At 45.1% G+C, this 204,114-nt stretch overlaps 1 protein-coding gene across 3 annotated transcripts; it reads left to right on the top strand.

Moving 5' to 3' along the window:
• The first annotated feature begins 13,541 nt into the window (after positions 1-13,541).
• Positions 13,542-177,264, top strand: ANO2 (anoctamin 2). Of its 3 annotated transcripts, XR_014219944.1 has the most exons (25): positions 13,542-13,802; positions 20,024-20,398; positions 52,841-52,939; positions 55,448-55,599; positions 57,928-57,982; positions 58,874-58,925; positions 60,607-60,662; positions 62,839-62,880; positions 70,140-70,204; positions 76,395-76,529; positions 80,069-80,229; positions 84,334-84,416; positions 97,669-97,752; positions 139,716-139,790; positions 142,085-142,286; positions 144,917-145,028; positions 148,337-148,394; positions 149,836-149,936; positions 154,728-154,876; positions 166,624-166,776; positions 166,918-166,970; positions 170,038-170,219; positions 174,875-174,980; positions 175,689-176,685; positions 177,031-177,264. XR_014219944.1 is itself a non-coding variant. In XM_082223074.1 (24 exons), exons 1-24 carry the CDS (start codon positions 13,773-13,775, stop codon positions 175,968-175,970), a joined length of 2,862 nt encoding a protein of 953 aa, XP_082079200.1. In that variant the 5' UTR covers positions 13,542-13,772; the 3' UTR covers positions 175,971-176,807. The 3 variants fall into 3 exon arrangements, 1 of the variants encoding a protein (XP_082079200.1); XM_082223074.1 differs by lacking the exon at positions 177,031-177,264 and having other exon boundaries at positions 175,689-176,807; XR_014219945.1 differs by lacking the exon at positions 13,542-13,802 and having other exon boundaries at positions 19,979-20,398.
• The last annotated feature ends 26,850 nt before the right edge of the window (positions 177,265-204,114 follow it).

The raw sequence follows: 204,114 nt of genomic DNA, 5'->3' as shown, positions 1-204,114 counted from the left end.
GTGTTGGTGCTTGACCTTTAAAGCCCTAAACGGCCTCAGTCCAGTATACCTGAAGGAGTGTCTTCACCCCCATCGTTCTGCCCGGACACTGAGGTCCAGCTCTGAGGGGCTTCTGGCAGTTCCCTCACGGCGAGAAGCCAAGTTACAGGGAACCAGGCAGAGGGTCTTCTTGGTAGTGGAGCCCGCCCTGTGGAACACCCTCCCACCAGATGTCAAAGGAAAAAACAACTACCAGACTTTTAGAAGACATCTGAAGGCAGCCCTGTTTAGGGAAGCTTTTAATGTCTAAAGGACTGTTGTATTTTAATATTTTGTTGGAAGCCGCCCAGAGTGGCTGGGGAAACCCAGTCAGATGGCAGGGTATAAATAATAAATTATTATTATTATTAGCTAACTGAAGCTTCAAAACTGCCTTCAAGTTTCAGGTTAACAGTTTCAGGTTAAGAACGGACCTCCAGAACGAATTAAGTTCTTAACCAGAGGTACCACTATATTTAAAATACACCACAGTGATCTGGAAATAACTAGCACATGAATAACCTGGGCCATCTATAGTTTCTGGCAGCGGCGTAGCGTGAGTTGTCAGCACCCGGGGCAACGCAAGTAATTTGCGCCCCCTAACCCGGGGCAAGGCAAGTAATTTGCGCCCCCCAACCCCTAACCTGAGAGTTGCCGCTGGCGCTGCCGCCCAAACGACGCCGCTTGCCCGGAGGAGGAGGGGGGCAGAGAGGCGAGGGAAATGCAACGGCCCAGCAGCTGCAGCAGTACCGGCAGAGGCGGGGCTGTGAGGAGGGGCTGCCTGGCGCGTCCTCCGTGGCGAGCGCTGAGAGCCGCTGCCTGCCGGGCGCCTTCAGCTGGGCGCCGCGAGACATGCGGCTCTGCTACAGCCTGCGCCCGAGGCTCTTCGGCGACTCCGGAGGCAGCGAGCACACCCCCCCAGATGTTGCGCCCGGTGCGGCCGGCCCCCCTGGCACCCCCCACGCTACGCCACTGGTTTCTGGTGATGCTGACAAGAAAGGTAGTGCAAAGTGGTCCCAGCCACTGACACAACATTTCAGTTTAGAATAATGGGACACATTTTCACGGGTAGCATTAGAAAAGGCTGATATCAGTCTGCACAATGACTACATACCAGGCAGAGTCTCATGTTGTCAACAGTTTAGTGGTATTACGCCTATCAACCAAGACAATAAAGAGCACATGCAGCCACTCGAGAGCTTGGAGCCTGGCTAGATGCTACTAAATGAAAAGCAAAAGTTAGGAGAGGTTTTTGTACAACAGCATCTGGCCTGACTCATCCTAGTTCAGTTGTAGCCAAAGCAGTCTCTCCCAGGTGTTGTTGGACTCTGGTGCTCTCAACATGATCAGGGATGATAGGAACTGCAACTCCACAACATCAGGAGTGCAAAATGTTGACTATCTGAGACGAGAACTTGGCATCAGTACCCTGCAACCATTCTTAACTCACCCCAGATTTACCAGCCACTCAGCATAAATAAACAATACATGGCCTTTTAAACTGTGTGTGTGAGAGAGAGAGTATTGATTTTGTTTGTTACTATGGTATGCATTTCTGTGTTTTTAAATTGTAAACTGCCCTTTGATCCTCGGATGAACGGTAGTATAGACATCTAATAAATAAAATAATATAATATAATATATATGTATTTATTTGACAAGCATCCCAAACATGCAATGCCATGGCAAGCGAAGGAGGAAACATCCATGAAAATAAAGGCGCATATTTTGCAGACACAAGATTTACCCACTCTGGAAGAATGGCAGATGAAAGTGATGGACTATATGGAATTGGCGGAAATGACTGGTAGAATCCGAGACCAGGGAGAAGAGTCGGTGGAAGAAGATTGGAAGAAATTTAAAGACTATTTACAGAAGTATTGCAGAATTAATGAATGTTAGAATGATGTTTGATTGAAGTTAAGCGGTTTCTAGCTGTAATGATATAAAAGAATATGTAAAAATTGGATTTCTAAATAGGTAAAAATTTAATGTTATAATATATTAAGATCAAAGATCAGGATAATAAGGAGGGAAAGAAATTGCTGAATTAATTAATTGAATTGGAACACAAAAAAAGGGAGGTATGAGGAGGTCCGGGAAACAAGGATATGAATTTAAGATATGGAAAGGTTGATTTTTTTTATTTTATTTTTTCCTTTTTTCTGTAAGTGTACTTTTTTTTATTCTGTATTTTTCTTGTATTTTTATTTTTGTCTTTTACTTTTGTATTTCTTGTTTTTATGTAATTCCTTTTTCTGAAACTTTAATAAATATTTTATAAAAAAGGTGCATATTTTGCACAGCCCTTTCACCGCTAATCTGTTTCCTAGTAAAGAGGTCAGTGATCTTTTTGGAATACTAATCTAATGTGGATTGGTTCCCTGTGGCTCTGTCTCATTTCCTAAACCAATAAGAAGCAGCAAGTGTCTTTTTAGATTATTGCTAGTTGAGGAAGGGAGAAACTCTTGCTGATGTGAACTAATTAATACCACACTGACTACAGTTAATCCCTGGGTTTTATTCTACCCTGTCATTAAAGAACACATGGTCAACATTTCTAAGAGGCAAATCTTTTGCAACTTTCTGTCTTTTTGTGCTTTAAGGAAAATGTTTGCAATAAACAGGCAGCCTCATTTTCTATTTCTCTCATGTGAGAGATGTCGCAGTACAGAATTGTCTAGGCTACAGAAGACAAAATAAAACATCATTTGGGATACCAACGGCAAAAGGGACATTTCCCCGGGGATCCACACTTGCAACATTTCCATTCCTCTGCCCAAGAAAACTTTTACCAGCAAGAGCTCAAGCACAGAGAAGGACCTGCTTTTGCCTCGGGGTTCGAGGCTAAATAGGACCTGGTGGCCTTGCTCTGATTATACCATTGATTACAAGATAATCCCTTGAATATTTCATGTTGAAATGAGCATGCAGTATCCAGGTAGTATGGTAACATGAGCAAGCTGAGGTGCAGGCTTTTAAAAAGTCTGCCACACTTACCTCCTGCCAGGTAGCGTTGTCCACTCTTTCAGATGAACTGCGGCTTTTTGCAGCAGTAATAAGCTAGGATTCCTTGCCTAATCCTCACCGACACAAGCAGCTGCTTCCTTTGGCTTTTGAGCAGAGCGGATTCTAACTTAAGACACTGGCTTTGCCCTGGATTTTTCTTTTCCTTATCCCTTGCTGTTTGTGCTCTTGCTTTTGGCAGTGCAGTCTGTGCAGCTGGAGGCAGAGATGCTGCCGTCCCACCTAGGAGATACTCTTGAGCGTCAGCGGCTGGTGGCTGGTTCTTTTTGCTCTTTGCTTAGATGGTGATTATTGAAACAGAAGATCTGGCTAATTTGCTTTGGCTCGTGGTTGACTTTCAGAAAGCACAGGCTAGGATGGAAATAGCTGCTCATCAATGATACCCCAGCGTGAGACCAACGCAGCCGCGTCCTCTTAGTGTCCAGGCAACTTCCAGGCAACTTTAAGCCCTTGCTGAAATATGGAAGCCCACGGTAAGGTTACCCTTGGCTTCACTGTTAATTTGACACTAGGAGGCGAACTCATGGAGGGGAAGGAACGGAGGTGACTTCAGAATGGTATTTGACTGGTTTTCTTAATTATGCTTTCCCTCCTAACAGGGTCCAGGAAAAAAGTCTTCTTGTATCTAGTTTTAAGTTTCTTACTGGGAAAATATAAATTAGCACAGGCAACATAATCTATATGGAAAAGCTAGAAAAAGAAAAAGAGCAGAGGTGATGATTTGTGTATTATTATCTGCATATTTCCCCATATTTGTGGATTCTGAGATCATGTTCACAGGTTGCCGTCCTACGCAGAACTGGGGAGTTTTCAATGGGCTTAGGCATGCCCTAGCCTGAATATTCCACAGGCTACAGCAGTGGGAAATGGGAGGTCAGACTGGGATAAGAGCATCTTAGCAGCAGAGAGAGGGTCGGTCAGGCATCTCAAAGGAGGACATTCTGTAACCTGGCTGCAGTGGCGGACCACAGGGTCTCAAATTTCAGCGACCCCTTTTGGTGCGACACCAAAATCTGGTGCCTCCGACCTCTCACACTCCATTCTGAATCATAGCTGCACTGTCCCCTGAGGCACCCCCAAAGCTCCACACCCAGTGCAACTGAACCAGTAAAGTAAAGGTAAAGGGACCCCTGACCATTAGGTCCAGTCGTGACTGACTCTGGGGTTGCTGCGCTCATCTCGCTTTATTGGCCAAGGGAGTCGGCGTACAGCTTCCGGGTCCTGTGGCCAGCATTACTAAGCCGCTTCTGGTGAACCAGAGCAGGGCATGGAAACACCGTTTATCTTCCCGCTTTAGCGATACCTATTTATCTACTTGCACTTTGACGTGCTTTCAAACTGCTAGGTTGGCAGGAGCTGGGACTGAGCAACTGGAGCTCACCCCGTTGCGGGGATTCGAACCGCCAACCTTCTGATCAGCAAGTCCTAGGCTCTGTGGTTTAACCCACAGCACCACCCACGTCCCTAACTAAATCAGTAGTGCTCCCCTAAATCCGCCTCTGTTGGCCACCACAACAGGGAAGGGCCAGGGGCGTAGAAGGGGTGTGTGGTGTGTGCGGCCCACTCCGGGTGTCCCGGGGGGGGGGCAAAATGGTGTGCAGCACTCACCATGGGGCCTGCGCCACGCGTCTCTCCTGGGAGTGACGCGGTGGCTTGAGCACCCACAGGCTCTGTGCTGCCCAAACAGTCTGCCCGTTGCCTCCCCCCCAGCTGTAGGGCGGCTGAGTGGGAGGAGGCAGGCAGACTCCTCGGAGGCCCCATGGAGCATCCTGCCCCGGCTGGCCCCACCCCCGGGCGCAGGGCACATGCGCCGCCCCAGGTGCCCGATCGGCTTGCTCCGCCGCTGAGAAGGGCCTGCCAATCTCAGCCCCAGTGGTTATGAGATGCCAATTAAAGCTAGCAGTGTTGAAATCAATTTGAGCTGGAGAAACCATTAGCCTGCTTCAAGCAGTCTGGTCCCAAACAGGAAATGCAAGCGTGAGGAGCCAAGCCCTCTTCCTCCCCTGCCTGATTTCCCCCGAGGTGCTTGCTTCAGGTGCCTTTTGTCTCAGTATGGCTCTTGGACAGAGCTGGACAGAAGATCAGGCTGTGGGAATGACTGTGCACGCCTTTTGTAAAACTGGGACCTCACTCCCCCCTTTTTTTATTTGAGCAGGGCTGACATACAAATAAGAACGGTGCCTACCCCATCAGATCTACTTTGGTTCTGATGAAACACTTCATGCAGAACTTTCATATGAGTGTAATAAATAATTATTATTATAATAATAATTTTATTATTTACAGTGGTGCCTTGCAAGACAAAAATAATCCATTCCGCGAGTCTCTTCGTCTAGCGGTTTTTCTGTCTTGCGAAGCAACCCTATTAGCGGCTTAGCGGATTAGCGCTATTAGCGGTTTAGCGGCTATTAAAGGCTTAGCAGCTAAAAGGCTATTAGCGGCTTAGCGGCTTAGAAAAAGGGGGGGAGCGAAAAAAATCGCAAGACTTGCAAGACGTTTTCATCTTGCAAAGCAAGCCCATAGGGAAATTCGTCTTGCGAAGCGCATCGAAAAACGGAAAACCCTTTCGTCTAGCGGGTTTTTCGTCTTGCGAGGCATTCGTCTTGCGGGGCACCACTGTATATGCCGTCTGTGGGGCTCCCAACAAAATATTAAAAACACCACACACTAAAAACTTCGCTGAACAGGGCTGCCTGCTTATCTCTTTGACATCTGATGGAAGGGCATTCCACAGGGCAGGTGCCACTACCAAGAAGGCCCTCTGCCTGGTTCCCTGTAGCTTCATGTCTCGCAGTGAGGGAACCACCAGAAGACCCTCAAAGCTGGACCTCAGTGTCCAGGCTGAACAATGGGGGTGGAGACGCTCTTTCAGTAAATAGCTTCATCCGCTAATTATTTACTGAAGGCAAATGAGTGCAACGGTCACAAATCCAACTCTTCGGGATTGGTACAGTCCTTAAGTTGCAGCAAAACCTTGAATTTATAATAAGTCTAAAACCTTAGCACTTAAACATGCTATGTACAGATCACCACACAGGGAGGAAGTAGAGAGAACCAAGAAAGAAAGAGAAAGTGAAACCAGGCTCCTTCTGGCCTGTTTTTATAGTTACCCCATTCAGGACTGGGGAGTCCCCCACAACTGCCCTCCCCCTGTCCCCCAGAAACAGTAGTTCTGTCTTGTCAGGATTCAATCTCAATCCATTACTGCCATCCAACTTCCAACCACCTTCAGACATTCACATTGGACATTTACTGCCCTCACTGGTAATGCCTGTCAATGGAAGCAAATTCACACATGCTACTATGAATCAAGTACTAAGTAAGTAGTGAATTATTCAGTTGATTTAAATATTACAGAATTATTCCTCTTCTTGACCTTTGCTCCTCAGATATGCCTTTAACTCTCCCACACCCTGCCTACAACAGAAAAGTCACCCAGATCTCTGCTTCAAAAAACAGCAAAAAATACCTCACTGTTCCTCAAAATCAGCGCTCTGTACATTTTGGAAGAGTCAATGGGGCTTCAGAACCATCTGGCTACAGAGTGACTCATAAAAAGTCTGTAAGTAGAATCAGTGGAATGACCATTGACTTACTTGAACTTATCTGGTTAATTAAGCAGTTATGAATGAACCAGGATATGTCTGATTAAAAAGTCGATCTTAACAACTAGCTAACTGGATGCCCTTCTGCTAGAACTGCCACCACCAGAGCTTTTTTGCTAGTCTTACCGAAACTCTTCTTTCCTCAATATTCCTCAGACATTTCACCTCAAAAATGGGTGACATTTGATTGCAGCTTAAAGATGTGTGGAACCGCCTCCATGTGGAAGCTCACTAGCCTTATCGAAAGCAGCAACAGGTGTGCTCCTCAGGTGCAGCCTGAAACATCAAAGGGGGTTGTACAGAAGAGGAAATTTCAAGCAGGAGTATCTTACCTTGCCTTTGCAGGGCTGCATCTACCAAAATTTGTTCTTCTGCAAAATGTTCAAAGATTAAGAAACTCTGCTCGCTTTTGCCTTGCATCACATGGAGTCTTAGCCTTTCTATCACTGCTCCTGGCTGTTGTTGCTTTATAAAAAGACTCGGTTTTATGTCTCTCCACAGCCACTGCCACTTTTGCTGTGTGAATATATATGTCTTGTCTGAACTTGCATTGCTCTAACACTCCTGTCCTCTCTCCAAACACTGGAACCATCCCCATGTGCAGGTAATCTCTGGGTCTGCCAAGGCCAGGCACTCCACGCCAACCATTGCAACTCATGGGCGGTTTTTCCTTGCAGACCCACACCCCAAAAGCACCGAGGGGAGCAAGCTGTCACCACAGTGTTTGCTACCAGAAGAAAAATGGAAGGGGTGAGTATACTCGCAGTCACTCTAGCCTCCTCCTTCCCCAGCGGCAGGACCTAAGGGAGCCCGGGGCACCTGGCATTGCACTCAGGTGGCACCACTCCTGCCCAAATGGCTTCTGTGCACGCAGGGCCAGGGACCATGTGCTCCAACTGCTGCCCGTTTCCTTCCTTTCCATTGATGCTCTCCAGCTGGCAGAGGATCCAGCAGAGGCCTGCCACCTTACAAGAAGCAGCAACCATGATGGTCCTGGAGTTCTGCTGTGGGGGTTGCATTCCCCAGGCATACATTCCCCATGGTGGATATTAATGCAGCATGTGCTGGTCTCCTTTTATTGAACTGGTGGTGCTCCATTTGCTATCCTGATGTTGGTCTGAACACCCTCCAAGTCATAGGAGCCCTGCAGGAGGGACTGGCTGGCAACCCTAAATGTTGTTGTTGCGCTTTTAGGATCTGCTCCATCCCTGGTGCTTTTCACTCAAGGTTTTAACTTTATTGATGGGGAGTGGTAGGTGCCTGCCTCAGGAAGAGATTCGGGTTCCCAAGGTTGTGAGGGAACAGACTTCTCATGGTACCCATGGGGGATACTGCCATGGTATGGGAGATAATCACAACAATACGAACACAACCCATAGGCTAATAGTTAGTAGAGAATATAAAATAGAAGAAGAGGAGTTTGGATTTGATATCCCGCTTTATCACTACCCGAAGGTGTCTCAAAACGGTTAACATTCTCCTTTCCCTTAATGATATCATTCAAATTATAGGAATAAGCCAATCAAAATTCTTATGTACAATATAACAGAGTGGTAGCAAGGACCGTCAAACCATGTGTTCAGAAGAGATGTCTAAGGACAGTCTCGCAATAGTCTTTCCAAAGTTTCAAAAGAAGACGTCTCAAAAGTTTCAAAAGTAAAGTCTCTCAGTAGTCTTTCAAAAGTTTCAACGGAAGACGTCTCAAAAGCCTCAAAAGGACAGTGTCTCCGGAATGATACTACTGTTTCATAATAGTCTTCATCAGCTGGATATAAGATACAAGGCATACAACTTATGAACTGAGCTACCTGCATACACATTGTTATATTGTACATATTAATTTTGATTGGCTTATTTCTACGGGTTGTGTTTGTATTGTTGTGATTGGTTCTTATTGCAACACAGGGGTTTGTTTTTGGTTCATGGTGTGAGAGATAGGCAGTTGGACATGGGAGGGACAATTGACTGGTAGGGAAGAATGCAGAGTCCTATCGGGCTACAATGAGGGGGCAGCCTAAAGAGCTGGTTGACCCATGAAGGAGCCAGGCTTTTGGTTTCTGCAGGGCTCCTGCCGATTGGCTGAGGTGTGAGCCCTCCCCCCCGCCCCATATGTCGTTGTGCCTCAGAGACAAACCACATGCATGTTCCCTGCTCCCCAGAGCCAGGTTCCTCCAATACCCCCTAAGCTTGTGGGATCTTTGCTGGGACTGGGGGGAATGGCCATCTGCAGCTGTGGCTTAGTGGTTAGGGTGTCTGCAGTGTCTGTGGTGTCTGCAGTGTTTGAGCATAGGAGCTTGTTGATATGGAAAAAGCAGGGGGTCACCTTTCCCCCTGGTGGTGCTTGAACTCCTGCCTCCAGCTCCTCTAGTGGACTTTGCCACTGTAGCTATTGGACACTGAATGAATTGACACTGGGTGTGTGTGTACAGAACATTATTGGTGGCTGCTGTCTCCATATGTCTGCGCAGGGAAAGCAACTGTGGGCTTTATCCTTAATTAGTTACTGTAGGGTACAGCCAACCTATTCCAGCGTCCAACACTTTTTTCTGCTGGACTTGTCTTTTCATCCTGTTATTTTTAGCCTCGCATGCTGGGCTGAATAGGCTGTTGCCAAAACTCAATTGTGAGAGTGGTGCTAAACCTGGCTTAAATGGGAATATAGAATTGATCTCCCCAAGTCATGTTGCTTCTGAAATTGGAAGTTGCCTATATAACTAGTGGCCATTGGTTAGACTCCTCTTCCATGAATTCATTGAAATTTTTTAGTTGTCAAAATCCATTCAAGTATATTGTCAAAATCCGTAACTGCCTGGCATACAAGGCTCAGATGAACATAACACCTTCTCTTTGAAGCTTTGAAGCAGTTCTGTATATGTACAGAACATGATTTATATCTCTTGCAACGCCAAGCCCTGGGTCCTATTTACTGTTGTGAAAGACCTAAGCAAACAAGGATGATTTTGAAGGCTGGAAGAACAAGGGATGAAGCGCTGTGATGCTTCAAAGGCTGATGTCAGAGGAAAGCTTTGCAGTTCCAGAATTTGTCCCTGGAAAGCTTCTAACTCCAAGGAACCAACAGCATGTGTAAAAGGCTCTGTTATTTCCCATATTCTAATTTTTATTATTTATGGTGAGAAATTGGAAAAGATAATGGCAACAACTACCTCCTTGATTGCTTGGTGTTTAATGCATATTAATAATCCATACAAGACACCGAGGCTTCTTCAAGGCAGTCTTTCCTCCCAGAAGAAAACAAATCTTTAAAAACTGAGACTGGGGATGGCTAATTGCAGGAGACCAAGTTGTTGTTTAAGTGTACAAAGTGATAGGGTAAAGGGACCCCTGACCATTAGGTCCAGTCGTGGCCAACTCTGTGGTTGCGGCGCTCATCTCGCTTTATTGGCCGAGGGAGCCGGCGTACAGCTTCTGGGTCATGTGGCCAGCATGACTAAGCCGCTTCTGGCGAAGCAGAGCAGCATACAGAAATGCCATTTACCTTCCCACCGGAGTGGTACCTAATTATCTACTTGCACTTTGACGTGCTTTCGAACTGCTAGGTTGGCAGGAGCAGGGACCGAGCAACAGGAGCTCACCCCATCACAGGGATTCGAACCGCCGACCTTCTGATCGGCAAGTCCTAGCCTCTGTGATTTAACCCACAGCCCCACCTGCGTCCATTGTACAAAGTGATAACCAGGTGCTTATACAGCAGTGAGACCAGGCATCCCGTATCAGTGAACACAGGGGCAGGAATCTCTGCTCATTCAGTGCTCTCATCTCTGTGAAGGAAATCCGCTGAATGCTGAAGCAGTCATCTTCGGATGGATGCCAGGCATGGGCCAGCTGGGGTGGCAGCAGCAGACAGAATGCTCCCTGTTGTTGAGGGGGTTGGCTAACCCTATGGGTTCCCATTGACCCTGTCAGACATTTGGTACCCATGCACACCGAATGCCTGAACAGAACTTAGCTCTAGGCTACACCTTTAACAGTTGTCTTAAAGGAGGGGATTTTGTTACGAAATGTTTGCTGTGCAAAGATGAAAGAAAGTGAGGGACTTTGGTTAATTCCCCTTTCTACACAGTTCTGCAAGGCAGAAGAAACCTTTGGCTAGCCTATTGTTTAAGATCAGTGCAAGATGTAGGGGAATACTTTTGGCTATTTTGGCTATAAATGGCTATTTAAAATGGCTATTTAGAATGTGATAAGCTAAACAAATTATGAAGCTAAATGCAAATTGCTGTTAATGAGCTGACTGATTATGCATGGAGGGACCCTGGGATGTTGTGATAATAGGGGCATTTCCCAGTAAACATCTCTGCATCACCAGAGCACCTCTCCTCCAGCCTCCAGAAGCTCACTCCATTGGGGCCAGCATGCTCCCAGTCACTTCTTGCATGCTTTGGGCAGGTGGGGCGAGCCACATTGGGGTCCAAGACTCAAAGCCACACTTCAAGCTCCACAGAGCTGTTCTCTGACCACTCAGCCACAGCAATTAATGACTCTCCCTGGATGTTCCCAGCCAAAAGATCCAATCAGAGTCCACAGGAGCTGCCTTAACCACTCTGCAAAAATGCGTACGTCGGAAGAAATTCACACAACAATGCTGTTGAATTTTCACGAGGACTCTTTTAAGGAGAGAGAAATAGCAAACTGATTCAGAGGATCTGAGGTTGGAAAAAGGTGAAAGAGACAGACAGACACACACACACACCCCACAAACGTGGTTGTGGTGATGGCCAGGAGGTGGGCCTCTCTTCTGACCAGTGTGGAAAGGGACGCAAGGGGGGACGCTGCACCTGTGGGAGAGCAACCTGTTTGAGAACAAGGGGAGAGACTGAAAGAAAGGTTCATTCGGCAGCTGGAGCACATGGTCCCTGAACCTGCATGCATAGGAGGTGCCTGGGGGGGGGAGGAGAGGGTATGGTGCCACCCGAGTGTTCAAGTGGGGGAGACTTCAGTGACTGCGAATGTACGTACTCTTCTCCCCCGCCACTGCCCTGTTTGGGTGTGGCAGTGAAACACTGAGTCTTCTGCTCCATGTATGTGGCCATGTGAGGTAATTTAAAAATGCCCTTGTCCTTAGTTTCCCCTCCTTGTGAGCGATAAGTGTATATAGCAAAATGCCAGAGATATCTCTGGATGTGACTGGATGCTGAATAACACCATAACCAAACCTCTATTGTGGCAACATGGGCAGGGATCCCTCACGGTGAAATTAATGGAAGGGAAATGTCTTGCGCCAGGGTTGGTGCAACGAATGCACCAATGTGGGCATCAAGTTGTATAGCCTTTGGCCAGTGTCCAGTGTTCTCCCAGTCCACCAGGGTATCTTCACTGGGGAGGGCATAGAATCATAGAATCATAGAATTGTAGAATCATAGAGTTGGAAGAGACCACAAGGGCCATCGAGTCCAACCCCCTGCCAAGCAGGAAACACCATCAGAGCACTCCTGACATATGGTTGTCAAGCCTCTGCTTAAAGACCTCCAAAGGAGGAGACTCCACCACACTCCTTGGCAGCAAATTCCACTGTCAAACAGCTCTTACTGTCAGGAAGTTCTTCCTAATGTTTAGGTGGAATCTTCTTTCTTGTAGTTTGGATCCATTGCTCCCTGTCCGCTTCCCTGGAGCAGCAGAAAACAACCTTTCTCCCTCCTCTATGTGACATCCTTTTATATATTTGAACATGGCTATCGTATCACCCCTTAACCTCCTCTTCTCCAGGCTAAACATGCCCAGCTCCCTTAGCCGTTCCTCATAAGGCATCCTTTCCAGGCCTTTGACCATTTTGGTTGCCCTCCTCTGGACACGTTCCAGTTTGTCAGTGTCCTTCTTGAACTGTGTTGCCCAGAACTGGACACAGTACTCCAGGTGAGGTCTGACCAGAGCAGAATACAGTGGCACTATTACTTCCCTTGATCTAGATGCTATACTCCTATTGATGCACCCCAGAATTGCATTGGCAGTGCTGGTGGAGTCTACCTCAGACTTCACCCACAAGGCAGAACAAGGCTTCCACCAGATTGCATGGCATTTTAGCCGACAGATCTTGAACAGAGGAGGATTGTGACATTAATCTCAGTAAACATGCACTGCAGTGAGGCAGTCCAATCTTGGGCATATTTACTTGGAATTAAGCCTCACTGAATTCAGTGGGACTTCACTTTAAACAAGCATACCTAGGCTGCAGCTTAATACAAAATTACCTGAGAGCAAGCTGCGATGAACTTCAGTAGGATTTGCTTCCAAGAACTATGCAAATGCTTAGACTTTTAATCACGGATGTGGTACATGGTGTTTAACACTGACATGATGAGTTGACCAAAGATGAGTGACCAAATTTAAAACTGTGAAACCTTTTTTTCTATCGAAATTTTGGAAGATGATAATGGTGGCGGCAAGCCATGGGCTCGGATTTTATTTTACAAAAAGTCCTTCCTTAATTTATCTGCTGTATAACATGAACCTAAGCATATTTACCGGGATGTAAATTGAGTGAGTTCAATTAGACTTACTTCCTAGGAAGCTTGCTTTTGAGTGCAACCATGCAGCCCAATTGTATGTATATTTATTTGGAAATGGTTTGCACAGGCTTCAATGGAGCTTACTCCCACATGAGTGGCCCATAGGATTGCAACTGCAGGATTCAAAACTGTACATATATCCCTTGCTCCCCTGAATTTTTAGTGCCGCAGAACCCACCTGAGTCTGTAACTTTATGCAACCAGAGGCATCTTTGCAAGCTTCTGAAGTTCAGCCTCTTTGCAGCCACACCTGCTTCTTTGTCCCTGGTGTTGCTATGGTGACTTCTCAGGTGGCAGCCATGGAATGAGGCCCCTGGGTACCTCGAGATGATAAAGAGCACAACACTTTCAGCAACAACGACACTGGTGTTGTTGTCTTTCCTTCTGGTCCTGAGTGCTTTTTAAAGATATATAGATAAACTTTTACATGCAAGGAAGGAGAAAGAATAGTTGAAGACCATCTTCTCTAGACCTGGCTTATAGATTTCCTGGGATTCCCTCCGGGGCCAGCAACTACGAAATGGCTCCACGTACGGTGTGTCTCCCTTTGAAAGGGTAGGCTGAAAATCTGAGTCTAGGCATTTTCACTCTTGCAGGGATGGATCCAGAAAATCTGCATGGACTGCCTGTGAGTACGGCATGACAATTACACAATGGGGGGTGCTATAATCAACCCAGGGCTATGTCATCTCTCAAATAAATATGTAAATAATCTGCACCAAGAAAGCCATGTTTCTACATTTTCCCCATGTAATTTATTCTGCTTTTCCTATTCATGGGGAGGGAGAATTAAGTTCTGCAGGGCTTTAATGCTTCTCATTCAGCCAATGAATGTTCTAATTCCTCTGTTCCTTTAGCTCCAGAGATTTCACCAGGCATTGCCCACACACTTTACCTGAAGGTGTGAGGGCTGTAAACTTTCTTTCTTTTTACAATCAATGCCAGATTCTATGGCTGTTTTGCACTGCGAAGCACTGTAGAGTACACACACAAGGCACTGAATATGCTATCACCATCACTTCCTCAATCTGTCTATGATAAGTGTGTATACAGGAGGCATGACATGGAATGACATGGAATCCGTGCTTTGTATTTGAATGTGACAAGTAGGTATGTCTTTTGAATGCAGTGCATCATGAAAAAATAAATAAACATGCCTAAGCTGTAGGTATGGCAGATGGGGAATTTGTTGGGCAGGGGGGATATTCCAAAGAAAACAAAGGCTACTATTCACTACTGTGTGACTACAAAAGGAAAGGTATATCAGCTAGCTGATTTATATGGTGCTATAAGCAAAATAAACTACCAAAGGGAGTGGGGAGTTCAACAGCAAGCAGATCCCTGCTTCAAAGACCTTACAATCAAATTTTCAACAAGTGAGAGACATGAAGGAAGGGAAAGCAAAGCAGCAGGGATGAACCAGAGAGGTGCAATTAATTGTTTTTAGGCTTTGTTTTAAGTTGCAGGTGAGGCCAAGGTTAAGGGGTGAGTGAGGAAAGATTTGAAAAAAGAGAGGAAGAGTCATCCTAAAAATAGTCCTGTGTATAAGAGCTCAAATGCAGAGCATTATACACAAAACTGAACGTCAATGTTGAATGAATTGCCTCCTTATTTGCATTCTGTTGCTAGGCTGGGTTTTCTAAGAAGGACTTGTTTTCAAATTCATATATCCCAAGACAATAACTTCCTCACCCACTATTCCCTTGCTCTTGACTAGAAGTTTACAGAAGCTGAAGCCATATTAAAATGAGGGTTGTTGCTCTGGGAGTTTCGTAGAGCAACCTGGAATGCCTTTATTGCTTTGCTTCTTTGCTTCTTCAAGATAACTGTACACAAAATACTGCACCTCTATATCCTGCAACAGGGCCACCAGCTGAAATAGCTTCTTGGGGTCTGTCAGTTGTATATACGAGATTTCTTCAAAATATTTGAAATGTTCACCCCAGGGTGCTATCCAGCTCCTCCTTCTGCTAGGCAATATTCTTCCATTCTGCATATCTCAAGTTTGTTGACCTTCCGCACAAAAAGTTTCAAAGAGATTCTCTGAAAAGTATGATTGATAAAAGCCAATAATAATCTTCCCCCAGTCCAACATAACAGCTTTGCCTCCAATATTGAGAAACAAGACATCCTTTAACTTTATTCCCTCAGGGGACTCTTCACGGTGGTCATATACTGAGACAGTAATCCATAACTGCTTATTGTTTATTCATTAATTCATATTGAAGTCCATATCTTCCAATTCCATTTCCTGTTGCTCATGGTTTTCCATCCTTTTTTTAAAAAAAAAGTCGGTTCCCATTTTCTCTTCTTCCATTCTTTTTTCATGAATGTTGTCAGAGACTTAGTAGCTTTGCCCTCTAATTTAACTCCAAATTTTATGCAGCTCTGTCTCTGCCGGCTCAGGATAATTAGTAATTTCTCTGTTCATGGTTTCCTTCTCCTCCAACATCATAACTCCACCATTTGACTGTTTCACTCCTCCAGACACCTATGTGGAAGACCTCTCAATTTCATCATCTATTGCCTCCAGCTTTACCATTCCATTCGCACGTTCTGGCAATCCTCCATTAGTATTTCCCCCCAAGTACTCTTTCCCCCTCAGTCCATTTTTATTCACTGTTCTGTGCATTTCCATTCTAAGTTCTTCCAATTGATCATTCAGTAGTTGTCACATGATACCAGCAATCAGTGGGGTGTTTTTCCAGTATTTTCACCATACTGAGTGTCCCCCCCCCCAAGATAGCTCAGTCGGTAGAGCATGAGACTCTTAATCTCAGGGCTGTGGGTTCGAGCCCCACATTGGGTAAAAGATTCCTGCATTGCAGGGGGTTGGACTAGATGACTCTTGTGGTCCCTTCCAACTCTACAATTCTATAAAAAAAAAAAAAAAGATCCACACAGTCCTTGCTTACATTCCTAACATTCAACTCTCACAGTGAGCAGCCATGTAGTTTCACATTACAGTCAGCACATTCATCAGTAAATAGGAGGATTTAAAATAAGACAAAATAAAGTGAAAATTTCTCAGAGTTGGAGAATCTCCTGTCTGTTTATAAAGTTTCTTTGCTATTTTTTTACTGGAGCTCACTTTTTGCTAGTTTTGCTTTCAGCCCCTTAATGGTTTCTCCTCTTAAGCCAGCAGCCTGGTCATATTGCAGACAAACATTTTAGCCAGCAGAGAGCCTTGGTCTTGGTCATAATTTATAGAAGTTTTCGAAATAATTGTAGAAAGGGAAGTTAGCTTATATTTATCCTAAGGACTAACCCCCAGGATGGTTATGCAGTGTTCAGGAATGACCGCTCCCCGCTTAAAATGGGGGGTGCCCTTTGCGTGGACGCGTGCAGCCCCTAGATCTGGAGCGGCTCCAACAGCATAGGCTTGGCTTTGCCTTCCCTCAGGTGGGATACCTGGAGGTCTCCGCCTACCTCAGTCAGTTGTCCAATCCCACCCGGGGGAAGCGTTGCCAAGGAGACCAGGCCAGGTAGGGGAGGGATTACCTGCCCACACAATAGAGGGAGGATCTTACCTAGGAATCCTCACTTGGCTCCAGAGCTTCTCCCACCCTACCCACCCTCAGTTAATGTCTTATGTTGCAGGTTAGCTTTTCTTCACAGGTTTTGCAGGTTAACTTTTCTTCACGGGTATGCGGGCGCTGCTACGTTAAGGTCGCTGTTAAAGGGCCGGAAAGGAATTTCCCTGCATTGGCAGGTTTCGCCTTTCCCGTAGCAAAACGTCACAACTTTGGCGGTATCAGGCCTTGGGCGGAATCCTTCTGTCCATCTTCCTCTTGCAGCGGCGATACCAGGGTTTCCCATTAAAGGGGTTTCTGAAGGGAGGCTTTGACCGTATGCCGAAAGGTCGTCATTGCTCTCCCCTGCGGCCGCGGCGTAACGGGGGCGGCCATCTCTGCTTGAACATATGTTCTCCAGAGCCGGCCCATCCCCCCCACACACACACTGGATAACCCTGATGCTCCCTAGGTCCCCGGCTGGGGACCGGGGAGGGAGAACGCCCAATGCCTGAGCCAAGGTCTACCCACATTTGAAATTTAATAAAGTTGTGGCCAATTTAATCCCATAGCACGTTGTCTTGAGTCGTTATTCCACATGACGGGGGGACTGTGCAGGATCTGGGGACTCCGCCTGTCCACGCAATGATTACGGTTCTTGGTTGCTCACTCCATCCGTTCAGGTCCTTTGAAGATTTCTTGTTCCTGCAGCATGGGAGCAGCCCTTTTAGAGCACTGGAAGTTAATCCCCGTTATCCCTGTTCTTTAGAGGTCACTGTTTTACATGCTGCACGTCCTTTTGTGCCATTAGAAGCACAAAGCATCAGATACTGAACAGCCCTTGATGGAGATCATTGCAGTAAGCGCTACGGCAGTGAGTCGCTCCCCTTCCTCCCTATGCCATTTTGAGAAATCGAACTGGCTTGCATTCCAGTGACCTTCTCCCAGTCTTTTTCTCGTATGTAGAACTGCACTTTGATAGGTTTGCACCCGTAAAGTTACTGAGAAGCCCCCTTCATGGCAAACATGTGTATATAAATTGGAAGTAGAGGTGGTGGGGGTGTGGACGTTGAGGTTCTGCATGCAACCACCACCTATTTCTAATATGGCTTATATCTCTTCCAGTTTGTTTGTTTGTTTGTTTGTTTGTTTGTTTGTTTGTTTTGTTTTAAACTCCCTCAAGTTCCCTGTGGGAAATTCTTAGCATAGGTAAGAACTAATCTTTGTTTATGTGGGGCTGAAATGACTCTTTACTGGTTTCCAGATACATTTAAGCTGCAATCCTTATCTATATATTTTGGGGGAGAAAGCACGCAGTGGAACATGTTTCCAAATAAACATGTAAAGAAATGAGTTACAAATCTGCTGCATTTTCTTTGACCTGAAAATATTGTGGCCCTTTAAAGTCAGAGAAGTTTTTCTTTAACCCCTACATATGCTGGGGGGGGGGGGAATTCCTCCCAATGTTCCCAGGAGCACCAGAAACTGTCTGAAACATGGGGCTTGTGCACCATGAAGATGTGTCCAATTAAATGTTTTTGGGGTTTTCGCATAATTGGGAGTTTAATTTGCTGTATTCGGGTTCAAAATAGAATTTCCCCAGGTCAGATTTGCAATTGTGAAGCACCAACTATCTTGCATAGTATATTTTTAAATTTAAACCCACTGCTGCATTTTTTAATTTACAGAGCAAGAATGAATACTCAGAATCTTTTTTTAAAAAAAATAAGTGATCCAGAGTATCTATAAGAACATCAGAAGAACATTTCAGCATTAGGCCCAGGTCCACTTAGCTCTGCACTTAGATCCACTTGGATCATTTCAAGGAATACTGGGAACAAGCAGGTACAGTGGCACCTCGGGTTAAGAACTTAATTCGTTCTGGAGGCCCGTTCTTAACCTGAAACTGTTCTTAACCTGAAGCACCACTTTAGCTAATGGGGCCTTCCTCTGCTGCTGCGTGATTTCTGTTCTCATCCTGAAGCAAAGTTCTTAACCCGAGGTACTATTTCTGGGTTAGCGGAATCTGTAACTGGAAGCGTCTGTAACCTGAAGCATCTGTAATCCGAGGTACCACTGTAATTGGTGGTCCACCAGAATTTGGCCAGTGGAACATTATGAACCTTCATCTTCTTTCTGTCCACTTCTGGATTAAAATGTGGTTTAGAAGAACATGACACATATTTCATGACATACATAATTTCTGATATATAATTCCTGCATTGCAGAGGATTGGACACTAAATGATCCTCAGGGAATCTTCCAACTCTACAACTCTATAATTTATAAAAGTATGAACAACGAGGAGAGAGGAGTTCCCCCTTCTCATAAATTAGGACTTGGAGATCCCACAGTCAAGCTGATTGACAGTAGGCAAAAAGATGTACTCCTTCATATAGTCCATAATTGACTTATCCGGTTCACTAAGACAAGGTCTGGGAACGACAAGTGGCTTAGATGGCTTTTAGAAAGGATTAGACACATTCACAAAGGATAGGACTTCCAGGAGCTATTAGGTAGGCGAGGCAAACATAACTTCTGTGGGGGGAGTTGCAAATGAAAAGATGTCTATGTGTGGGGAGGAAGAGAACCCCAAGCAGACTGACAAGAGGGTCAGGGCTTTGTGGCTATCAGGACCAACAGAATTTTGAGAACAGGTGAGGATCAGCTGCAGGGATGGGGATAGGATTGTCAAGCACAACCAACACCAACAAAGTTATAGTACAGTAGAGAGGCCAAACTCCTCTCTCTGTATTATACATGGAAGCTTCAGGAAAGATATTATCTCTCCCCTCCTCCCCCTTCCTTCTTCCTCAACTTTCGCCATGTAGCAGGTTCTTGCTCCAAGCTGGCAGGAGCAAGGAACTGGAGCACCTTTCTTAGGGGGCTTAATATAGCAGGTCCCTCCTTCTGACTACCAAATGTAGTCAGGGGAGAAACGAAAAGGGGTGGCAGTCACTCCAGTGCCTTGCTGTTGAGTACGCAGGGGCATCTGACTAGATGAGATGACCTGATCCATCAAATTGGCAGATACAGCAAATTGGTTCTTATGTTCTTAGGGGGCTGGGGGTTGTGTCTTGCAGTCCATGGCCTGGCTTGAATGATCTCAAGTTATTTGTTCCATAAGACGCTTTCTACAGGGCACCTGCACTCTGTTGCATTATAGTGCTTAATCTGAGCCCCGTCCGTCTCACTCCTCTCATATAACTGCTAATCGCTGCAGTTGCTGCCCGTATCACGTGTCTCCATGGCTTATGGGCAGGAAGACATTGAGTCCCCTTTCTTGAATTTGTCACAGGAGGCTTCTTTCAGTAACTTTCTTTGAACTTTCCTCCAGGTTATCAACAACTACCTGGATGGGGCTCAAGCCGGTTCCACAGAAAGGCTCACACCTGGAGGGATGCACTTCCGAGACAGCAAGAGGAAAGTGGACTATGTTTTAGCTTATCACTATCGGAAATCTACCTCGCAGTCCAGTGGTGGTTCTCCAAGCCTCTCGCAGAGACCTCCTTCTTTGGCTATCATTTCTAATGGGGAGACAGCCAAAAGTCAATCTGAACAGCAGCCACAAGGCCAGGGAGCAGCTTCTCCAGATGCCGAGGTCATCGATCTGGGGCCATTGGAGGCTCTGGAGGAAGCGAAACGCGAGCAGAGGAAAGAGTTTGAAAGCAACCTGATGGAAGCTGGTCTGGAGATAGAAAAAGATGCAGAGGTAAGAACTGCCAACAGACAGGTAGGAAAGATCTGATGGGCGAGGCCAGAAATCAGGCTGGACTGTTAGCTTTCATTTTGCAAACAAAGTAAGTACCTAAGGCAGTCATGTCCAGAGTCCGGCCCGTGTGGCAGTCAACAACAACAATTTCAATCCTAAAAAAGCTCAACAATTTCAATCCTAAAAAAAAGGTCAAAAAAGGTCAACAACGTTGGTCGGCCCTCACACATGTTCACTTCATCAAATCTGGCCCTCTTTGAAAAAAGTTTGGGCACCCCCGGGCTCTTGCTCAAAAGTTGTCAGACAAAATGCGTGCTCCTCCCCCAGACCCAAACATCAATGAAATGGGCTGCCCTGGTTGGTAGTCCCTGCCATACGGGATTTTAGCCAGTTGTGATGGGCAAGTCCCATTTTGAATATTACACAAGAGCTAGTGATTTCTAGAGCTCCCTTTTCTGCCTCTGTCTCATTGTTGCCCAATCCAAACTTTGCATGTTGGTAACAGTAGTGCCCATGTGCATGGCAGTAGCTCTCCATGGCCCACCCACTTCCTCCTCTCTCTGTGTCCTTCCAGGCATGCACATTCAACAATTTCATGGCTGATAATAAGTGTACGTGCGACTTTAAATTATCATTATTTTTGCAAAAAAAGGGAGGATGTTATAGATTTTATCTATCAACTATTTTTGGAGAGAAATATAAAAGTGTACATTCAGTTTATGATGTCATTAAAATGTGTTGTACTTCCTTCTCAATGTTTGAATATTTTTATTTATTAGACTTATACCTCTACACCTTCTTCCAAAGGAGTCTAGAGCTATAGGAAGTTTAATTTTTCCTGGGTTTATAAACAGGACAGCTTGGCCTGTTTTGAATCTGGTTTTTGTCAGCTTCCTATACTCACTTTTCTGTGAATAAGGCTGCAATCCTAATCCTATTTATCTGGGAATAAACCCCATTGAGTTTAGCAGGATTTATTTTTCAATAAATGTGGTGTGTATGTGTAGCTTTACTTACAACCTGTGAGGCAGGTTGGGCTGAGAGTTGGTTCAGTCGCCAAAGCACATGGCATGCTTACAGTATTGTGTGTGTTTGGGGTTTTTTTGCCAGAGTTGGCAAGCTTTTCTCTTTCTGTTTGATATAGCTCTTGCTATACAATAACATGGCAGTTGAAGCAAAAGCACAGTGTCCCTTTTGCAGCGATTTTATACCTCCTGTGCCTCCACAACAGCCATGTGAGATAAGTTTAGATGAAAGTTGGTGGCTAGTCCAATGAAGTGAGCACAACAATGATGAATTAAGTGACTTTTAAATGTTTAAACCGTACGTTTTCAGAGAATGTATGTGCATACCTGTACCTGCGTATCTAGTTATCAAGGTTGGAAAACTGGTTTTGCTTTTTGCCTGCTATGAAAAATCAGGAGTGGAGGGTGGGAAGTTGCCTGTTTTCCTAGGTTTGCTTGCGTTTTTATTTCCAGCGTTTCATCACCTTTTTATTCCAAATTATAAGGTTGTAGAAGTTAGTTTTTAATATATTAAGTTGCTCGGATGTTTTGGTCCTCTTGTTTTTACAATGTGGAACAGGGGAACGCTGGTGTAGAGAGAAATGTGCTTTACTTTAGGGAGTGTAGTTGTTATCCAATCTCTTGGAGACTGTATTTCTTCTAGGGCAGGGATAGGCAAACCAAGGCCCGGGGGCCGGATCCGGTCCAATCACCTTCTAAATCCGGCCTGTGGATGGTCCGGGAATCAGCGTGTTTTTATATGAGTAGAATGTGTGCTTTTATTTAAAATGCATCTCTGGGTTATTTGTGGGGCACAGGAATTTGTTAATATTTTTTTTCAAAATATAGTTCGGTCCCCCACAAGGTCTGAAGGACAGTGGACCGGCCCCCTGCTGAAAAAGTTTGCTGACCCCTCTTCTAGGGAAATGCAGCAGTCAGATAGCGCATGGAGGGGGGGTCATTAAGTTGATTGTGGCACTAATTGGCAGGAAGAGGTGATTAGCTGCTTTCCCATCCATGGGAGGAACATGGGGTTCTTAGGAGTGGGTTGGTGCTGCTGGAATAAAAACTTAAATGAATTGTTATTCAGAGAGCTTGAGGTGGGGTCCATGGCTCTTTCCTTTCCATTTTATCCTCACAAGATTCACGGAAACCAAGTGAGCTTCATGGCTGACTGGGTATTGCAAATCCTCCATGCTCAGAAGATCTTAAATCTTCACTGTATCCAGCATGAGCATCTGAACAGAGTCGCTGTAACTCTCAGATCGCCTTTGACCCTCCCTCTGTAAGAAATGCCATGCGCAAGATCAGCAGGTGAAAGACTGACAATAACATAACCCCTTGGCAGCTCATGAAACTTGATGTTGTGTAGGACTGCCATACGTATGGAATTTCCCGGACACAGCCGGTATTCAGCTGTCGATAACAGTGCCTGGGCAGAAAACGATTAAATGTCCAGGAAAACCCGGACGTATGGGAACCCCTCTCAACAACTTTGGCCAAAAACACCTTAACAACTTTTGTATCTGGATTTTCACTTTTTGAAATATGGCAACCCTAATGTTGTCCCTGCTGCCCTGCCCTGGTTTGGGGGTGGCACTGGGGAAGAGCAGGGCTCTCGTGCCTTAAACAGCTATACGACAAGCAGATATTAAACACAGTAAGCAGTAGAGAACTACAATTATGGGGGAAACACCGCCCTATTTAATGATCTGTTCATTGGTGCATTACTTTTGACTCTCTATCCCAACCTGCAAAAGAGGAAACAACTTTCCTAGAAACATAGAATTGTAGGGCTGGTTCTCTTGCATGCATGCATGCATGCACACACACACTGAGCAACATCTCTCTGACCCACCCCCCAACAATCAGTTAAGCCCCTCTGAGCATTGGCATCAGTCCCAGGGCACCATGGGCTCTCCTGAGGTCATTAGCGCTCAGCCAGTGCCCCACCAAGCCAGCCACTGCCCATAGCTGTCAACCGTCCCTTATTTGGCGGGAAAATCTCTTATGCCAGCGCCGTGTCCCGCTGCTGTCCCTTATTGATGATGTCCCTTAAATTTCCCGGGTTTCAAAGGAAGCAGCTCCTCTCCCTCCCTCCCTGCCAGCCAGGGAGGAGGGAGGCTCCAACTGTGTTGCTTGGCTGCATTGCTCACCCAATAAGGAGTCTAAGAACGACTGGGGGGTGGAGCTTGCATGCTTTGTGCCGATCAAATTGGCTGCGTTGCCTGGGGACTCGCCTTTGCTCAGCGCTTCCCAGCGAAGAGGTGATGGTGGTTTTCTTTGCTGCATCCCCTTTGCCGGGTTGCTGCGCTGTGGGAACCACCGCATGAGGCTTTGATTGGCTGCTGGTTGACTAAAATCCCTTATGTTGGCTGCTGATCCCTTATTTTTGAGGCTGCTGGTCCCTTATTTTCAAATCTGTAAGTTGACAGCTATGCCACTGCCCATGATTCTGATGTTCACGCCCATGATGCAGTCATAAGAAGTGCCTTGCTCTATCAGACCAAGGCCCACCTACCCCACATTCGCAGTCTCTATCCCTGCTCTACATGGACCATCAGTAGTTAAATGAAGCTTCAGTTGCGCTGCTCTTTAATAACCACAAATGGATCCTTTGCTGTATTCATTCATTATAGTATATGTCAAAGCCATAATAGGGCAGTCATTTGAGATGAGCTTTGGCACCTGGACAAAAAAGATTGCCTTGCAGGCTGTTGTGAATGAAATGCGGATTGAAAGGCACAGAGCATTTAGGAGATGAAGGCTATTTATTTTTTTTAAAGCAGCCGTTTTTTGATTCTTCTTCTAAAGGCAAGTAACCTTGTACCTCTTAGGACTTGGTCCCATAAACCCAGAGTTGTATACAACCCAGAACATCTTTTAGGCAAAACATCCCCGGTAAAGAAAGCAGAAAGGTGTATGGTAGTTGCCTAGATGAAGATATAAGGCATCAGTTTATGTTTCCTTGCTTAAAGATAGAGATGTTCTTATATTGCGATTTTACGTTGTGAATTGCCCTGAAACCTGCATGTATAGGGCGGTATAATAATAATAATAATAATAATAATAATAATAATAATAATAATGCTCCTCCTTAATCCAGGTCCATCTAATCATAAATGCTCCTCACCTCTGCCAATTTTGGCTCATTTATTGAAGAAAACTACTTGGTGAAAAGTGGAGGCAACAGGTTCCTGCACATTTATTTTCCGTAAGAAGTTGGATGCCAAATTAGAGGAAATTCTTAGATATATATTTCAGATTCTGAGATAAACAAGTCAGCTGGCTTTAAGTTTCTTCAGAAATATGTCACTATTTACAAAAACAGTGTGTGGGGTTCAGCACTGGTCCTTCTCAGAGCAGATCCATTGAAGTTAATGGACATGATTAACTTGGGGTCATGGATTTCAATGGGTCTGCTCTGCACAGGATTTAGCTGAATGCAACCCATTATGAGGGACGCGGGTGGCGCTGTGGGTAAAAGCCTCAGTGCCTAGGGCTTGCCGATTGAAAGGTCGGCGGTTCGAATCCCCGCGGCGGGGTGCGCTCCCGTTGTTCGGTCCCAGCGCCTGCCAACCTAGCAGTTCGAAAGCACCCCCGGGTGCAAGTAGATAAATAGGTACCGCTTACCAGCGGGAAGGTAAACGGCGTTCCGTGTGCTGCGCTGGCTCGCCAGATGCAGCTTTGTCACGCTGGCCACGTGACCTGGAAGTGTCTCCGGACAGCGCTGGCCCCCGGCCTATAGATGTGAGATGAGCGCACAAACCCCAGAGTCTGTCAAGACTGGCCCGCTCGGGCAGGGGTACCTTTACCTTTACCTTTAACCCATTATGAATAGGGATAATTGATAATCTGGGATAATCTGCTAAAGAATGAATGGGACTATGAACGCCCTATTCCCACACCCCCTGGGGTGCCTTGGAGATGACCCTTTGTTGTTGTTGTTGTTTAGTTGTTTAGTCATGTCCGACTCTTCATGACCCCCTGGACCAGAGCATGCCAGGCACTTCTGTCTTCCACTGCTCCCGCAGTTTGGTCAAACTCATGCTTCTCCTTGTGCCTTCCATCTTTCCCAACATCAGGGTCTTTACCAGGGAGTCTTCTCTTCTCATGAGGTGGCCAAAGTATTGGAGCCTCAGCTTCAGGATCTGTCCTTCCAGTGAGCACTCAGGGCTGATTTCCTTCAGAATGGATTGGTTTGATCTTCTTGCAGTCCATGGGATTCTCAAGAGTCTCCTCCAGCACCAGAATTCAAAAGCATCAATTCTTCAGCAATCAGCCTTCTTTATGGTCCAGCTCTCATTTCCATACATCACTACTGGGAAAACCATAGCTTTTACTATATGGACCTTTGTTGGCAAGGTGATGTCTCTACTTAGGGTCCCTCTACAATTCTAGGATTCTATGGGTTGGGTATATGGCTGGCAGGAGGAAGGAGGGGCCAAGACTAGAATAGAGACTTCATGTGATAACTGAGTTAAAGCATCACCAGGAGTACAAGGGGCTGCACTACTAACCCCAACCATAAAAGCCACATCTGGAAAACTAGCAGAATCTAGCAGACGTTCCGTGCTCATTTCTATGAGATTTGCTCCGGGGAAAATCTGTTTGAAGCTTTGTTAACCCAGGAAATCAGGGGGATTTTGAGCTGTAATTTCACGTGAAGAAATTTCAGGTGGTATTCTGGCATACAGATATTTTTTCCCGTCATTTGAAATTTAGTGCAACATGGCAGTATATCGATTTTAAAAAAAAGTTACAGTTCCATAACACAACAGGTAATGCAGTACAAGGATTGTTTGAATCTGGGACAGAAGTGCTAGCGTTAGAATCAGGAAAATGAACATGGCAATCTCCACTTCTGCACATCTCTCATTGCTGGTTCTTAATGGCAGCTTTCTGATGGTGCCATTGAGGCAGGATTCTAATGTTCTGTTAGCCTGTGATAGCTGTGCAGCTCAGCTTCCACCCTGCTGTCCTTCCATTAGTGATCTTTCAGCAGAGTCATCATCCATTCAAACCATTCACTCATAGGATTACAGTACATAATTAGGAAATTAAAGACAGCAGTAGCAACAGAAAAGGTGTCAGGGCTAGGGTTGCCACTCGTCCTGCAATAAGACAGGATTGTCCCGTATTTCAATGTTTCAAAGTTTGCCCTGTATTTCCCCTATTTCCACTCTGCTTCTCTCTCTCTCTCTCTCTCTCTCTCTCTCTCTCTCTCTCTCTCCCTCCCTCCCTCCCTCCCTCCCTCCCTCCCTTCCAAGATAAGAATCCTTTCTAAATGCCCATCTCCAGACTCCAGCAGGGAAGGCTTGGCTGGAGAAACCGCCCCTCGCTTTCCCCCTTTCCTCTTTTTGCGAGCACACGCTGAACCCTGTCTGTGGAACCTACCTCCCCAAAGAATGAGAACCCCAAAGTATGGGTTCAAATTGGCCACAACTTTATTTAACTTCAGAATGTGGGGAACTTGGCATAGGCTTTGGCATGTAACTCTCTCAGCCCGTCCGGGACTGAGGATGTGCAGGGCAATGAGGTGCAGTGGGAGGGGACGGTAAAGCACAAACGTACACAGCGTGCCCTCGCACCTTACCTCTGCCAGGAGTTTGACCTATATGCCGCCGCTCTAGGGCCAGGGACTCCCGCAATCAACCCTTTAATGAAATGCCTCCCCCCAACTTAAAGATAGACTAAAGGATACCTTGCCAAGGCCTAAAAACTGCCAAAGTTGTGACGAAATGCTATGGGGAAGGCGAAACCTGCCAATGCAGGGAAAATTCTTTCCCGGTTCTGAATACAACAACCATCTTACAACCATAGCAGCACCCGCTGACCTGGAACACAAAATATTAGGCTGCAAGAAAATATTATTAATTTGGGAGGGATGGGTGGGCAAACCTGGAAGAGGAAGAAACAAAGTGAGGTTTGGCCGAGGGGGGCGGCCTCTTTACCTTGGGCTTCGCCCAAACCCCAGCCAGCCATCCATTGTCCTCCCAGGCCGGGGGTGGGACGATAGCCACCCTAACCCGGGTGGGAGGCACCAGACCAGGTAAGCCCTCTCGGTGTTGCAAACCCCTCCTACCTGTTGGGAAGGGAGGGCGGAAATTCTCTTCGCTCTCTCTCCTCATCCCGCCCCCGCGGAGGAACAAACCAGGGCAAGGCTTTCATGTTGCCGCTTCCATTTCCCCGAAATTTTGGTGTGGGTTAAGGCAGCCATGCCCAAACTGCAGCCTAGGAGCACCGGGCCTCATCCTTCATGAGAGCAACAGGTTCTGAGTCCCTAGAAACAAGTGGTTTTGTGTCAGTGTGTCCCAGAAGCCCAAATTCTGAACTTAGTTGTTGTTTTTTAAAATAATTTTTATTAAGTTTTCTAATTAACAATCCAATCATATCACATTAGTTATTCCAAATTATACCGATACATATCGAAAAGTCCAAATATTTTGCCAAATTTTAAATTTTTGTTGAGGGTTCCCATGCTTCAAGTTCAGTAAGGGTGCTTTTGGTGTTCACAAGTCCCATCTTTCGAACTTCTTGTTGTTATCGTTTTTCTTCTTAATAACCTCTGAGTTGTTTCCACAAGCGAGTTAAGGCAAGCATTATTATGTTTCTGTGTGAACTTTCTAAGGCTCTCCCTTTTTCTTTTTTTTAAAAAAGCTGGTAAGTCTTTTGTTTGCAGTAAATCATCACACACTGATCCAAATGTCCTGCTCGGGCGGCAGGCGGCATTTTTGTCGGTTCCAATGAAATAAAATCTACCAAATTCTGAACTTAGTTATCTGCATGACATTCGAGAGAGGAGGGTGGGGAGAAGTAGCTCCCCACAAGACTTGCACTCCCCTCCTGGCACCTAATATTTTTATATCTCAGAAATTTGACGTGGAACAAAGCCTGTCGTCCCCCCCCCCATCAGAATATTCCCCCCACTGTTTATTTATTGCCATGGTCTGTATGTATTGCTGTACAGAACTGGATGTGTGTGAAAGGGTGTGTCAAAGGTCATGTATTTAAGCATGGGTAGCAAAGCATAGGCAGATTTACAGATTCGTGTGTGTGTGTGTGTGAGAGAGAGAGAGAGAGAGAGAGACAAATTTCAAGGCAGCCCTCCGGTTAGGCTGCAATAGATTATAATGGATTTCCTTGAAGTAATGTCAGCACCAGGTGGGGGGAGGAAAGCCTCCTGCCTCCCACTGCCATCCTGTCCTTTATTTTGCCAGAACAAAGGTGTCAACCCTATGTCAGACGAAAGAGAAATATAAAACTACAGTGGTGCCTTGCAAGACGAAAAGAATCCGTTCCGTGATTCTCTTCATCTAGCGGTTTTTTTGTCTTGCGAAGCAAGCCCATTGACGGATTAGAGGATTAGCGCTATTAGCACTATTAGCGGCTTTTAGCAGCTTTTAGCGGCTTTTAGCGGCTTTTAGTGGCTTATCAGCTTATTGGATCAGCTTATAAGCGGCTTAGCGGCTTATAAAAAGGGGGGGAGGAAAAAACCCCGCAGGAACTCGCAAGACATTTTCGTCTTGCGAAGCAAGCCCATAGGAGATTCGTTTTGCGAAGCACCTCCAAAACGGAAAACTCTTTCGTCTAGCGAAAGAGTAGATAAAATACTGAACCACACTTTCTAAGGGAATCTGAGACCAGTAAAAGTCAGACCCTTGATAGACACAGACTGCTGTTTGGTGTGCTGGTGAAATGTACCGTACTTCATATCTGAAGTCGGTGACCTCCGTAGCCCTTGAAAAATGTTGTGTTCACCTCCTTAATTACACTTTACTAACCTTACAGAATGACTAGCCTCAACTACCTGAGATATTGTAAATAAAAGAATTAGTCTCAGAATACATATTGGGAATAAGAGACAGGACATCAGTCAGTCGCAGGCTTGAGATGATTGCAGACCTCCATGCTCAGTGCATGGGCATTGTGGAAAAGGGTCAAAATACTGCTTGACTTGCACTTGAGGAAATCCCTTCCGTGATTCATGTGCGAGCAGGAGGTTAGATATCAGGGCCTGTGGGAGCCAGTGCTGCCCACAGGATTTACAGACCCGAGAACATAGAGGAGAGAAAGAGTGAGCTGTCTCCAGAGAGCGTAGATGAAGAGACGCTACAATCCAGGGAATGCTGTTTAAATGCTTTTGTAATGTTCTTAAGTGGGTCCCTTGTGCATCTACGCACATGGTCACATTGTCAACCGAGCACCACAGCAGGATCCAAGAGAACAGCAGAACGGTGGCTTTACTAACTAAACACATGATAACAGGATTAGCCCTGAGAGCAGCTTACAAAGAACTGCCTTGGTACAGGGCCAAAACACACACACACACACACACACACACACACACACACACGTCATAAATCTTGCCAAGTCATAGGAAGAACTGTGGTTTCAGTATTCCCAAACAGTTCTTTAGAATAGACGACCATGCCACTAGACCCCAAGATAATAATAATTAGGTAAGTAGGCCTCAAGCTTTAAAAGAACCAGGTAGGCAAGATTTGCCCCAAATTCCATTCCTGCCATTCTTAGAAAAAATTGCTTTCCAAATCTCCCTGCCTAAAGAAGGGCGAATCTGTATGTTTCGGTTCTCTCAGTTTCTCATTTTTCTAATCTTAAATTCAGTTCTCCACATTTATGCAACAACTGAACACTTGGTAGCTCAGTAGGCGGAGCATGAGACTTAATTTCAAGATCATGGCTTTGAGCCCCGTCTTGGGCATTGCAGGGGTTCAGACTAGATAACACTTGTGATTCCTTCCAACTCTAGACTTCTATGATTCTCTATGAAATGCATTTTTAAAAAATCCTTTGAAAATTCACCAGCACAGGACAATTTGGGGGCTTGTTGGGAATTTGTGGATTTAAAACTTTATTATACTTTGAGTGTTTTTGCTGAGTGCTTTGGAATCAGGAAAAGAGACAGGATCATTAGTCCAGCAGAGAAAATATTTCTCCATTGATTTGTTTTGCATGCAGTTGTAGTAAAAGAGCTTAACAGACACCAGTGGATATTCATTGCTCAGCCCAGGAAAGCCCTTTGTAATTATCAATGACTTTGTTTTTAGCAGAAACTGATCTTTAAATCAAACCCAGTGGGAAAGTCAAGGCAGGAACTGGTGGATGCCTCTAGGGAACACTTAGCAGTACATAAAATACTAGAAGCAACATGCGCATAGAATCTCACGGGAAGTAGTGATTGGTGGTAGATTTGGAGTGACAAAGGTTGGTGGGGAAATGCTTAAGCGCAACTGCTTTTCAACTCAAAATAGCCCACCTCCCAATGCTTCTTTGCTTTAAGAAAAAACAGAACCCACCAACAATTTGAATATTGCAATAATCAATATGGGGAAATAAGAAGGGAATAAAGGAAAACATTGGTTGACTCTGTAGGGCAGATTTTAGAAGCATCGGTTAATTGAAACTGCCAAGACTCAACAACAGAATATGAAAAACAGAAACCCTTGCATTGCAGGGGGTTGGACTACATGATTCTTGGGGTCCCTTCCAACTCTGCAATTCTATGATTCTGTACCTGAGGTGAACAAAACTGCCATATTAGCAAGAAAAAGAGATAATGATGTTGAGCGGCAAAGCAAAGCCAGAAAGAAAAACGGAAGTTCAATTTTAGCACTGTAAAATTTGAGAGAATGTGTTTATGGCCTGCTCTAATCAGATTATTATGAATGAAACATGTCAGATCATAGGGTCACACACTCCCTATCCCCATTTGTGCAGAAGAGCTCAATAGCAGCACTTCTTTGGAGAAAATAATAAGAACCCTTCCAAAATAGACCAAAGACCTTCATAGCCTAACACCCTGATGCCCACAGTAGTTAACTAGATGCCTCTAGGAAGCTCACAATAAGGTCATGAGGACAATAGCCTTGTCCTCGATCTTCCACCATCCAACTTCACCGGCTGATCCTTGGGAGGGAGAAAAAGGTTCCTCTCACTACTTTCTCCACACCATGCAAAATTTTCTAAACATCTCTTATATAACCCCTTACCCATCTATTGTTTCAAGGAACCTATGGGGTTATCATTTGGCTAAGATTTGGGGGAAGTCAGTAGGGTTGTGGGCCCAAGTGCCTTGAGGCCGTGAGCAGCCAGGGGCTTACATGGGAAGATGGAAGAATCACGGGAGAATTGCTTTGGGATAAAATAGGTCACGATTTTATGGATTACAGATGCAAGTAGGTCTTGGCATAGGCATTGTAACCTGAATCACCCAGTCTGATTGTTCGATGGGATAGCTCAGTCAGTAGAGTATGAGACTCTTAATCTCAGGATTGAGTCCCATGTTGGGCAAAAGATTCCTGCAATGCAGGGGATTGGATAAGATAACCCTAGTGGTCTCTTCCAACTCTAAAATAACAATATTCTATGATATTATTCTGTGATTCTAAGTGTTAATTCCAGGTTAAGGATCATCTCAAATGTACAGTGGTGCCCCGCAAGACGAATGCCTTGCAAGACGGAAAACTCGCTAGACGAAAGAGTTTTCCGTTTTGGAGGTGCTTCGCAAAACGAATCTCCTATGGGCTTGCTTTGCAAGACGAAAACGTCTTGCAAGTTTGTTTCCTTTTTCTTAACACCATTAATACAGTTGCGACGACTTCGAGGAGCAACTCATAGAACGCAGTGTACACAGTAGTCTTTTTTGAGGTTTTTAAACATTTTGGTGATTTTTGAAGCTTTTCCAAAACTTCTTTTGCAGCCATTTGGTAAGTTAAGCTTTTAAAACTTTTTTGGGTGGTTTTGGATTTTGGGTTGGGGTGTTTGGAATTCAAGGACTTGGTGTTGGGAAGGGGTTTGCAAGAATCTGGAAGCTTGTGGTTTTTTTCCTGCATTTTTATGATTTTCTGTGACCATTGGGCCACTCTGCTGGTTTTTTAAAAAAAATTCTGGGTTTGAATTTTGAAATGCTCTTTACAGTATGTGTGACTTTAAAGAGCACTTAATAAACTCTTGTTGTACCAAATTTGGCTTTGTTTGGACTTTTTTTGACCATAAAGGTAAAGGTAAAGGTACCCCTGCCCGAACGGGCCAGTCTTGACAGACCATAGGAACGCATTAATTGATTTTCAATGCATTCCTATGGGAAACCGTGCTTCGCAAGACGAAAAATTCGCTAGACGAAAAAATTCGCAGAACAAATTAATTTCTTCTTGCGAGGCACCACTGTATATCGCTAGGGAGGGAGACGTCGTCGTGCCACTCCTTGGTGTGTGGAGTGCCACAGGGCGCAATCCTCTCCCTGATGCTTCTTAACATCTTCATGCACCCCCTTGCCCAGATTGTCCAGAGCTTTGGGCTGGGCTGTCACCGATATGCTGATGACACCCAACTCTATCTGTTGATGGGTGGCCATCCTGACTCGGCCCCGAACACACTGACCAGATGCTTGGAAGCTGGGGCTGGATGGTTTCGTGGGAGCCGATTGAAACTAAATCCTTCAAAGACAGAGGTCCTCTGGCTGGGTCGGGATGGCATGGGGATGAGGGACCAACTCCCTTCTCTTGCGGGGGCCCAATTGGTGTCCCCATTAAGAGTTTGGGTGTAATCCTTGATGCTTCCCTTTCCATGGAGGCGCAGGTTTCAGCAACAGCCAAGGCGACATTTTTCCACCTTCGCCACATTAAGCAGTTGGTCCCTTACCTCTCCCGCCCCAATCTGGCCACAGTGTCCATCTTCTCACTAACCCTCAAGCAGAACCTCAAGCAGAAAATGAAGGCTGGCTGGCTGGGGCTGCTGAGTGCCAGCTGAGCTCCAGGCAAGAGGTGTGGCCTGGCTTTATAGTTTTCCTTTGGGTCCGCTCCAAAGCCACAGCCACCATGTCGCCCATGATCAGTCAGAATCCAGGACAAACCACCAGAGGTCTGTGCAACCACTGGGGAAGGAATGGCATTATCCCCGGCTGTGTGGGAACACAGCGCCTGCCACCCGCCCCTGGGGCCGCTCACCGGGAGAATAGTAAGTGGTTTTTTGTGAACTTCCTTTTCTTTCAAGCAGTGACTTCATGTTTAAGTTGGTCTTGGGAGGTGAGGTAAAAAGGGAAAGGGACCCCTGACCGTTAGGTCCAGTCACGGACAACTCTGGGGTTGCGGCGCTCACACTATAGTAAAAATAAATGACCTTTTTTCCTGTTCGTTTTTAAAACATAATACTTTAGGACAACACCTGTTTTCGTGTTTGGTCCCACTTTTATAATCCTTGCCGCATCTAACAAATGAATTCTATTCCCAGAGTGACAGTTAGCGTGCAATGATGTTCTGGCACAAACAATCGTGTTTTGTCCTGACAGATACTCTTAGAAGTGGAAAGATTTTGTTGTGGAAAGGCTGTGGAGCTGGTGCTGGAAAGAATGCAGAAGAGAAGCGTTCATCTTCATAAGCAGAAAGCAAACTCCTCCTCCTCCATTACTTCTAGAATGTTCTATACAAGCTGTTTTTAAAAAGCTCTGACAAAGCTGAGGGTGAACATTTGTTCACTTTTATCCTTTCTTGCTTTTTCAAAAGGATTTTTCCCTGGGGTGGGTGATGAATACAGAAGGACATTATTAAAACACACGAAAATAAATATTTTGCCAGTTGTAAAAATACATAATAAAGCAATGATATACAGTACATTAAATGCAATTTAAATGACTTTAGTAGTTACATTCAACTGCCTTTCTTCACAGCTTTAGGATGTTAAAATTGAATATTATTTTCTATGGTTTTTAAACAATCTTCTCCGTCAGTTCTGATACCAGTTTTGGGGTCTATATTTTCTTTGCACAGCTTTACAGACAATATGCACAAATACATATTCTCCCACACTTAACAGCCTCAAATAGATCTAAACTTTATGTCTTGGCAATAACAGGCTTCTTTTTCATTCTTTTTTAGCAGAGTACTGCTGATCAAGTTCAATGCTGTGATTATAACACTCTGGTTTGGGCAGGAGTGCTTTCTCCAAAACTTTTTTGATCAGTGATCCTGTCCCTTGTTTGTGCTGTTATCACCTGCCATTTAATGGTAAAATGTATTTCCTCTGAAATGGTGATTGTAACACCAGCAGTAGTTGAAGAGTACCTTGTAAAAAAAAATGCATGCTAATTTAAGACATTTTTCTTAAATGTCTTCGTGACCCCATGGACCAGAGCACGCCAGGCACTTCTGTCTCCCACTGCCTCCCGCAGTTTGGTCAAACTCATGCTGGTAGCTTCAAGAACACTGTCCAACCATCTTGTAGTGTGTCGTCCCCTTCTCCTTGTGCCCTCCATCTTTCCCAACATCAGGGTCTTTTCCAGGGAGTCTTCTCTTTTCATGAGTTGCCCAAATATTGGAACCTCAGCTTCAGGACCTGTCCTTCCAGTGAGCACTCAGGGCTGGTTTCCTTCAGAATGGAGAGGTTTGATCTTCTTGCAGTCCATGGGACTCTCAAGAGTCTCCTCCAGCACCAGAATTCAAAAGCATCAATTCTTTGGCGATCAGCCTTCTTTATGGTCCAGCTCTCACTTCACTGCATGCTAGCGGTCATCTACATTCTCTGCTCATCTATATTCCCTTTCTTCCTTTCCATCCGAGGCCCCAGTCCCACAGGTTTTATAGGCATTATCTGGGCACAAGAGGGACCAATTGCTGGGCTTCTGGAAATAACAGTGATCTTCTGTGATATTATCCCAATAATACCTGTAGCAAGCAACGCTCCCATTTGAGTACAAAATAAGAACACCACTTAGGGCACAAAGACAGGCTAATGTTTGGCTCTGGGGAAATGAAATAGTTTGGGGGATAAAAGAGGGAAATCCCCAGTTCACAATGCCATGCAAAACGCAATGTTCTGTACAGGCACTCACCAGCTAAAATGCCCGTTTGCTGCCCTGCCTGTGCCTGTTTGTCATTTCCGCTGCATGGCATCTTTGCACAAGCTTAATCTCTTGTCATCTGCGCTTCATAAAATACATGGCAGCTCTGCCCGATCTTGCTGTTTGGGAAGACATCAATTCTTCTGTGCTGAAGCTTTCACTGTTTGCCGGTCTGCTACCTTTAACCACGGCCTATCATCAAGCCTCTGTTTGTATACCCCAGGGGTATTGTAATTTTCCTGTTTTGTGGTGTCTTGAAGTCATCCAAGGAAGTGATGGTAGTGGCAGGAAGATAGGGAATGACGAGGACCAAGAGTTAGTACTTTCTTTTACTATTTGAGCCTAGGGCTTGCCGATCAGAAGGTCGGCGGTTCGAATCCCCGCGATGGGGTGAGCTCCCGTTATTCGGTCCCTGCTCCTGCCCAGTTCGAAAGCATGTCAAAATGCAAGTAGATAAATAGGTACTACTCCGGCGGGAAGGTAAACGGTGTTTCCGTGCGCTGCTCTGGTTCGCCAGAAGTGGCTTAGTCATGCTGGCCACATGACCCGGAAGCTGTACGCCGGCTCCCTCGGCCAGTAAAGCAAGATGAGCGCTACAACACCAGAGTTGTCCGCGACTGGACCTAATGGTCAGGGGTCCCCTTTACCCTTTACCTTTACTATTTGACTATTTTTATTTTCATTTTTTTTAAAAAAATATTTTTATTGAATAAATTTTAACATAATCAAACATTCAAATTACCATTTACAATTTCAATTAACACCCCGCTCCCGCGCGACTCCCCCCAACTTCCTTCCCTGGTTTATAACTTTTTTAAAAAATGTTTTTACTGTATTTTATAATTGGTGTTAGCCACCCTGAGCCGGGTCTTGGTGTGGGAGGGGTATAAATAAAATTATTATTATTATTACTATTATTATTATTATTACTATTACTATTATTATTATTATTTCTTATATTTTTATATAGCTTATGTATATTTTTACTTCATATTTTTATTTTCTATTTGCATTTGTCCATTGTAAGTGTATTATTCAAATCCTGACTATTTGACTACAGTGGTATCTCGGGTTAAGAACTTAATTCGTTCTGGAGGTCCATTCTTAACCTGAAACTCTTCTTAACCTGAGGTGCCACTTTAGCTAATGGGGCTCCCGCTGCTGCTGCACAATTTCTGTTCTCATCCTGAAACAAAGTTCTTATCCTGAGGTACTATTTCTGGGTTAGCAGCGTCTGTAACCTGAAGCGTCTGCAACCTGAGGTACCACTGTATTTTTAAAGTTGATCCATTCATCAATTCTCAGTTGTGTCCTTAGCCCTAGCTGTTTTTTGTTCACTGTTTTGGTGCTGCTGACAAGTCTAACTTGTCTGTAATTGTTCAAAGGATCTGTAAAGTTTACTTTCTCTTTGAAGAAGGAGAATTCATCTTGGCCATAACTCTGCGGATTAATACTAGCTAGAAGTAGTAGCAGCAACAATATCATTTGTTTAGCTTTAAGCCATAACAAAGAAAAAAATACTTTGAGGGTTGAGCCACAAATTTCCTGGCAGCCAATGCAAATAGAGAAATGTGCAAGCTGACATAATTTTCCTTGTCCAGCAATAGAAAGCACACAAACTCACTTGATGAAACAATCATGCCGATGAACTCAGACATATATTTTTCATAAGGATCTTTATATTAAGGATAGTGAGTATGTCAGGAACCTCCAAGGGTACCATAATTTCTTATAACTCACCATAAAGGTAGAGGATAGAACACAATTCTGTAAAAGCAATTCTACGAGAAGCCAATGTTGTTTTTGGTTAGTCGTTTAGTCGTGTCTGACTCTTTGTGACCCCCTGGACCAGAGCACATCAGGCACTCCTGTCTTCCACTGCCTCCAGCAGTTTGGTCAAACTCATGTTTGTAGCTTCAAGAACACTGTCCAACCATCTCGTCCTCTGTCGTCCCTTTCTCCTTGTGCCCTCCATCTTTCCCAACATCAGGGTCTTTACCAGGGAGTCTTCTCTTCTCATGAGGTGGCCAAAGTCTTGGAGCCTCAGCTTCAGGATCTGTCCTTCCAGTGAGCACTCAGGGCTGATTTCCTTCAGAATGGAGAGGTTTGATCTTCTTGCAGTCCATGGGACTCTCAAGAGTCTCCTCCAGCACCATAATTCAAAAGCACCAGTTCTTCGGCGATCAGCCTTCTTGATGGTCCAGCTCTCACTTCCATACATCACGACTGGGAAAACCATAGCTTTAACTATACGGACCTTTATTGGCAAGGTTATGTCTCTGCTTTAAAAAAAAAAAAGCCAATGTAATTACCGTTAATTCCAAGGAGTCAGTTTTCCCAATAAGGTGGGACAAATCATAGCAATGATCCTTGGAGGAATAGAAATTTATAAAACCAGCTTGCTCTTCACACAGAGTACAGTTGAAGGAGGACTACTTTTACATCTTATTAAGTAAAAAAGTGGCATATATTTTAGAAGAGATAGCCAACAAACTGATTGACTTCTTATTTTGCAGAAAACAGGGAATGCATTTTTTAAAAATAGGATAAACAACAGAAGAAGTGAACACATAAGATGGAAATTAAAACAATAAAACAATTTATTTAAAGTAAACATTTCTACAAAAATGTACTGTATATGATACATCCCCATTTTTCAAAGAAACATTTCCTTTAACAAATAATTCTGGTTTTTTATGCTACTTGCTCAAAAAGAATGATTAATAATGCCTTCAGTGAGATTTACATTTTGAATAAAAACTTACTTCTCCAAACCTTTATTGGGCATTACAAGAATAGGCCATCATAACATCATAAAACATCCATGTATAAAAATTTAAAATATATACAAATAAGCCATGTGAAATATAGTTTTTCATTGGGCCATGTGAAATATAGTTTTTCATTGGGATTCTCAGCCAGCCTTGCAGTTACTTCTGGGTTAATGTCAGACAGATAGAATCTGATATTTTCATTGTGCCATGATGTGAGACTACCCATAAAAAGGGGATAGCATGTATTTTTGTAGCTGGCTGTACAATGGACAGTAGAAAAGAATATGTTCTATGGTGTCCGGCACATTCAAAGAACATCCACAATGTCTATCATATCTGGGAATGTTTAAATATCTGCCCTTGACCAAAGCTGAGGGGGAAACGTTCAGTCAGGCAAACATAAATGCCCTGTGTTGGACTGGAATTATGAATTTTGAGATATAAGTGACCCTGTTATCTGTTGCATTTAAACCATAGAACTTGAGGGAGCAAATTTTATTTACAGCTGACTCGATGTTTTGTTTTTCAATGTCCCTGAATCTGGTTTGAATATTGCAATAGATATATTGCTCACTTGAATTATACAAGAGTTCTAAGTCAATACCGATAGATCTGATTTTGCTATGTAAGAGTTGGAACCATCTGGATTTATAAGAGTCCTTAAGTAAGTCGGAGAGCAGGCTCGAAGGTTGGCAATGAAAATGGCAACGCAACCAGTATTTTATAGTGCTAGTCCACACCCAATATTCCTTCGTGTGTATATCTAGTTCTGCACACATTGTCTCATACTTGATTTAACTTGGGAGCCCCAGGATATGTCTCAAGAAACTTGAGTTTTTAAATGAAAATGTAAACTGTCAGTTCTTTGAATTTCCATCTTCTCCTCAGTGGAAAAAAGCCTGCATTTTTTTCCTCTTTGTATGAGAAATAAATGAAAAACATGATATTAAGAAGACTAAATAAAACTTGTGTAATTCACCATGACCTCAGTTTTCTTTATAAAGCTGCTCCTAGTGCCATTAAGCATCATTACCTTTTCTGCACCCTAACCACTTGCAATCCTGTCATGCAATGGGGAGGAGAGCTATATACCGGTAGGTAGGAGACAGGGTTTGGGAACACACAAATGCCTGTTAATGGCTACTGTCATCACTTCAATAAGTGATTCCCAAGAGTTCTTGCAAATATATATTTCAGTATTCAGAGCTGACAATGAAATGCATTCCACAATTATAATGGTCTGGTTCAAAAAGTTACTAGTTGTGTTTTGTTACCTTTTCGCTGCTGCCACTAAATATCACTAATACTTGCATGAAAGCCCAATCAGCGTATAAGGTAAAGGGACCCCTGACCATTAGGTCCAGTTGTGACCGACTCTGGGGTTGCGGCGCTCATCTCGCTTTATTGGCCAAGGGGTCATGTGGCCAGCATGACTAAGCCGCTTCTGGCGAACCAGAGCAGCGCACGGAAACGCCGTTTACATTCCCGCCAGAGCGGTACCTATTTATCTACTTGCATTTTGACGTGCTTTCAAACTGCTAGGTTGGCAGGAGCAGGGACTGAGCAACGGGAGCTCACCCCGTCACAGGGATTCGAACCGCCAACCTTCTGATTGGCAAGTCCTAGGCTCTGTGGTTTACACCACAGCGCCACCCGCATCCCAATCAGTGTATAAATCATTGCAAATGAGAGAACAGGACTCAGCTTGCTTTGAGGTTCGGCTGTTTCAAAACTCATAACCCTACTGTGGAGTGGAGTGGATTAGGTGGGGAGGCGGGAGAGAGCTCAATCCCAGCTGTTGGGGTGAAGGTCTCTCATCTTGCAGAGAAGGCCCACCAAGATGATCAAGGATCTGGAAACCAAACCTTATGAGGAACTGTTGAGCAAGTTGCATATGTTTAGCCTGGAAAAGAGGCTGTCCCATGGAAGATGGAGCAAGCTTGTTTTCTCCTGCTCTGGAGGTTAGGACCTCCTGTGGTGCAATGGGTTAGTGCGTCTGGCTGTTAACCAGAGAGATTGTGGTTTGAGCCCACCCAGGGATGGCTTTGGGCAGAATTCTGGCATTGCAGGGGGTTGGATGATCAGGCTCCCTCAAACTCGGCCCTCCAGATGTTTTTAGACTACAATTCCCATCATCCCTGACCACTGGTGCTGCTAGCTAACTCATGGGAGTTTTAGGCCAAAAACATCTGGCAGGCCAAGTTTGAGGAAGCCTGGACTAGATGATTCTTGGAGTCCCTTCCAGCCCTAGAATTCTATAATTCTTTGACCCAAACCAATGGCTTCAAGTTACAAGAAAGGAGATTCCGACTAAATGTTCAGGAAGAACATTAGTAAGAGCTGGTCGACAGTGTTCAGAAAGTGGTGGACTCTCCTTCTCTGGAGGTTTTTAAACAAAGGCCATCTTTCAGGGATTGCTATGATGGCAGGGGTTAGAACTAAATGATCCTTGAGATCCCTTCCAATCCCAAATTTCTATGATTCTGCAACATGCTATGGCTTAGCTCAAAGTAGCGGGAGAACTGGGGAAGGAGCAAAATGGCTTCTATCTCCTGTTCAGGAACCCTTGCATTTGCGTGCTGAGGTCCCCCAAAACCCCTACCCCAATAACTCAGACATCACACGTAATTTTTGTTTAAGGTTTTTGGCATAATTTTGGCCACAACTTTATTTTTATACAAATTGAGAGTGGTTGCTTAGGCATTGGTTATGACTACCTGTCCCCCCCCGCCTTGGGGGGACAGCACTGACTCCGTAGCCAGTCCCGGAGGAAACATGGTCAGAGTCAGATGGAGCTGCGTCACAGACTCTCACTGCTCCGCGCATGTTCCTTGAAGCTTACACGGCCCGCACCCTGCCGTCAGGGTTTGGACGAGGGGGATGGTAAGCTTCAGAATTCCTTTAACGGAATACCCGTCTGCAGCAGCATTGGAGGGGCAGGCACAGCCAATCCATACCCCTCCACCAACCAATTTTAACCAATGCCTAACCGCCAACCTTACAAGTTGTGACGATTTGCTAAGCAGTAGGCAAAACCCAAAAGGCACGCACTAATCAGCCAATTGGACAAATTCCTACTGGGCCCCCGCACCAAGGCGAACGACCCCATGACAGGCAGAGCAAGGTCAAAGCGCAAGCCCAAATCAAGGGAGGGCGGGCGGGAGATCCGATGTCCACAGCGAAAGAGAAAGAGAAAGCTGTGGACCCTGCTTATATAAGGGGTCTGACCCCACCCCTAAATTGGCAACATCAATTTTGCCCCAGTAACAACTTCTTCCAATCTGCTCCAGCCCATTGCCATCAATGGCCTGGTCACTAACTGGGGGTTTTGTTCGGCCCCATCCGCAACACGTGCTCTCTCTTTTATGAGAACACGCTTTGCGTGCTGAGGTCCCCCAAAACCCCTACCCCAATAACTCAGACATCACACGTAATTTTTGTTTAAGGTTTTTGGCATAATTTTGGCCACAACTTTATTTTTATACAAATTGAGAGTGGTTGCTTAGGCATTGGTTATGACTACCTGTCCCCCCCCGCCTTGGGGGGACAGCACTGACTCCGTAGCCAGTCCCGGAGGAAACATGGTCAGAGTCAGATGGAGCTGCGTCACAGACTCTCACTGCTCCGCGCATGTTCCTTGAAGCTTACACGGCCCGCACCCTGCCGTCAGGGTTTGGACGAGGGGGATGGTAAGCTTCAGAATTCCTTTAACGGAATACCCGTCTGCAGCAGCATTGGAGGGGCAGGCACAGCCAATCCATACCCCTCCACCAACCAATTTTAACCAATGCCTAACCGCCATTCGAGCCCTTACGCTCGCCGCCAACCACTCACAAATTAAGCCACACCCTCAGCCTGGACACCATAGCATCCAACCACACATCATTCCCAACTGGCGAGAGATGAACCCCGTCATCCCTATAAAATTCAATCGCCTTGAATGAAATCAGAGGGTGAGGGATCACAGACCCGCCCAGATTCACCACCAGCTTGCTTGCCGCAGAATTAATCCGCTTCCTTACACGTTCGGTGGCGGCTGGGCAAGGACTACCTCGCCAAATGTGGCGTTGCAATAGCTGTGACCAAATTAGCTTAGTTGACGGCACCAGTGCCGCCAGCTCTCCAAGGTCCTGTAATATGGCAGCACGCAGCCCATAGCAGGAAGAGGAAACCATATCGTTCTCCCCGAGCTGCACCATGATCGCCGAAGGAGGGCCAAACCGTAGGGCACGCCGTTGCATGAGAGGTAAGAATTCCCTCCACAGCATCCCCCTTCTGGAGATCCAGGACACCTGTACGTGCTGCAGAAAGCCCAGGCCATCGCCCAGTCCAGACTGACGAGCTCTGTCCGCAGCCCAATGCACAATACTGTGCCCTACTATCCAGATACGGATAGCAGCCCGACCTGAAGAATTTTATTATTCTTTATTTTATTTTATTTTACTTTATTTTATTTATTTTATTTTATTATTTTACACTTCCTTATTAACATGCTTACCGGCCTCTTTGGTGGTAGTTTGTCTAGGCACTGGTTCCTGACTAGCTGCACCTGACCTCAGCAGGGCAGCACTGACGACTGGGCCCCACCATATCGTCAGTACCAGCAACATTGTGGGGGAGCAATGAATCCCAAGGCAATCGCATCCCGCCAGGTGTCGTTCCCCATAGGGGAAAGATGCACCCCCCATCTACCCCAAAGAGGGGAACAGTCTTGAAGAAAATAGCAGGGTGCAATATCACAGAACCACCTAAAGCAAGGACCTATTTTATTTTATTTGTTATTTTATTTTATATGTTATTTAATTTAATTTAATTTACTTTATTTATTTTATTTTATTTTCCACCGCCATATTAACATGCTTTCTGGCCTGCTCGGTGGTAGTTTGTCTAGGCATTGGTTCCCGACTAGCTGCATCTGACCTCAGCAGAGCAGCACTGACGACTGGGCCCCACCATATCGTCAGAACAAGTAAACAGCGTGGGGGAGCAATGAACCAGGATCAGACTCAAGCTCACCCCAAATGCTCCCAGGGACTCTTGCGTGGCCCTACCCCTCGAAAGGGGGTTGACAAAGCATGGCAAATCCTTGGTTTCCTTTAATGGAATATCTTTGCGCATTGGAGGGGACAGGTGCTCCAACCCCCCTTCCAGACCACCTTGAACCAAATGCCTTAAGTTATTTTGAGTCCAGGGAGAGCTGCCATCAACTCAAACCAAGCACTCTTGCATGCAGGAATGCAAACTTATGCTGGAGGAAGACGGCAAATCATTCCCGCCTAGCTGTACCACCAGCACTGCGGGAGGACCTGCACAAGTCATACTCGACCGCACCAAAGGAAGGACGTCCTCCCAAAGCATTCCCCATCTGGACATCCAGCCTATGTTCACATGGGCAGGAAGACTGAGATGGCGCCCCAGTCCAGACTTGTCAGCGCGCTTGCCAGCCCAGTCTACAATGCTGTGGCCCAAATGTGCACAGCTGCTCCTATGAGAAAAGGAAATAACAGACAAGCATCAGCACAGACATCATTGTGACACTTCCTGATATAACCCTTGTCAGCGTCAGACTTCCAATGACCCGTATTCACAATCCTGTCTACTGACAGGCCCCCAGTGTGCAGCCGTTGCAGCAGCCCTATTCGGAAGGAATGAGGCGTGTCCAGTGGTAGGCAAGCCGCAGGCCGTAATAACTGGTGCACGGCGTAAGCACATTAATGCCTGGCTAACGGGAACCCATTTTCATGCACTAGGAGTGGGCCAGCCCCCAGGGGAATGAAAAGCCAATTTTTTCTGGTATCCATAACCGTGCAAGGGCCCTCCTCATCTGTAATGGGAAGCCTGATTGTGGCACTCCTGCCCACTAAGTCTGTTTTAGAGTTCCCAACTCTAATGACAAGCTCCAAAGCAGATAAGGAAAAGTCCTGAAGCAATAAGCCTCCAGACTCTCAGCCCTGTGCTGGCTCCAACAACCATTTCCCCAACCCTCAGTGCCCAAAATGCAATGGAATACTGAAAGGAGTCTCGCCTTGATCTTTTACCAGCAGACAAGTTTTAACTTGTTGCAGATCCTGCATAGGTAAAATTGACCGACTTCCTGCCCACTGTCCTATGAGGTTGGAGCCTATTCCAACCTTCCAAGGCCCTGCGCATTACAAACTTTATGCAAGGGTCTCTGAAAAATAAAGCTTCTGTATAACAGACATTGCAGCGGACTGAATTCTTATAGTTATAACAGCACGCCCAATCTGCGGCAGGTGGACCAAATACTGCAGGATCTGCTCAGAGGATGGGGGCCAGTTCATCTGAATGGCCGAGGACTGCCAGCTTAAGGCTAAGAAATCCATCCAGGCCTTCCCATAAGAGCTAAAAGCAGAAGGGGAAATGGAAGCTGCTGCTCTCTGTAATTACTAATTGTTGTCAAAATGCCACAGGTGGTCTGGAAAAGTCTGGCAATAGCTGAGTGTCTGGAGCCCAGGATCTGAAGCGCTCAATCTGAAAATGGGATAGAGTGTCAGAGACATCATTAGAGGATCCCGTAATCAGGAGAGCAGAAAGCACAATATTAAACCTTAAGCGGTGCAGCTCAAAAGCGTGAGCGGAGGGGCGGAGACTCTGCTGGAGCGTGAGGACTGTTTAGCCAAGACGCTCACCACTACCTGGTTATCAGACCAAAAGCAGATCCGATGGTCACTGAAACTCCGCGGGCCACATGTGAACTGCTACTACAATGGGGAAAACTCAAAAGTTAGGTCACATGATTGCCTCACCATACCGGGCTTGAGGCCATAGCTTTGCACACCAGCAGCCCCTGAAATAAAAAACCAAAGGGCAAAGATCCAGCAGCATCAGCATGAACCTGAAAAATCCCTGTGCAAGTATCCTGCCATGGCCAACTACTATTGCATACATATAGGAATTGCAACCATTGCATGAGATCCCATTGCATAAGAAAGGTAAGGGGACCTCAACATTTAGGAATTGCAACCATTGCATGAGAAAGGTAAGGGGACCTCAGGCCGCAGGCAGCCTGGCCTAGTGGGAAGGGAAGGGGCGGCCTGGGGCAACCACTCTGCATGCAAGATTAATTAAGTGACCCAGCAAGATCGGATCTGATGAAGCATCACTTGCTACAGAGGAAGTATTACAAAATAACTTCCTTCAAGGCAGACAGCTTCTCCATAGGCAAGTGGTATGTTGTAGCAACGATATCCAACTGGATCCCTAAATAAAATGGAATATGGGCAAAAGGTATTGAGCTATTGCTTGCCAGCTTCCAGCCCCGCTTGGGCAGGGGGCATCTTGTGCTGCCATCATAATACGTAAATTTACAGGGCCGACGCTGGCCAGAACCCCTAAAAAAGTCCCGACAAAACTGCCGCCGAGCCAGCTTCCTTTTCAGACACACACTGTGCAATGCAAAAAACACACTCCGTGCAGTGCACACACAAACCAAGGAATGCAACTATACTCCGTGCGATGCAGCTACACGCTCCGTTCAATGCAACTACACACTCAGTGCAATGCAAAAACACACTTCGTGCAATGCAAAAAACGCATTGCAACTCCATGCAATGCAACTACACACTCCATGCAATGCAACTACACACTTCATGCAATGCAACTACACACTCCGTTCAATGCAACTACACACTCCGTGCAATGCAAAAACGCACTCCATGCAATGCAACTACACTCCATGCAATGCAACTACACACTCCGTTCAATGCAACTACACACTTCATGCAATGCAACTACACACTCCGTTCAATGCAACTACACACTCCGTTCAATGCAAAAACGCACTCTGTGCGATGCAACTACCCTCCATGCAATGCAACTACACACTCTGTGCAATGCACTCTCTGTGCAATGCAAAAAAACAAACACAACAACAACAACACAAAAAACACACACACACTCTGTGCAATGCCACTACACCCTCCGTGCAATGCACACACACTCTGTGCAATACACACATTCTGTGCAATGCACACACACCCTCTGTGCAATGCACACACACCCTCTGTGCAATGCACACAACCTCCGTGCAATGCAAATGCAAATCTCTCACGCAATGCAATGCAAATGCAGCCCGTGCAGCGCTGAGCCCTGCAACACACAGAGCAAACTGCAGTGCGGGCACACAAAGGTGCTTTCTCCCGCTTGCATATTGCAAACGTGGCGCCTGTTACATCCCTCGCAGTGAGGGAACCACCAAAAGGCCCTCGAGACTGGACCTAAGTGTCCAGGTAGAGCAATGGGGGAGCATGCAGCTGTCCCATATAGGGACCAATCCTGCAACCTAGGCATTACCGGCACTATGCGCTGACCAGCTGAGCTATCCAGGATGATCCCTAAAGACCCAGGACAGCCTCACCCTGACCCCTGTAGAGGTCTAGGTGATGTCTGAATCATGATCCCTGCTCCTCTTTGCCCTCCTCCTGGATTGCAGCCTTCGAAGATGCTTCCTTCTGGAAGAAGACACCTGGGGCGTCCACAAGTCATCCCCTGTAGGAGAGGCAAGCTCTTGAGGCATTTGCAGAAGCCCAGTCATAGTCCGTAAAAACTAAACAATGTAAGGAACCAGTGAAACCAATGCTTCATGGACCACATGGGGACACTATTGAGGCCGGAAATGCTTCCAGGCCATCGAATTCTAGGGCAAAGCCCTAGGATCACCTGCTAGGCCAGGCATAAATGTTTCCAGTGAAATAGCAGAGTTGAGGCAGCCCACAGCTTGTCCAGGTACCCCTGCTTGCCCTTTTAGAGGGAAGCACCCCTTCAAGAAACCCCAAGTTCTTTTATCACAAATGGGCCGAACTACCCAGCAACAGAATAGCCCAAAAGGAGCAGTTTGTTTTGTTTTGTTATAACAATGGCTAAGAGGGGGATATGAACCCTGTCTCCCAGGTCCTAGTCCTACACTTTAGCCACTAAACCACAATGGCTCGCCTAAAATGGCAGTCGCCACCATCAGGGCAAAACAAACTTAAAGAAAATAAACTTGTTCAGAAACAGCATAGTTCAAGAGCATATATGGAGTGCTCATAGTCACTGGAGGCACAGAGAGCCTCTGCCGCCCTCTGTCTGCCTCAGATATACATTAGCGGCAACTGAGCCTGCAAGCAGGTACATTCTTATAGAGAGGTCAGAGACTTAACAATTAACTGCTACCTGTAGCATACTTAGGCTCGGAAGTTATGCACAGGCTGAATAGGGCTCCATGCCTCTGCTCTTGAGAATCTTAGTCTTATAGCAATATTAAAGGAACTCAAAATAGTGCTCCCGCCCAAGGCTAGATTAAAATTTGGCCAACAGCGCTGCACACACTCAAATAAAGCCAACCTTCGGGGTGCTATAAACGAAAGTGATTCCAGCTAAGCTGGGAACAGCCCTGACTAGCCCCACAATTTACAACAGGAGAAATGGGGGAAACCTTTTTGCGAAAGAAAGGCAAGCCACAGATACAGGGAGAATCTTCTCACAGGGCAGGGTAAGGGGTGGAGTGGGAAATTGAACAGGAAAAAGGGGAATTAAATTATTTAAGGGACTAAAGAGGATTAAAAGAAGGGGGAAATAAAGAAATGTAACCAGACAATGAGAAGTTTGCATCACTGTCCTCCAGACAGTCCAAGTGCTCCATGTGATCCGATGTCCACAGCGAAAGAGAAAGAGAAAGCTGTGGACCCTGCTTATATAAGGGGTCTGACCCCACCCCTAAATTGGCAACATCAATTTTGCCCCAGTAACAACTTCTTCCAATCTGCTCCAGCCCATTGCCATCAATGGCCTGGTCACTAACTGGGGGTTTTGTTCGGCCCCATCCGCAACACGTGCTCTCTCTTTTATGAGAACACGCTTTGCAGAAAGCCATGATTTGGTTCAGTGTTTCATGTGAACCTGATCACAGAAATGGAGCCAGAAAAAAATGTTGATAATTTTTTTTTTTGCTTATATTTTAATGTAACAACATAAACATTATTATTCAGTGGAATAATGATGGAGTTGTGGGGGAGGCACCAGAAATCTAAACTGAGCCCATCTGAAAATGACTTAAGCAAACTGTTATTTCAACAGCTCAAATGCCTTAGCAGCTATTAACAGGTAGGACCAGATAGTTTGAGAGATCATGAATTAATATGCACAGGGGCTTGATGAACACAGTCTGATTGTTAATATAAGAAGCATTTTCCCCAAGCTATTAGTTCATCTCTGAATGTTCAGCCCTTGTAGAAAACTGTTTTAATGGGGTTGAACCAGAATGGGTAATCCATGATGAAAGATTATATATTTCTGCATCTTTCAACAATAGAATCATTCGTTGTCAGCTATTTTTCTAACCAAGTAAACAAATGCTGGGTTTCAGCTCTTCTGGACACATTAATTAAATTTTGCATCTTTCAACAAGGGAATATAACAATACAAAGGTTATTCAATAAACTGAAATTAAACACTGTGCCATTGTTATTGCATGCAAAAAAAAATCAGACGGGAAATATTATAAATATATTTTATTGTTCCTAACATACTTAGTGTTTTAACAAGTGGGACCTACAGTAAAACGTTGCAAACTCCCCTCACCCCTTTATAGGCATGCTCCTGTTTAGCGCGCCAGCCAGTTATGTTGTCCTTCAGGGTGGCGCTGTGGTTTAACTGAGCCTCTTGGGCTTGCCGATCAGAAGGTTGCCGGTTCAAATCTGCACAACGGGGTGAGTTCCCGTTGCTCAGTCCCAGTTCCTGCCAACCAAGCAGTTCGAAAGCACGCCAGTGCAAGTAGATAAATAGGTACCGCTATGACAGGAAGGTAAACGGCATTTCCATGCACTATAGTTTCTGTCACGGTGTTCTGTTGCACCAGAAGCGGTTTAATCCTGCTGGCCACATGACCCAGAAAGCTGTCTGTGGACAAACACTGGCTTCCTCGGCCTGAAAGTGAGATGAGCGCTGCAACTCCATATTTGCCTTTGACTGAACTTAACCGTCCAGGGGTCTTTTACATTTACTTTACTTTATTTTACTTTAGTGGGATGCAGGTGGCGTTGTGATCTAAACCACTGAGCCTAGGGCTTGCTGATTGGAAGGTCAGCAGTTCGAATCCCCGTGACAGGCACTGGCGGAGGAAGAGGCGTGTGGGAGAAGCGCACCACCCCTGGGAGCATGATCCCAGTGGGGTGCTATTGTGGTTGCCCCCCACCTGCACTGGGTGCCACACCCCCAGGATGCGCACCAGCCCTGCCCCCGCCTGCTCTCCGCCCCAGAGCATGAAGCACTGCCACTGGCAACGGGGTGAGCTCCTGTTGCCAGTCCCTGCTCCTGCCAACCAAGCAGTTCGAAAGCACCTCAAAGTGCAAGTAGATAAATAGGTACCACTCTGGCAGGAAGGTAAATGGTGTTTCCGTGCGCTGCTCTGGTTCGCCAGAAGCAGCTTAGTCATGCTGGCCACATGACCCGGAAAAACTGTCGGTGGACAAACATTGGCTCCCTTGGCCAGTAAAGCGAGATGAGCGCTGCAACCCGAGTCGTCCGTGACGGGACTTAACTGTCAGGGGTCCTTTACCTTTACTTTTATATTAGGTATATCATTTAAGATGTTGTTATTCTCTGAATTTTTTAACTCTTCCCCCACAATAATACTTATACATCTCAATATTTTTTCCAAAAAAATTGCTAACACTGAACTGGAATTCCTCTCAAAATGAGGATTAATATGGGAAAAATATTCATCTTGAGAGCATTAACCCTTCCCCATAGGGTACGGTTTAGTGACTCCCATCTATCAATATCTAAAGAAACCTCATTAATTACAAATATTCCTATATTACTGGAAGCTATTAGTCATTATTTTTCAACCAGTGAGGACACCTACATAGAGATTTCTTTTCAATGCAGTGACCAGGAATCAGGCTTTGCAGTGCAATTCCCATTAATGTTAAAATGAATTATATGATTCAAATCCCATACACAAACATGGAAAATCTGTATCTTGATGTTTGTTAATTCAATGCACATTGTGAATTGCATGGTAGCTCCCTGGGACTAGTGACGAAGCAATTTGTGTAAGCAGAGGCGGTGCCAAGTGACCCAGAAGGATTCTGTAAATACCCTAGACACCACCTCTGGGTGATAGCTGGTCTCACTTTACATCAGAACTGCAATAAATCAGAAAAAAACACCAACAAAAAATCCCATTTCCTTGGCTTGATCTTTTGGAGATGTATTTTTACACAACGAACAGGAGCAGTTTTATTTACAGTTTCACTTGATTACAAAGCAGCTGTGTTACCTAACTCTGTCAAATGTAGTTAACAGCTACACAGAGCCCCTGAGTGCGCTGGGTGCCTTGAGAAAACTGCATAATAGAGCATGAGAACATAGGAAAAGACATTTCCCCTTTCCCGGGGAGATGACGTTGGGGGCTGGGAGCAAGCCCTCCCCACGCGCACAGGGCGGGATCACCCCGGCACCATTGGATGGTACTCAGCCACAGCATCCTTAGGCCTGTGGCGTTAGTATGGAGCCCCCGGTCGTCTCACGGGCTATTGACCCGTACACCACTAATCCGCTGCCACCAACCAGGTCCTCCCTGGTAAAATCACTTCAGTCTCAGTCAGCTTTTCCATTGATAAAGAAGAGTGTATTTTATTTCAGACACAAACAAAACTTTTACGGCATTCCAAACGTTGTTGCTCTTTACTTTCTTGGTCTTATTTTCCTCACTCTATCTCTTCTACCCCCCCACACTCAAGAACCCACCGCCCTAACTGTCTCTCTATTACCAACTGCCTTTCCCAACCAGCCAACCCACAATATCCAACCAACTACCCACCAACGAACTCCTCCCCAAACTCCTCCCAGAACTGGTTTTATAGTCCCACTGACTCCACCCCCTGGGTCCTGACTGTGCAACCCGTTTAACTATTTCCCCGCCAGCACTCTTTCATATATGTTAACGTCACAAGGCCGTCCAATCCAGGGGTGGATCCAGGGGTGTGGTGCAGGCTATCCGTGGCCGAGGACTTGCCCCAGGATTTTTCTCCCTGCTCGGTCAGTTCTCCCACCCTCCCTCCCTTAGGTTAGGCTCTTCTGTTTCTTGACCTTGCTATGGACCTTGATTGGTTACCTTGGTTGGAATTTTTCCACTTGGCAAATTGGCACCGGCCATTTGGATTTTTCACCTACCTTGTAGCAAATCATTACAACTTTGTAAGGTTTAGCGGTTAGGCATCAGAGTATTAGGTTGAAGGTGATTCTATGATTCTATGAAGGGAGGTAGTGGCCATCACCTACCCCTCCTAATTTAAGGGTATTCTGTTAAAGGAATCCAGTGGGCGTGGTCTCTATCCAAAGCCCCAGAGGGGGGCTGGGGCCATGGCCGACCCCTAGCAGTGACCCTGGGGGAGTTTCTGGTTGATGTGCATCAGCAGGGCTCCCCCTAAAAGGTAAAGGTACCCCTGCCCGAACGGGCCAGTCTTGCCAGACTCTAGGGTTGTGCGCTCATCTCACTCTCTAGGCCGGGAGCCAGCGCTGTCCGCAGAAACTTCCGGGTCACGTGGCCAGCGTGACAAGCTGCATCTGGCGAGCCAGCACAGCACACGGAACGCCATTTACCTTCCCGCTGGGAAGCGGTCCCTATTTATCTACTTGCACCCGGGGGTGCTTTCGAACTGCTAGGTTGGCAGGCGCTGGGACCGAACGACGGGAGCGCACCCTGCCGCGGGGATTCGAACCGCCGACCGTACGATTGGCAAGTCCTAGGCGCTGAGGTTTTACCCACAGCACCACCCGTGTCCCCCCAGGGCTCCCCCTACTGGTGGTTAACCCTTCCAAGACTCCTGCAGACAGGCAGGAGTCAGATATAGTCAGGTGGTTTCCAATGCCTAAGCCAATACCACTCACATTCTGTAACCAATACAGTTGTGGCCTTTTTTGCCCATTAACCTAAAATACTGTTTCATGTGTCTTTATTCCACTTCCTGGGAGGGTTTGGGACCTTGCCACACAACTCCTTCACAATGAGTAACACGATTGATCTACGTAGCCCAAGTGTCATTTTTTCTAGCAAGATACGACATGCCACCATCCATACCAGTACTAGGACTTTTTAAAGTGTTGTTGTAGCGTTGATCGAAGGACAAGAATGTAGCATCGCTTGTGTTCATGTTGCATTACAGAAATAGCATAAACAAAATATGGGTCCCTGACTTGCAGGTCTCGTTATGTAAATTAAGGATAGGTATAATCTTAAATGAAGGGGAAAAAACCCCACCCAGTCAGAGCATCTCTAACTGATTTCTATATTGCCCAAAGATTAAAAAACAACAACTCAACTCTAGTTACTACCTCTGTACGTATTTTTAAAGGAAAGAATAGGGAGGATATATGTTGTATCATAATTATACATTGTGATTCCCCCCCCCCATTTTTTCATGCAATGTAGATACCAGGTCTCTTATTTAATGCACTCAACCACCTTCTTTGTGGTTCGGGCCATATTGATATATTGATATTGATATTGATATGCAGGCAGGAAAGTGAGTGAATGAGACGTAAGCCCAGGATGCTTCATGCCTTTAACCATGAAACACTTTATCCACTATAATTAATATGTTATCACTGAAACAACACTATAAAAGTGTGCTCTGTTGTGAAATCGGAAAATACAAGTTAAAGGGCATTACTTTTATATAACTTGCACCTTCTTTATCAGCTGCCCCTTTATTTTGTATGTTGCTCTAATTAGTTCCTCTAATTTAATTTGTAATTTAATTCGTATTTCAAGAAAATATGTCCTCTTTTCACCTTTCAGAATAAGACACAAGGACTGAGTTTTGTCCGGATACATGCACCATGGAATGTACTTAGCCGAGAAGCAGAGTTTCTTAAAATAAAAATGCCCACTAAACGGGTAAGTAGTACTCAGTTCTGTTTTAATTATTTTGAAACTTGCAGAACATTACAGAGGAAAGGCAGGGAAGGCTGGTTATTTCTAATCTCTGAGTATGGCAGGGAAGAAGCCCCCCTCCCCAGTGACTACCTAGGCTATGCTCCCCTCCACTTATAAAGTTGTTGTTGTTTAGTTGTTTATTCGTGTCCGACTCTTCGTGACCCCCTGGACCAGAGCACGCCAAGCACTCCTGTCTTCCACTGCCTCCCGCAGTTTGGTCAAACTCATGCTGGTAGCTTCAAGAACACTGTCCAACCATCTCGTCCTCTGTCGTCCCCTTCTCCTTGTGCCCTCCATCTTTCCCAACATCAGGTTCTTTACCAGGGAGTCTTCTCTTCTCATGAGGTGGCCAAAGTATTGGAGCCTCAGCTTCAGGATCTGTCCTTCCAGTGAGCACTCAGGGCTGATTTCCTTCAGAATGGATTGGTTTGATCTTCTTGCAGTCCATGGGATTCTCAAGAGTCTCCTCCAGCACCAGAATTCAAAAGCATCCATTCTTCGTCGACCAGCCTTCTTGATGGTCCAGCTCTCACTTCCATACATCACTACTGGGAAAACCATAGCTTTAGAAGGAAATTGGCATGACACATGTTTCAACATGTTAGTTGTTTAATGGAATTGTAGTGTTGGGGGGGACCTGAAGAGTCATATAGTCCAACCCCCTGCAATGCAAGAATCACAGCTAAAGAGGCCCCAACAGATGGCCACCGAACCTCTGTTAGGAAATGTCAACTATCTGAGGTTGGGGATGCAGGTGGCGCTGTGGTGTAAACCACTGAGCTTCTTGGGCTTGCCAATCAGAAGGTCAGCGGTTCGAATCCCCATGACGGGGTGAGCTCCCATTGCTCGGTCCCTGCTCCTGCCCACCTAGCAGTTCGAAAGCACATCAAAGTGCAAGTAGATAAATAGGTACCGCTCCGGCGGGAAGGTAAACGGCATTTCTGTGTGCTGCTCTGGTTTGCCAGAAGCGTCTTAGTCATGCTGGCCACATGACCCGAAAGTTGTCTGTGGACAAACACCGGCTCCCTTGGCCTATAGAGCGAGATGAGCGTGCAACCACAGAGTCATCCGCGACTGAACCAAACGATCAGGGGTACCTTTACCTTTACCATCTGATGTGGTTTGTTCCATCATCAAGGAACTCTTAACCCCCAGACAGTTCTACCCAATGCTTAGTCCTTTCTTGTAATCTCTTGATTTGTAGCAGCATCCACTGGTTTGAACCATCTTCCCATCAACAGCTGATACCTTGATATTTTCCTTGTTTTTTGATTGTTAGGTTTCTTTTCTTACAGAACTTCTCTCCACTAGGATTGCCTTGAAATAACTCAAGCTTCTCCCTTCCTTTTCACTTGGTGCTACCTAAGCCAATATATTGCTGTTCTGGGGGCGGGGGGGGGGGAGAATATAAACTAACCTGATGAGGAATGATTGCTTCAGCCTGCCTCTTAAAATAGATCCCTTCGCATTCAAGCATTCTGTATCCTGTGCTGCGTGGGACATGGGTGACACTGTGGGTTGAACCACAGAGCCTAGGACTTGCCGATCAGAAGGTCAGCGGTTCGAATCCCCACGACAGGATGAGCTCCCGTTGCTCAGTCCCAGCTCCTGCCCACCTAGCAGTTTGAAAGCATGTCAAAGTGCAAGTAGTTAAATAGGTAACGCTCTGGCGGGAAGGTAAATGATGTTTCTGTGCGCTGCTCTGGTTCGCCATAAGCGGCTTAGTCATGCTGGCCACATGACCCGGAAGCTGTACGCCGGCTCCCTCAGCCAATAAAGCGAGATGAGCGCCACAACCCCAGAGTCGGCCACAACTAATGGTCATGGGTCCCTTTACCTTTATCCTGTGCTGCAGATCAGCTGAACGAATGATGGCTGAGAAACACTATTGAATGTTTGTATGTTAGTAAAGCCAAAGGTAGAGACGTAATCTTTTTGTAAACCACTTTGAGGTTTTATAAAAGCAGTATATAGATAAGACCAACCCAAAACATTTTGGCACCTGAGGCGAACCACAAAATGGTGCCTCTTCACTGCCAGCGAAGAAGTGGTGAGTAAAGACCTATATCAAGAAAGGGGGGGTTAAAGATCTACTTTGGCATCTGCTGCCCCTGTGAATCCTACTGCCCAAGGCAGTTGCCTCACCTTGCCTCATGGGTGGGCTGGCCCTGACACAAATGTTGTGAAATGATAAGATAAAATAAATATTCCCAGCTAGCAGTTCAAATATTCCCAGGGTCTATTCAGACACTGCAGACAGCCACTTCTTTAAATAGGAGCTCATTTTCTGGAACCAAAACTGGTGGTGGGACAATACTCAGTAATTCTTCTTCAATATTGGTGCTTCACTAACTTTTCTTGGTTATGGGCTCTGGAAACACTAGTGGTGAAAAGATGCCATTCAATTATTCTAAACAAATTAATATTTGGGAAGCCACCTGCTCATTCATGCTCTCTTTGTTTCTCCAGACGTATGAAATAACAGAAGAAACGGGAATTGTCAATAAATTGTCTGAAATATGGCAGAAGTTTACAAAACCTTTGCAGCCCAAAGTGCCACAGCAAAATACCACCAGAATGAAGCATTTATCTTACCCTTTCTCCAGAGAAAAACTCTATTTGTGAGTACTTAACAAGGTGCACAGTATAATTCCCTGAGAAATATAATTCATTGAGGAATGTTGTGGTGATTGAGACTGCACATAACTTCCCATCGTATACGGTCTTCATGGGACTGTACTATTTAAGAAAACAGTTGAAAGAGTTACATCTTTGAGTGTCCTCACCTACCATGTATGGTGTCAGGGATCTCAAACTGAGGATTGTAGCATCAGTGCCTACCTTACTTTCTGTGATGCTAGAGGAAGTTGACAGACACTTCCTTTTAGCTCTGCAGAAATCAGAAGATGCAAATAGATGCTTACAGAATTTGATTTCTGTGAACCCTGATGTGAACTGACCTAATCCTCTCTAAAGTTGGTATGCAGATCAGAGCGTGCTAATACATCAGATTTCTCACTTATTCTAATTTTTCTTTTGTGTGTGTGTGTGTAAAGGTGTGTGCATACATATATATTTGTTAAGTATTGTTGTTTAAAGTTGCAGATGCAATAAATCCTGTATTTTATCTTGGCTGTGTTTTTTTTTTAAAAAACCACCAGCTAGGTTTTGAATGTATAGTGTTAAGTTGTGGGTGAACATATCAGACGACACAGCGATTCTTCAAACAGCTCTTGTTTATTCAGAGGCCAGAATAGAACTGAACTGAGGAGCTCAGTCAGCCTGCTTATATAGAGCTCCAGAACAATGTAACTGTTGCAACTTTCTAAAACTATCCAATCACTGAACGTCACTTTCGATCCTTCATTTGCATAACTATCTACAGTATCCCCCTGCTGGCCCAGGGTGAGAACTTCAGTACATAACATATAGATTATTATTCCTCATATACGAATTATGATAATGAAAAATTATGATAATGAAAAAGAAATTGTGCAGCTCAGCAGGTAGAGCATGAGATTCATGCTCTCAGAGTCTGGGTCTGAGCCCCACATTGGGCCCAAAGTCCACCACTGAGGAGTGTTTATCCCACAGCCATGCTGCAGAAACTAATGCAACATTTCTCTGTTCGGGCAAACATTTTGTCACCAGGAAGCAGTGGGGGATTTATTTATATTCAAATATGCATTGTATAATTTGTTTCTTAAAGTCTTGCGCTGCCCTCAGACTTTGGCATAGGATAAGTTAATATCCAGGAACATTTTCCCAGGTGAATTTTAAAAAATCATGGGTTTAAACCTGTAAATTACATTATTGAATAGGGTTCCCTTCTCTTGAAAGCAGGGAGTGCAAGGACGTTTCGAGAGAAGGAAAACCCTGTGATACTTACCTAACTCTAGATTTGCGTGTTGAGGTCCCCAGGGCCACCCCAATAACTCACGCACCACACAGAATTTTTTGTTTAAGATTTTTTGGCATAATTTTGGCCACAACTTTATTGAAATACAAATTTGTGAGTGGTTGCTTAGGCATTGGTTGCTGCTATCTCCCCCCACCATGGGGGACAGATTGACATTCTGCACAATGCGAAAGTCAGAATAGGGGAATACACTTGGGGGTAGCGACGGAGCAGGGAACCTGCCCTCACCCCAAATGCAACCAGGAGCTCATTGCTATGGCCCGAGCCCCCTTGACAGAGTGGACAAGCAATAGTTAGCCCCCAATTCCTTTAACGGAATCCCTTGCAGCAGCAGCATTAGAGGGGCAGGCACAGCCAATCCATGCCCCTCAACCAACCAAACCATAAACCAATGCCTAACCGTGAACCTTACAAGTAGTGATGATTTGCTACGCAGTAGGCAAAAACCAAATGGCCCCAGCCAATCAGCCAGATGGACAAAATTCCTACCGGGCCCCCACTCCAAAGCAGACGACCCCATGACAGGCATAGCAAGGTGAAAGCGAACAACCCTATTCTAAGGAGGGAGGGACGGGCAATCCGATGCATGGGCGAAAAGAGGAAGCCCTAGCCTCGTGCAAGGAGTTTTAGCATTTCTGGTTGTCAATCAACAAATGGCAATATTAACTTCTTCCCAACAACAAGGGAAGCCCCAATCGCATCAGTGGCCAACGGTCAATTAGCCCGCCCCCAACTTTGGAGTGTCCTGGCGGCCCCCACCGCAACATGTGCTCTCCATGAAGGAGAACACGCTTTCTAGAAATTACCCTGTAAACTTGTCAAGCAGAATCATATAAGCTGGCTAACTTTTTGAAACAAAATCTGTCACCTTTTATTTATACAATCCTTTACAGTTTTCCTCAGAGGTAAGCTCCACTACGTTTAAGGGCCTTACTCTCAGGGAAGTATGCATAGGAATGACCTTCTTTTGCTCTTCTGGGAATTGCATAAGGCACATTTTAACTGATCTTGTCTATCCCTGTTTCTCAAGGTACAACATTCAAGATAAAGACACATTTTTTGACAATGCTACCCGCAGTCGAATAGTAAGTCAGCTGAGGGGGTGTGACGCATGAGGGAACCCCCCTGTGTTTAACTGCATTCACTGTTATTGCTGATAATCACATATTTTTTAAAAATCTATAGAAATGTTCATGGCTCTCTACAAGTGGGAGAGGGCGCTAATGGTTTGTGGGGGTTTTGGTTCTTGCTTTTATCATGTATTTTGTGCTTTTATCTTGCATTTTTATGTTGTGAACCACTTGAGATCTGCGAAAAAAGGGTGGTATTCAAATTTCATCATCATGGGTCCCTGGTTGCGTGGTGATTTATGGTCACTGAATTAGGCAGAGGCTACAAACCCTGATTATTTCCAGTGCTTTTTTTCTGGGGTACGCAAACTCCTAAACATTTTAGGAATCTTTGTACTTTTGTCCATTTACTGTATTTATTTTTCCCGATTTGAACTATAAAATGGTGATTTTCTTGAGTCAAAATGAGAGTACCCCCTAAACATTTTTTTTAGAAAAAAGCACTGCTTATTTCCAATTATTTTTCATTGGGGAGGGTATCTTCTTTAATTTTTATTTACTGTACATTGTTTGAATCTTATCAAACCCTTGATGTGGGAAGCCATGACGGTCAAAGAGGAGATGGGTTCAAATATAGCCTTCTCTCTGATATGATAGTTTGCTATATACACGGGCTGTTATTGTTGTTACCGTATATAGGAGCTTCCAGTTGCTTGAGCCTTCACCTGCAGTTTGACGTAGCACAGGACTATGAAATACTGGATGAAGAAAGCTATTTTATTTAAATATAGTTAAAAAATATGGTATGGTGAATCATCTTTGTGTCTTACTGGCTTCATGCAGAACATCTATTTCTTGGAAAGAAGTTATCTGTTAGTTACACAATGTTTGTGTGTTTTGATGCAGGTACATGAAATTTTGAAGCGTACATATACTACAAAAGCCAAAAACAGCATGGGTAAGAAATAATTCGCTTTTTAAAAAAATGTTATTTCGGAAGCTGCTTTATAATATTCTTGAATTCTTGTTCTAAATTTTGAATCTCAGATGCTTGTTAAGATATATTCATAGTGCACTCTGCTATGTCTTAGTAGGTTAGGGCAAATCCTGGATAATCAAATAAAAAGACATGTTTCTGAATCCTGCTCTGTTGGACATCATGGAGAATAAACTACGCAAAATCGTAAAAAAAAAAAATATATTGGCAGAATAAATTGTCTAAAACCAAAGGTTAACAATCTGCATAATTTATACAGGTTACATAATTAGTTTTTTGTTGGAAGAAAATGTAAAGGTTTTGTTAAATCACAGACTGCACACAGTCCTTTGAATTTTCCATTCAAAGAAAAGCATTTTCCTTGGGCCAGCATGAACAACTCCTAACGTTAGGGTGCAAACTGTTCTGGAAACATTCTGTAGCTGAGTGAATTCAGAATGAATTCCCTGCAAGAAAATAATATTGCTTGATTTATTTATTTATTTATGGCTAATATTGAGCCTTGAGCTTTATTGGCCTTGCCTAGAATATAATTGGAAACTTCCCTTCCCCCTTCTCCCAAATTCTCTTCTGCAGCTTCTGTTAGACGGGATAATCTCTAGTTCTACAAATATTCAGTGCATATGTTCTACAAATATTCAGTGTTGAACGTCAACACTTCATATATGATTATTTTTCAGTAGCACTCACATCTTCAGCACTTTTTGTTAGGTATTGAAGTTCTCACCCTGGGCCAGCAGGGGGATACTGTAGATAGTTATGCAAATGAAGGATCGAAAGTGATGTTCAGTGATTGGATAGTTTTAGAAAGTTGCTACAGTTACATTGTTCTGGAGCTCTATATAAGCAGGCTGACTGAGCTCCTCAGTTCAGTTCTGTTCTGGCCTTTGAATAAACAAGAGCTGTTTGAAGAATCGCTGTGTCGTCTGATATGTTCGCCCACAACTTAACACTTTTGATTGGAGTGGCAGCAATATGTGAGCAGGTGACATCAAATCTTGGTCAAAATTGGTGAATGGAGATACTGCAATCCGAAAGCTAACTCGGATGTGACAAAACAAACCAGCTAGATTTCAGATTCAGATGCCAAGTTTTGATTGCAGAGTTCAAATCATTTTAAATTACCGTATTTTTCTATCTATAAGACACACCCATGTATAAGATGCCCCCTATTTGGGGGAACTCCGATTTAAGAAAATGGGGGGAGATGGCCCCTGTGTATAAGAGGCCCCCAAATTTTGGACATTATTTTTTAGCAAAAAAACCTAGTCTTGTACACGGGAAAATACGGTAATTTTAATTTACTTGTAAAATGTAGATCCCACCCTGAAACATAATATTTCAGATTTTAACATTACATTCATAAACTGAAATATAATAATAATAATAATAATAATAATAATAATAATAATAATAATATATTATTTGTCTCCCCAGCCACTCTGGGCGGCTTCTACAAAGACAAAAAATACACTAAGATGTCACACATTAAAAACTTCCCTGAATACACATTGATTTAAGGTGGCATTGGGGGAAGAGAAGGGAGGAGTTCCATTGTGCTAGTGGTATCGCATTCTTTGGCTGAAAAGCAAATATATATGTATGTTTAAAAATAACTATTGCTATCTTTATTTTTCTTTAGGTATTAACACATTAATAGCAAACAATGTTTATGAAGCAGCCTTTCCCCTCCATGATGTAGGTATACACTTTCTTGTCAATTTCCTAAGAACCTTGTTAAAAGTGAAAGAATGCTTAATTGATGCTACACATGAGATTCCGCTGGAGTGCAGACTTCCTGTTAAGAAGCAGTATCCTTCAAATAAATAAGGGATATTCGGTGTTATGTTGGAGGGGATGCCAAGAAACAGGGAATTCTGTTCACATGTGGTGGGGGTGTAAATATGTACAATTTTTTTGGGCAAAGGGTGTTTAAGGAGATAACAGAAATCACTGGGTTAAAGCTGACCAAAAGTCCAGAGGTAGCATTATTATCAATTTACAATGGGGTGGAAGGTTCACAGACTATGAAGGACTTGCTCACAATTTTTTTGACAGCTGCACGAATCATTATAGCTAGGAAGGGGAAGGGGCAAGCACAATATAAAATGGGAGAATGGTACAAAGAGGTTTGGGATATAGCTATTAATGATAAATTAACATGTGCCATTAAGGTAAGATGGGGAATATGTAGGAGAAATGATTATGAAGAAACATGGAGGGTGTTCATAGAATTTGTGCTGTTAAAACGGAAAGGGGTTAAACCAGCACAAGAAGTGATGAAATGTTGGGAGGTTGGATAGTTATAATAGAATGGTGGTGGGGCGCACATTTTTATGTTTATTTATGTATGATTAATTATTAATTTAATAATAATAATAATAATAATAATAATAATAATAAAGCAGTATCCTAGTTTTAGGCTTATACATAGGACTCCTTCACACAAAAAAGAAGATTCCACCTAAACATTAGGAAGAACTTCCTGACAGTAAGAGCTGTTCGACAGTGGAATTTGCTGCCAAGGAGTGTGGTGGAGTCTCCTCCTTTGGAGGTCTTTAAGCAGAAGCTTGACAACCATATGTCAGGAGTGCTCTGATGGTGTTTCCTGCTTGGCAGGGGGTTGGACTCGATGGCCCTTGTGGTCTCTTCCAACTCTATGATTCTATGATTCTCATGGGATTTCTTGTTGGTCCATTGGTTTCAGTGGGCCAACTCCAAACACGATTTAGTTGATGACCACCCCTGGTCTTCAGCATTGAATTGCATTCTAGCAGGCAGGGGAGGTCAATATTATATTTATCACCATCACCATCCTGCTTTAGTTGAGATTCCTGCATTTCAGGGGGTTGGACTAGATGACTCTTGGGTCCTTCCAAGGCTATGATGCTATGATTATATATAGCAAGGATGGGAAAACTGTGGTCCTCTAGCTGTTGTTGGAATCCAGCTGCTGGCATGGGAAGGGGTGATGGTGGATGGTAGATGCAATGTCTGGAGGACCCCAGGTGTCCCACTGTTGGTAGTGGTTAAGAGTGGTGGACTTGTAATCTGCTGAACCGGGTTCGCTTCCCTGCTCCTCCACATGCAGCTGCTGGGTGACCTTCGGCTAGTCACATTTCTCTGAAGTTTCTCAGCCCCACTCACCTCACAGAGTGTTTGTTGTGGGGGAGGAAGGGAAAGGAGAATGTTAGCCGCTTTGAGACCCCTTCGGGTAGTGATAAAGCGGGATATCAAATCCAAGCTGCTGCTCCTCCTCTTCTTCTTCTTCTTCTTCTTCTTCTTCTTCTTCTTCTTCTTCTTCTTCTTCACTGGACAGCCTCAGTGAGTTTTCAGTTTAAGGCATGGTAGTGGCGTAGAGAATAGTTTACAGAGATGGGCAGGAGTAAAAGGAATTTTAGAAGTACAATGGTACCTCGTGTTACAAACACCTCAGATTATAAACACTTCGGGTTACAGACTCCGCTAACCCGGAAGTAGTACCTTGGGTTAAGAACTTTACCTCAGGATGGGAACAGAAATCGCCCAGCGGTGGCAGCAGGAGACCCCATTAGCTAAAGTGGTACCTCAGGTTAAAAACAGTTTCAGGTTAAGAACGGACCTCCAGAATGAATTAAGTTCGTAAGCAGAGGTACCACAGTACTTAGATTTTGTGGCAGTTAGAAATGACTAGTTTCTAAAACCTCTAGGGGTTTTCTCTGAATGACAGGGAAGGCATTGATGTGTATTGTATTGACCATGTTTGGCTTAAAGCACCTTAATACTAAAAATTGTTGTTGCTGCTGCTACTGCTGCTGTTTTTGCTACCTGCCCTTCGCTAGCAGGTGACTCCTGCTCCCTACGATATTTCTTACCAACAGTATTGTCTTTTCAGGGTGAATATGACGGTGAAAACAAAGAAATGAATGAAAGAAAGGTAAAATAATTTACATCTTCAGTTTGGTTGGCGTTGGGTTTGAATGTGACGATCTGTTCACGGCAATCAAGCCTTTGTGCTGAAAATATACTGCAAACTGGGCACAGTCCAGTTTGAAGCTCTCCTGCTCTGTCACAGCTCCTGTTAATTTCAGCAGTGTTTGCACAGAGGAATTTTCCATTGGATTTGTTGCCCGCCACCCCAATCTCCAAGCGGTGCAAGATTCCAGGGGTTCCAGGCACTTACCCAGGGTTCAGTGTCCTTGAAACAAGATACAGCCGAGATTGTGGCAGAAATTTTAGGATATGTGGCTTGTTTACACACATATTCAACCTGAGCCTACAATGGAGGGGCTCACAGCATTAACACCCCAAGAGGGTCTCCCATTTGTTGTTGTTTAGTCATTTAGTCGTGTCCGACTCTTAGTGACCCCATGGACCAGAGCACGCCAGGCATTCCTGTCTTCCACTGCCTCCCGCAGTTTGGTCAAACTCATGCTGGTAGCTTCAAGAACACTGTCCAACCATCTCGTCCTCTGTCGTCCCCTTCTCCTTGTGCCCTCCATCTTTCCCAACATCAGGGTCTTTTCCAGGGAGTCTTCTCTTCTCATGAGGTGGCCAAAGTATTGGAGCCTCAGCTTCAGGATCTGTCCTTCCAGTGAGCACTCAGGGCTGATTTCCTTCAGAATGGAGAGGTTTGATCTTCTTGCAGTCCATGGGACTCTCAAGAGTCTCCTCCAGCACCATAATTCAAAAGCATCAATTCTTCGGTGATCAGCCTTCTTTATGGTTCAGCTTTCACTTCCATACATCACTACTGGGAAAACCATAGCTTTAACTATACGGACCTTCTCCCATAGTCACAGCCTAGTATTCCTGCAGAAATCAAACATGACTCTCTCTCTCTGGCTTCTGCCTACTTCTCGCCCAGCTCACACACATTCCACGCTTGCTTTTGTCTTCCTTACTACCAGCCATGTGAGGGAGGGGGGTCATCTTCCACAGAGCATCTTCTATTCTTATACTAGCCGTACTTAGGGCCTTTAACTCAGCAAGAAACTTACCTGGCTAATTCAACAATGGAATCCTCCAGGACCCCAAGCATAGCTGTCAACCGTCCCTTATTTGGCGGGAAAGTCCCTTATCCCAGCGCCATGTCCTGCTGCTGTCCCTTATTGATGATGTCCCTTAAATTTCCTGGTTTCAAAGGAAGCAGCTCCTCTCCCTCCTTCCCTCCCTGCTGGCCTGGGAGGAGGGAGGCTCCAACTGTGTTGCTTGGCTGCATTGCTCACCCAATAAGGAGTCTAAGAACGACTGGGGGGTGGAGCTTGCATGCCTTGTGCCAATCAAATCCGCTGCGTTGCCTGGGGACTTGCCTTTGCTCAGCACTTCCCAGCGGAGAGGTGACGGTGGTTTTCCTTGCTGCATCCCCTTTGCCGGGTTGCTGCGCTGTGGGAACCACCGCTTGAGGCTTCGTTTGGCTGCTGGGTGGGCTTTCTGTCTTTGGCTCGGAGGGGCTCAGAAGTCGAAAATACCTGTGCTCTGAAAATCCCTTATTTTGGCTGCTGATCCCTTATTTCTGAGGCTACTGGTCCCTTATTTTTAAATCTGTTAGTTAACAGCTATGACCCCAAGAATTACGGGGAACGCAGGCATCATGCAGGGTGATCCCCCCAAACTAACAACAATATTGTGTTGCTATGACCTCTGTGTTATTCTTCCACCGGGTGTCTTCAGTATAACTGTTTGTAGAAATGGTCAAATAGATATAATTTATGAAAGCTGCCTGTAAAAAAAAGAATCTGTCATAGCTAGCTTTCAGCATTATATCCCATGTTAATAAAGAAACAAAAGCAGAACTACTAGTTTGATACTTGGAGAGGAAAGGGAGTGATGCATTGATTTCAGAAGAAAGAAGGGGGGTTATTGGTCATTTATATGATGCTTCTCTGACTCAGCCCAGGGCATTTAGAGAAGAAGAAGCATTTGAAACAGTCTGGAATATGCCCCCAGTGCAGAAAATTGCTACTGATAATTCCCTTAGTTGTTTACAGCAAGCACTTTGGGGGGAAGATAGCAGGGGAAGGGAGTTCAAGATGAAGCTGCCATAGTTTTAATATTTATTTGTTTTTTAACGACCCCCCTATGTTTTTACCTGTACTTATTTTATATGTAAGCTGTCTTGAATCCGTCAGGGGAAAAGGCAGGTATAAATGAAAATATAATAATAGGGCCCTTTATCCAGATTGGGAGCATATTCCAGATCAGAGTCCCACATATGCCCCCTCCCTTAAAACCACATTATGTACCTAAAAAAACATGAACAACCTGATTTATACTTTGGCTCTCATTTTCCTCAGCTAAATGCTTTAACTTTTCCTAATATAGGAGATGGCCAATAATTTTGGATGGTCTTCTTTTAGTCTAAAACATCTTACTTGAAATGGGATGGCCAGCCCCACATCTGCATATATATTTTCTAAATGTGGCCACATGCAGTGCTTTTTTGGGGGTGGGGGTGGGGTAACGCAGGGGTACGCATACCCCTTAACATTTTGTGAATCTTTGTACTTTTGTCCATTTACTGTATTTATTTTTCCCAATTAGAACCATAAAATGTTGGTTTTCTTGAGTCAAAATGAGAGTACCCCTAAACATTTTTTTAGGGGGGGGGGAGCACTGACCACAACTATAGATTGATATAGCAACATTAGCATGCTCACTGCCATCTACTCTCCTAATAATTCCTAGCGGTCCATTTGCTTTTTTCCACTCGGGTGAAAATGCTCCACATTTCTTCAGATTGAACTTCCTCAGCAAAAGAAGCTAGGTGAGCCAGGCCACTGATTCATGCTTTATCTGCCTTTTTGAAGCCTCAGAGCTCTTGCTTATCACTGCACCATACCATGCTATGAGTCTTCCCCCTCTTAGCCTTGCTTTCCATCCTGTCTCTATTGGACTGGTGAAAGATTGCCAGTTTCCCTTAAATACTGAAAGTGCCAAATATGCCAATGCACAGGAAAGTTTCCTGGTGGGATTGCCCCCCCCCCAAAGGAGAGTTTGGCAAGACAGCATCTGGCCACTAAGGGGTGCTGAAAAGCCACAAATGGATAACACGTTGTCAGAGATGCATAAGTCATCAGTAAATGGAGGTGCATAAAGCCTGAATAAATGGAGCGTCATTTTTATCTGTATCCGCCCCAAGGAGAGGTAGCCGAAACTTTCTTCTGGAGGGCAAAATGCTGACATAGCAGCTAATCTTGCAAGGACTCACTGGATATCACAGCAAAAAGTGGAAACGCTACTTTAAAAAGACTTAGTGCCTGGAAAAATATTCACCCCAGAAGTTGGGCTGCCCTTCTCCTTAACCTGCCCATTTAGGCCCTCTTATGAAGTGTTAAGTATTAAAAACATAAAAGGTTCTTTCCAGAAATACTGCATTGATTGCTCACACATGTTCCTATGGCCCAGCCATAAGACTTGACTATAGAATTTCTACGTATAACATCATCTGTTTTCTATCTGAACCTGAATAGTTTCAGTGTTTAATTTCCTGAAATGCCCTGATCAGGTTTAAAGTGAAGGGAGACATTTTTAAAAAACGGCTTTCAGCCCTTTTGATGGTGTTTCCTTTAAGGTACATAATGCAGCTTCCATTTCCTTGCAGTGTGTGGCCCTCAGACAAAGGTAGACTGACACTAACTGGGTTTTATTTTCTTGTAAGCAAGCCTCCTTAATTAAGATTTATGTACCAACTCATAATTTTGAATTATGGTGCTGGAGGAGACTCTTGAGAGTCCCATGGACTGCAAGAAGATCAAACCTCTCCATTCTGAAGGAAATCAGCCCTGAGTGCTCACTGGAAGGACAGATCCTGAAGCTGAGACTCCAATACTTTGGCCACCTCATGAGAAGAGAAAACTCCCTGGAAAAGACCCTGATGTTGGGAAAGATGGAGGGCACAAAGAAAAGGGGATGACAGAGGACGAGATGGGTGGATAGTGTTCTTGAAGCTACCAGCATGAGTTTGACCAAACTGGCAGTGGAAGACAGGAGTGCCTGGCGTGCTCCGATCCATGGGGTCACGAAGAGTCGGACATGACTAAACGACTAAACAACAACAAACCAACTCATAAAGCGAAGGCCAGTCCTCATCAACCACCTTCAGGTTCTTCTTGTGGGGAAAAACAAATGATGCAAATGTTCATAGAATTGTAGAGTTGGAACAGACCCTGAGGGTTATCTAGTCCAACTCCCTCCATTCATGAGAGATGGTCCTCAAGCTCTGCTTGAAAACCTCCAAAGATACAGAATCCACCACCTTTCCACTGTCAAACAGATCTTGCTGTCAACAAGTTTTTCCTGATCTTTAGTCTCCTTTCTTGCAATTTGAATCCGTTGATTCAGGTCCTACGCTCTGTGTGAAATGACACTCCGAATTCAGGAAAACCAGTGATTTTATGAAACTTTGGTTCAGCCTCAACGGGGATATTTCCTGAAAAATGTTTTAATAGTGAGAACATTCTTATTTAATCCATCTTGGTGCTCTTGCTCTCACTAATACTGGTTCAGATTTCTTGTTTTCTCCTGATGCCAGAAAACTAGTGAGTGTGATGGATCGCAATCATGCATGGCCAGTTAGATTTTTCTGGGTGATGATGTGCCTGAGGAGAACAATTCCCATATTAGCTGGCTGGGTGATCTCAAAAAATAAGGAATCCCATCAATGAATGCAATTCAGTTTTGGCTACATGGCTACACCATGGATAGCAAAGGAAGCCAGTTGAAAAAGAGACCGAGAGGGGAAAATATAATTGGATCAACAAAACATTTCCACAGTCACTGCCAAAATAATGACAAAAGAGGCAAGCACTTTTCAACATTGCAATAATATCCCTTAAAAAGAAGAGGTAGTGAGTCATTTTGTCTCAACAATTCTCATAATCAATATACTTTAGAAAAGCTGCAACTCAAATATTTTCAGCAACATTTCCCATCTTATTAGGCGGCTATGCAGACAGCCCAAAAAGGAAACTGTTTATTATTTGTTTTAATATATACTAGAAATACATAATTATCTCACAATATATTATCATTATTAGAAGTCAATAATGAACCTTACTCATTGCAGTGTGCAAAATAGTGGGCATTTGATTTGCTTTTCAGTGCAATTCTATCCATGTTTGCTACGATGTAAGTTCCACTAGTAATCATGTTTAAGATTGGACAAGGTTGCATCTTACTAAGTTATACTTAGAGTAAACTCATTGAAATCCCTGGCTTGTTCATTGATTCTAGTGGATCATCTCTGCATATGACTTAGCTGGATATATCCCTTAGCCTTTACATAGATGTTTTAAAGACGATATCCTGGAAAGGTCATTGAGGAGTAATGATGTGTGAGGAACAGTTGCCAGGAAACTGGAACACACATGGTACATAGGGGTGCAGCGTTCATTCAGAACTTCTACTGACACCTTGTTTGAATTTACTGTAAACCCTATTCAGTTATAGTTGTGTCCAGGGCATACAGCCCAATTCGATAATGTTTATTTGGAATGCAAGCCCCACTGCTTTCAGTTGGGTAAAAAAAAGGTAAAGGTAAAGGACCCCTGACAGTTAAGTCCAGTCGCAAATGACTCTGGGGTTGCGGCGTTCATCTCGCTTCACTGGCCGAGGGAGCTAGCATTTGTCCACAGACAGTTTTTCTAGGTCATGTGGCCAACAGGACTAAACCGCTTCTGACGAAACCAGAGCAGCACATGGAAACACCATTTACCTTCCTGCTGGAGCAGTACTTATTTATCTACTTGCACTTTGACATTTTTTGAACTGCTAGGTTGGCAGGAGCAGGGACCGAACAACAGGAGCTCACCCCATCGTGAGGATTAGAACCGCCGACCTTCCGATCGACAAGCCCTAGGCTCAGTGGTTTAGACCAGTGTTTTTCAACCACTGTTCCGCGGCACGCTAGTGTGCCGCGAGATGTTGCCTGGTGTGCCGTGGGAAAAATTAAAAAATTCGAAAGATTTTTTTTTTTAGTCAAATTTTCGATTGGGGCGCCGTCCCCGGAGGGAGGCGGGCGAGTCAGGCGGCGAGATGCGGAGCGGTGGCGGCGAGGAGAGGCCGCCCAGCACGGGGCTCTCGCCGTCTGCCTGCCTGGCTGCCTGCGAGCTCGGCGGGCAGCGCCTCCGTCCGCAGCGCCCGCCTCGCGGCTCTCATTCCCTGCCCCTGCCAAAGCTCACCCAGCCAAGCCGCGCTCTCCTTCCTGCCTCGCTTTGCTGCCTCCCCCCCCCCCAAAGCTTGGAGGTTCCCCGGCGCCGGCCCGCAGGTTTGACCCCCTTCTCACACCTGTTCGCACTCCTTGCACGGAAAGGGGCGGATGGGGAGGAACGGGGCTCGCCGCTGCCTCCGCTCGCCCTCCCCCCCTCCTTCGTGCGTCCCTCCCGGCGTGACGCTGCGCGCTGACGTCACGGGGCTGTAACGTGGTGTGCCTCGAGATTTTTTTCATGAAACAAGTGTGCCTTTGCCCAAAAAAGGTTGGGAAACACTGGTTTAGACCACAGCGCCACCTGTGTAAACTACTAGATTAATGCACATTATTTATCTAGTCCCTACTCTACCCCTTCCTGTTTAGGCTTTTGGGGTTTATTTGCTTAGATTACAACCCAAGATTGTATTGTGTAGACTTGGAATTATTTTAAGCACACTAAGTGGTAATAAACCCCATTGCAAGACAGGTGCTATAGGTCACCCCCAACCCCTGTCAAGGGCAAGGGCAAATAACCAGAACACCACACATTGAAACAGACCAGAACTTTATTGACTGTAGAAAAGTAAGCAGAGTTGGTGTGGCACTGAGATAAGGCTCTGTTTTGCCAACAGACTGATCATGGGTATGTGATGAAGAGGGTGAATCAGTGTAAAAGAAATTTCCTCCCCATTTCAGTGATGGAAACCTTACTTTGATACAACCCTCAGTGGTTAATTTTGAAAGAGGGGTGTTGGGCCTTCTTCTTCCATGTAGCAAGCATCTTCTTCCTCATATACTCTGCATTTTAATCCAGCTGTTCATATATGTGCTACATGATACACTTTTTGTTATTATTTTGCATGTTCTGCAGCATGTTCAGGTTTCAAACTTGAGCTCACATCTCATGGGACTCAGTCATGGCTCCATTTAAGCCCCGAAACTTTATTATTATTATTTTTGTCATTTAAATGCAGTATGTCAACAGTATATCTATTTCCCCCACACAGCTGCTGTATCAAGAATGGGCACGATATGGATCGTTTTACAAGTTTCAGCCTATTGATCTTGTAAGGTAATTAATTGCACAGCAACAGCTTCTTGGCAAAATTGTAAAGTTCCTTCTTTGGCTAAACTGGCAAAGTTGCACTGATTTGCACTAGGGGAAGATTCTGGTCCGTGGGGCCTTGCATCGAGAGGTGGGCAGTTAGCTTCTCCCTTTCCATCATACTAAATCACAGGTTTTATTGCAGAAGATTTAATGAAAGATAATATTAATGAAAGGTGGTGTACCTTTCCAAAATGTCATTTAGTAGTGTTCGAAGGTTCTGAGCTAGATTCTGAGAGGCAAAGTCATTGAGAGGCTTTTGCATCTACGTCAAATGAATTTCCTCTTTCTGTTTAGGAATTTCCTCTTTCTGTTTAGGAAAATATTTACCATCCAGTACATTAACTGCTCATTTCCATACCCTCCCACATTCCTCAGATGAAAATAGGAACATTTCTCACTTCCTTGCAACTGATCCTCCTCAGCCTCCCGTCTTTTGTGACCCTGTTATTTCCACTACCACTATATCAATGGGACCAGCACACACGTCCTCCACTGTCCTGAGAAAACCCCTTAATCCTGATTTGATTTGATTCTTTGGTAGATTGAAAAACACAAATTTTAGAAAGTGGGAAAATTAGACTCAGGTGCACAAAGCATTTTTTTAAAAAAAAATCAAAAGAAGAAGAAGAGTTTGGATTTGATATCCCGCCTTTCACTCCCTTTAAGGAGTCACAAAGCGGCTAACATTCTCCTTTCCCTTCCTCCCCCACAACAAACACTCTGTGAGGTGAGTGGGGCTGAGAGACTTCACAGAAGTGTGACTGGCCCAAGGTCACCCAGCAGCTGCATGTGGAGGAGCGGAGACGCGAACCCGGTTCCCCAGATTACGAGACTACCGCTCTTAACCACTACACCACACTGGCTCTATGCTCCCCCTTTCTTCCCACCCAGGAAGAAGAGCCAGTGTGGTAAAGTGGTTAAGAGCAGTGGACTTGTAATCCGGTGAACCGGGTTCGATTCCCCACTCCTCCACATGCAGCTGCTGGGTGACCTTGGGTAGTCACACTTCTCTGAAGTCTCTCAGCCTCACCCACCTCACAAAGTGTTTGTTGTGGAGAAGGAAGGGAAAGGAGATTGTTAGCCGCTTTGAGACTCCTTAGGGTAGTGCTAAAGCGGGGTATCAAATCCAAACTCTTCTTCTTCAGGGCAGCCCTATCCTCTGCCTGCCCCTCAGAGCCAGCCCATCACACAAGACTGGGCCTTAGAAGCCATAGCCTCTCCTCCTCACCTGCTCTCCAATAGCTGCTTGCTACGAGCTGCCCAAGAGAGGCGACCACCAGCAGCAGCCATGGAGAGGCAACAGGATGTTCTCTCTCAGCCACCACAGCCATCATCATCATTCAAGATAAGTGCAAGCTCATCCTCCTCCGTGAGCTCAGCAGCAGCAGCGACACTGGTGGGGGAAATAGGAACATTCCAGGATTAAATCAGAAACCAGGGCTGTTGTAATTTCTGGGCTGTCCCTGGAGGGTATACAGTTCATGTTGAACTCAGGTGCCAGTCTTGCGTAAGCCAGTTCATGGAGTGTGAGCCTTCGATATGAAACACCATTCTTGTGGAATGCCAAATAAGCAATTGCTCTTCATGCAACCATCGGCATGTTTAAATAGTGTGTCAAAAGAACTTCCATTAATTCAGATGTTTGGTTATATAATCTAGAGTTGCATAACCTTTTGCAAAACTGTGGGCCACAGTCCCTGTGTGCAGTGAACAGGACCAAAGGCAAACGTGGAAGAGGCAGCCCCCGCACCAGCCACAAACATCCATACACCCCACCTTCATACTCATCCATCCCCCCCTGCCCTATTCATACGCAGCCCATGTTCCCCTTTCTCAGCGCTGAGCAGGGAATTGCAGGGAATGGCCAATGGAGGAAAAGAGCAATCTCTCGTTCCATCAGCAGTTCACTTCCATGCCGGAGGATCATCAGTCCTAGCTAGCAAGTTGTTGAGACTGACAGTGTAGCCTAGAACATCAATCAGTGGTGCATCATGCAGGAAGCAGAGCATCTGCAAACAGGTCAATGTGGAAAGGGTTCCCTGCAAATCAAAAGTTTGAAAAGCACAACGCAGAGGCATGCATCTCTAAGTGGAGTGAAGTTAGGAGACAGAATTTGGATTCTTCCTCCTGTGCTCAAAAACTGCTCCTGTGAAATATACTCAGAGTCGCAAGTGATTTCATGCTCTTTATTCAGCTCATAGTGGTGAGGAGGAATGAATAAAAGTCCCCTCAAAGTATCTGCTTTATATACATTATTTACACAATGGGCTGCACATGATTGGTTAATTCTGGAATTCTACTGTAAGCCAATCAGGTTGTGGATTCACTTATATCTGGGGCATGATTGGGTGGTTCCTGCCAACCAATCATACTGCTGCATTGTTCTTGAACCAATCAGACTGCTGCATTCTGAATCCTATTGTTCTAGGACCAATCAGACTGCTGCAGTTTGGATCCTATTCAACTCAGTACATAACATCCTGCCAGAGCTTTTTGGTTACCTTTTGCCAGGTGTTGCAACAGATATGACTTCTGCTTGCCATTCTGTTGTGTAAGAGAGATAAGTAGCTGCACATCATATGACTCATGGTTGCGTGAATGTGGGAGATTTAGAGAGAGAGGCCGGGATGCAAGAAACCAAATAGGCATCCCAGATAAGTGACTCAGCAACATTTAGTATATTTTGTTTATCTTGCCCCTTTCTGTCCTAAAGGCATTTCAAATTCTTTCCAGTCTATGTCACACATCAAAATGCTGTTCCAGATAGCCCAGGCATGTAAAATGCACCCCCCCCCACACACACACTTTTTATCCCTCAACTCCTTCTTTATTTACATTTGGGTTACCATTCCAGTCCATCAACTCTTTCACCACTTTGCTCAACACCTCTAGGAAACTCCCTGGCAGAGTGTGCGGTCTAACCCTCTAACCCTCCGCCCACGGTTGTCTCCAGCAATTACTATCCAATGGCATACTGCCTCCAACCTTGGATGTTAAATTTGGCTATCTTTGTTCAGACCCAGAAACCTTCCCCCTAAATAAATTTACACTTGACTTAAACTGGTTTTGGGCAGAATTTAGGCCACAACTTTATTGATTACTGAAAGTGAATGGTTGCATAGCTTCTGGTTTGACTAGCTGCCATGCAGGTAGCGCTGACCCAGGGCACCAGCATAGGTCAGCCAAGGGTGAACACCTGAATAAGCCGAAAGCTGGGAAGAGGCTAACTCCGCCACCCAAATGTCCCCCTGGACTCAGGCACGGGCACAACCCCCTCTCAGGGGTTGATCAAACCATCAAGTCCCTGGATTCCTTTAACGGAATACCCTTCACATAGGGATGGCAAGAGCGTTCTCCCATCCCAATCACCTGAACCAGAGCCTATCTGCAACCTTACAAGTTGTGACGATTTGCTGCGCAGCAGGCGAAACCCAAATGGCAACAGCCAATCAGCCAAGTGGGGAAAATTCCTGCCGCGCCCCTGTCCCGACAACAGACAACACACGACGGCATAGCAAGGTCAAACGCAAAACCCTAAAAGTAGGGGGAGGTGGGCAGGTGTTCCGAATGCATGCGCCAAAAGAGGAAGCTCTGGGTCACGTGAAGAGGCATAAATAGGTCCTTCAAACCATTTGGACTGCGTCCCAATTGCCAGATTGCACCCAGCTTTGAGGGACCTACCAATTGGGTTTTGTGGCTGACCAGTGTACCCACTCACAACACAGGGTGTTGGTTGTCCAGGTCTCATCGCAATACGTTCCCTCTTTAAGGGAGGACCCGATTAACAGGCATTGCTAGACATCTCCATGAATTTGCCTAATCCTCTTTTAAATCCAGCTACATCGCAAGAAAGCAAATTTCCTAAATTAATTATTGGTTGTATGAAGAAGCATTTCCCTTTGGTTTTCCTGAATCTATGGCCTATCAACTTAATTAAGTGAAACTGAGTTCTAATGTTATGGGGAAACAAGAGCATTTCGCTCTGTATATCTTTGTAACTTTGATGCACACTGTGCTCAACTCAATTCCAACGGGTCATACATAGGAGAATTTATTGTGGATTGAGCCTTAATTAACTCCCGGTAAGTATTTATACCTTCTTAAAAAACCACTTCTGACAGGATTGGGGTGTTAAAATGCTCTGCAAGTAAACTCAGCGGACTGTACTTTTGAATATATATAAGTAGGATTTTGCTGCTGATCTCCTAAAGATCTTTCCATGTTCTGTACATCTTTTTTCTGTCTCTCTGACAAATCATCTTAAATATTAATTTAAATTCTAGACAACATTGCTTGGGCTCAGAAGAGGCAGGTGCCTCCAAAATACCTTGGAACTCTTGATTTAGAAACAGAACCAATTGAACTTTATGCTCTGAATGCCACCTTTTGACATCTTTGCTCTTTTCCCTCCTGAGACTTCCTCAAAGTCCAATTTTATTTGCTTTAAAAAAAAAAATACCAGATGTACACATTTACAGGGGAAAAGAACTCGTTGAGAGTACAAGGCACAATGATCGGAATCATGCAAATGAAAGAGAATATCTAATCCTGAGCTTTAAAAAAGAAAAGGGAAAAAAGGATGTATTGGTTCTTACTAAGCTCATTCTTACAGTTTTATAAAGGTCTCTTTAGTTTCAACTTTGTGATACAGGAGGAATAGAAATAAATGAGACAATTAATGTCCAATACATTGCAAATGAGGTGAAAATTGCTAGGGTTTAAATGTCATCCATCGTTTCTTGAGAGTAAGCATGAACTATCTAGATGATTAGCAACTAGATGCACTTGTCACTTTTTATGGCTTTATCTATGTTCTCTCTCTCTTTCTCTGTCTGCTTCTCCATTCATGCTCATCGCTCATTCTTTTGTCTAATGCAGATTTTAAGCCTTTATTATCTGTCTGTTCTGGTTAATCTTGTATGACTAAGTGATACGTTGACAACATAACAATGTTAACAATTATGATGCTGTGTTTAATAATACATAAACATGTCCTATTTTTCCCCTCCTAAATATTTAAAGGAACTTGATTGTTTCAAACTTCTGTGTCTATAAATTTACTGCTCACTGAACAGCTGAATGTAACCTTCCCGGCAAACTCTCAGAGAAGATACTTGGCAATTACAAAAAATAAAAAATAAATGCCAGCAATTGTGTATTGCCAAAAGGTAATAGGCAGGGCTGGCCAACTTATTTTTGCTATCCCAGGCTGCTGCATGGCATGAAATACCCTTGAACTTCCCTTGATCTTATAGTAAAGCGTTCCAGCAATGGGGGCTAAAGGGTGTGCTGCCCATTTACACCAGGAAAAGAGATGCCAGTCTGAGAATTAAGTCAGTAAGTCACGCATGAGAGGGTAGTGCTGGTGTAGATTTCCTTTATTGATTTGATATCTAGATGTCTACCCTGCCTTAATCGAGACCACTCAACTATAGAACCTTTTGGGTTTCGTGCAGAGGCTGAGGAGATACTACTAGATGAGGGGGAATTCCATGGTGCAGTGTTCGTGTAGCCCAGTGCATGATGTTGTCAGGAGTTCGGCCTACACTCTAGTAGGACCCTGGCAGAGACATATGCCTGACTGGCACGTTCCCTCCCTCCTGGTCGATTGTTCGGGAGCTTCATAAGCTTTCTTCTGCCCAAACATCACAGCGACCGATGTCAACAGACACCGGCACACTTAGGGATCCGCAGAGTCTGTGCAGTTCGTGTGACAGACCTCAGCAACTCAGCATTTTGGCTAATCTACTTTATTTACATATAAACACACACGGAGCACTGCAACATGGCTCCCTCTCTCTCTAGTGTCAGACAGCGAAGAGGAAAAAACAAAGGACAATATTCCCACTTCATGGAACACAGTAAAACAAACATCCTGTCTCCATCACTTCCCACTCTGTGGAGTCAAAACATATACCATCATGTGAAAGACAAAAATTCCATGACTGCAATCATGGAGTAGGAATTCTAAGATGGTAGATGAGTCCATAGCAAAAAGGAAGTTCACTTTCTTTTCATATCTTGCAGTTTTACTTATCTGTTTTACAATTGGTGGTTAACTGTACTGTTTGTAAAATACGTTGATACTGTTGAGGAACCCCTAGAAGGACTGTTACTAATCTTTTGAAATTTACATTATGTTTTCTTTCTTTAGAAAGTATTTTGGAGAAAAAATTGGAATGTATTTTGCCTGGCTGGGCTTATACACAGAGTTCCTTATTCCGTCTTCGGTAGTTGGAATCATTGTGTTCCTGTACGGATGCTTAACCATTGAAAGTGACGTTCCTAGGTAAGACTGCACATCCACAATGTGGTTTGATATCTAAGATGATGTGCTGCTCAGGTGCATTGTCGATGACTTTGTGCTGCAAGGCATCCATTTACAGAGCTGGTAAGCTGAAAAAGAATGAGGATGAGATTTTTTTTACTCCTCCAGTTTCTTTTAAATGCTTGTCTGTCCTCCATTCATTAAAAGTACATTGCCCTGCTTGCTACCATTGCAGTGTCCTGCCATACAAGCATCTGCCCAGCACCTTCCATTGGTATGTTTTTAATAGGTATTAAAAACCAAACTTTCTGTTCTGGCATTCTCAAATATATCCCTATCCTCTGCCTTTCCCCCCCTTACGCCCCTGTCTTCATATGCCTAATCTCTGAGGGCCAAACTACCAATTAACTTCAGTCATGTATATTGGTTTGCTTCAACATTGACTTCTCCCTCTCCACCCCAGCAAATGCAACCATATCGGCTGCAATCGATAGTGGAAGATCAGGGTGTGTGTTTGGGTGCTTTTAACAGAGGGAATGTATACATAAGTTGGTGCCATGCCCCTTAGATTGTAAATATGAAGGTAGGATTTGTGACTCTTTATGTCACAAATAATGGGGCACGGGTGGCGCTGTGGTCTAAACCACAGAGCCTAGGGCTTGCCAATCAGAAGGTTGGTGGTTCAAATCCCCGCGACGGGGTGAGCTCCCGTTGCTCGGTCCCTGCTCCTGCCAACCTAGCAGTTCAAAAGCACCTCAAAGTGCAAGTAGATAAATAGGTACCACTTCAGCGGGAAGGTAAACGACGTTTCCGTGCACTGCTCTGGTTCGCCAGAAGTGGCGTAGTCATGCTGGCCACATGACGCCGGCTCCCTTGGCAAATAAAACGAGATGAGCGCTGCAACCCCAGAGTTGTCCGTGACTAGACCTAATGGACAGGGGTCCCTTTACCTTTACCTATGTCACAAATAAAGACGCGGGTGGTGCTGTGGTCTAAGCCACATAGCCTAGGGCTTGCCAATCAGAAGGTTCATGGTTTGAATCCCTGTGACAGGGTGAGCTCCTGTTGTTCGGTCCCAGCTCCTGCCCACCTAACAGTTCCAAAGCACACCTATGCAAGAAGATAAATAGGTACCGCTCCGGCGGGAAGGTAAACGGCGTTTCCATGCACTGCTCTGGTTTGCCAGAAGCCGCTTAGTCATGCTGGCCACATGACCCGGAAGCTGTCTGCGGACAAATGCCTGCTCCCTTGGCCTATAGAGCAAGATGAGCACCACAACCCCAGAATCGTCTGCGACTGGACCTAATTTTCTGGGGTACCTTTACCTTTACTTTATGTTCTGTGAACAATGCCTAGCTACTGTAAGCCAAAATGCAGTGATTTTGCATTCTTCATTAAAGACAAGCAAACATATCAGAAGCTGTGCAGTTTCCCAGTTACACTATAAATGTGACTTCTGTTCTGTCCATTAACTCCGTATTATACATTCTGAAACTGTGCTATCATTGGGTGAGGTGTACTGAAAGTAACATTACCGTGAGTACAAAAAAGGTCCCACCTTTCCAACAAGAATGTAATTTCCTTGGCCCAGAAAAATACTCTCTTATAATATATAAAGTAGTGGAGTTTATGGCAAAACTGTATCTGTAGCACCCTCTGCTGTCTCTCTGCCATAAGAATGTGATTTTTGTGTTTTAAAAGAGGGGTGATGAACTTTGGCCCTCCAGGTGTGGCCAAACTAGGTATATTGAGAGTTGTCATTCCAGAGTATTTTGAAGTCCAAGGCTTCCCCACCCTGTTTTAAAAGGTTCAATGCTAATTTTACGTTTTAAGGAGAAACCTGCTTTTATGCTCACTATATTTCAACTGCTCATGCTGTGTCGGTCTTTTTGCATTTTGCTGAGCTTCTTGTAAGTCCTGCTCAGAGAAATTGAATATCACTGGTAGATTTCTGATAGCTCAGAATGCAAAGGTCATGTTTTTCCATGGATGCAAATGGCTTCTTGGTGCAGGATGTTCTGAACAGGAAAAACTGTTCAGAGAAAGGGCTGAGGATATTTGTGAAAAGAAGCACTAGAAACTAAGTTTGGGGTGGCAAATATGACAATCGGCTAAGAGGAAGTGGAGAAACGGAGAAGGCTTGCCAGATTGTGGAGGCTTTGTAAAGGAACAGCATCTCTTTCCCTGGAATTAAGCTGTGCCTTCACCTATGTCTACCCTTTTATATTTGCAAATAAACTCCAATATTCTTGAAATATCAAAATGACCTCTTTCCAATGGAAACGACACCTAGGTAAGCATTCCACCTAGAACCCATCACTCAGAGATGTAAAGTGTGCATAACAGTCCTATTATGACCAAAGTGAGTGTTCATTAGAGTGGGAAGAAATAAATGATAGACAAAGGAAAAGTGCTTAGCCCTTCCCCTGCCCGTCGCTTCTTCTCCACACTAATAAATAATAATAATAATAATAATAATAATAATAATAATAATAATAATAATAATAAATTTTATTTATATCCCGCCCTCCCCAGCCGAAGCCGGGCTCAGGGCGGCTAACAACAATAAAATAGTACAACATTCTAAAATCATTCATTCTAAAATTAATTCAAATCAAATTGATGCCAACCATTGGGCTGGAGTTCTGTGAAGATTGCCAAAGGAGGGAGTCAGGCTGTGCCCTGACCAAAGGCCTGGTGGAACAGCTCTGTCTTGCACCCCCGCAAGAGATGGGAGTCGCCCCCCCATCCCATATCCCAGCCAAAGGACCTCTGTCTTTGAAGGATTTAACTTCAACCGGCTCCCACGTAACCATCCAGCCACAGCTTCCAAACATCTGATCAGTGTGTCCAGGGACAAGTCAGGATGGCCATCCATCAACAGATAGAGTTGGGTGTCATCAGCATACTGGTGGCAGCCCAACCCAAAACTCCAGACAAGCTGTTTTTCTTCCACTTGCAGCAACCACTTGGATGGGAGAAATGGCTGGGGAGGGGGAGGCAGAGGGCAAAGAAAATGGTGAGCAGGGGAAGCCTCAAGCCACCTTCTCCTGCATATTTCTTGGTGCCACTAAATAGCACCCTCCTCTTAGCGTTTTGTCAAGTTCCCACCCCTAGAGGAGGGTGCTATTTCAATTTCATTTGGCATTAAGCCCGAAGAAATGCTTCTTAGTGGTTCTTAGTGCTTTTTAAAAATTTTATTGCCTTACTGGAGCCATTTTTCATTTTCTTTTTGTAATTAAATTGTATTGATTGATTCTGCAAAGAAGTGGGTAAGATCTTGATTATCTTTTGTTCCTACTGCCGCTTGTCGTCGTTTTCATTTGTAAGTCACCACGAATATTTTTTAAAATGGAAACATGGCCTGCAGATATTTCGAATAGATAAATAAGAAGGAAAACAACCAATGAATTTAAATAAATACGCCCTTCTCTAGCCACCATCTGGATGTCTGAACTTCTGTTCTTGCTGAATGAAAGTCTGTGACTGTTCTGTAGCAGAAAGCAACTTCCCTCACAGATTACATGTTATTCTGACCTTTTGGATTTTGCTCTTCATAGCAAGGAGATGTGCGACCAACGTAATGCCTTCACCATGTGCCCCCTGTGTGACAAGACATGTGACTACTGGAACCTTAGTAGTGCTTGTGGCACAGCACGCGCCAGCCACTTATTTGACAACCCTGCCACCGTCTTTTTCTCCGTTTTCATGGCACTTTGGGGTAAGTTTTGCTTTGAATGTTATATGCCTCAGTTAGATAGGGCAACATTCATAAGATGATGCTCAATGGCAAAACGATGGGTTCGTTCCAGGTTTACAGAACACCACAAAAGTAGTACCAGTAAGGAAACAAGTGCCTATTGGTAGGTTAAGAGGCAAACATGTAAAGGGGTTAACTGGTGTCTTAACTAGTATGGGGAAATTATAGAATCATAGAATTGTAGACTTGATTAGATTTGTTATTGATGTAGTCTTGTTTTGGTTTATTGGGTTATACCAGCACAGGTGTGGGAACTGTTGTTAGAATCCCCCACTCAATTAGTCCTAAACAAGACAAGCATATTAACCTTGATGCCAGATAGAATCATAGAATCATAGAGTTGGAAGACACCACAAGGGCCATCGAGTCCAACCCCCTGCCAAGTTCCTTTCTTAAGCAGTCCAAGCTCTGATTTTTTTTCCATTAGTTTGGGCATTAAGGAGACAATGGCCTCGGAGGTAGCCATACAAATGTGCAAATCTGCCTCGCAAGACAAAATTAATTCGTTCCACGAGTTTTGTCATCTTGCGATTTTTTTCGTCTTGCGAAGCACGGTGTCGGGAAAGTTTTGGAAAAGCTTCAAAAATCACCAAAGTCTTTAAAAACCTCAAAAAGGCTACCACACCGCGTTCTATGAGTTGCTCCTCGAAGTCAAGTCGCAACTGTATTAACGGTGTTAAGAAAAAGGAAACAAACTTGCAAGACGTTTCCGTCTTGCGAAGCAAGCCCATAGGGAAAATCGTCTTGCGAAGCAGCTCAAAAAACCCTTTCGTCTAGCAAGTTTTTCGTCTTGCGAGGCATTCGTCTTGCGGGGCACCACTGTACAGTGGTACCTTGGGTTACATACGCTTCAGGTTATAGACGCTTCAGGTTATAGACTCCGCTAACCCACAAATAGTACCTCAGGTTAAGAACTTTGCTTCAGGATGAGAACAGAAATCGTGCTCCAGTGGCGCAGCGGCAGCGGGAGGCCCCATTAGCTAAAGTGGTGCTTCAGGTTAAGAACAGTTTCAGGTTAAGAACAGACCTCCGGAACGAATTAAGTACATAACCAGAGGTACCACTGTATAAGAATTTTCACATACTAGTGCTGGATCAGGAGACCAGTTACCCAGCTGTTCTTGGCACTGGCGGAGGAAGAGGTGTGCAGGGGGAGCGCACCATCCCCAGCAGCACAGTCCCGGCGGTGTGCCATTGCAGCTGCTCCCCTCCCGCGCTGGCCGCCACGCCCCTACGGGTGGCACACCACACCCCCCAGGACATGCGCCACGCCCCCGGGATGTGTGGCAGCCCCGCCCCCACCTGCTCTCTGGCCCCCCCCCAGTTCCGGAGCATGAAGATCTGCCACTGGTTCTTGGTTGGAGGAGATTTGCCAACCTTCTGTTTGTTGGTTATGGTCATTAATGCTCTTTAAGGATGCAAGAGTCAATGACTCTTGGGAATGGCCAGTGGGGTTAGCCCTTAGGGTATCTTCAGTAGTTATATGGCAGCAGTCTAGGATGGTCTTTTGTAGGAGAGGCTGGGCTGTTTCTTAATTGCTCTGCTTCCTCTCCTGGGCTCTAGTTTGCACCATGGTGGATTTATTGCACGTTCATAGAATTGTAGAGTTGGAAGGGACCCATAAAGCCAACCCTCTGCAATGCAATGAAAGCATCCATGGCAGTTGGCCACCCAACCTCTGCTTAAAAACCTTCAAGGAAGGAGAGTCCACCCAGTGGCGTAGCGTGGGGGGTGCAGGGGGGGCAGCCACACCGGGCGCAACATCTGGGGGGGGGGCGCTCGCACTCTCAGCTCTCTGCCCCTACCTGGCTCACTCACTCTCTCTCACTGCAGTGCTGGCTGTGCGAATCCGATCCGAGCTGCCGGGTCGCTGCCCACTATGGAGGGGGGTGCCAGGCGTGCGGTGCGGAGAGAGAGCGAGGGACTATCTGGGGGAGGGACAGTGCAGCGGCTGCCCAGCGCAGCGCTGAGCGCGGGAGAGAACCACACCAGACCAGACCAGGCAGCAGCAAGAAGAAGCTGGCAGCGGCGGCAGGTTAGGGGGCGCAAATTACTTGCCTTGCCCCGGGTATTGACAACCCACGCTACGCCACTGAGTCCACCGCCTTCCTAGGGAGTCCGTTCTACTCTTAAACAGCTCCTACTGTCAGAAGGTTCTTCCTGCAATCTCCTTTCTTCCACTTAACAGAATCCAGCTGTGCAGCTGACCCTGGTTTCCATGCATCTGTCCACAGGGATGTACATGGAAGCATGGCAGCTCCCACTGAGTTCTATAAGGCAAAGTAAATCGCACAGTGGGAAGGACCAGAACTGCTTCTCACATCCCTGGGCCATGGGGTCACCAGACTCAGTTAATTCCTCAGTCCCAGTGGTGTTCTGGTGGTTGCCATTCCCTCCTGTTATGTTGGGCTCCCACTGGTGGGTGGGTGGACCCCAGGGTGGTCAGGGTTATTTATTTATTCATTTATTACCCACTCTTCACCCTAAGGTCCCGAGTGAGGGAACAACAATTTAAAACACAGCCTTAAAAAACAGTTTTAAAAAGTACAGAAAATGCAATCAAAGAAAATAGGGTGGGTCCTGAAAACACAGTCTTTCAAGTGTCAAGCACCAGGGTGAAGAGGCACATCTTCATCATAATAGAGTTCCTGCATGGGCTCTATGATTTTTCCAGGGGTCTTTGCAAAATAAACCACCCAGACACAACTTGTCATAGCAATACTATTTGCTAGTAGAGTGTGGCAGCATAGCTATAGGCCTTTTTTAAAAAAAATACAATTGTTCAGTTTTTCCTATACCCACCCAAATCAGACTGGCAGAATAAATTAAGAGAGTATGTTGAATTAGCAAGAATATCAGCAAGGCTATGTGACGTTACAGGTGAAAAATTTACCAGAGAGGGAGATATTTACAGAGTTTATGTAAAAGAATATTGTCAAAATATTAATCTGTCGGCAGGCCTTGATTGAGTTTCTGCAGGTAATCGGTCAACTTTATAAATTTAAAGTAATTAGAATAACGAGGAGAAAATAAAGCCAAGTGTGTAATTAAGGTATTCGGTTTGGGAACATAATGGATCGGAGGTCATTTCAAATTCATTACAAAATGATGTACAAAACAGGTATCAATTAAGGAATGAACGTTTGTTTATTTTTATTATTTCTTTAGCACCTGTTTAATATTTTGTTATATAGCTTTAAAACCAATAAAGCATTTCTAAAAACATAAAACAAACCATGTTATATGTGGACTAATACATAGACATTTTCAGATATTTGGGCATTGGCTATTGCACATGTGTAGCCAGTGGAAATGATTAGGGTGGTGAAGGACTGTTCTTCCTGTTGTCACCCAGTGGCGTAGCGTGGGGGGTGAAGGGGGGGCCGGCCGCACCGGGCGCAACATCTGGGGGTTAGGGTTAGGGGGCGCAAATCCACGAGTTAGGGGGCACAAATTACTTGCCTTGCCCCGGGTGCTGACAACCCATGCTACGCCACTGTTGTCACCCTGGTGAGGTGGGTGCAGACCCACAACCGTGCAAGTGAATAGTCCTGATCTCCTTTTCTCTAGTTACCAGTCCTGACATTTTAGAAAGACACCCTTGACTACAATAAGGCCAATAGGTTATCATTCATGATGACCGTACAGACTAATATTCAGTGATTTGAAGTTGGATTATGATAAATGCTACCCAAATTATTAATGTTAGCGTTTCAAGACTGAATGAGATCTGGTGTTCTATTCAAGGTATGGGAAAATATAACCTCTGGAAAGCATGTTATAAGTTTTCTCTCAATTATATGCTGTGTTAGAATTTTAAGGTCATGCAATGAAACTGTTTGGCAACAGGTTCAAGTCAGGCAAAAAGTAGTGCTTCATTTCAGAAAAGTTCCCTGTATTGCTGATTATACTCTACCTATTCTAGGCATCATTCTAGACTGCTCAGGCTCTGATTTGCTGCATATCTGTATTAGGAGGGTTTGAATATTCAGCATACTGGTAATCAGAATAATCAATTTTGACTCTGAAGCCCTCTTCTGATTAAAATTGGATTTTCTTTCTCAGCCACCATGTTCCTTGAAAACTGGAAGCGTTTGCAGATGAGACTAAGTTATTTCTGGGACCTAACTGGCTTGGAGGAAGAAGAAGTAAGGGTTTTTTATTATTACTTTTTTAAATAGTCCAAATAGTTTCCAATAAAAAAAAAATCAGGTGGAGACTTGCTATTATAAATCCATAGAGTGTGGCTGGATATGACATTGGGACAAAAAGAGGTTAAATCTAAAGTAAAATAAAGGTAAAGGACCCCGGACGGTTAAGTCCAGCCAAAGGTGACTATGGGGTGCGGCGCTCATCTCGCTTCAGGCCGAGGGAGTTGGCGTTTGTCCACAGACAGCTTTCCGGGTCACGTGGCCAGCATGACTAAACCGCTTCTGGCGCAACAGGACACTGTGACAGAAACCAGAGCGCACAGAAACACCATTTACCTTCCCGCTGCAGCGGTACCTATTTATCTACTTGCACTGGCATGCTTTCGAACAGCTAGGTTGGCAGGAGCTGGGACAGAGCAATGGGAGCTCACCCCGTCGCGGGGATTTGAACTGCCGACCTTCTGATCGGCAAGTCCTAGGCTCTGTGGTTTAGACCACAGTGCCAACTGTGTTTACCTTACCTCAGACTAGAATGAGATGATTGCTGTCACAGGAACAGAGAGTGGATTCAGTACCAAATAAAGTCGGATTTGGTGGGAACCATCCAGCCATTCATTTGTTTAGTAATATAATATTAATAGCAAGCATAACATGGCACTGAGATTTTAAGTTTTCTTTAAACAACTTCCGTTTCTGTTATATGCTGTTGGTGGAAAATTGTTTCATAGGAAAAAGAGATAAATCGCTCAAGCCTTTTCAGCTGAGTTTATCTTTGGACTATAGTAACTCTGTCTAGAATAATATTTGGAGGAAGCTTCCCTTTTCTGTTGCCGAGCCCAGTTATCTGCAATGAAAATCTTAACGTTTTCTTGTATCCGTCCCTGGTTTATCACTGACCTATATTCCCTTATTCTACCTTTTCAATATGCTTTCTTTAAGAAGGGTTAATATGATTTGCAGCCTTCTAGATTTCAACCCCTTTCCCCTTTTTCTAGTAGCTACATGTCAGAATGAGAGGTGGACAATGTAGATGAATTGTAAGATTCTGCAGATGTTGAGTGGGGAGGGAGACAGGGGAAGAGTCAGAAAGTTAATAAATGATATAAATGTGAAGATTAAATGGATAGGAAAGATGGTTAGCCTTAATCAAAAAATTAGAAAGATTACTGGAAAGAAGAAAAAGAAATAATTTGAGATTGACACAGTGAACTACCATTAGGGCAACTGAGAAAATGAAGGGAATCAGAACTGAACATTAGAGCAGGGATAAAAAGACTCCTGCATTAGCTCTGTTTCTGTCTTGGATGTTAGTCATTGATGGAATTCTTTTTCTCAGTACAGTGGTGCCCCGCAAGACGAATGCCTCGCAAGACGAAAAACTCGCTAGACGAAAGAGTTTTCCGTTTTTTGAGTCGTTCCGCAAGACGAATTTCCCTATGGGCTTGCTTCACAAGATGAAACGTCTTGCGAGTTCTTGCGAGTTTGTTTCCTTTTTCTTAAAGCCGCTAAGCTGTTAATAGCTGCTAAGCCGTTAATAGCCGCTAAGCCGCTAATAGCCGCTAAGCCGTTAATAGCTGCTAAGCCGCTAATAGCCGTGCTTCGCAAGACGAAAAAACTGCAAGACGAAGAGACTCACGGAACGGATTAATTTCGTCTTGCGAGGCGCCACTGTATTTTATTTTTGCTGGATTTGCTGGATTTATACCAGTTCAGAACCCAGTATAATTATGATCGTTGTTTAAGATAGGGAAGGCTGTTTGATGTAGGAAAATTCTCCAGTCTCCAGACCAGGGTTGAACCTTTAATCTATCCAACTGTTAGTTATATGTAGGGGGGAAAGTATATTGTTTCAAACAGAAAACATATCAAGGGATGTCAGAACTGTTAAAAAACAAAACAGATATCCAAGTCATTTTAAAATTCCCATAGGTAACTTCCATAGTGTAAACAGTATATTTGAGTCTATTCCTTGGTCACAGAAAAGTCCTATTGACGTCAACAAAGCGTTTGCATAAGTACAAAATTCAGGATTTTGCTTTTTGTTTCCAAGATGGGAAGTCTCAGTTTCATTTGGAGCAATTATTTTGTCTTTAGCTTGGCTCACATGGTTTTCAATAAGTGTCTGGCAGCTGGAATGGCTTGGTTCCAGCATTAGTGGATGTGTGTGATGTGGATATATATATATATTCTCCGTACATGGATATTTAGACTTCCTCAACACATCAGAGTCATTTACAATATTGTTCCAAGTCAAACCGCCTTCCCTCTCTTAAACAAAGATCTTAATTCCACTGGCTTCTGCACCGGTGTGACTCCAATAATTTCAGCTAAACCACACTGGTGAAAATAAGTTCAGAATTAAACCCAAAGATCAGAAACATGTAAGCTTAAAGCTGTCTTTGGGTGTTTTTCATTTGAGTTAAATCAAGAAAGGGGCACAAGGATCATTGCACTACCTCTGTCCCTTTTGCTGATCTACCCAGATTCAAAGTTGAAAACTTTCTATGCTCACTGAATCTCCACATATGTTTCAGAAACCTGATTCTCCAGGTTTTTAACACAAATGAGGAGACGCAATGAGCATTCTAGGTGACCAAAATGGTAGCAGGGCAGAGCTAGTGCGTTCATCTGTACTCACCCCGCTTTCAAGTATCCTTATTACTCTATAGACCAGGGGTCAGCAAACCTTTTCAGCCGGGGGCCAGTCCACTGTCCCTCAGACCTTGTAGGGGGCCAAACTATATTTTTTGGGGGAGAATGAACGAATTCCTATGCACCACAAATAACCCAGAGATGCATTTTAAATAAAAGCACACATTCTACTCATGTAAAAACACCAGGCAGGCCCCACAAATAACCCAGAGATGCATTTTAAATAAAAGGACACATTCTACTCATGTAAAAACACGCTGATTCCCGGACTGTCCACGGGCCGGATTGAGAAGGCGATTGGGCCATATCCGGCCCCCGGGTCTTAGGTTGCCTGCCCATGCTATAGACGAACAATGAAAGACAACTAAACTCTCTGGTTGTGACCTATAGACCAAAACGATACACACAAAGAGTGGGTTTTCTTTTTTTCCCCTGGCAGAATGCTCAGGTATGAGTGTCATCCATTTGTTCTGGCCATGTTTGCCTGTGCTGGGGAGTCTGAAAAGAAAAAGGTGGGGAAGGAGGAGTGACAAGGATATCTCCACATGCTCAGGCCACTGCTAACTGCTGGCCAGGTGGATCTGGCAGGGTCCAGGACTGCTTCTTTTGCCGCATGGTGGGTTTTTTTTTTTTAAAAGGTAAGCTACCGAAGCAAGGAGGGACGTGGGTGGCGCTGTGGGTTAAACCACAGAGCCTAGGGCTTGCCGTTCGAATCCCTGCAACGGGGGTGCTCGGTCCCTGCCCCTGCCAACCTAGCAGTTCGAAAGCACGTCAAAGTGCAAGTAGATAAATAGGTACCGCTCTGGCGGGAAGGTAAACAGCGTTTCTGTGCGCTGCTCTGGTTCACCAGAAGCGGCTTAGTCATGCTCGTCACATGACCCGGAAGCTGTACGCCGGCTCCCTCGGCCAATAAAGCGAGATGAGTGCCGCAACCCCAGAGTCGGTCACAACTGGACCTAATGGTCAGGGGTCCCTTTACCTTTAGAGAAGCAAGGAAGGAGTTGAGGTATATTTGCAGACTCATGCCTCTGCCTCCCACCAGCTAGATGGAGTTGACAGCGAGTGCTTCCTTTGCCCCGTGGAGGGTTTTTCCTGAATACCCCCATATAGAACGTGTGAGAGAGATTCAGAGGTGATTTGTCTGAGAGAGAACATGTATTTGTGATGTGGGAGCAGTGCTTTTTTCTGGGGGGGGGGGACCCAGGGATACGCATACCCCTAATCATTTTATGAATGTTTGTACTTTTGTCCATTTATTGTGTTTATTTTCCCCGATTTGAAGTTTAAAATGGTGGTTTTCTTGAGTCAAAGTGAGAGTACCCCTAGGGGGGGAAAGCACTGTGTGGGAGGGAGAGAGGGAGATCAATGTGTTCTCTGTGTGTAAAAGGAAAAGGGAGGTGTATTTTTTTTTATTATTACATTTATATCCCACCTTTCCTTTAAAGAACTCAGTCTCCCCTCCCCTTTTAATTGTGAGGTAGACTTAGGACAGGCTTCCCCAACCTCCGCCCTCTGAATGTTTTTGGCCTAAAACTCCCATGATCCCTAGCTAGCAGGACCAATGGTCAGGTATGATGGGAAATGTAGTCTCAAAACATCTGGAGGACCGAGGTTAGGGAAGCCTGGCTTAGGATGAGAGACAGTGGCCTAAGTTCACCCAGTGACCTTTCCAATCCCTCGCTTTATGGCTGAAGCTCCCAGGTCCTAATTCAACACTCTAGCCTCTGCACCACACTGACTCTCTGACATATGTGTGGTTGGGGAAAGATGCGCTTGGGCCGAGAGGGAGAGGTCTTGGGCGAGAGAGAAAGCGAGGGAGAGAGGGATCTCCCTATCATATATTTAGTATATTGCATCAGGTATTAGTTATTGTATCAGTGGTCTGAATACTCCACATACAGTGGTGCCTTGCAAGACGAAAAGAATCCGTTCTGTGATTCTCTTCGTCTAGCGGTTTTTTCGTCTTGCGAAGCAAGCCCATTGACGGATTAGCGGATTAGCGCTATTAGCGGCTTTTAGCGGCTTTTAGCGGCTTTTAGCGGCTTTTAGCGGCTTATCTGCTGATCGGATCAGCTGATAAGCGGCTTAGCGGCTTAGAAAAAGGGGGGAAGGAAAAAAAAAAGCAGGAACTCACAAGACATTTTCGTCTTGCGAAGCAAGCCCATAGGAAATTCGTTTTGCGAAGCACCTCCAAAACGGAAAACTCTTTCGTCTAGCGAGTTTTCTGTCTTGCGAGGCATTCGTCTTGCAGGGCAACACTGTAATTTAGATTTCTGGAAAACGTGAAACTGCTGAACTATAAATATTTATCATATTTTACATTCAGCGAAAAATTTCAAATACAGTTCGGCACCACAATGACCATAGCTGTCAACTTACAGCTTTGAAAATAAGGGACCAGCAGCCTCGAAAATAAGGGATCAGCAGCCAAAATAGGGGATTTTGCTATTGTAAAGGGTTACTTACATTGGTACGATTGACAGATGCTGTCAATCTGGCATGAGGCGGTTGCTGCGCCGTGGTGGCCGCTGAAGCACCACCCTTCTGCGCCCCTCTCCATCCCCTCCTCTTCCTCCTCCCTCAGGCCACCTCCTCAGCTGCCACCACCGCTGCCACCTCCGGGCTCGCGGGCGGGAGTCTCTTTCCCTCCCCCCCTCTCTCGGGTGGGGAAGGGCCGATGGAACTCCTTGCGCCAAGACGACAGCGCCAGTGCACGCTCTCTCTCATGGCGGAGGACCCCGAGCTGCTGCTTCCCTCCCGAGCTGGGCAAGCATGAAACCCGGGAAATTTAAGGGACATCATCAATAAGGGACAGCAGCGGGACACGGCGCTGGGATAAGGGACTTTCCCGCCAAATAAGGGACGGTTGACAGCTATGCACAATGACACCCCAAATGATGTAATTGCTTCAGATGCTTTGTGTTTAAAAAGAAAGCTGGTCCACTAAGCTGAGCATGGCCCATGAATAGCCCATCTACTGCTTGATTAGTCTCCTGTTTTTGCTGCCTGTGTCGGTTTGCACAGTATCGGAGAAGCTGTCAGACAAAGGACACTCGGGCTTCAGCCACCGGCCACATCAAGGTCTGATGCGATGCTGCACCGCTTCTATTCAAGCAAGAACACCAGAAAGGGACAGGGACTGCTGCATTCTGCTGCCCAGGAGGACTCTCCTGTGTGGGTGTCTGAGGGCCCTGCTCCTCCCTGCCACTCACCATCTGGCCCGGGGCGGGGCCTGAGGGACTCACAGGGACTGCTGCATTCTGCTGCCCAGGAGGACTCTCCTGTGTGGGTGTCTGAGGGCCCTGCTCCTCCCTGCCACTCACCATCTGGCCCGGGGCGGGGCCTGAAGGACTCACAGGGACTGCTGCATTCTGCTGCCCAGGAGGACTCTCCTGTGTGGGTGTCTGAGGGCCCTGCTCCTCCCTGCCACTCACCATCTGGCCCGGGGCGGGGCCTGAGGGACTCACAGGGACTGCTGCATTCTGCTGCCCAGGAGGACTCTCCTGTGTGGGTGTCTGAGGGCCCTGCTCCTCCCTGCCACTCACCATCTGGCCCGGGGCGGGGCCTGAAGGACTCACAGGGACTGCTGCATTCTGCTGCCCAGGAGGACTCTCCTGTGTGGGTGTCTGAGGGCCCTGCTCCTCCCTGCCACTCACCATCTGGCCCGGGGCGGGGCCTGAGGGACTCACAGGGACTGCTGCATTCTGCTGCCCAGGAGGACTCTCCTGTGTGGGTGTCTGAGGGCCCTGCTCCTCCCTGCCACTCACCATCTGGCCCGGGGCGGGGCCTGAGGGACTCACAGGGACTGCTGCATTCTGCTGCCCAGGAGGACTCTCCTGTGTGGGTGTCTGAGGGCCCTGCTCCTCCCTGCCACTCACCATCTGGCCCGGGGCGGGGCCTGAAGGACTCACAGGGACTGCTGCATTCTGCTGCCCAGGAGGACTCTCCTGTGTGGGTGTCTGAGGGCCCTGCTCCTCCCTGCCACTCACCATCTGGCCCGGGGCGGGGCCTGAGGGACTCACAGGGACTGCTGCATTCTGCTGCCCAGGAGGACTCTCCTGTGTGGGTGTCTGAGGGCCCTGCTCCTCCCTGCCACTCACCATCTGGCCCGGGGCGGGGCCTGAAGGACTCACAGGGACTGCTGCATTCTGCTGCCCAGGAGGACTCTCCTGTGTGGGTGTCTGAGGGCCCTGCTCCTCCCTGCCACTCACCATCTGGCCCGGGGCGGGGCCTGAAGGACTCACAGGGACTGCTGCATTCTGCTGCCCAGGAGGACTCTCCTGTGTGGGTGTCTGAGGGCCCTGCTCCTCCCTGCCACTCACCATCTGGCCCGGGGCGGGGCCTGAAGGACTCACAGGGACTGCTGCATTCTGCTGCCCAGGAGGACTCTCCTGTGTGGGTGTCTGAGGGCCCTGCTCCTCCCTGCCACTCACCATCTGGCCCGGGGCGGGGCCTGAAGGACTCACAGGGACTGCTGCATTCTGCTGCCCAGGAGGACTCTCCTGTGTGGGTGTCTGAGGGCCCTGCTCCTCCCTGCCACTCACCATCTGGCCCGGGGCGGGGCCTGAAGGACTCACAGGGACTGCTGCATTCTGCTGCCCAGGAGGACTCTCCTGTGTGGGTGTCTGAGGGCCCTGCTCCTCCCTGCCACTCACCATCTGGCCCGGGGCGGGGCCTGAAGGACTCACAGGGACTGCTGCATTCTGCTGCCCAGGAGGACTCTCCTGTGTGGGTGTCTGAGGGCCCTGCTCCTCCCTGCCACTCACCATCTGGCCCGGGGCGGGGCCTGAAGGACTCACAGGGACTGCTGCATTCTGCTGCCCAGGAGGACTCTCCTGTGTGGGTGTCTGAGGGCCCTGCTCCTCCCTGCCACTCACCATCTGGCCCGGGGCGGGGCCTGAAGGACTCACAGGGACTGCTGCATTCTGCTGCCCAGGAGGACTCTCCTGTGTGGGTGTCTGAGGGCCCTGCTCCTCCCTGCCACTCACCATCTGGCCCGGGGCGGGGCCTGAAGGACTCACAGGGACTGCTGCATTCTGCTGCCCAGGAGGACTCTCCTGTGTGGGTGTCTGAGGGCCCTGCTCCTCCCTGCCACTCACCATCTGGCCCGGGGCGGGGCCTGAAGGACTCACAGGGACTGCTGCATTCTGCTGCCCAGGAGGACTCTCCTGTGTGGGTGTCTGAGGGCCCTGCTCCTCCCTGCCACTCACCATCTGGCCCGGGGCGGGGCCTGAAGGACTCACAGGGACTGCTGCATTCTGCTGCCCAGGAGGACTCTCCTGTGTGGGTGTCTGAGGGCCCTGCTCCTCCCTGCCACTCACCATCTGGCCCGGGGCGGGGCCTGAAGGACTCACAGGGACTGCTGCATTCTGCTGCCCAGGAGGACTCTCCTGTGTGGGTGTCTGAGGGCCCTGCTCCTCCCTGCCACTCACCATCTGGCCCGGGGCGGGGCCTGAAGGACTCACAGGGACTGCTGCATTCTGCTGCCCAGGAGGACTCTCCTGTGTGGGTGTCTGAGGGCCCTGCTCCTCCCTGCCACTCACCATCTGGCCCGGGGCGGGGCCTGAAGGACTCACAGGGACTGCTGCATTCTGCTGCCCAGGAGGACTCTCCTGTGTGGGTGTCTGAGGGCCCTGCTCCTCCCTGCCACTCACCATCTGGCCCGGGGCGGGGCCTGAAGGACTCACAGGGACTGCTGCATTCTGCTGCCCAGGAGGACTCTCCTGTGTGGGTGTCTGAGGGCCCTGCTCCTCCCTGCCACTCACCATCTGGCCCGGGGCGGGGCCTGAAGGATTCACAGGGACTGCTGCATTCTGCTGCCCAGGAGGACTCTCCTGTCTTAAGAGGCCGCATGAGGCACCGGGACACCACTGCTGCGGCTTCACCGTGGGGGCTGAGGAAGGCCGCTCCCTCCTGTAGGCCCACTCCTCCAGGCCTAGGGGGCGGGGCCCACACTCGCCACCGCGATTGTTTTAGGGACACTGGTGTTGCCGCGGCAAATGCTTAAAATGTTTTTATATATTTTAAAATGTTTTATAGGGGTTTTTACTTTTTACTTTGTTGTACCACCGTGAACGGTGGTTTTTATTGATGTATTTCTATTTTGTTCTGTTTTATTTTGGTTTGGGGTCAGTTATTGAGTGGGGTGGGGATTTGTTGTGTTGGTACAATTGTTTGATTTGATTTGTTTTCTATTTTGTAAATGGAGGTTGGTTTGAGGCTTGGGATTGCTACCGTAGTGGGGCGAGGGAGGTATGGCGGTGGGGGCAGATGTCATAGGCGAAGGGGATCGAGATATGGATATGCTCGTACCCCTTCCAATCTGCGCCCCATCCCGAGGGACGAAGGTAGGGTGAGCAAGGATTACTCACCTCCGTCACTGGTGTTGTGCAATGCCAGGTCTATAGGCAAAAAAACCGCCACCCTGCGAGACTTCTTCACCTCGCAGGGGGTTGACCTGGCTTGTGTGACGGAGACCTGGGTGCGCGAAGGGGAAACTGTTACCTTACGAGAGATGGCGCCCCCGGGTTTCTCCGTCCTCCACCAGTCGCGGACTGTGGGCCGGGGGGAGGGGTGGCATTATTAATCCGAGAAGACTGTTCTTTCAGGGCTCTACCATCGCCATTGATCCCCGGCATTGAATGTGTTGGCCTAGTGTGGGGCTCCGAGGTGAGCTTGGCTGTCTGGCTGGTGTACCGGCCACCTAGCGCACCAGCAGCCACCCTGTCAGGCCTGCTGGAGGCGGTGGCCGGCTGGGCCTTGGAGTTCCCCAACCTTTTGGTACTGGGGGACTTCAACATCCATGCTGATGCCACTCCCTCCTCACAGGCTCTGGACCTGGTGTCTTCCATGGCGACACTAGGGCTCTCCCAGTTTGTTTCGGGCCCCACACATCAAGCAGGCCACACGCTGGATTTGATCTTTGGCGCCGGTATAGATGTGATCATGTCTCCCTCGATGAAGGTGCCATGGTCTGATCACTACGCACTGAAAGCCAGGATTGATTTTCCACCCCCACCCTGCTTAGGTAGCGAGCCAATTTGGGCTCGCCCGCGGAGGCTGATGGACCCTGATAGATTCCGTCAGGCCTTGCGGGACCTTGCTCCCCCTGGCGACTCATTGACTGAGCTTGTTGAGGGCTGGAATATCCAGCTCCTGGCAGCCATCGATGAGATCGCACCTAGGCGCCCTCTGCGACCCCGCAGAAACCGGGCTCCCTGGTTTACCGAGGAGCTTCGGAAAATGAAGCGGGACCTCAGACGGCTAGAGCGAGTATGGCGGGGTGCCCGTGACGGAGCTTCAAGAACATCTTATAGGGTTTTTATGAAAACCTACGAGATGGCAGTGAAGGCCGCTAAGAAGTCCTACTTCTCGGCCTCCATTGCCTCCGCTAGCTCTCGCCCGGCGCAATTATTTAGTATAATTAGGTCTTTAACGTCCCTTGAAGGACAGCCAAATTTAAATAACAATTCGACACACAGCTGTGAGGCATTTGCGAGCTCTTTTGCGGAGAACGTCCTGTTGCTCCGCCATGACCTCCCTGCCAATTTGGATACAATGAAGGAACTGGAGGCCCCTCGACTGTCCTCGGGTCCAGTATTGGACCACTTTGACTGGATATCCCCAGCCGATGTGGACAGACTCCTCCAAGCTGGAAAGCCCACCACTTGTCCTCTTGACCCGTGCCCGTCCTGGCTGATTAGAGCGTGTCCAGACGAGGTGCGGGCCCCCCTGGGTGATATCATCAATTTGTCCCTTGGCACTGGGATATTCCCAGGGGAACTGAAGGAGGCAGTGGTGCGTCCGCTCTTAAAGAAAACATCATTAGATCCTTTAGATCTATCCAATTACCGCCCGGTTTCGAATCTTCCATTCCTGGGTAAGGTGATTGAGAGAGCGGTTGCTGAACAGCTTGTAGGTTTCTGGATGAAACATCTGCTCTCGACCCATTCCAGTCCGGCTTCCGCACTGGCCATGGGACCGAGACAGCTTTGGTCGCCCTAACAGATGATCTCCGCAGGCAGCTGGATCGAGGCGGGTCAGGGCTGCTGATTCTTCTAGACCTGTCAGCAGCCTTCGACATGGTCGATCACGAACTCCTGGACCGCCGCCTTGCCGATGTGGGGATCCAGGGCACAGTCCTTCAATGGCTGCGCTCGTTTCTCTCCGGTCGGGGACAGAGGGTGGCGCTTGGGGGGGAATTGTCATCGCGCCACTCCTTGGTGTGTGGAGTGCCTCAGGGTGCGATTCTCTCCCCGATGCTTTTTAACATCTTTATGCGCCCCCTCGCCCAGCTTGTCCGGAGTTTTGGGCTGGGTTGCCATCAGTATGCCGATGACACCCAACTCTATCTGTTGATGGATGGCCATCCTGACTCGGCCCCAGATACACTGACCAGATGTCTGGAAGCTGTGGCTGGATGGTTACGTGGGAGCCGGTTGAAGTTAAATCCTTCGAAGACAGAGGTCCTCTGGCTGGGACGGAGCGATATGGGATTGAGGGGGCAACTCCCGTCTCTTGCGGGGGTGCAATTAGTGCCAGCATCATCCGTGAAGAGTTTGGGTGTAATCTTCGATACCTCCCTCTCTATGGAGGCGCAGATTACAGCTATAACAAAGGCGGCATTTTTTCATCTCCGCCAAGCTAGCCACTGTGATCCATGCGACGGTCACCTCCAGACTGGATTATTGTAACTCGCTCTACGTGGGGCTGCCCTTGAGACTGACCCAGAAACTCCAGCGGGTGCAGAATGCCGCGGCGAGACTCCTTACGGGGTCTTCGCTGCGAGATCATATCCATCCAGTGCTGTACCAGCTGCACTGGCTCCCGGTGGAGTACAGGATCAGGTTTAAGGTGCTGGTTTTAACCTTTAAAGCCCTATACGGCCTAGGACCCTCGTACCTACGGGACCGCCTCTCCTGGTATGTCCCACAGAGAAATTTACGGTCTGCAAATAAAAACACCCTAAAGATCCCAGGCCTCAGAGAGGTTAGGCTGGCCTCAACTAGAGCCAGGGCCTTCTCGGCCGCGGCTCCAATCTGGTGGAACGCTCTGTCACAAGAGACTAGGGCCCTGCAGGACTTGACATCCTTCCGCAGGGCCTGCAAGACAGAGCTGTTCCACCAGGCCTTTTGTCAGGGCGCAGCCTGACCCCCTCCTCTGGCAATCTACACAAAATTTTGCTTGATGGTTGCCATTAATTTGATTTTAATTTGATTTAATTAATTTATAATGAATGTTTTAGAATGTTGAGTTATTTTGATTGTTGTTAGCCGCCCTGAGCCCAGCTTTGTTTGTTAAATACACTGCACGCAGCGACGAACTTCCTCTTTTCGCTGCGTGCTTCGGATCACGCGCCCTCCCTTCCCTAATTTTAGGCTGTTTGCTTGACCTTGCTATGCCTGTCATGGGGTCGTCTGCTCTTGGGGCAGGGGCCCGGTAGGAACTGTGTCCATTTGGCTGATTGGTTGAGTGCCATTTGGTTTTTGCCTACTGCGTAGCAAATCGTGACAACTTGTAAGGTTGCAGTTAGGCATTGGTTTGGGAATTGGTTGGTGGAGGGGTATGGATTTGGCTGTGCCTGCCCCTCCAAAATGCTGCTGCTGCAAGGGTTTTCTGTTAAAGGAACCCAGGGGCTCGCCATGCTTTTGTCCGAAACCCCCTGGCAAGGGGCTAGGGCCACGCAAGCCCCTGGGAGCATTCTGGGGAGAGGTGATGCATGGTTCCCAGTCCCGTCTCTCTCCCCAGGTGACTTACCCTTGCTGACTTCGCGGGGGGTGCGAATGTCAGAGCTGTCCCTGTGTGGGGTCAGTTAGTGCTACCAATGCCTAAGCAACCACTCACATTGCTGTAATTTGAATAAAGTTGTGGCCAAAATTATGCCAAAAACCTTAAACAAAAATTAAGTGTCGATTGTGTTTTTCTTTGGGGGGATGTCTTGGGGACCTCGACGCGCAAATGCCACATCTTATTTCAAAACCAGTTACAGTGGTGCCTCGCAAGACGAAAAGAATCCGTTCTGTGATTCTCTTCGTCTAGCGGTTTTTTCGTCTTGCGAAGCAAGCCCATTGACAGATTAGCGGATTAGCACTATTAGCGGCTTTTAGCGGCTTATCTGCTGATCGGATCAGCTGATAAGCGGCTTAGCGGCTTAGAAAAAGGGGGAAAGGAAAAAAAACCAGCAGGAACTCGCAAGACATTTTCATCTTGCGAAGCAAGCCCATAGGAAATTCGTTTTGCGAAGCACCTCCAAAACGGAAAACTCTTTCGTCTAGTGAGTTTTCCGTCTTGCGAGGCATTCGTCTTGCAGGGCACCACTGCATAAGGTCCAGTGCGACTATTTTAATTCAATTGTTTATTTAGTAAGTATTGCAAGGTGTTGGTTCTAAATGTGTTCTCCCTTCCTCTCCCCTGTCAAAAACGTCCCAAGGAACTAGTCAAGGTTAGACTTCTTTTTCCATTTTGATAACCATATCAGTGTTACAGTGTTTCTTAATTGTGAGCTACTGAATCGTGTATCGATGTGCTTTTATTCCATTTGATTATCTGCGAATCTTCTGGTGTTAAATTTGCCCCACATTTTTACATTTTTCTTTAGGAACATCCCAGACCAGAATATGAAACCAAATTGCTACAGAAGAAATCCCAAACCGAAAAAGGCAAAAAAACATGTCAAGATGAGGTATGACATTTCAGTTTTACTGTAAAGCAAAATGACTGCCTTGGTTTCTTCCATCTGTCTGTCTGGTTGTTTTAACTGTATCTAGTTTTGAAATTGTTTTGTGGGTCTTTGGACTGCAAAAAAGTTTTGCTTTCATTTGATTTTTACTATATTTTTGCCTTCCATTTCTTTTCAACATGCATATTATGTTTTTCTTAGGGCCGTAACCATTAATTGATTAAAGCCTTGGTTGAATAAACCAGGTTTTGCTCCAAAAGAGAAGTTCTTGCTTATTTTGGGGTGGGTGGGTGCTATTTTGATTTTGTTGTGTTCCTACAATTGAAAATGAAACAGATAATTTTCCATTGATGAATGGCAGTGTTTTTTTAATAACTGATCCTTAAGTATTAAAAAAGACTCATTTTCATAAGATACACATTGACTGATATTTATTTCAAGTGAATTGCTTGGTTAACCAACAGCTTTGGACAATTCAGTGTTTCTGCTGCCACTGCCTAGACTCTGCAGAGTAGGAAAGTCACTGCCACATCAGCAACCCGGCCATTTATGGTGGCAGTAGGAGAAGGTAGGGGAACAAGCAGATGGAGTCTGATGCCAGCCAGTGTTGGCTGTGAGAGCATCTTGGGATCCAGCAGATTCTAGGCGGGCTTCGCTCATTTTGAGACTTTCTGCTGGTAGGGATATTACAGATGTACATTCTGGTTTCCCTCATATTCAGGAAGCAGAAGAGGTAGGTCTGTACCAATAGGAGGTCAGCTGAATAGTCCAGAGCAGGGGTGCCAACTCCTGGGGGCCCAGCCCTCCCCCACCCCAAATTTTTAAAGGAATGCCTGGGCCAGGGGTCAGCAACCCGCGGCTCCGGAGCCGCATGTGGCTCTTTTACACCTTTGCCGCAGCTCCGGGGCGGATACTAGCGAGGGGAGGAGGTGCATTGTGCGCCCCGACACTCCCCACTGTGGCGGGCGCTGTACTGGCTGTTACGTTGCATGGGGGCGGTGCGTGCGTTAGTCACGCACCGTCCCGACGTCACCTTCCCGCTCGCCCGCCTGCTACATTGTAAGGGGCAATTGTAAGAGCCAGCGTGGTGTAGTGGTTAAGAGCGGTGGACTCGTAATCTGGTGAACCGGGTTCGATTCCCCGCTCCTCCACCTGCAGCTGCTGGGTGACCTTGGGCTAGTCACACTTCTTTGAAGTCTCTCAGCCCCACTCACCTCACAGAGTGTTTGTTGTGGGGGAGGAAGGGAAAGGAGAATGTTAGCCGCTTTGAGACTCCTTCGGGTAGTGATAAGGCGGGATATCAAATCCAAATCCAAACTCTCACTGCATTGAAAGGGGGCATGTACGCTGGTCACTGTTTTGAAGGGGAGTGAAGAACACACACACACACACACACACACACACACACAAAGGTACCGTATTTTTTGCACCATAACACTCACTTTTTTCCTCCTAAAAAGTAAGGGGGAAATGTCTGTGCGTGTTATGGAGGGAATGCCTACGGGTGGCGTGCCTACGGATTTTCCTCCTCTAAAAACTACGTGCGTGTTATGGTCGGGTGCGTGTTATAGAGCGAAAAATACGGTAACTTGTTAATTTAACATTTATTTCTATGAGGAGGAGTAATTCTGAGGGGTCAAACAAAGAAATAATAAAAAAGTGACAAAAAAATTATTTTTATAATGACGAGTTTTGCGGCTCCCAGTTGTTTTTTCTACGGAAATGGGTCCAAGTGGCTCTTTTTGTCTTAAAGGTTGCAGACCCCTGGCCTGGGCTCTTTCCTCAGAGCAAGGTGTTCTGGGCAAGGTGGCCCATGAGAGTTTCTATGCCACTGTGGCATTGTCGTGGCAGCTAAAGTTTATTTTTTAGATTTTTTTAAAAAAGTTAATAGTTAAACAGCTAAATTTTAAAGGGAATTTCTAACTACGATGGCAAAATCACATCAGCACAGGCACTCCCTTTGACCACCAATTTGCCTCTTCCTAGAGCTTGCCTAGGAACATGGGTGGCGCTGTGGTCTAAACCACAGAGCCTAGGACTTGCCGATCAGAAGGTCGGCGGTTCGAATCCCCGCGACGGGGTGAGCTCCCATTGCTCGGTCCCAGCTCCTGCCAACCTAGCAGTTCGAAAGCACACCAGTGCGAGTAGATAAATAGGTACCGCTCCGGCGGGAAGGTAAACGGCGTTTCCATGCGCTGCTCTGGTTTGCCAGAAGCAGCTTAGTCATGCTCCCTCATGACCCAGAAGGTGTACGCCGGCTCCCTCAGCCAATAAAGCGAGATGAGCGCCGCAACCCCAGAGTCAGCCACGACTGGACCTAACGGTCAGGGGTCCCTTTACCTTTAGAGCTTGCTTGGATGACAGTGCTGGGTTTATGTATAAGCTAAACAAGCTATAGCTTAGGGCCCTACTCTCTTGGGGGCCCCCAAAAAATTAAAGGGAAAGAAAACTGGATGTACATTTCCAAAATATAAGATAAAAAACAAATAAAATAAAACCTACATACAGCAACAGTGTTTTGTGTTGTGTAGGCTCCTATGATCTAAGTAATGGGCCTCGCCTGCTCCCTAAAATATCACTGGTTTGCTCATTTTTATATACAGTGGTACCTTTGTTCTCAAACTGAATCCGTTCCAGAAGTCTGTTCCAAAAGCAAAGCGTTCTAAAACCAAGGCACACTTTCCCATTGAAAGTAATTTGTTGTTGACAAAGGACAGCTGGACATATACCTTCAGTTGCTTAGGGCCTCATCAAATCTAAATCTGGCCCTGCTGGATAGTAAAGCCCAATAGGCTGGTTAGTCCCCTATATCTAACTATCTTCAAGAGAAGCACTAAGTTTCAATGCAACCAGAACTTCTCAAGGTGTTTTCTCCACCCACCCAGTTCATCAAAGTTTACCATACTGAGATAAACCATCTGAATTTCAGCAGAAGCCAAAACAGTTTCAAAGACGTGTTCAATTTCTTGCAGGGAGGGTTTTACACAACTCAACAAAAACCACAGTGCACTTCATAGTGTCATAAATTAAGATACTATAATGCTGCGTTTCGTAACTGCTTTGGAGTAATAATTCTCCATATTCTAGTAATGCGGCTTTCATCCCAAAATGAGCATGACTTTCTCACCAGGCTGAAGTTTCCCCATAAAAGGCAAGGAACTGCAACTGAGCAAAGACTGTAGACGATAATATTAGTTCTTCCATTGCCCAGACTATCATGGTGCATTAAAATGTATGCACTGGGATAATTGTTTCCATTAATATCAGTGGCTGTCATGCATGCATAAACCCTGACAGGATAATGAGGATACGGATAAGCTTTCTGTCTTCTACAAAGCGGATGTTTTGTCCGTTTGATAAAGCTGCCAAGTTAGGAAAGTTTTAACAATATCCATATTCATCAGAGATTCGCTTTGCACGACGCTCGCTGTGCTTTGTTAAGGGGAGGTTGTAGGACAGATGTATGCATTGTGTTAACCTTTTGTGTGGACTTTGCTTTGGTCAAAACTGTGTTTGGGCTTGTTCAATGGTGTAGCTCCCATAGGAAAGCTAGTACCAGAAACTAGAGTTTTCCTTAATTTTCACCAATATGTATTTATATGTAGACACACAAACAAACTTGTGTACCGAGAAGAGTTTGTTGCCAGTGCTTACTGCTGTTTTCCCCTTTCCTGTATAAAGCTACCTTTGTGGAGGGAGAAAGAGAGAGAAGAGAGAAAAATAAATATGGGTGATAATAGATGCTGATTCTGGAGTCTGATGGTTTCTTGAACTCACCATATTTATGGAGCCCCCCTCCATTAGAATATTCAAATGCATTGCTATGCGCTTGTCTAATGGGTGGAACTGTGCGATTGTTAAAGCTTCCTTTTTTAAAATACCATATATACTCAAATCTAATGCTCATCTTTTTTCGCCAAATTATATTGTGAAAAGTAATGTGCACTTTAGATTTGCTTACACATTTACATTCGCCAGCAAATACTTTTTTTGGTTTCAAGGTTCTGGAAACTGAGGTGCGCATTAGATTCAATGGCACATGAGACTCGAATAAATATGGTACAGGTTTATTGATTTTTGAGAAAGTACCAAATCAAAGGAGAATAAAAAGCCATAACTGTAGCTGTGACTGAGTGAAGTACACAGGTTGTTCATATCTTCTTCTTCTTCTTCTTCTTCTTCTTCTTCTTCTTCTTCTTCTCCTCCTCCTCCTCCTCCTCCTCCTCCTCCTCCTCCTCCTCCTTCTTCAATATTAATAAATAAATATGGAGGAGTAGCTCAGAATTTACATTAGAATGAAATCAGATTAAAAGCCATAAAAAGTTGGGTGTTTAGCCTGGAAAAGAGATTGAGAGGAGATATGATAGACATCTTCAAATATCTAAAAGGCTGTCACGTGGCAGTTAGAGCAAGCTTGTTTTCTCCAGCTCTGGAGGGTGGGGTTCAAGCCTCTTACAAGAAAGGAAGTTCTGGCTGAACATCAGGAATAACTTTCTGATAGTGGAATGGACTCCCTTGGGAGATGGTGGGCTCTCCTTCCGTGGATGTTTTTAAGCAGAGTTTGGATGGCCACCTATCATGGATGCTTTAGCTGAGATTCCAGACTGGATGACTGGACTGTACAATTCTACGATTCAAGGCAAAAGAGGGATAGGATCAAATGGTTGGGGAAAGGGAACAGTCTCAAACATGTCAAGGCCAGGCAAAAGGAGAATCTGTTAGAGGGGAGGGGAGTCTGATGTGTGAGTCACTGGAAGTTTATATAATACACTATTTTTGGTTGTAGATGTTATAAATGGAAACCATGTGACGTCAAGCCTGGCAGTGGCCAAAAGCAAAGCCCCCAAGTCCTTATGTTCTGCAGTGGCATTACAGGCAATTATTATTATTATTATTAATAATATTATTATTATTAATTTATTTATACCCCGCCCACCTGGCCACTCTGGGCGGCTTCCAACAAAATATTGAAATACAATGGTCTGTTAAACATTAAAAGCTTCCCTAAACAGGGCTGCCTTCAGATGTCTTCTAAAAGTCTGGTAGTTCTTCTCTTTGACATCTGGTGGGAGGGCGTTCCACAGGGTGGGTGCCACTACCGAGAAAGCCCTCTACCTGGTTCCCTGTAACTTGGCTTCTCGCAGCGAGGGAACTGCCAGAAGGCCCTTGGCACTGAATCCCAGTGTCTGGGCTGAATGATGGGGGTGGAGACGCTCCTTCAGGTTTACTGGACCGAGGCCGTTTAGGGCTTTAAAGGTCAGCACCAACACTTTGAATTGTGCTCAGAAACATACTATGAAAGCTATGTGTTTGTGCTGTTTATACAATATGGGAAGTCGAGTCATTTCTCATGTGGTATACAAGGGCACCTTTGTGCTCACAATGGGAATATGTGAACCCAAGCATTCGGCATTTTGGTTTGGTTTTGGTTTTCTCACCATACTTAACTCCATTTTATAAAGGCGTGTTCCACAAAATCAATAATTTATCTCCTGGGGATTATGTTGCAGTTATTAGAGGTTTTTTATTCTGTTGTAGTAGTGTTTCTGAGCATGACACATTTTGCCATCGAGGTCTCCGTGATGCAGTAAATATTTTATCTGTTAGATTGAAAGTGGGGGAAAGAGCTTGTCAGGAGTGGAACAGATACACAAGGTTGATTTATCACTCTAACAATGCCCTAAAGGTGCTAGTATTTCAAAAGGAAGCTGAAAAGGCTGGAACATTTATAATGAATGCCTAAGGTTAAGCAGCGGAACAAACAGTGAATAATTAAAAATAATTACATGCACCTGAAAACAGATGATGACAAGTTCTTTTTTAAAAAAGTGATCCGAAAAGGCTTCGATGAGAGTCCTCACCATATTGCGTGTGAGTTATTTTATCATTGGGATTCTTCTTTTTCAAAACCCATAATTATTTATTCATAAATATGGAATTATAACATAGTAAACGATGCGTAAGTATAATATTCTTACAAGCATCCACTAGCGTAAGAATTAAAGACAGTCACTGCCTCAGATGGCTTTAAAGGTGATTAGATCAGTGGTTCCCAACCTTTTTGGGGCCATGCCCCACCTAAGTATCTCTAAAACCCTGATGCCCCGTGACATATAATTCTTATTCTTCAAAAAGTGAGCTCCTGTTCATGTGGAGGAAGCCTAAAAGGCCATTCACGTGGTCTAAACAAGCTTCCAAATTGCCCCCCTTAAAAATCAAATTGTGCCCCACGTGGGGAACCACGGGATTAGATTAAATACATAGAACTGATACGGGACGCGGGTGGCGCTGTGGGTTAAACCACAGAGCCTAGGACTTGCTGATCAGAAGGTCAGTGGTTCGAATCCCCGTGACGGGGTGAGCTCCCTTTGCTTGGTCTCTGCTCCTGCCAACCTAGCAGTTCGAAAGCACCTCAAAGTGCAAGTAGATAAATAGGTACCACTCCGGCGGGAAGGTAAACGGCGTTTCCGTGTGCTGCTCTGGTTCGCCAGAAGCGGCTTAGTCACATGACCCAGAAGCTGTACGCTGGCTCCCTTGGCCAATTAAGTGAGATGAGTGCCGCAACCCCAGAGTCGGTCACAACTAGACCTAATAGTCAGGGGTCCCCTTTACCTTAGAACTGATACAGTCCATTGTTGAGAAGTAGACCTGTGCATACCAATTGCTGAGCAGCAAATAGTGCAGTAGGGCTCTTGTCCTCAATTGTTTCCTTCACGTCTGCCTGTGGGCATCCAGCTGGCCACTGTTAGTTACAGGATGCTGCCTAATGAGCCTTTGGTCTGATCCTGCAGGGTTCTTCTACTTCATATATCCTAAAATAGTGTATCCTAGCATTTAATGATTTTTCCCACCTTGAGGACTACAGTGGAACCTCGGGTTGCGAACGTGATCCGTGCGGGAGGCACGTTCACAACCCGCAGCGCCGCATCTGCACACGTGTGGGTTGCAATTCACCGCTTCTGCGCATGCGCAAAGAGCGATTTAGCGCTTTGGCGCATGCGCGAGCGTGAGCACCAAAACCCGGAAGTAACCCGTTCCAGTACTTCTGGGTTCGGCGTGGTGCACAACCCCAAAACGTGTAACCTGAAGCGTCTGTAACCCGAGGTACAACTGTACTCTGATTGTCTACCCGTTCAGGGAAGTTTTTAATGTGTGACATTTTAGTGTATTTTTAATCTTTGTTGGAGTGGCTGGGGAAGCCCAGCCAGATGGGCAAGGTACAAATAAATTATTATTATTATTATTATTATTATTATTATTATTATTATTATTCCTTCCCTTGGATCAGGGATGGAAAGCAAGGGATCACTCTTCCCCCAGGACTTACCTTTGTATTAAAGTTGTAAAAAAAAAAAAGGAGTCTAGTTCAAAAAAGTAGTTAATTTTTATTTATTTACTTTGCATATTTTCTGTACCATAACACTTGGCTTCCTTTGCTTTCCTGAATTAGAACATCAGGATTGGGGCTAGAATTTTTAAAGCATTATTGGATTTGAGTGTCCAGGCTCCATTCAGCAATAAACTGAAGCTCGGTCTGAACATGGTCATACCCTGAGGTAAATTCTGAAGGCAACCTGTTGTCTTCAGAGCAGCAAGTGCTCCATTGGCTTAGGCCAGTAAGAAAACCCGACGCAAGGTTCACCCACACTTCCATTTGGTCTGCGTTTCTAGGCAAAAGTCCAGGCTTCCCAGATCTCCGTCCAAGAACTTTTATTTTCTTTCCTCCAGCAAGAAAAGCCCCACTCTTTACTGCTGAATCAAAGCAAATGACAATCTGCGGCAAACTCAAATTGCCGTTTGCTCCAGTAAAGATCGGGTTTTCCTGGAGAAAGTGGCTGGACCAAAAAAATAATAATGTGCTGGGACACAGAAAGTGCAGACCTAGGCCTAGAAAATGGAGGGCCACAAGTTCATGAGGTGTTTTGAGAGCTGCACATTAACTTTCCCCCTTTGTTTTACATGAAAGCGTGTTCTCATTGATAGAGAGCACGTGTTGCAGGGGGGTCTGGAAGGCCACCCCTCTGTTGCTGGGCGGCTTAGTTTGGATGACCATCTGCAGTGTTTGGGCAGTTGGGTTGTTGGGCAAATTTTGGTGTTGCCATTTAGGGGGTTGGACCAAAGGTTATAAAATGAAGTCACCCAGCTCTGACTAGGCACTTTTGCCCACCCTCCCTAATTTTAGGCATCTTGGTTGACCTTGCTATGCCTGTCATGGGGTCATCTGCTTTTGGGGCAGGGGCCTGGTAGGAATTTTGTCCACTTGGCTGATTGGCTGGTGCCATTTGGTTTTTGCCTACTGCGTAGCAAATCGTCACAACTTATAAGGTTGCGGTTAGGCATTGGTTTAAAAACTGGTTGGTGGAGGGGTAAGGATTGGCGGTGCCTGCCCCTCCAATGCTGCTGCGGAAAGGGAATTCCGTTAAAGGAATCCAGGGGCTTTCCATTCTTTCGTCCGTACCCCTGAAGGGGGCTTAGGACCGTGCAAGGCCCAGGGAACATTGGGGGGGGTGAGGGTCTGGTGCCCGGCTCCATGCTCTCCCCAATATTGTTTTCCCTTACTGGCTTTCGCTGGAATTCTGTCCCAGGGCAGGGACAGATAGTCATAACCAATGCCTAAGCAACCACTCACATTTATGTATTTTAATAAGGTTGTGGCCAAAATTATGCCAAAAACCTTAAACAAAAATTATGTGTGAAGTGTGAATCATTTGGGGGTGGATTGGAGGACCTTGACACACAATTAGCTTCTTGAGTTGCTGCACAGTGCGGTAGATGACATACTGAAATGGAGACAGAAATGAGGAGAATGAATGTGATGGTGTACTATTCTTCACAAGGACATTGTACATGTGAGGGATGTTATTATCATGATGGACAATCCCTCAGCGGCATTTCCAGCCCCATTTAATAATTTGCAGGATTCACGAGAAAATAAATTAGTCCTAAGCCTCACGTTGTGCATCTTGATTGACATTTCCAACTTGGAGAAAGTAACTTAACAGACACTAAACTGAGTAATTTTAGAAAGGGATTCAGAAATAGGTTGTTGTTGTTGTTCCCAATGTCTGCTCCAGGAACTCAAGCCAAGGAATGAGAGCTCTGTTCAACTGTAAAATATTTTCCTTGAGAAAAAATGTGGAATCTACCGTCTGGGTTCGATCAGGATTAAGAATTAGTGTAACGTGGTCACATTCCTCCAGCAGACAGATGGAGAGGGCAGGTAGCTGCAAAGCGAAACGACAGACTTTACCGTAACTCTGATCATCTGCTTGAATGGGCAAGCAAGTGGCGATACTAAGGAGGAGGAGTGGAGAGGGCAGCCAAGTGAGTAGCAGTGACTACTTCTTCCCATTGCTAACCATTGTTATACAGTGGTACCTCGGGTTAAGAACTTAATTCGTTCTGGACGTCTGTTCTTAACCTGAAACTGTTCTTAACCTGAAGCACCACTTTAGCTAATGGGGCCTCCTGCTGCTGCCACTGCGCCGCTGATGCACGATTTCTATTCTCATCCTGAAGCAAAGTTCTTAACCCAAGGTAATATTTCTGGGTTAGCGAAGTCTGTTACCTGAAGCGTATGCATAGCTGTCAACTTACAGATTTGTAAATAAGGGACCAGCAGCCTCGAAAATAAGGGATCAGCAGCCAAAATAAGGGATTTTAGTCAACCAGCAGCCAAACGAAGCCTCACGCGGTGGTTCCCACAGCGCAGCAACCCGGCAAAGGGGATGCAGCAAGGAAAGCCACCATCACCTCTCTGCTGGGAAGCGCTGAGCAAAGGCGATTCCCCAGGCAATGCGGCCGATTTGATCGGCACAAGGCATGCAAGCTCCACCCCCCAGTCGTTCTTACACTCCTTATTGGGTGAGCAATGCAGCCAAGCAACACAGTTGGAGTCTCCCTCCTCCCTAGCTGGCAGGGAGGGAGGGAGAGGAGCTGCTTCCTTTGAAACCCGGGAAGTTTAAGGGGCATCATCATTAAGGGACAGCAGCGGGACATGGCGCTGGGAGAAGGGACTGTCCCTTCAAATAAGGGACGGTTGACAGCTATGAGCATATGTAACCTGAGGGACCACCGTATTTGTATGGAATAAAGAGCAGGTGAACAAACAGTAACGCCAACAATCTATTGCTGTTTTCCCCCAACCCTCTGTGAGGCAGATGAAAATGAATGGCTAGTACCATAAGTGCTTCTTGGAGGGGGGGTCGCCATGGAAACACCTGCCAAAGGCCCATCAAACCCAGGAGCAAGTATTTGGCAATGAATTTAGTTTTCAGAAGATTCAGACGCATGGGAGGGAAGATATTTGTCCCTTTCTCATAACGCACTGGCCTCATTTACTCTCACTCGCCATTAGGGATTTCTTGGTGTGGATCAAAATGGCGTCCCAGTTAAACACCCCATTCAGTTTCACTCATAGCCCTATTTGGTTCTGATTCGGGGATATTTCTTTGCTCTCCTGCAGTGGTCCCTTTTCGATTCTACATGTGGGGGATTTAACCTCAGCTGCCACAGCTTATATGATTACAGAAATATTTTATGGGCTTCTCTAATTGCATCTGCTGCAAATATTTTGCTGCAACGTAACAATGGTTCTTACGAATGGGGACTTCACATTTGTGAAGCCTGGCTGAAAGTTGTATCAGCAGAATCCCTGTATGCCAGGCATAGGCAAACTCCGGCTCTCCAGATGTTTGGGACTACAATTCCCATCATCCCCAGCTAACAGGACCAGTGGTCAGGGATGATGGCAATTGTAGTCCCAAACTTCTGGAGGGCCGGAGTTTGCCTATGCCTGCTGTATGCTCACTGAGCTTGAATTTCAGGGCAACATTGAGCAAGAGCTATATTGAGTAGTGCTGTGCAGAAAATTTCTCAATAAATCTCAACAATAGTCTTCTTCCAGTCCAACATAACAAATATACCTCCAATAAATCCTTCATCTTTATTCACACATGTGTCTCTTTGCTGTGGTCATATATTAAAGCAGTAATCCATAGTTATTTAGTTATTGTATTTACTTATTGTTTTAATTTGCACCCAGTCCCATATATTCCATTCCCATTTCCTGTTGTTCCATTTTTCTATCCTAATTTAGAAGAAAGTTCTTACATTTCCATTCTTTTTCCAGAAGTGTTGCCAGAGGCTTGGTAGCTTTTCCATCTAAATTCGCTCCAAATTGTACACCAAATCCTTTCTTTCTCAGCTCTGCCTCTGCCAGATCAGAATATTTGTTATTCTCCTCCAACAACATTAACTCCACTGTTTAACTTTCACTCCTCCAGACACCTGTGTGGAGGTCCTCCCCATTTCAGCATCTTGTTGTTGTTTAGTCGTGTCCGACTCTTCGTGACCCCATGGACCAGAGCACGCCAGGCACTTCTGTCTTCCACTGCTTCCCGTAGTTTAGTCAAACTCATGCTGGTAGCTTCGAGAACACTATCCAACCATCTCGTCCTCGGTCGTCCCCTTCTCCTTGTGCCCTCCACCTTTCCCAACATCAGGGTCTTTTCCAGGGAGCCTTCTCTTCTCATGAGGTGGCCAAAATATTGGAGTCTCAGCTTCAGGATCTGTCCTTCCAGTGAGCACTCAGGGCTGATTTCCTTCAGAATGGATAGGTTTGATCTTCTTGCAGTCCATGGGACTCTCAAGAGTCTCCTCCAGCACCAGAATTCAAAAGCATCAATTCTTCGGCGATCAGCCTTCTTGATGGTCCAGCTCTCACTTCCATATCTACTGCTTTAGTATTCCACTCTCCTGTTCTGGCAGTTCTCCATCAATATTATTCTCCAAAGGTTCTGTGTCTTTGTTAGCCTGATCTTTCTCTGATCCATTTTCATTAACCATTTTATACATCTCTGAACTCTTCCAATTGCTAATTCAGTAGTTGCCGCATGGTGCCAACAGTCAATGGGGTGTCCAACAGTATTCCCCCCCCCATTACTAAGTGCTCTTGGTCTTATTAACAACTCACTTGTCTGAGCCTTCACCGTATGGTCACCATAACTCAGATCACTGTATACAAATTAAAATATTTCAGTTAAAAATCGTAATATACAAGTTAATTTATCTAATAAAACCTAGATCACTACTAGTGTTAGTCTCACATTAAAAAAAATGTCTTTACCTGATGTCAGGACCTGCCCAGCAGGTTGTTGCAGCTGTTGTGATTACAAAATCATACCACAATTGTTAACAATCCCCTGTTGAAGGCTATAACCTTCTCTGGAATTGTTAATCAATGAACTCCTGTTTATTTATATATCTACTATACATTATAGCTGATCACATGGCAAAATTATCACCTGATTATACATTGTAATAGTGTATCCAGTTTTCAGTCCCATTATGAGGAAAATCACTCTAGAATTAAAAAAATGACTTGGGTAAAGAAAGAGCAATTCACTTCAGGTATGGGAAGATTTAAAAGCATGATTTCTGAGATTATCCAGTTCTTGCACAGCAAGCGTCTTAAAATACACTTTGTGATTGGTAGGATAGAAATGCTCCAGATAAGAATATTCAATAAATGTAAGTCAAACGCTCTTGTGCTGCCACCACCAGAGGAAAGTCTTCCAGAAACCTATCTCAGAAAGAAAGTGAGCAGATGGTGGTGGTGACTGATTAGCTCTCTGGGCAAGTGGCAATGTGGTGACACCTCCACAGACAGTAACAACATTAAGATCACACTGAACCTAGAACTAGGCATTAAAGGGAAAGAAGGCAATCAGATATGGGGGTTGCCATCTCAATGGCGGATCTTGGGGTCTCATATTTCAGTGGCACACTGTGCAATGCCAGAATTGGGTGCCCCCCGCCTCTCGCGTTCCATTTTAAATCATAGCTGGGGCATCCCTTGTGGCACTAACAAGGTTCCGCTCCCAGTGTGACCGAACCGGTCAGGCACACCTAAATGTGTCTTTGGCCATCTTTGTGGCAGGTCTGAAGAACATTTAGTCGAGGACATGAGATTCTGCCATATGGAGCCATTGATTTTTGTGTTGTTGTTTTTTTAAAAAAGTCAACACATACCAAAAGAGAGAAAAGTGTCCCCCTAGAGGTTTTTTCATGTTCAAGCGAAAAAACCACCCTCCTGTGAAGGTAGCTTTTACTGAAACGTGTGCATCTTTCTAAAGAAATTGGATAAAGGAATTGCTGGGATGCTTATCGAATTCGCAGGTGACACCAAACGAGGAGGGGTTGCTAATGCCCCGGATTCTAAATTACCTTAACGGATTGGAGAATTGGGCCCAAACTAACAAAATGAATTTCAGTAGGGACACCAGTTGGAAGGTTCTGCAAGTAGGCAGAAATAACAAGCTGCACAAATGTAAGGTGGGGGACACCTGGAGTACATGTGGAAAAGATCTAGGGGTCTTAGTAGACCACAAGCTGAATCATAGAATCATAGAGTTGGAAGAGACCACAAGGGCCATCGAGTCCAACCCCCTGCCAAGCAGGAAACACCATCAGAGCACTCCTGACATATGGTTGTCAAGCCTCTGCTTAAAGACCTCCAAAGAAGGAGACTCCACCACACTCCTTGGCAGCAAATTCCACTGTCAAACAGCTCTTACTGTCAGGAAGTTCTTCCTAATGTTTAGGTGGAATCTTCTTTCTTGTAGTTTGGATCCATTGCTCCGTGTCCGCTTCTCTGGAGCAGCAGAAAACAACCTTTCTGAGTCTGAGTCAACAGTGTAACACAGTAGCAAACAAGCTAATGCTAGTCTAGGCTGCATCAACAGAAGTCTAGTGTCCTGATCAAGGGAAGTAATATTCCCACTCTGTTCTGCCTTGGTCAGACCACACCTGGAATGCTGTGGCCAATTCTGCGCACCACAATTTAAGAAGGATATTGACTAGCTAGAATGTGTGCAGAGGAGGGCAACCAATATGATCAAGAATCTGGAAATCAATCCTTATGTAGAACAGTTGAGGGAGTTGGGCATGTTTAGCCTGGAAAAGAGGAGACTGACGGAAGAGATGAGGCCATCTTCAAGTATCTCAAGGGTTGTCAAAGGGAAGATGGAGGAAGCTTGTTTTCACCTGCTCCAGAGGCTAGGACCTGAAACAATGGCTTCATGCTCCAAGAAAGGAAATTCTAACTAAACACCAGGAAAAGATTTCTGACAGTAAGAGCTGTTTGACAGTGGAAAGGGATTCATAGAATCATAGAATCATAGAGTTGGAATAGACCACAAGGGCCATCGAGTCCAACCCCCTGCCAAGCAGGAAACACCATCAGAGCACTCCTGACATATGGTTGTCAAGCCTCTGCTTAAAGACCTCCAAAGTAGGAGACTCCACCACACTCCTTGGCAGCAAATTCCACCGTCGAACAGCTCTTACTGTCAGGAAGTTCTTCCTAATGTTTAGGTGGAATCTTCTTTCTTGTAGTTTGGATCCATTGCTCCGTGTCCGCTTCTCTGGAGCAGCAGAAAACAACCTTTCTCCCTCCTCTATGTGACATCCTTTTATATATTTGAACATGGCTATCATATCACCCCTTAACCTCCTCTTCTCCAGGCTAAACATGCCCAGCTCCCTTAGCCGTTCCTCATAAGGCATCGTTTCCAGGCCTTTGACCATTTTGGTTGCCCTCCTCTGGACACGTTCCAGTTTGTCAGTGTCCTTCTTGAATTGTGTGACCACCCAGCTCATTCTGCTGAGCTGTTAGGAGCTGTCAGTCTGGGAGTATCTCTGACCTTATGCTGCAGCTGCTATAAATTGAGAGAAGGCTGGCTGGAGAAGGAAGGATGAGGAACCTGCAGGCTCTGAAGAAATAATTGGGACCTGCCCTGGGATCGATTTCTGAATGGAGAGAGAACAGTGCGTCATCTTCAAGAAGACGTGTGTGTCAGTGTCCTTCTTGAACTGTGGTGCCCAGAACTGGACACAGTACTCCAGGTGAGGTCTGACCAGAGCAGAATACAGTGGCACTATTACTTCCATTGATCTAGATGCTATACGCCTATTGATGCAGCCCAGAATTGCATTGGCTTTTTTAGCTGCCGCGTCACACTGTTGGCTCATGTCAGCATGTCAGGAGGTGGTGAACTCTCCTGCCTTGGAGGTTTTTAAGCAGAGTTTGGGTGGCCACCTGTCATGGATGCTTTAGCAGAGTTTCCTGCATTGCAGCGGAGTTAGACTGGATGATCTTCAAGGTCACTTCCAATTCTACATTTCTATGATTCTATGAAATTCAATATTCTGTTTACCTCAGTGGAAACAACACATTGATATGTGTGGTTTACTCATTTCAAACAGAAGAAAACATATGGCTATTGAGAGTCAGTGATAATCTCCAACTTTAACGGTTAGTTTCAAAACATTGAGACTCAATTGTCAGAAAAATCTAATATAGATTGTGTATCCACTATCCACAACTACATAGATTGTGTATCCACTATCCACTGACCCCAGTTCAATTCTTTGGAATTCATCAAAGTTCAATACAGCAGAGTATGGAAACAGCATGTTCTTCTGTTGCCATACATGAAATAGTCCTCACCCCACCCCCTTTATGGAACAGGGAGGAAATGCCCATGGGGGGGGCATATTTAAGTGGGAATGAACTATCCTGAACTTGCATTTTGAAATATCACATTGTCTCTCCAGTGTGTACACTGAACTAATTACACTATCAAAAGTTGACAGAGCATTCCCATGGCCAATTAATGATATATTTTTCTTGTTAAAACAGTAATAGCATCTAGATTTAATTGCACCGATTTCCACTTATGTCACTATGTTGCAGTGACACTGATGCATATTTGTTTTATGTGGTAAGAAAGAATGTTTTACAGAGAATGTGAAGAGCTTCTATGGAATGAAGAGACATTCCTTAATTGGACTCTATATCATCAAGAAGGCCAAGCTAGAATCACTCTTGTGACCAGTCATGAGTAAGGATAGACAAAAGTGGCTCAGTTGGTTCTGACATTCATTCACACTTCTGTCTGGTGTTTTCCATTCTGCAGCAATTGCTTTATTTGCTCAAGTTTCTCTTTACTTCCATTGGCCATTGGTACAGAAATATACACATTTTTATATACTGTATATCATTGCACACAATAGACATTAATGTCTTAGCATGAACAAATACAAATGAATTAGTTTCTCTGTGTGTTGCCTTTCAAGGTTAATGAATTTCCGGAGGCTAACTCTGTTAGTCTTTAGCACCAAAAACAACAAAACCTTGTGGCAGCTTAAAGACAAAGTTAATTAATCAGCTAATGGCCTGTCAGAAAGCTGTCCATGCCTGAAGTGCTACCCCGTGTCTACTCAGAAGTAAGTCCCATTCAGTTCACTGGGGCTTACTCCCAGGTAAGTGGGGTTAGGACTGTAGTCTATCACATTAGCGCAACCACAAAGAAATATTTTATTGCAATGTTTATTTCATAAATGCATACTTCATACAGAAAATAGCTGTGTATGTGTCTCCTGAAATATAACACTCAAACTAATTTATGCTTTAGATGATTGCAGTAAACCTGATTTTGTGTTTGACAGCTTTGAATCATTTATTGTGACAATGTATATTCCTGCCATGTGGAAAAGAATAATAATTATGTGCTCAGTTTGTTTTCAAATTCAATTGGAATTCGTCTGGATTACAGCAAGGAAACAAAAATTGCAAAACCAAGATTTAGGAGTTGGGTGGATGGTAAAAAATGAGCTGTCAAATCCAGATGGTTCTCCCAACTGTAACAAAGAGGCTTGGTCTTTTAACCAAAGAGCACAGATGAAGTCTACAGGTTACAAAATAGGCAGGTTTTAGAAGATAACGATAAAGAGGATGCAGTAAGACCTAATTCATATGCATTTCATAAGAGCAGCATGTCTTTTGAATATTATTCTCCCTTCAGTCAATGCTGAGAAGATGACATGGTGGAGGGTTGTACCTATGAGAGAGGACTGTAACAACAACAAAAAAATCCAGTTCTAGGCTGGAGAAGAATTGGAGCAAAAAGTCAAATGAATGGATTGGTAGACAGCAGCTAAGTACCAGCCAGGATGAGTCACAACTGGGCAAGATAAAATAGGGGCTACTTTGGCTGGTACATTGTACGTGTGAAGCAGAATAGGTGATGGGGATCAGTTGCACCAAGAAAGGAAAGGAGCTGTTGAGAGTGACTATCCTCCATTCTGGGCCCTTTTCATAACAAGTTTGACTAAAGGATTGATTCCAACTCTACATCATTTTTGGGGTTGCTGCTGCTTGATGCTAAGTTGGCAGTCAAACACCTGTTCCTCCAGGAAGGGGACAGTTTAGCATGAATAACTGAGACCTCCCTAGACAAGACAGGGTGTCCTATTCCATCTCATGTATGTGCTCCTAAGTTCTCAGCACAGCATCGATGAAGGGCAGAAGGGGAAAGAGTTGTTGCAGGATTTCCATAATGTTTACTTATTTCCCAGTTCATCAGACTACCTTTAATGAGTGCATGGGCTTAACACTGAGCCCTAGGAGTAACTTGGCAATTCTGTAAGTATAGTGACATAACTGCAGAAGCATATTTACTGATAGAGTTGGTCTCAAAGTTAATGTTGGGGTTCTTCAGGCTTTTGTTGCTTGTGGGGTTTATGTGTCCACATTAGGACCCCTCTATTTTGGCGATAAGGGACGCGGGATGCGCTGTGGGTTAAACCACAGAGCCTAGGACTTGCCGATCATAAGGTCAGTGGTTTGAATCCCCGCAACGGGGTGAGCTCCCGTTGCTTGGTCCCTGCTTCTGCCAACCTAGCAGTTTGAAAGCACATCAAAGTGCAAGTAGATAAATAGGTACCGCTCCAGCGGGAAGGTCAACAGCATTTCCGTGTGCTGCTCTGGTTCGCCAGAAGCATCTTAGTCATGCTGGCCACATGACCCGGAAGCTGTACGCCGGCTCCCTCGACCAATAAAGCAAGATGAGCGCGCAACCCAGAGTCGGTCAGGGGTCCCTTTACCTTTTTATTTTGGCGATAGCTAAACACCATGACAACAATGAGGCTGCGCTGTTATATTTTAGATCCATCACATGTTTGGGTATTCTACTCAGTTTAGAGTATGACTGCTCAGTGGAGACCACTGCACCCGTAAACAAAGGTAGAGGGGGTAAGTTGTGTGATCCATCTAGGCAGCTGGCAGATTCAGATGTATTTCAAAATGCCCGGTCCCTGCTCCTGCCCACCTAGCAGTTCGAAAGCACGTCAAAGTGCAAGTAGAAAAATAGGTACCACTCTGGCAGGAAGGTAAACGGTGTTCCATGCGCTTCTCTGGCTTCACCAGAAGCGGCTTAGTCATGCTGGCCACATGACCCGGAAAAACTGTCTGCGGACAAATGTCGGCTCCCTCGGCCTGCAAAGCGAGATGAGCGCTGCAACCCCAGAGTCGTTCACGACTGGACTTAACTGTCAGGGGTACCTTTACCAGACTTGAGCCCATCAAGGTCCTTAGTAGTGGTACCTTGGTTCTTGAACTTAATCCATTCCAGGAGTCCGTTTGAGTACTGGCACCGTTCAAAAACCAAGGCATGGCTTCCAATTGACTGCAGGAGCTTCCTGCACTCCATCGTAAGCCGCGTCGGGCATTCAATTTCTGGAAAACGTTTGCAAACTGGAACACTTACTTCCGGGTTTGCGGCATTCGGAAGCCGATTTGTTCAACAACTAAGGCGTTCAGGAACCAAGGTACCACTGTATCATGAACAAATAAGCCAAGATTATGCAAATGGAGAAAACATAGAACAAAGAACATAGGCTAGAGTCCGCTTTAGAGCAGACTCCATGATGGCAGTTTTTTATTGCATCTATATATCAGGTGTCACCGTTGCATATGCACAACACAAGTAAAGCTTTTCTGGATGATAAATCTTCAAAACTAGAGCTCTCTTCAGGGACCAAAGATTGTCTGTTAGTATGCTGGGGCATGTTTATCAAGCATCTGCTGATGAAATATTTAACATCTGCTGCCCCTACCTGCCTGTACTCCAAAATAATTTGTGGTTTTCTACTGTTGGACACTTAAAAAAACCCCAACAATTTCTGAATGAGGCCATTGTGTGGTCACCCCTAATCAAGCTGTTCCTTTAACCTTTAGACTGAAGTAATTATAGGCCTGTCTTCAATATAAGTGGCTGGTTAGGTCAAGGTTCTCTTAGATGAGACAGATTATTTACAGCCATTTTAACTTGGTTTCAGCTCTGGCTTTGGAACGGAAGCTGACCTTTGCTGAGAGAAAGATGGGAGAGTATGTTCTTTCCAATATTCTTGGGCTTCTCAGAGGCCTTCAATATCATACCCAATTGTACCGTTTTGAACTACCTGTCAGGCAAATTTGAGAAGGGTTGCTGTTGCTCCATTTCACAAGGATGAAAGAGGTAGTTTCTTTTAACCTATATGCTCACATCCTTTAGAATATGGGGGGAATGGGCAAAGGTTTTAGCCCCAGGACCGTCACCTATAATTCTGATACAACATCATCCTTTATTTCAAAACGAAAACACCATATAATGCAAATGTGCGGAAAGAACAGCAGTTACATTATTCAAAATATTATTATCGCAAGGGACAACCTCTTACTATAGCAGAGACGCATTTAGAAAATAATCAAATTTCAGGGTGGTTAGGATATCACTTGAGATCATTTCTTACAAATATAGAAATTAAACATGAAGCTACAAGAAAATTAACAGAATATGAAAATATAGTAATATGAGATAGTATAATGACTAAGGGATTAGTTTCCCTTTTATACAAAATGTTTATTGAGAACCAATTTTGCCCCCAACAAAATCTAAAAAGCTGGTGGGGGTTAAATTGAGATATAAACACTGAAGGGGATAAATGGAACAATTTATGGACAAAAGCGACTACTATGGAACATTGACTAAAAATTGTGCATGGATATTATTTAACACCAAGGTGCCTAAAGCTCAATCTTTCCCTCTTATGCTGGAGAGGATGCCAAATTGCAGGTACATACCTATGTATGTGGTAGGAATGTCCACAAATAGAACAGTTGTAGATAGGTAGCCGTGTTGGTCTGCCATAGTCAAAATAAAAAAATTCCTTCCTGTAGCACCTTAAAGACCAACTAAGTTAGTTCTTGGTATAAGCTTTCGTGTGCATGCACACGAAAGCTTATACCAAGAACTAACTTAGTTGGTCTTTAAGGTGCCACTGAAAGGAATTTTTTTATTTTCACAAATAGAACAATTTTGGAAGGAAACTTTGAAAGAGATATCTCCAATTACAGCTCAGACAATCTGCATAGCCCAGTTTTTTAGCCTTGCTTAATTTATATACTCCAGATATGGACAAACTGAGAAGTAAGGAATTTACATTTAAAAGCACATTTACAAACAGCAACTAGAATGGTAATAGCCAGAACTTGAAGAACTTTGCAATTAATTCATTTTGATCGCTGGTATAATACAGTTAGGCAAACAGCCATAATGCAAAGATTGTCACAAAAATCGAATGTGGGAAGGGGAGAGCAAAAACAAGATTTTTTTATACTGTATGGTATGATTTGATTAAATATACAGATGAAACAAAACATGGACAAGAAGTACCTGTTTATAAACATCTGCAACCTTTTAGATTTTTGCATTGCAGTGGTTGGACTAGATGACCCCTGTGGTACCTTCCAACTCTACAAGTCTATCTATATTGCAATAATAAACAGGCAATACTCTTTAGCTCACTCATATACCTCTGCATTTTCCAAGTTGATTTGCTGAAGAATCCATTGAACTGGTTTATGTAATCAACCTCATTATTATGTACTGTAAAATAATGTGTTTCATATTTACCCCCCAGTGACTCATTTATTTATTTTTGTCAGTCATGTCATGGTTTATGTGCTGTTTTATGATTTATGTTTGTACAGTTTTGTAACAGAAACTTTATTATTATTATTATTTACTGCATCTTTGAAGAAGTGATTGGTGTCAACCACCGTGCAAGAGGTGGCTGAGAGGCTCTTCCTGAAGAAGCTTAGAGCTCTTCCAAAACCTGTCTCCCTATTTATTGGAGAATTTCTTCTCCCGCAAAACAAGCTTATGTTTTTCTGTCTCACTTGTGGAGAACTGTATAATTCGTTTAGAATCTCAGTGGGTGCTGCATGGAACTTACTTTATTTTTGAGAGATGGTGGCATGTGTGTTTGTTTCATTAAGCATTTTCCTAGCTGGCTGCAATTCTTGATCTGAATAAGTCCCAAGAGGAGAAGGTAACTCATGGCATCTTCCCTTGGGCTTTAGCAGAATGGTAGGAAGCTGAAGAGGCTCAGTACAGAGCACCTGGTCTAACTGCACTTTGATGATATTGTTTTTAAGTTCTTCCTCTTAACCTTTTAAAAAGTTGGCTTGCAGGATGATGGGAGATAAAGATCTGGCCCCATGGCCCAAAAAGTTGAACCCCCGCCCCAATCTATAACCATTACCAGACTGACTCAGTAAAGTTTTAATGGCGTCCAAGAAAGAAGGTTGTTTCTCCTTCTGAGGCATTGAAAATAGAAACATCAGAGAATGAGTTGTGCTAATGACCGAAGGAAATTTTGTCTATGTGAAGCTTGTTGGTTTAGTTTTGGGGCTTCGGCTGACGGCCATATATGGAAGTGTACACATCAACGCTCTTGTGTGGTGTTTGGTTTTTATTTTTTCCATGCAGATGTATGTGGCAGAGAAAAGAAATTTAGTCCTTTGTGCATAATGGGCTTTTACAGTTGTATGACAAAGGGAATATTTTAAATAGCTTTGTTTCTGGAGATTTGATTCTGGGTCAACAACTTGCGAAAGTGCTCAGTTCAGTCCCTGAAGATACGTATAAACGCCCTCCACCCACCCCAAAAGAGAAAAACTCTAATGTCAAAATCTCGTTTTCCATTTGCATCCTATGAATTGTGTGAGAGAATCTGCAGGCAAAAAAAGCAAAGTGTATTAATGTGAGGTGGCGCACCCAGCACCACTCGCCTGTCACCAAATTGGGCACTTAAGACAGGCCTGAAACTCATAATTTTGGAACAGGATTTATAAAAGCTCTATGTGATTTCATCATATCCTTGACCAAACAATAAGGGATTTATCAAAGGCAACAGAAATGAAGTGCCAGAAATGACTGGCAAAAAAAGGAAGAGCAGGGCTCTCGTCTTTGAAGTGCATTTCTTTCTTTTCTTTTCGTTTTACCTTGAATATCCCAATTAATCCCAGGGGCCTTTTACACGCGATTAAAGATATATGCATAAGTGATTTTAAAGGAGTGATGCATGGAATTCATATGAATATATACTTACTCTTTGTTCTATTTCCAGGAACTGAACTATTGCCTAATGCATTTTCCTTTCGATATGAGTAAAATAAGTATGTAGGGCTGCCTGAAAAATTGCAGTATGCATTTTTGTGCTGTAAGAAACATTACGAAGTCTGGAGTGCTGTTTTTGTGTTACAGTGCTATCTGGCAATTCTCTTTTTCCTAAAAGCATTGGACTAAATCAAGAAAACTAATGATTGCTACTTCAGTGATACCCAATCTGTGTGTCAGGGAACACTAGTATTGCCGTGAGAGGGGACTGAAATGTTCTTTGCAAAATTAATCCTTCAGCATCCACCACACCGTGCATAGTGAAAACACTTTGTGAAGTATTGACCCACCACTGCCAAATCAATATCTCAGGGGAGAGATGAGCGGCAGCATCTCAAGGGACTCTCTGATGCTTAGGATTACCACCTTGGGGTTTTTTTTGTTGTTTTTTTTACAGCCCCTGCTCCACTGCCTCCACAGCACCTTAAAAGTAAAAACATTCAGCAGGTGAAGCTGGTCGCTTCATCTCCATGCCAGGCAAAGCTACACCTGCTTAGTATCTGCATGCCAGCCTGCAGCTAAATGCATAGGTTGCCTGAAGATAAAAAGGTAAAGGTAAAGGGACCCCTGACTATTAGGTCCAGTCGTGACCGACTCTGGGGTTGCGGCGCTCATCTCACTTTATTGGCCAAGGGAGCCAGTGTACAGCTTCCGGGTCATGTGGCCAGCATGACTAAGCCGCTTCTGGCGAACACCAGAAACACCGTTTACCTTCCTGCCGGAGCGGTACCTATTTATCTACTTGCACTTTGACGTGCTTTCGAACTGCTAGGTTGGCAGGAGCTGGGACCGAGCAACGGGAGCTCACCCCATCAAGGGGATTCGAACCGCCGACCTTCTGATTGGCAAGTCCTAGGCTCTGTGGTTTAACCCACAGCGCCACCCACGTCCCTACCTGAAGATACTTAACTAGTTTTCCTAAAATCATTTAATAATAATACCTTTATTGTCATTGTACAACTTGTGTGCAATGAAATTAAATGAGCCTTCCCCCCACCCACCCAAACACTCAATCTCTTATCGAACAACGCACCACCTCGCAAGTCATTTGCGCTATTTTATTTTCTATTCAACAGCCTAACAGCCCATGGATAGAAGCTATTTGTTAGCCTGTTGGTATGGCTGATTATACTTCTATATCTCCTGCCTGAGGGTAGAAGATTGAAGAGGTGCTGGCCGAGGTGTGAGCCATCCCTGAGAATTTTTCTCGCTCTCCTAAGGCAACTATCCCTTGCAATGTCACCACCCTCTGTAGAGACTTTCTATCCGTGGCTGTCAGGCCAGCATACCACACCGTGATACAATATGAAAGGACACTTTCTATTGTGGACCGGCAAAAGGGCTTCGTCAACTGTTGTTTATCATTGTTCTTTCGCAAGACCCTGAGGAAATGGAGTCTCTGTTGGGCCTTTCTGACCACCTGAGTTATGTTGATTTTCCAAGTGAGGTCCTCACTAAGGTAAACTCCCAGGAATTTAAAGGAGGAGACTCTCTCCACACAGCCCCCCCGATATGCAATGGGGCAGGTTCCCCTCTCTTCCTCCAGAAGTCCAACACCATCTCCTTTGTCTTACCCAAGCAGGTGCTTCCAAATACACCTAGAAGTTTGCTGGGAGAGACAGGGGGAAAGGGCCAGCCTCACTAATGCCCATCTAACATTACGTGGCGATGCAGACCTTTGAACCCTTTCTGCATGTCTACGAACTTGCCAGAGAAATCTTGCAAACAGAGGCACAAAGCAAAAGCAAATGCTAGTGTAGGGCCAGTAGTTGTGGCCTCCAGGACTAAAGGTGACCCCCGTAACCAGGAATATTATCCAGCTTCCCAGCTGGCAGTGCAGAGAAAGTGGGTGCATTGGTAGGGAGAGGCACTTGGGATTGGTTGCCATTTTGAGAGTGAAATGCAACTTTATCCCTCCAGCAGAGCTGCTTCAACATTCAGCAGAAACGAGAAGGAAGCAGGAATTCAGAAGGTGAAAAGGTAACAATTAGGCAGATTGATGGGCAAGTATATAGGGAGGTTGGAAGAACCATGTTTCCTTCTCTATTAACATTTTGCTGATGTTACACTTTTTCCCTGTGTCAGGCATTAAGCAGGGGGCACACCTTTCATTAATGAAAGTGTTATCAAACTATAACCACAGATGAGGTTTTGCTATAGACAGGGTATGACATCATAGCACCTTTCTTGAAGGGCAAGTCACAGATAAAGTATTGCAGTGCGTGTAAAATCTTCAGCAGTTAATTGTCCCTCTTGGCTATTTCTTAGGCTTAACTCTTTACCATGTTGGGAAAGGGAAGAGAGGCATTGAAATGAAGACAAGTAACTCAGAGCTTGATATTCAGGCCAAACTGAGGGCTTGCCCACACTTCCACTTGTCCGGTGACTACAGAGTCTGAGTGCTTTTCGCCTTTGCACTGCTCCTTAGCACTCTTCAGTGCTAAATTGGAGCAAACATCAATTCAGAGAAAACCTCCAATTGAGTGCTAAAAAGTGATTTTTCCGGGACAGCGGGGCAAGAGGAAGCAGGGTGGATAAGCCCTGAGTTGTGCAGGCTCAGGAAAGTTTGGCTTTTTACCCAACAGAAGGTGTGCTTTGACATGGCACAAAAGCTGGTCCTGCAGTCTATTTTATGCTGCATTCACTCATTAAGTACTGAGCAAATTAGAAAAAGCAATAAATAACCTGCCTTAGAATTTGGATGCCACCTGTGACTAGTGTCTTAGCAAACTGGGCAGTGTCTTTGTGGCAGCCAGCGTAACTTGTGATCCAGAGCCACCAAGCTGAACTGCAGCCTGTCAGCCATGGAGAATGGTTTACCAAATGTTTCCCCTTTCCTTTATTTATTTTTTATTGCTTTGGTTTTCACAGAGAGCAGAAACATGAGGTTTATCAAGCTCTCGATCGCCTGCTATACAAAACCGATGGGCTGCAATTGGCTTAATTGGCAGGACTGTCACCTAAACAGAAAAAAGCCCAAACTGCCCTTTTGCTTTCTTTCCGGACGGTTTCCAGAAAATCATTTCAGGACTATTCCACTCCCCCTTTAGCCTTTTTCTCAAATGTTCCACCACAAGCCCTGTTCAAATAGCACTTTTTTAAAGAGTTGGCAATTCTTCTCACATGTGTTCCAGCATGCCAGCCTGCTTTGGGGCTAAACCTGTCAAGGAAGCACGACACACATGCATATCTCATATTCATACCAGTTTTTCTCGTACTGCCCCACTCCCCATGTTTTGGATGTTTTCCCACATCTCCTGCCTTGCCTTATACTCTCTCCATTTGCAGGTGGTATTACTTGCATTGTCAAAATTCAGCATGAAAACAAGATAATATAAAACACAGAGCAAGTTTTAGAATCTGTTTCATTTATAATAATAATAATTATAATTATAATAAATTTCATTTATACCCCACCCTCCCCGGCCAGAGCTGGACTCTGGGTGGCTAACACCAGTAAAACGACAGTAAAATCATAATGGGGGGGGGGACCAATTTAAAATACAGGTTAAAATGCAATTTAAAATGCAACCTCATTTTAAAAGTAGCCTATGGATCATCTCCGTCAAGCTAAGCAGTTGGCTCCTTATCTCTCTCGTCCTGACCTAGCCACTGTGATCCATGCGACGGTCACCTCCAGACTGGATTATTGTAACTCGCTCTACGTGGGGCTGCCCTTGAGACTGACCCAGAAACTCCAGCGGGTGCAGAATGCCGCGGCGAGACTCCTTATGGGGTCTTCGCTGCGAGATCACATTCATCTGGTACTATACCAACTGCACTGGCTCCCGGTGGAGTACAGGATCAGGTTTAAGGTGCTGGTTTTAACCTTTAAAGCCCTATACAGCCTAGGACCCTCGTACCTACGGGACTGCCTCTCCTGGTATGCCCCACAGAGGAACCAACGGTCTGCAAACAAATACATCCTGAAGGTCCCAGGCCACAGAGAGGTTAGGCTGGCCTCAACTAGAGCCAGGGCTTTTTCGGCTGTGGCTCCGATCTGGTGGAACGCTCTGTCACAAGAGACTAGGGCCCTGCGGGACCTGACATCTTTCCGCAGGGCCTGCAAGACAGAGTTGTTCCACCAGGACTTTGGCCAGGGCACAGCCTGACTCCCTCCTTTGGCAATCTTTACAAAACTTTAGTTTATGGTTGCCATCAATTTTGATTTTAATTAATTTTTATAATGTTTTTATAATGTTGCACTATTTTAGTGTTGTTAGCCGCCCTGAGCCCGGCTTCGGCTGGGGAGGGCGGGAGATAAATAATTTTTATTATTATTATTATTATTATTATTATTATTATTATTATTATTATTAAAACCATAAGGGGAGGGAAACATAAGGGTCAGACTGAGTCCAAACCAAAGGCCAGGCAGAACAGCTCTGCGGCCCTGCGGAAAGATGTCAAGTCCCTCAGGGCCCTAGTCTCTTGTGACAGAGCGTTCCACCAAGTTGGAGCCAGTACTGAAAAGGCCCTGGCCCTAGTTATGACCAAGAACTACAAGACTGAAATTTGCTTTCTTCCCACTGGGAGAGTGCCATTTTGTCGACTGCTTTCGGAACTACCCGACCTTGGTAATCTTTACACCAGATTTGTAAGGTCGGCCAGTGTTGTTTTTCTTTCTCATATTGGAGATGGGAGCTGAGAGTGAGAGGCAAGGATGTGAAAATCCAGCTACCTTCGTTGCCAGCAATTTAAAAATTGGGTCTGGCGAGTGTCAGCTGGGCTGCTGAGGGCAGCAAGAAACCTCTTTCTGTTGCCCCAATACGAGCTGCTATGTGTGGGACCTGGCTGGCATCTCCTTATAATAATAGCAACATGCATATAGTGCTTCTCTCTCGCCCCAGAGTAATTACAAACATCAACCACTAATTGGAGGAAGGGCCCCCAGGTCTGACTTAGCTGTGGAATGCATTTGGCTCCAATTCTGTCAGCACTCAACACCCGAGTTTGCAAATAGGAGAACTGATGATAGATAAAACGATTAGTTAGATATCTTCTCCATTAGCAATGCAGATTGAGGAGTTCTAAAATTTCCCAAACAGTGTGTGCATAAGGCAATATTTCACCTCGCTGACAGCAAGCCGTTCTGAAATGTGCTAGCCTGCCTGACTGTTGGTATACCTTAACCTGTCCTCTTCTATGAGTGCCTGAGGCCAGGGGTCAGCAAACTTTTTCACCACTGTCCCTCAGACCTTGTTGGGGGACGGACTATATTTTTTTGGGGAAAATGAACAAATTCCTATGCCCCACAAATAACCCAGAGATGTATTTTAAATAAAAGCACACATTCTACTCATGTAAAAACACCAGGCAGGGACGCGGGTGGTGCTGTGGGTAAAACCTCGGCGCCTAGGGCTTGCCGATCGCATGGTCGGCGGTTTGAATCCCCGCGGCGGGGTGAGCTCCCACCGGTCCCAGCTCCTGCCCACCTAGCAGTTCGAAAGCGCCCCTAAGTGCAAGTAGATAAAGCGTGTTCTCCATAACCAGAGAGCACGGGTTGCGGTTGGGGAAACATGCCACCTTGCCATGACTAGGCAGATTTGAGAAAATCCAAGCCTGTTAAAGGGTTAATATTGGGTTGCTGGGGAGTTCTGTATGTTGCTAAATTCAGAGGAGGGGGTAGAGTCTATAAATATAGGGAGCCAGGGGTTGGACTTCCTCTTGGCCGTTTTGCTTTCGGATCACATGGAGCACTTGGACAATCTTCTCATTGTCTGGTTACATTTCTTTATTTCTTTATTTCCCCCTTCTTTTTAATCCTCTCTAGTCCCTTAAATAATTTAATTACCCCCCTTTCCTGTTCAATTTCCCACCCCACCCCTTACCCTGCCCTGTAGGAAGATTCTCCCTGTATCTGTGGCTTGCCTTTCCCAATAGGGAGAGAGCCCCCGTTAGGCGCTTTCTTTCGCAAAAAGGTTTCCCCCATTTCTCTTGTTGAAATTGTGGGGCTAGTCAGGGCTGTTCCCAGCTTAGCTGGTATCACTTTCGTTTATAGTATCTCCACGACTGCCATTTTAGAGATGAGCCATTGTGGCTTAGTGGCTAAAGTGCAGGACTAGGACCTGGGAGACAGGGTTCATATACCCCTCTTAGCCATTGTTATAACAAAACAAAACAAACTGCTCCTTTTGAGCTATTCTGTTGCTGGGTAGCTCGGCCCATTTGTGATAAAAGAACTTTGGGATTCTTGAAGGGGTGCTTCCCTCTAAAAGGGCAAGCAGGGGTACCTGGACAAGCTGTGAGCTACCTCAACTCTGCTATTTCACTGGAAACTTTTATGCCTGGCCTAGCAGGTGATCCTAGGGCCTTGCCCTAGAATTGGATGGCCTGGAAGCGTTTCCGGCCTCAATAGTGTCCCCATGTGGTCCATGAAGCATTGGTTTCACTGGGTCAGCGGATAGTGCCGGTAATGCCTAGGTTGCAGGATTGGTCCCTGTATGGGACAGCTGCATGCTCCCCCATTGCTCTACCTGGACACTTAAGTCCTTTTGGTGGTTACCTCACTGCGAGGGATGTAACGGGCGCCATGTTTGCAATATACAACTGGGAGAAAGCACCCTTGCGTGCCCGCATTGCAGTTTGCTCTGTGCGTTGCAGAGCACGGCGCTGCACGGGCTGCAATTGCATTGCATTGCTAGGAGATTTGCAGTTGCATTGCACGGAGGGTGTGTGCATTGCATGGAGGGTGTGTGTGCATTGCACGGAGGGTGTAGTTGCATTGCACGGAGTTTGTTGTTGCATTGAATAGAGGGTGTGCAGTGCACGGAGTGTGTAGTTGCATTGCATGGAGTGTAGTTGCATTGCATGAAGGGTGTGTGCATTGCAGGGAGTGTGTAGCTGCATTGCATGGAGTGCGTGTGCATTGCATGGAGGGTGTAGTTGTATTGCACAGAGTGTGTTGTTGGTTTTTTTTTTTTTTGCATTGCACGGAGTGTGTGTGCATTGCACAGAGTATGTAGTTGCATTGAACAGAGGGTGTGCAGTGCACGGAGTGTGTAGTTGCATTGCATGGAGTGTAGTTGCATTGCATGAAGGGTGTGTGCATTGCAGGGAGTGTGTTTTGCATTGCACGGGGTGTGTAGTTGCATTGCACGGAGGGTTTGTGTGTGCGTTGCACGGAGTGTGTAGTTGCATTGCACAGAGCGTGCTTTTGCATTGCACGGAGTGTGTAGTTGCATTGCATGGAGAGTGTGTGCACTGCACGGAGTGTGTTTTTTGCATTGCACAGAGTGTGTGTCTGAAAAGGAAGCTGGCTTGGCGGCAGCTTGGTTGGGACTTCTTTAGGGGTTCTGGCCAGCGTCGGCCCTGTAAATTTACATATCATGATGGCAGCACAAGATGCCCCCTGCCTAAGCGGGGGCTGGAAGCTGGCAAGCAATAGCTCAATACCTTTTGCCCTTATTCCCATTTTATTTAGGGATCCAGTTGGATATCGTTGCTAAAACATACCACTTGGCTATGGAGAAGCTGTCTGCCTTGAAGGAAGTTAATTTGTAATACTTCCTCTGTAGCAAGTGATGCTTCACCAGATCCGATCTTGCTGGGTCACTTAACTAATCTTCCCACTAGGCCAGGCTGCCCAGATTTCACCCCTCCCATATCCAAGAATCTCCTGAGGAGTCTGCTGATTCTCCAGAGAGGAGGAGGCGTGTTCTGGTCTCTACTTTTTCTGCTCCAGCACCAAGTCAGTCAGTCAGTCAGTGTCGGAGAGGGAGAGAGACTGAGTGTTAGAGATCATGTGTAGAGATAAGGTTGCTGCTAAGGGCAGCTGCAGACACTCAGTGCAGTGCAGCATTTATTTATACTTAGACCTATTAAGCTCTGTATATAGTTTGTATAGTTGCAGATAGAATGAAGAAGATATTCTACAGAGCTGCACTCCGAGTTGTTTATATACTCTGCTAGACTCTGCTGTACTCTGCTGTGCGACGACTGTCTTTTTGTTGGAGTGAATCTGGTGCTCGCAACTCTAAGCTGTGAGTCCACAGCACTTTGACCTGTCCCTGTGCAGAAGGTGGTCTCTGGAAGTGCTACCCAGCTCGCCTAGCCCAGTCGGGGCTGAGTGGATGAGTCCAGTTGGTGGCACTGGCTCAAGGGCGATGCTGACAGAGGTCCCCTTACCTTTGTGTATGCCTACCAAGTGTGGTGAGGGCAGATATCAGGCGATGGTGGCAATTCCTGAATGTATGCAATAGTAGTTCGCCATGGCAGGATACCTTGAACCCGCTCAGGGATTTTCAGGTTCATGGTGGTGCTGCTGGATCTTTGCCCTTTGGTTTTTATTTCAAGGGCTGCTGGTGTGCAAAGCTCTGGTCTCAAGCCTGGTGTGGTGAGGCAATCATGTGACATAACTTTTCTTGAGTTTTCCCCATTGTAGTAGCAGTTCACGTGGCCCGAGGAGTTCAGTGACCATCGGATCTGCTTTTGGTCTGATAACCAGGTAGTGGTGAGCGTCTTGGCAAAACAGTCCTCATGCTGTAGCACAGTCTCTGCCCCTCCACTCATGCTTTCGAGCTGCGCCACTTAAGGTTTAATATTGTGCTTTCTACTCTCCAAATTACGCTGACACTATCCGATTTTCAGATGAAGCGCTTCAGATCTTGGGCTCCAGACTCAGCTATTGCCAGACTTTTCCAGACCTGTGGCATTTTGACAACAATTAGTAATTTCAGAGAGCGGCAGCTTCCATTTCCCCTTCTGCTTTTACCTCTTATGGGAAGGCCTGGATGGATTTCTTAGCCTTAAGCTGGCAGTTCTCGGCCATTCAGGAAAATTGGCCCCCATCCTCTGAGCAGATCCTGCAGTATTTGGTCCACCTGCTGCAGATTGGGCATGCGGTTATAACTATCCGAATTCAGTCCGCTGCAATGTCTGTTACATTGAAGCTTTATTTTTCAGAGACCCTTGTATAAAGTTTGCAGTGCGCAGGGCCTTGGAAGGTTGGAATAGGCTCCAACCTCATAGGACAGTGGGCAGGAAGTCGGTCAATTTTTACCTATGCAGTATCTGCAACAAGTTAAAACTTGTCTGCGGGTTAAAGATCAAGGTGAGACTCCTTTCAGTAGTCCACTGCATTTTCGCACTGAGGGTTGGGAAAATGGTTGTTGGAGCCAGCACGGGGCTGAGAGTCTGGAGGCTTATTGCTTCAGGACTTTTCCTTATCCTTTGGAGCTTGTCATTAGAGTTGGTAACTCTAAAACAGACTTAGTGGGCAGGAGTGCCATAATCAGGCTTCCCGCCACAGGTGAGGAGGGCCCTTGCCCCGTTATGGATAACAGAAAAATTTGGCTTTTTATTCCCTGGGGGCTGGCCCACTCCTAGTGCATGAAAATGGGTTCCCGTTAGCCCGGCATCAATGTGCTTACGTCGTGCACCAGTTATTACAGCCTGCGGCTTGCTTACCGCTGAACACTCCTCATTCCTTACGATTAGGTGCTGCTGCAAAGGCTGCACACTGGGTGCCTGTCAGTAGACAGGATTGTGAATACGGGTCATTGGAAGTCTGACGCTGACAAGGGTTATATCAGGAAGTGTCACAATGATGTCTGTGCTGATGCTTGTCTGTTATTTCCTTTTTTCATAGGAGCAGCTGTGCACATTTGAGCCACAGCATTGTACGTTTTATTCCTGGGGTGTCTAACGAAATTGCTGATGCTCTGTCCCGTTTTCAGATGGAGCGGTTCAGACTTCTGGTTCCAGAGGCACGGATACGTCCGGAATATTTCCCAGATCATCTCTGGAACCTTGGCAGCAATTAGTTTTGCAGGGAGTAGCGGCTTCGGTTTCCCCTTCTACCCTTAGATCTTACAAAAAGGCTTGGACCGATTTTTTGACATTTTCGCGCCAGACAACCTCTAATTTAGAAGGTGTTCCCCCCACCTCCTCGCAGGTGTTGAGTTATTTAGCACATTTATTTCAATTGGGGTGGGCAGCAAGAACTATTAAGATACAGGCGGCTGCCATTGCCTTTTTCTGTAAGACATTTTATGATAAGGACCCATGTGCGAGGTTTATTGTGCGCAGGGCCCTCGAAGGCTGGGGCAGACTTCGTCCATCCCAGCCAGCCTCTCGGTGCCCCATTTCCTTTGATTTGTTGAGCAGGATGCGCAAGAGGCTGAGGGTGGTGTGCTGGTCGGGGTACGAGGCTCGCCTTTTCTCGGCTGCCTTTTCTATTGCCTTTTTTGGAGCTATGAGAGTGGGTGAACTGGTATTTGAAGACAACAGAGATGGTCGTTCCAGGGGCCTTTTGCTCAGGGATGTGCAGCTAACCCCCGCAGAATTGAGAGTCACAGTCAGAAATTCTAAGACTGATCAGAAGGGTAGGGGTGCCGTCATTCGTTTCCCTGCTACGGGAGAGGCAGGCCCTTGCCCTGTGAAGGATGTCAGTAAGTACTTAGCAGTACGCGTCACGGGTGATGGGCCTCTGCTTAGACATGAAAATGGGTCGCCCCTAACGAGACGCCAGTTTGCACAGGTCATGCGTAAAGCGATTCTCGCTTGTGACGGCACGTCGGATGGTTTCGCCCCTCACTCCTTTAGGATTGGGGCTGCAACAACGGCTGCTCATTGGGGTTTGTCGGCCGCCAGGATAAAGGATTTGGGGCGCTGGAAGTCGAATGCCTTTCGGGGCTATGTTCGTTAGTACTCTCGGACTCTTATGCTGTTTGTTTTGTTTATCTCAGGTCTGGCGGCTGTTCGCATCTGGTTGGTAGGGCACAGCATCATCCATTGGGCTGGTGTCGCAGCACGGCAGTCCAGGCTGGCTCCAGGTCTCGGCTTCCCTCCACATGTGCAGCTGTCGTGGCTGTCCAGGCGGGGAATGCGCTGGTCTGAGTTCCTGCCAAGGATTCGGAGGCAGGTGCTGCTGGAAGGGCCGCCCACGGCTATCGTGGTGCAGCTGGGTGAGAACGACCTGGTATCCGTGGACTGTCTTTCACTTCGTGCTGCAATTTTGAGTGACTTGGAGATGCTGCGAACATTGGTGCCGTCAGCTAAGATATTTTGGTCTAAGCTATTGCAACGCCGCATTTGGTTGGGCAGTCGTTGCCCGGCAGCCACAGAAAGGGCCAGGAAACGCATCAATTCTGCGGTGGCTAAGAAGATTTTTGAGTTGGATGGTGATGTGATTTCCCATCCGGCGATACTGTTTCAAGCTACGCCCCTTTTTAGGGCTGATGGGGTGCACCTTTCTGCCTCTGGGAACGAGGTTTGGCTAGGTGCAGTGGTGGCCAAGTTAAGGGCTTGGCTGGGGTTGTGAGTGGTTTGGCGGTGAGCTTGAGGCTCCATGGCGGTTAGGCATTGGTTAAGGTGGTTCTTGGAGGGGTAAGTGCCTACCCCTCCAAATGATGCGAAGGGAATTCCGTTAAAGGAATCCAGGGGCTTGCCATTCTTTTCGTCCTTGTCCCTGGCATCGGACTTGGGCCGTGCAAGCCCCAAAGGAACATGAGGGTGAGTAGTGAGGGACTGATGCCCAGCTTCATTTGCTCACCCAATACTTGTTTCCCACTAAGGCTTCCGCTGGTGTCTGGAAATGCCAGCTCTGTCCCTGAGGGCATGGACAGATAGTCATAACCAGTGCCTAAGCAACCACTCACATATTTTGTATTTAAATAAAGTTGTGGCCAAAATTATGCCAAAAACCCAAACAAAAATTGATGTGTGAAGTGTGAATTATTGGGGGGTGGCAACTGTGGGACTCAACACGCAAATACGTACCGCTTTATAGCGGGAAGGTAAATGGCGTTTCCGTGTGCTGCGCTGGTGCTGGCTCGCCAGAGCAGCTTCGTCACGCTGGCCACGTGACCCGGAAGTGTCTCCGGACAGCGCTGGCCCCCGGCCTCTTAAGTGAGATGGGCAAACAACCCTAGAGTCAGACAGGGGTACCTTTACCTTTAAAAACACCAGGCAGGCCCCCCAAATAACCCAGAGATGCATTTTAAATAAAAGGGCACATTCTACTCATGTAGAAACACGCTGATTGCCAGACCATCCGTGTGCCGGATTGAGAAGGTGATTGGGCTGGATCCGGCCCCCGGGCCTTAGTTTGCCTACCCATGCCTGAGGCCCATACCTGAAGCAGGTAGCATCCGGTGAAGTCAGATCAGAGGCAGGTGAAGCAAATCAAGTCCAGTCAACATTTGCAAAATCAAACCATAGCAAGCAAGGTGCAATCAGAGGTTGTCTTGCACAGAGGGCAGAGAAAAGCAACACCCTTGTTTAGCTGGATGAAGGTGTTGCCCCAGCAAGGAGCTGAAGCTCTATGTAGTGTGGTCAGCTCTGCCTGCCTAGAGGAGCTGTCAAGGTTGTTTCCTGACCCTCGTTTTGCAGTCTTTGACTTCCACAAGGCTGGTAGATCGGGGGGTCATGTTCTTCGGTAAGGCTGTGTCATCTGGTTGGGAGAGTCCCAAATGGCATATGGATGGTTCTCCCCACTGAAGAAGAAACCTGAGCTTCATCCTCATCAGAGTCCTCTGCCGCAGATTGCAGGTCCCATATCCTAACTTTACATAGCATAAGCATGTTGAGACACAACATACATAGGTTTGGGCTTTAGAAATATGCTTGTCATTTTATATCACTTCAGGACAGTGTGAACTTGCTCATTGAGCACATTTGCACATCTTGAAAACTGTGTGTGTGTGTGTGTGTGTGTGTGCATGTAATGTGTTGCCATGAAGTTTTCTACATCAAATATTGAGAATCTAGTATTAGGTACTCATTGGGAAAGCAGAAAAGCCATGGGGTCAAGTAGGTTCTGCCTGGCTTGAACTTTATCCATCAGGAACAGAACATTTCCTGCCCTTAGTGAAGCAGATTGCCAAATTCAGCTGGTTTTGTCGCTACTGTCATGCCCTGAAGTTAATGGCATTCTGAATTTCACCTTTTAAAAATGTAAAACAAACTTGTTTCCTTGCACAAACAAGTAACTTGTTCTTTGTTTAGTTTTCTCCTATCTGATCAAGCTCATTTGTGGTGAACAAAACATTAAGGAATGATGCCCGGCAGAAGAAAAACAAATCTTTTCCTAATAACGATGCACGTTTTGTTAAAAGTTTCCAGATGCCTAATCTGTTGCTAATTTGGTCGTCCTTGCTTGGGCACAAATGAAACGGTATTAGGATGATTCCATTTTGTAGCCACATCGATGCTTTTAAGTTTAGAGGTTGTTCCATTAGCACCATTGAGTTCTGTTAGATTGCATGTACCAATGTAAGTTATTTGTGCTGTGCAGACTTGTTTTTCTAATAGCAAAATTAATATAGAAAAGGGAATAATAACATGGGTAACACTCTATGTCTGAGATCCACATCAGTCATAGGATCAGACTTGGGGTGAGGGTGTCTGTGCTAATGGAGAGATATGCAGGTCTTCCCTGGATATTTTTTAAATTTAAATTATTTCTTATTCCCTCAAAATTAAGTTTTGTTGCCGTTAGTCGTGTCCGACTCTTTGTGACCCCTGGACCAGAGCACACCAGGCACTCCTGTCTTCCACTGCCTCCCGCAGTTTGGTCAGACTCATGTTTGTAGCTTCGAGAACACCGTCCAACCATCTCGTCCTCTGTTGTCCCCTTCTCCTTGTGCCCTCCATCTTTCCCAACATCAGGGTCTTTTCCAGGGAGTCTTCTCTTCTCATGAGGTGGCCAAGGTACTGGAGCCTCAGCTTCACGATCTGTCCTTCGAGTCAGCACAACAAAATTAAGTTTAGGGGGAAACAATTGGCAACTTTGGTCCCAGGTTTTGCAGCCATTGCACACTTAGTGGAACTTATTCAGTAACCTTGGACCTCGTCCCCCAGGACTCTGGTGATGATGAGATGCACACACAAAACAGCTTGCCTAATGGTCTCCATTCAGGTCCTCCATGAATCACTGTTCAGGATGTGCAAACTGCGGAGTGTGGTGGAGTCTCCTACTTTGGAGGTCTTTAAGCAGAGGCTTGACAACCATATGTCAGGAGTGCTCTGATGGTGTTTCCTGCTTGGCAGGGGGTTGTACTCAATGGCCCTTGTGGTCTCTTCCAACTCTATGATTCTATGATTCTATTCTATATGTTGCTGGTCTCTCAAATGCCTCAGATTCCTCCTGCTCCAAACATAATGTTCTACATTCGCCATGAAAATTTGCATTTTGGTGACATTTGGTGTAAATGCTAGTAGGGCCCCAATTCTTACATTGGTGTAAAGAGGAACAAAAACTCAGGGCTCCCAAAGGGGTGCCCAGATAGCATTTGAAGTCTTATTCTCGTCAGATCTCCTTGATTAGAATCTGAGCAAACTGTATCTTTCGTCCGTGATCCTTGCTGTTACTCCTTTTTAATAATATTTTATAGTTCATCAATTTTTAAGGGACGTTAATAGTTGCACATTGTATAGGACTTAATATAAGGAGTGTTAGCATGTCATCTAAACTGATAATTATATCATGTTGTAGATCCTGTTGTAGAAAGAAAAATACGCTCAGAGGAGTTACAGGGAAAGTATCAGACATATGAAGGGCAGCCCAGGACGCGAGGCCTCTGGAGAGAAGGAGAAGGCAGTGAATGTGGGAAGGCCTGAGCGTCCTCCTCTCGATTGTCACTTTTAATCACTGTCAATGACTTTTTTGTGGCTGAGTCACATTCTCGGAGTTGAGCCTGCCAGCCAGAGTCCCACAGTCGTTAACTGCGGTGATTCCAGGAGAAGGTTTTGGAAGGTGGTATTGGGAGAATGTTGTTCCTCACTGTGGGAATTATCCTCCTGAGTTTCTCAGGACTGTAGTATCATATCCTATAAAATGGCTGGATCTAGACACATGAAAGAAGCATTTCAGTTAAAAGTGTGGTAAACTTCGTACAGTGGTGCCTCGCAAGACGAAAAGAGTCCGTTCTGTGATTCTCTTCGTCTAGCGGTTTTTTCGTCTTGCGAAGCAAGCCCATTGATGGATTAGCACTATTAGCGGCTTTTAACGGCTTATCTGCTGATCGGATCAGCTGATAAGCGGCTTAGCGGCTTAGAAAAAGGGGGGAGGGAAAAAAACCAGCAGGAACTCGCAAGACATTGTCATCTTGCGAAGCAAGCCCATAGGAAATTTGTTTTGCGAAGCACCTCCAAAACGGAAAACTCTTTCGTCTAGCGAGTTTTCCGTCTTGCGAGGCATTTGTCTTGCGGGGCACCACTGTAAAGGGAAATCAAGTTGGCAAAAGAACCATATGGTGCTGCCATATGCATTTTATAATGCAGGTCCAGTATACCTGATTTTATAATGCAGGTCCAGTATACCTGAAGGAGCGTCTCCACCTCCATCGTTCTGCCCGGACACTGAGGTCCAGTGCCGAGGGCCTTCTGGCAGTTCCCTTGCTGTGAGAAGCCAAGTTACAGGGAACCAGGCAGAGGGCCTTCTCAGTAGTGGCACCCGCCCTGTGGAACGCCCTCCCACCAGTTGTCAAAGAGAAAAATAATTACCAAACTTTTAGAAGACATCTAAAGGCAGCCCTGTTTGGGGAAGCTTTTAATATTTAATAGGTTATTGTATTTTAGTGTTTTGTTGGAAGCTGCCCAGAGTGGCTGGGGGGACCCAGCCAGATGGGCGGGGTATAAATTGTTGTTGTTGTTGTTGTTGTTGTTGTTGTTGTTATGCATACAAAATGGCTTTTCTTTACTAATGTAGCTGAGGCCAACATCTGGCCAGTTGCAACCAGTTCAGTGGTTTGCTGGGTAAAATCAGAGAGTGCCGTTATGTGTCGAAAGAGCAGGAAAAGTGTGTATCTCATGTAAGAGTATTGTGTGTTGGATAGGGAAGGAAGGATTTGGCAAGACAGTGAATTATTCTCTAGGTACCGTTTCAACACTTTTCCCCTGTTAGGTTCCTCCAATACTACTGAGGAAAATATCTGTAACCTAGAGGCAGGTGAAAGGACCATTAAGTGCTGCTAAGAGACTTCAGCATAACATTGTAATTTGAGCAATACAAATTGCGAAGTAAATTTGCCAACTGGCTTATTTCCATTAGGCCAAAGTTGATTTTATTATAGCAAATAATGTTGGTTGAATGGGTAATTTTTGCAATAGATTTGTGATAAAATACATTCTGTCAAGAGATGTAAAAGCTTGGACAGGTGGAACCAGTTTAGCAAGGCATTTTATTTTTTTAAATTTTAGCAGGAAAAGCATCGTGAAGGCAGAAGAATAATTGTGATTTTATTTGACAGTTTGTGGAAGAGCAGATGTAGGCACATGACATTAATCTTAAAGCTGTATGTTAGTAACTTTAATGACTATCCAGTTCAAATACCGCTATGGTACTGGAGTAATTAAAATGAAATTATAGTCTTAAAAATTGCTCTGTCTCTTTGGTATCTGTTTATTGTTCCAATAATTAACCTAGTAAAAATGCTCCTTTCATAAGTAAAATATGTAGGGAGGGTGATATTTTATTGATTTTGCGACACAGAAAAACCCCACAAAAACAAAATTGAACTTTTCAAATGAAGTTCAAAAGTTAATCTGTTTTTATGGGCTTTGCAACGTACCAACCAAAGCTTACTTAGCTTTGCTTGGTTGGACCGTTTAATTAATTTGAAATATATCCTCTTAGTTTCAGTCAACTTTAAGTAATTGTGTTTGCTTGGCTTGCTTGCTTAAATATAAGAAGTAGATAAGTTAAAATGAATCAGTTGTGGCTTTGTTAAACAATCAGTTAAAAAGAAAATTAAATGTTGTTACAATGGCACATGGTTTCTCATATAAAACCTCTGGAGTTCCAGTAGCCAGAGCAATGCTCAATAGCAGCCATTCTACAGTGAATATTCTAGCAATATGGGAAGTGGCAGGGAACATAAAGTTCCTGAGTCAATCCCTTTAAGACATCTGTTTGGTTTTTTTTGGATTTTATTTTATTCTATTTTAAAAAAATGGTGTAAAAAAAACAGTTAGCAGTTCAATCATATATTGGACGCACTGAGTTCAGTGTAACTTTTTCCTGGGTAGGTCTGGATATTTAGGATTGTAGCTTGAAATTTCTATATAGAAGGCTGTGTTATATCTACAAAGCTTGTGTTAAAATGAACAGCCCAAATCACAAAGAAGGAAACTTAAGTCGCCAGAGCTAGGAAGGGCGTTTTCCTGAGCCACTGCCAGATGGTATAAGCATCATTGGCTCAGCTGAATCAGTGGCCTAACTTTTTCCAAGACATCTTTATGCATTCAGTGCTTCTTTGACTTTCTGTACTATTCATACATTCACTGACAAACAGGAACGTGTCCAGAGGAGGGCAACCAAAATGGTCAAAGGCCTGGAAACGATGCCTTATGAGGAACGGCTAAGGGAGCTGAGCATGTTTAGCCTGGAGAAGAGGAGGTTAAGGGGTGATATGATAGCCATGTTCAAATATATAAAAGGATGTCACATAGAGGAGGGAGAAAGGTTGCTTTCTGCTGCTCCAGAGAAGCGGACACGGAGCAATGGATCCAAACTACCAGAAAGAAGATTCCACCTAAACATTAGGAAGAACTTCCTGACAGTAAGAGCTGTTTGACAGTGGAATTTGCTGCCAAGGAGTGTGGTGGCGTCTCCTTCTTTGGAGGTCTTAAAGCAGAGGCTTGACAACCATATGTCAGGAATGCTCTGATGGTGTTTCCTGCTTGGCAGGGGGTTGGACTCGATGGCCCTTGTGGTCTCTTCCAACTCTATGATTCTGTGATTCTATATGTACATAGGCCTTGCGTCCGCACGCTTCCCACCTCCCTCAAAATAAGGTGGAGGGAAGGTCGGGAGAAGAAGAATCATAGCAGCTGAGTTTTGTCCTCATCCAGTTTTCTTATATGCAAGCAGTCCTGAGTCATCATGACACATACAAGATTTCCAGAGGGTGATAACGCAGGTCCCCTTAGTTTGTCTTCTGACCATAAAGGTAAAGGGACCCCTGACCATTAAGTCCAGTCGTGACTGACTCTGGGGTTGCGACACTTTATTGGCCGAGGGAGCTGGCGTACAGCTTCCGAGTCATGTGGCCAGCATGACTAAGCCACTTCTGGTGAACCAGAGCAGCGCATGGAAACGCCGTTTACCTTCCCACCGGAGCGGTACCTATTTATCTACTTGCACTTTGACGTGCTTTTGAACTGCTAGGTTGGCAGGAGCAGGGACCGAGCAACGGGAGCTCACCCCGTCACGGGGATTCGAACCGCCGACCTTCTGATCAACAAGTCCTAGGCTCAGTGGTTTAACCCACAGCGCCACCCGTGTCCCCTTCTGACCATAGTTGCATTATAAAAATGAATACCTGTAGCTATTCTTTGGCCGCTTCTGCTGATGGTTTCTTTGGGGGGGGGCAGGGAGAGATTGGGATTTGCAAAAGCAGATGTGTTCTTAAGAAATAGGTGCACCCTTTTGGTGGAAAAAGTCTTCGATTCAGCCAGCCACATGACTTAGATCAGGCCTGTCCAACAGGTAGATCGTGATCTACCGGTAGATCACTGGACGTCTTTCTTAGATTACTGGTAGATCACTGGCTCCCCCCAATGAAGCTCAACAAGTTTGGGTCCCCTAAAAAAAGATCAACAACAACTTTGACCTGAACCCCCCAAAAGGGGGCCAATCACTGCCAGTTTTTAACTCTGTGAGTAGATTGCAGTCTCTTGGGAGTTGGCCACCCCTGACTTAGATGTAACAGCTACTCTTCTGTTTCAGAAGTCATGGCATAGCCATATTTAGGAAAATAATGTAAGCAGCTGTGAATATGTGTGTTTCTTTGTGTGGTGTGGGAATTGGAGGGACATATTTTGTTGGTCACAAGGGCAGCTTTATTTACTGATGCTGTTACATGACACGAAAGGCGTTTTAGTGATATAATGTGTAGAAGGTAGACCATAATAGATTTGCTTGCTGACAGGATGAGTAAGCCAGAGAAAACAATTAAATAAGACAAATAGTAGTTCTTAATTTCTAATTTAAAAAATTGAGGGGGGGGGGACGACCCTAGGGAAGAAATGTCTACAGTAAAAATTCAGTCTGCTTTTTCAATTATAGATCATATGAGAGTAATGTGTTTTCATATATTGGATAAAATTTGGGATGAACAAGAAATTTGGTTCAGTTTGCATTATAATGTATGAATCTACCCAATTTGCACTTCCCAAAACAATATGGGAATGAGAGCACCGAAATGTGCACTTCTCCAAATATCGCAATGACACACTGAAACACTGATAAATTTTCACGCGCACTTTTAAAAATCACAAAAATGGTGTGGAGATGTGAAGGACTGAATTTAAGAGTGGGAAAACAAAAAACTAAGAAAAACCCAGAGTAACAGATGAAATCTAATTGAAGGCAAGGAAGGGGGGCATAGTAACAACTAAAGGCAGAAAACATTTACACACTTATTAGGGACTAAGATCTACTGGAATCCATCAGTGATACTGAACTAAGTTTTACTCAGAGTAAACCCATTGAAATTAAGAAATTTGATTAAGGTATTTAAAACTTAGTTGAATAACACCCAATGGGACTTCTGAATAAACTGTTTATGATTGCACTGTATTTCATCACACTGATTCCAAATTGCGCTTAACTTTTCACCTTATTTATTTACTTAGTATCATAAGTGATGTTTTCCCTATTATGGCTTGTACTAGGATGAGAAGGAAAAACTGACCTGGAAAGACCGTACCCCTGGCTATCTAGTGAACTTTGCATCTATCTTATTTATGGTAATTTTTCATTTTATTTCCTTGCTTTTTTAACAGTGGCCTATATTAAATTTGCCCTGACTGCATGGATCTTCAGACTGAATCAATATTCTCTAACCTATGCATCACCTTTTCTGCTTTCCCTCAGTGTATCCTTCTTTTAGACTGAATTGGGGATGGACTAAGAATTGCAAAAGTTTAAAATGTCAATTGCACCACAAAGTCCAGATTCAGTGCTTGGTGCAGGATTCGTTCACTTACCCGCTCCTTTGCCAGATCATGGCTGCCCCTCCCAGAACATCTCAGACCGTGGATGTTGGAGCACAGTGGTGACATTGTTCTTGCTCTTTGCCTGAGCCACTCCCCAATAACCATCTTCCTGAGCTGCTACCCAGGCACTGACAATACTTGCTTTTTGCTCCCTGGACTGCCTGGTTGTCTTATCTGGTCACCTTCTCCCAATGCATCACAAAAAGCATCACTGGGAAACACCTGGTGACACCTGGTGACACCTGGCTTGAGAGCAGTACATGTGAAAAGGATCTAGGAGTCTTGGTTGACCAACAGTGTGACGCGGCAGCTAAAAAAGCCAATGCAATTCTGGGCTGCATCAATAGGAGTATAGCATCTAGATCAAGGGAAGTAATAGTGCCACTGTATTCTGCTCTGGTCAGACCTCACCTGGAGTACTGTGTCCAGTTCTGGGCACCACAATTCAAGAAGGACACTGACAAACTGGAACGTGTCCAGAGGAGGGCAACCAAAATGGTCAAAGGCCTGGAAACGATGCCTTATGAGGAACGGCTAAGGGAGCTGGGCATGTTTAGCCTGGAGAAGAGGAGGTTAAGGGGTGATATGATAGCCATGTTCAAATATATAAAAGGATGTCACATAGAGGAGGGAGAAAGGTTGTTTTCTGCTGCTCCAGAGAAGCGGACACGGAGCAATGGATCCAAACTACAAGAAAGAAGATTCCACCTAAACATTAGGAAGAACTTCCTGACAGTAAGAGCTGTTCGGCATTGGAATTTGCTGCCAAGGAGTGTGGTGGAGTCTCCTCCTTTGGAGGTCTTTAAGCAGAGGCTTGACAACCATATGTCAGGAGTGCTCTGATGGTGTTTCCTGCTTGGCAGGGGGTTGGACTCGATGGCCCTTGTGGTCTCTTCCAACTCTATGATTCTATGATTCTATGAAAGACCCTTACTGAGCTACCAGGCAGAGAGAGACAGTCCAGGCCACAAACTCCAGCAGATATTGCACATATACATGTGTTGCTTTACTCATGTCCTGTGCACTGCTGCCACAAGTGTTGCATTACAGCATTTGAGCAGGTGCCAAGGAGGTGCCAGGCAGAGTGGCATGTGGCTGGTCTGTGTCAGTCAACTAGCCTGTTGCCTTCCAGTGCAGTCGAAGATGATGTTCCCTTGCCAGTGTTGGAGTAAGAGTCAGCTTCTGATTGGCAATCAGAAGGTTGGCAGTCCAAATTCCCACTACGGGGTGAGCTCCCGTTGCTCGGTCCCTGCTCCTGCCCACCTAGCAGTTCGAAAGCACGTCAAGTGCAAGTAGATAAATAGGTACCACTCTGGTGGGAAGGTCAACGGCATTTCCATGCGCTGCTCTGGTTCACCAGAAGCGGCTTAGTCATGCTGGCCACATGACCTGGAAGCTGTACGTCGGCTCCCTTGGCCAATAAAGCGAGATGAGCACCGCAACCCCAGAGTTATCCGCGACTGGACCTAATGGTCAGGGATCCCTTTTCCTTTAAAGATGCTAATAGCAGTCATCCTTTACAGATCCAACAAGGAGAATAATAGTTCTCTGAGCAAAGGCATAGACTGTCAATCATGGAGATGCAGACTCACCAGAAGACCCTAGCGTGTGGGTCACCAGAAGAGTCCTTGAAGGACAGCATGCCCTCAACAGGATAAGCAGCCACATTTCTTCATGTGTTCTAGGGGCGCATTTAGATGCACATGCAAAATTGAGGCTTGGTAGTTCTAGCCAGGACTGAATATCCTAGAATTAGTGGTGCTCCTATGCCCATGTAGTTCAGAATTGAGATCAGCAAACTGGATGATGCTGTGGTGGCATAAGCAGGGACAGCCCCGCACCAGTACTATTTAATCCAAACCTAAAAGGTCAATGGAGAAAACCCATTGGCCAGCCATGTGCAGAGCATTTCCTTTCAAAGAGGAAGCTGCTTAATATGTGGGCTCTCTAACGCCACTCAAGCTCATTAACTGCGGCAAGTAGATTTACATACAAAAATGCATGAATGTAAGCATTTCAATGAATACCTGTATGTCTCTTTTCAGATTTCACTGACGTTTTCCTTGGTCTTTGGTGTGATTGTGTACCGGATAACTACAGCGGCAGCACTATCCATGAGTCCCAATGAGTCAACCAAGTCTAACGTCCGAGTGACGGTGACAGCAACGGCTGTCATCATTAACCTTGTTGTGATACTTATCCTAGATGAGATTTATGGAATGGTTGCCAAATGGTTGACAGAAATGGGTAATGCTTTTTCACCCTTCATAAGTGCATATGTTCTGCTTCTTGCCAATAATGTACAGTAACTGTTTTTGTCCCACAAAGTAGGACTTTTCATTCATTCTATAATATTCAAACCTCCTTCAATCTAGAGCAGGAGTTTTATACTGTACTATATTTTGCAAAATGCTGAAATTCCCCAGAAGCTTATAAGGGATTCCTGGATTCCTCAACAATAGTAATGTGGCACAATGGGTTAGTTCATCTGGCTTTTAACCAGAAGGTTGGTGGTTCAATTATTCAGTTATTGACTAAAGAAGAAGAAGGGGCAGGGACATAGAAGGAGCATAGCTGAGTGCAACATCCCGGATAATGTAGCAAGTCAGTTACAATTTGCTTCCAGTTACAGTAACTACAAAAGGAGGGACGCAGGTGGCGCTGTGGGTTAAACCACAGAGCCTAGGACTTGCTGATCAGAAGGTTGGTGGTTCGAATCCCCTCAATGGGGTGAGCTCCCGTTGCTCGGTCCCTGCTCCTGCCAACCCAGCAATTCAAAAGCACATCAAAGTGCAAGTAGATAAATAGGTACCACTTCGGCAGGAAGGTAAACGGCGTTTCCATGCGCTGCTCTGGTTCTCCAGAAGCGGCTTAGTCATGCTGGCCACATGACCCAGAAGCTGTATGCTGGCTCCCTCAGCCAATAAAGCAAGATGAGCTCCGCAACCCCAGAGTCGGTCACGACTGGACCTAATGGTCAGGGGTCCCTTTACCTTTAACTACAAAAGAACAGTTATTAGCTACCAACCTAGAAGCACCCTTATTGACTAGAATTCAGAAAAGAGTTCTAGATATAAACAGTTGCAAGCACCTGTCTGCCAAAGGCAGATTCACACAGTTAGTTAATGTATTACACTTTTGTGATTTGTTCCACTTCCATTCAGAAGATCCACAGAAGGGAGACTGCCAATAGACAAGTGATAAGGCTTTGACACAATTTCCTATCCATCTCATGGCTAACTTCTAATGGCTACTGCCCACTTCCTGACTTTTTGCATTCCTTCATTCTTCCACTGCTTGCTGAATCTGAATCTTGGAAGTTGTGCAAAAGCAAGCCCAAAGCTTGGGGAAACCCCAACACCATTGCAAGGCAACTAAGACATGGTCTCTGGCCTCATGGAAGAGCCTGCCACATATTTAGGTAAAGGGACCCCTGACCGTACAGCGTACAGCTTCCGGGTCTTGTGGCCAGCATGACTAAGCCACTTCTGGCGAACCAGAGCAGCGCACGGAAATGCCGTTTACCTTCCTGCCGGAGTGGTACCTATTCATCTACTTGCACTCCGACTGCTAGGTTGGCAGGAGCTGGGACAGAGCAACGGGAGCTCACCCCGTCACAGGGATTCGAACCGTCGACCTTCTGATCGGCAAGTCCTAGGCTCTGTGGTTTAACCCACAGCACCACCCACGTCCCTTCACATATTTACTTCCATGTAATTTTTTATATTGCTAAATCAAGCAAGGAGGGTGTCAAAACAGTGTGCATGAAATCAAAACACAACAGGCAAATATCAGAAAAACATGACACAGAGATGAAAGACGGGGTAAGCTTGTGTAAATAAAATTGTTTTGGGGCTGCCGTCTAAAACTAGACACAGGATGTCTGCCTAATATACAAAGGCAATGAATTCCGCATTGTAGGTGCTGCTAGACTAAAGGCCCAATTCCTTGTGGATGCCATAAGGAAGAGTAATCAGTGCTTCTCCAGCAGATATCAAAGAATGCACAGGAATGTATGAAGAAAGGCTTGTCCCAAGTGTAACAGTCACACCTGAAATCTGGCCTGTGACATATTGGCAACCAGTGCAGATTCTTCAGCAGTGGGGTCACATGCTGTCAATAAGAAGCTCCAATCAACAGCCAGACCACAGCACATTCTGCAACTTCCACAACAGCCTTAAGAGCAGCTCTGCGTAGAGTGTCTTGCAATAATCAAGTCATGAGCCCGGACACTGAAGTCCAGCTCTGAGGGTCTTCTGGGGGTTCCCTCACTGAGAGAAATGAAGTTACAGGAGACAAGGCAGAGGGCCTTCTTGGTAGTGGCGCCCGCCCTGTGGAACGCCCTCCCATCAGATGTCAAAGAAATAAATAACTACAACTTTTAGAAGAGATCTGAAGACAGTCCTGTATAGGGAAGTTTTTGATGTGTGATGTTTGTTGTGTTTTTATATTTTGCTGGAAGCTGTCCAGAGTGGCTGGGGCAACCAAGTCAGATGGGCAGCATATAAATAATGAAATTATTACTACTACTACTACTATTATCATCTGGAGAGGAAATATGAAGTAAGCATCAGTAGGACAGAAACAAAATGTGGGTGTTGGCTACCCATGCTTGACTCAGTACCTGAAAGCTGAGGATGAAACCCAAATCAGAGGGAAAGTGTATTAACTTCCTTCCCTCTCTCTGAGGCCAGCATGGAAGCTAAGAACCCTGTACTCCCAAACACGTCTTGACTCTTATTTCAGATGTAAATATGACATTTTGCAAACCTATCAGCATCCCCTTTGATCACGGAATATGGCTTATTGGTTTATAGTGTGTCACATAAATTATCAGTTGTTTCCACTCATCTGTTTTTCTGCTTTCTTCATGACAGAGATACCCAAAACAGAAAAAACCTTTGAGGAACATTTAATTATGAAAGCTTTCCTTCTGAAATTTGTGAACTCCTATGCACCAATTTTTTACGTGGCATTTTTTAAAGGAAGGTGGGTTGAATATGATTCTTTAGCAGAAAGTTGATATTTGTTGTTGTTGTTTAGTCGTTTAGTTGTGTCTGACTCTTCGTGACCCCATGGACCAGAGCACGCCAGGCACTCCTGTCTTTCACTGCCTCCCGCATTTTGTTCAAACTCATGTTTGTAGCTTCAAGAACACCGTCCAACTATCTCGTCCTCTGTCGTCCCCTTCTCCTTGTGCCCTCCATCTTTCCCAACATCAGGGTCTTTTCCAGGGAGTCTTCTCTTCTCATGAGGTGGCCAAAGTATTGGAGCCTCAGCTTCACGATCTGTCCTTCCAGTGAGTACTCAGGGCTGATTTCCTTCAGAATGGATAGGTTTGATCTTCTTGCAGTCCATGGGACTCTCTAGAGTCTCCTCCAGCACATTTGATATTTACACATTGCAAAATTCAATATACATATGTTCTGCTTATGACACCTCACTGCATGGATTGGGGGGCGGCTGGAAGCAGATGGAGAGAATGGAACTGCTCCTGGCTATCTCCAGAAAGCCCGCTGGGAAGTGAGAAGTGAGAATTCTCCCTCATGTGAATTCTCCGTATGGACAGGACAGGGTGTGGGTTGTGCTTAGCCTGCTCGGCACACGTTAAGAGACCTCTGGGCTCTTTGTGACATGTGGGGTTCCTGCATTCGTGCCTCATGTCTTGGGAACGGACTGTTGCAAAGGGAGTATGGCAGATGCTAGCACCTCCCCTCTTATAAGTTAAGGGGGCACGCAGCACACGCAGACTGCTCCAGAAGGGGGTTGTGACAGACATTAGTGATTTACTCTGATTTACTACAGATGCATATATGCAGCTTTCCTGTACCTGCTGAGTAGACCAGGCATAGGCAAACTCAGCCCTCCAGATGTTTTGAGACTACAGTTCCTATCATCCCTGACCACTGGTCCTGTTATTTAGGGATGATGGGAGTTGTAGTCCCAAAACATCTGGAGGGCCAAGTTTGCCTATGCCTGGAGGAGACACTATCCTTCTACAAGAGATGGAAAGACAGCCATGTGTGAATATTTAAAAATTCTCAGTTACGCAATATTAACTGAAATGAATGGAAGACGTCCTGTTCTCTGTAGGGCTGGATCGAGAAGTGAGAGTCACAACAATTTTCAAAGAATAATATTATTATTTTATATAACAAAAACCTTTAAAATTTCAAATGGCGAAATCTGCAACTATATATGTGTTTGTAAATTTATTTATATATTTATCACCGGACAGATTGGCTAAAATGAACAAATCGCTTAGTAGTAAGTGTTGAAGATGCACAAAGCAGATTGGAACCTTCTACCATAAGTGGTGGACATGTCCAGATATCAGAAACTTCTGGGACATGATCCATGAAGAAATAAAAAAGTTACTAAGAATTTCACATAGCAAAAGACCAGAAACATATCTTTTGGGAACATTGAATAGTGATATTCCAAAAGAAAATACTAAATTATTTCTGTATGCGACATCAGCGGCAAGAATGCTGATGGCTAAGTACTGATGGAAGGGTAACCAGGTACCGACCAAAGAGGAATGGTTATATAAATTATGTGTATATTTGGAACTGTCCAAATTGACATATATAATAAGCCCAAAGCCAATGAATACAGTCAAGAAGGAATGGAATTGCTTGAATGATTATTTAGAAAGACAAGGTTCTAATGTAAAAATTTGGCTGTGTCTAGAATGACCTCATGAATGGAAAAGGAGAAACATACATATATACATATCTATATATGAAGATGAAAATAATACTGAAATACAGATAAAATGTGAAATGTGAAAGGAAGTGTTGTGAGAGTGATGGAAGTCTATTATTCCTATTATTTTGTAAAGTTGTGTTTATCGTCTTGAAATATTATACTTTTCTTTATTCTTTTACTGTCTATTTTTCTTTGCATTTTTTCCCTTTTTCTTCTCTACTTTTTCTTTCTCTATATTATTCTTTATGTGTGGTTTTGTATTGATGTATTCACTTTGCAATAAAACAATTTTTAAAAATTAAAAATTAAATTTTTATATTAATATAGTTGTATAACCATTTGAAACTGAGGGGAGGGGGAAAGGGTGTGTGTGTGCGTGTGTGTGTGCCTAAGGCTGCAATCTTAGATAGATTGGATCCTCTCTCAGAGTTTAGTAGGGCCCCCCAGGGGGATGTTTCTAAGAAATTCCAGAGAGAGACTGGGAAGGGGTGGATACAACGCTTCCTTGGTCCCCTCACACACACTCAAGCTGGGGGGAGATTTAGACATGCTCAGGAGTCTATCCGCATCTCTCCTCTCACCTCACCAGCTTCCAGTGGAAAGCAGGGAAACTGGGTGGAGTCACTCTTCCACCCAAACTTCTGCCCTGCTGGCTCAAGCCTCCCAGGACATTGGAAATGGTGGGCTAGCTGTCTTTGGGTTCCACACGCAATCCTAAGTATTGCAGCTTTAACAGGTAAAGGGACCCCTGACCATTAGGTCCAGTCGTGGACGACTCTGGGGTTGCGGCGCTCATCTCGCTTTATTGGCTAAGCTTCCGAGTCATATGGCCAGCATGACTAAGCCGCTTCTGGCGAACCAGAGCAGCGCAAAGAAATGCCGTTTACCTTCCCACTGGAGTGGTATCTATTTATCTACTTGCACTTTGACATGCTTTCGAACTGCTAGGTTGGCAGGAGCTGGGACCGAGCAAAGGGAGCTCACCCTGTTGCTGGGATTCAAACTGGCAATCTTCTGATCGGCAAGCCCTAGGCTCAGTGCTTTAGACCACAGCGCCACCCGCGTCCAACTATTGCAGCCTTAAAAAGGTAAAGGGACCCCTGACCATTAGGTCCAGTCGTGACCGACTCTGGGGTTGTGGCGCTCATCTCGCTTTATTGGCCGAGGGAGCCAGCGTTTGTCCGCAGACAGCTTCCGGGTCATGTGGCTAGCATGACCAAGCTGCTTCTGGCGAACCAGAGCAGCGCACGGAAACACCGTTTACCTTCCCACTGGAGCGGTACCTATTTATCTACTTGCACTTTGTGCTTTCGAACTGCTAGGTTGGCAGGAGCTGGGACCGAGCAATGGGAGCTCACCCCGTTGCAGGGATTCAAACTGCCGACCTTCTGATTGGCAAGCCCTAGGCTCAGTGGTTTAGACCACAGCGCCACCCGCATCCCACTATTGCAGCCTTAGTTAGTTATAAAATATAATGGTCCTCTATTTATTTTAAAACCGTATTCATCATTTGGCTGCACAAAGTAAGCTATTTTAATTAATCATTCTGATACTGATTTAATCCAGATGTGTGTGCTTGTTCTCAGGTTTGTAGGCCGACCTGGACATTATGTGTATGTATTTGCTGGTTATCGAATGGAAGAGGTGAGTATCCAGTTTTAAATCTTACTTTGAAATAGAGAAGGGAGAGGGATTCAGTTTGCTTTGCATTTAATCTAGCTGAATTCACGCATCCAAAATAATATGGGAACACAGCTGTCCTTCAAAATATGCTCTTCTCTGAGTTTTGCTGTGTAGTTCACTAACCAAGAAACATACACAGAAGTATGTATTGGGAGAAACTGTGCATAAAAATGTATATATGCACATTCTGTTACAGCTAATTGTTTGTACAATGTGTTACATTAGGTAAAATGGCATACAAAAATGTGCACCAGGAGAAACATAAAGGCTGCTGAATTTTCATTAAATACACACTTACAATTCAAACTGGTATAGAAATGGGATGAACTGGATTTAAGATGGGGGGGAATGAGTAAAAGGGAGAAGCTGGACAGATTCCTGCATCGCCAAAATAGATATTTCATAAATCTGCTGTGCTGCTTGAAAGTATGTAATATTCTAATTCTGATTATCTGGAGGCAAAAACATATAAGGGTGCCATTATTATCAACTGGGTTTGCTAAAGCTGCCGTTTTCCTGAAGCTCAGATTGATGCTTGGCAAATACCGTATTTTTCGCTCTATAGGACGCACTTTCCCCCCTCCAAAAATGAAGGGGAAATGTGTGTGCCTCCTATGGGGCGAATGCAGGCGTTCGCTGAAGCCTAGAGAGCGAGAGGCGTCGGTGCGCACTGACCCCTCTCGCTCTCCAGGCTTCAGGAAGCTATACGCAAGCCTTCGGAGTCTGGCGGGAGTTTCCGCCGGGCTCCGAAGGCTTGCGGATAGCAGCCTGCAGCCCAAAGCTGTTCCAGCTTCGGGATGGCTGTGCAAAGCCTCCACAAGGCAGCGGGGTGAAGGCACCCCGCTGCACTGCGGAGGCTTGAAAGGCTGTCCCCAAAGCCAAAACAGCGAGACGGGGCGCTGCGCAGCCCTCCTTCTCGCTGTTCTAGCTTCGGGATGGCTGCGCAAAGCCTGCACAGGGCAGCCAGGTGAAGGCACCCCGCTGCACTGTGGAGGCTTGAAAGGCTGTCCCCAAAGCCTCAAGCCTTTGGAGTGCAGCTGCGCTCCAAATCTTTGAGGCTGGCGGTGGGGGAAATGAGCGCTGCCCCCCACCGCCAGCACCACAAGCTCGGGGGGCAGCGGCAAGGCTGTTCCCCAACCTGCTCTTGAACACACCTTAAACGCACCTTGTTTTAGAGGGGGAGAACAAGAAATTTCCCCCCCCTGTTCTCCCCCTCCTATGGTCCGGTGCGTTCTATAGAGCAAAAAATATGGTATGTGGGAATGCCCAGTTGCTTGCATGCCCTGCGGCAGTGACAAGCAATAGCACTGCGGGTGTTGCCCCCCCCCTGCATTACCCACTCTCCGGAAACCTCTACTTAGTGGTGTTGTGTCTCCCCCTTGCCCTTTCTCTTGCCCTCTAGTGTGCTCCTGGAGGCTGCTTGATGGAGCTTTGCATTCAGCTGAGCATTATCATGTTGGGGAAGCAGCTGATCCAAAATAACATCTTTGAAATTGGAGTTCCGTATGTATTTCATTCACATTCATGCTCTTGTTTCTGTAAGGTATCATGGCGTGACTTGTGGTTTGCGTGGCAAGACTCCCAAGCCGACCCCCCCCCCATAAGAATAAAGAAATTCACACAGACACGGAAATTTTGTTTAAGGTTTTGGGGCAAAAATTTGGCTGCAGCTTTATTGATTACAGGAATGAGAGCGGTATTGGCTTAGGCATTGGCAAGACTATATCTGACTCCTGCTCCCTTTGCAGGAAGTCTGTAAGGGTAAACCACCCAAAGAGAAATTGCTTCGGGGGAACCCGCCTGCATCTCCCCTGGTGTTCCCAGAGGCCTGGCATGGCCCTCACCCTTCAAGCGGACTTCCGACAGGCCCCGGCTTCCTTTAATGGAATACCCTTGGAACTGGAGGGGCAGGCGATGGCCGACCTCCCCTCCCCCATTCACCATAAGCCAATGCCTAACCGCCAAACTTTACAAAGTTGTGATGATTGCTAAGGGGTAGGCAAAAACCAAGTGGCCCGTGCCAATTTGCCAAATGGAAAAAATTCCTACCCAGCCCCCCGACTCAAGCCGGGCAACCAACCAAAGTCTAAAGCAAGGCCAAAGGATCTAAATTAAAGGGAGGGTGGGAGGGTGTTTGGCAGCGCGAAGCAGGAGCCTGGCACATGTCGCGCTGCCGCTTTTATACTTCCCCCCACTATCACCCTTTGACATGATTGGGCAATAGCCCTGGATGATTGTGGTGCCAACCCGGCGTGAGGGCAACAGCTCCACCCACACCGGGGGGGGGGGTAGATTGAGGGTCTGCCCACAACCAGGACCATCTATTAAGATGATCCCATTTGCCAAAGCCTACTGAAATATTATCATTGCTTGCATACATTATTATTATTGTTTAAACTTATTAGTTGCTTGCCACCCAAAGGTCTCACGACAAAGAAAAATATACAATACATGATACTATATGGGGGGGAAGCGGGGTGAGGGTGGAGAGAATCATATACCGTATTTTTCGCCCCATAGGACACACCGCCCCATAGGATGCACCTAATTTTTTGGGGGGGGGATAAGGGGGGGGAAATTATTTTTTCCCCCAGGCACAGGGCAGGTGCAGGTGAAGCCCAAGCTTCCCTCAAACCCAGCCCCCAGAACCAGGGGCGTAGCATGGGGAGTGCAGGGGGCCGGCCGCACTGGGCGCAACATCTGGGGGGCGCGCGCTTGCACTCGCAGCTCTCTGCCCCTTCCTGGCTCACTCACTCTCTCACACTGCAGTGCTGGCTGTGCGAATCCGATCCGAGCTGCTGGGTCGCCGCCCACTGTGGAGGGGGTGGGTGCCAGGCGTGCGGTGCGGAGAGAGAGCGAGGGACTATCTGGGGGAGGGACAGTGCAGCGGCCGCCCAGCGCAAGGCTGAGCGCGGGAGAGAACCACACCAGACCAGCCCAGGCAGCAGCAAGAAGAAGCTGGCAGCGGCGGCAGGTTAGGGGTTAGGGGCCGCAAATTACTTGCCTTGCCCCGGGTTAGGGGGCGCAAATTACTTGCCTTGCCCCGGGTGCTGACAACCCACGCTGCGCCGCTGCCCAGAACAGCCTGCTATCCGCAAGCCTAGGGAGCCGCGCCGGTCTCCCCAGGCTTGAGGAGATGTGCGCGAAGCCCTGGCGCGCTCTTTAGCGCGCACCAGGCTTTGGAATGCAGGCAGCTCTGCGCTACCCTCCGGAGCCCCGCGCGGCTTCGCGCCGGGATCCGGAGGGTGGCGCAGAGCCGCAGGAAGCCCGGGAAAGCCTGCATTCACCCCATAGGACACACACACATTTCCCCTTCATTTTTGGAGGGGGAAAAGTGTGTCCTATAGGGCGAAAAATACGGCAATGCGTTAGTATTTGATATAACATCCATGGTGGGGGGGGAAAACCAGCTGTATAAATAGTAGTGAGCAAAATTAACAATACTCAAATAATCAATCAATCAAACAAACAAACAAACAAACGAATGAATGAATGAGTGAATTCAACTGAGGTCAAACTTAATTAGCATAAGAGAAAAGGTGCCGTAACAAATTAGTGCCTTATGAGTAAAATGATTAACATAAATTACTTGCAACACATTTAAAAACAAGAGTGATATTGCAATTTTTTAGGAACACATGTGTGAAAAAGGAGTTTGATACAGTACTGGGAGGAGCCTTCTGCCATAAACAAGGTTGCCTCTCAGTGCTATCTGTAGCAGGAATGCAAGGCAAGTATTTCGGAATGCTTTGGCACAGACGTCTGAGCAAAAGTGAGGAAAGTCAAGAGAGTTTCCATAAGACGGTGAAATCTGTCTCGCCAGAGTGGTGAATGCTCTAGTTATCTCTCGCTTGGATTACTGCAATGCACTCTATGTGGGGCTACCTTTGAAGGTGACCTGGAAACTGCAACTAATCCAGAATGCGGCAGCTAGATTGGTGACTGGGAGCAGCCGCCGAGACCACATAACACTGGTCTTGAAAGACCTACACTGGTTCCCAGTACATTTCTGAGCACAATTCAAAGTGTTGGTGCTGACCTTTAAAGCCCTCAATTGCCTCAGTCCAGTATACCTGAAGGAGCATCTCCACCCCCATCATTCTGCCGGGACACTGAGGTCCAGCACCAAGGGCCTTCTAGCGGTTCCCTCATTGCGAGAAGCAAAGCTACAGGAAATCAGGAAGAGGGCCTTCTCGGTAGTGGCACCCACCCTATGGAACACCCTCCCACCAGATGTCAGAGAACAACAATTACCAGACTTTTAGAAGACATCTGAAGGCAGCCCTGTTTAGGGAAGCTTTTAATGTTTAACAGACCACTGTATTTTAATACTTTGTTGGAAGCCGCCCAGAGATGGGTGGGGTATAAATATATAATAATAATAATAATAATAATAATAATAATAATAATAATAATAATAATAATAATAATAATAATATCATCTCTTAGTAGCAGGGGTACCACATCCCATTTTGCTGCTTGAGGCGAAACGGGCAAACCCAAACAACACCCCAGCCCAAGAGTCTGTCCAACAGTCTCAGCTTTTGTAGCTGGAGTCAGTCCAGCCCCTGCCCAGGTGGAAAAAGGCCTGCAAGGCAGGGAGCAGGGCTTCCAGGACACATGGTCAAGAATGTATTCATGGGGGTTATTTGTTAATCATATTTTAGGTCTGCACAGTGATGATCTGTACTGGCTCACATTATAGTTATTTTAGGCAGCCTACCAGAGGGAGATAAGAATGAAACAGAACATTAGTGGCACCAGTAATGGCCAGAAAAGCAAAAATGAAAAGTGAACCTCAGACTGGTAATGGCAAATGCATTATACTGGATGGAAGTAGCCAGTGCTCCCCCCTCCCCCCCTTTTTTGACAAATATGCTTTCCTCAGATGTGATCCCAGATGTGATCTGAAAGCAACTTGAGAACTAAACTGGCAAAGCACCTTGTAGCAACAGGGGAAGGGATTGAATCATCAACCTCAATGAAGACATATTAGTCAAAGCACATTGAGTATTTTTCTTCACTTTATTCAATTCACCATATGGCACCAGTTTGAGGTCCAACTCTCTTTCCCCCCCATTCTTAACAAAACTAAGAATATGGGGGCTGCAATCTACACACTTTTTTATTATTATTATTATTTTATTTGCAAAGTTAACAAGGAAAGGGGGGGAGGAAAAAACAAAACAATAACAACCACCAAATACTAATACTAATAATAGACCACCATCAGACACACTTATATGAGAGTAAGAAATGGATCTTACTTCTGAGTAGACATCCATAGGATTGCACCAGAGTCCATTTCGGGGGCTTAATCCGGCCCTCCAGTTGGTTTAATCCGGCACCTGTGGCAGTTTATTTCGTGGGGTAAAATCTTAACAAAACCTCAACAACTTCAATCCAAAAAAAAAGCTCAACTGTGAAAGAAACTGTGAAAAAAGTTTGGACACCACTGGTATTGCTATTGCGCTGTAAGTCCAGCTCCCCACCCTCAAAGGTTTTCAACTGATGGTTTTTTATTACAAATACCTGCCATTACTTCCCCACTTTGGTTAGGTGTAAAAGAAAACTTTTTTGTTTGAACAGGTAGCTAATAAATAGACCTATCACTCCATCATAATCTCTTTTGCATAGCACGCATACTTCAGGTTCAAGGGATTTATTGCAGACTGCAGGGAGGAAGGTTTAGCGTGGCCCTTTGTTAAGATCCTGGCGGCATAGGATTAACCTGGATTTTTACTCATAGGTATGGTGCATGCGAAACATTCTTTGAGCATCTTTTCTCATGTGTGTCCTTAAGCTGGTATCTCTGGTGTCATTCCTGGAGAATACTTGATTATTATACTACAAAGTTTATTTTGCAGACAATGCTTTATGTGTTTATTTAAGTAAGTTCAGGCAGTGGGGCAGAGAGAGCTCTTACCTCACATCCCTGGTAAATAGCTGCCAATTTTTCCCTTTTCTTGTGAGGAATCCTATTCGGAATAAGGGAATTTCCCTTTTAAAAAAAAAGGGAAACATTGACAGCTATGCCCTGGTGAACTGCCAGAAAGCTCCTTGGTTTGTTGTCATCTCAGCCTCAAGATGGTTGTGAGGATGAAATGGAAGGACCCAGTGCGGCCTGAGCGTCTTCCACACACACACATTTATGTTTGCTACATAAAACAAAAAATAATGCTTTTCTTTTAAGCTGCTTCCCTGGGCATCTAGTGAGGCTGTTAAAAGCTCTGTTTGAGATCTCCAACCTGTTTTAATTAAATATATTGCCTTCATATTTTTTTTATTCCCCAGTAAGTTAAAAAAACTGTTCCGGAAGCTAAAGGATGAGAGGCCTGAGACAAAGACAAATGCGTCTGATCCTTCCAAGCCACCTCAGCAATGGGAGCTGGACCACGCCTTGGAACCTTTCACTGGGCTGACCCCAGAATACATGGAAATGAGTAAGGCTTTTGAAATATCGCTTTTCACCCGCTAGTATCAAAGCAGTCTTTTTTCTAAAAAGCTCATAGAACTTTTATAAAGCATGCAGAACTTACTCCTGTTCTTTTTAAAAAAACCTACTAAGATATGGTTACCAGATGCCCCTGTTTCCCAGGGACAGTCCCCGGATTTACAAATCTGTTCCTGGACAAAATCCGTCCCCGGATTTCATTTAATGTCCCCGGATTTGTATTTTAAGTGTTGTAGATTCATTAGTAGGGAATGAATGTTGCATGATGGGTTCAACGGCACAAGACACATCATATGGGGACTTCCGGCGAGGCAAAATGGCGGGCGCCACGGCAGCGAGCAGCTCCTGAAGCCGGCCAGAGCCAACTGCGCTACCAGGCTGGCTCTGGGCTGCTGAGGCTGCCACTGCCGCTGCCAAGGGGGAACTGGGGATGCCCGGCACGTCAACTGGGGGAACTGCTAACACACACATCCCCACGACTCAAATCAAGCTGGGCACGAGAGCGTGTGGCCACCCAGCCAACTGCCCAGCGGCACTCCAGGACCAGGAAAACCCCAGAGCTGAAGCAGGGAGAAGGAGAGAGGAGAAGGAGAAGGAAGAGAAAGAGGAAGAGGAAGGAGAAAAAAGAGGGGAGCCCGACCTTGCCGCACCACTGCCGCCTCTGCCACTGAGGAGGAGAGGTAGGAGAGCACTGGGAGGGCAAGGACAGATGGCTGAGCCCAGGACTGACCCGAGCCTATTCCATCGCTGCTAGTGCTCCAAGAGAATAGGCTGGGGCCCAGAGGAAGGCCACGCAACAGAGAAGACTACAGAAGAGAAGATATTGCTTCTTTTTTAAAAAAAACAAACAAGCTTTTTTTATAACATTTTTTTTCTCTTTTCCAAAAAAAAAAAAAAGTGTCCCTGGATTCCTTGAAAAAAATCTGGTAACCTTATACTAGGAACAATTAGAAATACTCATGATGTCAATAAGTAAATGCAAAAAAATAAAAAATATATATCCATACGGCATTGCATAAAACAATCAGAATAAACTAACCTAATTTAGCTTGAAATTAAACAGGAGAGAGAATAACGCCTAACGGTAGTATATGCAAATGAGGAGGTGCCATTGCAAATAGGCCTTCCACAGAGACCCACTTAAACCACACATTCGGAGTCGTTGGGCTTGGGGAAATGGGTGCCAGGTGTGTCTCCCTTAACCAACAGATGAGGAGAGTTTAGATTTGATATCCCGCTTTATCACTACCCTAGGGAGTCTCAAAGCGGCTAACAATCTCCTTTCCCTTCCTGCCCCAAAACAAACACTCTGTGAGGTGAGTGAGGCTGAGAGACTTCAGAGAAGTGTGACTGGCCCAAGGTCACCCAGCAGCTGCATGTGGAGGAGCGGAGACGCGAACCCGGTTCCCCAGATTACGAGTCTTATTGCTCTTAACCACTACACCACACACACTCAGGAAAACCCATTACTTGTGCTTGGGGCAGAGTTTGGCTTGCCTATAGCATACAGTTTAGGAGGAGGTGGCAAGGCGATTCAGGTTCTTGCTGCAATCTATTGTTAAATAAAAGCCCTCAACCCAATATCAGTGGCCTCCCTCTTTATTTCTGGCTTCAGGTACAATTTAAATATTTTTATTCCATATATATATATATATATATATGCTTTCGTAGATTTTCACGGGTACAGGAATGCAGGTTTTGGTGTCTTCGGGTGTCTTCCCGTGTAAGAGTCGGGGTGTCTGTGCGACGTTTCGACGAGGTCTCACTCGTCATCTTCAGGCTGGTGCTTTCGGCTTCTTGTTACTGGAACAGAGCAGAATCTGGTGTTTGAGTTCCTATAAATACTGTTGAGGGGTGTGGTGTATAGCCTCCAACGTTCTGGGCAGAGAGGAAGTTCCTAGATTAGTGTGCCTCTTCTTCTTTTGTTCCTTAATTACTTGAGGGATATCTTGAGTGATTTCATGAGTGATGTTCTGAATACCACTGGGTGGGTCATTAAGTGTAGATTAGTTGCTAAAGCTTTTGTGTCTTGACCTCTTGAGCTTGTGAAGAGTTTTTCTGAGAAGATGGCTGTGCTGCATTTAGTTGTGCTCTGGCTTGGCTTCGTGTATAGGGGCGAGCTGTGGTTTTGTGCCTTGTGCCAGCCAGATCTGTGTAGGGATTGCAGGGGGGTGCAGCATCCGGAGGTGCCACTATAGTTTGGCTACTGGATGGAGTCTGTAATATGTCTGTGGAGAGGGTCTGGGTTTGGGTCTGGTGTGGTTGATTGGTGACGGCGTTCTGTGTGCCTCTGGTTCTGGTGTCGGTTTTTGTGGGGAGGGCTAATTTCCAGATGTCTGGCAGGCGGGACGTGTCGTCACGCTTGTTCATGTTGTGAGGGTGTTTCTCTATCTCGATGGCTTCCATGATTATTCTCTTGTGGTGATGTTCCATGTTAAAGAGCAATTTGGAATCTGCAAAATTAATTTCGTGTCCTGTTTCTTTCATGTGTTGGAAAAGAGAGGAAGTTTTTTCTTCTTTTTTGACGGCATTCTTGTGTTCTGCGATACGTGCATTTATTCGTCTGTTTGTTTGTCCAATGTACGTGGCTGGGCAGACTTTGCAGGGTATTTCATAGACCCCTTGGTTTTCCAGCTGGATTTTGTCTTTTGGGTTTCTGAGGATATTGGCTATTTTTTGGTTGGTGCAGAAGGCTGTTTTGATATTGTGTTTATGGAGGATTTTGCTGATTTTGTCTGTAGTGCCCTTGATATAAGGAAGGAGGGCCATGCCATTGTTTTCTTCTGTGTCTTGGTTTTTGGGGGGTGTTTCTTTTTGGATTAGCTTCGTAACCCTGTTTTTCTGGTATCCATTGGCGATTAACATATTTGAGAGATTCTGTAACTCAGTTGTCAAGTGGTCTTTGTTAGCCAGGCGTTTGGTTCTGGAGATGAGAGTCTTGGCTACGGAGTTTATTTGTGCAGGGTGGTGGTGTGATTGTGCATGTAAGTAGCGGTTGGTGTGTGTTTTTTTCTGGTAGATAGTGTGTCCTAGGGAGCCATCAGGTTTTTTGTAGATTAGGACGTCAAGAAAGGGGAGTTGGTTGTTGTCTTCTATTTCCATAGTGAATTGTATTTTGGGGTGTAGGCTGTTGAGATGTGTGAGGAAGCTATCTAGTTTTTCTTTCCCGTGTGGCCAAATTACAAAGGTGTCGTCAACATATCTGAGCCAAAGTTTGGGTTTGTGTTCTGACTTGTCTAAAGCATTGGTTTCAAAGTGTTCCATGTACAAATTTGCGATGACCGGTGAGAGGGGTGATCCCATAGGTGCTCCTTCTATCTGTTTGTATCTTTGTCCATTGTGGATGAAGTACGTGTTGGTTAGGCAGTGGTTGGTCAGGTCCAGGATGTATTTGGGGGGGTTGTATTTGTTTTGAATGGCTGTCAAGGCTTCATTAATGGGCACTTGAGTGAAGAGAGATACAACATCGAAGCTCACAAGTAGGTCATCGGGATGTAGGTATTGCTTCTTTATTGTTTCTATGAACTGGAAGGAGTTAGTAACGTGTGAAGCGATGGATTCTGCATAGGGCTGAAGTTGCTTAGCGAGAAATTTAGCGAGATTTTGTAGAGGTGAGCCTATGGAGCTGACTATTGGAGCTAACAAAGACCACTTGACAACTGAGTTACAGAATCTCTCAAATATGTTAATCGCCAATGGATACCAGAAAAACAGGGTTACGAAGCTAATCCAAAAAGAAACACCCCCCAAAAACCAAGACACAGAAGAAAACAATGGCATGGCCCTCCTTCCTTATATCAAGGGCACTACAGACAAAATCAGCAAAATCCTCCATAAACACAATATCAAAACAGCCTTCTGCACCAACCAAAAAATAGCCAATATCCTCAGAAACCCAAAAGACAAAATCCAGCTGGAAAACCAAGGGGTCTATGAAATACCCTGCAAAGTCTGCCCAGCCACGTACATTGGACAAACAAACAGACGAATAAATGCACGTATCGCAGAACACAAGAATGCCGTCAAAAAAGAAGAAAAAACTTCCTCTCTTTTCCAACACATGAAAGAAACAGGACACGAAATTAATTTTGCAGATTCCAAATTGCTCTTTAACATGGAACATCACCACAAGAGAATAATCATGGAAGCCATCGAGATAGAGAAACACCCTCACAACATGAACAAGCGTGACGACACGTCCCGCCTGCCAGACATCTGGAAATTAGCCCTCCCCACAAAAACCGACACCAGAACCAGAGGCACACAGAACGCCGTCACCAATCAACCACACCAGACCCAAACCCAGACCCTCTCCACAGACATATTACAGACTCCATCCAGTAGCCAAACTATAGTGGCACCTCCGGATGCTGCACCCCCCTGCAATCCCTACACAGATCTGGCTGGCACAAGGCACAAAACCACAGCTCGCCCCTATACACGAAGCCAAGCCAGAGCACAACTAAATGCAGCACAGCCATCTTCTCAGAAAAACTCTTCACAAGCTCAAGAGGTCAAGACACAAAAGCTTTAACAACTAATCTACACTTAATGACCCACCCAGTGGTATTCAGAACATCACTCATGAAATCACTCAAGATATCCCTCAAGTAATTAAGGAACAAAAGAAGAAGAGGCACACTAATCTAGGAACTTCCTCTCTGCCCAGAACGTTGGAGGCTATACACCACACCCCTCAACAGTATTTATAGGAACTCAAACACCAGATTCTGCTCTGTTCCAGTAACAAGAAGCCGAAAGCACCAGCCTGAAGATGACGAGTGAGACCTCGTCGAAACGTCGCACAGACACCCCGACTCTTACACGGGAAGACACCCGAAGACACCAAAACCTGCATATATATATATATATATATATATATATATATATATATATATATATATATATATTCCAGCAGGTGAATCTGGTTATCTTTAATATTAATGGCTCACCATCTTTGTAATTTTACCATGCGGCACAATATGCTGAGTGCTGGCTATGAGATTCAAGAAAGATGGAAAGCTAGAGTAAAATTAAACCACCTTCTCCCTGTGGTGCACAGTACGTATCACTAAATTCAGCTGTCAGATTCACTGCTGATTGACGCAGACCACCCACATGGAGCGGAAGTTCTTTGAGATGCTCAGCACTGAAGCTGTCAGTTGAGATTGTTCTGAAAGGGCATCAGGCAGAAATGAAGATGAAAGGAGCACTTCAGTGGAGAATGTTTGCATACTTTCAAAACTGGGTAAAAGAACAGGACTCGCAGAGAGAGTCACTGAATTCAGAAAGGAAATTTTTAACTGCAAGAAAAAATAATGTTGTGGTTAAATGCAGCAACATGCCCCTGAGAAGGAATGGAAATACTGATGTAGCCTAATCCCAAAATGCCACCTTGATTGGATTCAGTTTTGAAATCTGTGTAGCTTTGTGTGATTGTCCGTCTTCACCTATTCTGGTCTTTTTTGGCCATACAAACTGAGAGATAGCAGGGCAATTCTACCTGTCTGTATGTTAGGGGGAGATATTCTGAAACAGTACATGGGAACCCCTAGATTAGAGTCACATGTAAGGTCCTCCAAAGGCAAAAGTCTTCTTCTTCTTTGGCGATCACTCATAGCTGAGTAAGATTGTCTTCCATAAACACGGTTTTAACAATGAGTCCGTAAGTGACTGTGGAGGCCAATTCTGGACCCACACGTCCTTCCACAGTAGGGACATTGGTTCCCAGGTGGGAGTTGATCACGGTGTGGATTTGCCAAGCATGCCTTCCTCTTAGCACGTTTCTCCCTTGCATTCTGAGTTCAAGTGTCTTCAAAGTCCATGACACCTTTGGTGAAGGCTGTTCTTCAACTGGAACGCTCGCAGGCCAGTGTTTCCCAGTTTTCGGTGCTTATACTACATTTTTTTAGATTTGCCTTGAGACAGTCTTTAAACCTCTTTTGTTGACCACCAGCATTACGCTTTCCATTATTAAGTTCAGAATAGAACTTAAATGATCCAGCGAGTGAGAAAGGCAAAAGTATGTGTAATAAGAAACATAGATCTGCCAACAAAAATGGCAGGCCCATATCAGATACCTGCCTCCACTTCTATAGTACAAATCACTCTGGTCCTGATGTCATTATCTTGAACACCTTTCCTTCCACATTGTTAAATGGGGCAAGAGCAATGAAACATACAACATAATGAGATCTAGGCCCAAAGGAAGTTGCATGATGGAGGCGAGGCCCAACAAGGGCCAGTTTAAGGGAGCGGGGATTCAAACCACCGACCTTCTGATCGGCAAGCCCTAGGCTCTGTGGTTTAACCCACAGCGCCACTCGCATCCCTTATATATTTCACTAGCTGACTTCAAACCAGAAATGAAATATAACTTAAACAGAAACTAAATGGGTGACACCTGGCTTGAGAGCAGTACATGTGAAAAGGATCTAGGAGTCTTGGTTGACCACAAACTTGACATGAGCCAACAGTGTGACGCGGCAGCTAAAAAAGCCAATGTAATTCTGGGCTGCATCAATAGGAGTATAGCTTCTAGATCAAGGGAAGTAATAGTGCCACTGTATTCTGCTCTGGTCAGACCTCACCTGGAGTACTGTGTCCAGTTCTGGGCACCACAGTTCAAGAAGGACACTGACAAACAGGAATGTGTCCGGAGGAGGGCAACCAAAATGGTCAAAGGCCTGGAAACGATGCCTTATGAGGAACGGCTAAGGGAGCTGGGCATGTTTAGCCTGGAGAAGAGGAGGTTAAGGGGTGATATGATAGCCATGTTCAAATATATAAAAGGATGTCACATAGAGGAGGGAGAAAGGTTGTTTTCTGCTGTTCCAGAGAAGCGGACACGGAGCAATGGATCCGAACTACAAGAAAGAAGATTCCACCTAAACATTAGGAAGAACTTCCTGACAGTAAGAGCTGTTCGACAGTGGAATTTGCTGCCAAGGAGTGTGGTGGAGTCTCCTCCTTTGGAGGTCTTTAAGCAGACGCTTGGCAACCATATGTCAGGAGTGCTCTGATGGTGTTTCCTGCTTGGCAGGGGGTTGGACTCGATGGCCCTTGTGGTCTCTTCCAACTCTATGATTCTATGATTCTAAATGTGCTGTGGTAAGGAATGCTGCATGCCAGAACACTAATACTGCTGCAATAATAACTTGATCTTGATAACGTGAGAGGTTTTTTGAAAGCCAAAAATCAATAATAATACACTCTCTTATAATTAGCTGAAGACTTTGTGAGCTTTGAAAACGAGCTGCGCCTTGACTGCATCTGGGCCTAGTTTGTATCTGCCATCATGGGAACACTGTTCGAAGAGACTGCACAGGGCAAATGTTGAGACTTAAGGCAGCCTAGCAGGATACTTACAGTGTAATTGCTATGCAGCAGTCAGGGGTGATGGCTGGTTCCTCAACAGAAAGCGAAGATTAAAATCAGAAAGTCAAACTTAAGAACAATGACCCTAAGCTCCAGCCCAGCTTCATGTCCCGAGAATTTTTTTAAGGGTGGGATGCGGGTGGAGCTGTGGGTTAAACCACAGAGCCTAGGACTTGCCGATCAGAAGGTCAGCGGTTCGAATCCCCGCAACGGGGTGAGCTCCCGTTGCTCAGTCCCTGCTCCTGCCAACCTAGCAGTTCGAAAGCACGTCAAAGTGCAAGTAGATAAATAGGTACCGCTCTGGCGGGAAGGTAACAGCATTTCCATGCGCTGCTCTGGTTTGCCAGAAGCAGCTTAGTCATGCTGGCCACATGACTTGGAAAAACTGTCTGCAGACAAACGCTGGCTCCCTCGGTGAGTAAAGCGACATGAGCGCCGCAACCCCAGAGTCGGTCACGACTGGACCTTATGGTCAGGGGTCCCTTTACCTTTACCTTTATACATTCCTTTGCCAAATAAACGTTCTAAGGATATGCAGAACACCACCCCACAAGCATATTCTCTGTCCTGCATCCAGCTGGCATGTTTGTCACTGAACTTCTGTTTAGATTGCAATGAACGTATTTTGCTATCCAATTTTTTTCCTCCCCTTCTACTAAGCGTGAGTGCGTGAACCAAGGATTTCTGTGGTACTTCGTTGGAAAGTTTCCAAAAAGCCAATATAACAGAATTAATTATTTTCCTGCTGAAGGCAGTCAGAAGTCTAGCATCCATATAAAGCGAGGCAGAAAGAGGTTCAGGGTCTCTAAGCCTTCCAGGATTAATTCTGAAGATTTAGAAGAATTCCCCCTAAAGCAGGAGAATCCATCAAAACAAAAAAAATATTGCCACATTCTTCTGTAATCTCCACGATGTAGCAGGATTTGAAAGTGTCATCTTGGAGCATCTTGTGGAGGCATGTTGTATACATCAATTATGTGAGAAATCATTAGCGGCTATTGCAGACACACAATAGTCAGACTCTTTCTTTGTAGCGCTGCATCAATTTTTTTTGTCAGTTTTGGTTTTTGCTGTGGAAGTCAACAAATGTTCATAAACAAACCCACATGCCAGTCTTCTGTGCTTCTGCACACATTTTCCCTGCTCGCTTGCTCTTTAGGGGGGAAGAAATAACATTCCCATTACAAGAATCAGTGATTCAAATGTGCATTCTTTTAAAAGTAACAAAGTGCTAATGTGTAGAATTGCCTGCAGCTGCACATCTGAATGTGAATCTTGTTCCTCTGCACTGCCTTATTTTTACTGCATCACAATGTGACAGAGCATTGGTTCAGTTATGTCAACAACAAGCAAGGTGTTCCCCCTTTCCCCTGACCTCACTGCCTTGCAAACAGTTTTCCATCTTTTCATAAATGCTGCAAATAATTGCCAGGAAGGAAGAGTTTAGTGGAAAGGAAGTCTGTTTCAGAAGGGGCAAAATGTTCACAAAGCAAACACCACTATTCCCTTCCATAGCCTGCACCAAAGCAGTCAGTTTGGCGGCATAGCCCTGGTTGACCCTTCTAACTTGAAGATTTCCATGATACAACTTTGGAGAGCTATGTTACAGGTGAGAGCTAGTGTAGCATAGGGTAGAGATGAAACTATGGGCTAATAGTATGGACATAATAGTGCAAGACAAAATCAAAGGCAGAAGGAAAGGAACCCATGGCCAGCAAGGAGCAATGTCACCTAGTTGCTTAGGTAAAGGTAAAGGTAAAGGGACCCCTGACCATTAGGTCCAGTTGTGGACGACTCTGGGGTTGCGGCGCTCATCTCACTTTATTGGCCAAGGAAGCCGCCATACAACGTCTGGGTCATGTGGCCAGCATGACTAAGCCACTTCTGGCGAACCAGAGCAGTGCACGGAAACACCGTTTACCTTCCCACTGGAGTGGTACCTATTTATCTACTTGTATTTTGACATGCTTTCAAACTGCTAAGTTGGCAGGAGCAGGGACCAAGCAATGGGAGATCACCCCGTTGTGGGGATTCGAACCGCCAACCTTCTGATCGGCAAGCCCTAGGCTCCGTGGTTTAACCCACAGCGCCACCCGCATCCCTTAGAGCAGCATGCAAACCTAATCCAGAAGTTTCCTCTTGCAAAGGTCAGAAAAGACCATCCATTCTGCATCACTCTTTGGTTTTCTTGTTGGTGTGACAGATTTCCTTGCAATTCCCTCTTGTGACCAAAAGTGGATGATAGCGTTCAGGCTGAATTTCCTGCTTCACGTCCCACGGCTCACCAATTCAAGACCCATTAGAAAGGGCATGTGGTCCCTCAGTCCTATCCAAAAAAGTTCCATGCACACACCTGAAAAATTTCTGCACACATGAAGGCTTTGCTGATGTGGATGCCACTCTAGAGCATCCAGAAATTTAATTTGCATTTCATTGGGCATTATGACATTATGGTGTTTTAAGTCATGAAAAAGGCTATCTCCCTTCTGTTGCCATGCTTTCTAATGTATAAGAAAAATGTAGGCAATGGTATTATTTAAATACATAATAGATATACACACACTTGCAAGAATGCCTGGAATTGTGAGAGTCTACAAGTTGAGATTAAACCCTCAAAAAATGAGATGCTTTGTGTAGGGAAGTCATCTACTCCATATGAAGGTTTACAACTGGTGTAAACCACTCAACCACAGCGTCTCCATCTTGCTGTGATCCAAGCTCAGTAATAAAGATGAATTCGTGCACGCTCAGACTGCAAACCTGCCCACTGAAGGAGAATGTAACTCCCACCTGAACTGGTTGACACCATCTTCCTGAACGGACAAACTACCGTACCCACCAGCAGCATATCCATCTGAGTTTCACTTCAATGGCCCTCATCTATTCCATTACTGCTCCCAAATACTTCAGCTAGAAAAGACAGGTAGCTGGATGTCATCAGCATTTTGAAAACACCCAATTCCAAACCCTTTCACCACTTCACTCAGCAGTTTCATGTACTTCTTAAATCACCATGGGCGGTGTCATTCTGTGAAGCTGAACGTTCGGAGATTCAGGACAGAAGAAAGGAATGACTTCTTCACACAATGCATAATTAAACTATGGAAATGGCTGCTAGCTGCTGTAGACCACAAGTGGGAGAGTTCTAATGGGCTCATGTGCTCTTTGTGGGCTTTCCATAGGCATCTGGTTGGCCACTGTGAGAACAGAATGCTAGACTGGATAGACCTTTGGTCTCCTACAACACAGTTCTTCAAACATGAAGGCCAAAAAAAAGTCTGATAATGCCAGCTCCTGGAACTGGTTCTTTGGGGAGGAATGGATCCCCTGAATAAAAACGCCCTCAATCCCCAGTTTAGAGAGTCTAAGCAGAGGGATCCTGTGATCAGTTGTGTTGAATGCGACAATCAATAGGGGTGTGTGTGTGTGTGTATTATTGATTTTAACATATAAATTATAAAATGTACCACAAAACTTATCACTTATACAATCTTTTTAGACTTCCATCAGCACCTCTGATGATCCACTGTTTTAACCGCTTCTTATGTATTTCTTAACTTTATATTGCCTTTACATCTCTTAACAAATCATCCTTCCCCTTCTCCATTTTTGCAATACTTCCAATAAATACTTCCTCACAAAACTTCTTGCAAACCTACAAATGTCGTCTGATCTTCACAAATACTTTTTAAATAGTCCATAAATTTACTCCAGTCTTTCGTGAATTTCTGGTCCCGCCGGTTTCAAATCCTTCCTGTTAGTTTATCTAGTTTTGCATAGTCCAATAACTTCATCCTCCATTCTTCAATCGTCGGTAATTCTTCTTGCTTCCATTTTTGGGCCAATAATATTCTTGCTGCTGTTACTGCATATAAAAAGAGCTTACATTCATTTCTATTTATATCACTCCCAACAATGCCCAGTAAAAATGTTTGATTTCTTTATAAATGTATATTTCAACATTTTTTTTCATCTCATTTTATATCATCTCCCAGAAGCTTTTCACCTTTTTACATTCCCACCACATGTCATAAGCGACATGTACTATCAGCATGACCAAGCCAATGTAAGCAGTTCATCCATAATATCCAGTAATTTCCCCATGAAAATATCATTCACAACTGCTATAGTTGAGATGATCCTCAAGATTCAATGAGGCTTTCTCACAGCTACCTCCTTCAGGGTGGCTGAAACAAGCCCTCTGCCAAAGAGGCGTGTATAACCTTGTGGACCTAAGTGGTGTGCACCATGACTTTAAAAGTTTATATATATTATATAAGCATAGCACTGTATGTCATGGCTTTGCAAGTGATTGCAGACTTTTTCAGGCCTTAGGAACAATGTTTTTCTGTCTTCTAGTTATACAGTTTGGATTCGTCACGCTCTTTGTCGCTTCCTTTCCTCTGGCTCCTGTGTTTGCCCTGCTCAACAATGTCATTGAAGTTCGCCTGGATGCCAAAAAGTTTGTCACTGAGCTAAGGAGGCCAGATACAGTGAGAGCAAAAGATATAGGTACCTTTTTTAAATTTAAAATTATGATAAAGATGGTGTATAGAAAGGCGGGAGAGAAAAATATGAGGTCTGGAATTTGGTTTGCAATGAGAACAGGAATGGAAATTGCACAGCTTAACAAATCTTTCTTCTCTCTTACAGGGATTTGGTATAACATTCTGAGTGGCATTGGAAAATTTTCAGTAATAATTAATGTGAGTATTGGCTTCTTGCTTACGTATGCTATGGTAAGAGGGGATTTTACTTAAATTGTCAAGAATTTCAGGCTTTTCTTATTTAAACATCAATTCATTTGTTTATAAAAATGTATACCACTTAATACAATAAAATTATTTAAGCAGTTTACATAAAAAATGATAAAAATGCAACAACATACCTTAAAAATTTCCTAAAACCTAGATTAAAACAAAATGAAATTATACATCACAAATTAAACTGAGCAGTGTGCTAAACGAGAGAGTCTGAGTCCAGGAAAGCTAACTATAAAAGTTGTTTTTTTTAAGTGTTTGAAGGTCATTATTGTCTCCACCTCACTTTATTTCCTGGGAAAAGGCATTCCAGATGGTGAGTGCTTTCGCTGAGAAGACTCTATTCCAAGTTGTTGCCAACAACCAACAGGGGCTCCTCAGTAGACCTCAAAAATCAGTGTGGTCTGTTCATTGTTTGAGGCTTTGAATATTGAACAACAAAGCCTTGACATTGGCTTGGTAGCTAACAGGTAGCTAGTACAGCTCTTTCAGCAATAGTGTAAAATGTGTAAAGCTGGATGTCCCACTAAGCACCATAGCAGCTGCATTTTATGCTAACATCGTAGCATAGAAAGGGTAGTTCCATATACACTGTGCTACTGTTGTCTAATTGTGCAATTGTGTTGTCTAATTGTGTCATGGCTAAAATGGCCGCTGTTTCTTTAATGCTTAAAAAGCTGGGTCAGCATGAGTCAGTGGTCTGCACCGAGTTGTATATATAGAGTGAGAAATGTTAGTTTGTTGTTGGGGTTGGTTGGTTGGTTGGTTGGTTAATGAAAGCTGGTAGTGTTGGTGTCTGCAGCTGGTCAGTCGCTTTTGCACAAAGACTTTTAAGAATAAAAGCAGAAAGCACTCTGCAAGGATATTCTTGTGGACTCTTTTATGCCGACAAGGGTCTGAGGACCAGACTGAGGAGACAAAAGGAGGTCAGAACCCTTTCGACGCTTAACGACTGCAATAGGTCTTACAGGAAAAGGCAAGGGGTGAGAAGGTGAAAAATGGCTTAGTCATGTATAATGAGATAAGAATCCAATGTCTTTGTTCAGACCAGGTCTCTCCATGGTTTTAAGTTTGGTAATGAGTTGCAATTCAGCAGCTTCTCTTTCCAGTCTATTTCTGAAATTCCTTTGTAGTAAAACAGCTATTTTGAGATTTTGTATAGAATGTCCTGGGAGATTGAAGTGTTCTCCTACTGGTTTCTCTGTTTTGTGATTCTTGATGTCAGATTTATGTCCGTTTATTCTTTGGCGTAAGCCATTTTTCACCTCACCCCTTGCCTTTTCCTGTAAGACCTATTGCAGTCGTTAAGAGTCGTCAACAGGCTCATCTCAGCTATCTGCCAATCTCCCATTCCCACCACCCTTCTGAGTAATACCCCTCCCACCTTCTCACTATATAGAAGGATCTGGCAACTTCTGTTTCAGTGTATCTGAAGAAGTGTGCATGCACACGAAAGCTCATACCAAGAACTAACTTAGTTGGTCTTTAAGGTGCCACTGGAAGGAATTTTTTTACAAACACTGACATAACCAATATATGGAGCACCATGGCAAGGTTATCCCTGTTTGACACACCAACCAAAGGTGGTAATGGTCCTCAAGAGGTCACCTTGGCCTCAAGTGAAAGCAGTGGATCTAAGAGCACCCCGCAAATTATGCACCTGCTCCTTCAGAGGGAGTACAACTGCCCTGTTGTACAGAACCCAGTTCTTGGGACCTGGGAACTGCCCTGTTGATTCTCAGGCCTGAATCCAGACTGGGATACATTAAGATAATAAGCTTCACCAAAAGACAAATTCATGTCTACTGGCCGTGATAGCTATGGTCTACCTCCAGTACATCTCTGAAGACATTGCTCTGAATCTCAGGTAGGGAGGGCTATGCTCAGGTTCTACTTGCAGGCTTCCTGTGGGCATCTGGTTGGGCATTGTGAGATCCAGTAGGTCTCTTCTTGTGTTTTGATTGCAACTGAATCACCACCACCTTCTAGACTGCCTTGACCAAGGTGTATTGGACCTGTCGGTCCACAGTGGGCTTCTTCAGTTATGGTTGCACATTGCTGCCTCCTTCGAGACAACAGGAACCATTCTATTATGCAAAAAGGCATTAAGCAGGTTCATCCATAAATTTGAACTGAATCAAATTTCTCCCACATCCCCATCTCACAGTGGGCAGTCATGTGCTTAGGGGTAATCTGAATGCAGAGATTAAGTGCAACCACACACTCTCCATGTGTGATTCCTGACAACTGATGTGCTGCCTCCGACACAGCAAGTGTCATGGTGGCTAGAAGCCATCAATAAGCCATCTGTAACCTTATGCTCCATTGCTGCTTTATTTTGAGTTCACATCGCAGTTCCAAAACTCTGCTTCAGATTCAGGCTTTTATCCTTCTCACTATCTGGCTCACAGCCACTTCCTTTGTTCCCTTAACAACTCATACTTAGCGGGCCATTACTAGACTGGTCTGGCTATTCCAGCAATTGAATCCATGTTGGATCCAGGAATTGGGGGGAGGAGCTCAGGCATGCAACCTGCCCCCCCCCCCAAAGAACTCATAACAATATGTTCAATTTCAATTGCGTAAATTGCCACAAGGCTCATCCTTCTACTTATCATCCTTCTTTGTTCACTGATCTTTTAAACAAATAAACTGTTATCTAACATCAAACTGACGGCAGTAAAAATCTATCCAAGATTTATATTAAAAAGGCATAAAAGGCCCCCTATGCAAGGCTCTTGAACAAATGCCAGACTCCTTGGCCTCTCAGCCACTGCACATCTATTTTTATTAAACAGCCAGATTACAGGTCAGTCTGGTAGGATGCTCTTCCACACTGCTGTGGAGACAAATAATACTTGAAAGTCCAACTAGTTCTTGTCCTCAAGTCACAAAGCATCTTCTCTGGGGATTTCTGGTTATCTTTTGGATCACTGTCCTCATCCATAAATTGACTCCAAAGTACACTATGCATATCTGTGCTGATATGGTAAAGGTATTTCTTTTCTCCCAGGCCTTTGTCATATCCGTCACTTCTGATTTCATTCCGCGCCTTGTCTATCAATATGCATATAGTCACAATGGAACTATGCATGGCTTCATCAATCACACTCTCTCATACTTCAACGTCAGCGATTTCAAGGCTGGAACCCAGCCAGAAGCCTCAAGTTTCGAAGACGATGTTTCCCTTTGCAGGTAAAGCAGCCTTACCAATCACTGGCTATTGTATTTAAGACTTATGGTAGGAGCAATTTTGGTAGGTGGTTCCACTAACTTTCGTGGGTTAAAATTAGAGTAAGACTGATCTCTGTCACTGAAGGCAAAAGGTAAATTTTCCAGCTACATTTGCCCTTTCTATAAGCTCACATTTTTAAAAGCTCAGTGTGCCCAAGACTTGACTCCCTAGGAAACACACACAATATTTCTTCTTTAATCATTTGGAAACAAATATGAGAACAAAAAATAGTATCCAATAGGTATCCATGTTTTCTAGGGGCAGCCCCTATTTCTGGTCCCTGGCCCATATAAATCACTGTCCTTGTTTTGCATTCTGTGGATGCCTTCTTAAAATATTGTTAGTGTGTGTACATGTTCAGTGGAGTTGCCATTATTGAGGTTCATCCCTCTTCCTCAAGTCTCTAGAAGTCAAATCTCAATGTGGATGAATGTGCCTTGACTGAATGGATACAGTATGTTTTCCCCACAGGTGGAAAAGAATTTTGGGGTTGAGATTTTGATCAGAAAAACATGGGGAAAGACTGATCAGCCCCTTTCTCTTCCCCCTGCTCTTATCAAATTTAGAGCCCGCAGTGGAGGCATTTAAGTAAAACCAAAAACTGTCAGGGAGGCTTCACACCTAGTTGGGTTCTTAACATAGAGGGAGGCTATGAGCTTTGTATTTTAGCTCAATTAAACACATAGATGCAGACATTTCATTTCTGAAAAAAATTCGGGGAGAAAGTTGACCTGATACAAGTCAATGGAAGCAGGAATTTCCCATTATGGGCTTCACTTGATATTAAGGTGTCTTTAACTGAATACGTAACAAATTCAAACACTCCCCAGTGACGCATTCTTAGAATAGGTAGGGCAACATTTTTATCCACTACTCTGAAATATCTGGTATTCGTTCTAAATGAACATTGCAACAGTGGCAATAATCTGTCAACAATCTGTGACAAATAATTAGCCATAATTTTTTTTCTTGCAGAGTACAAGGGTTATTTTTTTATTATTATTCTGCTCAAGGCAAAATGAAAATGACACTTTACTCAGTTAAACACTCCTTTCGTATAGATCATGAGGATGAATTTATCGGACCCTAACATCAAGTTTGTCACTAAAAGCTTATCCACACAACACTAAAGCAAACCTGAGTTTGCAACCAGGTGTGCATTTGACAAATACTGCAGGCAATCCCATCACTTTGTGAAGTACCACTGTCTGATACAAAGATTTGTGTGTTTCATTCATAGACTATATTTTTAAGATACAGGCTTTTAACAGGCAAGGTCCAGCCTTTGGTTCTAAATCTCTGTCTGCAAAATGGTAATAACCATCAACAGCTAATTCCTCCTTCTTCAAAGCCAAAGCAACAATATTTTAATGCAAAGTGATTTCAACATAAATGGGAAAAGGTGTGTTCAGTTACGTATCATTTTTGGACTGAAAGCGACAAGTGTTCGCTGGATAGATTTTTTATTCCAAACATGGGATGAATTAGCAAATATTAACAACTTACACTTCCATTTCTGTTTTTGCTGGAATTCTCAGACATCCCTCATCCTAATAAGTTACAATATTGGCCAGATAATGTTGATCAGCTTGCCAGTATAATATCAGAATTGCACTCTGCCATTATGTGCACATTTAAGCGTGTTCTCCTTCATGGAGAGCACGTGTTGCGGTGGGAGCTGCCAGGACACTCCAAAGTTGGGGGCAAGCTAATTGATCGTTGGCCACTGATGCGATTGGGGCTTCCTTTGTTGTTAGGATGAAGTTAATGTTGCCATTTGTTGATTGACAGCCAGAAATGCTAACTCCTTGCATGAGGCTAGGGCTTCCTCTTTTCGCCCGTGCATCGGATTGCCCGTCCCCCCTCCCTAGAATTAGGGTTGTTCGCTTTGACCTTGCTATGCCTGGCATGGGGTCGTCTGCTCTTGGGGCAGGGGCCCGGTAGGAATTTTGTCCATCTGGCTGATTGTCTGGGGCCATTTGGTTTTTGCCTACTGCGTAGCAAATCGTCACAACTTGTAATGTTGTGGTTAGGCATTGGTTTATGGTTTGGTTGGTTGAGGGGCATGGATTGGCTGTGCCTGCCCCTCTAATGCTGCTGCTGCAAGGGATTCCATTAAAGGAATCAGGGGCTAACTATTGCTTGTCCACTCTGTCAAGGGGGCTTGGGCCATAGCAACAGTGGCGTAGCGTGGGTTGTCAGCACCCGGGGCAGGGCAAGTAATTTGCGCCCCCTAACCCGTGGATTTGTGCCCCCTAACCCGTGGATTTGCACTCCCTAACCCCCAGATGTTGCACCCGGTGCAGTCGCCCCCCTGCACCCCCCACCCTACGCCACTGCATAGCAATGAGCTCCTGGTTGCATTTGGGGAGGGCGGAGGGCAGGTTCCCTGCTCCGTCGCTACCCCCAAGTATCTTCCCCTTTTCTGACTTTCGCATCGTGTGGAATGTCAGTCTGTCCCCCATGGTGGGGGCAGATAGTCGCAACCAATGCCTAAGCGACCACTCACATTTTTGTATTTTAATAAAGTTGTGGCCAAAATTATGCCAAAAACCTTAAACAAAAAATTCTGTGTGGTGTGTGAGTTATTGGGGTGGCCCTGGGGACCTCGACACGCAACAGGTGGAAATGCAGCCATTTGCCACTGGACAGATACTTCCATATGATGCTTTAGTCAGAGAAGTGGTCCATTTCATCAGGGCTGTCTCCAGCCCTGTCTCCAGGCTCCAAACTCAGCCCCTTTTCCAGTTCTGTTATATGAGAGCATTCTCAAGTCCAGGATGTAGGAAGGCAGCCTGCTCCAGGGAAGGTTTCACCCCGCTGAAAGCATCATTTCTTATTTATGCTGCTATTATAAATAACTTAGTCTCATTGCTGGAAATACTTTCACGCTCATTTGTGTGCAGATAATTCAGAAACTCCAAAGTGCAGCACCCCAGATTACTGTGCTGGGCTTCAAATTAGAGCTCAAATAACTCCTGTTTTAAAACAGCTACACTGGATGCCAGCTCATTTCTGGGCGCAGTTTAAGCTGCTCACATTAAATGTTTAAAGCCCCAAATATCTGAAAGACTGTTTACACCCCTATTCACCTTATTGGGAGCTTTCTTGGTCCTTTGGCCACCCTCAGAGGTGTTGGGGCAAGGTGGCTCAGGAAAGGGCTTTCTCTGTGTCAGCCCCTAAATTGTGGCACTCGCCCCATCCCGTCCCCAGAAGCACCTAGCATCTTCATTGTTGCAGACGCACCTCTTTGCAACAGTTAAAACATTTTGTTTTTGTGGGACTCATCTCTCCTGCTTAATTTATACTGTTCTGGTTCATTTGGAGTGGCTCGTTGGTTTTATAACTGTGGTGGTTTTATCTGTTTTTGCAATTGTTGTAACACGGCCTGGGATCTTAGGGTGAAGAGCGGGTAAGATCTTTTGTAATAAATAGAATAAAAGAACTGAAATTGAACCTGGGAACTTCAGCATGTCCAACTCTTTCCTTCCTTCCATATTTTGTCTCCCACTCTCTCTCAGCCTTAAATTATCCCACTATACTAAATATAGGCCAGACCTTGCATGCGTCTCTTCTGAAACTCTCCACTGTGGGAACCTAAGTTGAATATTCTAAAATTGTGCCTTCTATACAAATAAATATCTCTCTATCCTTTTGTATTCTTTCTAAGAACAGAATTGGCATATTTACATGCCTAACAACCATTCTCCTTTGTATGCTTTCTCAGAAGTAAGTCCTACTGAGCTCAAGGGGATCACAGCTCAACAAAACAATTTATTATATTTATCTTCATAAAAAGTGTATAGTTGTTCACTATTAAGCCTATTTACTTGCTGGTAGAAAGTGAGCTCCATGAGTACTAGTCACAAAATGGCTACCATGGTGATCATGGCATAACACAGGCATAGGTAAACTCGGCCCTCCAGACGTTTTGAGACTACAGTTCCCATCATCCCTGGTCCTGTTAGCTAAGGATGATGGGAGTTGTAGTCCCAAAACATCTGGATTGCTGAGTTTGTCTGTGCCTGGCATAACACAAAAAGGTTGCCATGTGGGAAGTGACCTGACACAAAATGGTTGCTGCATCTAAAAAAAGCAGAAAAAGAGAGTGCCACAATGTGTTACAAGCATGCCAGCACTTCCGCCTCCCATCTCCTGCCCATCAACTAAGAAAAGGTGCCTACTTCTGCCACTGCTGGGCACAGACAAAAGCTCTTTGCATCTCTCCTCTGTTCAGAACCATTTAGGGAGGACACATGTGCAATCTGGCATCCAGTGAAATGTGGGCAACTTTGTTTATTTATTGGATTCCATTTATCAGTCACTTCAGTCAGTAAAATATCTCAAAGCAAATGTGTTGCTTGATTTATCAGAGTCAACCCATGTCAGTCAAAATTGTTAAAGCAATTCATGACACATGGGGCTGTGGTTGGTGGGTGTGAAAAAGAAATATTGAAGCATAATCGGAGAACCCAAACACTGTTGCTGGAAATGAAGGCTACGAATTGCACAACTGCTGGGGAACTTTCTAGCTGGAAAATTGAACTGATCCGTGTTATGTGTAGCAGATATGGCTCCAAAATGTGCAGTTTAAAGCAATGGCTCCATTTTACAGGTTTAAGGATTACAGAGAACCGCCATGGTCTGAAAACCAGTATGAATTTTCTAAGCAGTACTGGACTGTTTTATCTGCCCGTTTGGCCTTTGTCATTATCTTTCAGGTAAACCCTTTCTGCGTTATATTACTTCACTGCCACATGTAATGCATTGATTGCTGCCTGCGGTACTTGTTTGTCCATTGATTTTTATTCACGCTTGTTCACTAACCCTTTCAAATTCCCTTGCCCTTGTGGAACAGTCTCAGCTAAACTAGAAGAGAATTAAAACATCTTGATGTATTGGTGTCTGTAAAACATCTTGATGTATTGGTGTCTGTTCAGCTAACAGTATACAGTGGTACCTCAGGTTACATACCCAGAAATAGTGCTCCAGGTTAAGAACTTTGCTTCAGGATGAGAACAGAAATCGTGCTCCGGCGGTGTGGCGGAAGCAGGAGGCCCCATGAGCTAAAGTGGTGCTTCAGGTTAAGAACAGTTTCAGGTTAAGTACAGACCTCCGGAACGAATTAAGTACTTAACCTGAGGTACCACTGTATTGCTGATGGAGTATTGGAAGCAGCCCAGAGACTATCATATTATTGAGCACCCTCCATGCCTGCTGTGCCTTGTCCCCGCCCAGCATGCGAGAGTGGCGAGGGCTGGGTTAGCGTGCTCGGTCCAAACTTGGGGGTATGCGTGCATGCACCCCTGGCACCGGCAAACAGTGCTACACACCTGGCTATACCTCCCCAAAACGAGTGCTTTAGGGATCTTTTCGATGCTGTAAGGAACACGTCTTCCTCCTGCTTATTTAATTTATTTCTCTTGCAGAACCTGGTAATGTTCCTCAGCGTGCTTGTTGACTGGATGATCCCAGACATACCCAAGGATATCAGTGAGCAGATCAAGAAAGAAAAGAGCGTGCTGGTTGATTTCTTCTTGAAGGAAGAGCACGAGAAACTGAAACTGATAGAAAACTTTATCAGGCGAGACAAGCAAAGGAGCAAGAATGAGACAAGAGGAAAGAGAATTCGAGCGGCAAGTTTCTGCCAGTTCAACCGAAGTCAACGGGGCAGCTTAACATCCTTCAGCTCACACCACACTGATGTATGATTCCTTGAGGGCACATCTACACCACTTGTAATCGCTCTGTCCTCAGAGAACTGTAGTAGTGAAAGACGCTTATCTTCTTCAGTTGAATATTCTCATCATCACTCTAGCCCTGCTACAGTTCCCAAGATTTGGAGAGGAATACATGACAGCTGAGCTAGCATGATGCACATATAGGTTTGTAGTGCAAGAAATAACAGCCAGTACGAAACATATTGAATAATAATTTACCTATTGTCTGGTTAGATCTTGAGGGGGAAGTGCTTGAATCTAGAATGGATATTGTTTTGGACAAATAGATTATACTGGTTTTCAGAAGCTTCATTTTTAAATTTCTCTGCAGTATTCTTAATCAAATGTCCTACATGAAAACATGCTGTATATTTATGTTACAAACTCATGTAATTTTATACCAATTTGCCTGCATTTGTTCTTCTGCCCCATCCCAAATCCTGAGAATTATAGTTTGGTGAGAGTTCTAATACCACTCTTAGAAATCCCCCCCCTCCTTCACAGAACTACCTTAAGAGTACACCAGTCCATATTGATGGGCCTTGTTTTGAGTGGCTGGACTGAAAGCTGCAGAACCGTAATAGCAAAATATTTACGGTCACAGAGCACTTTGACATTTAGTAATGTTTCTCTCTCATTAACAGCAGAGTCCTGTACCTACCACTCAGAAGTAAGTCACATAGAGTTTAGCAGGGCTTACCCTCAGGTAAGTGAGTACAGTGGTGCCCCGCAAGACGAATGCCTCGCAAGACGGAAAACTCGCTAGACGAAAGAGTTTTCCGTTTTGGAGGTGCTTCGCAAAACGAATCTCCTATGGGCTTGCTTTGCAAGACGAAAATGTCTTGCGAGTTCCTGCAGGGTTTTTTTTCTTCCCCCCTTTTTCTAAGCCGCTAAGCCGCTTATCAGCTGATCCGATAAGCTGATAAGCCGCTAAAAGCCACTAATAGCGCTAATAGCGCTAATCCGCTAATCCGTCAATGGGCTTGCTTCGCAAGATGAAAAAACCGCTAGGCGAAGAGAATCACGGAACGGATTCTTTTCGTCTTGCGAGGCACCACTGTATAGGATTGCAATCTAAAAGTATGAAAAGGCCAAGAGAGACCACAGCATGCATATCTGATAGAGAGTGAGAAGAACACTTAGATCCTGATTTTCTCCTCTTTCCAGTCCATCATCACATTTTGTATCAGTTTCCACATACAGAAGTACATGTGCCTAGCACCATTCATGAAGTATATCCACAAGAAACCCCCCCCCCAAAAAAAAAAATCCTGGGGTTGGACTAGATGACCCTCATGGTCCCTTCCAACTCTACAATTCTATGCTTTTAAGAGGAAATTATACTTTTCCAACCTAGGCAACCCACTTGTGATTTAGACAGTACCAAGCTTGTGTTCTTGTCCCATTGCTCAGTCCCATCCAATGAGCAAGTGGGACATAAATGATGGCATTCATCTGGGCAGGGAGCAGGAGACATAATGAGGAAGGTGGTGCAACAATGGCAACCTGTCCTTTGGTACCAGCACCATTTAGAGTACAGGTAGGTTGTCTAGGTTGTGAGCAGCAACTCTTTCCCTCTCTGCTACCTTGTCTCCTTTTGTTGTCTTCCCCATTGTCAACCTGCTCCATCGGTGCAGAGACCTGTCTGTTTTTGCTTTTGAAACTATGTAAAGCATCATGTACACTGATCTTATGAATAAAAATAAAAAATAGTAGTTTAAATCATGGATTTTGCTCAACACCCACACAAACAACAGGGGTAAGCCCAATCATGCTCTTCCTAAATGTGCACATTTGGAAATTCGGACCGAGTACAAGAATCCATGAAACATCACTTAAACTAGCTTTGATGGGGAAAATGTCCATTTTAGAATACTGAAGTTATCATTGAAGTTATGGTGCTGTAAATGGCTGGCTGATACAAGCATATCTATAAGTGATAATCTGTAGCTTCATCTTCAGTTGAAGCACAGCATTTTAGTTCACTGATATCCCTAAGAGGGATATAATGTAATTTTATGCATTAACTTAGTCCTTGATCACACTTATTACTTGCTGCTGTACAATTACAGTAAATCAAGATGTTCCTATGTAAAATTCAGAAAGTTACCACTTAGGCATGCCATCTAAATGTATTTAAAGAATATTGTTATGAGGGGATTTTTGGATTTTTTGCCCCTCTTATTCCTTGATCAACTTTCTATTAGTTAGAAAGACAAATGGCCAGAGTGGAGATTTGAGAAGCTGGATGAAAAAGCGGCAGGCTGAGAAGCCAAAGAGAAAAAGATTCTGCTGGAATCTAAGGCTGTAGCTATGGGAGAAGACACCCTTGAGTGTTGATGCTTTGAACCCCTCCATCATAGGCTCAGGTTGTACATATGTGTAAATAAACCATACATCATAAAGACACCACAGTCTCCGCTGTTCCTCATTCCCAAAGGAAACACAAACCCGAGTAAGTTGCTGAAACTCCTGGAATCTTACACTACTAAGAGATAGCAATGGTGGCATGCAACAATAATTTTATTTCTATCAAGATTGGCCTTGCACCAGGGGGCAAAAAGTTAAAACACCCCCCTGTGGTGAGCCTCACTCCCTAGAGCCTATAACCACCACATGTTATCTTATGGGTTTTTGTGTGGGGTAAAACTTTGGTACTTGGAGACTTCAGGCAGAAGTTGAGCAAATAACAGTGGTTTATTATACAGAAGAAAGGTGTTAAAGCAAATGAAGTGTCAGGAGATAAAGTTCTTTCAGGAAACAGTTCACTCGTTAATAATTATAGTAAACCAAGTGGATGTTACAGACTTCTAGACTAGTTGGTTAAGTGTTCAGCTTGTTTCTAGTTTGGTTACTTCAGTTTCTTCAAACTTCATTGCATAGGTGTTAGAGCTTAACACTTTGGTTCTCAGACAAGGTGGTACTTTCTGTCAGCTTCCCAACCTCTTAACAACGCCACTCCTGTGGTATTTCCAAATAGTATAACACACCCAGGGGATCACCACCCCCTCCTAAACTGGTTTGGGAGTCTTCTCTCTGGAAAATCTCTCCCCTCGACTGGAATGAGACCTGAGGAGACTTTATCCTCACAGCTTCCACAGCTCAGACTCAGCCCTCCAGAAAACTCCTGTCTGAATACTTTCACAAGACACTAAACACTGTCTTGCTATCTAAGCTCAGAGACTCCTTTCTCTGGCTGTAGATATTTTCCTCAGAGTGGATGTTATACACATAGATCAGATCCAATTCTCCAACTCTCCCTCCAGCTATTTCCCTTAAACTAGATGCCAAACTATCTGAACCCTCTTTCAGAAACGGCTCCTTTCCTTTCCCCTCCAAAAACTGCTGGCTCCACCCCCCTCTGTCTGTCTGTCTGTCTGTCTGTCTGTCTGTCTTGGTAACCAGTCAGAGAGAGGCTCTGGCCTTCTGGTGGAATTTTGAAGCACTATATCACCACATTCTGGTCTGGCTCAGCTGTCCGTCACAGCCCCACGCCAGGGTCTCGATTCTGATTTTGGGCCCTTGGCCAGTTATTTATGAAGGAAAATCCTGCTCTTAAGAGGGCAAACCATGTGGTGCAAATCTTGTGCACAATGCTCCATGATATGCACAAATGGGGGCACCCAGAATTACTTAGCATGATCATTGGAATGTCTTGGACAGTTGTGTTCTCGTTTATTCATAGATCGTTCAGAGCACCTCAAGGAGAAACTTTTCCAATGTTTAATGCATTCTCATTGTATATAGCCTCCATTGTTCCACAATGGGAGGGAGGAGAGAGAGAGAGAGAGAGAGAGAGAGAGAGAGAGAGAGAGAGAGAGAGAGCAGGTGGCTGTGGTTAAACTCCATCTAGAATTTCATCCTTTTTCTGTGAAAGTTAATGTATGTTAGTCTACTGGACAGTCTCTGGAGTCTTGCATAGTTCCCCACCCCTCCACCCCATCCCCAAGCTCCAGCAAGGCTGGGAAAAGCAAAGGCTGGCTTGCTGGGTTATCAAAGCCTTGACTGACAGCTTCCCTGTCTGCATATGTGATACACTATCTATTTTTATCTTGATCCTGAAAGCTCAGTTTAATAGAAAGTTGGCAGGTTGGTTCTGAGCTCTGGTTCGGTCCCCAGGGATTAACATTCCCACAGAAACCTTTGACTTCTCTTCCCATCCCCCAGGTCGCAAATGAAAGCCTCTCCTAAATGCCTATAACTGGAGATCTGCCGATTGCCCAACTCCCCGTTCCATTGTTGAACTCACCATTTTCTCACAGTGCAGTCCTTCCTTATCAGCCTGAAACTTGTAAGGCTACCCGTAAAGTGACTGCCATTGTACTTTCACCTCTCTGAAGGTTCCCTTTCCCCTCTCTTTCTCCAGCACACTCGCCCAAACAGCTTTGTTCAATAGAAACCTAAAATCATATGGAAATATAAAGTAAACCCAAACAATAAGCAGTACCCAATCCATTAAAAATGATGAAAAAAATGTTCCTGGGGTATGATGGAAAATGATGGAAAGGCCTCAGCCAACAGGATTCTGCAAAGCTAATACTGAAATCAGTGGGTTCAATTACACTTTCATACGCAGTGGGAAATATGAGGAACTACCTCTATGACAAAAATGCTTTTCAAAACCAAATACGAAAAGGGCTTCGTTCATCTTCTAGAACCAGAAAGAGATGCAGTCGCATTAGTTCCTCTGGTGCCACAGCTGAAGTGGGGGAAGCACACAAGAAGAAAAAGAAGAGTTTTGCGTGTGGGAAGCGAGGCAGAGAGAACGCAGAGGGGGAAATAAACTAAGAGAAAATTACTAAAGTTAGGCGTTTCTATTGCACTTTGAACTGCAGCTTAGGAGAAGCTGAGCCTTAGTGCATTTTGCTCAGATGAAAAATGCTGTAATTAGGGTTAATGCCACAGGAAATGCCTGTGTGACGTAGAGGAAAATACGGAAGATTTAATACACTGGTCTCCCTTCACATCTGCAGCAGCACCAAGTATGGAAACAGATTTTTGCTCATGGGTCTTCTTCACCTTTGAGGCTGGCTGCTATCATATGCACACTATTCATACTGTTCCTGCTGCTGCTACTACTACCCCCGACCTTATACTATCCTGTCTCAAAGGCAAACTGAGGGTGGTGTATATGATGCCTTCCTTTGCTTATCTTCACAATAGACATGTGAGACACACCAGACTGAGAGTTACTAGCCAGCCATGACCCAGTTAGCTTCACAGTTGAGTGGGGACTTTGAACTTGGCTAGTTCAGGCTTGCTGCCTCTTCAGCTTAGTCAGAAAGTTGCTTCTTCCTGTCAGGGACTCTGGTAACCTCTGACTGCAAAATGACAGCTGTGTGAGCTACCTAAGGCTTGTCAGGCCCGGTCTGAAAGGAAAGGGAATGCGTTCCCTAAGGTGCCCGGTACCAGCAAACAATATATCACTTTTGACATTTTTTTAAGCACGGGTGGGGGCAAAAAGTATTCATTCAGAAACACAGCAGTTCGAATCCAGGATCAAGGAGAAAGACCTTCCATTTTTTACTTTCAAACTGAACACGCGAAGAGGGCTTTAGTAACACCACCAAACCAACAGCTGGTTCTGAGCTATGACTCATATTGTGTCTTAGTTCGTGGTCATTATCTAGTTCATGGCTTATGGTTGTGAACCATACTGTTTTCCTGCAACATGCTTGCACTTGTCTCAGCCAAGTCAACCTCAATCTGGTTGGCTTCTCGGGAGTTCACCCAGCCTCCTTTTTTGCTGTCTACAAAGGGATTGCAAAAGCAGGGGAGAGGTTAGGAATCAGACAGCCCACAATTCGGGCCAGGAGGCCCAAGCTGTACCTTGCATGACATACCTTGCATGTTCAGTCTCCAGCTTAAAGGATATGAGGCAACCAAGCCGGAAAGGACCTCCATGAAAGCCTTTGCTGGCTCATACATTGTGTAAGTGTGTCCTACAGTAAGTGGCTAATAACAGAATGTGCAATCATAATAAGAGAATACTTGCTTTTTAGATACATATTATATGAGGAAAAATAAGTCCCACATGTTTACATGACTTCCTTTTTATGATACAGTACTTTCTTTTATCCTTAATGGAACACAATTCCATTAATAGAGTGCCTTGTGGGAATTTTCTGCTTCAGTTACATGGCTTCATAAAACAGTCTTCTTCTTCTTAATAATAATAATAAGTAATTTATAGTTTACAAGCCTGATTTTATTCCAATCTCAGCTCAAGTGTACATTTTTCATAGGAGTATTTCATAGTGTATTGTATAAAGTGCTTTTTTAAAATAGGACATGTATTTGCTTTCCCCTTAGTCAGTGAGGTTACTTTCCATATGGGCTAAGGTGCGTATAAAAAAAGGATACACACACACACACACACACACACCAGTCAATGGCATAGATGCTCAAAGACAGATTGGGCAGAAAGGTCTCTTGCTGAAATGAATAGTAATAATATAATAATAATTTATTATTTATACCCCGCCCATCTGGCTGGGTTTCCCCAGCCACTCTGGGCGGCTTCCAAAAGAATATTAAAATACTGTGATACATCAAAAGCATTAAAAGCTTCCCTAAACAGGGCTGCCTTCAGATGTCTTCTAAAAGTCTTGTAGTTGTTGTTCTCTTTGACATCTGGTGGGAGGGTGTTCCACAGGGAGGGCGCCACCACCGAGAAGGCCCTCTGCCTGGTTCCCTGTAACTTGGCTTCTCACAGTGAGGGAACCGCCAGAAGGCCCTCGGTGCTGGACCTCAGTGTCCGGGCAGAATGATGGGGGTGGAGACGCTCCTTCAGGTATACTGGACCGAGGCCGTTTAGGGCTTTAAAGGTCAGCACCAACACTTTGAATAGGCACCGTGCAAGACCATAGTCCTTGAAACAAGAGCATGCTAGACTTTCTGTGGTTCTTGGATAGTTTAATAATGAATAAGCATTGGTGCTTTTTTTTTTAACTACCCATGTTCTTTTCATATTATTGGTTTAACTGTTCTGGGAACAGTTTGTATAAAAATAATGAACTATGTCAACATTCTGCGGGAAATGAGGCCATAAGGAGAAACAGTCTTTCTTCTTCCTAAGGATCCTTCTCTACCATGCCAGCATTGTATTAACATTCAGAGTTCTTATTTTTAATTCATAGGAAAACTTACGACATCCGTAACCAAGAAGCAAACAATGTGTAAGAGAGTGACTGTGATTAGATCCATCCATGGACATCTGTTGTCTTATATGACAGGGAGAAATTACGTATGCAAGTCATGAAATAGACTCCTGGCCACAGTGGCGTAGCATCAGCACCCGGGGCAAGGCAAGTAATTTGCGCCCCCTAACCTGTGGATTTGCGCCCCCTAACCCTAACCCCAGATGTTGTGCCCGGTGCTGCCGGCCCCGCCTGCACTCCCCACGCTACGCCACTGCCTGGCCATGGTGAATTTCCAGAAGCTCTGCAGAATTTCTGACCCAGCACAGCTCCTCAGATGGTGCCACTGTTCATCTCCCTTTCTGAAGATTTGTGGGGCAGACTCTCCCAAATGTTCCTATTCAGTTCATGTCCAGAGACCTCACTGCTCAAGGCTGTCACTTTCCCAGCTCCCCTATTTGTAGCTTAAGGCCCCAGTTGCAGCAACTGACTTCAGAGACCTTGGGCTGGAGAACAGAGCACCTTCCAGGTAGATTTGGGTTGAGCCCTCAGTGTCCTACACTGCATGTGGACTGACTGTCCCTTGTGAATTTGAAGCAACGTCGTCAAAATTGCAGCCCTTCTCTTTGATTGCCCAGAAGGTGGCGTTTTGTTTCATCGTGGCAAATAGAAACATAATAATCACGCCTATGCAAATCCTGAAACCACATGCACAAAGCCACAACCTTACCTTATAATTAATGGAGCAGCCAGATTGATCCTGTTACGGAATATTGTGTGACACCTTCAGACAGCTTTTTGCCCAGGCAGAAACCTGAGTGAGGAATTGAGGGGTCAGGGAGGTGGGGGGGCATAAAAGGATTTCAGTGACACTAGTAAGATCCCTCTGCAGGGTTTTACACATTCTTTGCATTCCACCAGATACCAAGATGCACAAGAATAAGATTCAGTAGTGTAATAACATTTTTTAAAAACAACAACAAAACTTCACAACGTTCCTCACAACATTGTGTCCTCAGCCATCGTCTGTAATAGACACTTTTGGTTACAGAACATAATTGACGATTCAGAGCAGTGCATCTCAATGGACCTGATGATGATGATTTTAATGCATAAATAAAGCCATTACACCTTTAATCTTGTGCACCTTTGAGACTCTGTCTCTCCCTGTGACTGGTGCCTTCCCTCCTTCTCTTTTTCCGCTGGAATCCACCAAAAGCAAAATGTGAGGCAAGGCTGGAGAGTCCCCACTCAGGTGAAACTTCTGAGGGCTTGCCAAAAGTAGAATGGGTTTCATTGTAGCAGCAATAACAGCAAGTGGCTTAAACATGTTTCTGCTGAAGGCAACACATGTTTTTATAAGCAGAGACTGCGGAGGATTTAAATACCTGAATTCTCTTTTCACTGCATTCTTGCCATCCTCCCAGGAGAGCTTCACCTATTCCTCATGCCGTCACCAGGCAGGAGTAAACTGCAGATGTGAAGCCCAGCGAGATGAGAGGCCCAGGCGAAAAAACCTGTTCGTACATGTAGCCCTCAAACATCCGCTGCCACTGGCTGCTACTGCATTTTATTTCAGAAGAATTTAACCATTTTTGCAGGAAAAGCAAAGAAGAGTGGGAGGGAAGAGGGTGAGCAAAACAAGGGAAGACTTTTTCATTAAAAAAAATTTTTACGACGGTCCTGATTTTGCAAGTTTGAATTATGGCCATTTAATTTTAAGCCATAAGTGTTACTCAAACAATCAACAAACACCTTTTCCATAATATTCAGCTGGTGATCTGTTTTGATTTTTGTGTGGTTTTTATTACATTATAATTGTTGTAAATGGCTTTGATATTTTATATGAAATTGCAGTACGCAAATATTTTTTAATAACATGGACACATAATAAAAAGTTAGCTTATCAATAATGGTTACTACCTTCTTTATTTGACAGAGGCTCTATGTGCAGGCAGAAATTCAAATGATGCACATTTTCATAACAGAGGAAAGCAGTAGCTGTTGAATTTCACTCCATTGGTCAGCTTCTATCAGTTTAAATATATGACAATTTTTTTCTATGTTAAAAATGCCATTTTCATTTTCTATGTTAAAAATCCAACTACCTTTAGGAATCAGTCCTGCATTTACAAACCATGACAATCTCTTGCATTTTTAGAGGTGTTCTAAAATTCTAATTTTCTTTTAAGTCGCAGAGTCACATTCCCCAAGTATGCAGAAGGCATTCCCTTATTTTGGGGTGGTCTCATTTGCGTGTTCAGACCCAGAGACCTCCCCCCTAAATAAATTCAGACAAGACTCAAATTTTAGTTTTGGTTTTTGGCAGAATTTAGGCCACAACTTTATTGATTAAGTGAGTGGTTGCATAGGCTCTGGTTCAACTAGCTCCCTGCACCCTTGCAGGTAGCGCTGACCCAGAGCTCTATCATAGGTCAGTCAAGGGTGAAAACCTGAGGTAGCCGAAAAGCCGGGAACAGACTATGTTCACTCCCCAGATGCTCCCCTGGACTCAGGCACGGGCACAAGCCCCTCTCGGGGTTGACCAAACCACTTGAGTCCCTGGATTCCTTTAATGCAATATCCTTCAAATAGGGATGGCGAGAGCGTTCTCTCATCCCTATCACCTTGAACCAGTGCCTATCCGCAACCTTACAAGTTGTAACGAAACCCAAATGGCAAAAGCCAGTCAGCCAAGTGGGGAAATTCCTGCCGTGCGCCTGTCCCAATGACAGACGACACACGACGGCATAGCAAGGTCAAGCACACAATGCCCTAAAAGTAGGGAGAGGTGGGCGAGTGTCCCGATGCACATGCTGAAAGAAGAAGCTCTGGGTCACGTACATGGGTTTATATAGGTCCCTTGATCCATTTAGACTGCACCCCATTGGCCAGATTGAACCCAACATTGAGGGACCTACCAATCAGGTGTTGTGGCTGTCCAATATACCCACCCACAACACAGGAGGCCAGTCTCCAGGTCTCACCGCAACACATGCCCTCTTTTAGGGAGGACACAATTTCACTTATAAATTAGTTCATCAGTCGAATATTTGTAACAATGACTATCTGCTAAGTGCTCAGACTCGTTCTTTGTGGCATCTTGCATTGCATCTTTGGTTGTCTCTGGAGCTGAAGGAAGGGACGGCAGTGACTGAAGAAAGAGCTGTGAGTTCAGGGGGCCGCTTTCCCCATTCTTTGGACCCCTGGGGAAACCCAACATATCTGCTGCACCTGGAACAGGGTGTGGAGAGTGAAGCTGAATGGGACACAGCTGTGGGCAGCCTGAGGATGGGCCATCCACCTGCACATAAAAAGCAGGTCTAGAGGGAGAGACTAGAGTGATGTCCGCTGTTTAGAGAGACTCTTCTCATTGTGAGCTGAGAGTTTGTTTGGACTCTGGGTGAGAACCCGTAAACTCAGAGGAAGGTTATGTCAGAAGGGAAATGAACTGATATTGATAACTTTGTATTCATGTAACACTTTTATATGTAACTGTGTATTGTTGTAATATTTTTGTTTTGTCAGTTGTTGCTTCAGTTTTCCACACACCGCTTTTAGAGATATTTCTAATATATTAAACAGAATAGAAATCAAATAACCCATCAATCAATTAGTTGCCATCCTTGTATCGCTCTTGTACTGACATATGCTTGGAAAGATTTGCACTACAATCGTAAATCAATTTTAGAACTGTTTTTTATGGTGTTCCTGAAAGAGTTAAAGAAATGATCGTTTTAGGAGAGGATTCTGTGTCACTCAGCCACAATTTCCATGACTCCTTGGCAATTAAATTATTTTAAGGCTGCAGTGCAGATGTGAGTCAAAGCATCAGCTGACCATCTCTTGATTAATGGTGTGTGTTTTGGAAGTCAGATGGCAATTACAATCATCATCAAAGTATAATTTTAAAAGAATTAATAGTACATCTGCAGGGTATTAGCATAATGAACAGTCAGAGATCATATCCTCCAGTTTGGAAATCTACTATATTCCTGCCCTGTCATGGGCTCAGTCCAAATGGAAAGCAGCTTACAACAACCCTTCAGTGTAGTCTGATATTATCCTGGGCCTGTTGTTGTTCAACATCTTTATAAACAACCTGGGTGAGGGAACTGAGGGGATGCTTATCAAATCTGCAGATGCCACCAAACTGGGAGGGGTAGCTAATGCCCCAGAAGACGCAATTGGGATTCAAAATGTCCTTCACAGATCGGAGAACTGGGCCCAAGCTAAAAAATGAATTTCTATAGGGACAAATATACTTCTACAGTTAGGCAGGAATAATCAACTGCACTAATATATGATTGGAGAGACCTGACTTACCAGTAGTACATGTGGAAAAGATCTAGGGGTCTTAGTAGACCACATGAGTCAACAGTAGCAAACAAGCTAATGCTATTCTAGGCTATATCAGCAGAAGTCTAGTGTCCCGATTAAGGGAAGTAATAGTCTCACTCTATTCTGCCTTGGTCAGACCACACCTGGAATACTGTGACCAATTCTGGGCACCACAATTTTGACAAGCTGGAATGTGTGCAGAGGAGGGCAACCAAGACGATCAAGGGTATGTTTAGCCTGGAAAAGAGGAGACAGAGAGGAAGAGGAGATGATGATGATGATGATGATGATGATGATGATGATGATAAATTATTTATTTGCTGCCCAACTGACTAGGTTACCCCAGCCATTCTGGGCGGCTTCCACACTGATAAGATAGCCATCGTCAAATATCTCAAGGGCAAGAAGGAGCAAACTTGTTTTCTCTTGCTCTGGAGGGTAGGACTCAAACCAATGGGTTCAAGTTACAATAAAGGAGATTCCAACTAAACATCAGGAAGAACTTTCTGACAGTAAGAGCTGTTCGACAGTGGAATGGATATATTTCTCCTGCTTGAAATACAAGCCTGTGGTTTCTTCTTGGAAGGAAAGATTTCCCAGTAACATTTTGATGAGACAGGCTTTGTATTCACCCTAACAATGGGACGTAAACTACACAAGCCCCATAAGGAATGAATTGGAATATGAATTCCTAGAAGCACGGGATAACTTGCCATGAAGGCATTGCGGAAAATACATAAAGAGAAGGAGGTGATGTGAGAAGACAGCCGTGTGCATAATCTTCTGCAGTCATGCAAAGACCACCTGGGAGAGCTCATCTCCTTTGGTGAACCTCTTCTTACAAATGAAGTGAAAAAAATCCAAATACAACTTCACCATCCTTGCGGAAAAGGGATTTTGCTGAAACAAATACAGTGGTACCTCGGGTTAAGAACTTAATTTGTTCTGGAGTCCGTTCTTAACCTGGAACTGTTCTTAACCTGAGGTATCACTTTACCTAATGGGGCCTCCTGCTGCTGCCACTGTGCCGCTGCTGCACGATTTCTGTTCTCATCCTGAAGCAAAGTTCTTAACCCAAGGTACTATTTCTGGGTTAGCGAGTCTGTAACCTGAAGCGTCTGTAACCCGAGGTACCACTGTATTAGACCCAAACCTCCTTGCCAAGACTGTTGAGTCCTGGGCCTTTTTAGTCATTTTCATAGTCCACCTCCCCTGCTTGGGGCCAATTAGCACCCAGGTGAGACAGCTGAGTAAACTGGTATTTTTTTTTGGGGGGGGGACATTTCTGGACCTCCTCGGTGGTATGGTTTATTAAGGGATCTTTAGCTTTGCTTCCGGAGCAATGTTGACATATCTACCTGGGCAAGGGAAGAGTTGAGCTCTACCTCTCCTTTAAATCAGAACCAGTGAAGGTGGTGAAGGTCCTGTGTGAGTGCCTGGAGGTGGTTGGAGGATGGATGGCGGCTAACAGATTGAGGTTGAATCCTGACAAGACAGAAGTACTGTTTTGGGGGGACAGGGAGCGGGTTGGTGTGGGGGATTCCCTGGTCTTGAATGGGGTAACTGTGCCCCTGAAGGACCAGGTGTGCAGCCTGGGAGTCATTTTGGACTCACAGCTGTCCATGGAGGCACAGGTTAACTCTGTGTCCAGGGCAGCTGTCTACCAGCTCCACCTGGTACGCAGGCTAAGACCCTACCTGCCCGCGAACTGTCTCGCCAGAGTGGTGCATGCTCTAGTTATCTCCCGCTTGGACTACTGCAATGCGCTCTACGTGGGGCTACCTTTGAAGGTGACCTGGAAACTGCAATTAATCCAGAATGCGGCAGCTAGACTGGTGACTGGGAGTGGCCGCCGGGACCACAGAACACCGGTTCTGAGAGATCTGCATTGGCTCCCAGTATGTTTCCAAGCACGATTCAAAGTGTTGGTGCTGACCTTTAAAGCCCTAAACGGCCTCGGTCCTGTATACCTGAAGGAGCATCTCCACCCCCATCGTTCAGCCCGGACACTGAGATCCAGTGCCGAGGGCCTTCTGGCAGTTCCCTCACCTCATTGTGAGAAATGAGGCTACAGGGAACTAGGCAGAGGGCCTTCTCGGTAGTGGCACCCGCCCTGTGGAACGTCCTCCCATCAGATATCAAAGAGATAAATAATTACCTGACATTCAGAAGACATCTTAAGGCAGCCCTGTTCAGGGATGTTTTTAATATGTAACGCTGTACTATTTTTAACACTTGATTGGGAGCTGTCCAGAGTGGCTGGGGAAACTCAGCCAGATGGGCGGGGTATAAATAATAAATTATTATTATTATTATTATTATTATTATTATTATTATTATTATTATTGAGGCTGTTTCTTCATGCCCATCCCTGTACATTTTTGAGCAGTGCATAAATCAGTGCCATAGCTGGGGGGAGGGGCAGGGGGCTAGCTGGGTTTTTTTGCCCCAGGTGAAGCCTCCAGAGGGGCGCTATTGAACCAGGTGAAATAAAGCCCAGTTTTGCCCGTGCAGAAATCTCAGGCCTTCCTCTGGTCTGAGCCTTCTTCCTCTTATTCCAGGTTTATGGCATTCAGCACATTAGTTACAGGTAGGATCCATAGTTGAAACTGTGTGTGGTGGCTGAGGGGGGAAAGCCGAATTCCATGCTAGGGATCATAAGGAAAGGGATTGAAAATAAAACCATCAATATCATAATGCAATTACAGTCATACCTCGGGTTGAAGCAGCTTCTGGATGAATATTTTTGGGTTGCGCTTTGCAACGACCCGGAAGTAACAGAGCATTTTACTTCCGGGTTTCGCCGCTCGCGCATGCGCAGACGCTCAAAATGACGTCACACGCATGCGGGGAAGCGCCGAATCGTGACCCGCAGATGCGCGGATGTGGGTTCATTCGCTTCTGGATGTGAACGGGGCTCTGGAACGGATCCCGTTCGCATCCAGAGCTACCACTGTATGCAAATCTATGGTGTGACTGCATTTAGATTACTGTAGTTCTGGACACCTCACCCCAGTATGGTATTATGGCATTGGAAAGGCTTTAGAAAAGGGAATGGAGCAGCTCTCTTAAGAGAAAAGGTTGCAGTGTTTTGAGACAGTTTAGAGAAGCGACGTGATAGAAGTCTATACAAACGCATGACTTGGAGAAAGTGGAAATGAAGGAATGGGTTTCCCAAAACCCAAAACTGACTGTGCAGGCAGTTTGAAACTGCACCAAAATCCCTATTTTTCCTTAGCTAAAATCCATTAACTTGAGCTCTGAGTCAATGTATAAACAGAAACCCGGCCATGCTCAGAGCCCTCTCCTTTATCAGTTTGTGACGGCAGGGATGACCCTGACAGCACCAGTAGAACAGAAAAGACACATTTGTACCTTATCTTATGTGCTGACCACAAAAGACGCACAGACCTAAGTCCGGAACAACGCCAGAAGCGTGTTCTCGGAGATGACACCTTTTCCTCCAAGATAAGAGTAGGAAGAGGAAGAGCCTTTTATGGTCAGAAGTACAGGAAGGAATTCCCTTTTATGGTTAAGAATACCAGAGCAAGAACATCTGTGATGTCAACCTGCATACATAGGCTGACGTGGATGGACTTATATGGGAAGGAGGGAGAGGGTGCCTGGAGGATACATATACTGCATGAATCATAGAATCATAGAGTTGGAAGAGACCACAAGGGCCATCGAGTCCAACCCCCTGCCAAGCAGGAAACACCATCAGAGCACTCCTGACATATGGTTGTCAAGCCTCTGCTTAAAGACTTCCAAAGTAGGAGACTCCACCACACTCCTTGGCAGCAAATTCCACTGTCAAACAGCTCTTACTGTCAGGAAGTTCTTCCTAATGTTTAGGTGGAATCTTCTTTCTTGTAGTTTGGATCCATTGCTCCGTGTCCGCTTCTCTGGAGCAGCAGAAAACAACCTTTCTCCCTCCTCTATGTGACATCCTTTTATATATTTGAACATGGCTATCATATCACCCCTTAACCTCCTCTTCTCCAGGCTTAACATGCCCAGCTCCCTTAGCCGTTCCTCATAAGGCATCGTTTCCAGGCCTTTGACCATTTTGGTTGCCCTCCTCTGGACACGTTCCAGTTTGTCAGTGTCCTTCTTGAACTGTGGTGCCCAGAACTGGACATGGTTTTCCCAGTAGTGATGTATGGAAGTGAGAGCTGGACCATAAAGAAGGCTGATCGCCGAAGAATTGATGCTTTTGAATTATGGTGCTGGAGGAGACTCTTGAGAGTCCCATGGACTGCATGAAGATCAAACTTCTCCATTCTGAAGGAAATCAGCCCTGAGTACTCACTGGAAGGACAGATCGTGAAGCTGAGGCTGCAATACTTTGGCCACCTCATGAGAAGAGAAGACTCCCTGGAAAAGACCCTGATGTTGGGAAAGATGGAGGGCACAAGGAGAAGGGGACGACAGAGAATGAGATGGTTGGATGGTGTTCTTGAAGCTACCAGCATGAGTCTGATCAAACTGCGGGAGGCAGTGGAGGACAGAAGTGCCTGGCGTGCTCTGGTCCATGGGGTCACGAAGAGTCGGACACGACTAAACGACTAAACAACAACAACAATTACTTCCCTTGATCTAGATGCTATACTCCTATTGATGCAGCCCATGAAACTTGTCATTTCTTTGGACTGGCTGTGGACTTGATCACGCAAGTGCCTTCTGCTATCCAGAGAGCAGAATAAACTCTTTCTTTGAATCAACCTCGGTGCCATTTGACTTCCTTCCTCCTGTCCCAGAGCAACACAGACCCAATCGGTGAACTCCAATAAGGCTATAGAAAGAGAAAAGTTTTTCTCCCTCTAACACTAGAACTCACGGACATGCAGTGAAGCTGACCCTTAAAAGAGGATTAGACAAATGCATGGAGAAGAGGGATAGAAATGGCTACTACCATCAGAACCAACTCCTAGAGGCCCAGTTCCCTTCACCCCCTGCAATAAAATATTTGAGGGGACTAGGGCCTTGCTGCCTTTCATTCTCCTCCACCTTTGGATTTTGTTTTCCAACAAGTCATGCAAAGGAACTTGTAAAAGGGTTGCTAGATGACAAGAGAGCTGGGATTGGGCAAAAGCCTCTGGCATCATTTCTTACGGCCTTTGCAACTGGAGGAAAGAGAGAATGCAAACTGCGTACTCTGTGTGCAGGTTCACTGCGCTCTGCTAGGAGAAGAGAGGAAGCAGCTTCCAGTTGCATATCATTAAAAAAAAATTAAACTAATTCAGACAACTTGGAGGGTAAAACTCCCCACCTATGAATCGTCATTAATTTGCCGTTTACCCCAAGGTCCCTGGGTGCATTATGACAATTTAAACACAATATTTAAAAGCAATTTAAAAGAACACAGAAATAAGGTGGGTACTAAAAATATGCCCAAGCTGGCAAATGCATCATTTTGCAGCCAGCCCTTGTTGATTTTGTGGAGGGTGGGGCAGAGGAGGCAACTAGGTGCCTAGAAACTTGGGGAGAGTTGAGTTCAAGTCCCTTTTTAGCGTTAAGAATTCAGAGTAGCGTTGTTTCTGAGACCTGTCAGCCCCACAGAGCTGTTTTGTGTATAAAAAGTGGTGTGAGGGGGGAGTAACTGTTTCACCAACACAAGGTACCTCTGTTGATAGGATTGGGGGCAGGAACTTATCTGTCAATCCGTCCCCCCCCCCAATAATATTTTGTTCACATTGGTGTCCTGGCTACCCAAAACGTGTACTAAAAAGAGTGTCTATTTTCAGGAAATTGCATACATTTTTTTGTTGTGTGTTTAAAGAACAACAGTCAAATACTTTGTAGAATGGGGTGGACTTTTAATATTGGAGAAACTGAGAAAAACCAAAAGTGACAGATTTGTCTATTTTTACCTATATTGCAGGTCAAAATGTGAGAACTTTTTGTTCAATTTAGTATTGTTTTAAAAATCACTTCTTTGAATTTATAGCATATCAGTGCAATATTCAAATATTGACCAATGAAGAATTCTTCCGTCTTATCCAGATTTATGAGTATCACTGTGTGCAAAATTGCCATATCTTTTTTTAAAAGGAGCATCCCACCTGATCAGAGATAGCTGGCCATCCACATTCCAGACAGTTCACGGCACAGGGCTCAGTTACAGGAAGTAAGTCTGAAGCCTAATGTAGCTTCTCCCCCACAACGCCTGTGGGAGAGCAAAGTATGTTGGTCAACTTGATGCACATAGAGACCTATAAGCTCAGCTTACCAGCCAGGCTAGAGGCCTTGTGCCTGTTGTTTCTTTGTAAGTGCCTTAAAGGTAAAGGTAAAGGGTAAAGGGATCCCTGACCATTAGGTCCAGTCGTGGCCAACTCTGGGTTTGTGGTGCTCATCTCGCTTTATTGGCCGAGGGAGCCGGCATACAGCTTCCAGGTCATGTGGCCAGCATGACTAAGCCACTTCTAGCAAACCAGAGCAGCACACGGAAACACCGTTTACCTTCCCACCCAAGTGGTACCTATTTATCTACTAGCACTTTGACGTGCTTTCAAACTGCTAGGTTGGCAGGAGCAGAGACCGAGCAACGGGAGCTCACCCCATTGCGGGGATTCAAACCACCGTCCTTCTGATCAGCAAGTCATAGGCTCTGTGGTTTAACCCACAGTGCCACCCTAGGAGCAGCTTTACTCCCAAGGTTGTAAACACATTCCAAAGCATCTACATATGAAAGGAGACATGTCTTGCTGTTCTGAGATGTAACTTCATGTGTTCTAATCCCCTCAGGTAGAAAGGAATGCAAAGAGATCACGTGCAGCAGGGGGGCTGCTTAGAGAGAGAGTTCTTTGTTCCCTAGCTCAATGAGTAGATAATGAAGGAAAGACCATACATGGTATAGTTAGCATTGTGTTGTAACTTTAGATTGGAGGACGTTTATGCATATGTATTGCTTTAATAGATAACAGCTATGTATATAAGGTGCTGGAGGAGACTCTTGAGAGTCCCATGGACTGCAAGAAGATCAAACCTCTCCATTCTTTAGGAAATCAGCCCTGAGTGCTCACTGGAAGGACAGATCCGGAAGCTGAGACTCCAATACTTTGGCCACCTCATGAGAAGAGAAGACTCCCTGGAAAAGACCCTGATGTTGGGAAAGATGGAGGGCACAAGCAGAAGGGGACGACAGAGATGGTTGGACAGTGTTCTTGAAGCTACCAGCATGAGTTTGACTAAACTGCAGGAGGCAGTGGAAGACAGGAGTGCCTGGGGTGCTCTGGTCCGTGGGGTCACGAAGAGTTGGACATGACTAAACAACAACAAATGTATATAAGGAGGCCCCACCCTTTTGGTGCTTTGCTCAGCTTTTAGAGAGTGATCCCACTGAGCCTTTATTGCTAGCAATAAACACCCTTTTGTTATTCCTCAACACCGCTGGAGTTTTTCCTTTCAACCCAGACATTTATTTTGCTACAAACTTTGTTACATTCTGATGGCCCCATGCATCTGTTATGAGATAAGCAGCTCCTTTGTTCATAATTAAAAATAAGTCATGCAATAACAGGAGCTGAGCTGAGATTTTTGTTGTTGTTTAAGAAAATGCAGAAACGGCACATATTCAGATAGAGAGTGGTTTGTTCCTGTTGCCATGTGCTCGGTCCCAGCTCCTGCCAACCTAGCAGTTTGAAAGTACGTCAAAGTGCAAGTAGATAAATAGGAAGGTGAACGGCGTTTCCGTGTGCTGCTCTGGTTCACCAGAAGCAGCTTAGTCATGCTGGCCACGTGACCCGGAAGCTGTACGCCAGCTCCCTTGGCCAATAAAGCGAGATGAGCGCCGCAACCCCAGAGTCGGCCACGACTGGACCTAACGGTCAGGGGTCCCTTTAGTCTTAGGTGTGTGGGGGGGTTGCTACCCTGCTTAGGAAAGCAGATGCAGTGAAGCTTAACCAACCACCAGCCTACCTGCATCTCAGACTATTACAGTGGTACCTCAGGTTAAGTACTTAATTCATTCCGGAGGTCTGTACTTAACCTGAAACTGTGCTTAACCTGAAGCACCACTTTAGCTAATGCTGCTGCTGCACCACCAGAACACGATTTCTGTTCTCATCCTGAAGCAAAGTTCTTAACCTGGAGCACTATTTCTGGGTTAGCGGAGTCTGTAACCTGGAGCGTATGTAACCTGAGGTACCACGGTAGAGGGAATGGAGCTGGTCAACAAATGGACCATCTCTGAAGGCAGAGAAGGGTTTTATTTATTTATTTAAAATAGGGAGAAGACTTCTGCAGACTAAAATTAGATTGCACAATATATATATATATATTTAAGCTGAAAAGAACAAGGATTCCCTCCCCCCACCCGCAACTTCTGCAGCCATTTGGGGTGCCATGACTTACAAGGCAGGGTGGAGGGAAAGGGGTCCTGTTGTGAGGCAACCACACGCAGCAGCTCTGTCGACAGCAAGCTAACAAGCTAAGGTTTTAAAAGAAAGAAAAAGGTGGGGGTGGGGGTGGTGGGAATTGCTGCATGTATCACTTATGGGCAAGCCTTCATCCCTCCACATCTGTAAGAGGGATTTAGGACGCCTTTCACTAACCCAATATTTGAGATGAATTTTCTCATTGGAGAAATGCTGGCTGAATTCCACAGAAGGTCCATATGAATCTGTCTGTCTTTCTCTTCAATTCAGAAACCAATAATGAGTGATAGGGGCTGGTTGATGGTTGATAGGGGATCAAATACTTATTTCACTCATTATAATGCACATCAATCTCTGACTTTTGTCTTCTGGGTTTCTGCGGGGTTTTCCTGTTGTTATTCTGTCTCTCACTGCTGCCATTAAAATTATGGACTGGTCATTTCTTCGTCAGAGGGCAAACCGGCAAATTTAGCAGGGGATCAAATACTCCCCCCCCCCCAATGTAAGTGAGCCTCCTGGCTCAGCTAGACTGCCCCCCCTCCTGTCACAGTCTGGGATGATGTTGACAGTTTTAAAAACTAAAACTAAAAAAATAATAATTGTCCTTATGAAATTGTTTCTTTGCTTCTGCAAAGAAGCGATCCCATGAGGGACTTTGTTTTTGTTTTTTTTTACTTTCGCATGCCAGGATATCCAAGGCAGGCAAACAACAAAACAAAACAAAACAAAACAAAACCACCTCCCTCCGTTGCAGTGGAGTCCTGACTGTATTTTCAGACTGGCTCAATCTCCTCTGGAGAGCAAGCAGGCTTTGCAGCCATTCCCTAAATGCCTCCACCCCCACCGGAAACAGTGATTCCGGCTCAGATTCCAATGGGGGTGGAATTCTCCCTGTTTGCTGCTCTCTGGTTCAGAGTTTGGGGCTGCAGGAGAAATTTTGCTGGATTATCAAGTGGAGTTGATAAGGCCTGGCTTGCCATCGGATTCCATGTCAAGTGAAAATTCAGGGTTTTTATAGGAGCTTTCTGCTGGGGTTGGGGGGGGGAGATATGAAGCAAATAAAACATTTCAATTGCCAACTTTTTTCAGGGAATGTGGGTCCATGCATTCTGTATCTGTGTACTGTATGTATGCGTAAATACCGTGTATACATTGATTATAGTCTATACTGTATTTATTGTGGCCTATGGTGGAAGTTTTTAATTTTGAAATTTATTTCATAAAATTGTTGTGTTTTGGTGTTTTATAATTCCCCCTCTGTAATCTGCCTTGTGAAGGCAGTGTGTGTGTGTGGAACAGCTTTGGACAGACTCCTTTATTTAAACTGAGGTTTCAGTTTCCAGTTGAAACAGGAATAAATTGCTTCTGTTAAATCATTTAGGACAGTGACATTTTCCTGGTATTAATTTCCAAAGCATCAAAATCCCAGCTAAGAAGGTGAAGGTGAAAAGATAGTCTTTTAAAATAGGAGCTACAGCTAATTTGTACGGCTTGTCCTGTAGTGGCCACTGAATAAAGCCAACTCTAGGATGGTTTTAGCCATTTCTGTTCAGGTAGGAAAACTGGTGCGTTAGTTTGCTACTTACCCTTTCCTGCTTTCTTAAAAAAACAGGGTACCATTCAGAAAGGAACGGGCATATATGTTATCATGCATGCATGACCTCAGGCTCAAAACCCTACTTTACAATTTTTACTTCATTCTTCTACATGTGTTTATAGTAGGTTAATATAATCTAGAGCCTCTTTGCCCTGGGCATCCCTATTCTTCTGATTGTAAATTGTTTTAAATGGTTTCAGTATTGCATTTTTATACAGGTGGTGCCCCGCAAGACGAACGCCTCGCAAGACGAAAAACTCGCAAGACGAAAGGTTTTTTCGTTTTCAAGTTGCTTCGCAAGACGAATTTCCCTATGGGCTTGCTTCGCAAAACGAAGCTTGCCCCCGCACCCCGGACCTCTTTTGAAGCAAGGGGCGGCGGGGAGAAGATCGCTTCTCCCCGTTGCCAGCCCCGCAATCTCCGGGGACAGAGGGAAAGGCGCGCGCCCGCACCTTCCCCTCTCTCCCCGGACCCCTTTTGAACCAAGGGGCGGCAACGGGGAGAAGCGATTCTCCCTGCTGCCCCTTCCCTTGCTTTAAAACAGGTCCCCTTTGTCCCCGGACGGTCTCCATAGGAACGCATTGATTGATTTTCAATGCATTCCTATGGGAAACCATGCTTCGCAAGACAAAAAACCCGCAAGAAGAAAAAACTTGCGGAACGAATTAATTTCGTCTTGCGAGGCACCACTGTATGTGCTTGTATCCTGCTGCCCTGGAGCCTTAAGGTGACAGATGGGTAAGAAATCCAGTTAATATTATTAACCACTACCACAAGTATTATTAATTAAGTAATTAATAGCTAATTAATATACCACTGCTGAAATGGCTCCTAAGCAGCTAACCACTATAAAATCACCCCATAATTAAAATACACAACATTAAAACATCCCTACTTAAAATATATAATAAAACAAACAATTAAAAAAAAATAAGTGTTAAACATAGTTTTAAAAATAAAACCACAAATTCAATTCAGCGGAATGCTTGTCTGAATAACTGTGTATTAAGGAGCCAGTAGGGTGCCAACACTAATGGGGCCTCCTCTTTTGTTTCAGCAGGGAGGGGCATTCTCCACAACTAGTGCCAACAAGGGAAAAAGCCCACCTCATGTTACCATGTGGAGAAGGAGGATGAGGCCCCCTAGGAAGTCCATTAGAAAATGAGTTTCAGGCATCAGCATGTTTACAAAAGCATCCTTGCAGATCAGCTGTATGCAGAATGACAAAAAGATGTTGACAAGAAAATGACTCTGAATATCCTCTTCAGTGTCATATATCATTGCACAGAACAGGTTAGGTTATGAATTCTGAAACTGATGAACTTATATGAGTATACGAAACACCATAATGAAGTTAAGAAACTATGCTACCAAACATAGACAGTGGTGCCTCGCAAGACGAAAAGAATCCGTTCTGAGAGTTTCTTCGTCTAGCGGTTTTTTTCGTCTTGCGAAGCAAGCCCATTGACGGATTAGCGGATTAGCGCTATTAGCGCTATTAGCGGCTTTTAGCAGCTTATCGGCTTAGCGGATAAGCGGATAAGCGGCTTAGCGGCTTAGAAAAAGGGGGGAAGGGAAAAAACCCGCAGGAACTCGCAAGACATTTTCGTCTTGTGAAGCAAGCCCATAGGAGATTCGTTTTGCGAAGCACCTCCAAAACGGAAAACTCTTTCGTCTAGCAAGTTTTCCGTCTTGCGAGGCATTCGTCTTGCGGGGCACCACTGTTATAGCAGTGGAAGCCTATCTTTGACCCGCATAGTGCTATGAGGACAGAAAACCACCAGAAATTATGGCCATTAGAACAATCACTCACATCTATTTCAAACCTATTTATTACCATAGCTGTCAACTTTTCCCTTTATTTGCGAGGAATCCTATTCGGAATAAGGGAATTTCCCTTAAAAAAGGGAAAACCTTGACAGCTGTGTTTATTACATATATGGTAGCCAATTCATTTCCTATACTTTGCTGCATGGAATGTCCAATTAGGACATATTATGACTGTAAATGGGAGGCACAGCCCTGCCCCTGAGGGAGGTACAATATGAAAAGCACATACTATAAAAAAGCACATACATACAAATTTGGGCTATGTACAAACATTCATCTTCAGTTATGCAAAGAAGAATTATTCTGATCTGCAGAATAAATCAGCACCTGCTTATCACTTGCATAAGAAATCGAAGAAAGGCAGTCATGTCAACCCATTAAGAAAAAATCCAAAATACATATTAGGACAATACAGTGGTGCCCCACAAGACGAATGCCTCGCAAGACGGAAAACTCGCTAGATGAAAGAGTTTTCCATTTTGGAGGTGCTTCGCAAAACGAATTTCCTATGGGCTTGCTTCGCAAGACGACAATGTCTTGCGAGTTCCTTCTGGTTTTTTTCCCTCCCCCCCTTTTTCTAAGCCGCTAAACCGCTTATCAGCTGATCCGATCAGCAGATAAGCTGCTAAAAGCCGCTAAAAGCTGCTAATAGCGCTAATCCGCTAATCCGTCAATGGGATTGCTTCGCAAGACGAAAAAACCGCTAGATGAAGAGAATCACAGAACGGATTCTTTTCGTCTTGCGAGGCACCACTGTACCTTTATTAGGCCAACCTAAAGTGTTCCAAAATAGCATGGAACATTTTGAGTTCACAGAATCGTAGAGTTGGAAGGGTTCTTGAGTATCATCTTGTCCAACCCTGCAATGCAGGAATCTCAACTAAAGCATCCATGACAGATGGCCACCCGACCTCTGCTTAGAAGCCTCTAGAGAAGGAGAAGCCACCACCTTCCAATGGAGTCCATTCCACTCTCAGAAGATGGGACCCAATGGCTTCAAATTACAAGAAAGGGGATTCTGACTAAAGACTAAAGATCAAGAAGAACTTTTTGGCAGTAAAACCATGATTCTATGATTTGGCCAGTCATTTTCAAACTGTTCCTTACATACCTTATACCAAGTCAGACCATTTGTGCATCTAGCTCAGTATTGTCCACGTTGACTGGTAGTAGCTCTCCATGGTTTCAGACGGGGAATTCTCCCGGCCTGATCTGGAGATGCTGGGGATTGCACTTGGGACCTCCTGTATGCAAAGCCGATGCTCTACTAGGGAGCTACAGCTCTTCCTGGGAAGCTCATGAGGAATTACTCCATAAGATGGTCAGAAGTGACGGACGAGATTTTCCGAGACAGTGTGCCATCCAATACTCATCTTTCCCTACAATGGAGAGCACAAGACAATGTTGGATGTGTTCTTTGTCACACTGTCTTGGCTAATGTCCCTTTGAGAGGAGCATAAACCCTTCTATATTCACTAGAATTTGTGATAAACTGCATGCGCTGTGGTGCATGCACTGAGCCTTGGGCTTGCCGGTTAGAAGGTTGGCAGTTCGAATCCCCGCAATGGGGTGAGCTCCCTTTGTTAGGTCCCAGCTCCTGCCAACCTAGCAGTTCAAAAACACGCCAAAGTGCAAGTAGATAAATAGCTATCACTCCGGCGGGAAAGTAAATGGTTTTCTGAGTGCTGCTCTGGTTTTGCCAGAAGCGGCTTAGTCATGCTGGTCACATGACCCGGAAAAACTGCCTGCAGACAAACGTTGGCTCCCTTGGCCAGTAAAGCGAGATGAGCGCCACAACCCCAGAGTCGTCCACGATTGGACTTAACTGTCAGGGGTCCTTTACCTTTTTACAGTTACAATGCCTTTTGACAGATAAGTCAATATGGGGAGGGGAGTTTTTTTGGGGGTAGAAAGTTTGGAAACCACCACCTCCATAAACATACTTCCTTTAAATCTTTTCTAATCTGAGTAATGGTACCCAATTTATACTTCACAGTTACTTTTGAGAAATTCTAATAGCACGACATGTCTGAGAGGATAAGCCGATCCTTAAAAAAGAAAAAGAAAAAAGAGGATTTTTAAAAATCTGGCTCTTATTAACTAATGCGCTTGCCAAAGAAAACTAAGTGTTCTCATTTTCTGAGAACAACTGGAAAACATTCTTTCTCCTGATGCCTTTTTGCAGTTCAGCTGCTTTTGTTGGGGAAGGTATTGTTTTTATTATTTTGCGCAGTAATGCTAAATATATTTCCTTGATAGACTAGCCTCGAGGTCTGTGTCAAAATTCATCAGCACCTCTGTGTGTGTGTGCGTGCGTGTAAAGGCTACACCTTTCTGGAGACTGCTCAGGTGTGGCAAATAAGAGTGTTAGACTGGAGATACTTTAAATTTCCACTCAGGCTGGGACTACGTGAGCTCCACGCCATGGGGGGAAAGGGCAATCCTGTGCCATGTTATTTCCTTGTACCTTCCCCTGCCAGCAGCAAGGGATTTGGAACATGATGGGGATGTCGTGGGGACTGCGTAAGCAGACAAAACACAGTGCCATTCCCCCAGACATGCATAATGTTTTATTTGTAGATGCAAAGCCCTCTTTCTAGTTCCAGAAGGAAATGCCCCAAACACTTTACACCCAGGAAGCCAATTAAACAATGAAAACATTAGGAAATCAACAACAGAGGCTGCTTCCACATTTGCAGTGTTCTGGAAGTGTTCCAGGCACTCATTTTTGGGTCCATATCCATATGGCATTGTGCTGGATTTGAGCATGCCTCCAGCTCCTCCCTTAGATTATTCTTGTTTCCCCTAGCTGGGGGGAAAAAAACCCTGATAGGCACAGTAGAGGCATGAAACGTGTTTGTTTTAAAATAGATTCAAACAAAACCATTCAATATTTGGAGTTGTTACTTGTCTGGCATCTTAAATTGAAGCTTCTTGTTGTGGGTGTGTTATCCCATCCCAACTCGCCTGTTCCTTTAAAAAAAAATTGTTTAATTAAGTTTTCCATTTTAATAATCCAGTAAAAACCACATTAAAACATTCCAAGTTACAATACAATCAAAATAGCCAAATATAAAAGCCTAATTATATATCTTTGGGTGACGTTCCATGCTCTGAATTTCACGGAGTGCTGATCATCTAATATCACATTGTATTTCTTAGTTAGTCAAAAAACCATTCCGGTGTTGATCCTTCATTTAATTTTCATTTATGTTTGCAACCACTGGTCTGTCCAACTTTTGCCTTCATAGTTCTGTATGAAATATTTTTCCCTGTTTCAACTCACCTGTTCCACTTTGGTACAGCACAGCAGACCACTTCAATTAGAGAGCAGCCATAAAAGTCTGCCTTTTGCTTTCACCTGGACTAACAACCACTAAAAAGAAGCAGTGGTTGCAATGACAGCAGCAGGAGACCCTTGATAACAAATATCATTTGGGGGGGACAAAAATCCAGGAGCAGCTCAGCAGCCGTCACAGATATTTTGATTATTTAGAGCACCTTATTCAATATTTGTTTGCATGGCAGCACAAAGCAGACAGCAGGAGTGCCACAAGAAAAGTAAGAAAGGGGAAGGACTCTGCATGTACAAAATTGTGACATTCAAATAGTGACAGGATGTAGCAAATGCCAATATAAACGTAAAATTTGGAAAGTTGTGGGAGAGGCTGTGCTAGTCTAGACTCTGATTAAAATGGGATGAGGAGAAGAGGAAAGCAGAATAAAGGTAAAGGGAGCCCTGACCATTAGGTCCAGTCGTGACCAACTCTGGGGTTGCGGTGCTCATCTCGCTTTATTGGCCGAGGGAGCCGGCGTACAGCTTCCGGGTCATGTGGCCAGCATGACTAAGCTGCTTCTGGCGAACCAGAGCAGCGCACGGAAACGCCGTTTACCTTCCCACCGGTGTGGTACCTATTTATCTACTTGCACTTTGACGTGTTTTCGAACTGCTAGGTTGGCAGGAGCAGGGACCGAGCAACGGGAGCTCACCCCGTCACGGGGATTCGAACCGCCAACCTTCTGATTGGCAAGTCTGTGGTTTAACCCACAGTGCCACCACATTATGTTGAAAAAAAAAAAAACCTACTGGCAAAGTGGGAGCCAGAAGAATCTCCTGGGGCAGAGAGTTCCATGTTTGCTCATTCTGGGCAAGTCACTCTGAGAGTTAAATACCCCATGCAGTTGCTGAGAGGACAAAATGGAATAACTTCAAAAACGAAAAAGAACTGTGTAAGAAAAGGAAGTGCCATATATTTCAAGTAAAACTTATTTTCATAGGAAATAGTCTTTACAAACAAGTAGGGTCATTACACCCACTCACCAAAATTGTGGAAATCAAGAGCTATATAGCTGCACCGGCAGCATATCTCTTTTTTCTCGTATCCAAAAATGCAAGAAGGGCTTTTACACATGCCAGAAACTCGGCTCTGCCTTCGCTGGTCTTGGGAGGATCCTTTAAAAAAGTCCCATATGCCCAGAGACTTTGCGCCTGCCCACTGGGGGAAATAGGAAGCTCCGAATACATATTTTTTAGATGTTCCTTTTACCATGAGGCATGTAGAGAAACCAATGACCCCCTGCTGGTGAGGCTTGCTGACTTCCCGGTAAAGCAAAAATTTGATCTTCTTCTGTTAGGCAAAGATCAGAAGATGACCCGGATGGTGACTAGATTGTTAAGAAAATTCCCAAACTCGGATCCACGGGTGACTCTGGGTCATTTTTCTATGGTAGTCTATCTTAAAGTTTTTATGTGATTATATGCCTACCACATTTTAAAATTTAAGATCCACTGTTGTATATTGTTTTAAATATTTGATTTGCTTTTGGGATTGTAGTTCCATTTGTGTTTT

This window comes from Podarcis vaucheri, assembly GCF_965113315.1.
Source record: "Podarcis vaucheri genome assembly, chromosome: 5".
NCBI classification, from domain to species: domain Eukaryota; kingdom Metazoa; phylum Chordata; class Lepidosauria; order Squamata; family Lacertidae; genus Podarcis; species Podarcis vaucheri.
This window is presented reverse-complemented; position numbering and strand designations above follow the sequence as displayed.

What these genes read in the sequence shown, in the direction of transcription:
- ANO2 (XM_082223074.1), top strand. Translation starts at nt 13,773, where the DNA reads ATGGATCCAGAAAATCTGCATGGACTGCCT. An exon ending in ATCTTTGAAATTGGAGTTCC is followed by an intron (nt 149,937 to 154,727) that starts GTATGTATTTCA and finishes TTTATTCCCCAG; the next exon opens with TAAGTTAAAAAAACTGTTCC. An exon ending in CCCAGAATACATGGAAATGA is followed by an intron (nt 154,877 to 166,623) that starts GTAAGGCTTTTG and finishes TCTGTCTTCTAG; the next exon opens with TTATACAGTTTGGATTCGTC.